Source organism: Dermochelys coriacea, chromosome 7 (genome assembly GCF_009764565.3).
Source record: "Dermochelys coriacea isolate rDerCor1 chromosome 7, rDerCor1.pri.v4, whole genome shotgun sequence".
In the NCBI taxonomy this organism is placed as follows: Eukaryota; Metazoa; Chordata; order Testudines; family Dermochelyidae; genus Dermochelys; species Dermochelys coriacea.
Window position 1 is genome coordinate 1,984,289 of NC_050074.1, and position 288,358 is coordinate 2,272,646.

The 288,358-nt window shown below is 42.2% G+C and overlaps 1 protein-coding gene and 2 long non-coding RNA genes across 25 annotated transcripts; 2 read left to right on the forward strand and 1 right to left on the reverse strand.

Annotated features, from left to right (window-relative positions):
• Positions 1 to 45,544: 45,544 nt before the first annotated feature.
• On the reverse strand, positions 45,545 to 220,919 carry CFAP20DC (CFAP20 domain containing). 22 transcript variants are annotated; one of them, XM_043517956.1, is made up of 18 exons: positions 220,779 to 220,919; positions 208,559 to 208,649; positions 206,175 to 206,264; positions 204,603 to 204,696; positions 202,898 to 202,970; positions 171,545 to 171,583; positions 167,140 to 167,254; positions 163,067 to 163,223; positions 157,913 to 158,077; positions 143,702 to 143,841; positions 142,729 to 142,797; positions 141,915 to 142,095; positions 130,398 to 130,729; positions 119,085 to 119,492; positions 102,954 to 103,157; positions 89,395 to 89,456; positions 57,608 to 57,699; positions 45,545 to 46,282 (listed from the first exon to the last, which is right to left on the reverse strand). In XM_043517956.1, exons 2-18 carry the CDS (start codon positions 208,577 to 208,579, stop codon positions 46,170 to 46,172), a joined length of 2,355 nt encoding a protein of 784 aa, XP_043373891.1. In that variant the 5' UTR covers positions 208,580 to 208,649; positions 220,779 to 220,919; the 3' UTR covers positions 45,545 to 46,169. The 22 variants fall into 22 exon arrangements, 21 of the variants coding, with proteins under 21 accessions (XP_043373891.1, XP_043373880.1, XP_043373879.1 ...); XM_043517945.1 differs by lacking the exon at positions 142,729 to 142,797 and having other exon boundaries at positions 143,702 to 143,838; positions 208,559 to 208,652; positions 220,783 to 220,909; XM_043517944.1 differs by lacking the exon at positions 142,729 to 142,797 and having other exon boundaries at positions 208,559 to 208,652; positions 220,783 to 220,909.
• On the forward strand, positions 75,917 to 83,518 carry LOC122460877. Its single transcript, XR_006282469.1, has 3 exons — positions 75,917 to 76,229; positions 78,777 to 78,950; positions 83,380 to 83,518. It is a non-coding gene; the product is annotated as an uncharacterized LOC122460877 (long non-coding RNA).
• Positions 220,920 to 242,942: 22,023 nt separating the features above from the next.
• On the forward strand, positions 242,943 to 247,559 carry LOC122461137. 2 transcript variants are annotated; one of them, XR_006282894.1, is made up of 4 exons: positions 242,963 to 243,076; positions 243,377 to 243,407; positions 245,726 to 245,886; positions 246,918 to 247,559. It is a non-coding gene; the product is annotated as an uncharacterized LOC122461137 (long non-coding RNA). The 2 variants fall into 2 exon arrangements; XR_006282893.1 differs by having other exon boundaries at positions 242,943 to 243,407.
• The last annotated feature ends 40,799 nt before the right edge of the window (positions 247,560 to 288,358 follow it).

A 288,358-nucleotide genomic window follows, 5' to 3' on the forward strand; every position in this document is an offset into this window, starting at 1 on the left:
CCTACAGATGAGGGAAGGAGAAGAACCTCGATTAATACCAGATATGTTAAAACAAAATGACGCAGGAGCTGGATCACAGAGGCCTGTGGGTCTGAATGGGAGAGACAGGCAGAGGCAGTGGTCTCCTGTAGCACGGGGTAGGAGTTGAGGCTAAATCACATTAAGGGTTGATTATGGATTGGACAATGCTGAAACTTACAAACGGGTTGCCGCAGCTTTCCGCAGGGATCTTGGACCATCAGAGCCCTTAGGAGAGGCTGTTTTCTGTCCTCTGGGCAAACACTCCTCCTGGGCTGCCAGAACCTCTCTGGGATCTGTCCCCACTCCCAGGAAGGTGATGGGGAGGCCCTGCACCATTCACACAATGGAGAGATCACTCCTTAGAATCACAGACTTCAACCAGCTGACACTTCTGGAGTGGCGGGCATAGAAAACTGCACGGACACTGTGAAAAGCAGAGCTGCTGAAGAAATGCAGCAGCAGATGGGTAGCAGGATCTCTTGAGAAGGGCCCTGGGACCTGCTGGGGAAAGGGGAAGCTTCAGTGGATGAGTGGAAGTGACTGCAACAGCCCCATTGCTGATTACAGGGCAGGTCTGGTGGATTATGATGGTACACCGCCCCCAGCCCCTGAGGGAATCACAGCGCCGAGCTCTTCCTTCACTCTGGAGGGAAACGGCTCTCCACAACAGCCGATATAAATGTGTTGCCTTTATGAGGAATAAACAACAGCAGGAATAATGTAACGTGGGAACTGGAAGCATACTGAGGCCACAGAGGAAGGTAACTCTCCAGTCACAGGATATTATCCAAAGTTCGGGCAACCCCTCTGGTTAAAGACTTTGCATGGTAAATAAAGGGGTGAGAATTAACACACGAGCAGATGCAGAACCCAGGGGATGGGGAGAAATGAGCGGAGTCTCGATTGGAGCAGAGGGTTGGTGTAATAATGCTGTAAATGGCTAGATGGGCCTTTACTCTGCTTATAAAAGGAAGCATTTGACAGCTGGGGCGTTACGGTGAGCTGGGACCCTGCATCCCCAGTAGGTTGCAGCCACATAATGCAACCCACGGTCACAAGCTACCTCCACAAAGAGCAGAAAAATCCTAGGTCCTGTGTGTTGCCTGGCCCCAGGCAGTGGTCTCTGAAGACCCACCCAGGTTAATGAACATCTCCAGTGGGAAAGATCACAGAACTCAGGTACCCTCCCTCAAATAACTCGTTCAGCACTTCTCTACGCGCTTTACAACCTTTCCCTGCAGTTGATCTGAGCAATAGGGAAGGGATTGGTTGGGATCACATCAGCCAGGATTAAAATGCAGCTTCCTCTGGGGTACAACCCAGCAGGTGTTTAACAGCACACAGCACTGCCAAGTACGCACAGTTTGGAGACGAAGTGAAGAAGAACACTACAGCTGGTGTTTGTTAGTCTAAACTAAACTAAACATTTGTTAGTCTCTAAGGTGCCACAAGTCCTTCTGTTTTTTTTGCAGATACAGACTAACATGGCTGCTACTCTGAAACAACAGCTGGTTGAAACAGCAGTTGCACTTAGCCTGGGGTTAACATCCTGACTTCTATGAAAAGAGTCATGGGATCTTTAAAGATTTTGGCTGGTCAGAGCTTCAGTAATAGCCCTCACAGGAAAGATACCTGCATGGTGACCCCCTCTCATCCCACTGGACCATGGGCTCGGCACTGACCCAGACAGGCCCAGAGCACAGAATTCTGGGGCCCTGTGCACATGGAAATTGGGGCCCTCCCCACCACCCTTAAAGATCCCCTGTCCCATACATTCCCCACCCCTCACAGTCACCCAAATGCCCCTCCCACCCACACACATACCCCCAAAGCCCTCCACTAGCTTCAAATTCTCCTGATAGTCCTTGCACACATCCCAGCAGCCCTGATGTAAACCTCACTCAGTGCAGCCCCCAATACCTCAGCCCCACCAGCCACAGCCCCTCAAACCCCCCACAACTTACCCACCTTCCCAACAACATCTCCTCTCCACTCCCAACATCCTGTTCCCCAAGTCCACCACCCCCAACATCCCCCGCTCCCCCCCACACAACTCACCCTGCTCCTCAGCCCCATACTCCAGCATCCCCCCACACTCCCCACTAACCCTATAGCACATCAATAGCTTGCCCCCAGTCTCTCACCCACTTTCCTGGCCACTCACCGGCACTCAACCCTCCCTCCCCAGAGTCAGACACCATGAGTCAGGCCCCCAAAATCATGAGATTGGCTTTAAAATCAGGAGGTTTAAACAACAAATGTTGGGTTCTTTTGTCCTCCGGTGGGCTGGCGCATTCAGATGTCACATTTTCAAGCTTTCCTCCCCAGGCACCAGGACTAGAAATGTGTCCCCAAATGAACTGGGGTTCTCACGTAATAACCTAAGCCCAGCAACCAGATCTTTACGAAAAACACCCAAGTATTGCAAGGATCGGGATCAACTCCTGGGAGCGGGCAACTCTGTAACACGTAGGCAGCGTTACGCTACCAAGGGAGTTTTTAACCAAGCCGTAGCAACAGTCAATCTATATAGAATGAACCAGCCACTAAGTCCTTTGTAAAACTTAACTTGTTTCGACTCAGCAGATGAAAGAGTCTACAAAGCTGAGACTCTACGGATTGTCTTTGTCTGGGGGCTGAGATTCAGACCTAGGTGGGCTTTGTTCCTTTTACCGAGAATTTTCGTGTCCTCCATGTGTTTTATGCAACCAATCCACGTGTATATGAACTCTCTCAGTGCTAGGGAGAAGTTAATAATATGGTAAACGTAGCAAATACGGTTTTTATGTGTTATGTCTTTCACAGATAAATAAAGAGCAGCCCCCAGAAATCCTCTCCCCACCCCCGGTGCACAGCCTATACACTGGCTGTGCACTGGGCAGAGGATTTGGACCTTCCAGGTTTAATGTCTGCATTTTGCGAGGAAGGTAATTCTTGCTGCTATGAGCTTTTTGTGTCTGAAAAGGACCTCCCACTGGCCAGCTCTCATCAGACTTTCAAGAGTCTCATGATTGTGGAGTAATTTTACTTCCTTCTCAGAGTCTTTAGAGAGGCCCCTGCTAGCTCAGGATTTCTGGCGGAACTGGAATGGATGTGGCAGTTCTGGCTGCAGCCGCTAGATGACTTTGTTGGGAGCCAAGGCTGCACAGATCTGGCTGCAGTTCGCCAGGAGAGGCAGATGCAGCGGTTGCTGCCTCCTGTAGGTCCTGCTCCCCTGCAGTAGCCCTGCCCAGTGAGAGAAGGGGAGCAGCAAGCCAGAGGGCAGGAGAAACAGTGGGGAACCAGCTGGGTGCCAGATGCAGGAGCCACTCCTACCCGCCCTGTTCATTCCCCTGTCGTGCTGCTCAAGGAAAGGAGAAAGGGGCCCCAGGGCCACATGCACCCCTCACATTGCTACTGTAGTGGAGGGCAATAGAGTAGTATCCCTTTAAATAATTTGTGATCCCTCTAGTGGCTCTGACTGTGTTTTAGAAGCCACCAGAAACCAGTCAGAGCTGCAGCATGTCTGTAGCTAGGCCTTGCGTGGCTGTGTATATTTAGGAAATATGGTTACTTGGGACCCAGGCAATCTCTCCTGCATCCTCTCAGCACTTCATTTTAGGGTTTGTGAGTCCTTCCCCTGCCTGTCCTCTCCCTGTTGTTGCTAGGGGTGGTCTCCTCACATTCTCCCTTGAGGGACTCTCATCTCCCTTTCCCCGAGCCCAGTGGCTCTTGCTGCACTAAGGTCGGCATTTCTGAGCATGCTCTGAATGTGAAAATGTCTTGCGTGATTCCAGGGATCGATTTCCCTGGATTTTCCATATCACCAGGAATTTCAGGAGTAATTAGCGCTTTGGGTCCATTGCTGCAGCAGCAGCGTGTGTCATTCGTTGGTAGCACTCAGTCTGTCAGTCACTCACGCCTGTCTGTGAGTAGCAATCAAAACTCTCACTGCTGCCCAAACACCCCCTCAGCTGAACCTGCACCCAAGATCCAGGCTATTCCAAACACTGGACATGGCCACAAAATTCTTAATGGGCCCTAGATTGCTAGGCAATAAAGTGAATGAATAAATAAGTAAAAGAAAATTATACATCGCAGTGAAATTTATTTATATTGCTGTTTCCATTAAGGACCTAGCCATTATTTCAAATGGGTACTAAATACTTTCCACCGAGGGTCCCATCAGCAGGACATAGGCTGTCCCACAAGTCCATAGACAAACACTCCGAGTGGATAAGCTCGTTAGTGCAGCCCATTATTTTTATTTATTTATAGCTCAATCTAAGTAGTTAGAAGCCTGAACCCCTAGTGCTGCACCGTCTCTCGAAAACAATGTTTTGTCCTTTCCTTGCTAATGAAACCTAACATTCGTAACCATTAAGAGGCAGCAGAAATTAAAACCCTCCAATGGAAGCAGAGCCCCTAGAATGTTGCTTCTATTGTCTGTAGGATAGTTTATAATATTTGTCAAACAGAACTGTTTTATTGAGAGAGAATATCTTTCCTCCCATGCTGTGTCTCTTAGACACCTTAAAGAACATTTCAGCTTGCTAAGGAAATAACAGATAGACATAAGCTGGTCTCTGACACTTGTACAAGTTATTAAGTGTCTGGATACAAGAAGCAAACTCAGAAAGTATCACCAACACAATGGTCAGCATTAAATTGTCACCATTTGCTGACAGTTACTAGACAGTGCTACTGTATCTTTGATGCCCCTATACACAGAATAGGAAATAACTGTTGTCTTTTTAATGTCAAACATAGTACTTGTGGCCGGAGAACTCTGTGGCCAGTTTACAGTAGCTAACCCTAAAGGAATCTACTTTTTATTTCAACTTGCTGCGGAATATAAATCTGCACACATTTACCAGTGAGAGACACTTTTTCAATTTGTTAAAATTGTGTCATCTGATTGAAAAGTAGAAAGTGCAGGTGAGATCACCAGAATCTGGAACAAAAAGACCAGGCTACTAGGAAATATTTTAAATTACATAGAAATTAGAATGATTTGTCATTCATTACTTCGAAGGATGAATATAAAAAAAAATAACACAAGTCTGTAGGGACAAAACTAGAAAGCCAAGTCACAAAATGAGATTAAACTAGCTAGGAACATAAAGAGTAACAAGAAAACATTTTATAAATATATTAGAAGCAAGAGAAAGACCAAGGACAGATAGGCCCATTACTCAATGTAGGAGGAAAGACAATAACAGAAAACACAGCAGTGGTTGAAATGTTCAATGTCTTTTTTGTTTCAGTTTTCACCAAAAAGTTTAGCAGTGATTGGACTATTAACCTTGTGAACATCAGTGTACATGAGGTAGGCTCTGAGGCTGAAATAGGGAAAGAACAAGTTAAGAATTACTTAGACAAGTTAGATGTCTTCATGTCTGCAGAGCCTGACAAAATACATCTAGAATACTTAAGGAACTGGCTGAAGAGATCTCTGAGCCATTCACAATTATCTTTGAGAAGTCGTCGAGGACAGGGGGGATCCCAGAGGACTGGAAAAGGGAAAATATAGTACCTATCTATGAACATGGGAATAAGGACAACCCAGTGAATTATAGACCAGCCAGCTTAACTTTGGTACCCAGAAAGATAATGGCACAAATAATCAATCAGTTTGCAAACACCTAGAAGATAATGTTACAAGTAACAGTTAACATGGATTTGTCAAGAACAAATCATGTCAAATCAACCTAATGTCCTTTTTTGACAGAGTAACAACCCTTGTGGATGGGGGAAAGCAGTAGATGTGATATATCTCAACTTTAGTAAAGCTTTTGATACTGTCTCACATGACCTTCTCAAAAGCAAACTAGGGAACTATAGCCAAGACAAAGCTACTAGAGGGTGGGCATGCAACTGGTTGGAAAACCATACTCAGAGAGTAGTTATCAATGGTTCACACAGTCGAGCTGGAAGGGCATACTGAGTGAGCTTCTGCAGGGATCTATCATGGGTCTGGTTCTATTCAAAATCTTCATCAATGATTGGATAATGGCATAGATAATACGCTTATAAAACTTACAGATGATACCAAGCTGGGAGGGGCTGCAAGTGCTTTCGAGCCAGGATGAGAATTCAAAATGATCTTGACAAACTGGAAAAATGGTCTGAAATGAACAGGACAAAATTAAATAAGGACAATGCAAATAGAACACTTAGGAAGGAACAATCAGTTGCACAAATACAAAATGGGAAACGACTGCCTAAGAAGGAGTACTGCAGAAAAGGATTTGGAGGTTATAGTGGATCACAGACTAAATATGCATATAAATATAAATATATAAATATAAATGCATCCGATGAAGTGAGCTGTAGCTCACGAAAGCTTATGCTCTAATAAATTTGTTAGTCTCTAAGGTGCCACAAGTACTCCTTTTCTTTTTGCGAATACAGACTAACACGGCTGCTACTCTGAAACCTGAGACTAAATATGAATCAATAGTGTAACACTGTTGCAAAAAATGATCATCCTTCTGAGATGTGTTAGCATGAGTGTTGTAAGCAAAAGATGAAAAATAATTCTTCTGCTCTACTCAGCACTGATAAGGCTTCAGTTGGAGTAGTGTGTCTTGTTCTGGGTGCCACACTTTGGGGAAGAGGTGAACAAATCGGAGAGAGTCCAGAGGAGAACAGCAAAAATGATGAAAACATGACCTATGAAGAAAGATTGAAACAACTGAGTTTGTTTAGTCTGGAGAAGAGAAGACTGAGAGTGGGATATAAAAGATGCAATAAAGAGGAGGGTGATAAATCGTTCTGCTTATATGCTGAGGACAGGACAAGAAGCAATGGGCTTAAATTCCAGCAAGGGAGGTTTAGGTTGGACATTAGGAAAAACTTCCTAACTGTCAGGGTGGTTAAGCACTGGAAGAAATTACCAAGAGAGTCTGTGGAATCTCCATCACTGGAGGTTTTAAGAATAGGTTAGAGAAATACATCAGGGATGGGCTAGATAAAACTTAGTAGTCCTGCCTCAGTGCAGGAGACTGGACTAGATGACCTATAGAAGTTCCTTCCAGTCCTACACTTCTATGATTCATGCTACAAAAAACAAATCTCTGTCTTGCTTCCCTTGTCCACCACATCAGCCTCAAACTCCTTCTCCTGCACATTCTGATCCCCTGATTCATTGTTTTTTCCTCCTTTTGCTCCCCCGATGCCCTTCAGACTAGCTTTCCCTCAGACAACACAATCATCCCCAGTCAGATCTTGTATTTTGCACCAGAGCCCAGTTTATGCCGAGCTGGGTGCTTGAACTCTCTTAGTCACATCAGCCACTGATAGCACTGCACCATACATGGTGCCCAGTCTTTTCGTTGAATCTCTGCATGCACAGTGGATTAGAAAAGGCAGTGCCCCAGATCTCCAGCTCAGCACGGTGCCTGGGGAGCTGTGTGATACACACATTTGCACTGCAGGGATAAAAACAGAGGGCTTGGGACATGCCAGGCCAAGAAATTTCGATCCAACAAAGCAGAGTATTTCTGCATTACCATCTGGCCTGTACTTTATGAAGCAATAACAGTTGCCTGAAAGCATTGCCCACTGCATTTCACAGTCCAACGTTTAATTCAGGGGACGGTTTTGCTTGACTAGGAAGGGAGTGCAAGACTGAGACCCAAATAAACAAAGAAAAGAAAATCTAACCCAGACACAACTGCTTGAAATGAATCAAGACAAAATACTGAACTTACCAACTAACATCAGCAAGCTTCCCATTGTGACAAAACTCCATGAAACTTCATTATAGCCAATGGCCCAGTTACATTCTAATGCCATGTTGAGGTGATCCATAAATACAGTACATTACAGACAATAATTCGCACTATCATTTTTATGGTCTAAAGATTGGGGGTTTTTTAAGCTCTTTCTTCATTTCACCTCCTCTGCAGAATCTCTTGCTCTCTCATTCTCCTTCTTTATACGCTTGTCTTTCTGTTTTCTCCTCTTTTGTGGTGCCTGGTTTGGCAGATGGTACATTGTGTCTTAGTCACATAGTGTCTCTTCACATTAACTTTAGTTGTCTGTTCCTGCACCCATTCTGGATTTTGGCAATAAAGGAGAATAAATGTATTCCTAGCTGACTTGCCTTCAGGGCTCAGTTTCTTACAGTTAATCAGAATGGTCTAATTAAGGTTTGGAAGTTTATTTCAGGGACAGCTAATAGATTAATTAGTTAAATTAATTGGTCCTTATTGGGCATACATATAAATCTAGTTTGGCTGAAAGGGGGCCTGCTTATAAAATAATATGTTCATTCTGACTCACCAGAGCATCTGAGCAGTCAGAATTCATCCACAAACCTCGCAGAAGGAGAGGGAACGAAGTTTTAAAGTATGATCAAGTTCTACAGCAAGATCCTCTGACCCAGTGGGGTTGTGATGGGGAGGGGTTGAGGGTTAAAGATGGCTTTGTGTCACCATGGAGTGAGTTCAGCCCCTGGAGCAACTTAGAGCAGTGTGTGGACCCATGGGGTTATGTCAGTGGCTGGGGATGGCTGGAGTGCAGAGATGCTCCAGTTGCGGTCAGGGATCCAGCAGACAGGGAGGTATAGAATGGCTCTATGCTTAGGAACCTCAGAGGATCCTCAGGAGGCTGGTTAAGATGGATTTATTGTCCCTTTGGTCTTTCCAGAGCCACAGGATATAAATAGTGCGGACTCAGCACAGGGGTGAATGTCACTCACCTACTCGAACTTCGCTCATGCCCATCCATTCCAGAGCTGTTTCACCTTAAGCCACTGGCTGGAGATTGGGTGCAAGGCACATAACCCATCCAGTGGCCATTACCAAAAGGGGAATGCCCTGTTCAAGGTGAATTTGGCATTTTTAAAGCTCTCTTGGCAGAAGATAAACCACAGGAAGTTTCAGAAAGAGAAAAAGTTTTACAAGGGTGATCAGAGATTGGAGAGCATCTCAGTGATGTCTCTAATTCTTTCCCCTTTAAATCTCCTGCACTGGAAGCCTACGTTACCATTTCATCAGTGACCTGCTTTGGTTTGATCACCCGAAAAAAAGCTGCACCCATGGAGTTGCCTCTGATCCTTTCTGATATGGAAGGCGGGTGGGAAGACTGACTAAGCAGGGCTTTTCTTTGTTGAGATGCAATGTAATTACTTTGTGGGGCTTGCCTGATGTGTTAAACTCAGCCGTGACAAAGTGCGTGGCAGGTTACATAACTGTGTGGTTTGTTAGAAATTTGTGGAGCAAGGGGTGTAATTTTACACTTCAATAAGTTCTAGTTTGAAGTTGAATGTTGACATGTTTCTTAGTTGTTTAGATATGTTTATTTAGCCTTTACTCTTGTGTAAAAAATATCTTGGGAGGGGAAAAGAGATTTTAAAAGATAGAGAAAACAGAGTTGTCTCTTTGCTAACTTTTTGAAAGCACTTCCTAATAAACAACATGAAATATACTCTGCTGGGGCCAACTCATGGGGGGTTTCAGAAGGAAAAAAAGAATTCAGGACAATGTTACGATGTGAAAGGACAAATGGACATATACCTGCAGTCAGCTCAGAGCAGCCCATCCTGAGCAGGCCAATCTTGTCTGTTATAGACACTTACAAAGCTTTGGGTTGCAAGTGAAGCTGGTAAAAATCAGCAAAGCTCCATTGACCAGTGGATTTATGCCAGCTGAGGATCTGGCCGCTGGGACAGGTACCTGAACAATCTTGAGTTTGGCTGCTCATAGCTTTCGTATGCATGTAAATCTCATCTTCCTGATTTGTAAAAGTTCATTTAAATGAATGGTGGTTTATCTTTTCATTCACAGCCTGAGGTGGCAATGAGCTTCGGTGTCACCTCAGATTCTTTGTTCCTATTAGAGGTTACAATGTGCTTCTCTTCTGCCTGTGATTTAAATTCTTTACTGGTTTCCCACAGACTTGCTGCACAAAAAAGAATGTTCGTCATTCTGTTGACTGCAGTCGGCATTCATAGGGTAAAACTTCTCTGCTGGAATAATTTCACTGACACAATGGGAGTTTTGTCAGCAGATAATTTGGCCCATAGGGTGAAATCCAGGTGCCACTGAAGTCAATGGTAAAACTCTCATTGGCCTCAATTTCCCCCATAGGTTTTAAGGCCAGAAGCAACCACTATAATAATCTCATCTGACCTCTTGCATAACACAGGGTTTCAAAGTTCACCCATAACTCCTGCAATGGAAGAAGTTATTCTTCCCTATTATGTAAATGACACTATCAAGTTCAATAACTTGTGGTTAAACTTGAGAACATAAGAGCGGCCACACTGGGTCAGACCAATGGTCCATCTAGCCAGTATCCTGTCTTCTGACAGTGGCCAATGCCAGGTGCTTCAGAGGAAATGAACAAAACAAGTGATTATCGAGTGATCCGTCCCCTGTCGTCCATTCCCAGCTTCTGGCAGTTGGAGGTTTAGGGACACCTGGAGCATGGGGGTTGCATCCCTGACCATCTTGGCTATTAGCCATTGATGGATCTATCCACTATGAATGTATCTAATTCTTCTTTGAACTTCCCTTAAAGTTGGTCTCTAAGGTTTTTGCTTTGCTACATTTTCCATTACCCCACACAAACGCAGTGGCCATGATTCTCCTTGCACTTACTCTGGGTTTCACTAGAGTAACTTCGTTGTGCCCAGGGGAAGGGAGGTTTCTCTGGGTTCATAGTGAGTTATGGTATGTGCCAGGAGAAGCAGGCTCAGTGACTCTAACATGATGCTACTGCTACATGCATAGGCCCTGATTTTCAAAAGCGCATGCTCAAAAGTGTGCATCTACTTCTGCATGTACCCGCTTTAAGCATATATGTCCCTAATGTGTACATGCAGCTCAGGGAATGTACACACACGCACACACACACACACACTGCAGGGATTTGCACACCGACACTGGACAAGCTGAAAAATATGTCTGCACATTTGCATGCATCTATTTGAAAAATGTGGGCTTTAACATTCGCTGACTTCTATTTTGACCATCAAACCAGTTTGTTTCCACAATCCCATTGATACTGCTGGCTAAATGCCTCAAAAGTGCTATAAAGAAACACTTTCAGGCTAACTTCAGAAAACATAACCTGCCTTCCCCTCCTTTCTGCAGCTGATAGTCACTCCTTGTGTGCATGACATACATATAGAGCAGAAACTATTTTCTAAGTGCAACTCTCAGAGGCAACATTTATAACCTAAGGTGTGAACAGAGATACAAGTGGGGGCTAGACAACTGTCTAGGACTGTCAGAGATCTGCCACCCAGATTTTAGCATCAAGCAATAGGGGGACAGTCCAGATTCAGTGATGCTCCAGAACACTCATGTTCACAAAGCCTCTGTGTTGTATTCATCACCAGGCTAAGCCTGTTTGTTAAGATGCTCAAATTAATATTTCACATTTGTGCTCAAGCAGGGCAGGACTTTTAAAGCACAGTCAAAGTTGTCAACTGAAATATTGATTGGCTATGCTCCTGCTTATTAGGATGCTCCGGGCACAGCTAACATCTCAGCCAAATGAAACTTGGAGTAAAACTGCAAGTAACAGATGATATTGAGTTGTCAATACTTTACCATCCTCGGGCTAGGATGTGCAGCTTGATTTGGCACAAGATATCCACTTGGCTTTGTCAATGTATGTTGGGTTGTAAGAAGAGCTGGTTAGTTATTGATCTTGAGTCCATTCTATAATCACATAGGTGTCTCTCCTGTTGCAGGAGAATGGTGCGACTGTCCATAGTGCGACAGAAGCACCAGCAGCTGAAGGGAGATAGCACAGCATTGACAAAATATGAGGATTTCTACCTGATGAGCGCCAAGCCATTGATATGGCTGGAAGGCCAATCAACATCAAGCGAAGTACTTGCTAGTCAATTGCAAAAAGAGGCAGATCGGAAGGAGCAGCCTACAAGATGATGTGTGGCTTTGGGCAGGGGGTCAGGGCAAGAGAAGATGACTGAGGACACTGCTGATTTATGTAATACAAGTTGTACAGTTCGCACACACACCTGGCTACTATCTTATATACACATGGCTACATCAAACATGGCACAACACTCAGAGAGGAGCTCTGACCAAAACCTTTCCCTCAAGGTGAGGTCATTCACATGGCCTTTCAAAGCCTTATCCAGGTTTCGTTGCAAACCCCAGGGTGGCTTGGAAAACACATCTGCCATAGGCTAGACTCAGAGTGAGTTTCCTTAGGTCACTGGTCTGGTGAACTCTTCTCTAATGTGTGGCAGGTCGGTGTTGGTCCTGGCTCCTTGACCACCCCCAGGCTGCAGGGGCAGCGTCTAGCTTACAGCTCAGTTGTAGGTTCATGGAAGGACCTTGCACAGGTTTTGGTGTCTGGCTGTACAGATGTTAGTATCTGGGCTTATCACCCTCCACCATTTCCCAGCCACACAATCCTCATCCCCTTTATCTCAGAAAGCATGTGCTTTGAGCCATAATCTTACCTCCAGCCAGCATCTTTGCCTTCTCTCTTAGGCCACTAAAGTTTAAACATAAAAACAAAATAATGTGGAGAGGTGCTGTCTCAAATGCCCTGGACTGAACATAGTTACAGAAAGGGCTCTCAGCCATGCCAAATGTTTGCTGTCCCACACCATCCATCAAAGAATATTTTATTTTATGGTGTTCTTTCTTTCCATCTGACTTTAATGACAATCAGTTAACAGGATGGCCTCCGAGCACCCTGGGGTTTAAAGCCATTTTGGAACATCCGAGTGCTAGAGCTTTTCATCTGTCTGCGCTACATGCAACCATGAATTAGTGATATGAAAATTGATATTGACCAAAAAAAATCAATACTGTTTGATGAAACATACCATGTTTTCTCTCCCCTGGATAAATGGCCAAGCCAGAACAAGGTTCTGCGGCTCTGTTGTAGTGTATAATTCATGTTGTGGCACCGTGGTCTATAGTTTCTCTTCAGAGATTGGGGCACCCCTATTTACTCCACTGAAGAGGTCTTCTTAATCCCAGCTGCTATGGAAGTTTTCTGTAGGCTGCGATGTGGCACAAAGCGCCTTTGTGCATAGGGATAGCACAGGGACCCTTTAAACTTCCAAAATAGGATTTATGCCTATGTGGCCCCTTGCCCAGGGGTGAGTTTCAACCCTAAGTAATTACAAACCAGTGAAGCTGAGCACTGCAGAGTACAGGGCACCGTCCTTTCCCAGGGCCATGGGATAATGCCTTTGTTCTTTCTGATTCCATGTCCATCGATGTGGAGTCTGTCCTGACACTGACCATGGAGCTAATTACTGCAGCGGTGTAATTTCACTTGCTGACTCTCCTGCGCTAGATCTGCTGTATTTTGAAAAGCTGAAATACCTTTCGATGACGGAAAGTATTTCTCTGAAACGGGAGCCGTATTGGTTTCCCTGAGAGGAATTAATGAATGCTGTGGCTTATCAACTGGCTGTTTCGGGTGTTTGGAGCCTTACCATAGATAATAGCATGAATAATGAAAATCATTATTAATATTTTCATATGTCGTTTCTTCCAATATTTCACTGAGCTCATCAGCTGCCACTGGTAACGGAACTTGTCCTTGCTCCGTATTTCAGTGGATTTAGTATTTGTTCCCTACATTTGATTAGCACCTCAAAGATTTTCTGATAGAAGGGGAGAGTGTGGGCTCTCTCAATATGTGGGCTGGGACAGAGTATAAAACTCCACTAGCACTTAGCTGCTACAGTGATGACCACAGAAGAAAACCCAGAGCGCATTTGCATTAGTACTGAATACTCCCTGGACATTGTACACGCTTGTGCGCCTAGTGCAAGGTGCATGCTTCGTTTTCAGCGGCAATTCAAATTTCACAGTCAACTCATCATCAAAACAACAACAGAGAAAAGATGCATTGGGTCGCTGTAACGATTAGCTTTACTACTCGCACCACGGGAATGAGCCTCACTGCAGGTGGAAGGCAGTCGCGGCACAAAATACCGTCGCATACAGAATTCCAGTGGCGTTGACAGTGATCGACAGCCAGCGGCGATGCTGCAGATTTCAGCTGGAGCTGACAGAACCATTCCACGTTAATAGAGTTCATTGTGAGCGTAACCCCCGATTAGGTTGGTGAATAACAAACATTCAGGAGGGTTCCGGCTGAAGCATTTGCCCTGTAGTTTGCAGCCAGCCTGCTTGAGGTCTTCCCATGTCAGCTACTGGCTATGGGCAGTGGCTGGGTGGTCACGGTGTTCCCAGGGCACTGGATCCTCTTCTTGGAGGATGGCGAGCATGTTTCAAACCAGCCAGTGGTGCAATTCGGAGACGTGTTTTCAGACACTCATTTGTGCGAAACCTGTGTAACCAGGGAGCTGCCCCCGTGCAAGAATAGCTGCTCCCAGCTGGGCCAACTAAGAGGGCAGAGGAGCAGCTGGGGCTATATGGAGCCAGGCTGGCAGTAAGGAAGGGAAGCGGGAGCTGCAGGGCGTTCGCTGGGAGGGGAGGCACTGGAATTTTCCTCCAGGGCAGATTGGAGAGGCTCTGGAGATTTTTCGCCTTCCTCTGTAGCATGGGGCATGGGTGACTTGAGGGAGGCTTCTCTGCTCCTTGAAGTCTTTAAACCATGATTTAAGGACTTCAATAGCTCAGACATAGGTGAGGTTTTTTGTAGGAGTGGGTGGGTGAGATTCTGTGGCCTGCGCTGTGCAGGAGGTCGGACTAGATGATCAGAATGGTCCCTTCTGACCTTAGTATCTATGAATTTATGAATCTGCTGGGGAAAAGGGCCTCCAATGAGACAGCCTTGGGCAGTGGGAATCAGCAAACATGGCTGGGAAGAATCCTGCAGGAGGCCCTGAAACAGGAGGCCCTGAGAGGGCAAAGGGGAAAACTGCCCAGGAGCTGTAGCCCAGGAGGGACGGCTTTGGGGTTTTGTCTATGTTTGGAAAATAAACCTGTGGCCAGAAAGAGACTCTGGGTCTGGCAGTGAGTCCTTCATGGGCTGGGGACAAGCTAGCGCCTTACAGGGGCTTTGCAAACAGTTTCATGTGTCCCTGGCAGTTGTCCAAATATCTGCAATTCAACCCCGTGCAGAGGGTTGGTGCACTGCCTGTCCCATATGGCTTCATCAAGACCAAAGCGGGGCAGAGCGTAACCCTGGGACCAGCGGCCCTCTGCGCAGAAGGGAATTTCTTCACAAGACTATTCAGAGCCCAGAAACTAGGGGGAACGGAACATGCCACTTTTATTCTTGTCTCCATTTTGACCAGTTCTAGTTTCAGTTAACACAAGGGGGGAAGTCGGTGTCGATGTTATTATGGGAGGGTCACTGAGCGCAAGGGCTCACCCAGCGGTAAAGAAGTGATGTCTGCGGTTCAGTGTAAATCCTGACTCTGCTCTGTATCCCTTCTTTGAGATGTAATGTCTCATTATCTCCCGAATGACCCTCCTGGATGAATGTTCCCCTTGCCTGATCAACCTCTCAGTCGAGAATTTCCCCACAATGGCGAACTCGAACCTTCCCTTTTCCATTTCAGGCTGTTGTTCTTTTGCCTTCTCTCTGTTAACTACTCTGAATAATTCCTGCCATTTGTTTCTGTAACAAACCCTGCGCTGTTTATCCTGCAGACAGTTATTGATACAGGCAATTTTACTGCAGCCACAGAGGAACAGGCGAGAGATGAGGGCCAGAAGGTCAGATCTGCAATCACTGTAGTGAAAGAACAAGCTAATTAAATCACTTGTAACTCTTTCTTATGCTGCACTGGCCAAAAGCCCATTGCTGTCCTCTTCCGAGCCTGCGACCCCAGGAGGCTGGCTCGTGTCCCCCTCTGATCTCCACCTTCCCCTTCTGCTACCTGAGCCACCTCCTGGGACCCAAGGGCTCACGCAGAGTGTGCTCTGCTGCACTAACCTCCAAGAGGCGGACAGAAGGGTTCGGGTCTAGCGAATGGAGACTCTTCAATATTTTATTCTTTTATTAGAAATGTGTAATAATGTACTTAGCCCAAGGAGCACCTTTGGAGGCCCAGGCCTTCTGCTAGGCTAGGTCCTGCAGATACAGCCGTGCGAGTGAATAATGGGGCTTACCTGAGGAGTCCCTACTAATATCAGCATTAGCAGGATCAGGCCCACACAGAAGGATCACATCATTGCACTGTGCTTATGGTGCATTGTAACCGTGCGGCTCTCCCTGAATGGCTCCCTGTCATGACCTCCCCGGTCTCAAACCCGGGTCCGCAGGATCACCACGCTCCAACTCTCCACCTGACAGCTGGAACCAGGGTCCCATGAAGCCCAGCTCAGAGAGGAGGCTCCGCCCCCGGGGTCCCAATTGGTGCAACATCAGAGCCCCTCACTGGCCCACTCCCCCTGCTTAAGTCAGGAGGAGGAACAGGGTTTCATCCATACAACTGGGCAACCCGCTGCTTTGGGCTGTTCACCCAGCACTACCTGCTCCTGGCCCTAACTCCTGATTCCTGACATCCGACTCTTGGTTCCTGACCTCAGCCCCTGACCTTCTGGGTCTGAACCCCAGCGGGCCTGGGGACCCCACCCCCACATCCCGTGCTAATCTTCGTCCTGGCCCTGACTGTACCTCATCTAATCAAACCGCCACAAGAGCATTTGTAGTTGATATCTTAATAAATGACTAACAATCAATCAGCTTGTGATAGAATTCACTGCTGCAAATTATCTTCTTCATGGATTAATTTGGGCTTCACAGATAAACACTGGGCTCAGCAATTGAAATTTTTAGTATTACAATTTGATTTAGGAATAAAATCCCTTTCTCGTTCATTAGAAAGACGAGACATTTGTTAGAAGAAACCCTAGGCTGGGTGACTACCATGTCTCCTCTCCAGTCACTATCTGCTCCTTTGATAATAAGCACAGTCATTAAACAAATTAATACCACATTCCTTAAGGCTGTGGGCACCTTAACAAGGTTTAATTACAACATTAGGAACCAGGACAAAGCATCTAAGTAAACAGGCCTCAAATCCAGTGTGGAAAGTGAGCAAAAAGCCATGACACAGGGCAATGCCATTAAACAAAAGCCACTCGATACATGGCTTCTGTGGCTACTATCCTGTGCAGACTGCGGGAACCTCCAGAGCTCTGCAGGGGCCCATGCCTACAGGCTGCTCCCTTTGGACACTACCAGGTATGTTCTTATGTGTCGGCCTGTGACTTCCATTTTCCCAGGAGATGAGTCTGTGATGCTTGCCCACCGCCGGGCATTGGGCTCTAGGTGTTGGGTTTCAGGGAGGCCTTCAGCGCACTCAGGACGGAATCGACATGCTCAGTGCTCCTCTGACGTTCTAGCAGGCAGATTGTTCCCACCCTGAGCCAGGAAGCAAGGGACAGATCCTTCAGGTGCATAATGCCTGGAATAAGTCTTCCACCCCCCAGCTGCTAGTGCTGAAATGGAGCTCAGCTGATAAAGGTCTGGTGGGATGACACCTCCCCCCCCGCAGCAATCCAGAATCTGTCTAAAGGGATAACATGATCACCCTCACCAGCTGGGTGGCCCGCACCCTCCCGCACCGAGGCAGGGGATCATCATAGAATCATAGAATATCAGGGTTGGAAGGGACCTCAGGAGGTCATCTAGTCCAACCCCCTGCTCAAAGCAGGACCAATCCCCAATTTTTGCCCCAGATCCCTAAATGGCCCCCTCAAGGATTGAACTCACAACCCTGGGTTTAGCAAACCACAGAGCTATTCCTCCCCGCAAAGGCATTCAGTAAGCTGCCATGTGGCAGCAATGGTTCTGGCAGAGCTGCATGCGGCCTGCAATGCTGCTGGCACAAACAAACTGCCCGGCAGGGAACAGCAGCCCTGTGCCACGCAGGGCGACTTTCTCGGCCCAGTGACACACGTTTCACACTCGCAGATAATGACCTGGAGGAATCACACTAACAAGACAGTGCAACTTACCCATGTGATGTCAGGCTTGCAGCAACCCTTGAAAGCACTCCCACTGTTGCCGAGGCAGCGTGGCCAAGTGGAGAGGGAACGTAGACTCCGGAGAGGTGCGTTCAATGCCCGCTGCCGTTTCCCCCTCCCTCCGTTGCTGTCAATGTAGATTGTCAGCTCTGTGGGCAGAGGCTGTCTCTCACTAGCTATGTTTACAGCAGCTTGCACAAGGGAGTCCTCATCTCAGCTGGGGCAGCTAGATGCGATTGTAATGCAGAAAATCGCTAATAGTGCTTTTATTTGGTAGCTAAAGTTCCATTTTTACTGGGCAGTTGGTATGCATTAGTGACATGGGTGGGGGGGGAGCTGAAATCAGGGTTTCCCTTATACTCTCCTATGCAACGCTAGCTGACAATTTAACAGAGTAGGATGTCGTGTAACAGTTAAGGTCGTCTTATCCAGGAGCGTGTGACTTATGACATTTTTATGGATAGTTTGTAGCAGGTGACTTGGTGCCCACATGAGAGAGATTGGCACAAAATATTTATTCAGATCCATTATGGCCAATAAACTGTGAATTAAGAGGGATTTAGAGGATAGTCTCTGAAAGCTGTTTCAGAGCTGGGAGAGTCTCATCAATAATGCAGTCACAAGAAAATGCCAGTGCATGTGCTTGAGAGAAGATCGTCACCACTCTTGAAAGGCTGCTATGGGCTACTGCAGGACAGAGACACAGGAGCTTAAATATTCAAAGCCACTCAGTGCATCTGGGCTTTACCGTGTGTTACTCTGATTTATACAGGACATAAAAACCAATCCTCAGAAATGCTACACAAGAATCAGAAAGCAGAAGTACAGTGATTCACTCTGAATGTTCACTGGTAATGCAAGAGAAGAGGATAGTGGGACCACTGGCAAAGGGAGAGAGAAAAACTAAACTCAGTGTTTATTGGAAAATAATTTCTACAGTATAATAATAATAATCCATTATCCCTGGAAGAGAAGACGGTTGTTCTCTTGGTGCCACAATGTTTCATATGTCCCGAAGCAAACCAAACCCGCATTAAGCACATTGGAATCTCTTCAGCTTTTTTATGCTAATCTTTGATTCAATTAAAAAACCTTGTTGCCCACAGGAAAAAATGGCCTATAAGAAATACAAGGTTATAATTCAGTCAAGGTTTTCTGGTGATGTCATACACTGATTTTAATGGGAAAAGAGCCCTGAAATTGAATTAGTGCCTGAAGATTTTGTGCAAAATCCTTCATTGTTAAGGGGCCTTGTCAGATCATATTTTATGTGGTTTACAAGGCGTCAAATAGCGTACATTTAAACTGCACAGAGAAGAGTTTATAGCACAAGGAGCACAGAGGGAGGAGGACGGCAGGATGGGAGGTGGCTGGGGACAGATCACGGAAATCAGAGGCACACATTTCCACTGGTCACTCTCATTTAGCTCAACTTTTCTACTCTGGAAACCAAACAGCTGTCTGTTCATGAATGTCAATAAAATCTCACAGCTGAAATCTGCATGCCAGGGGTCAGGGGAAGGCCCCCGGGACTGCAATTTATTCCCTGGCATGATGAGCTCCTTTCTGACAGGCTGCAGGGAAAGGCCTGCATATGTAAATGCTATCCAAAAGCTGCAGGGGCTGCTGGGTGTGGGGGGAAAGGGGAGGGTTAGTTATTTTGTTTTCCTTTGTTAATACTGGTTTAGCTGATGTAAGATTTTTTTAGCATGGTAAATGCACCTGGAGATAAACAATGGTTGTGTTATATACATGGAAACATCGAAGTACAAAGCCTCCCTTTAAAGGGAAGCGTATAACCACCTAAGTCAGTGGTTCCCAACCTATTTATCATTGTGGGCCGCATATGCAGGCCACAAAGTGTTACCTGGGCCGCAGGTTGAGAACCATATTGTCCCTCACGTAACCCGCCCCACAAACCCCTCTGCCCAGCACCCTCCACTCAGAGACCCCTCCAGGGAGTGGGGGCAGGAGCGGAAAGCCGGGCATGGGGTGGGGTCCCCTGATCCTGCCATAACCCTGGACCCCACCGTGCGGGACCATGCAGCAGCTGGGACCTCGATCCCGCTGTGCTGGGCCAGGTGGCAGCCAGGACCCCGGACCCTGCATGGGGCTGGGTGGCAACCAGCAGCCCGGACCCCGCTGTGCGGAGCTGGTGGTAGCCGGTAGCCCTGAGCCCGCCGCATGGCAGGGCAGCTGGGAGCCCATGGCTTTTAACACACAACTGAGCGGGGCCGCAGCTGAGTGCTAATTGGGCTGCATGCGGCCTGTGGGTTGGGAACTGCCGGCCTCAGTCATAGGAGTTGTAATGTCTGAATGTGGCAATCAGGTCACTTACCTGACATCAAAGTGAGGCCCGATGAGCTGCAGACAGGGTGTTGCCTATTCAAATTGGCTCAGACACCAACCAGACTCTGTGTCCTTGGGTGAATTACTTATCTTCCAGGCTTCACTTTGTCCCCTGTGCAATGGGGATAACAGTGCTGTGGTCCTGTATCGACCACACAGGTATGTTTTGAGATTGAATTTGAAGCTACACAGCTGCTACATATTATTAGCCAACACAGCTCACCATCACCTACAAGGAACATGTTTCTGAATATGTGATTTTAGATCTAGTTCCCATTGCGATAACTGGAGCCTTATGCTGCAAAGGTAGAATGTGTCCCAGCGGTTTATTTTTTCCCCAAGCCATTTTTAACCTGGATGGAGAAAGAAAAAGCTGGAATTTTACAGCAGTGGAAGAGAGAGACAGCACCAGTTGCCTCCCAATCTTACAGCCTGATCTTGTAAAGAACTCATGAAGATTTATTAAAGACTATTATTGCGCTTTTATACTGTGTGGAAGGAATTTAACAGAATGGCAAGTTTGTTCCCCACAGACACGCTGGTCATTTGAATCGGAGTTCCTGGGATCTTTTTCTAATGCTCAGTTAAGATGGTGTCTGACATTACTGTTGTGTCTAGCTTCATTGCCCAGAAGGACAGAGTCACTGTCTGAAACGTGGGATACCAACCGCACAGGGCACTCAGGCAGACAAAATTCCCATTGACTCTAATGCAAAGTGTGCTTGACCAAGATAAGGTCTGAAGGGCTGCTGGATGTGAATCTGAGAGTTTACTAATACCATTGGCATGCTGTGGCATTTTGACAGGTTTAAATGAGGCACTTTGAAGTGCACTGGCATTATTTCAAGCTTCTCAAGGCACAGTCTCTCTCTATCCCCTTCTGATGATACTTCTTAGACTGGCATTTTCACGATGCCTAAGTGATTTGGGTGTCAAATTCCCATAGCTTTTTGTTTCTGGCCAGCAGGCTAAATGGTCACATTCTGGCAGGTTCCTAGGTATTCCTCACATCATCCGCATCCCATGCTGCCCTCCATGGCTAGCAAACACAATGCTTAGTTTTGCACCTTTCCAGCCAGCTGCTGGGACCGATCAAGGTTTCCTTGGCCGACTGGCGAGTTCATCACTGTGTGCAGCTAAAATGTCTTTGTGAATTAGCACCTTCAGGCCCATATTAGCAACCACTCCTAGTAACTCACTGAGAGTAAGGAATGGGCTAATGCAGGAAGAATTTCCCCGCAAACTATCAATTACTTAGAGGGCATTCCTGCCATCCTAGCATTATTGTAATTTCAAAGCTGGTGCTTCGGGGCGTTTCGGAACAGGCTACTCAGGCTGGTTAATATGGTTTGACGTTACGACTCAAACTATAAATCTGACGATAAACGTGCCTTTCCTCTTCAAGCAATGGGTCATTAACTTTAGTGTCAAAGTGTTCCCAGTATAACATTCAGCGTAATTAGTGCACAAAGTAATATTAAACGCCACATTTCCCACGGAGGAAGACATTTATACCTCTCCTTTGGGCGTGGGGGTGTGTGTGTGGGTGGCTAGAAATAGATACAGCAACCCGTTGTCCTCACTGGGAGTGAGTTTGAGAGAAGCCATGTGGTGTTGGGGAGATGGAGCATGCGACAGCATGTAGGGGCCCAGACACAGTGGGAGGTGGGAGGGATAGAGATGAGGCAGACCACCTCTGCTGATCACCAGCGTACTGCCTTGCTGCTTGGTTCAGCTTTGCTGGTGGTTTGCAAGCCAAGGAAAGGCAATCAGAGAAAGATCTGTCCCGAAGGCCCCAAAGGGATGTGCGCCAGGCATTGCCTTCCACGGGCACCCGGAGGTCACCGTCTTCCTTTAAATTGTCTGTTGCACTGACGGAGCCCAGGGCACTATACAGTAACCGATCAGTGGCACACAGCTAACGAGCCCTTGCCACAGGCACAGGTGGAGCCGATGGCTCTAGGCAGCCTGCAGCCATTCAGGCTTGGACATTTGGTGATGCAAAGGGTTCCTCAATAGTGTTCTTAAGAGAGTGGCTAGAGGGAGCCTGGCGTAACAGACAGGCTGAGCCTTGGCATGCACAAGAGGAAGTGCCTGTTTCTGGCAGAGAACCCCCTTCCCAAAGGCTGGCTTCCTGCGTGACGACTGCTGTTCCTGTTGCTGGTGCCTCTTAGGGCAGGGGTCTCATCTCTCGGCTGCTTCAGGGTGGCACCAGAGACCGAGGGCAGGTTCTTCTGGCTGCAGCCCCTAACACTCTTTGTGCGCTGGGGAATGCTCCTTTGGCTTTGACCACAGGATTATTTGAAGGCCAGGATGGGGTTAACTGAAGAACCTCCCTTGTAGACCAGCCTCTCTCTGTCCATTCCTACAGTCTTACCTAGTAGTTTCTCCTCTGCTGCTCTTGCTGTCTGGAGCAGCCTTTCTATATTTCTTCTCCTCCTTTCCCTCTCTTGTCCCTCTCCCTCCGCTGCTATTCACGTAATGCAGTAACCCGGAGGTTTACCTTTGTTCAGCACTTGGGGGTTGTTACTATTAAGCACTGCGGGATTCCAGTTAGTGATAGCCTAGATAACACTCCAAGGTGCAGGGTGCTCTACGAACACATAGCAACAATCCCTGCCCTGAGGAGTTGACACTCTACAAAGGCAGAAGCGGATAAGGTGGGGGAGTGGGATATAGCATGCAAAAGAGGGCGAGTACAAGTACTAGCTATGGGTTATGATTAGTACAACCAGCTTCACCAAAAAAGTTGTGGTGTATTCCTGAGTTAGAGACTGCCATTAAACTTGTTCTCCTCTCATTCAGTTCCATCATGCGGCCCCCACATCGCTGAACCCAGCCATTTATCTATGCCCCATCGGCAAATGTTATTCTGTACCCTCTGTTTGAGTCCAGCTCCAGCAACAGGGTGCTAAAGACTCAGAGACAGCACAGTAATTAAAGATTACCGGATAAAGATGCACGGGCTGCTCATTTGCAAATATGCCACAGATGGGCACAGTGTGCAGGTCAGTGCTAGAAATGTGGATGCTCTAAAGACTCCTCTGGTTATTGGAAAAGAGGAGGAAAAAAAAAAAGGTTTGATTATTTTGTGTTATTCTTTTGCCCGAAAGTCACCCAGACATTAATTGGTTCTTTGGGGGCAGCTGCTTCTGAAAAGCTACATGCTGTTTCTCTTACTTGGCAAAACACCAGCCATTTTAACTTGAGCTTCATGTGGCCTGTTAGCAACATACAGCACAGATTCCTGTCCTTAATACCCAGGCAACCTAACCAAAAGCTGCCTTGTGAAATTTAGAATTTCAAAATTCAACCGCAGCCAATCATGTGCGGGGCACAATAAACTTGTCCATACAATGGGAATCCAGCATTTACAGTCCTTTCCAGGCTCCAAGATTGGGTTATAGAAGGCATGAAAAATCCTGGCTTATTTGTGTCATTCTTACAGTGAAGAAGGAGCCCCCAACCTTAAAGGAAATTTTCACATTTCACAGCTTTATGAATTCATTTGAAAATTACTCAGCACAATAATAAATACAAGCAGAGCTTTGTTATTTTTCACATCAGGTGGTAAAACTGTAGTCGTGAATAAATTGCCTGTAGTAAGGGTTTTGCCATTAATACTGCAGTAGCAGATGGCCTAATAAATATGCAGTGTTTTAAAACTACATTTGCAATTTCAGAGAGCTAAGATTTTTTTTATCTCCCACACAAACTGCACAATCACCCAATATTAAACTTTTTAATAGAAAAAGTTAAGCTGCGTAACGTAAACATTATTTGATGTGCAACTGCGTTACTAGTTTAGTCACAGTTGTAATAGGAGATAAGAAGTCTTTCTTTAAAAAACTGTCACCCCCATTTCAAGCCAGTCAGCTTCTGGGTGAATTCAGGATTCTTAGCAACTGGGAATATGAAAAAGCAGAAAACCATGGGCTTGATCCTGCTGGGAGTTCATGAAAACTACACACCACACCCAGGCCAACACTGTCTCTTTCCTTTGAGCCCTGATTAGAGACACCACATCAGTGTGTCATTCCCAGAACAATGCCTCAGAGACACAAGGTTCCTTCCATGCTCACTGCAGCAGGGGAGCAATCTGCTGTTGGTCCAGGACAGATGAATTCCTTGCACACTGGCCCACCTGCGCCAATGGAAATGTGTGTGGGCGGGCACGGGTCCTCTCATTCCCCACCCACATGCTTGATTCGGGGACAGGTGCGCAGCCCACACTATGATCTGGCACCAACATCTGCTTTGGGATCAGTAATTTCTGGAAGACCTGTAACTGCTTTGCATTGCGTAGCCAAGTGGGAAGTTACAGATGGGAGCTAGAGTTTAAATGTCTGCTCCCTGCTTGCACAGCGGTTACCAAGAAAGCTGACCTACTTAATGACGAAAGAGAGAAACTCCAGACCCTCAGCAAAGCTCTGTGTCTACTTCCCATCCTGGGAGGGGGGGAACCTCAGCAGGGTCAATACTTTCCCCTATAGCCCATGCCACACAAACAACTAGTGAGGTGTCGGTGCCCCTTGCTTGCTAATCTCTGAAATGAGGCAAAGCTGGACTAGGCTAGAGCTGGTTGTGCCTTGGGATCTGCTCTGGGCTCGAGTCTGCTGACAGGGGGTTAGGGGCAGGGAGGTGGACCCGACTCACTGAACTGGTTAGAATCGTTCTGGAGGTGGTGAATGTGACCAGGAAACTGTCCAGCACATCTAGTCTTGGCTGCTGCCCTTGCACAATGAGCGACACCTCTCCATGGCAGCTCAACAGCCCCGCAGCCCAAGGCAGCTGGCATGGGCCAGCCGCGGGTTTTTACTTGCAGTGTAGACGTCCCGAGTGCACTTTGTACTGCTGCTTTAAACCCAGATGCCCAGATTGCCCCTTCTCGTGGGAGCACTGCACTCGGCCCAGGCTCTCCGAGACCTGATCCAGGCCCAGCCTTGCTATTGCTACACCAGCAATATGACCCACCGCGTCAGGCTCCCACAAACCCAGCCTTTGTTTCTGCCCTGGGCTGCCGCAATGCTCAGGCTCACAGCAGCAGCCCTACTCCCTCTTCAGTCCAATCCCCCAGCCCCACTGCAGGGTTCAGCAGGTCTGGGCCAGCCCCTCTGCTGAGCTTTGAGGTGCTGCCCACATCCAACTTCCCCATAGTGCATGGCAGGGCTCCCGAGAAAATCCGGTCTTGCTGACTCTGGGGTTTCCAAGGCACGAGTACATGGCAGGGGAAGCCCAATAGAGCAGGAGGTTTAAAGCGTGCACTGATTCCTCTGTATTTCTAACCCAGCTGCCAAAAAAATGGACCAAAGAGCAGAGACTGAATGTCCACAAGTCATTGCCCTTCCTAATGGTTAGCAAACCAGGAAGCAGGGCTGCTTCTGAAGGGGCACTGGGATAGGAAAAGGCTCAGCTTGGTTAGCCTGCACTGGTCTCCAGCATTTCAGGCTGGCGAATGTGGAGGAGTTCATGGCAGTTTCCAAAGCTTCATCCATGGCTCCAGGGTGTGTACTGGTTCGAACATCTGGGGCAGGGCCTGAAACATATCAGTTCCAGCTGTTTGTACAGCTGCTAAAAAGCAGGTTAACCCCCAGCTATGAAAACTGCAGGCATCGGTGGTACACAGCCTCTGGCGTGCCTTGAAGCAGAGCCATCGGCTTAGCAGGGGAGCTGATTTTAAATAGTATTTAGCACCAAAAAAAGGTAGCTGTTGAGGAGGCCACATTACTATAGCAACCAGGGGAGAAAGTGGAAATTAGCAATGATGCCACATCGGACAGATTGGTTTTATTTTTGTTACATGTAGAGCATTGCTTAAAAAAATCAGCCCAGCATATACCACAAAGACAGTGGGGAAAGTCCTTTTAGTATAGAATAGGATTAGGCAAAATGATTTTCTAAAATTTTATCAAGAGGCAAGTAGTCTTCACAATCTTGGCTTTTGATGGACATGCCCCCAGATAGGAAGTTTTTCAGAGCAAGGGTATGTAATGTGACAAAGCTCTGTACTTTCCTCCGTGGGTCCCGTGTTTCCTGGCAGATTTTGCTAGCCTCAGAGGCTCACTGTGACCCTCCACGTAACCCTTCTTTCTCTAGAGACAAGGGTCACAATCTACTGAGCCATTTTCATCATAAGCCAGCGAGGGAGGAGAGGAGAAGTTATCCTTCCTTGCACAGCCTCTGTTGTCTCCCAGTCTCAGTGATTAATAAGGGGGCAAAGTGGGGGGAGAGCCCAGGCCCACCCTCTACTCCAGGCTCCAGCCCAGGGACCTTAATAGTATCAGCTATGGTAGCTGACCTTTTAGAAACATGACATGTACAATTCCCTGGGCTACTTCCCCCACAGCAGCCCTCACTTCCTCAAGCTCCACTTCACCCTTACCTCAGGGCCTCCTTCCTTGTGCCTGATATGGTGTGTACTACTCAGCCTCTCCAACAGCACAACTTCCTCCCGCAGCTCCTGACATGCACCCCCACCTGACTGACTGGGAGGCTTTTAACTAGTTTCAGCCAGTCCCTGATTGGCTTCAGGTGTCCCAATCAACCTAGCCTTCTCCCTGCCTTCTGGAAAGTTCTTAATTGGCCCCAGCTGTCTTAATTGACCTGGAGTAGCTTCCATTTCACTTAACCTGGTACCAGGGATTTGTTTAGCCTGGAGCTAATATATCTATCTCGCACTACTTTTCCATAGCCATCTGGCCTTGCCCTGTCATATATCCCCCGCCCCCCCACTCAACACCATAGAGTTGGGCAACTTGGGACGCCAGGCAGTATGCTCGTGACAGACCATCAGTGTTGCCATGGTGGCATCCAGCCCTGAGCCGTATGCGGAACTGGAGTGGTTGGAGGGATAAGAACCACCACGTGACCCTTGCATTCTTTTCCTTATTCCGCTGCATCCACTGGAGGGGTGCACGGTCCATCACAAGAGTAAATTGCCGGCCTAAGAGGTAATAACACAGTGTCTCCATAGCCCATTGTGACAGCAAGGCATTCTCTCTCGACTATTGCGTATTTCTGTTCTCTTGGGAGAAGCTTTCTGCTTAGGTAGAGGATTGAGTGTTCCTCTTCTCCCACCATCTGCGACAGAACTGCTCCCAACCCCACCTCGGAAGCGTCTGTTTGTAAAATAAACTCACTGTTAAAGTCCAGGGCTATAAGTACAGGGTCATTACAGAGGGCCGTCCAAAGGTCTGTAAATGCTCCCTCTGCTGCGTCTGTCCACTTTACCATGTCTGGACCTCGGGCCTTCACCAGGTCTGTTAGGGGACTTGCCCTAGTGGTGAAGTGTGGAATAAAACGTCGGTAGTAGCCTACCACGCCTAGGAACGCACGGTCCTGCTTCTTTCGGGTCGGCCGGGGCCAGTTTTGAATTGGCTTATTCGTTTGGGGCTTCACTATGCCCCTTCCCACAATATATCCCAGGTACCTAGCCTCTGCTAGCCCTATGGCGCATTTAGCGGGATTACAGTGAGGCCAACCTGCCTTAAGGTGTGCAGTACTGCCTCAACTTTCTCCAAGTGGGTTCCCCAGTCTGGTGTATGGATGATGACATCATCTAGGTATGCAGTTGCATAACTAGTATGGGGGTGCAGCAGCTTATCCATGAGGCCCTGGAATGTGGCTGGGGCCCCATGTAGCCCAAAAGGGAGGACCGTGTACTGGAATAGCCCATCCGGGGTGGAGAATGCTGTCTTTTCTTTAGCTTCTTTGGTCAGAGGAATCTGCCAGTACCCTTTTGTCAGATCCAGTGTAGTCAAGAATCGGGCACTACCCAGTCGGTCAACCAGTTTGTCAATGCGTGGTATGGGGTATGCATCAAACTGGGATATTTCATTCAGTCGGCGAAAGTCATTACAGAATCTCCTGGTACCGTCAGGTTTAGGCACTAGAACAATTGGACTGGACCACTGACTGTAAGATTCTTCAATAACCCTTAATTCTAACATTTTCTTTACTTTGGCCTTGATTTCTTCTCTTTTGGCTGCTGGGATTCAGTAGGGTCTCAATGTTACCTTGGCTCCGGGGATTGTGCGGATATGGTGATAGGTCTCAGTCATCTGCCCTGGTTTTGTAAAGAACACATCTCTGTTGTGATTAATCATGTCGGCTGCCTCAATCTTTTGGATCGGTGTCAAGTCGGATGATATCCTCACTTGCTCGTGTAAGTTATCTTCCTGGGGAAGGGTCTCCTGCATGCCTCTCAATCATTCCAAGGTTTTAGAAGATTGATGTGGTAAATTTGCTCGAATTTCCGGTGGCCTGGCTGCTGCATCTTATAGATCACCTCTCCCACGGCTTTGATTACTTCGTAGGATTCCTGCCATGGGCCAACAGTTTACTTTCTGCTGTAGGCACCTGTACCATCACCTGATCCCCTGGTTGGAACTGTCAAAGCTTCACTTGGTGCTTATAATGGGTTCGTTGGGTCTCCTGTGCTCTCGCCAAGTGTTCCCCTACAATAGGCGTAACTCGGGCTATCCGATCTCATCTGCAGTACATGCTCAACTATGTTCCTTCTGGGATTTGGCTCCTCTTCCCAGACTTCTCTGGCTATATCCAATATGCCCCGAGGGTGGGGCCCATATAGTAGTTCGAATGGAGAGAAACCCGTGGAGGCTTGTGGAACCTCCCGGATGGCGAACATGAGGTAAGGCAATAGGGCATCCCAATCTTTCCCATCCCGGCTCACCACTTTCCTGATCATGACCTTGAGGGTCCTATTGAACCTTTCCACAAGGCCATCTGTTTGTTTGGCATATCCTGGAAATCAGAGGAATTGGTGGGTTAACACAGGTCAATTCCAATGACAGTCGAATAAGGAACAAGTCTGCTAGGGATCCTGAGAGTGGAACAAAAAGTCAGGCTCTTGTTTTTGTCAGCCGTGAACAGGTCCTAATGAAGGATGATCCCTTTCCTGGGAAATGACGTGAAACACAGACTCCTGGATTATCCATTCATGAGCTGATGAGAAATGCCTGCTCCAACGGTCCACCAGAGTGTTCTGCAAACCTGGAAGGTGAATCACTGAGAGAGGTATTCGATGGTAGGGATGGCTGTGCCCCCCCCCCATAAAACATAGCAGTCATACTGTCAGTCAGAATTTGGATAGTCAGCTCCTTAATCTTGAATGCAGCTGTCATGCATGGTTTGGTATGTAGGGGTGGATTAAAGGGTTCTCCTCTGCATACCTCACTGGGATCATTCTGCCAATGTAGTGATGAAAGCATGTCTTGGGTAGAGCTGGTTCTGGGGGCAGGTGAGCAGGACGGTTGCCTGGGTACCTACTTCCAGGAGACATGATACCGCTCTGAGGTTTTTGGTGATGTTTTTTGGTTTTGGCTCAGCCACATAGGGTGTGGGTGCCGAAAACATTTTCAACCCTGTCTGGCAAAACAAACAAGGCCATTCCTGCTCTTGGGGAATCAGCACAGGGCCTTTCCATGTAGTGTCTGCTCAGTGCATGTCCTGATTTTAGCCAACCCTGCACACAATGCAGGAGTAGTCTGGCATGCTGTGTGATGAATGTGCAGGAGGCCAGATATCTGAGTAGACTTAGACAAGTCCTTAGTGTAATCTGTGGAGTTGTTTGTAGTTGAATAACAAGTTCATGGTTTCAAACTTGTTTTGGGAGCAGACTGGCTCTGGCTGTTGTAGAGTCTAATGCTGCCCCTGTGGATCTTATTTGCTGTGCTGGTATTAAAAGGGACTTTTCTCTGTTGATATTTAGGCTGAGCATCATGAAGAGTTGAAGAATCTGATGGGTGGAGATTTTCACCTGTTGTGGAGACTTTCCTCAGATGAGCCAGTCATCCAGGTACATGTTATGCCTTGTCTTCTCAGATGAGCTGCTTCCTAGCCTTACTCCCTCGGTGAGGCTCCACAGTTTCATAGATTCATAGATACTAAGGTCAAAAGGGACCATTCTGATCATCTAGTCCGACCTCTTGCACAGCGCAGGCCACAGAATCTCACCCACCCACTCCTACGAAAAATCTCACCTATGTCTGAGCTATTGAAGTCCTCAAATCATGGTTTAAAGACTTCAAAGAGCAGAGAAGCCTCCCTCAAGTCACCCATGCCCCATGCTACAGAGGAAGGCGAAAAACCTCCAGGGCCTCTCCAATCTGCCCTGGAGGAAAATTCCTTCCCGACCCCAAATATGGCGACCAGCTAAACCCTGAGCATATGGGCAAGATTCACCAGCCAGATACTATAGAAAATTCTTTCCTGGGTAACTCAGATCCCATCCATCTAATATCCCATCTCAGGGGATTAGTTCTATTTACCCTGAATATTTAAAGATCAATTACTTACCAAAATCCCATTATCCCATCATACCATCTCCTCCATAAACTTATCGAGTAGAATCTTAAAACCAGATAGATCTTTTGCCCCTACTGCTTCCCTTGGAAGGCTATTCCAAAACTTCACTCCTCTGATGGTTAGAAACCTTCATCTAATTTCAAGTCTAAACTTCCTGGTGGCCAGTTTGTACCCATTTATTCTTGTGTCCACATTGGTGCTGAGCTTAAATAATTCCTCTCCCTCTCCTGTATTTATCCCTCTGATATATTTATAGAGAGCAACCATATCTCCCCTCAACCTTCTTTTAGTTAGGCTAAACAAGCCAAGCTCCTTAAGTCTTCTTTCATAAGACAAGTTTTCCATTCCTCGCATCATCCTAGTAGCCCTTCTCTGTACCTGCTCCAGTTTGAATTCATCCTTTTTAAACATGGGAGACCAGAACTGCACACAGTATTCTAGGTGAGGTCTCACCAGTGCCTTGTATAACGGTACTAAAACCTCCTTATCCCTATTGGAAATGCCTCTCCTGATGCAACCCAAAACCGCATTAGCTTTTTTCACAGCCATATCACATTGGCAGCTCATAGTCATCCTATGATCAACCAATACTTCAAGGTCCTTCTCCTCTTCCGTTACTTCTAATTGATGCATCCCCAATTTATAACTAAAATTCTTGTTATTAATCTCTAAATGCATAACCTTACACTTCTCACTATTAAATTTCATCCTATTACTATTACTCCAGTTTACAAGGTCATCCAGATCCTCCTGTATAATATCACAATCCTTCTCTGAATTGGCAATACCTCCCAGCTTTGTATCATCTGCAAACTTTATTAGCACACTCCCACTTTTTGTGCCAAGGTCAGTAATAAAAAGATTAAATAAGATTGGTCCCAAAACCGATCCCTGAGGAACTCCACTGGTAACCTCCCTCCAACCTGACAGTTCTCCTTTCAGTAGGACCTGTTGCAGTCTCCCCTTTAAACAATTACTTATCCACCTTTTGATGTTCATATTGATCCCCATCTTCTCCAATTTAACTAATAATTCCCCATGTGGCACGGTATCAAACGCCTTACTGAACTCTAGGTAAATTAGATCCACTGCATTTCCTTTATCTAAAAAATCTGTTACTTTTTCAAAAAAGGAGATTAGGTTGGTTTGGCACGATCTACCTTTTGTAAAACCATGTTGTATTTTGTCTCATTTACCATTGACTTCAATGTCCTTAACTAATTTCTCCTTCAAAATTTTTTCCAGGACCTTGCATACTACAGATGTCAAACTAACTGGTAGTTACCCGGATCATTTTTTTTTCCTTTCTTAAAAATAGGCACTATATTAGCAATTCTCCAATCATTCGGTACTACTCCTGAGTTTACAGATTCATTAAAAATTCTTGCTCATGGGCTTGCAATTTCAGGTGCCAATTCCTTTAATATTCTTGGATGAAGATTATCTGGGCCCCCTGATTTAGTCCCATTAAGCTGTTTCAGTTTTGCTTCTACCTCAGATATGGTAATATCTACCTCCATATCCTCATTCCCATTTGTCATGCTACCATTATCCTTAAGATCCTCTTTAGCCTTATTAAAGACTGAGGCAAAGTATTTGTTTAGATATTGGGCCATGCCTAGATTATCTTTAACCTCCACTCCATCCTCAGTGTTAAGCGGCCCCACTTTTCTTTCTTAGTTTTCTTCTTATTTATATGGCTATAGAACCTTTTACTATTGGTTTTAATTCCCTTTGCAAGGTCCAACTCTACTCGACTTTTAGCCTGTCTCACTTTATCCCTACATGTTCTGACCTCAATTAGGTAGCTTTCCATGCTGATCCCTCCCATCTTCCACTCCCTGTATGCTTTCTGCTTCTTCTTAATCACCTCTCTAAGATGCTTGCTCATCCAGCTTGGTCTACAACTCCTTCCTATGAATTTTTTCCCCTTTCTTGGGATACAGGCTTCCGATAGCTTCTGCAGCTTTGATTTAAAGTAATCCCAGGCCTCCTCTACCTTTAGATCCATAAGTTCTTCAGTCCAATCCACTTCCCTAACTAATTTCCTTAATTTTTGAAAGTCAGCCCTTTTGAAATCAAAAACCCTAGTTGCAGATTTATTTTTGTTAATCCTTCCATTCAGTTTGAACTGAACTAGCTCATGATCACTTGAGCCAAGATTGTCCCCTACAACCATTTCTTCTATGAGGTCCTCGCTACTCACCAAAATTAAATCTAAAATGGCATCCCCTCTAGTCGGTTCAGCAACTACTTGATGAAAGAATCCATCAGCTATCGCATCTAGGAAAATCTGAGTCCTATTATTATTACTAGCACTGGTCCTCCAGTCTATATCTGGGAAGTTAAAGTCTCCCATGATCATGCAGTTTCCATTAGTATTTACTTGATTAAAAACATTAAAAAGGGCTCTATCCATATCCAAATTAGATCCCGCACACCCCAAGCACCATCGTAGGAGAGGCTTTACTAGTTATCTTCCCCAATGTAATTTTTGCCCAGACGGACTCTGTCTTATCCATTGCATGGCTTCTTATTTCTTTACATTCTACCTCATCATTGACATACAATGCTACTCCACCACCTTTACCTTTGTTTCTGTCTTTCCTAAACAGCACATACCCTTCAATACCTGTAGTCCAGTCATGACAACTATTCCACCATGTTTCTGTTATCCCTATAATATCTGGTTTCACTTCCTGCACCAGTAGCTCTAGTTCCTCCATTTTGTTACCTAGGCTCCTCGCATTGGTGTACAAACATCTTAATTTTTGCTGTTTGGCCTCGCTCACATTTTGGACCCTATTAGGCACAGTCATTCTACAGCCAGTATAACCTATTAGACTGGTATCCACACCGCCCTCGCTCCTTATATACATTCTCCTACCCACAGCTGTATCCTTTCTTACTTCGTCTTCTTCCCTCTCAATGCTAAAATCTGGCGTGGAGATTACCTGGACATCTCCCAACCACCTCCCCCTAATTCCTAGTTTAAAGCTCTCTTTATCAGTTGTGCCAGCCTTGATCCTAGAAGTCTATTTCCTTCCCTACTCAGATGAAGTCCATCCCGAGAGAACTGTCCTCTGTCCGTGAATGCCTCCCAGTGGCCATACAACCCAAAGCCCTCCTTATAGCACCACTGCCTAAGCCATCTGTTGACAGTCATAATCTTGTCACACCTTTGTTGCCCTTCTCTAGGAACAGGAAGGATCCCACTAAAGATCATCTGAGCCTCAATTTCCTTAAGCGTCTTCCCCAGCCTAGCATAGTCTCCCTTAATACTTTCCAGCGAGAATCTAGCCGTATCATTTGTTCCCACATGAAGGATAACTAGGGATTCTTTCCCGCTCCCTTTAGGATCCTTTTCAACCTCAGGTCTACATCCCGTATCTTAGCACCCGGAAGACAGCACACCCTTCTATTCTCAGGATCAGCTCTCGTTACAGGCCTGTCTATTCTTCTCAATAAAGAGTCCCCGATCACATAGGCCAACCTTTTCCTGGTGACAGTGCTATTCTCCAGTCTCTCCCCTTTTCCTTCTGGCTGCAAGTTCTTTCCATTCCTATTTTCCCTTATAATCCTCTTCAACCCATCCTGTATCCTCCTGGGGCTCATATTTGGTGTGGTCTCCCTTGACTCTTCCTCTTTTCGTATAGGACTAGCCTCTCTTCTCTTCTTCCTTACCCTTCCACCTTCAACAAGTACCTGCTGAGCCCCTTCTTCATTTTCCAACTCGGCAAACCTGTTCCTAAGCTTTATTTCTCCTTCACTAGCCCGTCTTTTCCTCTGCCTGGTCCTTTTAGTCACATGCTTCCACTGACCACTTTCCTCAGCCAATCTCCCCTCAAAATTCCCCAGCCCTGCTTCCATCTGTAAGTCTGAGCTTTTCCCTTCAGATACCTCATGTCTTTGCTCCATCATCTGCTCAAACCCCTTCCTAAACTCAACCAGACTTTCCACCTGCATCTCCAAACCTTGGATCTTTTCCTCCATCAGCTCTATCAGATGGCATTTCATGCAGAAAAAACTCATACCAGGTCCCCCCTCCAGGATCATGTACATACCACAGCTTCCACATCCAGTCATCCTCAATGTGTCTTCCACTACAGGAGTCACTCCCGCAGCTGCCTCCGTATCTGTCATCGCCTTCCCACCTAAGTCCTGTTAATCTGGGAAACAGAAGTCACACCAAAAAGACCCCCCCCAGCAAAAGCAAACCCCAAACAAGCACCACAATACAAACTCCCCTTACAAACTCCCCTGTTTACAGCTCTGTTTGCTAGCTCCTGTGCCGCTGCAGCTGTCTGACCCAGTTCCCCCAGGTCTCTGGGGTCCTCCAGTGGCCTAGTTCCTGCCAGCACGGTCCCTTTTCCAGATTCGTCAGGCAGCCTGGAGTCCGTCTGGAGCTTTGTGTGCAGTGCCTTGTAGTCAGGGCCTGTAACAGCTCCCTGGAGAGAGCCTGCCATCTGCGTCCTTCCCCGTCAGCAGCCTGCCCAGACTGAGCTGGGCTGCTTCCTTTTATACTCCACCTCCAGGCTGAGCATGCCCAGCAGAGTCGGAGGGGCAGGGCTTCCTCAACCTATAAAGCACAGTTAACCCTTTGCAGGCTGGTGCGGGGTAGGTACAACCCCATATGGCTAAACATAAATGTATAATTTAGGAACAAAGAATGTAGGCTGTACTTTCAGGATGGAGGACTGTAACCTGGGAAGCAGTGACTCTGGAAAAGATTGAGGGATGGTGACAGACAATCAGCAGAACATGGGCTCCCAGTGCAACACTGTGGCTAAAAGAGCTCATGGGATCCTGGGAGGCATCAACAGTGGATCCTGAGTAGGAGCCGAGAGGTTGTTTTGACCCCAGGATTTGGCCTTGGTGTGACCGCTGCTGGAATCCCGTGTCCAGTTCTGGTGTCCACAGTTCATGAAGGATGTTGATAAACTGGAGAGGGTTGGTGCCTGATCTACCGATTATTAATTACATTGATCAACTAGAAAAGGAGTACTTGTGGCACCTTAGAGACTAACAAATTTATTAGAGCATAAGCTTTCGTGAGCTACAGCTCACTTCATCGGATGCAAGTGAGCTGTAGCTCACGAAAGCTTATGCTCTAATAAATTTGTTAGTCTCTAAGGTGCCACAAGTACTCCTTTTCTTTTTGCGAATACAGACTAACATGGCTGCTACTCTGAAATTGATCAACTAGAAATCCTAATTAATGCTCTATGGGTTGGCAGGATCCTGTGATCAGACCCAGAAGGATTAGAATTCTTACAGTGATGAGGTCCCTGGTGTGCATGAAGAAGAGATTACATTTAGGAAAGGCATTCTGTCTGTATAATAATTTCATTTAGCACAACTAGCAAAGCCACAAATGCTCCAACCCAGGAAAGAAGGTAGAGATAATACAAAATGAGCATCTGAGCATTCATATATTCATGCCATATGTTGCAGAAAAACCCAGAATGTTAGTCATCCTCCTTCTCCTCCTCACCACCAGTGGTTGTCGCCCTGACATCTCCCCAGGCATGCAGGTGGGGACACAGCTTTCATAATGTGTTATGCTAACACCAATATGCCTAATCCATATTCAGCAGGGGTTTCAGCCTGACTTCCTTATTTGAACATCCACATCCCACTAATGTTGGGATGCCTTTCTCCTATAGGTTACTAGGCTTTTTACCTCAAGTTCATTAGTGTGTATGTCCATCAGTTGCCATAGCATTCTTGTGGTCAGACATCTGCTGATGTTATAACTTTAAAATATCTCAAGCTGGTATAAACTGACATCTTGGGGTTACCTGTCAGCAGTTTAGACATACTTGTGGAGTCCAGCTTTCTATCTTGTGATATCTTATTATCTAAGTTACTCCTGGTTAGCTGTACATATGGACTTTATGCCTTGATTAGTTTAGCTAAAGTATTGTCTGACAGGCCTTAGCAGACCTATAGGCTCATTGGGTTACTGCCTTAACTTTGCCTTCCTCAGCAAATAGCTATACCTACAGGCTACAGGGTTCAGAGAAGAGCCATGAGAATGATTAAAAAAATAGAAAACTTGACATATACTGATAGACTCCAGGAGCTCAATCTATGTAGTTTAACAAAGAGAAGGTTAAGGGGTGACTTGATCACAGTCCATAAGTATCGACATGGGGAACAAATATTTAATAATGGGCTCTTTAATCTAGCAGAGAAAGGTCTAACACCATCCAATCCCTGGAAATTGAAGCTAGACAAATCCAGACTGGAAATAAGGCAAAAAATGTGAACAGTCAGAGTAGTTAACTTTTGGATCAACTTACCAAGGTGTTGCTGTGGAATCTCCATCATAGACAATTTTGAAATCAAGATTGGATGTTTTCCCAATAGCTCTGCTCTACAAATTATTTTGGACAACACAGCCACAGGCACTTGTAAATCTCCACTCTGAGTTTGTTCCTCCTTCTAAGAAATTTTCTCTGATGGCTGAGGATGACGTGTTGTCATCTGAAGCACCAGAGGTTTTTGCCCTTGCACAGAGGAGGAGGTGCAAAGACTCTGATCTAAAGTGCATGGGCCACATGCACACCAAGAGCGGAGTATATATATATGGACAAGCAGTTGAAGAAGAAATCCCCAATCCCTTTAAAAGCTGGTTGATTGAAAGGAGGGTTGCCTTACCAGTCTGAAACAAGCCCACATGTGACATGTACAAGCTATAGACACAGGGTCCAAGGTCTTTGATTGATGAGTTTCATTCAAGCCTTGCCAACCGCAGACAGCATCTACCAAACTAGCTGATTCTTGCAACTTCACAGCTCAACTAGAAAGCACTGATGAGGCATTATTAAAATTGATTGCATTTCAAAATTTCTTTATTCTCAGGGATCAGTTGTTGGGCTGTCTGCAGATAGCCTGAAAATCTTATGCCCATCACAGTTTTTATGTGTTTGGAAGCACACCCTAGTGTGAATTATGCAATTCTCATGAATCACAAATCAAAACATTGTACATAATCGCTAGAAGCAAATCTATGTGCTTCCTTAAGTCTCGCCACTTTCAGCATAAATGCTGACTTTGATAAACTGGCTGAAGAGAAGAATCAATAACATGCTCCACCTTAGTAATGCTTTAATTCGAGGCTCTTAGAATGATGATGAAGAAGAATGTCAGTAACAGAAACTACACCTTGTTTTGGTCTGTACATGGTGCTGGAGTTCACATGATGATGGTAATGCAGCCCATAAGATGTCAAACAGACAATGCTGCTCATTAAGACAAAAAGGACAAACATCCCAACATAATGCTATTGGAGTGCATTCCTCACATGCAAAATACATGTCATAGTGACAGGAAAGCACAAACAATGTGCCAACATCGCCCTCTGAAGCAGCAATAGACTTGTATGCAGTTCCTCCCTCCACTGGCCTGACTGTACTTTCTTTAGGCTCTATATTGTTGCCAGAAGCATAGTATCTGAGCATCTAGCTGCTGAGCTGTACCCAGAAGCTCCTCATTCACTTTTCCTGCTACTCAGTGAACTTAACTGCAATTTTAGGTTGATGGCAATGTTCCCTCTAATTTTTGACAGGTGCGCAAAAAATGTCTTCTGTGCAAATTGTTGTGCGTACGGTGTTTCACCATGTGCGCGGGGTTTAGGATCTGTGTGCGCGCACACAGCTTAAGGGTACAGTGGTGGATGGAGACGAGATTCAGTTTAAAATAAATTCCTGTGCAATCTTTGATGAAAACCCTGAATGCTGGGTCTCCAAGTGCTTTTCTGTAGGACCGGTGTGGAAGCCCTAGGAGAGGGACAGTGAGGTGAATTCTAGCCCACCCCCAAGTTACAACAATTTCTGACAAGCATTTTAAACAAATGGCTTTTCTCTCCCCATTATCATGAAAATATTTTGGTCAATACCAATTTAAGAATTACTCATCTTTGATTAAATGTGGGACTTTTCCCAATTCTAAATACTATAGGGAGTTCCTGATGGTGTTTAACACATTTACCATATGGAGAACAAATGATTTCCACTATTCTCTCCTCATTGCTGATAAGCAGTAACCTGATCCAAAGAGCACTGAGAAGAAAGTATTCTGTGTTGTAATTGAAATCAAAGTGTACATTATTTTTATTACAAATATTTACACTAAGAAATGATAAACAAAAGAAATAGTATTTTTCAGGTTTCAGAGTAGCAGCCGTGTTAGTCTGTATTCGCAAAAAGAAAAGGAGGACTTGTGGCACCTTAGAGACTAACAAATGTATTTGAGCATAAGCTTTCATGAGCTACAGCTCACTTCATTGGAATGCATCCGATGAAGTGAGCTGTAGCTCACAAAAGCTTATGCTCAAATAAATTTGTTAGTCTCTAAGGTGCCACAAGTACTCCTTTTCTTTTTAGTATTTTTCAATTTCCCTCATACAAGTACTGAAGTGCAATCTCTGTCATGAAAATGCAACTTAAAATGTCGATTTTTTTGTTATATAACTGCACTCAAAAACAAAACTATGTAAAACTTCAGAGCCCACAAGTCCACTCAGTCCTACTTCTCGTTCAGCCAATCACTAAGAAAAACAAGTTTGTTTACATTTACAAGAGATTATGCTGCCCTCTTCTTATTTACAATGTCACCAGAAAGTGAGAACAGGCATTTGCATGGCATTTTTGTACCGACATTGCAAGGTATTTACGTGCCAGATATGCTAACCATTCATATGCCCCTTTATGCTTCAGCCAACGTTCCAGAGGACATGCTGCCATGCTGATGATGCTAGTTAAAAAAATGCGTAAATTAAATTTGTGCCTGAACTTCTTGGGGGAGAAGTGTACGTCCCCTGCTCTGCATTCTGCCTTATATTTCATGTTATAGCGGTCTTAGATGATGACCCAGCACATGTTGTTCATTTTAAGAACACTTTCACTGCAGATTTAACAAAATGCAAAGAAGGTACCAATGTGAGATTTCTAAAGATAGCTACAGCACTTGACCCAAGATTTAAGAAACTGAAGTGCCTTCCAAAATCTGAGAGGGATGAGGTGTGGAGCATGCTTTCAGAAATCTTATAAGAGCAACACTTCGATTTGGAAACTACAGAACCTGAACCACCAAAAAAGAAAATCAACCTTCTGGTGGCATCTGACTCAGACAATGAAAATGAACATGTGTCGGTCCGCACTGCTTTGGATTATTATCAAACGGAACCCGTCATCAGCATGAACGCATGTCCCCTGGAATGGTGGTTGAAGCATGAAGGGATATACGAATCTTTAGCATACCTTGCACGTAAATATCTTGCAATGCCGGCTACAACAGTGCCATGCAAATGCCTATTCTCACTTTCAGGTGACATTGTAAACAAGAAATGGGCAGTATTATCTCCTGCAAATGTAAACAAACTTGTTTGTCTGAGCGATTGGCTGACCAAGAGATAGGACTGAGTGGACTTGGCAGGCTTTAAAATTTTACATTGTTTTATTTTTGAATGCAGTTTTCTTTGTACATAATTCTACATTTGTAAGTTCAACTTTCATGATAAAGAGATTGCACTACAGTACTTGCATTAGGTGAATTGAAAAATACTATCTTTTTTGTTTTTGTACAGTGTATTTGTAATCAAAAATAAATATAAAGTGAGCACTGTACATTTTGAGTTCTGTGTTGTAACTGGAATCAATATATTTGAAAATGTAGAAAACATCCAAAAATATTTAAATAAATGGTATTCTACTATTAACAGTGTGATTAGTCACATGATTAATCATGATTCATTTTTTTAATTGCGCGATTAATCACAATTAATTTTTTTAAACGTTTGACAGCCCTAGTCTTCCCCGAATTCGGTCTGCTGCCATCTGGGGCTGAGATCATACTGCTTCAAGGATGATACTGGTGCACTGGAAGGTGTTCTTACAGCAGACTGCTGCCATTCGCTCCAGACCATGCCGTCAGGAGTTTTTACACGAAAGTCTGTGTTCTGTTTACGCTGCGAGGGGGTTGAGAGTTCGCATTTAGTCCAGTGGCTAGGTGCTGTACAAAACCAAATGTCAAGACACAAAGGCAGCTGCAAAGGGGGAACAATGTTGTCAGCCGCATTTGCTGTAAGTCATTTTTTACTTTAGTCTCCCCTGGGGATCTGAGATTGTTGGATATTGGCAAAGACACGTCTTCTTTCTGGTACAACTTGAATTAATTACCCTGGTAAAACTTCATTTACCTTTTGTTTGTTACCAATGATTTGAATTTTATATACAAATAAACTAAGTTTGGTTACCAGATTTGAATTTGATAGTTTGATTCTTTCCACTCTCCCCAAACCTGTGGGTGATGAGGGCAGTGCACCCTTGAAATACATGGGTGTTTTTATTTTTGATGGAGAGTTCCTGGCGAGGAAACATCTATTCTACCAGAGCCTTAGCAGTGGCAGAACAGTTTTGTTAACCTTTTAAGGGAATCGCTGTCTCCCACTTTGAAAGAGATCCACTACCTCCTACCTTTGGTGTAAGAGAGAGTGGTCCCACAAAATCAATTCAGAGGGCTTAATTGGTCCCCTGATATTCTTCAAAGGGAACACTTACACTGAGAGTTTTAACTGCAAAGTTGGTTTTACAATATTTTATTTTCCTTGTATGGGACTTTAAATTAGGGATTTAATCCTTTTGCATTCCCTTAATCAAAGAAATTCAGTGGGAGTGACAGGTTGGCTCACAAACATGTCAGAGTCTGTTTACATCACGCCCCTATGTTCCCTTTTTGGAGAATAAATTAGCTTTATTATTTGGACGTACACAGGTTCCATTTGACCTTTTACTTTGAGAAAATAAAGGGGCTTCCTATGGCAAGAGGCTAAAACACTAATACAACACAACAGTGGGATGTGTAAGAGGTGAACCATTTGAGCAGGCAAACTCTCAAATACCAGAAGGACAAACATTTTATCAGGGCATTATATACCCAAAACAGAACCCTAAAAGAATACAATTCACATATTAATTGACAATACACCACAACATTCCATTCCAGTACATTATGCTTAGCCGAATCAACCTATAATCCAAAAGACCAGGTTAATCCCAATCTCAACATCAGGTTAACGCTGAGGTTTGGTACGGTCTAATCCCGAGCTCAGGCCCAGTGTTAGAATTACTATTATGTGACGAATCCTGACGTAGACAGTTGCAACACTCACATGTAGGAAAAGCCTTTCGTATTTACAAGGTTTTTTAACAGTATTAGCAAATTTGGAAACACTCCAACCCAACAAGGCTAGATAGAAATAATACAGAATGAGCATATGAGCATTTATATACTCACACCATCCCTTGCATGAAGACCTGAAAGTCATCCTCACCACCACCAGTGGTCACTGTCTTAGCATCTCCAAGGCACACAGGTCAGGATACAATGTTTATAATGTGTTACGCTGACACCACTATGCCTAATGCATACTCAATAGGGATTTGAGTCCCTTTCCCTTATTTGAACTTCCATACCCACTAGTGTTGGGATGCCCTTCTTCCATACGTTACTAGGCCTTTTACCTCAAGTTTATTAGCATAAACGTCCATTAGTTGCCATGGCATTTTTGTGATCAGACATCTGCTGATGTTCCAACTTGAAAATATCTCAAGCTGGTATAAACTGACATTGTGAGGTTATCTGTCAGCAGTTTAGTCAGTCCAGCATTCTATCTTGTGATACCTTACAATTAAAGCTACAATTCTGTCATGGAGGTCATGGTTTCCATGACTTTCCAGGATCACTTCCGGGACAGGGCTGGAGCAGCAGCTGCCAGAATAGCTGAGCAGCAGCCAGCCCATGGCCAACAGAACAGCTGACTGGCAGCAAGCCCCGGGGCCACTGGAACAACAGTCCCCAACCTGCAGGAGCAGCAGCTGGGATTGGGTCAGCCCCTGCCGCAGGAGCAGTAGTGGTGGGGCTGGAACAGCTGCAAGCCCCGACAATGCTCTCTTTGTCCCACCCCTCACCCGGGTAGTTTTAGTAAAAGTCAAGGACAGGTCACAGGCTTCCGTGGTTTTTTGTTTATTGCCCGTGACCTGTCCCTGACTTGTACTAAAAATACCCATGACAAAATCTTAGCCTTACTTATGATCCAGGTTTACTTCGCATTAGCTGCTTATGCTTTTTGGGCCCTATGCCTTCATCAGTTTAGCTAAACTACTGTCTGACAGCCCTGGAGGCTTGTAAGCTCATTGGGTTCCTGCCTTAAATTATACCTGTGCTTTCCTTGGCAAATACCTACACCTACAGGTTATAGCCCTGAAGATGAGGGTAACATGGTAGGAACCCTTAGAAGAAAGGATGACTCACCGTGAGTATGGCCTTACTAGATAACTTCCTGGACCATTAGTCAGGGATCTAAGGATGGAGCTCTCAATGCCTCCTGTAAGTAGAAGACCTTCAGATACTTCTCCCAGTTTTCCATACTCTATATCCATCCAGCAATGACTGCACTGTCACATAGCACCTGCTGAATGCAGCTGTTACAACACTCCTTGCTGGGGAGTGACTCTCACCAAGATACATGGAACACAGAACATGCACTGGTCCATTGCAGATTCTGAGTCTTGCACAATGGACACTTCTTACAGCTAGCCACTTTGTCACAGTAAGCCATGGTTCAAAACCAGCAGTGAACCAGGCCTGATTCACAAGGCAGCCTTGGCAGCAGCAGGTCACTCCTCCGAGACCTGGAGACCTGAGGCAATACAAGGAACAGAAATGATCTGGTTTCAAAAACCACCAGAGAAGAGAGTAGACCAACATGGAACAGGTACAGAGAAGGGCTACTAGGATGATCCGAGGAATGGAAAACTTGTCTTATGAAAGGAGACTTAAGGAGCTTGGCTTGTTTAGCCTAACTAAAAGAAGGTTGAGGGGCTCTCTATAAATATATCAGAGGGATAAATACAGGAGAGGGAGAGGAATTATTTAAGCTCAGCACCAATGTGGACACAAGAACAAATGGGTATAAACTGGCCACCAGGAAGTTTAGACTTGAAATTAGACAGATTGGGCAGATTGGAGAGGCCCTGGAGGTTTTTCGCCTTCCTCTGTAGCATGGGGCATGGGTGACTTGAGGGAGGCTTCTCTGCTCCTTGAAGTCTTTAAACCATGATTTGAGGACTTCAATAGCTCAGACATAGGTGAGGTTTTTCGTAGCAGTGGGTGGGTGAGATTCTGTGGCCTGCGCTGTGCAGGAGGTCGGACTAGATGATCAGAATGGTCCCTTCTGACCTTAGTATCTATGAATCTATGAACATAAACCCCCATAATTATCCTGAGATGAACAATGTGTTTCTAAGAACAATTGCCAGAAATACAGTGGACACTACAGAGAGAGACTCAGAATGCCCTGAGTTAAGTGGTGCTGCAAGGAGGGAGGCTGGGTCTGTATAACCTTGTATAGCCTATTTCAGAGTAACAGCCGTGTTAGTCTGTATTCGCAAAAAGAAAAGGAATACTTGTGGCACCTTAGAGACTAACAAATTTATTTGAGCATAAGCTTTCGTGAGCTACAGCTCACTTCATCGGATGCATTCAGTGAATGCATCCGATGAAGTGAGCTGTAGCTCACGAAAGCTCATGCTCAAATAAATTTGTTAGTCTCTAAGGTGCCACAAGTATTCCTTTTTGTTGTATAGCCTAGAATCTGCAAGGAAGTGACTATCCCGTAAGTGAGGATCAGCCAAGGCAATTCTCAAAGATCAGAAACATAATTCTAATGCACATTTAAATTGAATATAGGAGTCACAAAAAAGGGTCTAAAACTGGTTGGCAGAAATATGTTGACACAGGGTAAGTGAATTACATCAGTACAGTATCTGTCTTCCTGCAGATTCTGTTGGCACGCTCACTTGAATCAATTTGTGATGATACGCTTAAGCCTGCCAAGGAAGCCAACTACATGATCTGATCTTATGCCAAGCTCTTATTAACAACTGAATTTTCTACTGATGCCAGGATGTTCATTAACTGGGATCCATAATTACAAATAATTTAGAGACATACCATTTTCAATCACTTGCCAGTTGTATCTTAAACCTGATCTGAGAATGCTTTATTCTTAGCAAAAATTCAGAGTAATCATCTTGCAAATGACTGCTGTGCTATAGCACAGATATAATCAAGCAGAGGGTCAGAACACTAGAAATGCCTGTAGATCCCTTGGGAAATGCCCTGGGAGTAAAGCATTCCCAATCAGGATTGGGGGGCGCCTTGTGCTCGGTGCTGTTCAAATTCAGACACACAGACAGGGCATCCAGCTCTGAAAGCTTATAGCCTAATTTAAGGCAAGATGAAAGAAGTGAGCAACACACAACAGGAGGGAAGATGCAGGAAGAAAGCAAAATACATGGCTACATAAGCTAGAAAGTGCAAAATGTGGGTAAATCCAAATCAGTAACTTTTTAACGGATTTGAAAGCCAGCAGGGACCATTGTGATTATGTGGCCTGAGCTCCTGTGTAGCACAGGCCAGAGAACTTCCCCAGAGTAATTACAGAGCAAAAAATACAATTTGGTTTAATCAGATACCATCTTTTGTTGGGAGGTGTAACACAGCAGCTGTACATGCACTTGAAATGTGCACCCAGAGTGCATCTCCACATATGAGTGCTACACACAGCTTCCTCCCTAGTAACCCACTTCTATCCACAGCTCTACTTATCGAACGGTGGAATCCCATGCCCACTCTTTGGAAGAGGGAATCCGAGAAGTGAGATTAATCACTACACTTTGGGATCATGGAGTTTTCCAGTCAGATAGCAAATCTCTATTGTGGTTTGGATTCACAGCTTGACCATGCACATACTGGGTCAGCTTTGAACAGCATTGCACTGTACCACTCAAGAGTTTGGATTTTGTACCTCTGTGCCAAACTGTCGATAGAGGGGATTGTGACAAAACCCAAGAAACATTCACAGAACCCAAAAATACGAAATGAAGAGGCTTTAAATCTGCTAGCAGCAATCCAGTGTATTACAGTAACCTTATAAGGATTATAAGCGGAAAAGATTTCTCAAAAGCAGCTACTATAATGCCATTTAATCAGGACAGAAACTTTCCCGGAGAGGAAGGAAAATGATGTTCTTTCTGGTGAATAAGAGAGAGAGCCCATAAAGCACATGCCTTTGAACATCACACTCCATTTCTTGGAGTACAAAGTTAAGGTATCATAGAATCCATTTAAACAAACATCTGATAAGCCAGAAATGAAAAGATACATTTTCTTTCTATGAAGCCATAATTTACATATTAACACTGAAAAACCTTTGGATTCCACCTAATTTGTTCACACACAGAATCTTTCAATAGTTAATAGAAAACAAACTAGTATCACAAACAACTGTCAACGCCACGAGAGTTTGTGTGCTGTGATGTTCTACTATATTATAACAATACAAAATTACAAAAATAAGATGTTACATTATCTGTAAAATATATTCACTTGCTTGCAAAATGATTTACAGATTCAAATTTTTAAATTACGCAATAACATGCTACATTCTAGTTCATACTTTCCAGAGAAATAGATGTTAATTCTGTTCTGATGGAGAGCAATATTCTCTGAACCATGAACTAGCTAAGCCAATTCATAGTATTTTCCAGTTTCTGGATCAAAGTAGCAGTTTAGACATGGATCATACAAAAGAGTCAGAACTTCCTCATCCTCCTCAGCACTGAAGTCATCTTCACCTGTGTGAAGGGAGAAAAATAAGAGTAAAATTACCCTGCTAGTCACTCTTGAAACACAGGAAAAGCACCCTTCTATCACAGATGACAATCTGGCAGAGTGCCTCTTTATGAGGGTGTAATCTCTTGGCTTTTGTGCAGAATACTAAAATTGTTACCTTTGAGGTTAACATTTATTCATGTTTTCATTCGTGTTTCTAAAGGTTTATATTTAGTTGAGGTAAAATTATAGTGCAAAGTTTGCCTAAGAACTGAAAGCACAGACAGTTTGCTGGAATAATACATTTAAAAGTTGGTCTAAAAATCTATCTATTGATAAGGGGTCAAAGAACTCCTACCAGAGATCTTTCTCACAGAATTGCTCAAATAATTGTATATTATTATACACAAAAAATAGAGTGAATCAGCTCTTAATCTGTGAAAATGAAATTGCATTAACCATTAAAATGTTCTAGATGAAAGAATCAGATAATCTAACAAAGCAAAAGGTCTTGTTTTAGAGATTTTATCCTTGCTATGCTTGTCTCACACAATTTACCTTTAAGCTTGCTAACTTATTACTTAATTTGATCAGTTTTCTGTTGTTGAAACTTATAAATGTATTAAATATAAGTAATTAAGTATGTACAATATATTTCATGAATTGGCTTTAAATAGGTGGGTGGAGAAATTCTGTGTCAAAACTAATCTAACAAACTTATTACGTCAGTAGTGCTGTAATAGGTAAAATCAAGTTGGCATTTCTTTGAGTATGAACTCCTTGTGTATTGGATCATGTTTTAAGGTGGTAAACAAACTTACCTAAAATGTTATTGGTTTGGTAACTAGAGATGGTGTTATTCTGAAAAACCTTTTTTAAGTATAGAGCAGCAGAAATAATAATTTAGATCCAGCTCCAAATGCAGTTTGCTATCCCTAAAGCAAAGATGGGTTCATTTAAAAAATTTATAAAATTTGTAAGTAATTAGTCCTTACATATAGTGAGGCAGTGCACCATGTTGAAAAAAAACACAGCAAATCAACTATGAAACATTCAAGAAATGTAACTGAAAATTAATTTTCACACATGCACTGCAATGACTGCGTTTCCCACTGTCTTGACATCATACTGGTCATTACATCATGACATTATAGGTTCATTATAGTTTTGTTATAACAGTAAAAAGATGTCAGCGCAAGTCTCTGAAACCAAAGTTACAATGCAAAAACAAAAGTTTGGTGATCATGTGGGCCAAATTCTGATGTCAGTTACTCCGTACAGATACACAGTAGATGGAATCCACTGATCCAACCTCTGTTGCCCGTTCCCAACTTCTGGCAAACAGAGGCTAGGGCCACGTCAGAGTTTTTGCATCCCAAGTGTTGCATCCCTGCCCATCCTGGCTCATAGCCACTGATGGACCTATCCTCCATGAACTTTTGCTATTGGCTTCAGTGGGGCCAGATTTTCACCCAGTAACTCTACTAGAAAGCATGGTCAGATGACATGCAAGAAAATTTAGCAATACTTCATTTCACTAAAAGGAATAATATCAATTCAGTTACGACTAACACTAAAGAAGTTTGTTACTGCTAAAACAAACAATATGCACCCTTACTACAACTTCCTGGTTCCTAGACTTTACAGCATGTTAGAAATTTTGTAGAAAAACTTGCATTTTGCAAGATAACACCATTAGTGATTTTTTTATCAGGTGGCAGAACAACCAATAAGAATTGGGTCTACCTCATACCTTCCAAAAATTTCCAAAAACTACTGAAATGCAAGATACAGAGGAATTCAAGTATATTTTTATAATATTTCTACTGCTTTCCGGCAACACAATATTTCTATTTCTTGAATATCAGTTTGTACATGCATCCGACGAAGTGGGTATTCACCCACAAAAGCTTATGTTCCAATACGTCTGTTAGTCTACAAGGTGCCACAGGACTCTTTGCCACTTTTACAGATCCAGACTAACACGGCTACCCCTCTGATAATTTGTACATTAACCCTGATGTACAAGATTGTAATGTAGGAGTCAGATTTTCTAGCCCATCATCCATTACAGGCGAAGGGCGTACAAATCTCTCAGCACCAAAGAGTTAATAGGATGCAGTCAGCTAATAAATCAGTTTAAATCTAATATTTTGAGCATTATGTTAACTGCAAGAATGTTTTTAGGATATGGAAATCAATCCTTAGCCCCAAGTACAAGTACACTAATAGCGCTAAAGATGGATATGTACTATAAATGTTTCATATAGTAAAGTTCTTTTCTCAGTTCTGTTCTTTTATAAAAGCTAAATGTAAGTTTATGATATATAACTTTTTGATAGGAAATAATTCACAGTTGAATGTAATCTGTATCTAGCATTTCATCCTAAATGTTTACCTCTTGCTCAGAACAGTAATGCAAATCAGGTGGTTTGTATGCACCGCTACCTCATAATAAGTAATAGCCTGTTATGCTAACACCACTGGTTTCACAACACTCAGAATCTATTTACAGCTGAGATTGCACAACGATATATAGGTTATATTATCAGGCGGCCAAAAAATAGGCTGGTGTGTTAGATGTGCACAGAAAGACAGGTTACTTGCCTGTATGGTAATTAGAGTTCTTTGAGATGTTTGTCCTCGTGGGTGCTCCCCATCAGGATGTGGGTGTACCAGAGCACACTTGATGAGAGATTTTTCATCAGCAGTATCTGTGGGTCTGCACCTGCACCCCATACAGCCTTGTGGTCCAGTACAAGGGCATATAGGAAGGGGTGGTCTTGCTGTTGCTCCACTTCCTTCTCAGCTACAAAGCCCAACAGCAGGACTCCGCATCAGAGGGAAAGAGGGCAGGTGGAGCAGCACCCTTAGAGACAAAACATCTGGAAGAACTCCAGTTACTGTACAGGTAAACAATCTCTCCCTCTTCAATACTGAATTTTGTCTCCCATTTTGTTGCCCAATCTCCCAGTTTTGTGAGATCCCTTTGTAACTCTTTGCAATTTGCTTTGGACTTAACTATCTTGAGGGCCACAATAGCAGAACAGGCATATCTGAGGACTTGTCAGTTCTCTGCATCTGTGAAGGCAGATGGGGGCTGCAGCAGGACAGAGACCTCCGGTTGTCTCAGACTCCCCTGCCACCGGGTCCAGGCTCCTTCCTGTCAAGTTTCGTGAGGTTGTTGCCTGCACACTAGCTCCCACCTGTTAAAAGATTTCATGCATAGGCCTCTGCCAAGGGTGTTAACGTCTCTCACTATCAAAGTTCTGTGGTGATAGATGAGTGGTGGTGGGAACAGGAGCAATGAGCTCTGGGAGTCCCTAGTCACAAATCTGCATGCAGGTGGCAGCCGTGTGTTGGTCGTCTTGCGCTTAGACTTGTGAGACAGAAGTGCAATTTTGGCAGCTGCCACCATGACTGAGCAGTCCTTTTCAGGATCCCATCTGCTCATCCTGAACAAGGAAGGGGCTAGAAAAGGTGCCCTGAACATAGGCTGTCTCAATGCCCTCCTGGCTGGATGGCCATGTCCAGCTGGATTACTCTACCTACGCTCAGAACATCCAAAGCAAAATAATGAAGTTCACCACTTGGAATGTTCGCACTCTCATGGATTCCCTGAACAGTGACTGTCCTGAAAGAAGAACTGCCATAACAGCTAGAGAACTTGAAAGATCTGACATTGATATTGCTGCCCTAAATGAGATCCACTGGGCAGATGAAGACCAACTGAAAGAAGATGGAGGTGGTTATACCTTCTTTTGGAAAGGAAAGACATCTGAAGAGAGGCATATTCATGGGGTTGGTTTTGCCATCAAGAACAAAATTGCTAACCAGCTTTTAGAAGTCCCTATGGGTATTAACGAATGTCTCATGACTCTTCATCTTAAGCTTAGAAACAACCAGTATGCCAAGGTCATTACTGTGTATTCTCCCAAAGTGGACAATGACGAAGACAACAAGGAGCAGTTCTACTGTGCTCTTGATGAAGTTCTCACTGCCACAGCCAGGGAAGACAAGCTTATCCTCATAGGTGACCTCATGGGTGACATCCCAAACTCTGGAAAGACACCACTGGGAAAAAAGGGCTGGAGAAAGTTAACTCTAATGGCATTCTTCTCCTCAGCAAATGTGTGCAACATGATTTTCTTATCACAAAACCATCTTCAGATAGAGGGATACATATAAGACCACTTGGAAACACCCATGTTCCGAACACTGGTATCTTCTTGACTATGTCATTGTCAGAGCCTGTGATCGTACTGATATTCATATTACACGAGCCATGACAGGTTTGGATGACTGCTGGACAGACCATCGTTTAGTCACATCAATCACGAACATGCGGCTTGCACCATAACACAGTAAACAACTAAAAGGAATACGGAAGAGATTTAACATCAAGGCATTTCAAAATCATGCTAGTCATGAGACCCTTCAGCAACACCACAGTGAGAGGCTCTCTGACCTACCTGACAACATCAATCACATCCAAACACATTGGGAGATTTTAGCGGTCCTGAGCTCCCCCATCTCCTACTGAAGGGAACATAATCTCCAGCTGGTCAACACCTCAGAAAAGAGTCCGAATGGATGAAATGTTGCCTCAATTAAATCAATGGGAGTTTTGCCACTGATTTTAATGCAGTCAAGCTCACTTTACATGTCTGAAGTCGGGCATCTAAAAACTGAGGTGCTCAGAGGCCATTTCTGAAAATTTGGCCTTAATTCTTATCGAAACTCAGAGGCATAAGATATTTATTATTTATTGTTTGTATTACAGCAGTGCTGCCATGTTTATACAGTTACCATAGCCCAGAGCATGGGTATAAAGACAGCCTCCTATTTTATACAAAAGGGTTTTTCACTGTATTCCAGGTTTTAGTACCTTAAAACGGCTCACAATCTGGACATCACTATAGGCATACATGGGCCAAATTTTGACCCGGACTCTGTGGTGGTAACTCTACTGGACCCACTGTCAGATGTGCTGCACAGTTAGCAAAATATTCTTAATGTTTTCTCCAATATGATTTTGGACAATAGGCAAGGTGCTCAGATCTGTATTGTAATTATATGCTCCAGAGTTAATTTATAAATATTGCCAAGAGTTGCACCCTGAGCAACAAGACTGTTTAGCATGGTCCTTAGAGTTCTTTTATGAGCAGTTAAGGCAAGTCAATTGATGAAAAAAGAGGCGAGTTCCAAAGAGTTTTATGTGTGAGTCATTTACTACCCATTTTTTCATATGAAAGATATCAAATAAAATATAATGGAAAATCTAAATCATAAACATCAATGACCAAAGGAAAAAAAAAACTTTTAAAGATATCAAACATATTGGCTCAAATTTTGCTCTCAATTATATCTCTGCAACCCTATTGACTATAAGTCTATTTCTTGTGACACCTGGATATATCTCTGGATATGTTTCTAAAGAAACACATGCTTAAGAATGTAATTGTAAACTTTAAAGTGCAGTGTTTTTATGGAATATTGTCCACTTAGGTATTTCCCTTGAGTTATGCCAGATTATAAAAAATATCTTCCAAATCTTTTATTAACATGAGCAAAATTATATTGACTTTTTTGTTTTAGGATACTGTTAAAGTAGTATATAAAAGATGAAAAGGATATTTTGTATGGGTTATAAATAATTACAGGTATTCATTATGGATATGATTTTATTATCTTTGGCACTTGAGTGTTCATGATTTCAGTCATAAGTTCTTGAAGTCTGGCGATTGCTATTTGTACAACTTCCCAAGATAGATTAGAAAATTAACTATTAAACTAACATTTTGTTTAAAACAAAGATAGGAGGGCAGAGGTTGTTGGTATGAACATTCTGATCCCATTCACCAAGCAGTTCAGGAATTTAAGGGTGAGTAGTAGCATGCAGTTCTTCTGTGAACCTGAGTTAAAGTTGTTATAGTTTATAACAGAATAGGAAATTTTTGTATAATGTCTTTTATACAAAGTACTGCAAACACCCAGTTACCACTTACAAGTCAAATTTTGTCTTGTGTTTGCAGCTGTGAGGGGTTTGTCCACTCAAATGGCTACAAGTACATTTAACACTACTATCGACCCACACAAAATATTTTATCATTAAAGCAAGTGAATTTATGAGGATTTCACAAATTACCTTGGTCAGAGATTCTAGTGAGAATAATAAGGAAAAAACAACAAATTAGCAAATATGCTTTGGTGTCACTTTCTGAACTAAATCTTTCAATTTTCAACCTTATGACCTCCTGAGGTCCCTTCAAACCCTGATATTCTATGATGTTATGAAATTCTAGGGTTACTGCAGCAAGTTTTGGATTCCATAATACTGACATCAAGAATCATCTGAGGCCCCTATCAGAAATATATGTCTAACATGCTTTTAACTCAAGGATTACTGTCCCATTCTCTTTGGTTTATTTAAGCCACTTAACATAACATGTTATTCGATTCTTCAAAGCAAGGTCCCCTCTTGACAGCAGAGTTCTATTTTGCTGTCATAAGCAATTACAAATATACACCTATGAAAAGATTCCCAATTTGAGGGGCATAATCTATTTTAGACAGTAAATCACTGAGACATGTTCATCTCTTGGGCAGCCAAAATACACAGCTGAGATTTATGAGATCTCATACTGAATTCTCTGTACCTGGTGAAAAATATAGGAACCTATTCTATTCCTGAGGGTAGCAGAAAAGAAAAAAGGACCTTTGTAGAAAGAGATGTATTTATTTTAATTCTACTGTTGTTCACTGTCCTGTTTCAGGACATGTTCTTTGTCATCCTCCAGCCAGGGTTGGATTTAGGGGTGCCATGCTCAGGGGTGCTGTTTTTGTTGTTAGCGGCAAAAGGGAAAATAGAATGTTTGAAGTAACATGTTTCAGGTATTCTGTAGGTGGATTCATTTTTCACTGACCTTCTAGAATGTTCTGGACCTTTGTAGAGTCTCATGGAACCTTCCAGGCTTTCTGAGTACTACATTTTCCTCGAACCTCCTAGAAAGTTGTCAGCCATGCCCTTGCGGGTATCTAAGGGGCGGGGCATTGCTAGTCAGTCAGTGAGACATAAGAACGAAGTGAGAGCCCAGCTGCGATATTGTGAACCTTGTTTTATTGTAAAAAGAAAAGGAGTACTTGTGGCACCTTAGAGACTAACAAATTTATTAGAGCATAAGCTTTCGTGAGCTACAGCTCACTTCATCGGATGCATTTGGTGGAAAAAACAGAGGAGAGATTTATATACACACACACAGAGAACATGAAACAATGGGTTTATCATACACACTGTAAGGAGAGTGATCACTTAAGATAAGATAATCCATTACAATCTACATACCACACAGACTATGCTGACAGCTTGTGCCACACACTCTCAAGGAAACTGCGGAACCACCTGATCAACATCCTCTACAGCAAACAGGGAAAGATTAAGAATGAGCTCTCAAAACTGGATACTCTCATAAAGAACCAACCTTCCACACAAACTTCCTCGTGGCTGGACTTTACAAAAACTAGACAAGCCATTTACAAAACACACTTTGATTCTCTACAAAAGAAAAAGGACACTAAGCTATCTAAACTACTATATGCCACAAGGGGCCACAACAATGGTTCCCGTAACCCACCCAGCAATATTGTTAATCTATCCAACTATACTCTTAGCCCAGCGGAAGAATCTGTCCTATCTCGGGGCCTCTCCTTTTGCCCCTCCACCCCCACGAACATGATACAGTTCTGTGGTGACCTAGAATCCTATTTTCGACGTCTCAGACTCAAGGAATATTTCCAACACACCTCTGACCAACATATTAACCCACAGAGACCTTCCTGCCAACACTACAAAAAGAAGGATTCTAGGTGGACTCCTCCTGAAGGTCGAAACAGCAGCCTGGATTTCTACATAGACTGCTTCCGCCGACGTGCACGAGCTGAAATTGTGGAAAAGCAGCATCGCTTACCCCATAACCTCAGCCATGCAGAACACAGTGCCATCCACAGCCTCAGAAACAACTCTGACATCATAATCAAAAAGGCTGACAAAGGAGGTGCTGTCGTCATCATGAATAGGTCAGAGTATGAACAAGAGGCTACTAGGCAGCTCTCCAACACCACTTTCTACAAGCCATTACCCTCTGATCCCAGTGAGAGTTACCAAAAGAAACTACAGCATTTGCTCAAGAAACTCCCTGAAAAAGCACAAGAACAAATCCGCACAGACACACCCCTGGAGCCAGGACCTGGGGTATTCTATCTGCTACCCAAGATCCATAAACCTGGAAATCCTGGACGCCCCATCATCTCAGGCATTGGCACCCTGACAGCAGGATTGTCTGGCTATGTAGACTCCCTCCTCAGGCCCTTCGTTACCAGCACTCCCAGCTATCTTCGAGACACCACCGATTTCCTGAGGAAACTACAGTCCATTGGTGATCTTCCTAAAAACACCATCCTAGCCACTATGGATGTAGAAGCCCTCTACACCAACATTCCACACAAAGATGGACTACAAGCCGTCAGGAACAGTATCCCCGATACTGTCACGGCTAACCTGGTGGCAGAACTTTGTGACTTTGTCCTGACCCATAACTATTTCACATTTGGTGACAACGTATACCTTCAAATCAGCGGCACTGCGATGGGTACCCGCATGGCCCCACAGTATGCCAACATTTTTATGGCTGACTTAGAACAACGCTTCCTCAGCTCTCGTTCCCTAATGCCCCTACTCTACTTGCGCTACATTGATGACATCTTCATCATCTGGACCCATGGAAAAGAAGCTCTTGAGGAATTCCACCATGATTTCAACAATTTCCATCCCACCATCAACCTCAGCCTGGACCAGTCCACACAAGAGATCCACTTCCTGGACACTACGGTGCTAATAAGCGATGGTCACATAAACACCACCCTATATCGGAAACCTACTGACCGCTATTCCTACCTACATGCCTCTAGCTTTCATCCAGATCATACCACTCGATCCATTGTCTACAGCCAAGCGCTACGATATAACCGCATTTGCTCCAACCCCTCAGACAGAGACAAACACCTACAAGATCTCTATCATGCATTCCTACAACTACAGTACCCACCTGCTGAAGTGAAGAAACAGATTGACAGAGCCAGAAGAGTACCCAGAAGTCACCTACTACAGGACAGGCCCAACAAAGAAAACAACAGAACGCCACTAGCCATCACCTTCAGCCCCCAACTAAAACCCCTCCAACGCATCATCAAGGATCTACAACCTATCCTGAAGGACGAGCCATCGCTCTCTCAGATCTTGGGAGACAGACCAGTCCTTGCTTACAGACAGCCCCCCAATCTGAAGCAAATACTCACCAGCAACCACACACCACACAACAGAACCACTAACCCAGGAACCTATCCTTGCAACAAAGCCCGTTGCCAACTCTGTCCACATATCTATTCAGGGGATACCATCATAGGGCCTAATCACATCAGCCACACCATCAGAGGCTCGTTCACCTGTGCATCTACCAATGTGATATATGCCATCATGTGCCAGCAATGCCCCTCTGCCATGTACATTGGCCAAACTGGACAGTCTCTACGTAAAAGAATGAATGGACACAAATCAGACGTCAAGAATTATAACATTCAAAAACCAGTTGGAGAACACTTCAATCTCTCTGGTCACTCGATCACAGACCTAAGAGTGGCTATCCTTCAACAAAAAAGCTTCAAAAACAGACTCCAACGAGAGACTGCTGAATTGGAATTAATTTGCAAACTGGATACAATTAATTTAGGCTTGAATAGAGACTGGGAATGGATGAGTCATTACACAAAGTAAAACTATTTCCCCATGGTATTTCTCCCTCCCACCCCACCCCCCACTGTTCCTCTGATATTCTTGTTAACTGCTGGAATTAGCCTACCTGCTTGTCACCATGAAAGGTTTTCCTCCTTCCCCCCCCCTGCTGTTGGTGATGGCTTATCTTAAGTGATCACTCTCCTTACAGTGTGTATGATAAACCCATTGTTTCATGTTCTCTGTGTGTGTGTATATAAATCTCTCCTCTGTTTTTTCCACCAAATGCATCCGATGAAGTGAGCTGTAGCTCACGAAAGCTTATGCTCTAATAAATTTGTTAGTCTCTAAGGTGCCACAAGTACTCCTTTTCTTTTTGCGAATACAGACTAACACGGCTGCTACTCTGAAACTTGTTTTATTGTGTAATTGTGACAGTGTACTTGTGTTTTAAGATTTGAAGAGTGTAAGTAGTGACTAATAAAGGACATATTTAATGAGACGCCAGAGATATCTGTCAAACCCCTGTCTCTGCAGCAATATAAAAGAAATACCGTACTTCTTTTGCTATACTTAACACGTAACGTTTGATGACTTTCTAAGACTGTGGAATACAGATTTTTGCTCTCCCTAATACTGTCCGTTTCCCCCCATAGAAAATAAAAGATGCCCCTGAAGAAGCCTTCAGGAGCTCAGTATAGGAAGCAAAAAGCTCAGTTGCAATCTAGTTTGCAGCACGGGGCAAATTTTACAGAGCTTATGACAGGGATAAAATATGAATGCAAATTGTGCATCAAAGTCGTGAAATGGGCTACAAATGCAATAAAAATAAGGTATTCAAAAGTTTAACAAATGGGGGCGGGGGCACCAAAGGCACTCCTTGCCGGGAGCACCATTTGGTCTAGGACCAGACCTGCCTTCATCGAAGAACCTTAACATATGGGTGCTGCTATCATGTTAGGTGATGACTGAACATTGTTTAACAGTCCTCAAGAGCCACACCAAGCTTTCATTTAGGACATGATTTGAACTCTTTACTCACATAAGCAATGCTTACTCATCAGAGTAGTTTCATTTAACTCAATGGAGCTATTCTTGTGTGTAGGGATTATTTGCATGAGTAAAGGTTGCAGCCTCATGTTTACATATCCCCTCTACATGGACTCTCCATTCCTACCTCCTTCTACCCCCGCCCCAAGGAGCAACATCCCTTTTCAAAATAAACAGGATGCATTTCCTTCCAGAGTTAATCCATACTGCTCTTCATTAGCAGACAACAGTCACTGTGCAAATGAGTTCTCCATTTATCAGAGACTGAAAGTGTTTCCTGACTGACTCTACCAGCCTGAGCTGACAGTAAGAATCAGAGGACTTAAAGAGTCAGACCCAGAATTTAGCTCCATGGAAGTGCAACCAAATGACCACATATACTTCTGTTAAATGCTGACTTCTGCAAGGAAGTCAAAGAACAATATTGAGCAATACTTCTCTGTTACAATTTGTAAATTATTACACATTCTTCACATATTCTCCTCACTGTCCCATCTTTATAAATTCCTACCTGGAATATTTAGACTTGCTGAAGCTTCAATATGCTTTGCTAGCTCTTGGCTTGGAAGAATTATGGGGGGGCTGAACACATTTAACCAGTCCCTGAAAAAGATGAATCCAAATGTCAGTCATTCTGAACAAAGTTGTTTTGTTCCTCCCTAAATCTCACAATTAAGTTAAAAAATTTTCATAAACATCTTAGGTGTGGTGAAACAAAATAAAGATAGATTTCCAGATGTTATCAAATTATGTGCTTTTCACATTTAATAAACTCAATAGCAGCAGTCCTCAAACGTTTGAAAATTAAGGTGTACTTAGCAGCAAAATGAGTATCTCCTAGGTAGAAATCTCTAGACAGTTCTACAGTGAGCCCTAAAGCTCACAAAGTAATTTTCCTTCAAGTAAACACATTCAGGAATATGGGCATTTGACTATAACAGAAAATATCTGAACAACAACAAAACCCACCTGTATTTTAAAATTGCCCATTTTCTGTGCATTGCATTTGAGATACTGCTAACACCAATTACTAAACCAAAATTAATGAAATAAGCACAGTTAACCAACTATACAATGGAATTTCATAATCACAGACAAATACACATTAAAACACATTCATAACAACACATCTATAAAGACTTCTCATGGACTTTCTTGCTAATGGAGTATTTTCCAACAACATTTTATTTTGTTTCTCTAATTATAGCAGACAGAAAAATTCCTATATGGCAGCAAATTACACGTTTCTATTAAACTGCAACACAGTTAGCTCATTATATGAATATACTTGCATAATCATATACATACACATATTTACACATGTATACACTTCTGGTCTGATTTTCAAAGGAACATTTGTTTTTATTTACTGCATTATTATTTCCAGAATATATCCAACAAAAGTGACAGGGAAGAAGAATGTTCAGTGTAGTAAAAAAAAAAAAAAAAGAAAAAAAAAAAAGGAAAATTAACAACATGTACCAGACCCCTATAAATGAGAAAATTATACAACAGTATCATAAGTCTTATTACCCACAATCCATGATGGCAGAGGGAGAGAGAGAAGAGAGCGTAGTAGCACAACCACAGTAAGACCATATGCTCTTCTGGGCAGGGCCCATGTTTTTGTTATGTGTTGGTCCCATGCTTAATACAATAGGCTTGAAATGCCTCGGTGCTACTGCAGTACAAACAATAAAAACAACAATATGTACACATTCACTAGGATACCTTTTTGTATAACTACCACAGAGCTAAGAAATGCAGAGTAAATTAAGTACACATTTTACTCGCTGAATATATAGTTAGAAGACTATGGAGAAGGACCCCTCCTGGACCCAGCTGCTGCAGTGGTGTTTTGCTTCAGTAAATAACAAGATTTGGTGGGCCTTCGGTAATTAAGAAGGGAGCCTGGGCCAGTTTAATCCATGGATGGCTTATTTATCCCTTATTTAACTTGACCTGCTTTTTATGCCTTTGTTGCACTTTGTATTTTCTAAAGCTTTGTGAAATGACTTTCATGTTATCATGTGTTCACACAAAATCCAGTTGTTCATATACTGCACTCCATTTGTTGCAGTTGAATGTGGTATGACCCAGAAAGCATCATATTTCAGCTAATGGAGAATAAAACAGTCCTTAGGGAAATATGTGTTTTGGTTGCAGACTGAGCTGCAGACTTTTTTACCAACAGAATTTGGGCAGAAGTTGCAGCATCAGCATGCTCATGTTACCAGGGCAGTTCTTTCACATTACACTGTGAATCAAACCAGCTCTTGCACACCACTATGGGGCCATGTTTCAATATGGAAAAATAGCTGCAAGTACACGGGCCCATCAGTTTTTACTGCAGAACTCTGGTATTTCAGAACTTCCACATAAACCATGAACTAGCCTTAAATGCGTTAAAAGCCTTAACAGTTGAACACGGAATCCCGATGTGGACCTTGGTAAACAATCCTACCTTGTTAGATTAAGGCATGTCTCCAGATATAAACCTAGATCCCTCCTGCTGGGCCAAGCTGTGATGAGTGCAAAACTGAAGGTGGCGGGGGAGGGAGGGAAGGGACAAAAGTGCCTTTAAAGGTGCCACCCTTATGTTTGCCTCATGCTGGGGCTGGTTTAGGACTGGGTGGGTTTCTGGCATACATCAGAGCAATTTCAGGGCTGCCATAACTAATACCTTATTGGTCGTGGTTCCAATGGGCTGTTCCAGCAGCCAGACACAGGGATGTCCTGGGCACGTCCCTATGCCGTAGGCCAGGAGGACGAGGTGTAAGAGCTGCTAAGGTGGCTCTTAACCACTCAGTGATTCCTCTGGACTAGGGGAATGCTCATGAAGCCAGCCAGATCTGCTGGCTTTTCACTACTTTCTGCTGCCAGCTTGGGGCCCATGATCTGGCACATAATAAATATGTAAGGTACTGGTGCTTACAGTGCTTTCTGCAAATCCAGGCTGACCTGAGATAACACAAACTAGGATTTATTTCTGAAAGAGAAACCTGGCAGAGCTCAGTTGGATGCTGTGGCTGCTAAAATAGGCCTTTTGCTTTCCTTCTCTCAGTTGGTTCTTGTGCTGCTGCTGCATGTTATTGCTTCTACATCATCTGCTACTGGTATGTACACACAATCTGGGGTGAATCTGGGGACATACACCTGCTCTTTTGCAGCCCAGATGAAAAAACCTAATTTTCCACCTCAGAAAACACAACTGCTGGGGCAGAACTTCACCAAGTACAATAGAGGATTTAAAGAGATATATATTGAATTTTCCATAATTTTAATATGTACAAAATAAAATTTAAAATGTTCTTTTATACCATCCTTGTATTTGCACCTAGATGACCAACGTCACAACCAGTCCTAGCTACCACTGAGCTACTGGCAGTGAGGACCAGTCCACACAGTGCACGCAACAGTATACTTTCTCCAGACTGCTCATTACCATTTCTCTCTACCACTCTCCACACACACATTCTCCAAAAACACCCTAAAGAGTATCCCGTTCCACCCAAGTGTCCAAAGCGTCACAGAATGCCAGTTTGGTAATAGAGTGCCCTACAACGCACAGAGTCACAGTTAAAAACACTTCAGTTGCTGCGATTTGCATTTCTGGTATTATCTTGAGCACAAGCTCTTCAGTTTTTGTGCTTCTGCTGGGACCAGGGTTTAATCATAATTAGCTGACATTATATTTAATCTCAGATTTGACCTGGTTCATGCTGTGTGGTCAGTCATGATCAAGCATCGTGACAGCTAACTTGACTCTTCACAATCACATTCAAACACCATTATGTTTTGAGTGAAGACAAGCTCCAAGAGTAATTACAGGGGGAATTGAAAGAATATAAAATGTAATGTTTTGCTGGAGCATGCATCTTAATATCCTACACCAGCAAAAAACACCACAAAATCTTTAAGGAACAGTGGTGGGTCAGATCCAAAGAGAGAGAGAGGACTAGACTGTGTCTCATCTAAAGGACAGTACCTCCAGCAGGTGCCTATTAATACCATGCTAGTGCAATGGCCAATTTTTAAACTGCAATATCTTGGCTCTTTAAAATTTTTTTCTTTTCAATTTAATATTTGATAATATTTTGTTGGCCAAAAGTTACTTTTAAATTTGAAGCCATTCAAACAAATGCATGTTAAAAATGGACCTCATATTTCCACACATGACCAACCCAACCTTTTCCAAAATTGGCAAACAAAATTCCTATCTGTGTTGAGATCTTGTCTGCCAACTTTCAGAGATGCAACTGATTGATAAGCCTCTAAAAAGTGGGTTTCTTGTGGAAATGCTGACAGATGCTTTACTCTAGCAGCCAAGGCAGGCATTAGGCACACATGAAACTTGTACCTAGGGGCTCAGCTTTCAAGAAAGCGCCTAAGATAGCATGTGTGTGTGAGCGGGAGAGAGTATAAGTGAGCTACATTTTTATAACATTCCTTGTTGAAATCGTTTTTATACCTTTGTATAAAATAAGAAGTCTAGCAGACAACTGGTCATTAGAATGCTCAGCAATGTAGATTGTGGGCTGCATGTCTAATTTATCCTTCATCTTACACTGACTGAAGAAATAATCTTCTTAAAGAAGCCAGTTTATCTCCTCAAAACAGAAAAACTAATCAAGCATTTTGATTAATTAGAGACACCCTCTGTTTATGCTATTGTCAAGACCTCAAGCTGTAATCAATACAATCAACACACTGGGACCTCGCTATGGCTTTCTTGATAACAAAGTTGAATGCTAAACAGTACACTCTTTGACATTGTGAGTTACATTACGTGAAAGCCCAGAAGAGGCAGTTTTCATAAACATTCACAGTTAGGTTTAGCACTGACTTTGACACCAAGATTCTTACAGTAATTCTTACAGTAATACAGAGACTCTAAGGTGCCACAAGTACTCCTCTTTCTTTTTGCTGATACAGACTAACTCTGAAACCTATACAATGTTACCATCTCGTTCCCTTTTTCCTCCAGTATTTGTATCAGAAAATCTGTCTTATATATTCAGGAAGTAATTATAATCAGGGGTTTGAGCATTGAGAACCAGGGTTGGGAGTTCAATCCTTGAGGAGTCCATTTAGGGATTGGGGCAAAAATTGGCGTTTGGTCCTGCTTTGGTCAGGGGGATGGACTAGATGACCTCCTGAGGTCCCTTCCAACCCTGATATTCTATTCTATTCTATGATAATATATTGAAAATCACAAGATAGTTGAGCATCATTTAAAAATGAACATAATCGTTTGTATTTCTGTAAACAGCTTCTGTTATAGCTATGTGACAAACTTAATTAATCTTTGCAACAAATTGTGCCGATCAGTAAAGTATGCTTGGGAAACCTTGCCAGTACTTTATAACTAGCATGGATACAAAGACTTTGCCAGTGACAGTAACAGTAGCATATCACAACTGTCACCATTAACAATCAATTGCTAGCAACAGCAGAATTCAGGAGCACTGCAGGTCCCTTCTTGAAACATTAGGGCTTGCCAACACCGTGTGGCAAAGTGCACCAGAGGGGTGTGATTTGTAAAGTTAACAGTCCCACATAGACCCTATTGGCCTGCTCTAACAGGTACCTCTCACACAATGCAGACAGATCTGGACGAGCTCCCCCTCCTGGACATTCGCCAGACTGTGAGGGGCTACAACAGCTGGATCCCGTGTGTTTTAAACCTCCAGAATCTGAACTGAGACTAGATTCTGCTGTTGTCCTGGGCCTCTAGGCACACCTGTGGGGTGTACACCCTCTGTTTAGCAACCCCTCCTGAGAGCTGCAACCATGCTGCCCGCTGCCCACTGCCCAGCCCCTGGAACCAGTGCCGACCCCCTCCCCCGTAGCTTAAACACAGCCTCGCCCAGAACGCCAGCTGTGTAAACATGCTGGGTCCAAAGGTTAACTCTCCAAGGGCACATGCAACTTGTAACACATAAAACCCAGGCACTTTGCACAGGATTCTAACACCATTGTTCTTTATTTAATTACCTGAGGAATATAAATATCTATACAAAAATAAACCCTTCAAACATTTTCCTGCCTCAGTTTCCTCACCACTCCAAAGCATTCTTTGGGCTAGGTCAGAGCTGTCTAGCGGCATTCAGGATCCTCCTGCTGCAGCACATGGTCTGTGTTCCGAAAATGGAGCTTCTTCTCACCAGCCAGCTTTCTCTGACTAATCTGTCCCCTTCTTCTCTCCTGCCCAAAGCTTTCTTGGTAATTCTGCGTGTCTTTTTTAAATGCCTGCCTTGTTACTTCTGTCTTTTTGTCTTGTTGGGAAATTTCCACACTCCACTCTCTGCTCCCTACAGACAAGCAGAAGGAAGTAGCTTCTCCTAGGCTCCAGCTAACTCACTGTCCTGCCATTGTACCTGGTCTGGGAGGGATGTGCTTAAACTTTGTCAGGAATGGTGGATACAAAACAGATAGAGACACTGTCCCTGAAACAGCAACATCATAACAACCACCTCACAATATCAACCAGAATTCAGAAATTGTACAGACAGATTTCCCAGATCGTCATAGCTTCATACCCTGATTTTCATAGTCATGATCTGTTTTTATGGGACAGGGTGAGGCTGGAGCTAGTCAAATAGTAAAAAAAATAATAATTAATAAGCACATTTGTGAATGAATCTGGCATATTTGTTCCACGGTTATTCGTTTTTATGAGTATTCAGAAAACAAGTTTATTTGCTCAAAATTATTGTAAAGCCCAAACTTTATACAAGTTTTAGCACATTTATCTCAAAATCCAAACAGAAAGCGTGTTATTTATTATATGCTATTGATTATTCTTCTGCGTAAAAAAACTGAGTTGTCCAATCAGGGAGCAGAAAAAATATCATTTGACTTATGTGACCAGTCAGACACTGACAATGATGAACAGTAAATAGTTGAAGAGGACTTATGTAGGAACAACTGATAGGTGATATTTAATTGCATAAACTATTTCGTGAATATTTAGGAATATAAGATGAGGACAGGTTCATGAATGATTCACAAGCAGATGAAAAGGGCTGAATTTGTCAAATAACTTATTGGCAATGAATAATTTCACTAACTCTACATGAGGTCAAAACACCCCAATTTGTGGGCCAAAGCTACAAAAATATTTTGAAGAAATACAGAAACAAAATTTCTACCTCTCGGGTTAGTATCCATAAAGCACTTGGTATATGGGATTTCTCATGTGCATAATGTTAAGCACATGTGTAAGCATTCGGATGACTGGGGCTTTACATTGTAATGTATAATGTACATGTAGTTGGAGAAGTCATCTTATTTTATGGTAACAGTTCCATTAAAATAACAAATGGGCGCTCTTCAAAACTGGCTTTACAGTGACTTTAGGAGCGATGAAGCCCATTAACAATGAACAACAAGAAAAGATGTTTGTGCTGTGTATGTAACTTCTGGTTCATCTTATATCTGTTCTGGGGATACAAAATGTGGAAATCAAATTTCAGTTACTGCCATCAGCTATGTCATAGAATCATAGAATCATAGAATATCAGGGTTGGAAGGGACCCCAGAAGGTCATCTAGTCCAACCCCCTGCTCAAAGCAGGACCAAGTCCCAGTTAAATCATCCCAGCTAGGGCTTTGTCAAGCCTGACCTTAAAAACCTCTAAGGAAGGAGATTCTACCACCTCCCTAGGTAACGCATTCCAGTGTTTCACCACCCTCTTAGTGAAAAAGTTTTTCCTAATATCCAATCTAAACATCCCCCATTGCAACTTGAGACCATTACTCCTCGTTCTGTCATCTGCTACCATTGAGAACAGTCTAGATCCATCCTCTTTGAAACCCCCTTTCAGGTAGTTGAAAGCAGCTATCAAATCCCCCCTCATTCTTCTCTTCTGCAGACTAAACAATCCCAGCTCCCTCAGCCTCTCCTCATAAGTCATGTGCTCTAGACCCCTAATCATTTTCGTTGCCCTTCGTTGTACTCTTTCCAATTTATCCACATCCTTCCTGTAGTGTGGGGCCCAAAACTGGACACAGTACTCCAGATGAGGCCTCACCAGTGTCGAATAGAGGGGAACGATCACGTCCCTCGATCTGCTCGCTATGCCCCTACTTATACAACCCAAAATGCCATTGGCCTTCTTGGCAACAAGGGCACACTGCTGACTCATATCCAGCTTCTCGTCCACTGTCACCCCTAGGTCCTTTTCCGCAGAACTGCTGCCGAGCCATTCGGTCCCTAGTCTGTAGCGGTGCATTGGATTCTTCCATCCTAAGTGCAGGACCCTGCATTTATCCTTATTGAACCTCATTAGATTTCTTTTGGCCCAATCCTCCAATTTGTCTAGGTCCTTCTGTATCCTATCCCTCCCCTCCAGCGTATCTACCACTCCTCCCAGTTTGGTATCATCCGCAAATTTGCTGAGAGTGCAATCCACACCATCCTCCAGATCATTTATGAAGATATTGAACAAAACGGGCCCCAGGACCGACCCCTGGGGCACTCCACTTGACACCGGCTGCCAACTAGACATGGAGCCATTGATCACTACCCGTTGAGCCCGACAATCTAGCCAGCTTTCTACCCACCTTATAGTGCATTCATCCAGCCCATACTTCCTTAACTTGCTGACAAGAATGCTGTGGGAGACCGTGTCAAAAGCTTTGCTAAAGTCAAGAAACAATACATCCACTGCTTTCCCTTCATCCACAGAACCAGTAATCTCATCATAAAAGGCGATTAGATTAGTCAGGCATGACCTTCCCTTGGTGAATCCATGCTGACTGTTCCTGATCACTTTCCTCTCCTCTAAGTGCTTCAGGATTGATTCTTTGAGGACCTGCTCCATGATTTTTCCAGGGACTGAGGTGAGGCTGACCGGCCTGTAGTTCCCAGGATCCTCCTTCTTCCCTTTTTTAAAGATGGGCACTACATTAGCCTTTTTCCAGTCATCCGGGACTTCCCCCGTTCGCCACGAGTTTTCAAAGATAATGGCCAAGGGCTCTGCAATCACAGCCGCCAATTCCTTCAGCACTCTCGGATGCAATTCGTCCGGCCCCATGGACTTGTGCACGTCCAGCTTTTCTAAATAGTCCCTAACCACCTCTATCTCTACAGAGGGCTGGCCATCTCTTCCCCATTTTGTGTTGCCCAGCACAGCAGTCTGGGAGCTGACCTTGTTAGTGAAAACAGAGGCAAAAAAAGCATTGAGTACATTAGCTTTTTCCACATCCTCTGTCACTAGCTTGCCTCCCTCATTCAGTAAGGGGCCCACACTTTCCTTGGCTTTCTTCTTGTTGCCAACATACCTGAAGAAACCCTTCTTGTTACTCTTGACATCTCTTGCTAGCTGCAGCTCCAGGTGCGATTTGGCCCTCCTGATATCTTTCCTACATGCCCGAGCAATATTTTTATACTCTTCCCTGGTCATATGTCCAAGCTTCCACTTCTTGTAAGCTTCTTTTTTATGTTTAAGATCCGCTAGGATTTCACCATTAAGCCAAGCTGGTCGCCTGCCATATTTACTATTCTTTCGAGTCATCGGGATGGTTTGTCCCTGTAACCTCAACAGGGATTCCTTGAAATACAGCCAGCTCTCCTGGACTCCCTTTCATGTTAGTCCCCCAGGGGATCCTGGCCATCTGTTCCCTGAGGGAGTCAAAGTCTGCTTTCCTGAAGTCCAGGGTCCGTATCCTGCTGCTTACCTTTCTTCCCTGCGTCAGGATCCTGAACTCAACCAACTCATGGTCACTGCCTCCCAGATTCCCATCCACTTTTGCTTCCCCCACTAATTCTACCCGGTTTGTGAGCAGCAGGTCAAGAAAAGCGCTCCCCCTAGTTGGCTCCCCTAGCACTTGCACCAGGAAATTGTCCCCTACGCTTTCCAAAAACTTCCTGGATTGTCTATGCACCGCTGTATTGCTCTCCCAGCAGATATCAGGAAAATTAAAGTCACCCATGAGAATCAGGGCATGCGATCTAGTAGCTTCCGTGAGTTGCCGGAAGAAAGCCTCATCCACCTCATCCCCCTGGTCCGGTGGTCTATAGCAGACTCCCACCATGACATCACTCTTGTTGCACACACTTCTAAACTTAATCCAGAGACACTCAGGTTTTTCCACAGTTTCGTACCGGAGCTCTGAGCAGTCATACTGCTCCCTTACATACAGTGCTACTCCCCCACCTTTTCTGCCCTGCCTGTCCTTCCTGAACAGTTTATAACCATCCATGACTGTACTCCAGTCATGTGAGTTATCCCACCAAGTCTCTGTTATTCCAATCACGTCATAATTCCTTGACATCACCAGGACCTCCAGTTCTCCCTGCTTGTTTCCAAGGCTTTGTGCATTTGTATATAAGCACTTGAGATAACCTGTTGATCGCCCCTCATTCCCAGTATGAGGCAGGAGCCCTCCCCTCACAGACCTTCCTGCCTGTGCTTCCTCCCGGTATCCCGCTTTCCCACTTACCTCAGGGCTTTGGTCTCCTTCCCCCGGTGAACCTAGTCAATAATAGTGCTGCAGTCATCTTAGTCTTAAACTGCCCATTACTGCCTCTAAAAACTCTTCAGTTTTGCTGTTTGAACATTCTCACCATTACTTAAATCAAAAATGCCATAAAACCATGAGAAATTCCTAATGGCGATAACTGTTCATTTTTTCTCAACTCCAGGTCAGAAAACAACATTTCTATAATGGATAATAGAGAGACTGTGCCGAAGCATAGTAAGATGCATTACCTACAAAGATACACAGTATATTTATACATACAAATCAGGGAAAGAGAGATTTTCAAGTGCACATTTTAACAGAATGCTTAAACAGTACTCAAATACATATGTTGGTATGTCTACATTTTATTTTGCAATATAAGTTTGTATGACTTGAAAAATATATTTTAAAAAGAAATATCACAATTATTTTAAGGTCAAACTGGCAATATGTTGATGATTAAAAAATGCAGGGCATGAGCTATATTTTATTACTCTCCTAGAGTGTTATTGTAGTTTTAAAATATCATTAAATCAGCACAAACCAACACTTATCATTTCCTGCACATTTTTCACAGTGAGCTGCATTCTGACTATGAGTAATCTGTTAATCTGTTCTTTTCCTCACAATCCGTCAAAGTGACAGATTCATTCCATCCCTAATACATAATATCTTCATTTACTGTATGCCTTACTGGAACTTTCTTTTTTGCTAGTACTGAGATTTAGAAAATCACAAGCAAATTTACAGAATGTCACAAGCTCTTGGTCTTGCCTCTTTTCTGCTATCCACCACTTCAGGAAATCCAGCCTGTCACAGTTCAGGGTAACTGCACCTGTAGTTCCCCACAGTGGACCAGACAGGGAACCCAATCTTGGGCTTCCAGATCCCCAGCTGTTGCCTGTCTTGGGTGAAGACTTGCGTTCCTCTCCCTTCTGACTGGGGTATTTCCAGGCTACAAGCTCCCTGCCTTTACGGTCTATTTCCCAGCACAGACAAGTTGCCCAAGAACTCCTGCTGGCTTTCTCTTTTGAGACAGTTAACAGGTGTAATTGCTACAGATGTAAGTTACCACACAGCACTTCCTACTGAAGCCTAATTTATTCTTAAGGTAAAAGGTACTACAAAGAAAACATATTAAAAACAATAAAAGAAACTACACATATTAACAAGCTTACTAGAACTGACCCCAGCCCTAACATGGATTCTTGTAGGATCAGTGCTTCAACCCCCCCACTCACTGGGGTTCTGCTGTGGTCATGAGTTCATCACAGTTTCAGCTCAGAACAAGCCCCCAGTCCTTACAACCATTCCCTGAGGACTGGGGCCCTCTGTGGACTAGGGGTCCTGTCTATTTGCTGGATCAAGAAGAAAAGGACCTGAAACAGTTTAAAACCAGGCTATTTATCCAAAACTCTTTGTCTGTTGGTCCCTGGAGAATCCAGTTTGAATTAATATATGCACGTTTCTCCAGGAGGTGGCTTCAAAGTGTTGATAATGGAGGTAGCAAATTAGCATACCCCCCCCACTAGGGAAGAGAAGGTACATACAATTCCACAATAACACATACACAATTGCATTTTTAACACAATGGACCCCAAAGGTATTAATACTAATTCAATAAGGTTTAATTTAATTCAATAAAGTTTATCTAAATTCCATAAGGTTTGTTCAAGATATTACAGGATATTGTCAGTCTATTACAAGGCCAACTAAATGCTCAGTAATCCTAAAGGAAGCAAAGAGATTTTTATTTTTAAACCTGACTAATTTAATTTTTAATGACTGAATAATTAAAAAGAAAAGGAGTACTTGTGGCACCTTAGAGACTAACAAATTTATTTGAGCATAAGCTTTTGTGAGCTACAGCTCACTTCATCGAATGCATTCAGTGGAAAGCTTATGCTCAAATAAATTTGTTAGTCTCTAAGGTGCCACAAGTACTCCTTTTCTTTTTGTGAATACAGACTAACACGGCTGCTACTCTGAAACCTGAATAATTAAAGAAGAGGTCACTAAAACTACAAGTGAGATTGTACACAGAGATCCTAATTTGGCTCCTATTAAAGTATCTTTCCATTGGCTTCCATGGAAGCAGAATCAGGTCCAGAGAGAGTAAAGCAGTCATGAATTCTACAATTGAGGTAGACCCTCAGCTGGTGTAAACACTGTAAATCAGCATAGGTACACTGATATCAGTTGGCTTACAGCAGTTGAGAATCTACTCTATTAAATCTAACAGGATTTGCTTTCAATGTCAGCTGGATATATTTTAGTAGTTTATTAAAAACAAAAAACACAGGAATATTCATTTACATTAGGCTGAAAACGGTAGTGAAAGGCCTGCAGGTTAATAATCATTTAATAATAAATAGATCTTGCTATTTGGTGGTCAGATCTTCCTTAAGTAAGTATGCACAACTCCCATCATGTTTTACGTTTCGTAGGAGTTAAACTGAAATTTTACTTAAAGACTAAAGTTCTATTTTATTATACTGGTGACTTGCTGGCTAGATTTCAAATTTGGTGTTCACTGCTCTTTTTGCATTATAAATGATGCCAACAGAGAAAAACAATATTTTATTACCTAATTTAACTAAGAATATTATGCCCTTTCTTCTTTGTTCACTTTGATTCATTTGTTTATCAGTGTATTGGCTGTATAAGTTGCAGTAAGGAAGATTTTAAAGGCAAATAAGTTACTTGGCAAAATTCCTGCATATTCACATTTAATCTCAGTCAAATAGACGATAATAAAGCATATCAATTATCCACTGTCATCACTTGCATTCACTTGTCTGGTAGTTCAAATGCCCAAACATTTAACAAAGTGTCAATTGGTGGGGGTTTTATAAAATTAAAAGGCTGAATACAAGCAAATCATTAATTTTAAGAATTACATTTTAATATTTCATCAATTCATAAAACGCCTTCTAACTAGTCTTGTTGCGGCTAACATTGTTTGCTTTCTCTCATCCAGTCAACCCCCAGCAGCATTCTTCTGTCCTACGCCATAGACTGCATCCCATTTATTCTTAATGGATGACTAGGGAGCTACGGGCTTTTAAAAATCAATGGACAAGTACAACTCAATGGAACAATAATTTTAACGTTAATATAATCAAAATAGTTAACAGTTGTGCTGTTGAGAACAAAACCTGAAAAATACTCTTCCTTTTCTGTGAGAGGAATCATTTAAACAAATATATTCAAGATGAGATTGGACTTTTGGGATATAATTACACTGGCCTTGTTTTATTTTGATATAACAACAGTATAAAATGAAGCCGTAAACTAAATTAATGTGGCAAAAACTATGCTTTTGCAGTGTAATCTGCTTTTAAAAGTAGCAAGTTTTTTCAATAAAAGCAGTAGGATAACTACAAAGGAATGCTGAGTAAGAAACTCTTTTGTGTAGCAGAGCAGATGTATAATTTACCATGTCGTAACCCATCCCCAGAAAATTATAAAAATTAATGACTTGTCTAAAAGGAAAGTGAACTTTGGAAGTTACATGAGACTGACTGATACCATCCTGGAAAAAGGGATATAGGACGCTAATCCTGTAACTCTCTCTGTGTAGGTGACCCTTATGTCTGTGTGGAGACAACTTCAGGATCAGGATGTAAGCGAATTCCTGCTTTGCCTTGTGTGCCTGGCAGTCTGCTTCAATGGAGTCTCAAAGAAACCCCATTAATCCCACCCCTACACCCTGGGGACACTCTTGTGTTGCAAGGGTAACAATGGTCTTATTTTGCTAGAAATATGCCTCTGTACTGTGAGCAGCTGGATCTCTGTGGAACCTAGGAGTGTCAACTTGATGACATGACTGAACTTAACAATGCCCCCGGAAGTGAGAGGTTGCTCCTCAACCTATTGTAGGTCTCTAGAGCTACAGATCACAGTGTTGACACTGAGCTAGCTTAAACCTCCACACTGTTTTAGTGGCATAGTAAAAGAGGCTAATCTATATGAATAAGCTGTTTAGGATAGTGGTTCTCAAACTAGGGCCGCCACTTGTTCAGGGAAAGCCCCATGTGGGCTGGGCCGGTTTGTTTACCTGCTGCATCTGTAGGTTCGGCTGATCGCAGCTCCCACTGGCCACGGTTCGCTGCTCCTGGCCAATGGGGGCTGCAGGAAGCGGCAGGCCGAGGGATGTGCTGGCCGCCCTTCCTGCAGCCCCCCATGAAAGCTTATGCTCAAATTAATTTGTTAGTCTCTAAGGTGCCACAAGTACTCCTTTTCTTTTTGTGAAACAATGAAGTACAGGGTTCACTTTGACAGTGTCTTGCAGACAGATCAACTGTGTGTCCAAATGTTTCACAGAGATAAGTACTACATAGCAGCGGGGCGAAGAATTGAAGAGGTCTCAGCAAGGCGGACAACGTTACATGTCAAGCTGCAATTCTGAAGAAATGGGGTGGCAGCAGAGGGATCGAGAAAAGCATGTCTAGACAGGAGTTGCACAGGAGAAAGGCCTCACCCCAGCAATGAGCAGTGGGTAGTGAAGGGACAGAGATGAGGCTGATGCTATGGCAGGAGCAGGGAAAGGGGGTAGAGCTCGGATTCTGGGCAGTAGCTGAGCTCAGGTTTATGCATCCTTTGGATCTCCTGTGTTCTCGAGCTGCCAGGAGCCAGGTGAGCCCCTTGTGCAAGCCTGAGCAGCCCCAAGGGGTGCTTTACAATTGGATAATTTCCCTCAGGCAGTGGGTCTTCCTCAGTGGGGCAATCAGCCACTGGAGCAGCACAAAGGATCCAGGATACAGCTCATACTCAGGGCCAAGGTCTGTGCAACAAGACAGGACAAGTCCAAGGATGGCTATATGAAGTGGGAAGTTTTGTATTGGATTGTGAAATGAACAGGGAGCCAGGGATTTATCTGAGGAGAGAGGTGATCACTCTGACATCAGCTGGGAGAGCAATAGAGCAGTGCACAGACTTCCCACTTCTTGCCACCCACTTCTTCTTCCTCTACCAGTTCTTCCCTGTTTGTGAACAGCAGGTCAAGAGGAGAATATCCCCTAGATGGTTCCTCCAGCACTTGCACCAGGAAGTTTTTGGAGTGTGCTGGGAACAACTTCCTGGTGCAAGTGCTGGAGGAACCATCTACGGGCCATGCTCCTCTTGACCCGCTGTTCACAAACAGGAAAGAACTGGTAGAGGAAGAAGAAGTGGGTGGCAACCTGGGCAGCAGTGACCATGAGATGGTCGAGTTCAGGAGCCAGACAAAAGGAAGAAAGGAGAGCAGCAGAATATGGACCCTGGGCTTCAGAAAAGCAGACTTTGACTCCCTCAGGGAACTGATGGGCAGGATCCCCTGGGAGGCTAATATGAGGGGGAAAGGAGTCCAGGACAGCTGGCTGTATTTTAAAGAATCCTTATTGAGGGAGCAGGAACAAACCATCCTGATGTGCAGAAACAATAGCAAATATGACAGGTGACCAGCTTGGCTTACTAGAGAAATCTTCCGTGAACTTAAACACAAAAAGGAAGCTTGCAAGAAGTGGAAACTTGGACAGATGATTAGGGAGGAGTATAAAAATATTGCTCGAGCATGCAGGGGTATAATCAGGAAGGCCAAAGCACAATTGGAGTTGTAGCTAGTAAGGGATATGAAGGGTAACAAAAAGGGTTTCTACAGGTATGTGAGCAACAAGAAGGTGGTCAGGGAAAGCGTGGGCCCCTTACTGAATAGGGGAGGTAACCTAGTGACAGATGATGTGGAAAAAGCTGAAGTACTCAATGCTTTTTTTGCCTCCGTCTTCACAGACAAAATTAGCTCCCTGACTGCTGCACTGGGCAGCACAGTATGGGGAGGAGGTGAGCAGCCCTCAGTGGTGAAAGAACAGGTTAAGGACTATTTAGAAAAGCTGGACCTGCACAAGTCCATGAGTCCAGATCTAATGCATCCAAGGGTGCTAAGAGAGTTGGCTGATGTGATTGCAGAGCCATTGGTCATTATCTTTGAAAACTCGTGGTGATCGCGGGAGGTCCAAGACGATTGGAAAAAGGCAAATATAGTGCCCATTGTTAAAAAAGGAAAGAAGGAGAATCTGGGGAACTACAGAGTGGTCAGCCTGACCTCTGTCCCTGGCAAAATCATGGAGCAAGTCCTCAAGGAATCCTTTTTGAAGCACTTGGAGGAGAGGAAGGTGATCAGGAACAGTCAACATGGATTCACCAAGGGCAAGTCATGTCTGACCAAACTGATTGCCTTCTATGATGAGATAATTGGCTCTGTGGATATGGGGAAAGCAATGGAAGTGACTATTTACTAAAGTCAATATACCTTGACTTTAGTAAAGCTTTTGATACGGTCTCCCACAGTATTCTTTCCAGCAAGTTAAAGTATGGATTGGGTGAATGGACTATAAGGTGGATAGAAAGCTGGCTAGATCATTGGGCTCAACGGGTAGTGATCAATGGCTTGATGTCTAGCTGGCAGCCGGTATCAAGCAGATGCCCCAGATGTTGGTCCTGGAGCCGGTTTTGTTCAACAACTTAATTAATGGTCTGGATGATAGGATGGATTCAGAGGTGAAAGTAAGCTAGTACGCTCTGGTATGGTGTACCGGTAAGAGCTTTTGCGCCGTACTGAGATCGGCTTTCCCAGATGGCAATTTAAAGCCCTGGGGTAGCGGCAGCGGGGCCACAGCGGGGATTTAAAGTGCCCTGGAGCTCCAGCCACCGCTACCGCCCCGGTCCTTTAAATCCCCGCCAGAGCCCTGCTACTGAAGCCTTAGGATAGCAGCGGCGGGGCTCTGGAGGGGATTTAAAGGGCTGGGGCAGTAGCGATTGCTGGAGCCCCAAGCCCTTTAAATCTCCACCAGAGCCCTGCTGCCGAAGCCCTGGGGTAGTGGCGGCGGGGCTCTGGCGGGGATTTAAAGGGCCCTGGAGCTCCAGCCATTGCTACCGCTCCGGGCCTTTAAATCTCTGCTTGAGCCCTGCTGCCCAAGTCCTGGGGTAGCGATGGTGGGGCTCTGGCAGGGACTTAAAGGGCCCCAGAGCTCCAGCCGCTGCTACTGCCCTGGGCCTTTAAATCCCTGCCTGAGCCCTGCTGCCTGAGCCCCGGAGTAGCGGTGGCAGTCGGGAGCCCCCAAGCTCCTCAGTGATTTAAAGAGCCCGGGACTCCGCAGCGGTAGCTGGAGCCCTGGGTCCTTTAAATCACCCCCAAGCGCCAGGGCTCCCAGCCGCCTCTGCAGCTGGTAGCTCAGGTGTGATTTAAAGGGCCCTGGGCTCCCAGCCACCACTACCACAGCTGGAGCCCCAGACCTTTAAATCCAGATTTAAAGGGCCCGGGGATTTAAGGCCCTGTCTCTTCCGGTTAAGGCCACGCCTCTTCTGGTTGAGGCCATGCCCCCTGCTCAGGACTCCTGGGTACCGGTAAGTCCTCTAATTTACGTTCACCCCTGGATGGATTGCACCCTCAGCAAGTTCGCGGATAATACTAAGCTGGGGGGAGAGGTAGATATGCTGGAGGGGAGGGATAGGGTCCAGAATGACCTAGACAAATTGGAGGATTGGGCCAAAAGAAATATGATGAGGTTCAACAAGGACAATTGCAGAGTCTTGCATTTAGGACGGAAGAATCCCATGCACTGCTACAGGCTGGGGACTAACTGGCTAAGTGGCAGTTCTGCAGAAAAGGACCTGGGGATTACAATGGACGAGAAGTTGGATACGAGTCAACAGTGTGCCCTTGTTGCCAAGAAGGCCAACGACAGATTGGGCTGCATTAGTAGGAGCATTGCCAGCAGATCGAGGGACGTGATTATTCCCCACTAGTGAGGCCACATCTGGAGTATTGTGTTCAGTTTTGGGCCCCCCACTACAGAAAGGATGTGGACAAATTAGAGAGAGTCCAGTGGAGGGCAACAAAAATGATTAGGGGCCTCGGGCACATGATGTATAAGGAGAGGGTGAGGGAACTGGGCTTATTTAGTCCGCAGAAGAGAAGAGTGAGGGGGGATTTGATAGCAGCCTTCAACTACCTGAAGAGGGGGTTCCAAAGAGGATGGAGCTCAGCTGTTCTCAGTGGTGACAGATGACAGGACAAGGAGTAATGGTCTCAAGTTGCAGAGGTGGAGGTCTAGGTTGGATATTAGGAAACACTATTGCACTAGGAGGGTGGTGAAGCACTGGAATGGGTTCCCTAGGGAGGTGGTGGAATCTCCTTCCTTAGAGGTTTTTAAGGCCCGGCTCGACAAAGCCCTGGCTGGGATGATTTAGTTGCAGTTGGTCCTGCTTTGGGCAAGGGGTTGGACTAGATGACCTACTAAGGTCTCTTCCAACCCTAATCTTCTATAATATTGGTCAGGCTTTTTTAGAGGTATTAAAAGTCAGGAAGCAACATATATGTACTTGCTTCCTGGAGTGTGGGAGACAAGACAAAAAAATGATACTTCGGCTGCACGTGGTACGCAAAAGGTGGATTCCACGGTAAAGTAATTTTGAATACTCCAGCTGAGGAAGCCTGACAAATCTTTGTCAAATCTTCCCAGAGAAGGAGGGGAAGAGGAAGACAGAGTATATAGACTCAAACAATGGGAAGCCATGTGTTTTTTTACCAGGATTCCCTCACATATTCTATACCTGTAGGTCACCAAGTTCTTGAGAATCCCTTGACAACCAGCTATTTTGCCAGCATTATCAAAACTTTCTAAGGTAGGTTTTAATCAAGTGTGTTCTATATAACCCATATTTATTTATGTCACCTTTGGTGCATATTGTGGCCTGACAAGTGCAGCAGAACTTCACTAATTCAGATTAACGACTGGGAGACCCAGTGTAAATTACTGAATTTTGTGAATGAGTGAGTAAGTGAACAAGCCTAATGAAAAAGCGAAGTACATTTTGTGATACATTATCCCCGTTTGCTTATTTTGACAGCTGCAGTGTAGTTTTATAATACTTCATAATGTAATGTTGTCTGTTTGGTAAAAGCAATGAAGTTGTATGACTTTGCTCTTGTAATGAATCATAAAAATGAATATGCTTCTTTGATTGTATTGCTGTACTCATTTTTTTAAACTTACACTTTCAACCTTGAGCTACTTTGCTATTAAATCTGTGCTTGGAAGAGGGTGAGACAGCCATTGTTTATGTATGAATTCGACAGCATGCAGATTAGTGAAATTCTGTTGTAGTGCAAATATATATGTACTGTATAATCCTTTTATGACTGCACTGTATTTTAAGGAAGTTTGAACGATACAGCAAGATTAAGGGTACAAACCAACAGTGAATGTACACCAGAGACTGGTCTGTTTAGTTTTCATTAGCTGAGGCAAACAAGTGTGCTTGAATTGCAATCTCAGCACTTAATGAGCCCCTAGGTTTTACTTTCAAGACAATACATGGAGTTTGCACCCATGTAGCAGAATCTTGCATGTTGTCATAAATATAAAGGAAAGTGTAACCACCTTTCTGTATACAGTGCTATAAAATCCCTCCTGGCCAGAGGCAACATCCTATTACCTGTAAAGGGTTAAGAAGCTCAGCTAACCTGGCTGGCACCTGACCCAAAGGACCAATAAGGGGATAAGATACTTTCAAATCTTGGGGGTGGGGGGAAGGCTTTTGTTTGTGCTTTTTGTTTACATGTTTGTTCTCTCTTGGGACTGAGACAGAAATCCATCTTCTCCAACCCATCCTAATCCAAGTCTCCAATATCGCAACTAGTATAGGTAAGCCAGGCAAGGCAGATTAGTTTATCTTTTGTTTTATGTGAATTTTCCCTGTGTTAAGAGGGAGGTTTATTCCTGTTTTCTGTAACTTTAAAGTTTTGCCCAGAGGGGGATCCTCTGTGTTTTGAATCTGATTACCCTGTAAAGTATTTTCCATCCTGATTTTACAGAGATGATTTTTACCTTTTTTTTTTTAAATAAAATCCTTCTTTTAAGAACCTGACTGATTTTTCCATTGTTCCAAGATCCAGAGATTTGGGTCTTTGATGATTTTGTAACAAATTGGTTAGGATATTATTCTCAAGCCCCCCAGGAAACGGGGTGTAGGGCTTGGGGGGATATTTTCAGGGGAAGACATCTCCAATTGGTCTCTTTCCCTGTTCTTTGTTTAAAATGCTTGGTGGTGGCAGTATACGGTTCAAGGACAAAGCAAAGTTTGTACCGTGGGGAAGTTTTTAACCTAAGCTGGTAAGAATAAGCTTGGGGGTCTTTCATGTGGGTCCCCACATCTGTACCCCAGAGTTCAGAGTGGGGAGGGAACCCGGACACATGTCCATTACAAGTTTCAGGCTGTCTGATAAGGGCAAATGCTGAATGCCTGTGGAAATGAGGAGTTGTGAAGAGAACTCTGTAACAGAGAGATTTAGTTAAAGGAAACTGAGAAAAAGCCACATGCTTACTTAGTCAGGTTAAACAGAGAGGGTGGGCAGGAGTCATGTACTGAAAGATGTGTTAAAATGTCACAACATTAGTGATCGGATGCATCAGATAGACCGTAATAAATACTTTGTACTCAAGTGCCTTCCCTTTGAGGATCTCCATGTGGCTTATAACCATTAACTATATTTAGCTTCACCATAACTCTGTGAAGTAAGTTTTATTATTCGCATATTGCATATGAGGAAACCAGGGCCTGCAGTTAAAGTTATTTATCCAAAATCACACAAGAAGTCTGGCAGAGTCAGGAAAAGAACTAGTTCTCCTGATTTTCATTACTGTGGGATTTAATCACTAGATTGTTCTTCCTCTGCAGGTAGCTGGAGTGCCCCCCTAATTTGAATAAATTTATTGTGGAGTGAGCAAGTGTGTTTCCTTTTTAAACATTTCTCTAGTTAACATTTCAACATCATATCTTTATTTGAGCCTCCGGGCCTCAAGGTTGAAACTAAGCTAAAATATGAATTCAGAAAGCTGCTTATCCATTTTTATGATTCATTACTTTACCCACTGTAGACTGTACCACTGTAGACAGACATAACAAAAATTAGAAAATCACATGCTGTGATTAAGTGGTTCTGCTATGTTCAGGAAGAAGCACATAACTTTTTTCTAATCTTTTGAAGTTGTTAATCTCTTAAAATGTTCTGATTTGCAAGTCACTGAAACAAGAAATAATTTGGGATGGTACAAATTTCATATCAATTGAGATTTTATTATAACGTTAAACAATTGAAGCTGATATACAATGCAACGTCTCTTTGGTAATTTATTGATCTGTACACTTTATCTGTTTCTGTTTGAAAAGATTCATTCACCAAAAGAGAGAGAAAACATCATTCTTACTGGTTGCAAAAAAATATTTGAGACTGTAAAGGAAAGAAAAATGACGACATCCTGATCAGTCCAATGTAATACATGTCGGTTATGATGACAAGACAGCTTGCTTCAGTCAGCCTATATTGAACCAATGTGAACTGAGGTCAGTGGCTATTAATCATTTGTCAAAGATTGCAGGCCCTTATCAGCCAGTTATAGATACAAGGATGTTTATATCACAATCGCAAGTGGCAAAGCTATAGAGAATTTAAACCATAGCACAGTAATGACACTTTTTATAGATAAAATAGAAATCTAAATGAAATGCTGGCCTGGATAGCATCATCGATTTCCAGTTAGGTATTTTAGTAAATACTTTATAAGTTCTTTAGGGTTTTAGAACCTTGGTTAGTTTTTCTTTTTTTCTATTTTGTAAAAACCAAAATAAACATGAGACATGCTCTTAAGGAGGAAACAGATTGTGGGTGAGCTGCAACTGAATGCAACTGCCACTTATTTTACCCAATCAGTTACTGGGCCTTTATCCAGTGATGAGCTGCCAAAACGTTAACAACCGGTTCCCTCCTCATCCCACAAGGGGGTCGTGGCCATCCAACCCCCTGCGTTCTTCGATGCCCTCTCCCCCCCCCCCCGGGACCCCTGCCCCATCCACCCCCCTCCCCGTCCCCTAACTGCCCCCAGACCCGGGCAGGAGGGTCTCATGCCACTATAGTGGGTGCCCACCCCGCCCCGCCCCTAAGAGCCTGAGGGACCTGCCGGGGGGTGAGGTGGGGAGTCCCAGTGGTGCTTACCTGGCGCGGCTCCCAGGAAGCATCCGGCAGTTCCCTCTGGCTCCTAGGGGCGGCCTAGTGTAGCTGGGGGGGAGCAGGGGGAGCGGCCATCCCCCCACTGATCACATCAAAAGTGGCGTCTTAGGCACCGACTCCGTGGGTGCTCCGGGGCTGAAGAGCCCACGAGGAAAATTTGGTGGGTGCAGAGCCCCCACCGGCAGCTCCCCGCCCCGTGCCTGGCCCCAGCTCACCTCCGCTCCGCCTCCTTCCCTCAACGTGCCGCCCCACCCTGCTTCTCCACGCCCCCCTCCCAGCTTCCCACGAATCAGCTGTTAAGCGGGAAGCCAGGGACGGCTGAGAAGCAGGCGGTGGCTTCGTGCTCAGGCCGAGGGTGGCAGAGGTGAGCTGGGGCGGGGAGTGGCTCCCCTGCGCCCCCCCGGGTTACCTGCTGTGGTGCGGGCGGCCCTCCTCGCACCCCCCCCGCCCGAGCTCACCTCCGCCTCCCTGGGCCTGAGCACGAAGCCACCGCCTGCTTCTCAGCCCTCCCAGGCTCCCCGCGCGAACAGCTGAGTCGGGGGAAGCCGGGGGGGGTGCAGAGAAGAAGGGCGGGGTGGCACGTTGAGGGAAGGAGGCGGAGCGGAGATGAGCTGGGGCCGGGCGCGGGGCGGGGAGCTGCCGGTGGGGGCTCTGCACCCAACAAGTTTTCCCCGTGGGTGCTCCAGCCCCGGAGCACCCACGGAGTCAGCGCCTAAGGCGCCACTTTTGGCCGGTTGTTAAATGTAGAAGCCCTTTTAGAACTGGCTGTCCCGCGGGTCAACCGGTTCTAAAAGGGCTTCTAAATTTAACAACCGGTTCTAGCGAACCGCTGCAAACCGGCTCCAGCTCACCAGGGCCTTTATCCCCACATATCTGAGGGTAGGACTGAATACTATAAAGGGAACAGAGTAACTACAAAAGAGTTACTTTCCATAGCAACTGTCTGCAGGAAGGTGGACTGGTAGGCTGGGGAGAACATGGAGTTTGAGTGAGAAGAGCTGTGGAGTGTGGAGCAGGAAGGAGAGCAGTGAAGCAAAGGGGAGGGGAGATGGGAGCACAGTGAAAAGACATTCCAATTCCTCCTGCGGACTCTGCTGGACTTGTTGGGATCTTTAGGGGTCAGAGCCCTTATCCCACCACAAGCCTTAGTAGAGACATAGAAGAGCCCTTCAAAATGGCTCCCACTCAATGGGATCCTTATTAACCCGAGGAGATCCCAACTAGTCTAGGGAAGTTTGTCAGCTCCCCTACCCTCCCCAAACAGCCTAAGCAGGGTCTTTGGGAGACTGACAATTCTGTTTAGGCTTTTGGAGACTAACCAGTTTCCTAAATCTTGTAGTTTTATTGGGATTAAGGTGTTCAGCTGTCAGTGTGCTTGTTTGGTCCATACTGGGGCAGAGTGAAAGCTGTGGTAGCTATTTGAGAGTGTCTCAGTGCCTTGCTTGAGAAGCGTTACCCTCACTCCTACATTGCTGGCTCTTGAACAGTCTAGCTTTTAACTCTGGGGTTTAAAGGTGCAATACCTATAAGTCACTGATATGGACCAGCCACCTTACCTACAGCTACCACATATTGTCATCTGGAAATAGAGTATAACATGACCAGAGAACTCTCTCATACAGCATGGGTCAGATTTTAAGTGCTGGCCTTTCATGCTGCGGCCACAATCCAAAGCAGGTAGACATCTAACTACAAATATCTGTGCCCACAGTTTATTGTGGGTACATTTATTTTGCACAGGTGCAAAGTCACAAACCCATCTGAAGCCTGACTGAAAATCTGGTTGTGCATCTTTTGTAGGAAATTACTGAGGTATAAAATACATTTCTTATTATAGGAAGCCCAGTTTAAGTGCTGAAATATTTATGCCCCGTCTTAGCTTGTTTATGCAGCTACTTGGGAAACCAGCTGCTTGAACTTCAGTGCATAAATTTCAGTAGGTGGCTTGGGAAGAGCCTGGTATGCCACCATGCCAATATTGTGACAACTGGCGAGTCCTAGGCAGAGCCAGTGTTTCTAGCAATCGTTTTCAACTTTAATAAAAAAAGACAGAAAATCAGCTCTTTTTGGAAAAACAGATTTTCTGAAAAGAGTCTGTAGAAACTTCAAAAAGTCTGTCCATGCAGTGCCTACAGCTTGGCTCACAATATCTTCTTGAGAGCCATTCCAGGTTTTACAGCCCTGCAGGGCCCAAAAGCCTGTACAATATTTCTCTTCATTTAGCGTTTCTTTTTATAAAACTTTCAACCCTTCCATGCCACATGAATCTGATGGAGGATGAAACAGTACCAGCTGCATGCAAGGTGCGTGGCCCTCTACACTAGAAGGAGAATTCACTCCTAGGTGAGGGTAGTGGCAGTAATGCCACTGCCTTTCTCTTTGGGCTCAGCTGGGGGAGAGCAACTTTAAAATCCAGACAAGACGTCATAGGAATCCCACTTATGGAAACTGCCTGGCTTAGACTTGGAATCCAGCACATCTCTGGGTGGGCCTGGCCCTGGCCCTCCCAGCCAAATAGGCTCACTGTGCTAGCAGGTTCTGGACCCCACAGATGACCACAGTCTGGGGGCGGCTGGTGTCACTGTATCAATATTCTAGGGTGGGTTTCTGACCTGGGCTCTGTGGAACCCCTGGAAATTGAGTCTAGCTCTAGCTCTTTCTGTTTATTGCTCTCAGTGCCATTATCTTTTAAGAGGTTTTCTTTTCATATCTGTTTCTTAACTTGGTTAGGGATAGAAGTTAAATTTACTGGATAGTGACTGCCGTGATCACTCTCTCTGTATTTTATGAATAACATTACCACCCACACTTTTTCCCGGTCATTTGGTACCTCCTCAGTTGTCCATGACTATTCAAAAAGAAACTGCTTGTGCTGATTGTCTCAATATTGTTATGTAGGATATCATTCACACCCGCTAATCTACACAGCATATATCAATTTTTCAAATATTCTCTTACCTGCTTCTCTGCAACAGCAACTGCCTGCTTATGAGGATTTAGATAGTTCCCAACTGTCCAAATGTAGCCCCCCCCCCTTTTTTTTTTTTCCATATTTCATGGTTTTCGGCCAATAACTTATTGCTGTAATCAGAACTGCCAGGGATAACCCATACTGAATCTGTGGGTTGAATCTCAATACAGTTTCCTGTAATTTTACAGGTTAGTTGGACCTTATTGGTCTGCAGCAGTTATATGTTAAAGTATCTCTAAAGTCCTTAGTCCCAAGAAGAAAAATAAGTTTAGCAATGGGTCATAGTTAAAGGGATAGGGAAGTTTGCTACTAGCTTAAAAGGCTGCTGCCTTGGTCTTGTTATTCTAAGAATCAAGCTTAGAATTAAGTAAATCGGTTGCTTGTGTTTGTGTGAATATATATGTTATTGAGACACAAAGCATGGCCCTGTGTCCTGACTGGCAGAGCACCAGTCAGATCCACCCCTCCGCCCCCAACTCTTCAGAGAGCAGATAGAGCTGCCAAAGGTAACTCAGTTTAAATCTGTGGGTTGGATCTCAATATGGTTTCCTGTAATTTTACACAAGTCAGTGGAATTGAGACTGGGAAGACATCTGTGATTGTTTCTTTACGATCGGAGGCCATATGTCTTTGTGAGGTGTATTATGTCATTGAACCAACGACAATGCGTGAGCCTAACAGCTGCAGTAATTGTCAAGTTTTTTTTCTCTTATGTGAAGTTGTGTATGTGCTCAATGTCATGGATGTTGAACAACTATTTATGCAGTATAACTGTTTTATTTAATTGTCAATAGAATACCCAGGGTGAGCCTACTTGAAAGCAGATGATCCCCGATTGTCAGAAGACCCAATCTCTGTATTTATTTATAATACAAGTGGTTCCCAAACTGGAGGGGTTCACGAAATATTACAGGGGGTTCTCGGGGGAAAATTTCCTAATGGTGGACAGAGCTGTCTCTAGGAACCCCGGGGCCAACATCCTGGAGCCCCTGGATTTCCAAGAGCTAAGCAGATAAAAGCAAGCAGATCTCCTCCACACTGAGGAGATTTAAACTTCAAGACCCCTTAAAAGAAATGGAAAGGGAGGTGGATATTTTTTGCTGTTTTTAAAATTAAATAGGCAGCTAGTATTGTTTTTAAAATTATATGAAGAACAAGTTTAAGCTTTGTTGTAATGTGTGTTGTTTGCCTGGACTGCTCAAGACCTGAATGCTTGTGTAGGAGGAAGTCTTTCAGGTGGCTTCTTAAATACCTTCCTGCTCTTTCACATCTGATACTTCTTGACGAAACACAGGAGCCTTGTCTTATAAAGGCTTATTCAAAGTGATACAAGCTATGAAAGTGAGATCTTGAAAGAGTGTTGCCATTTTCATAATGTAATAAAAATACTGTAATGATAAATAATAATTAATAATAGTGTGTGATAAGCATGTCATAAAACAAATTTTATATTTCCAAGATCACTGCTTTTATAATTTATACTTAGGTAAAGGAGAAAATACCTGGAAATATTCATTTTTAGGAGGAGGTTCGTGAGACTTGACATTTTATTGAAAGGGGTCCACAGGTGGTTAAAATTTGGGAACCACTGATTTATAACAATTCTGGGGGTTAGGCCTGTGTCATATTTTTCATTTGAAAAGAAAAAATATCTAGTTAATGATGTTAGTCTAGCTAGGTGCCTTGGGACTGCTATGCTTTAACAGTTTATCATTGGAGTTAGTCAGAAAAAAGAATTTGAAATTATTAATTGTGTGTGCACAGAACTGTCTTAAGGTGAAGAGGAGTACTGGGTTCCTAAAAGAGAAAGTGAATCTATTATAATTTCCACTTTTAGTATTTAGAGGGATCCTATAGAAAATCCAGCTATAATCTCTTGCAAGGATAGAAATTCATGGTATGTGTGAACACTAAGTAAAAGAGAGGATTGGTAAGTAAATCGACTTACCTCCCCTCTACATAGGTTACATACGCATTTTTTCTTAGGGCTTGGCTACACTTGCAGATGTAGAGCGCTGGGAGTTAAACCAGCCTTCGGAGACCGCAGCAGGGAAAATGCTGCCGGCTATTTACCCTTAGCTGGAAGCGCACTGGTATGATCACATTAGCAACTCTTGCAATGCCACAAAGAGCAGTGCATTGTGGTAGCTATCCCAGTGTGCAAGTGGTTGCAGTATGCTTTTCAAATGGGGAGGGGTGGTGGAATGTGACAGGGAATTTGTTGTGTGTATGTGGGGGGAGAGATAGCATGTTTTGAGGGGCAGAGAGTGTGTCAGCATGCTGTTTTGTAAGTTCAGACAGCAGCAGACCCATAAGAACATAAGAATGGCCATACTGGGTCAGACCAAAGGGCCATCCAGCCCAGTATCCTGTCTGCCGACAGTGGCCAATGCCAGGTGCCCCAGAGGGAGTGACCCTAACAGATAATGATCCAGTGATCTCTCTCCTGCCATCCATCTCCACGCTATGACAAACAGAGGCTAGGGACACCATTCCTTACTCATCCTGGCTAATAGCCATTAATGGACTTAACCTCCATGAATTTATCCAGTTCTCTTTTAAACCCTGTTATAGTCCTAGCCGTCACAACTTCCTCAGGCAGGGATTTCCACAGGTTGACTGTACACTGTGTGAAGAAGGACTTCCTTTTATTTGTTTTTAAACCTGTTCCCCATTAATTTCATTTGGTGGCCCCTAGTTCTTATATTATGGGAACAAGTAAATAACTTTTCCTTATTCACTTTCTCCACACCACTCATGATTTTATAGACCTCTACCATATCCCCCCAGTCTCCTCTTTTCCAAAGTGAAAAGTCCTAGCCTCTTTAATCTCTCCTCATATGGGACCCATTCCAAACCCCTAATCATTTTAGTTGCCCTTCTCGAAACCTTTTCTAATGCCAGTATATCTTTTTTGAGATGAGGGGACCACATCTGTACGCAGTATTCAAGATGTGGGCGTACTAAGGATTTATGTAAGGGCAATAAGATATTCTCCGTCTTATTCTCTATCCCTTTTTTAATGATTCCTAACATCCCGTTTGCATTTTTGACTGCTGCTGCACACTGCGTGGACGTCTCCAGAGAAATATCCATGGTAGATTCCAAAATCTCTTTCCTGATTAGTTGTAGCTAAATTAGCCAACATTATATTGTATGTATAGTTGGAGTTATTTTTTCCAATGTGCATTACTTTACATTTATCCACATTAAATTTAATTTGCCATTTTGTTGCCCAATCACTTAGTTTTGTGAGATCTTTTTGAAGTTCTTCACGGTCTGCTTTGGTCTTGACTATCTTGAGCAGTTTAGTATCGTCTGCAAACTCTGCAACCGCACTGTTTACCCCTTTCTCCAGATCATTTATGAATAAGTTGAATAGGATTGGTCCTAGGACTGACCCTTGGGGAACACCATTAGTTACCCCTCTCCATTCTGAAAATTTACCATTTACTCCTACCCTTTGTTCCCTGTCTTTTAACCAGTTCTCAGTCCATGAAAGGATCTTCCCTCTTATCCCATGACAGCTTAATTTACGTAAGAGTCTTTGGTGAGGGACCTTGTCAAAGGCTTTCTGGAAATCTATGTACACTAAGTCCACTGGATCCCCCTTATCCACATGTTTGCTGACACCCTCAAAGAACTCTATTAGATTAGAAAGACATGATCTCCCTTTACATAAACCATGCTGACTTTTGCGCAACAATTTATGTCCTTCTATGTGTCTGACAATTTTATTCTTTACTATTGTTTCAACTAATTTGCCCAGTACTGACGTTAGACTTACTGGTCTGTAATTGCCGGGATCACCTCTAGAGCCCTTTTTCAATATTGGCATTACATTCACTATCTTCCAGTCACTGGGTACAGAAGCTGATTTAAAGGACAGGTTACAAACCATAGTTAATAGTTCCGCAATTTCACATTTGAGTTCTTTCAGAACTCCTGGGTGAATGCCATCTGGTCCCGGTGACTTGTTACTGTTAAGTTTATCATTTAATTCCAAACCCTCCTCTAATTACACTTCAATCTGTGACAATTCCTCAGATTTGTCACCTACAAAGGACAGCTCAGGCTTGGGAATCTCCCTAACTTCCTCAGCTGTGAAGACTGAAGCAAAGAATTCATTTAGTTTCTCCTCAATGACTTTGCCGTCTTTAAGTGCTCCCGCTCCCCCACCCCTACCTCTCTCTGTCTCTCTCTCTCTCTCATACACACACACACACACACACGCTGATACAGACTAACATGGCTACCCCTCTGAAACCACACACACACACACACACCCCGCCCTAGGCAGCAGCAGCATTCCACAGTAAGGGTTTGCTTTGTCCCAGAGCAGATAAGCAGCCAGCTGTCAGAAACGGAACTTTGAAAGGGGGTATCCGCATGCCTGTGGCAGAGTTCAAAACAATGAGAAAAGTGGCCACTTGATTATGGGATGTTTCTGCAGGCCAATCACAGTGCAGTAATGTAACACATTGTCCACACGGATGCTTCTGTCAGGGCACAGCAAGCTTTATGCTTCTCGTGGAGGTGGATTACCAGGAGCGCTCCAGCTGCAGAGTCCAGGCGTTCTACATGCCTTGCCAGTGTGCACACCTCAGGAGTTAGGGAGCTCGGGGCTGATTTAATGCGCTCTAACTTGCAAGTGTAGCCAAGCCCTTACACTGCTTGTTAAAATTGATTTTAAAGAATAGTTCAGGATTTCACTCATTTTAGAATCACCGTCAGTTTTATCTCCCTTCTCATTTACTTGTCCCCCTTTCCTCCATGGTGAACAACATTTCTCAGTTTTCCATCTTCAAATAAAATGTAACAATGTGAATCATGATTTTTCAGTCACAGGCTATAAAATACTTCTGCATTATATACATCTTCTCCAGTTTTTATATCCTGATGCAGGCTGACCTCAAAATTTTGTCTTCTGTATTTACAGCCCAATAATGCCTTTCTGGCAGCTCAGAAGTGATACTGAATTTATGAGGCAGTTGCAAGTCAGGTATTTTACAGGTATTTTGATTGCCCACATTTGTCAAAAATGATTTTGTAAAAAAATTAAAGATTACTGTGTGATAGATTAAACAGCAGTACAAAAGCCGGTTGTAATTTTAGCCCAGAAAATTTGACTTTGAATCTGTATATAAAAACACAAACTAACTTTCTTGAACATATTAACCTGACCTGGTACATTAAAAATGTTTATCTTATGTTTATGATAAAGGAGTTTATTAAGTTTTTCAGTATATAAAATGCATCTGGCACTAAAGTGTTTCAGCATATGCACAACATTTCATATACTGTAACAATGACTTTTAACAAATGAACTACTCACCCTTCCCTTGGGAAAAAGCCTGCAAAAAGAGGTGAACTATGAGCCATGCCCTAAAGATAGAAGACTTGAGCACTGTCAGACCAGAGAGAGAAATCAATCCCAGAATTAAGGGCCCTGCACCCAGAATGCCCATATACAAGCTACCTAGCATTTATATCTGGGGAGCTGGGATAGGTAAGCAGGTCCCAAGCTATCTATGGTCTTTGCAGACCAAAGTCAACATCTTGATGTTCACATGAAAGAGAAGAGGAACCCAGGCCTGCTAACAAATAACTGCTGTAATATGCTCTCTGAAGCAAAGACTACCAAGGATGCAAATAGCTGCCAAGTGCACTAGTTGATGCTTTCAAGTGATCTTCAAGAGTAGTCCCATGCACATCACACTAGGGTAACAAAAGCCTGGATGACAGTGCTGAAATCCAGACCTGAGAAACAAATGGTTGCAAACACGTAGCTGAACAGAAATGGAAAAGGTGCTTTACTACTGACAACCGGACACCAGAAGCATCCCCAGATTGCTAACATCCTGAAACAAGGCAAACAGACCTCCTCAGTAATAGAGGAATGTATCACACCCCCAAGATCCTTTCCCTGCCCCACCAGCATCACCTACATGTTGCTCAGATAGATTAAACTTCATGCAACTTGCTTTAATCTGAAAACACTCTTGGCCAAGCATTGGGAAAGCAAAGAGAGCATCATTGGGGTCAGATGAAAAATGAGACACAGCTGTCTGTCTGAACTACTGGTCAACACGGAGACTCAACAGGTGCGGTGACAAAAGGATTGTAAGATTTCACAGATACAGTAGTTTAAGAGGTTTCTGATGGTGGACAAGTCTCTCTCTCTCTCTCTCTCTCTTTCAAAAGGTCTCATTGAAACCAAGGGGAGTTGTGGTCCTGACTACAATGGGAAGAGGCACAACTTCAGACTTGAATAATTTATATACATTACAGACAGATTAAATCTGCAAATGCCCCAGTACTATTACATAATACTCTACTCTTGAAAGTGCTGTGTAACTAAAGGTCCTGTCTAACTCCATAATGTTAAAATCATGTATCATTTGTGAAGAATGGGGCTCCTTGACTACAAGGAATGGAATCTGCCCTCCCCCCCGCAAACCAACCCACACCCCCAAATGACTATAATGCCAGTCCTGCAATGTGATGTGCATACAAAGTCCTACTGTGTCATGCACCACTTCACAGGATCAGGGCCTACATCGGTTACATTAAATGCATGACACTATGTGCAGATGGCTATTACGTATAGTAGAGTTCTGTCCTGCACTCTGGGATAATGTGGTCGCCCTGCAATATTATAGAACTCTGAAGGAAAAGAGCGGTGGGAAAACTCTATGAAGAGGTAACAATTGAAAAAAACGATTTAAGATTAAATCAATGAAAGACAATTTACTAGCCAGAATATTCTAACTGAATTCTCACTGCCTGACCCATAAACAGAATCTTACCTTGGATTGGAATGAGAAAGTGGGTTCATTTCTTTCTGATAGTGATGACCTTGATTGACAGGCTGTGGAAAACACAAAAAACAGTAGTGAGAAGATAACTGTGCAAATATTTTTTCAATATATCCAGGTATATAGGTATAGGATATAGGTATAGAGGTATAGGAGAGAATCCTTTTGGAACGATATATTTGTAGTATCTGATATATTAGAATTCTATGGTCTTCATCACTGAGGTGGAATTTCAAAAATGGTATTCAGGTTCCAATTTTGTAAAAGTACATTTTAAATTGATGATTTTCTTGGTTGATATGCCTATACATTGTACACTGAGTTACAGTATAAGCATTTACATGAGATTTGATCACCTTGCACAAAGTAGATGCAAATCCTCTGAAATGTCGTTGACTCTAGTTTATCAATGTTTATCTCCATGATGGTGTCCTATTCAGTTTTAATGTTATATAATTTGGATCATATTTTTAATGAAAAGAAACAGTGTATCTGACATAAAAACGAATGTTCACTTGGATTTTTTTATATCAGTTTGTGTTCTAAATTTTAGGAATATATTTTTGTCTCAGTGCAAGGTAACAGAAGACTAATCATTATATTTACAAAGCACTCAGCTCCACCCAAAGCACTGAGGGCACGACACAGACAAATTAAAACATAACCATACATAAACATTATCAATACACAATGAAATGAGAAATACTAAAAACAAAAACATGCAGCTTTATTAAAGGAATAGCGTCTTAAACAGGGACCAACTTTAAAAAAATGAGTGTGTTCACATGATTTTTGGAAGTGGAAAGAGATAAGAACATAAGAATGGCCATACTGGGTCAGACAAAAGGTCCATCAAGCCCAGTATCCTGTCTTCTGACAGTGGCCAATGCCAGGCGCCCCAGAGGGAGTGAACCTAACAGATAATGATCCAGTGATCTCTCTTCTGCTATCCATCTCCACCCTCTGACAAACATAGGCTAGGGATACCATTCCTTACCCATCCTGGCTAATAGCCATTAATGGACTTAACCTCCATGAATTTATCCAGATGTGATAAAACAGATGTCCCTGGGGAGTGATGTCCATATCACAGCAAAAAAACTCATTCACTAGTCAAACTGTGATAGTGAACATTCCGAAAAATGGTAGTAGATGAGAAGGGAAAACATGGAGCACCTAATCAGGCTATCTATGAATCATAACCCCTGTTCCCAGTGATCTTTGACCTGGTTCTCCAGTAAAGAATAGCTTTGGTTTTACATTTTGACTGAATAGGAATATATCTGCCTTGGGATGACCTAGTTAAGATATCTGCTGGGATACATCTGAGTTTAAAGATCAGTTTATGTTGTCTGTCCACTCACATCTTATAATTAATTATATATTATTTGCCATAGTGTCTAGGAGCACCTAATCATAGACAAGTACCCACACTGTGCTAGGCACTGTACAAATACAGAACAAAAAGACAGTCCCTGCCCCAAAGAGCTTACAAACTAAGTATAAGACAAGAGACAACAAATGGATACAGACAGACCAATGGGGAGCACAAGGAAATAATAAGCGACAGGCAGGATGGTGGTCTTGTCCACAGTGAGAAAGAATGGAAGCAATGGGGAAGGCTTGGTGGGAGGGGGAAGATAAGAGCTCAGTTTTATTCCTGTTTGGCTTAATTTTATCACTAGACATCCACAAGGAGATGTCAGAGAGACAGGCTGAGATTTTAGTTGGTACAGAAGGATACAGGTCTGGAGTACAGAAGTACATCTGTGAGTCGCCAGCCTAGAGATGGTAGTTGAATTTGTGTTTGTGGATGAGATTATCCAGAAATAAGGAGTAGCAGAAGACGAGAAGGGGACTAAGGACAGAGTCCTGTGGAGACCCTGCAGAAAGCTGGAGGGAAGGGGGGATGGGGAGGATCTTCCAAAGGATGTGCTGAAGGAGTGATTAGAGAGATAGGAGGAAAACCAGGGGAGGACTGAGTCAAGCCAAGGGAGAACAAGATTTCAAGAAGAACGTGGTCAACAATGTCAAGGGTGGATGCCCTGGGAGCTCATGTTCAGTGCTTGTCTGAAAGTCTTTGGACTAGCATCAGGAAAGTGGGCTTAGGACAGAGTGTATATTGGGGAAGCCATGGCTTCTCCAGGCCCTCTTTCCCTGAACTCCATCTTCGCTCTTCCCCGTCCCTTTGTCTATCAGTCCTAAATCCATCATTCAGTTCCAAGTGAGGTGTGTAGTTGACCAGTCAGTTTGTAACGGGTGTTCATAACCCTGAGGTTCTACCGTATATCTATACTACCTGTACATTTCCCCCCAAAAACAAAAAAGGTTTAGTGTTTGTTATATGACAGCAATACGATTCAAATCGATATCGTACCTTTCATTTCAACACCGCCAAATGTCTATCAAGGGCATTTTAAATGAGCAAAGTAAGTCAAAGCATTAACTGTTAACTTGAATTAATTGACTGTAAGGGAGGCATGGCATGGTGTTTTGCCACCTTCACTTCTGCCCTGCTGCTGGCAGCATGGTAGGGCTGAGCTCCCAGAGATCATGGCTCCAGAGCCTGCCTGCAAAGATAGGGAGCCTTTACTGCTGTGAGGCCCCCGCCCCCCCTGCAACAGCCAGAGACTGCACCCCATGCACCCAATCCCCTCACTCAGGGACTGCCCCCAGCCCCTCCCCAGACTGCTCCCAATCACCCAACCTTCCTGGTATTGTCCCCCAAGCATCCAGACCCCCCCCAACCCTGGGCTGGCACACATCTCCCTGCAGAGACAGGGTGCCCTGTCCAGGGCAGAATGCTGCCCCCAAGGACTTCTGCCTCCACCATCCAGTCCCCCACCCATTCCACCACTCAACCCCCTCCCCATTCAGGGACTGTGCCCCAGTATCTAGCCCCCCATCCACGGACTGCCCCCAGCCACCAGTCCCCCCCTAGAGTCCATCCTCCATGTACCAGTGGCATCCCCCTCCCCATGGCCGTAGCCCCCTGCACCCCCTTCCCCGCACTCGCTGGTCTTCTACCTCTACTGCACAGAGCTCAGTCGTGCAGCCTGCCCTGCCTGCCTGCTGCTGAGATCATAGTGCCGGGGAGCCTGTTCCAGCCAGGGTCACTGAACCCGGGATCCTGTGGGGTGCGCTGAGCACCCTGGCCTCCTGCTAATGCTGCTGGGTCTGATCGGGGAGGGAGGAGGGCTGACACTGAATCCAAACTTGCACCGTCCCATTTTTGTGCCCCCTGCTGGCTCTGTGGACACGGCAAATGCCCCTCACCCTGCCATAGTTATGGCTCTGATGATGTCACATGGGCTGCAACTGTGTGCTGATTGGGCCACAAGCGGCCCATCGGCTGAAGGTTGAGAACAACCCCTTTAAGAGTCTAGGTGTGTCTTTACGGTACTTGCCTAAGCAGTGCCTCACCATCTGCACTACTATTTATATCAGTGCTGGGGGTGCATGCAGTGTAGTTACATTACACACTGCCATTAGGAGTGTGCAGTGTAGACATACCCTAAAAATGGAAGGATTGTGAGTTTCTGTCCTGACACAGATAAGAACAAGAAACCTAGCATTAGGGAGGGGGTGCAGTGCTTTAAGTTTATTGACAGGTTTCAGAGTAGCAGCCATGTTAGTCTGTATTCGCAAAAAGAAAAGGAGGACTTGTGGCACCTTAGAGACTAACAAATTTATTTGAGCATAAGCTTTCGTGAGCTACAGCTCACTTCATCGGATGCATTCGGTGGAAAATACAATGGGGAGATTTATATACACAGAGAACATGAAACAACGGGTGTTACCATCCACACTGTAAGGAGAATGATCACTTAAGATGAGCTATTACCAGCAGGAGAGCGGGGTGGGGGGGAGAAAACCTTTTGTGGTGATAATCAAGGTGGGCCATTTCCAGCAGTTGACAAGAACATCTGAGGAACAGTGGGGGGAGGGGAATAGTTTTACTTTGTGTAATGACTCATCCACTCCCAGTCTCTATTCAAGCCTAAGTTAATTGTATCCAGTTTGCAAATTAATTCCAATTCAGCAGTCTCTCGTTGGAGTCTGTTTTTGAAGTTTTTTTTGTTGAAGAATAGCCACTCTTAGGTCTGTAATCGAGTGACCAGAGAGATTGAAGTGTTCTCCGACTGGTTTTTGAATGTTGTAATTCTTGACATCTGATTTGTGTCCATTCATTCTTTTACGTAGAGACTGTCCAGTTTGGCCAATGTACATGGCAGAAGGGCATTGCTGGCACAAGATGGCATATATCACATTGATAGATGCGCAAGTGAACGAGCCTCTGATAGTGTGGCTGATGTGATTAGGTCCTATGATGGTGTCCCCTGAATAGATATGTGGACACAGCTGGCAACGGGCTTTGTTGCAAGGATAGGTTCCTGGGTTAGTGGTTCTGTTGTGTGGTTCCTCCCCCGCCCCCGCTCTCCTGCTGGTAATAGCTCATCTTAAGTGATCACTCTCCTTACAGTGTGTATGGTGCCACAAGTACCTGTAGCTCACAAAAGCTTATGCTCAAATAAATTTGTTAGTCTCTAAGGTGCCACAAGTACTCCTTTTCTTTTTAAGTTTATTGTGAACTTGTGTGCCTAGAGACCCTGAAAGGCCCCTGGAGATGATGCTGTAGTAAATGTGTCATTTAAGAATAGCAATCATCACTACCACTACCTTTGGGAACATGCTCGTGAGTGGAGAACAAATGCATGGTTATGTAGTGATAGTGTCAATTTTCATCGGTCAGCCAAAAAATGGATTGGGTTCGATCTGAATTCACAGATAAGCAGCAGCTCTAATATAGCACTTCTCATCCAGATAAGCTTCTGCTAGGTACATCAATATCTGCTGGGGACATATATATGATAGCAAGCCAGTCTCCATCCTGAATTTCATCTTCATTAATCTTTTCTGGCTTTTGAGAAATCAGATGGCCAAGACCCCCTCCCCAAATTCTTTTTGTTATGATGAAGAATATGGAGTAGAGCCCTGAGCACCGTTTGTTGTGAGAGACGAGCTCCACTGCTGTTATGTCTAGGAGATAAGAAAGCTGCTTCAAGCTGGCCGAGTACTCGTCAACTCAGAAGGTTGGAGACAGAATGACAAAGGGGATGTGGAGGATCTCCAGACAGCGAATGCTGCACTGCTGTCTAAAACTGACTAGCACCAACTGTCTGAGAAATGGGGCCAGCAAGGCCTGCCAGGTAGGTCTATTTCTGGGTGGAGGCAGGCCAGATACAGACATTTTGACTTTTTGAAATAGGAGGATGAAGTGTACAGCAGCAAATATTCCACAGGATTGAGCAACACCTTTATGTGTATTTCATCTCTCTGAAAAGGTCAGGTGGGATGCAATGTAAAATATTTTCATTTTTAAAATACTTGCATTTTTAATTCTACATAAATATTCTATTACTGATTTGGAATCTAAGCAATTTTTAATTTTCACATTTTATAAAGCCTTATGAATCAATCACCTTCAAGGTAAAATTCAATGTTTTAAAAAATATCTACAGCTGACAGCTATGCTGGGTAATGTACAGTACCTAAAACTACTTTATTCCTTTTGGGCTGTCACAGTTTAGAACAGCTGCTAAACAACTTATATTTCAACAATTTCTTTTGACAGCATAGATATTACATTTCAGTTCTTGGAAAACTATTATTAGCCATAACATTCAGTTTTTAGTATATCAATTTTATAGTTGTATAAGAACATCTGTTCATTTGTTTTAACTGCAACTTAGCAATATGATCTATATATCTTTGGAGTTCAGAAGGGTTTTTTTGAACCTCATTAAAGCCAAAAATAGATGGGCATCTTTTAAATGAAACTGAAAATCAGACTAAAACATGCAAAATGATGGAAAATTTAAAGTCACAAAAAACATGTTACAAGTAAAATATTACATACATTTACTAGGTAACATATCTATATGCTATACTACTTTATGGAAAATAAAGTGTATCCCAAAGATGAAAGATATAAAATATGCCTTCTGGTGGTGCTGTTGCTATAGATTACATCAAGAGATAAAATTACCCAGCATTTAGAACAAAAAGGCTTATCTTTTGGGGAAGAGCTGTTGATAATTTTTGTGGAAAAAATAAGAACAGACTTAATGGAGGAATATGATTTGCAAAAACATTATCCATTTAATAGAGAGGAAAAGATGTTAATGCTTTAAATCAACAGAAGAAGACTACCTAGAAATGAAGTAATCTCTCAAGGTTAATCATGGCCAGGAACAATTTTTCAGATTGTCCTTAATTTTATAAAGTATAATGTACAGATTAGTTCTAATTGGTTTCCGATACATTGTGCAGATGAACCATGCCGATGTGTACAAATGGAAGATGGATGCAGGTACACTGTAGCTTTTCTGTGGTTTGCACATAAATATAATTTTTATTAAGGTCCTGATTTTTAGCATCTGCAGCTCCCCTGACTCTTTGGGACTGATGAAAATCAATCCCAGTGTAAATACGAACTAGCTTTTAGTTACACAAATTCTGAACTTCAACACAGAATGGAAGCTGAAGAAATGAAGACCTTTATTTATGGAGGGTGACATTCACCTGTAGCCATACAGCCGCACAGTGCAGGGAAAAGAGGAGAACAGTCTGCAAACACTTTCTGCTCATTTTAGAAGGGAGCTCCACGTGGACTTCAAATAGGCTGAATTTTGATCTGTCAGTTACCCTGAGTGACCATGGAGTAGGCCAAGTCTACTGCACATTTGAGTTCTGCTTAATGTCTGGATTCAATGAAAACTCTGTCCATTAGCTAAGACATTAGTTCATAGATTAATTGATGTTAAGGCTGTTAGATCATCTAGCCTGACCTCTTGCATATACTGCCATTAAATTTCACCCTGTTACCCCTGTACTGAGCCCAATAACTTGTGTTTGACCAAAGCATCATCCAGTCTTGATCTGGAGATATCAAGAGATTAACCTTGTTCCAAGGGTTAATCACCCTCACTGTTAAAAATGTGTGCCTTATTTCTAACTTGAATTTGTCTGAGTTCAGCTTCCCCCCACTGGTTGCTATGCCTTTCTCTCCCAGACTGAAAAGCTTTTAATACCTTGTATTTGCTCCCTGTGAAGATACTTACACACTGTAATCAAGTCGCTTCTCAATCTTCTTTTCGATAAACTAAACACACTGATGCTAAGTCTCTTGCTGTAAGGCATTTCCTCTAATCCTGCAATAATTTTTGTGGCTCTTTTCTGCACCCTCTCCAATTTTTCAACATCCTGTTTAAGATGTGGACACCAGAATTATATGCAATATTTTAATATCTGTCTCACCAATGCCATACACAGAGGTAAAATCACCTCCCTGCTTCTACTCACCACTCCACTGTTAATACACCCCTGGACCACATTAGCCCTTTCTGCTACAGCATTGCATTGGGAACTCATGCTCAATTGTTTGTCCACTATGATCCCTAAAACTTTTTCAGAGCCACTGCTTTCCAAGATATAGCCCCCACAACCTGCAGGTATGACCTGCATTCTTTGTTCCTAGACTGCATTTGGTTATATTAAAACACATTTTGTTTGTGCTGAGTTTACCAAGAGGTCTAAATCACTCTGATTGACTTCCCTGACTCTCATCATTATTTTCCACTCCACCAATCTTTGTGTCTTCAGCAGTGATTTTATATTTACTTCCAGATCAGATACAAATGTTGAATAGCATGGGGCCTAGAACTGATCCCTGCATCATTTGATAATTTCCTGATGACAACTACTTTTTGAGATCTGTTAGTTAGTCAGTTTTTAATCAATTTAAAATGTGCTTTATTGATATAATATAGTGCTAATTTGTTAATGAAAATGTCATACAATACTAAATCAAATGCTGTACAAAATCCTAAGTATATTAATTACTGCTACAAAACTACCTTTATCAGCCAACCATGTAATCTCATTGTGATGCTGGCAAACTAGGTGTCAGGTCATGCCAAAGCCCCAGGCCTCATTGAATGTTTACAAATGATGATGGGAAGCCAGGCCAATTCACTTGTGTATTAGCATCAATCAAAGTGATTGTTAAATGTATAAGAGTGTATTTGGTGTTTAAACTCCATGAAAACTAATGGAGTGTTAGTTGCATTGTTTTCATTTATCTGTATCCTATTATAACATAGTAGCAAACATGTGAGCTGTAGCTCACGAAAGCTTATGCTCTAATAAATTTGTTAGTCTCTAAGGTGCCACAAGTACTCCTTTTCTTTTTGCGAATACAGACTAACACGGCTGCTACTCTGAAAATTGACATTATGTATACCCTGTAATTAAATAACCCACTGAATGAGAAAGATGCCTTGTGGAATTCAAATGAAGAACTTTAACAGAAAAGTGCTAATTTCAAAGCAAGTGGTGATTGCGTGTGATAACTGGAGGTCAAAGACTCTAAATGCTTTCCTCATTCTCCATCACCAAAAGAAGAGCCAACGTGGGTAGTGACCCTGTCAAATTGTTTTCTGTGAGAAGAAGCTATAAGTAGGGATTCAGGGAAAGATCCTTCATCTCTGGACTGTTTGGATTCTAATAAGGTGGAATAACTGAACAAAGAGTTATTCTGGGTAGCCCTGAGAGACTTTTGGGAAACTGGCAGACTACAACGTCTCTGCTGCTGTTTGAAATTATCGACTGCGACTCACCTGTACATATATTTTACCCGCTTTAATTTCTCAACTCTCATTTCCTTTTCTTAGCGAAGAAACCTTTAGTTAGTTTACTATAGAATTGGCTACCAACGTTGTCTTTGGTGTAAAATCTAGGGTACCAATCAATCTGGGGTAAATGACTAATCTTTGGGTCTGGGAGCAATCTAAATGTGATATGATTTTTCGTGTAAGTGACCATTATCACTCGGTCCAGGTGGCAAGATAGATTGGAAAGTCTAAGGGGACTGTTTGTGACTCCAGGGTAAGACTGGTGTAGCGATCCAGGAGTTCTCACTTGTTACTGGGTTGGTGAAATCTAATTATAGAACATACCACCACCTTATTTTGTGACAGTGTACCCTCATCAAAACATTAAGTCAGGTTCATTTGACTACACCTATGTTCTATAAAACCATATTGTCTGGCATTAATTATATTCCCATCCTTTAATGCTTTTATCAGCTGAATCACATAACAGCTTTTCCGTATTTTGCCAGGGATTTTAACTGGCCTATTACCTGGATTATCCTGCCTGCCCTTTTGGAATATTGGCACAACATTAGCACTCTTCCAGCCTTCTGATATTTCTCCAGTATTCCAAGATTTATTAAAAATTAACATCAGCAGGCCAGAGAGCTCTTCAGCAAACTCTTTTAGGTCTATTGGTGCAAGGTATCCAGACCTTATGTTTTAAAAATGTTTATCCCTAGTAGTGCTGTTTAACATCCTCCTTAGTTACGAATGGACTGCAAAGTAATTCATCATCCTCATGTGATACAAGTACATTATCCTTCTTTCCAAATACATAAGTATATAACAGTTGATGATTTCTGACCAGTTTCTAGTAGATGTAAATCCACACCCCAAAATCTATGATCAAAATTGGCACTAAATGGCACCCTGGCAGCTCGCTCAGAAAAAGGTAACAAAAATTAAATGAATGGGCATGGATATAAACTACCATTTTATTGCTACAGGATGTTCCCCTAGGCTAAAGCGGAGGTATGTTGTTAGGGGAGTGTAAGGAAGGGGTTGGATGGACATACGAAGACTTTCAGTTTTTAGTTATACATGGTGGGCGATGTAATATCTTTTATTGGACCAATGTCTGTTGGCGAGAGAGACAAGCTTTCAAGCCGCACAGAGCTCTTCCTTCAGCTGTGCTCGAAAGCTTGTCTCTCTCACCAACAGACATTGGGTTAATAAAAGATATGACCGTACACCCCTTCCCTCGCTAACATCCTGGGACTGACACGGCTACAGCAACACTGCATAACATTTCTCGTGATGTCCATCTGGCATTTTTCAGAAACGTTACATTCACTTTCTAAATTAAAACAAAACAAAAAACTTCCCACTACAATCTAACAACTTTAAAACCCCACGACCCAGTTTGCAGAGAGTAGAGCAGACGACTACACAAAGTTGAACAGATAAAACTCACCAATTCATTACTTAGGTCTTGCATGATTCAGGTGTTTGAAATATTACTTTTAATTGAATTTGGTCTTAAGTTAGAAACCTTGAAAAATCTGCCTCTGCCAAAGTTCACTACATTTCCTTATTCATTTGATTTATGTAGGCAGAGATGGCCACAAAAGACTATTATGAGTAACTAGAGCTATATCTAATTACAATTTTAAATGACTAATTAGTTATATCTAAACCCTTTAACTGAAGACATTAGTCTGAAACGTACAGAAGATGATCAAAGTAGTGGGATCAAAGAAAACTCTTTGCATTTACACCATGCTTTGCTAAATATCAGAGAAATACATTTTATAGTAAAAGTTTTTTTTTAATCATGTAATATATGTAAAACCAAACCTGACAGGTCTAAATAATTGTATCAAATTTCCTGATAATTACTTAAAAATTAATGAGTTTTATATGCTCTTCATTTATCTGAAACCTACTGGTCCAATCCTGCAGACTTACTGATACAAGCAGGTCCATGCAGCTCAATGGGACTGCTTCTGCAAGTAGACACTTAAGGATCAGGCTCTTTTCATGGGTCTAATCAAGTGACTACTAAGAAAACTCTATGTTGGACTTGGGATGCAAGGGAGTGCACAGTGTCAGTGTGTTATGAACAATTAGAGGAAAGTTATGTTTATCTGCCCTCCCCCAAAATACTAGTTTGTAAATCAGACTTTTATTAAGACAGTAACAAATTTATCAATACATTTCTGTTCACTTTAAACCTCTACTCTCTAGTCCACCACAAAGCTACAATGTAGCATTGATCATTCATTATCGAAGACTGCTATAATGATTCTGCATTCTGGAAAATCCCAGTTCACATATTTGCCCCTTATGGTCGCTGGTAGTTACATAAATTAGAGCATTACTCAGTTCTCAATAACTTATGGTGAGGGACAACTAATGCAAGACTGGACCCGCACCTGAGGGTTGTTCTGTCTTAATTCTTATCCACAGGGCATTTTCAATGTTTATTATGCTTTCATCTTCTACTACCTTGCCACACAAAGTGGGACTGTGCTAATAAAATCTGTGGATGACACAAAGTTGGGAGGTATTGGCCATATGGAGGATATCATATATCATATAAAAAGATTGGGATGACCTTGAAACCTGAAGTAATAGAAATGAGATGAAATTTAATAGTGGAAGATACAAGGGCACGTACTTAGAGACTAATAACAAGAATGTTAGCTATAAGCTGGGGATTTATCAATTGAAAATGACAGAGGAAGAGAAAAACCTGTGTGTATTGATTGATCACAGGATGACTATAAGCCACCAATGTGATATGCCCATGAAAAAGACTAATGCAATCTTATGATGCATCAGGTGAGGTATTTCCAATAGATATAGGAAGTGTTTGTGCCATTACACAAGGCACTGCTAAGCCCTCATCTGGAATACTGTGTGCAATTCTGGTCTCCCCTGTTTAAGAAAGATGAATTTTAACTGGAACAGGTACAGAGAAGGGCCACTAAGATGATCAAAGGAATGGAAAACCTACCTTATGAGAGGAGAGTTTGGCTTGTTTAGCCTAACCAAACAAAGGCTGAGGGGAAATCTGATTGCTCTCTATAAATACATCAGAGGGATAAATACCAGGGAGGGAGAGGAGTTATTTAAGTTAAATGCCAATGTGGACATAAGAACAAATGGATACAAACTGACCATCAACAAATTTAGGCTTGAAATTAGATGAATGTTTCTAACCATAAGAGAAGTGAAGTTCTGGAACAGCCTTCCAAGGGGAGCAGTGCAGGTAAAAAAACCTAACTGGCTTCAAGACTTAGCTTGATAAATGTATGGAAGGGAAGGTCTGATGAAACTGCCTACAATGGCCTGTAGCCATTCTGCGATTGCTAGTAGCAAATATCCCCAATAGCCGGTGATGGGACATTAGATGGGGAGGGCTCTATGTTACTATAGAATTCTTTTCCACGTATCTGGCTGTTGGGTCTTGCCGAAATGTTCAGGGTGCAACTGACTGCAATATTTGGGGTCGGGAAGGAATTTTCTTCCAGGTCAGATTCCCAGAGATCATGGAGGATTTTCGCTTTCCTCTCCAGCATGGGGAACACGTCACTTGCAGATTTAAACTAATGTAAATGGTGGATTCCCTGTAACATGAAGTCTTTAAACCATGATTTGACGACTTCAGTAACTCAGTCAGAGGTTAGGGGTCTATTACATGAGTGGGTGGGCGAGGTTCTGTGGCCTGCAATGTGCAAGAGATCAGACTAAAATCAGTGGTTCACAACTTATTTATCATTGTGGGTTGCATACCTGCATACCGCTAGGTGGCGGGGTAACACGGATCCCACTGCGCCGGGCAGCTGGGAACATATGCGGGCCACAATGTGTTACTGGGCCACTGGGGCTGGGTGGCAGGGCAGCAGCAGTCCAAACTGACCCTGGACCCCAGACACCCGCCAACAGGACTGGCAAGCTGCCCACCTTGGACACCCTGCCCTGTGGGGCCAGCTGGCCGGGAGCCTCGGATTCCGTGAGGCTGGCCAGGAGCCCCGGACCCCCACCGCATGGGGCCAGCTGGCTATCCTGGAGCTTGTGGGACTAGGCGGCAGTCCCGAATCCTGGAGCCCATGGGGCCGGCCGGGAACCCTGGATCCCCACTGTGTGGGGCTGGGTGGCAGCCCCGGACCCCTAACCCCGTGGGGCCATTGGTCTGGCCTTTAGCACACAGCTGAGCTAATTGGGCTGTGTGTGCTAATTGGGCCGCATGCCGCCTGCAGGCTGCAAACCGCTGGACTGATCATGATGGTCCCTTCTGGCCTTAAAGTCTATGAGTCTATTAAATAAAAACTAGAAATGTTTAGATAAATGGACTAAGAGGTTGTCTAACTTTATGTTAGCTTCTGTAAATATCTTTGTATGATTGCTGAAATGTTATTCTGTGACTACACAAATGATGTCCTGTCCTTTAAACAGCTCATTGCTGAGTGGCTAGATTGTGCCATCAGAAAAATAGAATTGTTTGCCATTGTTCAGGATGCAAGCCAGCTGTTGGCTGGTATATTAGGTTCTGAATTCTGAAACTAGTTTTGAATTTAAGAACCCATATTGCACATCTGCAGGTTGTTCCCACTGCCATGGCATGCTGTAAAGGCTATTTATTTTCTCAGGCTTTGAGAGAGATGGGTTGAATTTTTGTGGGGGAGGGTGTTAGAGTGTTGGCTGCTGGTTCATTTTGACGATTTTTTTAAATGGATGCCAAAAGCACCTAAAGTATGAAAGAGATATCATTGTATTGATACTCACAGGAATTTTAATTAAGAAAGTCTACTATACCTCAAAATTGGTGAAGACTTTTACTGAACATTCATTTAAACATTTTTATAGCACTCTAAGATTTAAACTTACTGGGGGGAGACAAGAGTTCCAGGTTGTTGTGTCATCACTGCTTGTACTGATGCTGACATTACAGTTGTCAATCTGAGATGCACTCAGTCCATGTGAGATCCCATTATCCTCTAGCTCTTCGTTTTGTTGTCTCTTCATACTAGCCAACATCTGTAGTTCAGATGCACTCAATCTGCTTGGCTGGTAGTTTCTCCAGTCATACTCCTATGAAATAAAATTGCACATGCAACAATTAATAAACTAGAAAGGATAATGGAAGAGAATACATGAACAAAACAGATCACTTGGATAAACTTAAATATATTTTCAAGAAGAAGCTAAGCTAGAAGCAAAATATTTAGTAGACAGGGTTAATGAACGCTGGTTCCACTCTGAAGATCAAGCATAAATACTTCCATAGATTCATAGATCAGAAGCAACATAAAAACAAATACTGCTATGGAGGGCGGGTTGAATCAACAGAGCATGGTGAATCTGCTGTTCCTCATAGAGACTACAATAAGGTTTAGACAAAAAAAAAATCAAGATATCTAAAATGTCCACATTCCAATCTTAACTTGGACCTAACCACACGTTTACCATGGTGTCATAAAGGTCACAAAAATGAAAATGTATGTAGTTTCACACAAACTATAGCCAGCACAGGGTTTTTAAGACAGATCTGGATTCTGGAAAGATATATTGGCCACTTGGGGGTAGCACAAAGTGACATTTATTTTAAAATGTACATTTTAGTTCATCATGTTTTTGATCACTTAAAAGAGGCTGGTTCATAGGATTTCTAAAGTGCTGCAAACCTCCATTAGCTATTGTGTGGCCTGCATTACATTCGTGAAGCTGACCTGTGGCACACATGGAAACCTCTATGACAGAAATGTGAAAGCTCACCATTATCTGTGTTAAAATAGTCTTTTCAGAGAAAAATAAAGTTTTTAAATGAGGCTAGAGGGATACCTGCTTCCCAAAAGAGGAAATCTAAGAACTAAGGGGGACTGCTGAAGCTTCCATTTCATTCAAAGGTGGGTTTTCATTTGATTTTTTAAAGAGCTGTTCGTTGGAGCTTCAAAAGTGACTGAAAAATTTTTACTTAAAAAGTGAATCCAAAATAACGGCAAAGATTTCAAGTACTTGAAATTCCTTTAACATGGTGTTGTGTTGCAACCCACTTCAGTGGCTGTACCACAAACGGCGTTAGTGATTGTAGTCCAGTTCCTATGAACAGATCCTAACATCAGAAGTAACAATTGCTGTCATCCTTATCAGTAATTTCACCAGTGATGTTTTGGTTACCTCTCACATGACAGGCTGTCCCATTAGGCTGGATTTGAGGCACACTGGTGAGGCAGTGCAAGGAAACTTGCCTTGACACTTATATTGTGTTTGTGTTGAGAGACACATCAGCCTCCAATGTCATCAAACTGGTAACGTCAATAAGCTTTACATTTGCTTTTAAAAATTTCTGTAAACATCTAAGGGCCTGATTTATTAAAAGATGATATGGGCTCAATTACTGGGCAGACACCTGAGATATAGAAGTTTCAAAAGATTTGGTACAAAGTCAACAACTTCCCTTCTCTTTAAAGAGATCAAGAAAGAAAGGGAAATTGGATCTTCTAGATTTGTACTCATACTGCTTAGCTTTTCACATGCAACCAATTGTAAAATGGATCACTTTCACTACAGATGATTACATATCACTCAACAAAGAAAATGATTTAGATCTCCATGTGGTGCTTTCCTCTGTCTTGGATGCTTACCAGTACCTCTGAGAAAGAGTCCTTTATGGAATACAGGGTTGTTGACAGGAATAGCATTATTGTTCCTCTGCTCCCCTTCCACTCCAGGTTTTATTGTCCTCAGGATCAATTAGCTCAGTCCAGAGCCAGACACTGCAGGATTATGGGAATAGTACACCACTTCCTCATAAAAATGAGTGCTGGGATATGGCCCTGTGTACTGAAGTACAACTACATAGCATGCAGCACACTACACAACAACAGGGGTAAGGGAAATCTGGATGAAGGACACAGGGACAACCCCCCTCCCCTTTTTTTTTTTTTTTTTTTTAACAAAATGATCACAGCAGACATGACCTTACTTTTAACTCAGTTTCTAGAATGCTATTGCTTTAATATTCAGTTTCAAAGACAATAGGTACATAGCATATTTTACTTGTGCATTGTGGTCACCATTAAAGAGTCAACAGTTACCACCCAATGATGTCCAAGATAATGTTATTTCCTGTTTTAATTACAGTGAGGAAATTATGGTCTCTGTTGGCAAATGAAACTTTTTAAGGGTGATCACCGTTTTACAGTTATAATATGGAAAGTCTGAGCTAAATCATTTGTAATTTTTGGATGCTATGCAACAGTCAGGCTCAAAAACCAGAGGTAAATAAAGAGAACCCATTTATTATTTTTAAAATGTCATCTTACAATTTTTTGAGCCTGACTGTTGCATTAGCTCAAACTTTCCATATTATAGCACTTTAAAAAAAAATCCTACAGTGCCCTGAGCCCATTGATGGAGTCACAGTGCCTGAAATTATGCCCAGCAAAATGCACTCAACTCTAAAAATCACAATGCAAAAAAGCTGAAATATACAAGACAAAATATATTTCAGAACATCAAGATCTCTTTGGGTTGACAACTAGTTGTTATTTCCTGGCAGTTCATTCTTGAAAAAGGCTTTGTAAACTGGAACATTTAAACTTGCTGCCCCCTCAACTGTTTGAAAAACAGCTAGTAAGTCAATGACAAAGCTTTGGTATGTGTCTCTTTGCCCATTGTTATTAATTATTATTATTATTTATGTACAAGTAACACCCACAAGGAGCTAGGTGGTATTCACATACAGAAAGCCAAAGTTCCTGCCTCCAAAAGCATTTTAAATACTTTGCTCTAGAGTTTTTTCTAGAGCTTTTCGATTCTTTAACTGCACGTATACACTCATTTTGCAGTTTTTCTGAAACATACAACCACGAAATAAGCCTTGTCCATTTCCCCAAGTTTATAGTCAATTACATAATTTTGGCTTTCTTTGTGTCTTTTGCCTTTGCTCCAGGTATTGTATTTATTGTCTTTTTACCCTTATTTATTAACCTCCCCACCACCTCTGCCAGCCTTTTGTCTTGTGTTGGACCACCTCAATTTGTTACATATGTATACAATTTATCAATGTTTTTACAGAGTGTTTGTTTTTAGAGTGTCTTTATATTGTAAAGCACCTGGAGTGGCTTTTGCAGTTGGGAATGGCAGTTTTAGTAATAAATTTATGTTAACCTTTTTTAAAAAGTGTACATTTTGTATTAACATGTTTTTTTTCAGTTCAAGCCTCTTTCATCACTGTCAAAAAGTGCTTGATACTCTGATCCAAAAGAGATTTGCATCAAAATAACAGAACCAATTTAAACAAATTTTGAAAGGGGGAAAAGAAATGTGCCTGCAACCTGACAACCAGCAAGCCAAGTTTCAGTCTGAAGTAATCTGAGGTGGTCAAGATATTACTGCAATACAGGGTTTATAATGGAAGGGCAGTAGGGATGACATCTAATTCTAAAGTCTTACTGCTAAAAATTCTCCATTTTTATCACACATCTCAAGCCCTTTGCCATATTCCTCTATAGAGAACAGGTCTTTGGATTATCAGATTTTCCTACAAAATAGTCTTAAACGCTGGGACACTATTTTCTGAGACAGCCAGCCAGGTCGTCTTACCAAGTCTTCCATGGTCCATAAGATTTTACATCATTGCAGAATCCAGGAGTCAGGGATGTGAACGTGCAAGATTACTGTTATCACTTGAGACTAAATGTGATCTACAAGAATTCCCTTGTTCGGTCCAATGTGGAAAAGCAATGGGACTTAAACAATCTTCCCTCTGTTCAGAATATTCAGATGTCTCAAACATTTATGGTTAAACCAGTGACTTTTAGGAAATCAGTGCAGAAGTAAAAAGAAAAGGAGTACTTGTGGCACCTTAGAGACTAACAAATTTATTAGAGCATAAGCTTTCGTGAGCTACAGCTCACTTCATCGGATGCATTTGGTGGAAAAAACAGAGGGGAGATTGATACACACACACAGAGAACATGAAACAATGGGTTTATCATACACACTGTAAGGAGAAAGAAAAGGAGTACTTGTGGCACCTTAGAGACTAACAAATTTATTAGAGCATAAGCTTTCGTGAGCTACAGCTCACTTCATCGGCATCCGATGAAGTGAGCTGTAGCTCACGAAAGCTTATGCTCTAATAAATTTGTTAGTCTCTAAGGTGCCACAAGTACTCCTTTTCTTTTTGCGAATACAGACTAACACGGCTGCTACTCTGAAAACTGTAAGGAGAGTGATCACTTAAGATAAGCCATCACCAGCAGCGGGGGGGGGGGGGGAGGAGGAAAACCTTTCATGGTGACAAGCAAGGTAGGCTAATTCCAGCAGTTAACAAGAATATCAGAGGAACAGTGCCGGATGGGGTGGGGTGGGGGGGAGAAATAACATGGGGAAATAGTTTTACTTTGTGTAATGACTCATCCATTCCCAGTCTCTGTTCAAGCCTAAGTTAATTGTATCCAGTTTGCAAATTAATTCCAATTCAGCAGTCTCTCCTTGGAGTCTGTTTTTGAAGCTTTTTTGTTGAAGGAGAGCCACCCTCAGGTCTGTAATCGAGTGACCGGAGAGATTGAAGTGTTCTCCAACTGGTTTCTGAATGTTATAATTCTTGACGTCTGATTTGTGTCCATTCATTCTTTTACGTAGAGACTGTCCAGTTTGACCAATGTACATGGCAGAGGGGCATTGCTGGCACATGATGGCATATATCACATTGGTAGATGCGCAGGTGAACGAGCCTCTGATAGTGTGGCTGATGTGATTAGGCCCTATGATGGTATCCCCTGAATAGATATGTGGACAGAGTTGGCAACGGGCTTTGTTGCAAGGATAGGTTCCTGGGTTAGTGGTTCTGTTGTGTGGTGTGTGGTTGCTGGTGAGTATTTGCTTCAGACTGGGGGGCTGTCTGTAAGCAAGGACTGGCCTGTCTCCCAAGATCTGTGAGAGTGATGGGTCGTCCTTCAGGATAGGTTGTAGATCCTTGATGATGCGTTGGAGAGGTTTTAGTTGGGGGCTGAAGGTGATGGCTAGTGGCGTTCTGTTATTTTCTTTGTTGGGCTTGTCCTGTAGTAGGTGACTTCTGGGTACTCTTCTGGCTCTGTCAATCTGTTTCTTCACTTCAGCAGGTGGGTATTGTAGTTGTAGGAATGCATGATAGAGATCTTGTAGGTTTTTGTCTCTGTCTGAGGGGTTGGAGCAAATGCGGTTATATCATAGAGCTTGGCTGTAGGCAATGGATCGTGTGGTATGATCTAGATGAAAGCTAGAGGCATGTACGTAGGAATAGCGGTCAGTAGGTTTCCGATATAGGGTGGTGTTTATGTGACCATCGCTTAGGAGTACTTGTGGCACCTTAGAGACTAACAAATTTATTAGAGCATAAGCTTTCGTGAGCTACAGCTCACTTCATCGGATGCATTTTCGTGAGCTGTAGCTCACGAAAGCTTATGCTCTAATAACTTTGTTAGTCTCTAAGGTGCCACAAGTACTCCTTTTCTTTTTGCAAATACAGACTAACACGGCTGCTACTCTGAGAACTGTCATAGTGCAGAAGTAGCTATATTTGTCCTGATCGGGGAGATTATTTTGGTTTCATAATATTGCACAGAAGTTGAATCAATTCTCTCTCTACTTCTCTGATGAACTGGATAAGGTCTCCTACCTGAGATGACGACACTCACCCAGGGCTGGATTTAGGGGCAGGCAACCCAGGGAACCTGTTTTTGTTGTTAGCGGCAAAAGGGAAAATAGAATGTTTGAAGTAACATGTTTCCGGTATTCTGTAGGTGGATTCATTTTTCACTGACCTCCTAGAACATTCTGGACCTTTGTAGAATCTCATGGAGCCTTCCAGACTTTGAGAACTATATTTTCCTCAAACCTCCTAGAATGTTGTCAGCCATTCCCCCATGGGTATATATGGGGTGGGGCATTGCCAGTAAGTGAGATGTAAATACAGATTTACAGATCCTAGCATGCAAATTTATCATCTTATATGACAGGAATAAATCAGGCATGTAAATCCTGCAAAGTCGCGAAATAGGCTACAAATACAATAAAAATAAGGTATTCAAAAGTTTAACAAATGGAGGGGGCTGCTGAAGATGCTCCTTGCCTCAGGCGCTATTTGGTCTAGGGCTGGCCCTCTACTCATCTTTGTGAAGTAGCTTTATCTGGACACATTTTAATCCAGGAATTTTTGCACTTGATAGTCTTTCTAATCTATTTTTAAAGGCATCCATTCTTATGATTTCTGGGTAACAACTGTCCTTAACATTTTAACATTGTATTTTTAGCTCCAGGCTTTACTCCTGTAGTATGTGATAACTATCACCACAGTTTAATCCTACAATAGCACAAGCCAGATTCTCTAGACCCTTACAGAATATAATACATATTCAATAACCTGAGGTTCTATTAGTAACATCAAGACATTAGTGTGAAAAACCTGCTTTTTAATTTTTCTGTCAATCACCCATGTGAGCTTTAGCTACTGTAAATATCTATTTTATTAATCTTGCTGAAGTTGTTAAAAGCTTTTCTGTCAATTCTCCCACTGATTAACTTTTTGCTTTATAGGAACTTCCATCATATTTGTCAATCCTCCTATGTGGCGACTGATTGGCATGGAGTTATTCAGATGGCATGAACTCATGAAACACCTGCAGTCTCTTTCAGAGCACAAATAATAGAATGTTACTATCCTTCCCCTTTAATTAAGGGGAAACTGATTTTTGTCCTGTCATTTGCCTCTTCTCTTAAGTCTCTACAGAAATAGCTTACACTGGAATCGTTTCATAAGAATTCAAAACACACAGCACAGTTTTGTCTTTTGAATCTTTTTGTGCTTATCTGAAAATATCAAGGGGTTGGCAATTGGTTTCCCTCCCCAGTAACACACTTATTTTTCAGGCAAATAAAATGTTTAGAGAAGAGAGGACTGGCTCATTCTCTCTCTCCTTTATCCTTCCCTACAATAACCTCTTTATTATTAAATAAAACAAAGTTTGGGGGAAATTATTTGCAGCTTCAGATGCCTACCACATAATGCTTTGATAGGATTCATCATTTCTTAGTTGATTTTCAAAGAGAGAATTTGAAAATTGAATTTGAAATTAAGTTCACTTTGTATTTTATAAGGCATTTTTGATGTAAAAATATTTTTGCCATGCACTTAAATTTTTCTAAACTGAATATTTCAGTTAGTAATTAAAAGTTTATCTTGTGTTTCTATATAGCCTCTCCTTATGATAAAAAACATTTATTAAGTACCTAAACTTTTGCTGGACTGACAAAACCTATTATTTAAAGGCATTTTTTCAGTTTAAAGATGTATGTAATGACATTTGCATTGTACTAGATTCATGTGATTTATTCAGTATTATTTGAATGCAGTTATACGTGCGGAAAAGTTTAATTACCAGCTCTCTACATGGTTTCAATATTACCCAGAAGGCTGTACTTCTTTCTTAATTAAAAATATTTGAACATAATAATAGAGAACTCTATTAAAACATGAATAAAACATTGCAAGCAACCAGGTCCTTAAAGTTTACTAAGTAGTTTTCAAATCAATTTCATTAGGAGTTGCTTAAGCATTTTTACCGGTGCTCGGTATGAGATGAACAGAAAACACTGCTTCTATGTAAACTCTCATTTTGGCATGAAACCTGTGTCATAAAGCTACTTCACTTCCTTTTGGATTCTCAGAACACTGAAACATGTTTCAACATGGAATAAATAAAGACTAGTTACCAGTGACAATCATATTAAAATGGGACTGTCTGGTTACATTTAGCAATGTCTCACTTCCAGTATGTTTTCGTGAAATTCAATGGGAGCCCAGGTTTTCGGTGCATACAATGTAAAAACATTCCTAGCTCTAGGACTGTATGTGTTCTAACTTTAAAATAATATACAGAAAAGTCAATTTCAAATCATTTCTCTTCTCAAATCATGCCAAACCAACCCAATTTCCTTCTCTGACAGGGTTACTTGCTTAGGTGATAAGGGGAAGCAGTAGACATGATACATCTTGATTTTAGGGATGCAACTATCGTTTAAAAAACTACCTCTTTAAACTACAAAAATTATATTGGTTTACCGTTTACTCTTTAACGAGCTCACAATCTACCCCTGGCTTGGCAGGGGGGCACTTTGCTGTCTCTCCTGGGAGGTGGAGTACAGTGGGCTGGGGGATCGTTTGCATGTGCATGGCTGGGCATGCTCTGATCCCACCCCTTGCTCTCCCAGTTACTAGGTGCTGCCTAGCAGCTAGTTTGGCGGATCGCTGCTGGGAGAGCAGCAGTGCCACGGCAGATCCAAGTGTTCTGGCAGATCCAGTGATGCCTGGGCAGACCCACTGCTGCAGCCAGTGGCAAGAGAAGCAGAGCCGAGGGGGCGTGGGGCTGCCCCAAGCAGTGCCCTCTCCGCCAGGCACAGGCTGATTCAGGGGTGCCCCGAGCTGCGAGAGCTCTGCAAGCTCCAGTGCCCCCCGGGTATTGCGGTGGAGTTTTTAATGTGCACATTAGGTACTACATCACAAAATTATTTTACCAATCTGTTTTAAACATTAACTGCAATATATTAATGGTAAGACTAATACTTATCGGTTAACCGTTTAACATTTTACATCCCTACTTGATTGAGTTAGGCTTTTAATACAGTCCCACATAACATGCTCATAAGAAAACTAGGGATATGTGGACTACATGAAATTACTATAAGGTGGGTACACAACTAGTTCAAAGAGTGTAGTCAAAGAGTAATCATCAATGGTTTGCTGTCAAACTGGGAGGACGTACCTAATGGGGTCCTTCAGTCCTGAGTCTGGAACTATTCAATATTTTAATTATTGACTTGATAATGGAGTGGAGAGTATGCTTATAAAATTTGCAGATGACACCAAATTGGGAGGGGTTGCAAGCACTTTGGAGGGCAGGATTAGAATTCAAAACAACCTTGACATATTAGAAGATTGGTCTGAGATCATAATGATGAAATTCAAAGACAAATGCAAAGTACTACACCTAGAAAGGAAAAATCAACTGCACAACTACAAAAGGGGGAATAACTGGCTAGGTAACACTACTGCTAAAAGGGATTTTGGGGGTATAGTGGTTCAGAAATTGAATAGGTGTCAACAATGTGATGCAGTTGGGAAAAAGGCTAATATAATTTTGAGGTGTATTAATAGGAGTGTTGTATGAAAGATATGGGAGATTATTGTCCTGCTCTGCTCTGGTGAGGCCTCAGCTGGAGTAAAAGTGTCCAATTCTGAGTGCTACACCTTAGGAAAGCTGTGGGTAAGCTGAAGAGAGACCAGAGTAGAGCAACAAAGGTTTAGAAAACTTGAAGTACAAGGAAAGATGAAAAAACCTGGGAATGTTTAGTTTTGAGAAAAGAAGAATGTAGGGGACCTAATAACAGTCTGCACATATTTTAAGGGCTGTTATAAAGAGGACGGTTTCATCACGTGTGCTGCGAAGAGCTGTAGGAGACACATTGCCATAAACCTCCCCCAAAATAACTCCTAGAACATCCAATTTCATTCCAAAGGTTCATTACTCTCACTGTTAAAAATGTACGCCTTACATAGTGATCAATTGTTCTCCCTGTCCACTGGAGGTACAACAAGTGTAATGGACTTAATCTGAAGCAAGGGAGATATCAATTAGATATTAGGTAAACTTTCTATCAAAAGTTGTATTTAAACTCTGGAACAGGCTTCCAAGGGAGGTTGTGGAATTCTTATCACTGGAGGATTTTAAGAACAAGTTGGACAAACATGTTATCAGGGATGGTCTAGGTTTACTTGGTCCTGTCTCAGGGCTTTGGGCTGGGACTTGATAACCTCTTGAGGTGCCTTCCAGGGCTACATTTCTATGATTCTCTATTAACTTTAGAATGCCTTGAATGATCTATATTTTTAGAATACTCTAATATCAGAAAAAATATAAGATTTTATTTGTTAATGGAGCCTGTTTTCTAATGGTAAAACAAGGAAATACTGAAAGTGAATCAGCATCTTTTCAATTTTGGGACACAATGTGGAACAGCAGTACCACAAAGAGAAGCATCAGAGGACTACCAAATAAAGACTTCTGAGTGGAAAAAATATTTTCAAACTTTGATCAAATACTATATTTGTAAGTCTGTCAAAAAACATTGCCTATTATGCTGATGAGCATTGTCCCACTGTATTCCCCCCTTCTGTCTGCATCCATCTGTTGTCTCATCTTATACCTAGAATGCACGACCCTGGGGGAGCGACTACCTTTTTGTTCTCTGTATTACAATGCCTCGCACAATGGGTCCTGATCCATGACTATGGCTCCTAGGTGCTACAGTATGCAAATAATAATAAGTAATAGTAAGTCTGTCAGATCCGCTATACATATATTTTGTGTCAATAAAAAAAAAATCGTATCAGCCATCCATATACCGCCACATCCATCTTGCAAACACTTATGCATGTTAGTAACTTTACACACAAGAGTACTATCATTCTGTCTAACCATTCTGTTTGAAACTGTAACCAAACATTTGAGACCAAAGGAAATGACAGCTCTTCCCTTCCATGTTTAAAAACTAACCAGTTCAGCCAACAAAAAACACACATGTACTTTTTTAAGCTGCAGAAATTAACTTGTTTCGTAGGGCATTGAAAATTTGAAAAAACCTTCCTGGTGGGAAGAAGTTTTCAGTTAAATAAAAACAGTCTCACAAGATTCCTCAGTTTGCCCCAATGTGCTTTGTGGACCTACACAACTTTTGCCTTGTTGCCACTCTTACTCTCAACTGCAGCAAGAAGGTATTGGAGAGGAAGGACTATTAGCAGAGTTTTTTCATTCTCCACCCCAGAGGCAGCTGTCCTGTTTTTTCAGTTGTTTCTCTTTTTAGCCACGACTCCTCTTTCGCTGCACTTGAAGTGCCCCAATGACTATGTGTGCTCATTGTCTGAGTGCTACTATTTTTAATTGTCTCATTGAGTCCACCTTACAGAGGATCAGGACCATGAAAGAGGAAGTTACTCACCTTGTATAGTAACCATGATTCTTCGAGACATGTGTCCCTTTGGCTGCTCCAAGGTAGGTGTGCTTGAGTCCCTGCACTGCTGATTGGAGAGCTTCGGTAGCACTGTCTGTTAGGCCCGCACATGCGCTGTCTCTCCTTGTGCCCCACCACAAGGCTAGCCAGCAGGCATGGGCTAACCCCGCTCAGTTCCTTCTCTACCGCAGAGTCACAGACAAGAACTCTGAAGTAGAGGGGAGGAGGGTGGGTTGTGGAGCACCCATAGCGACACACATTATTACTGCACAAGGTGAGTAGCTTCCTCTTCTTCTTAGGTAGGGCCATTCCCAAGGAAGGTGACTGATGTGGAGATCGGCCTCAGGGAGTGTACAAATACCAGCTGGAGATGTCATGTTGTGAATCTGCTAACACTGATTGAAAGCCCTGACGGGCCAGATCTGACCTGCGGGCCGTAGTTTGCCCTCCCCTGCTCTACTGTGTAGTAATACCTCTTGTACCTCCTCCAAGCAGGAGCTTTCTATGTGTTGGAACTATAAAGGAGCCAAGCCTTCAGGCAGAGAATCCCCAGGTTGGGATGTAGAGTACATCCTTCATTCTGCGAGAGGAGGTATGGCCTGGTTTGGCGAGAGATCAGCGGGTATGTCACGAGTTGTGACAGGTAATGGTACCGAGTCTGTTCCTATTTTGCCAAAATGATCAGTATGACATGTTCTCCTTCTCTTTTTATTTTTAATAGGACTTTCGATAGCAGAAGAAATGGAGGAAAGGCATAGAGAAGGTACCTGTCCCAGGGAAGGAGAGTGTTGCCCAGCATGTGTTGCCCCATCCTTGCAGGAGAAGAAACTGAGGGGGGTAGCCCGTGCGCACTGGCTAGCATCGTGGCGAGACCTAACTGCTACCAAAGTTCTCTGATCAGCAGCGCAGGGATGCAAGTACACCGACAGTGGAGCACCCATAGTGCCACTACTCAAAGAAGAATGATATTTTTTAAATTTTAACACTCTGCAAGTTAGATATGAGCCAAAAAACCAAAGAGATTTAGGTTTTTTAAGATTTAGATTCTAGGTTTTAACTAACAATTTACTTGTACAGGAGCGTTAATCATAGAAAGAAATTCACTTCCTTTTAGCATCAAAGCCCTCCGAGTCTGAAACAGAGCAGGTAGCTATCAAGTAACAAAAGGTAAAGAATCAGACTGGAAATAAGGCATTAATGTTTAATGATGAGAGTAATTAACCACTGGAACAATTTACTAAGGGGCATGGTGGATTCTTCATCACTGGCAATTTTTAAATCAAGACTGGATGTTTTTCTAAAAAAAAGAAAAAAAATCTGCTCTAGAAATTAATTTGGGGAAGTTTTTTGTCCCTGTGTTTAGACTAGATATCACAATGGTCCCTGGAATCTATGTTACATGGTAGCTTGGGAAAGGACTGTAGAAAAAGAATTACAATGACGTACTGGGAAGATATCCTGAATAAAAGGCCACAATCTGCATTATATTCCAGAAAAGGCATTACAAAACATTATACCAATAGCCTATCACTCCAGGGAGTCTAAAAACAATATAGGACAAATAACCCCCAAACTGCTAGAGAAATTATGGAGCAATAGGTTCCTTGCTCACAAGTAGTGAGAATACCACTAAAACAGCCTTTTGGGGAATCTATCTGTTCCTATACTATCTCAACACAGCGATTGTGTGATCCAGTAGTTTTCCTGCTGGGAATACCTGGAATCGATGACCTGCTGTAAGAATAATGGGTAACATGCCTGTTGGTGACAGATGACATGCACTTTGTTACACATTGGAAGAAACTAACACTCCTGAAGGGACTAGCTGGCATATGTGAGTGTGCACTATTTCATTCATGTACAAATTAACAACCATGAATAGACAGATGGATGTAATGGACAAGGCTATGAGCCATGGAGCAAGGGCTAAAACTAAAGCCACTAGTAAGTGATCATGAGCTAATTAATTTATTTGCAAGCAGAATATAGTTCTGACCAGTAATGTACATACTTGGTGCATTAAAAGGAACAATTTCCTGAAGCTGAAATCGATAATGAGCAAAACTGAACAGGTGGAAAATTTTAAACATAAAAATGTGAACGATACTCGGGAGATGTTTACAAATCTTTTATTAGAGGCTCCAAAAAATGCATTCCCACAATCATGTGAGGAGATTCCTGATTTTGTTCCTGATATATTTAAGGAATTTCTTATTATTATCTTTAAGATTACTGGCCATAGATTTTTCACTGATACCGTTAGTTCCCCTCATCAATTGTCTGCATTTTCTAACTGCTGATTCATACTCTATCAACTGCAGCAGTTACATCTGATAGAAGAGGGAGTGAGCTTTGTGCTTGGATAGCCACTGCACCTTATACTGTGGTTCAGAAGGACGTCATCATGAGGCCCCATCCCAGCTTCACAACTACAGTGGTCTTGGATTTCCTCCTATCTCAATGTATTTCTCTCTCTGTGTTCTTTCCCAGTCCCACCCAGGGGAAATTTGACTCTATAACCTAGATGTAAAGAGGGCACTCCATCTGTACCTGGAAAGACCAAGCTCTTTAAAAATCTAAGTTATCTGTAGCATATCTGGATAGATGCCAGGGAGAACTCATTACCAATCAGAGACTCTCTCACTGGATTCCAAGATGTACAGAACATTGTTACATTTTAGCTAGGAATACAGTATATCCTGGTTTAAAGACCCATTCCACAAGAGCTTTTGGGGATATGGACTGTATTTTTGTTCCGGGTTTTGTTTCTTTTGTACAGTACCTAGCATAATGACTAGGGATCTTAGGTATTAAAAATAATAAATAACAAGACATCCATATTTAGCTAGAACTCCTCATCTACCATCTTCCTGGTAGAGCACTGCTTGCTGATCTCACACAAAGAGTTTCTCAAAGAAGAAAGAGAGGTTACTTAGCGGAAACTGTTGTTCTTCAAGGGTAATCTCTGTGCATTCATACTACCTGCCCTCCTTCCCCTATAGCGTGGCACGCTAGAAGACATTAGGAATTTGCAATTAAGGAGAAAGACTGAGTTGCTTGTGGGGTGGCTCTGCCTTATACACCATGGGACAATGCCACTACCCTCATGCAAGATCTCGTGAACCCCCTCCGCCCCCCCAACAGAGTTGGCTTTTCAAGGCAGTTCTGCAACTTGATACCAGGGTGCCAGATCGCACAAGTGGGAATACACAGATGCTCTCATGAAAGATTCTGTGACTTTGTGAAGGGCATAGAAAATAAATTGTCCCCAAATCAACATTATAGCTGGGTTTTAGAGACGACAGCTAGGAGGGTTGTGCCAGTGTCATATTTTCACCTCCACTGGCAGAAGTTCTGGTGGGTGAAGAAAGGAGAGAGGCCATGCTCAAAGCCTGAGTAACATGTCTGGACTACCCCCAGTAAATTCAGGAAGAAGTGCAATTCATTTATAATGGATTGAGGATGGGCCAGGAGCTGGGAAAAAAAGAAGGTTTATATTCCAAACAGCAAAGTATGACACTGCCCAAAGTGTATCATAAGAACATGCTCTTTGATCTGCTGCCTATAGAATGTGCTTGAAAGTAAAACTCTAATTTCTCATTCAAAGCAGACTTTTTAATACATAACTTGGGAAGAAAATCCTTAACGCTTAAGTAATGTCCTGTCATTTGTGTGAAATGGGCTAATTTATTCTCACATCACTGCATGTAGCCATAAGGAGAATACAAGAGGAAAAAAAAATCAATTTGATGGACTTGAACACAGTCCCCAAAATAGCCTGGGGATTTAGTCTCTGACACTGCCTTACTGTTAGCCTTCAATCAGATCATTTATTATTGTTCAGGACTGCTACAGAGAGACTATGAAGTGCACAGACTAGTGATCTTTTTATGTTTTTTCCTGTAGATTGCTATTGAAACTCTATCAATTTTTCTTCCTAGCCTTTCTGCCCAAAACTATGCCTGCATTTGTAATTCACACACTTTGAGAACTTGAGTTGTATGATTATTCAAGCCTATTATCTTTTTGTTTGCAAACTCCAGTGATTTCTGTTTGTAGGTACAGTGCCATTTTATATGCAATGCAACTTTAAGAACCCAAACTTGGAAACTGAAGTACGCTTTTTAAACATGGATGTGGTGAAATATATTTTGCATATATCTGGATGAAAAATATACTATTTATTATTTCTCAACTGATGCTAATGATTTATAGAATCATAGAAATGTAGGTCAGCAAAGGACCTCAAGATGTCATCAAGTCCAGCCCCTTGCCTTCAGGAAGGCCACATAAATCCTGGGCATTCTACAACCACCCTTGGAAGCTTGTTCCACAGCTTAACTACCTTATAGCTAGAAAGTTTTTCCTAATATCTAAAACTAAATTTCCCTTGCTGCAGATTAAGCCCATTACTTCTTGTCCTGCCTTCAGTGGACATAGTAACAATTGATCACCCTCCTCTTTATAACAGCTGGTAACATCTTTGAAGACTGTTATCAGGTCCATGCATGTGTCTGACCTCATTTTGCCAGTGTCCACATCAATTTGAATTCTAATGCTGTCCTCCAAAGTGTTTGCAACCTCTCCCAGCTTGGTGTCATCTGCAAACTTTATATGCATACTCTTTCACTCTATTATCCAAGTCACTAATGAAAATATTGAATAATACCAGACCAAGGACTGATCCCCGCTAGACCTCACAAAACATATCCTTCCAGTTTGACAATGAACCATTCATTGATAACTATTTGCGTATGACCTTTCAATCAGTTGTGCACAAACTTTATAGTAATTTCACCTAGACCCCACTTTCCTCATTTGCTGGTGAGAATGTCATGTGGGACTGTGTCAAAACCCTTACTGAAACCCAATATATTAGATATATATTAGTATAGGTTTGGACCCTGTTACAGCCTCTCTGTTCAAACAATGTAAATCATTTAATTCCAAAGCAAAATCACTTACAGGAGTCTCAACTTTCAGACTTGAATTCTCTCGTAAGATTTCTTTGAGGGACTTTTTACTTATTGATGCTCTTAATTGACTCACTGATGTATCCTTTTTTTTTTCAAAGGTGCTTGGGCTTTCCTTAGAGAATTCAGGTTTACTTCCAGTTGGAGAAAGACAGGGGGTAGGCATCAAGCTTCTTGGAATGTTATCAGGCTCTACTTTTTTCACAACCGAATCTTGTGGGGCTGATGATAGTGTTTTCAGGTGGCTATGTTTGCTGTATCCTTTATGCTTCCAGTACTCAGGACTCCCTGACATCATCTTTAATGGAATCGCTTTAAAAATTGTAGAATCAGCTGACCCTGATGTACTGTGGCTGGTTTTGAGGTTTGAAGCACCTTGGATGAATTCACTGGGGTCATCCTAAATTTGGGAAAGAAAACAACAGTGATTTTGAGAGGAAACCACCCTCCACTTGTTTAAAATCTGTTTGCAAATACTTAGTCCTAAGATTTTAAAATTGCTCTTTAATTACGATGGCTTAATTTGAGATTTTTCAATGGTTTTGAGCATCTTCTGCTCCCAGTGAAGGAGAATGGAGCGTTGGGTGCTCAGGACCTTTACAAAAATCAGGTTTATGTATCTCACATTGGGCACCCCAAAACGACAGCATGCTTTAAACGTATAGGCCTAAATTCCTGTTCTAATTCAGAATGCTGGAAATCCCAAAAGTCTGTATATCATATATGTACTTTTTAGTATAATGTGGCTTACACACTTGTGCTGACCAATAACACTGATGTAAGGTGGAAAAGTCAACAATGTTGATATCCGCTTGACTATTGTAGTGGTAGGTGACACTTTAACATATTGTATAGAAATCCTAAACATATCTGTCTGCAGAGATCACCCTGCCCTTCTTTGAAAGTTACTAAAAAAATCATTTAGCATATAACATTTTAAGAATACTTTATGAATCCATTATTCCTCTTCCAAACAAGGTCTATACAAAACATCCAAGAATTGCCATTCTGATGTTCCCTTAAAATTTCATCTAAAAAATAAAGAGCAAGCAGAAAAATCAATTGATATGGGAGGAGGAAAGATTGGGTAAACTAGGGATGGTCACCCCATGGTCCTTATTGATACAGGGAAGAGGAAAATGGAGGCCTCTCATCCTTATCCAATCAGGTACCACACTTCCTGTCTCCCACAGGCACAACACAGTACTACAATATTTGTTGGAAGGATGGCTACAACATGAATGTTGCATCCTTAAATATGCATATTTCACTTTCTAGGGTCCAATCCTGCTGATACTGCAATCAAAGGGAGTTTTGTCATTCACTTCACTGGGACCAGGACTAGACCCCAGAAGGGGAAATTCATATTTAAAAGAAAACCCTTCATTATATAATAATCTTTACAACAAATATAGTAGCACTGTATTATATTTTTTCATGAAGAATACATTTCTCTCCTATTGCTTTATTTTGTTTTACGTTTTCTTTGAGTAGGTTTGCATAAGACACGAGCAGTGAACATTTTGTGGGTAGAGGATAATGATTACATATAGGTCTTTCTTAATTATAGGTTTCTTGTTGTTATCGTATGATTTTGTTCTTAATATAAAAGAAAAAAAGTGTAACGGCAGAATAGTGTCTCTTCCCGTCCCCCGCAATCACACACAGGGCTTTCCCTATAAAATGAGCTAAGCAACTTTTCAGCAACCACATCCATATGGAGACCAAAACAATCAATTTATTATTAATTATTATTATTTATTAAACCCTTTTATATAGTGCTGTAAATGTACATGACACTTTATAAGCAGATTAGTAGGTTAGCTGCAAATATAAAACACTGAAGTGTTAAAGTAAATAACAGAAGCAGGAAATAAATTTGGAGGCCTTTTGGCTGCAAGGTTTTATTTTATCTCCTCAGACTATAAATTTAAAAATGCAATTAGAATGCGCTCAGTTTCCCCAATCTCTGTACAGACGGCTCCTATTTTCCTGTTTTATCATCCGGCATCTTTTTGGAAACAATACAAGAAAGTGAAGGTTACGATGAGGATGTGTTAAATCAGCTCAGTGCTATGAGAAAGTACGTAAACCCTGAAACAGTCAAATGAAAGCAAACATTAATGTTCTATATAGTTTCCATAATCACCAGTCTTCCCAATTCATCCTGAAAGATGTGTGAAAGCCAAATTTATAATAAATGTATATTATTTAAGGGTGGAATTCAATTTAAAATCAGATTACAGTCCTAATTCTGCAAAGCACTCAAGCCCATGCTTTACACACATTGACTTTAGAGGGACATAAGCAAAACCTTAAAGTTAAGCACGTACATAAGCTTTTTTTCTGAATTAAGGCTTATAGGAGCTATGTGCAGGGAAGCAAACAGGACGTTAAGAAGGACAGAATCCACCACACTATGAGAGAAGTAGGCTGAATGTAATGTATTCAGGCTAAACTTTCTAAATTTGATTTGTGAAACACCTGCATGAATCAATGACCTATGGATGTATGCACAACACTTCATAATATTTTATTAATGTATTCCATGGCATAAGCCATTTAACATCTTGAAAAATCTCTCTCTTTGTATTAAGGTACAGGATGTATAAGGAAGGGTAAACAAGAATAAACTCTGATTATAACAATATCTTAGTTTAGCATCACTGACCCCATCTAGCTTGTAAATAACCGGAAAAGACATAAATATGCACTATTTTTATGGAAGACATCTGAAACGTCACACATGTAGCCATTTCCACAGTATTTATTTTCTTGTAGGTTTTATGTGCACAACATGAGATTTACAGTTATATGAAATGCCTTTGAAATTTATAAACACTTAATATGCTGCTTTTCTTCATTTTGTTTTTGTTACTGCTAAAGTTATATGCATTTTGGAAGGCTGTAAATATTGCTTTATTTCCCTAGTTTGGAATTTCACTGAAGCAAAAAGACACATTTCTCTTTTTTCCAGACTTTTATTTTCCACACCAGTTATTTTAAAACCTATGCTATAAACCTGCACTATTAAGTCACATTACAGTACTGTAATTTGACAGATTATTAAAGGAAATGTCACATTATTGTCACATATTGGAGACAAATGGATAATCCTGATTTAACTTAAATTTAAATCCCTCCCACCTCTCTGTCTATTGAACTTGGGTTTTATAATCATTTTATTTGTTAAATATTCAATCATCAAATTGTGCCAGGACTATCAATAAAGTTCGTCTGATTAACTCCAGCACAGCATATGTATACTGAAGACGCAAATGATTTCCCTGAGGAGCTAGCATGTCTATTGTGTACTACATTCCTTGAAAGAACATGCAGATGGGCAGTTGGACAATTATTTCCGGATACTTAAAATTGATTGCTCTTGCTGGGTTGTAATTTTAAGAAGATCATTCTAATGACTCTTGAGGGCCACCTACTTGGAGCAGATGGGACACAGACCCTCTGTACCCAGAGTGTAAATGTCAAAAAGTCAGAGTAAAATTGCGAGAGTACGCTGTCTTACTTAATTGTATTATGCTGGCTCTTTTAATTATATAAGTGCAGAAAATTTCCTGATTCAATTGAAGGCTTCACAGATGAGCTCATCGGCTGTATCCAAAATGTTTTGGGTAGCACTGTATGATACTGCAGTTGTTATGCTGTGTTGTAAACCAGCAAGAGTTCTTACTTTTGCTCTTGGTTTGATGGAATGGGTGGATGCCGACAGCTGAGTCTAATTGGACAGTGTCTATGACAGAAGAGAGAATACATTAGAATTTAGTTGTCAGTTTGAAAGTATGGCTGCTTGTACAAATATAGAATAAGTCACTGGTGGTAAGCTGCAGCAAGATAAGAAGCTATTTTGCTGTTTTCTGATCATTTGGGACTGGCAGTTTAATAACAGCACTTAACTGTTTCAATGACTAATTAGCTACCCACTAACAGTATTTATAAATTATTGCATTTTCCAGCTTGAAAACTAATTTGGAAAACCAAATATTTCCCTCCGGATGGCAAAGGGAAGTTCCATACATGGTAGGTTCTCTAAAGTTCTTATTATGCATGGATAGGCACTCCTGAGTGTCACATGGCCTCCAGCTCATAAGCATAAGCAGATCACTTCTCCTGGAAACTTAGCTTCAAACAAAGCCATTTGGCCTAGGTCTCACATGCCTCATAAGTAAAGCCCTTCCTTTCTGGTATTATTTTATTAATTTCCTGGGAATTTATCAGTGTTTATTTCAAAAATTTAAAAAATGGGTGACAAATCTATGAAAAATTAATTGCACATATTATCAGGGTTAATACTGGAGAGGGGGGACAGAAAAAAACCCCAATTAGAATAAAGGAAGAGTGCATTGTTTATGAAACCATTATCTCGAATCCCCATTACACGAACAACACCAGTTTACTGTTGGTGACTTGCATAGTTGTGTTTGATGCAACTGGCTTCCGGGTGAATTCCACAGGCTCAAAGCAGCTTTTTCCAAGCGTCTTTTCCAAGGCTCATTCTCCTGTGGTCTTGGATGCAGCTGAATTTAGAAAATATATTCTCTCCACCAGCTGGGCCAGATGGAACCTGCCCACACCATGTATGTGATCCTTTGCAGCCGCAGGGAGATTGGAATGACCTGTTCGCAGCTTGGGGGCTGGACAGGGGCTCTGTCTGGTGGCTGAAGTAGAAGGGGCTCTGTGCCCTTGGTTCCTCTCTGGGCGGTGACATGTCCCTAGGCCCAACTACTTACTGGGTCTACCATGGGGGGAGCAGGTGGGAGGCATGGGATGTCTGGTGGGAGATGGGGGTGCTTAGTACTCATGGTTGCAGCAGGTGGAAGAAGGTGCCCAGTACTCATGGGGGGGGCATGTAGGGGAAGAGAGGATGCCTGGTGGGAATAGAGGTGCCAGATACTCATGGTAAGAGTGTGGGGGGGGGAAGGAGGATGGGAGGAGACCGATAAGGTCTGTACTCTGGGGGTGGGCTCACAGGGTGCAGCCTTCCGCTCTCTGCAGCCTGCCGCTGCAGCAGTCGGGCATTCTTGGCAGACAACCTGCCAATCTCGCATCTCCACTGCACAGCTGCAGACGCCACCAACCGGCATGTGCAGGCATGTTGTGCCATCCAACAGGGAATCTTTGAGGCGGGAGCCGGGTCCACTGAGTTCAAGCCAGTACAAAATATGGGTAGAAATCAGAAATATCCAAATACTGGATTTTTTAAAACCTGAGCATTTTTGGAAGTTTTTGATAAAACACAAAAATGAAGGGCCCTATTCATAGGTTAGTGAGTCTTTATGCATTGATACTCACTACCTGAGTCACAAGTACATAACTCCCTTCCATAACCATACAATTTTGGGGGCCAGATTCTGATTTAACTTCCACTGGTATAAAACCAGAGTAGCTCTACAAATTCCAAATTTATCCTGATGTGAGATCAGGGTAAATTGGTCCCTAGAGTTTAAAGTGGAAAATTTGTGTCCTGATGATTTCCTTTCTGGAATGGACCTTTCTCCCAGCCTGAGACATCTGGACTGCACAGAAGTGCAGAAGCTTCATTCTTTACAAAGCACTACAGGCTTGACCTTGGCTCCTCAGCAGAAACATTCTTTGTCAGGAAGATGCTTCAAAGTGATGGTCCTAAAATGAATTAATGCCAGTAATTTTAGGAAAGGGGGAACATTCTTCTTTCTACCCTAGCTATATCTTATTCCAGCATAATTTCCCCCTGCTGCTCGGTATATCCCAAATGTTTCAATCAAGGTGAGAGGTCAGGAGCCAGAATCTATAAGAACTATCAAAACAGAAAATTATTTTAGCAGTCTGTTCTTAATACCCAGCTATCTGCCAATATTGGCTTCACGTGTTTATGGCTTTACAATCCACAGTCATCAACTGCAAAACAAGCATGACTGGTTGAAACATTTTTTCACGAAAAAGTAATTTATCATAGCTGGCTTACTTATCCTGCTGTGATGGTATTAGCTGACATCATAGGTGCACTCAGTAAATCTATCTTAATGAATATAAAATCATACAAACCAAGGAATCAAAATACCAGGAACAGTACAAAGCAATCAAAAGTGACATGACCAAAACAACTAACCTAAAAAGAGAAGGCTAGAAATGATGGGCCCACAGATAAGAAATATATTTTATTTGTATTTATATGTTTCTGTGATTTTTAAAATTAGATATACATTCACGATACGCGATTTTCAAACATATAGAAAAACAGTGAACATCAAGTATCTTCAGCATATCAGGTTCAAGATATTTTTAGAGTAGGCTTGCAAAAATGCAGCTTAACTGGGTGAGTAAATATTTTTTAATTATAATAATGGCAAAGTTGGGTGAACAGATATTGTCCCAGGATTAAGAAATATTCATGATGATTTTGCAAGGATGTCTTAGATTGTGCTAATATAACAGGAACTATAAGTCAGCAGTCTCATGTCCTTTTTTAGGATCTTGTGTGATAGTCCCGACTTTACAGCCCACTATAAAACATTTTTCTATAGTTTGTTTTTGTAGTGCAAATTAGATAATGATCTGAAAAATTAAATGAGCACCTAGAACAGGGATGGGCAAACTATGGCCTGCGGGCCAGATCCGGCCCATCAGGGCTTTGGATCCGGCCCATGGGACTGCCCCTCACGGTGCCACAGGCCCCGCGCGGCTCACAGAAGTGGCCAGCACCATGTCGCTGTGGCCCAGGGGGCAGAGGACTCTGTGCGTTGCCCTTGCCTCCAGGTACTGTCCCCCACAGCTCCCATTGGCCAGGAACGGGAGGTACCTGGAGGTGCAGCAATGGCAGCATGCGGAGCCCAGGGGCTGTGCAGTGATGTGGTGCTGGCCGCCTGGAGCCTGCTCTGGCCCCGGTGCGCACTGCTGCCACCCTGGAGCTGCTTTAGCCTAAAACCTTTCAGTAAGCGGTGCCGGGCCGGAGCCCAAACCCCTCCTGCACCCTGCCCCCCAACTCCCTGCCCTAAGCCCCCTGCCTGTACCTTGCACCCCAACCTCCTGCCGCACCCCACACCACTCCTGCATCCCAACTCCCTGCCCTGAGCCTCCTGTTGCACCCCCCCACCCCTCCTGCACCCCAACCCCCTGCCCTGAGCTTCCTCCTGCAGTCTGCACCCCTCCTGTACCCCACACCCCTCCTGTACCCCAACCCCCTTCCCTGAGCCCCCTCATACACCCAGCACCCTGCCTCTGCCCCAATCTCCTGCCCTGAGCCCATTCCTTCACACTGCACCCCCTGCCACACTCCTTCCCGCACCCCAACCCCCTGCCCTGGCCCTGCATACAATTTCCCCACCCAGATGTGGCCCTCAGCCCAAAAAGTTTGCCCACCCTGACCTCGAATATCAATACACAACTGACTACAGAAGTAACATAAAATACATTAGTGCAAGAATACAAGCAAAATATAACCGCTAAATAATTTTCTGGTTCATTGACTTTTTACATGAAAAAAAGCCTTAACTCTGAATGAGTAAATTGGTAGTGAAATTAAGCAAAAACTATAACTGTTATTGTAATGTAGGTTGTTTATTTTAAATTATCTTTTAGCATTGTACATGTAGTGCTTTGCTAGCTGTCATACTAACATTATTTAACATAATCCATATGAGAATAAATGAACTGAAAGTCCTTCTCTGTAGTTACTGGCATACACTTATCAGCTAACTGATCATTTGCGACACACCTTGGAAAACACAATGATTATCATGATATATTGAGAAATATTATACAGCATATAGAATTCTCTAACTGTATTTAAGATAGATGCTCACTCTTTGGGCATAAAAAATAATGGTTGTTATGTCTCTGTGGGCAGTGAGAACAGTTACTATTAAGGTTATTAAAAGGAACCAAATGATGACATATTTCTTAGGAAAGAGAACTTCCCTTCTTATGAACATGACATGGGATTTTTAATGATCACAGCCCTTCGTTTTCTATCTTAGTTGAACAAAAAGGCACCTTCCGCAGCATGCTAAGACAATGGTTAAGTACAGGCTGCAAGAGTGATGCTGAATCACCCCCCACACCTCCTCCAAACACCTAAGAGTCCCTTAGCAAACTCTCATCCAAGCATTGACCTAGAATCTCCTATCCTGCTTATCTCGTGAGAACAGACAAGATCAAACACAAAGGTGTCACTGCAAGCTTTGGGATCACATATAATTTCTCCCAGAGCACACACACTCTTAGGTGTTTTTAAGTTTCGCAATGCTGTATGAAGCAGGATTACATGAAATGTTGAAACCTACCTTCACTTTACCGAGCTAATCATTTTGTTCAGTATTCAGAAATTAAGCCTTTATCTATAGTATTAAGTACCAATCATGCAAACACTTACACATGTGTAACTTTTCACACAAGTCAATAGGACTAGGGGGTTAAATGCTTTGTAGTGGCTCTAGGACAACCTCATTGCACACCACAGTGGCGCCTTGCATCCCTTCCTTCCACCCCACAAGCTACTTGAACTCTTCTGTTTCAGGGACTCCCTGCACCTCCCCCCAAACCCTCCTCCTCCCATGCCAGGGTTCTCTGTTCTCCCTCTCATGGCAGGGGCTGTGTGTGCAATCCATTCTCCCCCTTCTCCCCCCATGCCAAAGGTTGTATGTACACCCCCCATTACCTCTCCCCCCATTATTTGTCTGGGAGATAAGACATTCAGGGTGTTAACATGTTAAACTACAGGAAGAGCAGGTTTCAGAGTAGCAGCCGTGTTAGTCTGTATTCGCAAAAAGAAAAGGAGTACTTGTGGCACCTTAGAGACTAACAAATTTATTAGAGCATAAGCTTTCGTGAGCTACAGCTGTAGCTCACGAAAGCTTATGCTCTAATAAATTTGTTAGTCTCTAAGGTGCCACAAGTACTCCTTTTCTTTTTACAGGAAGAGCAGGATATTGTTACGTTAGAAAGTGTTAATGGGTGCCATCTATCAGTTGTTTGAGGATAGCAGTGGCTCTCAACCTTTCCAGACCACTGTACCCCTCTCAGACATCTGATTTGTCTTGCGTACCCTCAAGTTTTGCCTCACTTAAAAACTACTTGCTTACAAAATCAGACATAAAATTACAAAAGGGTTACTGAAAAATTGCTTTACTTTCTCATTTTTTACCATATAATTATAAAATAAATGAATTGGAATATAAATATTGTACTTGTTTCAGTATATAACAGAGAGCAGTATTAACAAATCATTGGATTAAATTTTAGTTTGGACTTTGCTAGTGATTTTTATGTAGCCTGTTGTAGAACTAAGCAACTATTTAGATAAGTTGATTACTCCTAGGGGTACGCAGAGGTCTTCCAGGGGGTACCACTACCCCTGGTTGAGAACCACTGATCTATAGCTTCAAGCACCCATGCAATTATCGTGGATGTGATAATCAGATGACAGTGGCTCCACTGTCCCCCATTTTCCCTCTTTTTGGTTTCCCAATTTTCCCCAAATCAGTGAGTTCTGCTACTGATGCCTAGAACATTCCCTGAATTACAGAAGCAGCATTCAAAGTTAATGTGTTACATGCAGACATACAAACGCACAAGTGCCTCACCCACCTTATCTATTAAATTGAGTGTAAGGCCTTTGCAAGCTCAGTCAATGATGCCTTTTAGCATATGAACTGAAAACTCACGGATAGTTGGGAAATATATGAAATTTTCCTTCATTACATTCTTGTTAGCCATATGCCCTCAGGTCTATTTTACATTATATAAAGAACTATGAGTCTGATCCTGAGCAGTGCAATGTATCCTCCACTAATATTAACATAAAAGGTCAGAGAGAGCGCAAAACCTCGCAGAACCAGCAGATTAGAGGTTTTTTTTAAGCACTATGGTGGTACAAAATATTAAATAAGAGTAAGCAGAAACACTGGTTCTGTACATTGAAAAGATATTTGAACTGGAATATGAGTCTTGCAATCAATTTGGAGAATTTAAATTTAAATTGAAGAAAAATTTCTCTTTATTGTGTTACACACACACACACACACACACACACACACACACACACACACGTTATAAAAGTACTTAGGAATCAAATATCAAGATCTACAACACAGGGAAAAGTTTACCATAATGATGTGTTTTAGAACTGTCTTCTTAATCTAGCTTCAGTTAGTAACCAGTCTGACTTTTCTTGAGCATAATTGACATAGAAAATCTCTGTGGATTTTAAAGAGTTCCAAAACAGACACCATATGGTAGAGACAAGACCCCCACATTGTTCATGATTCATTATCTCAACTTTAATTGGTTTAACCCTGAAATTCTGGGACCATATTTGAAATAATGAGGTCTGACAGGTTTAAGGTGAAAAGAAAACAAAATATACTCAAAAAACCCCCCTATTGGTTATAGTTAGCATCTGCAAAATAATTTCCCAGGAGAAATGGAACAGTATTTTTGCAAAGTTTCATCTGTCTTGCTATCACATAATTGTGTTGTACTTCCTTCCCAGTCTGTGAGAAAAAGATTAGAATGATAAGAAATAGTTCTATAATTAAAAATGACATAGACTGGAATGTTAATAAAGGCAGTTACCATAACAACTTGATGCAACTGTTAACTGACATGACAATCTGCTTCATTTTTATAAATATATTAGAAGTTGATGATTTTTTTCTTTTCTCTCACTAATCCAAGTGCTCAAAAATGTTCACATTGCAACAGAATAAAAACTCAGAACTATACATGGCATTACCACATTTCAGATAAGATGTAAAACTGAAGTGGTGACCAGTGAGTGAAATCAAGCATCGGACCCAGCTTTCTGGTCAAATTTCAGCAGAGTTAAAATCGCATCCTGCCTACTTAAACTTCCCATGTAATTTTTGTTGTAAGAAGTGTTTTTCACTTCCTTACCTAAAATACTGCGCAGTATTGCTGAGTGCCTTTAAACTGTTGAGATGTCTTGGTTGCATTCTGAAATAATGGTGAGCAAAGTGACCCTGATGCATACTTTATATAAATGTATAAAGAGCTAGATTAAGCTCTTAGGCTCAGATCTGTATGTTGCGGGTGATGGGGAAGGGTGAATCCTTCCACTCCTCATCCCTTGCTCAATTTGCAAACTGGACAGAACTCTAGCTTCCCGAACCTCTCCTTATACCTACAGACGCAAACTGAGCAAGATTAACTTGCTGCTAAATGGGAGAGGTTATGAGGTGGGGAGGGCTTCACTCCCTTGTATAGCCATAAGCTTGAGGGCAGAATCTCACCCTCAGAGTTTTAGGATGAAGTGTGCGTTATCAAATATTGCATGTATAGAGCAGCTCACCTCTTCATTACTGTCACTTCCAAAAAAGTCATCTTCCATTGGGGCTCCTCTACAGACCCCATCAATGTTCTCATTTAACTCCAAAGGAGACATGCAGCCTTCTGGTGACATATTCGGGGACTTCCCATGAGGAGCTGATCGAGGCCTCGATGAAAATGTGAAAATCTCTTTATGGCTTTTTTGGTGTTCGCCTGTTTGCTTGCTTTCACTTTCAACATCAGTATTCAGTGGCAGGGATAAATTACTGCAGGATGTATTGTGGATAGCTACTGACTGTCCATTGGACTCAATCTGAAAACTGTCACCGCAATTTTCAGGAAATACCCAGTCATCTGAAATTTACAAAAGGTTAGATGTTTATTAAAATGTTTATTTTAGCATATAGCATTTAAATAAACTCTCTATAGAATCAAAATATCAAAGTTATACAGCAAATAAATGTTATGGAAAAACCTTTATTCCACTTATGCTTATAAAGATGAAAACCAGATCATATAGCAGACATGAAAAAAGTCATGCTGCTCTCTAGTAATCTTGTAGTGTGCCAAAGATTTAACAGGTTTCAGAGTAGAAGCCGTGTTAGTCTGTATTTGCAAAAAGAAAAGGAGTACTTGTGGCACCTTAGAGACTAACAAATTTATTAGAGCATAAGCTTTCGTGAGCTACAGCTCACTTCATCGGATGCATTTGGTGGAAAAAACAGAGGAGAGATTTATATACACACACAGAGAATATGAAACAATGGGTTTATCATACACACTGTAAGGAGAGTGATCACTTAAGATGAGCCATCACCAGCAGCAGGGGAAGGAAAGGAGGAAAACCTTTCATGGTGACAAGCAAGGTAGGCTATTTCCAGCAGTTAACAAGAATATCTGAGGAATAGTGGGGGGTGGGTTGGGGGGGAGAAATAACATGGGGAAATAGCAAATACAGACTAACACGGCTGCTACTCTGAAACCTATCCTTAGCCACAGGTGCACTGACAAAGCTGAAACTGTTTATGTGAGGAGAAAATAAAACATTCTGCTGGAGACAACAACATTATCCTGAGTATATGTATTTATAAACCTTGTGCTATTGGAGAAGAAAGTGTAGCTGTCAATCATACAGCGTAGAGGTTTGAAGGAAAATCTCACAGCCATTTTGCTCTATCCATCAATCTGAACTTTTCAAAAGGTAAAACTCAGTTCTCGCCACGAATACTTTGTGAAATTGTATCTGAAACTATCAAGTTTTATTGACATGGGGCAATTCTGTTGTGTGTTCACTCCTTAAGGATTAAAACATGTCTATATCAAGAGCACTGGAAGGAGCCCAGTGTAAGAGATTTTAATTTCTTAAATAGCTGCAGAGCTAATTAAAACTTTCAGATAAATTAATCACAGTTTTCCAGCTGCAGTATAGATCATTATAAAGTCAGAACTTGTAAAGCTACTGCCAGAAAAGATGGTGAAGACCACATGAGCAGTGGGACTGTGGAGTCAAGCCCATCTTGAATAAATGAAGGATCAAAATATAAAAAGGCAACTCTCAATAAGTACTATTGTCCAGTGGTTAGAGAAGGGGAACTGGCCAACAGGCCACACTCCTGGGTCCCATACCTGGCTCTCTCAGACACATTCCAGGACGGACAAAAAAAAAAAATCTATGATTTTTTAAAATATCAGGTTTTTTACACTTAAATTAAATACTGGTTTATTTTTTTAAAAATAAACCTATTTAAATTTAATTTGGAATTACTATAACATATGTTAAGGCCTAAACTATAATATATTATAATAATTTAAATTAATTTTAAAAAATATTAAGCAGTACATGTTTGCTGGCAAATTTTAAAAGAAACTCAAACCCAATGAACTGGTGGAAGTCACTGGCTAAGCACCTCAAACCAGCTTGTGACAGCAGTGGCCTCTTCTGCAAATGCAGAGAGAATATTTTCTTCTGGTCAGTTTATTTAACTAGTTCAGTTCAACCTATGAATAAAAAACTAGGTGTGAGAGGATAAGATCTACAACTTCTAAAATCTTGAAGGACATGCTGATCAGAAACAGTCCGTTCAATTCCTATCTACAGATAATATTTCCTTTGTTTAACAAATCACAGTTTTAAATGCCAAATAGGTTTTGATAATGGACGGGTGCGGTAGCAGCCAGCCTGCTGAACAGTGGAGACGTGGGTTTCTTGGAGTGTAAGGACGTCGATGTTATGTGTCTTCAATGTGTTTGCAAGATATTCGCACTTTGTCTAGGAAATGTTAAGTTGGAGGATCCTTGTTGCAGAACCTATCTGGCATGTTACATGGCCCTGAAGAGGGCCATTATCGTGGCTTGAGTTGTTGCTCTGAAGACTGGGAGACTTTTGAGTAATGTTTGATCACCAGGTTGATGGCATTAGTTACAATTTCTAACTTAACAGAGTGAGCCATGTGAAGGCTCACATCTCATGCCAATGCTTTTCAATGTTTAAACGAGTGACATGCCTCGAATGAAGCTGCACAAATTTGCATATGCGGATGATGTTGCCCTGGCAATGCAAGCAGCCACCTTCAGTGACATCAAGTCCACCTTGAACAAGGACCTAAACACCAGGGAGGAATATTTCCAGAAATGGAGGCTCCAGCCAAATCCTCACAAAACAACAGTCACTGCATTCCATCTAAAAAACAGGAAGACTACGCGCCCTGAAAGTGACCTTCTGTGGCAACACTGTGCGACATGACCCTACTCAGACCTATCTGGGTGTGAAACTAACCTTCCACAACCATCTGAAGTAGGTAGCTGCCAAGAAGACGACAAGGTCAACCTGATCCAGAAACTGAGAAGCACAAGCTGGGGAGCATTAGTGTTACAGACATCAGCGATAGCCCTTGTGTACTCTATAGCTGAGTACTGAACACCAGTATGGAGCAGAAGTAGCCATACCTGACTTGATGATGTCCAACTAACCATTGCAATGTGGTGCATCCTGGAACCCTCAAATTGACCCCAACACCTTGGTCTTCCAGTGCTGTCACACATTGCTTTCCCATCCCATCCCATCCCTTTCCCATTGCAATGCTGCAACCTACGAGAATTCCAGAGGATCTTGGAAAATGAACATCCTCCCATCCACCAGGACCTTAACAATGTCCCTCACCACAGCTTGAAGTCACGTAAACCCTTTTGGACACACACATTTAACCTTCAACAATACAACTTCAACCCTGATGAAGCTTGGAAAGCTGAACACAGTTCACAAGAAGTCACAAATAAACACTTTGTGAAAGACCCAATGCAGAAGATTCCTGATTTCGATCTCCCACAAAGATCATGGGCAACCCTAAACCGTATCCACACAAACCATGGCACATGTGGATACTTGCTATACAAATGGAAAATGAAAGACTCTCCAGTGTGCGACTCAGGTCACCCATAACAGACCATGGAACATATAATAACTCAGTGCCCGATTCACAAATATGGAGGAGGCATCACAGCAATATGTAGATGTAATTATGTGTCTTAACCATCTCAGTGTAAAATTGTAAATGTCAAGCAACAACTACATCAGCCATATGGAAAAAAAAACTTTTGATAATAATATACAGCACATTAAGTGTAGTTTTATTTAACAAATAAAAAAATCTTTAAATGCTTTTTGTGCATTTAATTTCCATCCAAGCAGGTCTTGACCCAGATTACAAGTAAAAAATGAATAATCTAGTAAATAACAAAATGCATCATTCACCATTTCTGACAAATAAAAATGTAAATATTAAGAATCAGAACCAATGTAAGTTAAGCTATACAGTAGCTTAAATAAATGTATATAGATATAGGCGCAAATTTCAAAAGGTATTAGATGTTGCTATGCTTAGTGTTGCAATACCGATCTCATTGAGGAGCCTAAATCTTATTTTCAGAAGTGATTTAGGCACTTAAGAGCCTAAGTCCCATTGACTGTCAATGGCATTTAGGATCCTAAGTCTCTTTTAAAAAATGATAGTTAGGCTCCTAAAACAGTTAGATGTTCAATGGTGAGCGCAGCAATGCCTCATTAGCTTTAAAAATCTGGGCTATAGTCTGTCCTCCTGGTTAGCAAAAAGAAGCACAACATTTACTGTAAAGGCTATATTTAGCTGCAAATCAACATGTTTTAATGGTTATCAACCAACAAGAATCAGCTTTTCTTTAGGAAAATAATTAAAAAATAGAAAGGCAAAGCAATATTAAAACTGATTATTTAAAATCACGGTTTCCTGCTTAAATCAAGGTTTCCTGATTAAAATCCATCCACCCTGACACATTATTTGGCAACTTCTCTGTATTTCATTTATTCAGTGCAGTGGATGTAATAATACGTACTTGAATGTATGTAAAAAGTGTTTAAAATCCCAATATCAAAAGGCAATGCAGAAGTATAAAGGACTATTTTAAAAGATCTTGTGTATCTAGAGGGTCATTTAACCTAACTTTTCTAACACTTTGCTTTCACTAGACTGCCTTTGTTTGCTAAGAATCAAGAAGTCTACCTTTTTTGGAAAAGCCAAATGGTGCTCTCCAGAGATGTTCATTAAGTGCACTCAATTTAGTACTAAGCTAAACACAAACAAACTGCAAATACATTAGCTTATTTACTATATTACTGATGTCTAGGGTAATATGCTGTGTGAAAATATAGAAGATTGTAGAATGACATTTTACACTGGTTATGTAGTTCAACAACTTGTGAGACCTGTGGCTAATGCAGCATCGTTAATTTTCCACAAGAGAAAGATGGGGTGTTCTAGACCAAACCAAATCTTTGTATCTCTCAACCACTAATTATACCAGCATCTCTTTTTACCTCAAGTATTTCCATATCAATTGTAATGAATAATTTGGTGTATCGTCTTAGGAAAATATGTAAATTACTGTGTAATCACAATATTGCAGCAAACAAGATAAATGCAAGAATGATCACCTAAACATCTATTTAGTTTCTCTACACACTCAGATTTATGCTAGGGCTTCTAATTGCAGCCTAACATTTTAATGAAGGTTTCAACATTGCATAAATAAGACTGACAAACTATAAACAATATTCATTCATTTTATTTCTTCCCTTGCTCAAAAACAATTTACCGTTGTAAAAGTATTGCACACCTGCAAGGGAAGATATGTTTATGTGGGTCTCTGCTACAAATCTGAAGAATTTCCATTATAAACAGCAATGGCAATACCACAAGGTAATACTGGGGATCCTTTAATAGGAGAAAGAAAAGGAGTACTTGTGGCACCTTAGAGACTAACAAATTTATTAGAGCATAAGCTTTCATGAGCTACAGCTCACTGATGAAGTGAGCTGTAGCTCACGAAAGCTTATGCTCTAATAAATTTGTTAGTCTCTAAGGTGCCACAAGTACTCCTTTTCTTTTTGCGAATACAGACTAACACGGCTGCTACTCTGAAATCTTTAATAGGAGACAATCTCAAATGAAAAAGCACTAGTGATATTTAAAATGTTAACGTTCATTCTGAATAGGGCAACATAAAACACATTTTCTTTATCTGGAGAACTGAAAAATGTAAAATATGGTTTTCTTCAGGCAGCCTTTTCAGTACAGGGCTTCATCCCAATTTTTCCTATTGAAGTCAGTGGTAAAACTCCCCATGACTTGAGTGGCAACAGGATCTTGCCCTTTTTAATGATCTACTTGCAGGTTACAGAGTAGCAGCCGTGTTTGTCTGTATTCACAAAAAGAAAAGGAGGACTTGTGGCACCTTAGAGACTAACAAATTTATTTGAGCACAAGCTTTTGCGAGCTACAGCTCACTTCATCAGATACATTCAGTGGAAAATACAGTGGGGAGATTTATATACACAGAGAACATGAAACAATGGGTGTTACCATACACACCGTAAGGAGATTGATCACTTAAGATGAGCTACTACCAGCAGGAGAGCCGGGGGGAGAGGGGGAGGAGGAGGGAGGAAAGGGGGAAGGTTAGTAACTGCAGCTGTAAATTTATGTCCTACCAAAAAAGGATTTAATTTAAAACATACTAAAAGATTTAAAAAGCACATTTCATGAACAAGAAGAAAAGGGCAAAAAATCAAGCAGATGAGTATTTTGACAGTTGGTTAATAAAAACAAACACTCTGGAAACTCTAACCTGTTTGGTTAAGTGACTGCGGCAGCAATCTGGAGTTTAGTGTTTCTACACTGTTCACTCTTTTATAGGAAAGCACGGAAAGCTTAACTGTTGGCTTATCTTCATTCCTGTAATGTCTTATGCCTTGATGAGAATACAGTAATGTTTTTAAGAGTCGTTTTTTCTTTAGCTCATTTTTAAAAAACTGTTTGTTTTTAAAATTACAGGTTTCAGAGTAGCAGCCGTGTTAGTCTGTATTCGCAAAAAGAAAAGGAGTACTTGTAGCACCTTAAAAAGAAAAGGAGTACCCGTGGCACCTTAGAGACTAACAAATTTATTAGAGCATAAGCTTTCGTGAGCTACAGCTCACTTCATCGTAATGCATCCGATGAAGTGAGCTGTAGCTCACGAAAGCTTATGCTCTAATAAATTTGTTAGTCTCTAAGGTGCCACGGGTACTCCTTTTCTTTTTGCTAATACAGACTAACACGGCTGCTACTCTGAAACTTGTAGCACCTTAGAGACTAACAAATTTGTTAGTCTCTAAGGTGCCACAAGTACTCCTTTTCTTTTTGTTTTTAAAATGTAAATGTTAAAGAGATTACTTTGGTCAGAGATGGGTGGAGGTGTTTGTGTTCTTTGATTTCATACCAGTAATATAGGTGCATTTCCCTTTCTTTTGTAAGCAGTTTCTGTACAGTATTTTTAAGTAACTAGTCAAATTTCCTTTCTAAGGTTGTATGTGTGAAGCAGTGATGTTTTATTTAAAATGGTGAGGCTCTACATTCATTACTGAATATTTTTTCTTTCAAATGAGATGTATGGACTCCTTCTCTGTTTATGGTTTTTCCTGCAGATTGCCTGTCAGACAGTCCCTCATAGTGAGTGGGCCATCCAACCTGCAGTCTTTGCAGGCAGGTCAGAGCACTGTCCAGCAGAAGGCCCCTCCTCTTCTCAAAAGGGCTACCTGCTGGCATCCCATCCAAATAGAACATAACAGGGCTGTACGATAAAGGCAACTATGCACATTCAAAACTTCTTCATATATAGAAAAGAAACCCAAGTTTGTGAACTGAGCTAGCTGTGCCAAAAGCATCAGCCAAGATATGAGGATAGGCTGGGATTGCTAGACATGCTATCTTTGAGAATAGAAGTTACTGGCTGGTTCGGTGCCTTTTCAGGCCTGCTTTCAAATATAGTCCACACTATGCAGAATCCAAATTTACCCCACTTCCTGGCACTGTTTTATTAACACATAAATTAACAATAAAATAAAATTCATCTCAAGCGCTCTCCCCAGGTTGGCTGCTCCTACAGTTCCTGCCTCTGGACTGCTTAGCCCCACTTCCTAGATCCTCTCTCGAGCCACTTCCACCTCCCTTATATCTGGGTAGCGTAACAAGCATTACTACTTATACTACAATGCCATTTATGGCCCTATTGTGTTAGGTGCTAAACAAATAAATGATAAAAAGACAATCCATGGCCCAGATTGCTCACAATCCAGGTAAACAGAGATTCATTTAACAGTCTTCAGAAGAATCCTCTTTTGTTAAGGGGTGTTTCAGGCAAACAATGATTGAAAGCCACAATGGAGATTATGTATCAGTACTATTGTCTCAGTGGGGCAATATCCAATTCCTTGAGAACACCACAAGCATCAAACAAAATACAGATAATAGGGTGGATAGAAAGTTGGCTAGATTGTTGGACTCAACGGGTAGTAATCAATGGCTCCATGTCTAGTTGGCAGCCGGTATCAAGTGGAGTGCCCCAAGGGTCAGTCCTCGGGCCAGTTTTGTTCAATATCTTCATTAATGATCTGGAGGATGGCATGGATTGCACCCTCAGCAAGTTCCCAGATGACACTAAACTGGGAGGAGAGGTAGATACGCTGGAGAGTAGGGATAAGATACAGAGGGGACCTAGACAAATTAGAGGATTGGGCCAAAAGAAATTGGATGAGGTTCAACAAGGACAAGTGCAGAGTCCTGCACTTAGGACGGAAGAATCCCATGCACCGGTACAGACTAGGGACCGAATGGCTAGGCAGCAGTTCTGCAGAAAAGGACCTAGGGGTTACAGTGGATGAGAAGCTGGATATGAGTCAACAGTGTGCCGTTGTTGCCAAGAAGGCCAATGGCATTTTGGGCTATATAAGCAGGGGCGTTGCCAGCAGATCGAGGGACGTGATCGTTCCCCTCTGTTCGACATTGGTGAGGCCTCATCTGGAGTACTGTGTCCAGTTTTGGGCCCCACACTACAAGAAGGATGTGGAAAAATTGGAAAGCGTCCAGCGGAGGGCACCAAAAATGATTAGGGGACGGGAACACATGCCTTATGAGGAGAGGCTGAAGGAACTGGGATTGTTTAGTCTGCGGAAGAGAAGAACGAGGAGGGATTTGATAGCTGCTTTCAACTACCTGAAAGGGGGTTCCAAAGAGGATGGATCTAGACTGTTCTCAGTGGTAGCAGATGACAGAACAAGGAGTAATGGTCTCATGTTGCAGTGGGGGAGGTTTAAGTTGGATATTGGGAAAAACTTTCACTAGGAGGGTGGTGAAGCACTGGAATGGGTTACCTAGGGAGGTGGTGGAATCTCCTTCCTTAGAAGTTTTTAAGGTCAGGGTTGACAAAGCTCTGGCTGGGATGATTTAGTTGAGGACTGGTCCTGCTTTGAGCAGGGGGCTGGACTAGATGACCTCCTGAGGTCCCTTCCAACCCTTATATTCTATGATTCTATGAAACTGAGTTACTGATGATTTTTCCCTTGTCTCAGTTTGAATATGTTTGAGGTATTGTCCACACTGGGGTTAAGTACCTGTAAGGTAATTTTTTGGGTCACAATAACATGCTTGCCTAGACACTGCAAGAGAAGTATGAAAGTCGATGAAAACGTTTTTGGCAGGGGAAGAAGACAACAGAAGACATAATGAGTAGCCTGACTCTTTGTTAACGAGTAAATGGTATAATGTATATTAACCACTGAGCTTTAAAAAATGAAACTGGGTCTATGCAGGCACCATAAGAATTAAAACCAGAAACTATTATCTACAATGAATAAAAGTTCTAACTTTCTTAATGATTTGGTTCTTTGGTGTTAAATTGAATAAGGGTTTAAAGAATAATTTATTTTTTAGTTCCTTCTCTTTAATCATGAAAGCATGGAATTTTTTTTTATGCAACTCTTTGCTTAATCCTGAAAATCTCTATCAATGCTCTAAAGCAATTCTGTTGCATAGTGTTTGATTTCCATAATCTCTGCAGCACACACATTTATATTTTATGTGAAACGGTTCAGAATCCTTTGAAATTTACAATACAGAGAAAGAGTTTTTTACCCTGGATAGAACAGAGATGTAAAACAACATAAAATTAGTGCCGTACCATTGATTGATTATCTCAGGTCTCTTTTTGCCAGCATTTTTAAAACATAATCTTCTCTGTCCATTCTTGTCTGCTGATGGTTCTCAGAGTGATGTAGCAGGGTCCACATAGCACAGCAAGCTGGTGCACTGTAGATTCATACCCTGTCTTGCTGAGCAGTAATTTACTGTGTAGACAAGCCCTTAGCTAGTCCTGTCTCTATTTCTTACTTTGTGATAATTGTGATTTAACAACATTATACTCCCTCACACAGAGTCTTCTGCTGGACTTGTTGCTAAAGAAATGAATACAATTACACCCAAAAGAACTTTGTGAAAAGGGCAATAAGACTGCAAAGTCAAGCACTGCGTTAGAAAGTGACAGAATTAAGGGGGTTGTGAAATCTTTATTCACCCCCCCCCCTGCACATTCATCATATATTCATACAGTTTAAGGTCAGAAGGGACCATTAAATCAACTACTCTGATATCCTGTTCATCATATACCATAAAATTTCACCCAGTTACCCCTGCACTGAGCCCAATAACTTGTATTACTCTTGCCCAGCATCACCTAGGATGTCTGAGGAACAGTCAGGAATAGAACCAAGCTTTTCTGAGTCTCAATCCGATGACTTAAAATACAAGAGAACATCTTCCTGCAAACCTCTGCCTCATTCACTGTCCCTCCGCAATACACTGAATGAAGCAGGGTACTTTTGCACAAATAGTATACAGCTAAAGGAGTAACTATTAGCAGTAGTAGGATGCTGTGTTCTGTGGAAAAGCCATGAGAGGGATACACCATACACCCTTTTCCAGTGGTTTACTTAACTAGTTGCTAGATAGCAGAAGAATGCAGGAAGTCAGGATTGCTGGGTTCTATTCTTTGTTCTGGAAGGGAGTGTTATCTAGTGGTTACAAGTAGCACAGCCAAACACACAGATCTGGCACGTTCCTTCTGACAAATAGCGTTGCTAAAGGGATGAGACTTGGGTTTGCCATATTAGAACTGTGGTTGTAGTTCCAGCTGTTCCAGAGAGTACCTGGTGTAAATGCTCAGTTACCCCACCTATTTTGTGTGTGTGTGTGTGTGTGTGTGTGTGTGTGTGTGTGTATATAAAGTTATACTGGCTTTTCTCTAAGATAGGAAGTATGAAGCATTGCTTAATAATAAGGGCTGTGAAGTGAACATAATTATTGGCAATGTAGTGGAAGAGCTTAGGCTAGAATTCATGGTCTCCTGGATCCCAGCACAGCATACGTTATTCCTGATTAGAGAGTATATTGCAGCTGCTGCTTTGCTTGTGTGCTATCTAGAGTTATATAGGGAGCTCCTTGGTGTTGGGATGAGGCTCACAGCAAATGGAATGTTTGGGGACTTTTTTTTTTTTTTTTTTTTTTTAAATCAGGCAGCCTCTTATAATTTGGCCAAATAGTGTTGAATTTTCCTGAGGACAGCAAAAGGCCCCTCACTGCCCCCATAGATAACCCCCTGCCAAATCTCACATACTTACTCCAAAGCATGGAGTTGTTAGAACTCTTCACACAGATGGTTAGAATCATTTTTTACACTGGTAAAACATCCTAGTTTCCCTTAGTTCTTTCATCTCTGAAAATGAAGTTATCTTCACTGAAACTTTCAAAAATAATTCAGCCTAAGGCAAGCCTGGAAATTTTTAGCTGAGATGGTTAAAGTTTGGCAAAGTTATATGCAACTGAAAAGAATGGAGCTTATAATGGAAAGCGTCAGGCAGCCTTACCACCACCAGCTCCGCCTATAATATCACCATTAGCGTTATGATTTCATTCGTGGTAGGATCAAATAGGAAGACAACAAACCATTGTTTACCACAAGTGTCTTCAATAATTAGCAAGCCTGACAAAAATTGATTATGAAAAATCAAGAGATTAAGAGACTCACATTTAAGTGAAATGCAAAAGCTTTCTGCAGCTGGAAAGTATGGCTTTAAACAAGCGGTTAGATAGTATTGCTATAAATCAGTCTTCACATATTGTTCACTTTCGTTTCTTACCATTTTGATTTGTAAACTGATTTGTTTGGTGAATATTTTCTTTGTCCCCTTGATCAAAAGCCTTACAGAACGGTGAGGGAGACAGTCCAGACCTCTTGGTATCTTGTATTGACTCGTTTCCTTTTTCTAACGTCAGTTGTTGGCCTGATCTGCTACTTCGGCTACCCAAGGACTTTGTTATCTTTAAGAAAAAAAATCTGAGTAAAAGGTCATGTGACAGCTTTAAGATTAGCTCTCTAAACTGAACTAAAACCAGATTTTGGATGAAGTTTACTTTTCACAATAGATTTTCCGCAGCCCATTTTATTTGTTACAGTAACTTTGCAGGAAAAAAAAATAATCAAGGTACCCATGTCACCTCTTCCTTGCTTACAGCTACTTTCTCACTGAAGCCCAATGCCTGACTTCTTCAGAATCCTCAGCGCCACCAAGTTTTGCCTATGCATAAAATGCCTTTTAGGATACAGCTGAGCAAAATGAGTTTCTCAAAAAACTTGGGATCTCTACTGTGTTTCCATCTGGGTTAATGACAGACAGTGCCAAAGATAACCATTAGGTACTTTTTCAGCAAAGGTCTAAACACTTTGAAAATAAGAGAGAGAACTGTGTAATGGGAAAGGGAGGGAAAAATTAACAGGAGAGGGGAAGAAATGGAGGTAATGGAAGATGGAGATGTGCCATGCCAGAATTAATTTAAAATTAAGCCCATGCTCAAGTTGATTCCCTTCCTCATCCATAAAAAGCTGATATTTCAAGCCAGTAACAACATCAGTTATTATGATACTCACTGAGGTTTATAAGGAGTTTCTCTTACCTTGCATTTTACCTTGTAGCAGGTTTCCTCTGCATGGAGGTTCTGTCCTGAGTTGCTGGGACATATACCCTAGGGGCAGGGAGATGTTTATTGCATCTTATGGGACATTGCTGGTGAGAAGCACAGATGTGCATCAGGATATGGGTGAAACTACAAAAGGAATCAGGTGACATTACTGGTGCAACCTCTACCAGAGGATTCTCTGTTGTGAAAAGCTACAAATAGGAGGCTACTATTATGCAGAGGTTGGGGATATCTTTTGTAGTTATAGTAGCATAGATGATCCATTAAAATGCATTCAATATTTTTATGTGGGTCTGCTACATGTTGATCATTCATAGTTTTAACACTTTAAGCTTTTGATAATGGAACCAATTAAGGCACTTTACACTTTATTAAGCAGACTAAGAACCACAATTTTTCCTCCTTTTCCCTTCTCAAGAACCACTGCTCCTTCTCTGAAGGAGCTGGTTTCTCTCAATCTCTTCTATTGAAGGCATTCTGCTGTGTATAAATAATTATTGGACTAAGGAGTTGAATTTTGGTCTCTCATCTGCTAGGTCAACGCTCTACCACCAAGCTATAGAGTTATTCTCGCTCTCTTTCCATAGCCCAAACACTATTCATTGTCCCACTCACTACATATGTGAATGCAGAGTTTGCCTCTTGCATGGTGGCCCTCTTATTATGGAAAGATTCCACTTACACATGGAAAAATCTTGCTTTTGTCAAACTTCATTCCTACTTTTACTTACAAAATCAGAAAAGTTTAGCACTTTAAAAATAAAATTTATGAGAAAAATAAATATACTCAAGAGAAAAGAAATTAATTCTGAAGAAAACCTTTTTGCAAAACTTTGTTCTTCCATCATATACAAACAATCTGGAGTCTGGCTCTCAAGAGACAATAACTGTAATTGTTCCTTTCAGATATGTGGTACTGGTTTTGTGATAGTTTAATCCTTCTTCTTACCTCTCCAGATACCCTTGTGTTGAATCTTCTGCCAGAAGGTGGAGGTGGTCCAAGGACCTTGGATCCAAATGCAATGTGAGACACATCTTGATTTTTACTGGTGTGTGTACTGCCTTGTCCTCTATTAATTAACTGGTCTACTTAAAAAAGAAAGACATCGTTTCAAACATGATGCTTTAGATTGAACATATTTATAAGCATGATATATCACAGTATTTGACACAATAGCAAATTCTTATTTCTTCATTCTTGCTTTTCTATTCATTTAAATAATTATTTCATAAATCATATACGAAAAAAATCATACTTCCAAGAAATAATTGATGTATCTTTCTAACACCACAACAGGTATATATATTACTGCTGACAAAATACAAAGGTATCTCCTTCCTTTTCCATTTGACAGTGTGCCCAGTGCAACAGATACTATAAACACATGGAATGGTCAAAGAATATTATATCATCGTTTTAAATGATTCATGTACCTCTATGGGCTAGGGATTGTATTCTGTCTCCATGTAGGAGTTACAGGTTTTCCTGCAGGAACTAAAATCACTGGGAAGTGTTGGGGCATCATTAAAAGCAACTCAATAGCAAAGCCCTAGGCTTTGAAAGAAAAAGACATGTTTAAAGAAGATAAGAAATGCTGACAATAAATTATCATCATGTTTTCCATAACTCCTCCTCCTAAGAATAATACACATATACTGACTTATACCATTGAAATAGAAAAAAATAGTTAATGGTAAGATTAAGAGCTTCGATAGCTAGATTTTTAATTATTTGTAATTATGTATAGTGAATGAGTACAGATGAGGTAACACTGATGCCAAGTCCTTGCTGGCATAAGTGTGGTATTGTCAATTCATCCTTTACACAGAATTGCTAATCTGCTTAAAATGGTATTGGTGATAGAAAAAAAGGTCACGTGTTGGAAGATATAAGTAAGAAGACATATCATGTAATGATAAATACCCCCCCCCCCTTTTTTTTTTCCTGGGAAGACCCAGAGCAGGGTGACAGAAAAACATGACCCAGAAACTGCAAAACCAGTTGGAAAAATACAGAATTGGGGTAATTGAAGCTTGCACATGCATAATGTCTGGGTTACGTAAAATCAAAAGGGTTGATGTGCGAAAAGCCTATTGGATAAAGATTACATAATCTGTAATACAGAAAAGTATAAAAGACCTAAGTGAATATGGATCCAAACTCGAGAAACAATAGACCAGAAACTGAAGAACAGGACTGAAGGACCAGACCAAGGGATTAGAGATGGTGATGACTATCATGGAAGGTAGAAGAACTTCCTGGTGCCCCAGAATGTGGTAACTTGGGCCCATTTACCAATTCTGTTTTCTCTTATTATTTGTCTGGCATAACTGTACATGGAAACTCTATTAGTGACAATAATTCTGTCTGAAATTGTATAAATAAAGGTGAAAATTGATTTAGCCTAAATTGAGTGGGGTCATGACTCTGTTTCCCAACTTTTATTCCCAGCAGGAATAATTAAAACAGGCAGCAAATCTGGAGAAGCCTCAGCCCCTATGGGAAATTGCCAATACTAATTTGACCCCGCTCAAGAGGCTGGCAAACAAATAAATGAAAAAAGATATAATATGACCACCCTGATGTGGGGAGAGGTCATTCTCATCTGACTCAAGAACTGTTGTGAGACTGTGGCCAAAGGGACAGGCCCTGTGAGAGGCCTGAAGTACTCCGAAACCTGCCAGGGTCTCCATGTGGAAAGTGGGGGACACCTGGAAAGGTAGACATACATATAAGCTGTTTATTGTTTTTAAGGTATATTTTTGTATAATATTTTTGTTCTGGATAATTAATACTTTTCTTTATGAAGGCTGGCTGGTCATTGGTTAACTCTGTCATTGCCTGAGACAGATGGACTGCAAGTGCTGAACTGAACTCAGACTTCCTGAGGTGATCACAGTGAATTGCAAAAGGAACCGCAGCCTAAATTCTCAACCAAGAAGGGAATGTTTCACAAGACTCCACTCTGAGAAAGATGACAGCTAGAGGCTTGAGATCTAAGTGATGTGCCTTCAAGCAGATCACAAATAAATCAGAAGTACAGTTAGCTCGGGAACGGATACACCCAACTTGAAGCAAGTCAACATTATACGGTTATTTCTGTACACTCTTAGCTTGAAACAGTTGTTTAAATACTGTGGTTTAAAAACTGAGTTAGAAGTAAATAAAAGTATCATTTTTCTCTGCATGATTACAGAAGGAATACAATATAAAGCCTATGTTGTAAACAGGCAGAAGAAACCGTTCAAATTCGTAAAGAATTCAGATAAAAGCTGTAGCTACCAGTCAAGATATCAGTTACAAGTTCTGTAAAGCATCTGATACAAGAATTATTTGTGTAATTTTACCATCTGAAGATATAGAGCCACCTCAATTTCAACATTTGGATTCCAATCCTGCAAATACATACACAGGTAATTTTTCAGCTCAAATTTTTTACTCTTGTAAAAAATGTCAACCAGCTTGATAGCTGGTCAGAAACCAAATCAAACGAAAAGGTAGCTGGAAATTTTTGTTGAAAATGTCTTGTGGAGAAAGATGGGTAATCAGTTATGCAGTGGAATATAGCTCATCTTCAAAGAACAATTGGAGGTAAGGCGCTTTAAAAAGGATTCCCCAAAGATTCTTATTTCATTGGATCACCACTTCAGGAGCTGATTAAGATCTAGGATGTCTTGCAACAAAATATTGCAGTTCAGAAAGAGAAAAAAGAAAAAGAAGTACTTGTGGCACCTTAGAGACTAACAAATTTATTAGAGCATAAGCTTTCGTGAGCTACAGCTCACTTCATTGGATGCATTTGGTGGAAAAAACAGAGGGGAGATTGATATACACACACAGAGAACATGAAACAATGGGTTTATCATACACACTGTAAGGAGAGTGATCACTTAAGATAAGCCATCACCAGCAGCGGGGGGGGGGGGGGGGGGAAGGAGGAAAACCTTTCATGGTGACAAGCAAGGTAGGCTATTTCCAGCAGTTAACAAGAATATCTGAGGAACAGTGGGGGGTGGGGTGGGGTGGGGGGGAGAAATAACATGGGGAAATAGTTTTACTTTGTGTAATGACTCATCCATTCCCAGTCTCTGTTCAAGCCTAAGTTAATTGTATCCAGTTTGCAAATTAATTCCAATTCAGCAGTCTCTCGTTGGAGTCTGTTTTTGAAGCTTTTTTGTTGAAGGATAGCCACTCTCAGGTCTGTAATCAAGTGACCAGAGAGATTGAAGTGTTCTCCAACTGGTTTTTTAATGTTATAATTCTTGACGTCTGATTTGTGTCCATTCATTCTTTTACGTAGAGACTGTCCAGTTTGGCCAATGTACATGGCAGAAGGGCATTGCTGGCACAAGATGGCATATATCACATTGATAGATGCGCAAGTGAACGAGCCTCTGATAGTGTGGCTGATGTGATTAGGTCCTATGATGGTGTCCCCTGAATAGATATGTGGACACAGTTGGCAACGGGCTTTGTTGCAAGGATAGGTTCCTGGGTTAGTGGTTCTGTTGTGTGGTGTGTGGTTGCTGGTGAGTATTTGCTTCAGACTGGGGGGCTGTCTGTAAGCAAGGACTGGCCTGTCTCCCAAGATCTGTGAGAGTGATGGGTCGTCCTTCAGGATAGGTTGTAGATCCTTGATGATGCGTTGGAGAGGTTTTAGTTGGGGGCTGAAGGTGATGGCTAGTGGTGTTCTGTTGTTTTCTTTGTTGGGCCTGTCCTGTAGTAGGTGACTTCTGGGTACTCTTCTGGCTCTGTCAATCTGTTTCTTCACTTCAGCAGGTGGGTATTGTAGTTGTAGGAATGCATGATAGAGATCTTGTAGGTGTTTGTCTCTGTCTGAGGGGTTGGAGCAAATGCGGTTATATCGTAGAGCTTGGCTGTAGACAATGGATCGAGTGGTATGATCTGGATGAAAGCTAGAGGCATGTAGGTAGGAATAGCGGTCAGTAGGTTTCCGATATAGTGTGGTGTTTATGTGACCATCGCTTATGAGCACCGTAATGTCCAGGAAGTGGATCTCTTGTGTGGACTGGTCCAGGCTGAGGTTGATGGTGGGATGGAAATTATTGAAATCACGGTGGAATTCCTCAAGTGCTTCTTTTCCATGGGTCCAGATGATGAAGATGTCATCAATGTAGCGCAAGTAGAGTAGGGGCATTAGGAGACGAGAGCTGAGGAAGCGTTGTTCTAAGTCAGCCATAAAAATGTTGGCATATTGTGGGGCCATGCGGGTACCCATTGCAATGCCGCTGACTTGAAGGTATACATTGTCCCCAAATGTGAAATAGTTATGGGTGAGGACAAAGTCACAAAGTTCAAACTGGATACAATTAACTTAGGCTTGAATAGAGACTGGGAATGGATGAGTCATTACACAAAGTAAAACTATTTCCCCATGTTATTTCTCCCCCCCACCCCACCCCACCCCGCACTGTTCCTCAGATATTCTTGTTAACTGCTGGAAATAGCCTACCTTGCTTGTCACCATGAAAGATTTTCCTCCTTTCCCCCCCTGCTGCTGGTGATGGCTTATCTTAAGTGCTTACTCTCCTTACAGTGTGTATGATAAACCCATTGTTTCATGTTCTCTGTGTGTGTATATAAATCTCTCCTCTGTTTTTTCCACCAAATGCATCCGATGAAGTGAGCTGTAGCTCACGAAAGCTTATGCTCTAATAAATTTGTTAGTCTCTAAGGTGCCACAAGTACTCCTTTTCTTTTTGCGAATACAGACTAACACGGCTGCTACTCTGAAACCTGTCAGAAAGAGAAAGTTACTCTAATATGCTGTTTTAAGGAAAACAAACAAAGCATTCTCCCCTCGCCCTCTTCTCTTTTAACATAGACTAAATTAACATCCAATTTTCTGTTTTGAGATGTGATATTTCTGTGAAACAATAAAGTAATACCAAACCATATTTCGAGTTTCGTTTATCGTTTTTACAATGGTGGAACTGGTTAAATTTGAATTCAAATCAGTTTGACTTTCATTTTCAGCAAGGAAATATCAACAAGTCCACGTATTTACCACTTTCTAGCATCATTCTCTAGTATTACTCATAACAAAAGAAGTCCCTGTATGCATGAGTTCCTTGTTCTCCTCTTCCTGAAGTGACATTCAGTTGCTATTAACTGCTGCCATCTCAATAGCTTAGATGACCCGTTCAGTTTACTGCCAATTTCTTTAATTTGCTGACTACTTTGGGAAGCCTTTTGCCCACACACCAATTATAAAAGCTGATTAACATGAAAATTCTCTTTTTATGTTCATATTAATTGACTGCAATTAATTGCCTACATGTACACATCTTCCACAATGAACAAATATGTGTATTTAAAAGAAGATATGACCAAAAAATAACTTGAGCTTTTGATTAGTAAAACAAAACAAAGTTTAGTGGATAAAAAGAAAAAGTTTCTAATTAAACTGAAGCTTAAACTTATCAAAGCTTCCATTTGCAGGAAAGCCTGATTTCTGAACTTTGAAAGAAGTGTCTGGGAGAACTCATATTATAGTCATAGTACAAGGTTAAAAACAAGGATTAGATTAAACCTGCAGCTCAAGGCATTTTGTTTTCTCTAGTTACCGAAAACCAAAACTTTGTGTAGGTCAGGGATGTTACCATTAATTATTTTACTACTTTGCCAAGGGCTATATGCTTTTGTAGTTATATAGGAAAACCTGAGGGCTCACCGTCTAATTGTCCTTTTTAAAATAAGCATTCATTTTTCTCTCTAGATACATCATTCTCATTATTTTAGTCATTTAATTTTTACATCCCTCTCATCCAAAGCCTGAACAAAAAGTGCTGATTTTTCAATCTATTGTCATGGAGAGGTCAAACTGCAGGCTTTTCTTTGCTATCTAACAATAAAATTAGTATGAAACTTTTTACCAGAACTTTCGCTTGACTATTTCTGAGGGAAAAAAATACTACAAATATTGTCTTTGAATATTACTCTGATTTTCATATGAAAAGATGTTAAAAACCAGCCCAATCCTGCTCTGATCACAATAAATGAAAAAAAACCTCCCACTAACTTTATTAGTGTAAGATGAACCCTCATTGACAGAGTTGATTCAGCACAGGGCAAAAGATTAAGAATTTGCAAAAGCATCTGACAGACACAAAATAAGTGCAGGTGATAAAAGAGCTTTGTGAGTTAACAAAACAGTTTAAGCCTTGGTTAAAATAAAAGAGAGTCGGTTTAAAAGGGAATTTTAGAAGCATCCTTCTCCCACATTATCAAGAGCATGCATGAACAGCACAGACTTGTGTTTGGTTCAAACGCCAGGAAAGGTGGCAACTTCTTTAGAACAAGCTGTGAAACCGGGTACTGAACACATCTGGGTACTAAGAGTAGCTTGAATACTGAAGGATTCCAGATGTGCACATCCTACTTGACCCTTTTGCCCCTAATTTTAGATATAAGTCTCAAGTAGTTGTGTGGTCAGGAAATTCCCAAAAGGTCTGCCCTGAACCGCTATCCTGCAGGGGACAGCCAGAAAGCAGAGTAGAGTTGAAGTGCTGCAGCACTTAGCTGCAAGAGTTTGCTCCTGCTTCAAGCATTACTGTTACAGCAACTTCACCCTGGGAAAGGAAATCTAAACTCCATGAGACCACTCCAGCTGCTCCAGAGCAGACAGTCTCACCTGTGAAACCCATGTGACTGAACCCCTTACTCCTGATAACTGTTGGGGGCAGTGGAACCAGAAGAGAAGGGTGGAAGGGGGTTTGGCTGGCATCAGGGTACAGCCTATCAACTTGTCTGAGCTCTTGTAGTTCATGCAGCTCATTGTGAAGCAGGTTCAAGGGATGGTTACAGAAATGACTGCCACTGTAAATTTGGCATTTCTTTTGACCTATTAGTCCCTGTCTCAACAATGCTTCTTTGTCTTCTACCAATGTGGAAGAGGAATTCTCTCTTTATGCCACGAGTCTTACCTTTGTGCCCTCCAATCATGAGGCTTCTTGAGGAACTGTGGACCTGGCCAATAGTGCCCATCGTTAAAAAAGGGAAGAAGGAGAATCCAGGGAACTACAGACCAGTCAGCCTCAGCTCAGTCCCTGGAAAAATCATGGAGCAGGTCCTTAAGGAATCTATTTTGAAGCACTTGGAGGAGAGGAAGATGATCAGGAACAGTGAACATGGATTCACCAAGGGCAAGTCATGCCTGACCAACCTGATTGCCTTCTATGATGAGATAACTGGCTCTGCGGATATGGGGAAAGTGGTGCATGTGATTTATCTCGACTTTAGCAAAGCTTTTGATATGGTGTCCCACAGTATTCGTGGCAGACGATGGGGTCTAGGGCTGCCAGCCCTGCAGAGGGTCCAGTGGGGTCCAGGGCTGCTCCTCGGCTAGCCATTCTGACTTTGCTTATCAATCACTTAAAATTTACCTTTTGTAATCAATAAACTTGTTTTACTATTTATCTTTATCAGTGAGTTTGCCTGATTTGCTTGGAAAATCTGCTCAGGTTTACGAAGGCTGGTGTATATCCATTTTCCATTTTTGAAGTGGTGAACCAATTAATAAACTTGTATTGCTCAAGAAAGGGTCTTGAGCAGTGCAAGATGGTATATTCCTGAGGTACAAGGCTGGGAGCTGGGGGGAATCTGGCTGGTGCCTTTCTCTGTGTGATTTCATGAGTGGCTCTGGGAACATTCGTGAAATCTAGTTGGGTGTGGGGCTCCACATGCGGTTGTGCTGAGTGATCACAGCACCTGGAGCGGTTTGCTGCTTGTCACTAGCAAAGCATTGAGAGAGTTAAGGGGGCACAGCAGTCCCACAGTCCCAGGCTGTACCCCGGGGATTCCGTCACAATGGTATCACCTGCAAACTTTGTAAGTGTACTCTCTCTGCCATTATCTAAATAACTGATGAAGATATTGAACAGAACCAGACCCAGAACCGATCCCTGGGGGACCCCACTTGATATGCCCTTCCAGCTTGTCTGTGAACCACTGATAACTACTCTCTGGGAACCATTTTCCAACCAGTTATGCACCCACCTTACAGTAGCTCCATCTAGGTTGCATTTCCCTAGTTTGTTTTTGAGAAGGTCGTGTGAGACAGTATCAAAAGCCTTACTAAAATCAAGATATACTATACACATCTACTGCTTCCCTCCAGCCACAAACCTCGTTATCCTGTCAAAGAAAGCTATTAGGTTGGTTTGACATGATTTGTTCTTGAGAAATCCTCCATGCTGACTGTTATTTATCACCTTATTATCTTCTAGGTGTTTGCAAATTGATTGCTTAATTATTTGCTCCATTATCTTTCTGGATACAGAAGTTAAGCTGACTGGTCTTTAATTCCCCAGGTGGTCCTTATTTCCCTTTTTATAGATGGGCACTATATTTGACCCTTTCCAGTCTTCTGGAATCTCTCCCGTCTTCCATGACTTTTCAAAGATAATCACTAATGGCTCAGATATCTCTTCAGTCAGCTCCTTGAGTATTCTAGGATGCATTTCATCAGGCCCTGGTGACTTGAAGACAGCTAACTTGTCTAAGTACTTTTTAACTTGTTCTTTCCCGATTTTAGCCTCTTATCCTACCTCATTTTCATTAGCTTTCACTACGTTAGATGTCCAAGATATGTGTTCTACTTCTCAGATATAATCTTTTAGTACCTTATCTGGTTACTGAAAAGTTTATAAATTCATAAAAAAAGGTGAAGAGACGGGGAAATCTGGAACAAAACTGGAATAAAAATCTCTTGTAGGAGGACATACGAATCTTCCCATACTGTATGCATTTTTGTTTCAAAACACATTACAGCAAACACAGCTTGCTTGTATTTCTTAGAAGAGGTGCCTAGATAACATGTTCCAGGATACTTTTCTGTTTCATATTGACATACAGTCCAAAAGAAACATGGCTGCTCTTACTTAAAACAAATTAAAAACAACCCACAATGTTGCTGCTGTGGAAATGAAACCACTCAGGCAAATAGAGTACTAATTTTTAAGTAAATTACTGGTTTTGAGCTGTGCTTAGTGGACCACTACATCTTGTCATTAGTGAGTTGAACTACTCAATTTAAATAACCAGACTTCATTCTCTGTTCAGTTAAACTGAGGTCTCATTAATGGAAAAAAAAAATTACTTCCTACAGTTCTACATTGACTGACAGTCATTACTTAATGTGGGTTTGGAATTGAAGGAATTAACAGTGTAAATTTTTAGTTAAATTAGACACAATGATTTACTGGATACATGCTGGTTTTATTAATTTAACTGAAAACATTCAAAACACTCTTGCTCTTGAACGGATTACATCTCTATTTGTAATTCAAGAAAATTACTCCTACATGACAATTTTGAAGCAACAACATGCTCTTAATTTTGGTGAAACTGTAATCTGTTAATGAAATAAAAATCCTGAAAAAGGACCCATGCAACGTGCATGCCAGTATTTTCTGTTTTTTCCTCATACTGCATGTACATTTGGAAGCAAACATTACAATTTATGCAAGGATATGCTATTGTACAAGTGAAGATACTCATTTATATTCACTCATGACATTCAAAGATCATCTGTTTTTTAAAGTTTGTATTCTAATCAGTCTTTATTCTTGGATAATAAAAGTGTACACCACCATGGGCTTACTTTTGCTCCCTTTCGAGTCAATGTGAGTTTTATTACAGACTTCAGTGGGAGCAGGATTTGGCCTGAAAAGTGATTACCAGAACATGGAACTGCTTATACATTAGATGGCATTTAAATAGTATGTAGGGGTTTAGGAAATGAAATGGAGGATATTATTTAATGCGATTCTGTGTTCAGATCCTTGCTAAGAAACATAGTGATGCACATCTGCTTATCAATGGACAGGCTCAACTATAATTTCGATCAAGAATTTTTAGTTCCGGTATAAAAAAAATTAATAATGCAGTCAGGAGTTCTCCAAGTGTCCTTTAATGCAATGCATCATGGTGTCCTTGAACTTTAAAATAAAAAGTTACTTAAAATTCTTGGGTTTAGCTTTGAATATTTATTCAAACATATAATTAAGTGTCTTGTAAAATTAAACTAGAAAAGACTTTCATATGAAGAATGAAATAAAAACAAATTACAGTATTTATCTAACTATTTGTCTGATATTATGTTATAAAATAGTCCTATTATTTTTTGTTTATGAACACTTTCATATTGGGCACAAGAGTACTGACATACAACTGGAAATTGATTATTCATGGCTCACATATTGTTGCTCTTCTTTATTAAAGATTTTTTAACATTACAGAATTGTTTAAAAGGAGGATTCTTTCTTTTGTAGCAAGGCATTAAAAGACATGGGGTGAAATCCTGACCCGGCTGAAGTCAATGCCAAAACTTCAGTTGACTTCAGCAGGGCCAAGATTGCACCCAGGGTTTCTATGGGAAGTGTGGCTTTGTGGACAAGCGTTGGCTCTTTAAATGGTCTGACCTAAAACCTACTTACCTGTGGAGTGAGGCTGCTGAGATCCCAGCTATACTTCCAGACATCAACACAATTTGCAATTTTTTTCTACCCATAACAACTTTTATGCTAAACTTTACAATATTTTCCATAAAAATTTCAGTATCAGCTTTTCAGCAGCCTAACCTCTACTTGGTGTGACAAAGTTCCTCCACCTTGGTGGGTCTTGTGCTTATTGGCGGATTTGCTCGCCTTAGCGCTTCACTGCAGCCCTTAATTTGGCTGTTTTCGTGAACCCAAGGTCCACGTCAACTCCTCCTGTGTCTGATGAGGAATTGAGAGGTTTGGGGGGAACCTGGGCCCACCCTCTATTCCGGGTTCCAGCCCAGGGCCCTGTGGAATGCAGCTGTCTAGAGTGCCTCCTGGAACAGCTGTGTGACAGCTACAACTCCCTGGGCTACTTCCCCATGACCTCCTCCCAACCCCTTCTTTATCCTCACCACAGGACCTTCCTCCTGGTGTCTGATAATGCTTGTACTCCTCAGTCCTCCAACAGTCCACGTTCTCACTCTCACCTCCTACCATCTCTTGCTCCCAGCTCCTCACACGCACACCACAAACTGAAGTGAGCTCCTTTTTAAATCCAGGTGCCCTAATTAGCCTGCCTTAATTGATTCTAACAGCTTCTTGATTGGCTGAAGGTGTTCTAATCAGAAGGTTTCCAGATTGTTCTGGAATCTTCCCTGTTACCTTACCCAGGGAAAAGGGACCTACTTAGCCTGGGGCTAATATATCTGCCTTCTATTACTCTCCTGTAGCCATCTGGCCCAACCCTGTCACATTGGGTATACACAACATTTTGCATACATACCCCTGCACTTTGCAGATGCAAACATATTAACATAGGGACTGCCATAGGGAACATTTCAAGGATCCACCTAGTCTAGTATCCTGACTCTGCCAGTGGCCAGAACCATATGATTCAGAGGATGGCAGAATCCTGAAGTAGGCATAACAATCTGGCCCCCTCATTATAGGTCTCACCCCGATCTCTAATAGTTAGAGCAGGGGTGGCCAACCTGTGGCTCTGGTGCCACATGCGGCTCTTCGGAAGTTAATATGCAGTTCCTTGCCTAGGCACCGACTCCGGGGCTGGAGCTACAGGCACCAACTTTCTAATGTGCTGGGGGGGTGCTCACTGCTCAACCCTGGTTCTGCTACAGGCCCTGCCCCCACTTCACCCCTCCCCTGAGTCTGCTGTGCCCTCACTCCTCCCCCCGGAACCTCCTGCATGCCATGTAACAGCTGATTGGGAGGTGTGGGAAGGGGGGAAGCGCTGATCGGCAGGGCTGCCAGTGGGTGGGAGGCACTGCGGGGGCGGGGAGAACGGGGGAGCTCATGAGGGGCTGCTGATGTATTACTGTGGCTCTTTGGCAACGTACATTTGTAAATTCTGGCTCTTTCTCAGGCTCAGGTTGGCCACCCCTGAGTTAGAGACTGGCTAACCCAGGTCTTTGATCATTCTGTTGCTCTTCTCTGAACCCCTTTAGTTCCACAATATTCTTTTTGAGACGGGCTGCTCAATTTGCACACAGTAATCCAGGTAAGGATACACCATTGATTTAAATAAAGGCTTTATAATATTTTTGCTATTGTTCTCCATCCCATTGCTTATGTAGCATAACATCCTGTTAGCTTTTTTGACTGCAGCTGTGCATTAAACCTTTCTTGGGTTGCAACAGTTAATTTAGAAACTAGTAAAAGTATAAGTAGTTTAATTTTTTTCCTCCAATGTGCATTACTTTGCATTTATTGACACTGAGCTTCATTGTGTTGCCCGTTCACCAAGCTCTTTTAGGTCTCTTTCAAGTTCTTCACAATCCTTTCTGGCTCTGACCAACCTAAATGATGTCATCTGAAAATTTTACTACCTCATTATTCACTCACCTTTGCAGTTCATTAATAAATATATTGAACACCACCACGGGCTCTAGCCTAGAATCTTGAGGCCCCTCTGTTAACATCTTGCCATGATGAAAATTGAATCCTCTTTGCTTTCTGTCTCTTAGCCAGTTCTTGATCTAAGACAGTACTTTGCCACTCTCACCCTGTGATTACTTAGAGTCTTTATTAGCTTTTAGCCTTTTTTGCAGAACCTCACAGAATCTCTTTTTGAAGTTTAAATAAATTACATCAAAAAGTTTTTCTTCATGCACTATTGTACTGACACATTCAAAGAATTCTAACAGATCAGTGAGAAATGATTTTCCATTTCAGAATCCATGCTGGTTAAACCCAGCAGTTCATGAAGTTCATAAAGAAGTAGGGATTGGATGAATGGACTATAAGGTAGATAGAACGTTGGCTAGATCGTCAGGCACAACAGGTAGTGACCAATGGCTCGATGTCTAGTTGGCAGCTGGTATCAAGCGGAGTGCCACAGGGATTTGTCCTGGGGCCGGTTTTATTCAACATCTTCATTAGTGATCTGGATGATGGGGTGGATTGCACCCTCAGCAAGTTTGTGGATGACACTAAGCTGGGGGGAGAGGTAGATATGCTGTAGGGTAGGGATAAGGTCCAGAGTGACGTAGACAAATGAGAGGACTGGGCCAAAAGAAATCTGATGAGGTTCAACAAGGACAAGTGCAGAGTCCTCCGCTTAGAATGGAAGAATCCCATGCACTGCTACAGGTTGGGGACCGACTGGCTAAGTGGCAGTTCTTCAGAAAAGGACTTGGGGATTACAGTGGGCGAGAAGCTGGATATGACTCAGCAGTGTGCCCTTGTTGCCAAGGAGGCTAATGGCATATTGGGCTGCATTAGTAGGAGCATTGCCAGCAGACTGAGGGAAGTGATTATTCCCCCTCTATTCAGTACTGGTCAGCCCACATCTGGAGTACTGCATCCAGTGTTGGGCCCCCCACTACAGACAGGATGTGGACAAATTGGAGAGAGGCCAGCGGAGGGCAACGAAAATGATTAGTGAGCAGTGACCATGACTTACAAGGAGAAGCTGAGGGAGTTGCGCTCATTCAGTCTGCAGAAGAGAAGAGCGAGGGGGTATTTGATAGCAGCCTTCAACTACCTGGGTGGGGGGAAGGTCCAAAGAGGCTGGCACTCAGCTGGTCTCAGTGGTGGCAGATGACAGGACAAGGAGCAATGGTCTCCAGTTGCAATGAGGGAGGTCTAGGTTGGATATTAGGAAACACTATTTCACTAGGAGGGTGGCGAAGCACTGGAATGGGTTCCCTCGGGAGGCTTGACAAAGCCCCGACTGGGATGATTTAGTTGGTGTTGGTCCTGCTTTGAGCAGGGGGTTGGACGAGATGGACTAGATGACCTCCTGAGGTTTCTTCCAACCTTAATCTTCTATGATCTTCCAGATGCTTTGTTATTCTACTGGCAAAACACCCAAGTATACACTTGTAAAATTCTAACAACTGAGCAAACATTAGAATTTCCACCTACAAAAACTCATTCTAATGGGTTTTGTGCTTCTAAATCCCAGGACTTTGCAAGCATGTGTGTTAGAATTGTTCAAGTCTGCACACATACTTGCACCTACAAAATGTGCATTTGTGTGTGCATACAATTTTAGGCATGTACAACTGGTGCCTAGGTGAGAAAACTGGACCCTTAAAATGTGTTATAGGACACATCAAACTGTATGCACATTATATTATTATCTCTCTCTCTCTCTCACACATACACACAAAGTAATTTTAGTAAGACAGTATACCTGATTCTGATGAAGTTAAGGGACGACCTCCAAATCTTATTTCTGGTTGGCGAAGTTTAGTCATGTTCAGCAGTTGTGTGACTTGTGGCACATCTGTATTTAGCTGGCAGGTTCGAGGAATAGTATCTGTGGGGTCATCAGCTGTGAATGGAAGACCAAATATATCTGGAACTAAAGACAAAGGCTTCACTTTTTTATAACTAACGTGGTCAGAAATGCAGTAGTATTAAATTATTTGTTACTTGGGCTATAAAGGCCAGTTTATGTGATCGGACATATTTATAACACATAGTAGTCACTGAAAAGCTTGTGCAACTATTAATTTTTCAAAGAATGTTCTTGTTAATTCTAAAACAACGTCAAGTTGATTAAGGCCCAAATGTTAACTAGTTAAACTTTCTAGTTTGTGCAGATAACTGGGATAGCCATGGTGAGTAAATGAATTCCGTGGTTTAGTAAGTAAACAAAGCTACTGTCACAAAATGTTCTTTGTTCATTTTTTTGACAAAAGTTTAGTTTCCGTTCTAATACTTCAGTTTTCTGATTTTCAGAAATGCTGCACATCAGAATACTGCACTGATCACTGGTACAATTGCTAAAGTAGCAAATATTGAATTGCTAGTAAATACTGCAAAACTCTGGTATTAAACTTAGCTCAGGTAGGTACAAACAGAAGTTTTTATTAATTTATTTTAACAATAAAAAAAGGTGTGTGAGCAGATTAGCAAGGTGGCAACTATACCCTGAAACAATTTAGATTTAGTAGGAAATGTTTGTTCTACAGATGCTAATAGCCAAATTTTTCACCTTGATTAACTGGGTCTGTTTTTGTGCTCCCACTTAGTAGTTTCTACAATTAAGGCCACAGAGATGTTGAAATACCTAACTAAGCCACCTTCTACACCAGTGGTTCTCAACCAGGGGCATGGGGGTACGCAGATGTCTTCCAGGGGGTACATCAACTCCTTTAGATATTTGCCTAGTTTTACAACAGACTACATAAAAAGCACTAGCGAAGACAGTACAAACTAAAATTTCATACAGACAATGACTTGTTTATACTGCTCAATATACACACTGAAATGTATTCCAATTATTTTATAATCTGTGACAAAGCTCTGTCCTTGCCTCGATGGGTCCTGCGTTTCCTGGTGGATTTCGCTAGCCTCAGAGGCTCACTGTGATCCTTCACGTAACCCTTCTCCCTTTAGAGACAAGGGTCACAGTCTACTGAGCCATTTTCATCATAAGCCAGCGAGGGAGGAGAGGAGAAGTTATCCTTCCTTGCACAGTCTCTGTTGTCTCCCAGTCTCAGTGATTAATCAGGGGGCAAAGGTGCGGGGGGATGGGGGGAGCCCAGGCCCACCCTCTACTCCAGGCTCCAGCCCAGGGACCCTAATAGTATCAGCTATGGTAGCTGACCTTTTAGAAACATGACATGTACAATTCCCTGGGCTACTTCCCCCACAGCAGCCCTTACTTCCTCAAGCTCCACTTCACCCTTACCTCAGAGCCTCCTTCCTTGTGCCTGATATGGTGTGTACTGCTCAGCCTCTCCGACAGCACAACTTCCTCCCACAGCTCCTGACAGGCACCCCCACCTGACTGACTGGGAGGCTTTTAACTAGTTTCAGCCAGCCCCTGATTGGCTTCAGGTGTCCCAATCAACCTAGCCTTCTCCCTGCCTTCTGGAAAGTTCTTAATTGGCCCCAGGTGTCTTAATTGACCTGGAGCAGCTGCTATTTCACTTATCCTGGTACCAGGGATTTGTTTAGCCTGGAGCTAATATATCTATCTCCCACTACTTTTCTATAGCCATCTGGTCTTGCCACGTCACAAATCATATGGCAAAAAATGAGAAAGTAAGCAATTTTTCAGTAATAGTGTGCTGTGACACTTTTGTTATTTTTAATTTCTAATTTTGTAAGTAAGTAAGTAGTTTTTCAGTGAGGTGAGACTTGGAGTACATAAGACAAATCAGACTCCTGAAAGGGGTACAGTAGGCGGGAGTACTGCAGTGCTCTCTATACGGAACTACATCTTCTGTGTAGTTTTATGGTGTAGTTCTGTATAGAGAGCCCTACAGCAGTTGCATCTGGAAAATGCTGGTTAAAAAATGGGAGTCAATGTTTCAAACTCTACCTCTTCCTTTCATAAAGATAAATTATTTTTTTTACTTTAATGCTTAGCTCTGGATGAAGAAATTGTGAACCCCCCACAATAGCAACTTTTAAAAAACACAGAGTTGCTAGTTTGTTACCCAGACTCATTACAAGCGCATAACTTTTGTTTGATCTAGAGCATATCATTTAGATAGGCATCTGGCAGTGCTGGGAGAGGATAGTGATGCAGTCCAGAGATGACCAGCAGTGGTGCCAGAATTTCAGGATAACAGCAGGTACTTTCCAATGCATCTGCATGGAGCTCACCTCAGAGCTGCAGCAGCGGCACGCTAATATGAATACTCCACTCTGAGTGGAGCAGCATGTGGCCTTTGCCAACGGGCAGCTCATCACTTCCAGTTGCTACCAGTCAATAGCTAACCAATTTGCTATTGGTATATTGACTGTCAGGGCTGCTGTCAAAGAGGTGTACGCCGTTCTAAAGAAGGTGCTGATGGTGGGGATCATAAAGCTTGGCAATGCACAAGAGACTGATGGATTTGCAGGGTTGGGGTACCCAAACGATATTGCAGCCTCTGATGAGGCCCATATGTCTATTCTTCTTGCTCTCCACAGGCTTCACATATCATACAAAAAACCCAGCATTTCTCCATGTTGCTCTAAGCCCTGGTTGATCACCAAAACAGGCTGACCAACAATGTGGGGTGGTCTGGAAAATTTCATGATGCTCAGACCTTTTGAAACTCTCACCCATTTTCTTTAATGAAAAAAGGAATTTTTGCTTATAGGACCACTATGGACATTAATGCTGTTGCGATTCCCACTCTCATTCTGAGAGACCGAGTTTACACTTTGTTTCCCTGGCTTATGTAGTCTTTTACTGGACATTTGGACAGGACAAAGGACTTGTACAACTACAACCTGAGTAGCTGCAGAATGACAGCAGAGTGTGCATTTGGAAGGCTGAAAAGAAGATGATATTTCCTCATGAGGAGGCTGAAAGCTGCCAAGCAATATACACTTCAAATGATAACTGCTTGCTGTATTTTGCACATCTGTGAAAGCAAGGGAGAGAGCCTCACCAATGGGCAGGAGCCAGATATGCAGAGACTTCCTATTGCAGTCCTAAAAAGTTGATTGAGATTGCATTGTTCCAAACTCCCACTGAAAGTCACTAGGAATCAGCCACTTAACGCTCAGAATGCTTTTGAAAATCCCACCTTAAATCTCTATGACCATTTCTTCCTGCTCCCTGACAAGTCATCTACTTGGCCTCTCCCTTTGAATCCCTCTCCTAATGTTCTCTGTACATCTTTTCCCCTTCTGCATAGAACACTTTTCTAGTACAGCAATCAAGTGCCTTCTCTCTATATCCCTCCTGAAAATACACTTCTTACATGTAGTTCTTCAGTGTTAGTCCCCAAAGAAACTTATGATACATAACTCTATATAATAAATTCCTAATATCTACATTGGTTTGTAACTGGTCATCTTATCATCTGGGGTACCATGTATCCAGTTTATACTGAAACATCCTATGGCAGGGATGCCATTTTCTTCTAGGTTTAGTGCAAGGGCAAGTAGAATGGTGGTACCCAAAAAGATAATTAATAGGGGGTGTTCTGTGGTAGGCTGTGGCCAGACTAATAGAAAAGGAATTCTTTTTGGTGTTGGTGTAGAAATAGAAGACAGCGTAATAGTCCATAGATGCCAGCACAACAAGGCCCATGCTCTAGCCTGCAGAAGAGGCTAAACTGGCCATGTGCAGACCCTAAATAGGGGAGGTGCAAGTTGCCTCCCAGCCATCCTTGTAGTGGTGCTGGGTGTGGTATGAATCTGTCTCATCAGGCAAATGACAGTCTAGTGGTTAGGTGCTAGCCTAGGATTCTAGAGAGACCTGGGTTCAATGTCTGGCTCCACTATGGACTTCCTGAGTGACCTTGAGAAAGTAATTCAGTCTCTGTTCCTCACCTGTAAGATGTGGAGAATAAGACTTCCTTAACTAACAAGGATATTTTGAAGACAAACCCAATAAAGACTGTGGGGCACTCAGATACTATGGCAACAGGGATCATGTAGTATCTATGAAAAAAGAAAAAGGAGTACTTGTGGCCCCTTAGAGGCTAACAAATTTATTTGAGCATAAGCTTTCGTGAGCTACAGCTCACTTCATCGGATGTGAGCTGTAGCTCATGAAAGCTTATGCTCAAATAAATTTGTCGTGGCCCCTTAGAGACTAAGTACTCCTTTTCTTTTTGCGAATACAGACCAACATGGCTGCTACTCTGAAACTGTAGTATCTATGGTCATTCAGTATCTTTCATTTGTATAATTTCCCTTTCTTGCAGTCTTTGTGAGAAGAGTAGATTCCACATTGAGCCACTTTCAGTTCTCTTTAGATTCTTTGCCATGAGAAGACGGCATCAAATTGCATTTAGAATTTTAATAATCTAGGACTGTTTAAAACCTCTGTTTAATGCACCTTAAAATCATCAGGAAGTAGATTAGTGACTTGCAGTCTCCCAGCTAACATTTCCTTGGATTGTTTAAAGAAGAAAGCCTTCATCAGCTGTTAAATCTCCAGGCTAGAGGTAATCGGGGAACTGCTGGAGTACAGCTAATGTACATGTTTTTCATCCTCACTGGAAGCCACCTTGGGGAATGACATCTCCTTTTTTCCCAGCAAGAGCAGACACTGATAATTAAGCAACAAGTTATCTTCCAAGCTACATGATAAAACAACTCCACATAGAGTTTTGCCAGAAAAGTTTTTAAAAGGCATTCTAAACCAAAGAGGAGACCTTTCCCACACAACAGCATTCATGAACCACTCTATAAAATGTACATAGCTACATTTACCCGATGTCATCTATTGTCCAAGACGACTAGATGTATATGAATTAAACACACTTCCGTTTTCATGCAATCACATCATTTCTCAAAATGATTAATTTAAAGATTGCGGTCAAGGAGCTTTTGTTTTTACCACATGAACGGTAATGACTGAGATAGCATATCATCTGTAACACACCATCTTCCTCAGCTGTATCTTGAGGCTTTGATTTCAAAGTGAAGATCTTTCTCAGTTTACAGTTAGCCGAGATGATAATTCCATCCAAAGACTGGAAAACAGCTCCTTTGAATATTTCACTGGTGAATGCTACCAAGTCAATGCACAAATTGCACCACTAGAATAGAGAAAAAAATATTTTTAGTGCAATCCTTACATAAACTATTGCAGTGTAGTAAAAATGATAGAACCATAGTAATTTAGGGCTGGCAGGGACCTCGAGAGGTTATCTAGTCCAATACCTGTGCTGAGCTGCTATAGTATACCTAGATGACAACTTGCACATTTGTCTAATCTATTCTTAAAAACCTCCAGTGACAGGGATTCCACAACCAGAAACCTATTCCAGTGTTTAACTATCCTTACAGTTAGAAAGGGTTTTAATATATTAAATCTCCCTTCCTGCAAATTAAGCCCATTACTAATTGTACTACCTTCATAGAGAACAATTGATCATGATCCTCTTAACCTTTAACACATTTGAAGACCGTCTAGTTCTCTGCTAACTAAACTTACAGTATGGGATTGGACTCCAACAGTTTTCCTTTATGCATAATATTTCACTATTTTAAAAAAATGATCTGTTACCACTGTGATAGTTACACATGCAACAGTCATTTATAAATACAAACTAGTAATTGCATATATATATAAAATTGGTGACTGCATGCTCAAATGAGCACAATTATCCAGGGTATCCTCACAAAATTATTTTTGCAGACAACTGGAGAAGCAAATTATGAGAAGCATTTGTTAACTGCAAGTGTTTGGATACAAAGTTTTGCTACTTTCAATACTTTAAAGGTTGTTTAATTTCACTGTAGCTTTTTAACTACTTTTATAGACTGTGCTTAAAAACTTTGGTAACTTCTTATATCAAGATTTCTCCCCATGAATTGCAACAGGTGCTGTCCCCCCACATCCTCCAAAACAATGGTACACAGTGACTAGTGGTCTGTCTGCATTAGGAAACTGTACTATATTTTAAAAAATTGTTTAAACTATTTAGTTAGCTAACACGGTGACACCCACAACTTTAACAACAAGTTACCTTCCGCATCATGTCAGATAGTTATGACAATACTGAACTTGTCCTGTTCTTGTCTACATTCTGCAAAGTCAAGGTCAGCATTATGTTAGCTAACTGGATGGTTAAAACCAGTGTTAAATAGTGTTTAACTACAATGCAATTTCTTAGTACAAACAAGACCTTGGTGATTATTTTTCCACTAGGTTTAAAGACAGCCAAAAATCGTATTATGGCACTAGTCTTTCTTGTATTACTCCAATAGCTCCTGCACTTTTGTCAGTTTCAATTTTATTCAAAGAGAACTTAACATCTGTGCATAAAGTTGATTTTTGTATAATCTAGACATACAAGTAGTTGAACATAATGAAAATCAGTATTTCCCTCGAAAAATAGAATTTAAAAGGGTCCTATACACACACACACACACACACACACACACACACACACTATATATATTATATATAAAACCCAGTATCTACATGCCAAATGTAAAACATATTGGGGGGGGGGAATTCAGTGCACAAATTAAAATTTAATCCCAGGTAGCTTTAAAAGAAAACTGCATCCATTATTTTTCTGCTCCTAAATCTGAAAGTTCAAAAGGTAAGAAATATGTATTAGGAATAAATTAGTTAAGTTAAACTATAGGAATAAACTAGTGCAAGTTAACGAAAACAATTTTTAATTATAATTGACATTTCTAAGTCTACTACTGGAGCAGTCACCTTGCTGAAGAACTGCAATCATTTGTAAAAATGGCACTACAAGATGCCTATATATGAGAATGTAAGGCATATTCCATCTGGTTTCAACACAAAAGAAGTGTTTGGAAATAGCACTGAATTACACATGACAAAAATACAATGCCTAGTGGATAGAGCTATGCAGGGCTCAGGACTGGGACTCAGGAGACCTGGCTTCTATTCCCAGCTCTGCCACTGGCCAACTGGCTTGACCTTGGGCAAGTCACTTCACTGTGTCTTAGTTTGCCCATCTTTAAAATGGTGATAAATGATACTTACTCCTTTGCAATGTGTTTTGAAATCGACAGATGAAAAGTATGATATAAGAGCTAGGTGTTAAGGGACTAAAAGTTCAATAAAAATATTGGGGTTTATATTTGAACACAGTAGATACCACCATTACAGCATCTATATAAATGTTTTTTAAAAAAAAAAAGTCTTGCAACCTTGGCCATGGAGAAAAGCAACCTTTTATTACTAAAAACAAAACACGCCCCTCTTTAAACATCTGCCACAATTAACAGGCAGCTAACCATCAGATTTAAAAAAAAAATGGTTAAGTACTCACGATGCTCAGAGTTTAGACCTATTCTTGAACAAGCAAATTCTTGGCTGTTCAGGGGTTAAGGTTATTAAAACTTTTTGTCATTGTATTTGATCAGAATATTGAGTCAGATCCCTGATGAAAGATTATCTGAATGAAACCCTGTAACTGAAGTTCATATTCTGATTGAATTTAATGTACTGTACATTAATGCATACTTTAGCCTAGCCACATTAATGTTAGCCTGACACCAAGACCAACTAACTGAAATTGTATTGAAGAAAAATTTTAATGGATCTTGAATTAATGACTACTTCAGTGGTATGGCCTGGTGCATATTCTGTTTTTAAAAACAGCTCTTGCCAGAAAGTAGAAAACTAAGGGACGTTAGAGGTACAAATTAACATAACTGCCTTCAACTAAATGATAATAAAATAACCCCTTAATTTTAGAGTTCTGTATGAAATATTTTTCTTATGTCTTATAGCTACCCTGTAGCTAACTGTGTAGAATTCTATGTAAAAACAAGTGACATTTCAAAACTAGGCACTAATGCTTACTCAGAGTTCCACTAAAGGTGATAAAGTTAACTTCAGGTGAGGGTGAGAGAGAAAAGGAGGGCTGCCAATGAAACAGAATCAGTAAGGAAAACCATGTTTCAGCAATGTTGAGGAGATGTAGGGTGGCCAGATAGCAAGTGTGAAAAACTGGGACGGGGGTGGCGGGTAATAGGAGTCCATACAAAAAAGCCCCAAATATCCAGACTGTCCCTATAAAAACTGGGACATCCGGTCACCTTAAGGAGATGGAGCTTGTAAGAAATCAATAGGTCATGAATTGGAAACGGAGCAGGAATTCCAAATGTATTGGAAGGGAAGGACAGCAGGTGGGAGGACAGACAGACAGACAGCAGTTAGAGAAAAGAGCCCAAAAGGACAAGAAGGGAGTCCAGGGTGGCAAGGAGACGAGGTGGTTGTGGGTTTATATGCAGAGAAGGTCATGAACAGGACTAATAGCCAGTAGCTAGGAGAAGGAAGAGAGAGAGAGAGGAGATGAAGAAATCTGTGAGAAGAGAGAAAGCACCAAAAAAGAAATGGATTGTGGGAGAATAGGAAGAGGCAATGTTTTTACAATAGATATAAAGAAAAGGAGTACTTGTGGCACCTTAGAGACTAACAAATTTATTAGAGCATAAGCTTTCGTGAGCTACAGCTCACTTCATCGGATGCATTTGAAGTGAGCTGTAGCTCAAATAAATTTGTTAGTCTCTAAGGTGCCACAAGTCCTCCTTTTCTTTTTGCGAATACAGACTAACACGGCTGCTACTCTGAAACCTGTCATTACAATAGATATAGGGCACCAATTATAACAGATCCACAGCCTCCTCAGATTTTGATTATCACTCAGATCTTCATAGTGGTAGGGAGACAGAACTCAGATTCTCCTCCACACTATAAGCAGTTCTGATATCAAGTAGAGAACTGTTATACATAAAAATATCCACACACACACAATATCTGGTGCATATGTGAGCGTAGCTCTCTTTCAAGTGTCTTGAATCAACAGGATTTTATGAGGTCTAAAGCGAGAGCGAGCGAGAGAGCGTACACAAGTGCGCTTTACAGACCTGATAAAATAAAATATATATATATTAAGTCTGATACAAACAGAAATATGCTGTTCAACAGTACTTAAGTAACATATCCAAGATACCTACTATTTTGCGTTTGATCATAAAAAGAGGAAGTTTTGCATGCAGAGGGGTTACAGACAACTCCTTATGGACCGTTGATAAATACAATCTTCTTTTAATGTTTCCTAAATCAGTTACCCTGTAAAGAGAAAGACGGGGGGGGGGGGGGGAGAAAGAAGAGAGAAGAAATGGATCTTGATCAATTCAATAACCTCTATCTTCGGGCAACTACAGAAAACTATTATTCATATGCAGAACCTTTATATCAGGGATAGCAAATGGGGAATTTAAGAATTCTCTCTTTTACAAGATAAGTAATGGGATTTTTCTCAAATTCAAACTTAGTGGCTACAAACCTGCATATATAAAATCACTTTACATGCTAATTTGATTTCAGAGCTTTATACTCTTTGCTGGATTTCCACAGCCCTTCAGCCTATGAAAGAATTCAATTTGTATGAACTCAGAAGCCACTAGCCTCTAATAATCATGCTTATTTTGGTCCCTTAAGCTTGTGTTATCTTGGGACACACAGTCACCTACTAAATAGGAAAACATTATGGGCTTTCTTTTCCTAAAAATGCACCTGTCATTTTATATAGGCTCTTTGTTGACTTAAAGATAGACAAAACATTGTCTGTCAGTTTCACTTCCTCAGCATGCATCTCTAAACTTGAATTATAATACACAAAAGTTGATTGCTCACTATTCAGCTCATCTCCCAGTGACACCAAGGAGACTGAATTTGAACATCTGTAATAGATTTAGACCACAGCCATGATCAAATTTTAGGTTTGCTTAAAATTGATAAAGAGGCTTATTTTTATGTTCCGCTTCCTTCAGGTCTCTTGTAACAAAACAGGCTTAATATATCCCTACCTGTCCCACATTGTTATACTGAGAACTGATGTTACCTTAAAGGTTATATTTTATACCTGGAAATCAGGATTAATTCATCTGATATTTTAAAAACTTTATTTCTATCAGACTGATAATTTTCTAAAATTTACAGCCCCCCTAAGAAGATGACGATTCATTCTCTCAGTCAACTTTCAATCAATGTTTAGAGTTTGATTTTTTTTCTTTTTAAACCTACTTAGTAAATGTGAAATCTAAATGCAGTTTTACAGTTTCAAATGATAAGCAACCGTCCCTCACATATGTCAGGTCTTTCCCTTCTGTTCTGCAAAATTTAGGCTTTGATTTTACAAAAAGACTACAGTTTCTAGCTCTTTGTTAGTTGTGAAGACAACCTTCCCAAGGTAAACAAACTTATTAACTCCCTCAGAACTGCGAGAGCCTTCAGTCATCTGAACCTCAGCCCGTACTTCAGACATTGGCAGTGGAATAAGATAAATCTGTATAGTGACTCTGAACATAACGTTAGGAATGCTGGGAAACTTTTGAAAAATTTCCCTAGAGTATATAGAACTTCCTTCTCATCAGGTCAGACCATCTCTTGGGTTCAGTGAAGAGAAGGCCTAATAGTGTGATGGCAAACCCAATCTCTCACCATGCAGTGATGGTAGTTATAATAGTGCTACTGGGGTTGATACGGATTCTGAAGTCTCAGTGCAATATTAAGAATGTTAGTAAGTAGTCCCCACCAAAAGTTGTGATATCCTTGTCCAAACAAAACAAGTTTCAATGACTCAATATATAGAGATAATTCTCTCTCTTAAAATAGTTCTGGTCTAAGAACATGAGACCAGCCCTACCAGGCGAGACCAATGGTCCATCTACCCCAGTATCCTGTCTTTCTACAGTGGCAAATGCCAGGTGCTTCCGAGGGAATGAACAGAAGGATCATTGAGTGATCCATTCCTGGTTGTCCATTCCCAGCTTCTGTTAGAGAGGCTAGGAACACAGAATATGGTGTTGCATCCCTGACCATCTTGGCTAATAGCCACTGATGGACCCGTCCTCCATGAACTTATCTAGTTCTTATTTGAACCTTCTTATAGTTTGGGCCTTCATGGCATCCACTGGCAACAAGTTCCACAGGCTGACTCTGTGTTGCATGAAGAAGTATGTTTGTTTTAACCCTACTGCACATTAATTTCATTGTGTGACCCTCTAGTTCTTGTGTTATATGAAGTAACCATTTCCTTATTCACCTCCTCCACACCAGTCAACATTTTATAGACCTCTGTCATATCCCCCCTCAGTATTTTCTTTCCCAAGCTGAAAAGTCCCAGTGTTTTTAATCTCGCCTGATATGGAAGCTGTTCCATACATCTAATCGTATTTGTTGACCTTCTCTCTTCATAGAAGAGTTTTCTTCTGTTCTTAGAATAGTTTTCAGAGTAGCAGCCGTGTTAGTCTGTAAATTTGTTAGTCTCTAAGGTGCCACAAGTACTCCTTTTAGAATAGTTTTGTAACCTAACCAGAAGCATTGAAAACCTCTAAGTTTAGTTTGGGGGAAAAAAAAAAAAACCTAACCTTAGTTCACATCCTTTCACTTTGTTCTGTGCTTTCAACAATAAGTTTTACATAATATGTTTACACATTGAAATGACTTTACTGTCACCCACTTTAGGCAATTTAAACTTTCAACCAAAATGGATTCAACACAACCCATCCCCTAAATAAGTGGATCTGAGAGGGGTTCTGCTGGCAGCTGCAGACAGAAGTGGGTACAGGAAGGAGTGGCTTCAGAGCACACATTAGCTCCTTTCCTTGTTCCCTAGTATTAGTGGCAGCTTACTACAAGGACAATAGAATTTTTGGCATTTTCACAACTTGCTGTTCCTCTGCTTTTCCTTGAGCATCCTCTGCTTTTTCTCCAGCCACCTATCGCAAGCACCCACAGGGAAACCAAATAGAGAGAAGCAACAGTTCAACAGCTGCTCCCTCTGCAGCAGCCCCCACAGGACCCCATCCGTCACAGAGAAAGGAGCTACACTTATGGGTTGGGGAAGCAGAATTCACACCCTTGCTGTTCTAGTTGTTTGGCTAGAGGTACTAGAACAGCAAAGGTTCTACCTTGTAAGCCTACCTTCCATTGGCTTACATAAGATCAGGTTGTTGGTGTCTACAGTCGAGCAACTAATACGACTGCATTACTTAAACCAGTGGTCCTCAAACTGTGGGGTGCCCCCATTTGGGGAGGCACATGGCAGGGCTTGGGCCAGCCTCCACAGTGGGCAGGAGGGAGCATCGCCGAGCTCCACCACAGCTCTATGCTGCCCCCAGCCCAGCTCTGTACCCCAGCTGCAGCCCACTCAGCCTCCTGCTCTATTCCCAGCTCAGCTCTGCCCTGCCCTCATACCTCTCCATCCCCAGGCCAGCAGTGCCTCTAGCCCCAGATCCTCCTTCAGCCCAAGCTCCTCCGCTGAGCAAACTGTCCATAGAATCTCAGGGTTGGAAGGGTCCTCAGGAGGTCATCTAGTCCAACCCCCTGCTCGAAGCAGGGCCAATCCCAACTAAATCATCCCAGCCAGGGCTATATCAAGCCTGACCTTAAAAGCCTCTAAGGAAGGAGAGTCTACCACTTCAAAAAGGTAACCTATTCCAGTGCTTCACCACCCTCCTAGTGAAATAGTGTTTCCTAATATCCAACCTAAACCTCCCCCACTGCAACTTGAGACCATTACTCCTTGTTCTGTCATCTGCTACAACTGAGAACAGTCTAGATCCATCCTCTTTGGAACCCCCTTTCAGGTAGTTGAAAGCAGCTATCAAATTCCTCATCATTCTTCTCTTCCACAGACTAAACAATCCCAGTTCCCTCAGCCTCTCCTCATAAGTCATGTTTTCCAGTCCCCTAATCATTTTTGTTGTCCTCCGCTGGACGTTTTCCAATTTTTCCACATCCTTCTTGTAGTGTGGGGCCCAAAACTGGACACAGTACTCCAGATGAGGCCTCACCAATGTCGAATAGAGGGGAACGATCGTGTCCCTCGATCTGCTGGCAATGCCCCTACTTATACAGCCCAAAATGCTGTTAGCTTTCTTGGCAACAAGGGCACACTGTTGACTCATATCCAGCTTCTTGTCCACTGTAACCCCTAGGTCCTTTTCTGCAGAACTGCTGCCTAGCCATTTGGTCCCTAGTTTGTAGCGGTGCATGGGATTCTTTCATCCTAAGTGCAGGACTCTGCACTTGTCCTTTTTGAACCTCATCAGATTTCTTTTGGCCCAATTCTCTAATTTGTCTAGGTCCCTCTGTATCCTATCCCTACCCTCCAGCATATCTATCTCTCCTCCCAGTTTAGTGTCATCTGCAAACTTGCTGAGGGTGCAATCCACACCATCCTCCAGATCATTAATGATGCTGAGTGTGCAATCCATGACATCTGCTGAGGGTGCATTCCACACTAGTAATGGGGGGGAGGGGAGCACGGACCAATTCCATTATTGGTAAGGGAGGGGCACAATAGGAAAAGCTTGGGCACCACTGACTTGAACAGAGCCTAATCTTACTTACTTAGTTAACTTCACAATTCCCAATGGAGAGTACTGCTCCCTATGAAGCCAATGGCAAAACATTGTGAGTAAGACAGGATCGAAGTTACTCACACCTTTCCAAATGAGTGTCAACAAAAACATAAAATAGTACCCCACATCTTTAAAGATTTGTTTGCAACACATTTAAAAGCAATAATTTATCCTGTTTTATTCATTTTTGTCTTTTCCCTTCTGAAATATGTTACTGTAGCAATAAAGAAGCCATTGGCCTGGGTGCAACTCTGTGATATCCAAATGTGCAGTGAAAAGCACAGTCATTCAGATAATGATGACCATTTTATACCATCAGCCGTAAAATGCTAGAGTTAAATGTGATGGTTTCCATGATTGTGGTATAAACAACAACACACTGAGATGTGATTATAATTACACTGGAAGATATATTTGTTCTTTCTTGATATAAATTGTAAATCAACACATACATATTTATATTCTGTTCAGGGACTACATTTGAACAGTCAGGTAGACTTGGAGAAACAGGCATTGCTTAATATGCTGTAAAAGTAATTTATTTTGAGAAAAACTGAACTGTTAAAGATTTAGTATAGCTTTTTATACTTTTATTACAGTACTTCTTGCGGGCTATAACTAAACTGAGAGGTCTGAACAGTTAACACATCCATCAAGAAGCTCTTATTTGGGACAATGCAGATACTGAGAGATTAGAATTTAGGAATCTTACTTGCAAAATTACTTGTGTGGTACGTGCTGTGAAACTCAGCCTTTATTTTTGCTATCAAAAACAAAACCTATGTTAAGCCTATGAAGACAAGAAACATCTACATTATGCTCCTTGTACTCAGACGCATGAAAAAGAGCCATGTAAGAGTTAATGTGTTTTTATTGTGTCTGTGCTTGAGTATTCATATTTAAGGGTCAGACATGTGATAGAAAAGTAATGAGATCATGCTGGGGGGAGGGGAAATGAAGTAGTCAACAAGAAAAAAAAATCAACCTCATTTATAATATTCCTGTAATCAGCAGGTGCATAACTCTCAACTATGGTCATTAACAACATTCATTTCATACTTAACATCTACATTTGAAAGTAAAATTACTTTTCAATTCAATTTTCAATTCTATTTTATATCTTCAACTTTGAGTGACTATTTTCCTCACAATGGCAACTATAGCAAGAATGTGAGTCAATGGTAGCGACTACCCATGAGTCTAGACAAACTCATCTACTCAGATTACTTATTCACTTTACTACTGTATAGACAATAATTTACAGCCATTTGTTAATGTTCACTGCAAGGCTTAAATGAACTTGGAAAAAAGTTGATGTTAGGCTGCTGAAGGGATGCTTCATTTATTAGACTTACTTGTTCTAAATATGAAGCCGTTTCCTCTCTTTTTAAATGATTCAACATGGAAACTTAACAGGTAGGAAAGCAAATCTTCTTTCACTAATGTGAAAAAGGAACTCCCATATAATTCACCATTCATTTAGAACTTTGAAACTTTTGTTCTGAAATCTGATAGAGAGCCAGCTAGTAAAACTTTACAATTATTGGTATGAGGATACAAACGTTTAGTTTTAATATTTTAACAGCACTTAATCCTGAGATGAGCTCATCATCCATAGATCATAACGTGCTTTATAAAAAGGTAGGTTAGTAGCATCATCCCCATTTTACAGAAACCAAGGAACAGAAAGGTGAAGTGACCAGCTAAAGTCACAGCAACAACTCTCTCATTCAGCAATAGTTTATATTTACTTAGTGCCTTATTTTATGCACTGTGTATAACCTGATGTCCCAACAAGCTGTATAATAAATTTAACTGGCTGTTTGAAGACCTAAAATCCAAAGCAATTTAGTTCCATCCCTATCACAGATGAAGTTGTGTTGACAATCCATCAGAATTCTAAAACTAAAATACTCAAGATAGCTGATAAGGGACAGATCTAGAGAACTCCAGTTACAAATAGGCACCTTGTTCTTTACATCATGAGATCTCCCCTCCATGGATCTCATACCTATTCTTGAGAATAAAAAAATTAGTATCCATAAAAAAAAAAACAACCAGCATCAGTGGAAAGTCTCAGAAAGAGACTCAAATCCCACAAAGCAGAGCGTCTAGAAGGAGTTGACACATGGAAGCCCTTTGAGAATACATGCAACTATGAAATCAAAAAGAGGGGGCATTCATGAACCCTCCCTATAAGCCTTTTTAATCCATTGCATCAATTTAAGGTAGGACCTGAAAGCATGACCCTGATACAGAAAATTACTCCTGTTCAGTAACTGTAAGGGTGGTGTTCTCACTATTCTCACAACTTCATATATTGTAAAGCCTTTTGATAAATAACTCCAAACACTTAATTCCTTTTACTAGCTGGTTTCCTTTTTAGTGCCCCAACTTTACTGCCTTGAGAACAGAACCCCCTGGTTACCCAAAGGCAAATTCTACTACCTGTGCTAAGCCATACTATGGACTTTTAGAGTAAGGGTTATTTATGCAGGAGGAGAGTGGGGGAAGACAGTGTACTTGCTTACATGCAATAATTCTTCACTGAACATATGAGTTGTAATTGAATCACATTTTGAGTACATGCTGATAGCATGAACCAAGGCTTTAACTCTCCAAGCTATACTGTTTGGAAAGTGTATGGGGACTTTGAAGAGCTGTTCTCGGGAAGAGGCTGTGGCAGGATGATTACAGAGGGCATAAAAACATACAAAGGGAGTGGGTGCATTACTGAGACCTTGGGGAGGCTGCCAGAGGCAAGGAACCAAGTGGAGAATGGGACTGGGCAGATTAAAAAAAAAATAAATAAAAGGTGGCCCTGTGAAACTATCAATACAGCTTTACCTCATATACTCTGACAGTTTTCATAATCACTGAATTTGGAGAGACAGTGTTCTATTAATTCATTAACATTAATTACTATATTAAATCTGAGAGTTTCAGGAATCTGTTAAATGTAAACAAGTCACAGGAAAGATTTCTGTTAAAACAGAAAAGGAGTACTTGTGGCACCTTGGAGACTAACAAATTTATTAGAGCATAAGCTTTCGTGAGCTACAGCTCACTTCATCGGATGCATTTGGTGGAAAAAACAGAGGAGAGATTTATATACACACACACAGAGAACATGAAACAATGGGTTTATCATACACACTGTAAGGAGAGTGATCACTTAAGATAAGCCATCACCAGCAGCAGGGGGGGGGGGGGGAAAGGAGGAAAACCTTTCATGGTGACAAGCAAGGTAGGCTAATTCCAGCAGTTAACAAGAATATCAGAGGAACAGTGGGGGGTGGGGTGGGAGGGAGAAATACCATGGGGAAATACTATTAGTATTTACTATTAATACAGCTTAGTCTCTAAGGTGCAACAAGTACTCCTTTTCTTTTTGCGAATACAGACTAACACGGCTGCTACTCTGAAACCTGTTAAAACAGGTTTATGGTCAAACGATTAATATTTTTAAAAGATGAGAATATAATGTAGTCAGCTATACAGTTCTGACATCATTCAAATGGCAGATAAGCTAGTAAAATGCTAAGCAGATTTTAAAGAGATCTAATCTAACTTTCTGAAGGAACATTACTATGTAGTTTCATTTTCTGCAACTGGAATATATTGGAATAAAATGAATAAAAATATGTTGTGTTAGTCCTCTGCTTTGTATTTTTTAAGTAAAACAAATATCCCCAAAAGTCCTTCAGCATGTTTTAAACATATAAATAATCAGGCGCTCAAATACATCTGTGATGGTGGCCATATGAATGCCCATATAGAGATGCAAACAATGGATCTGGTTTTTGGTTTGGCAGATACTAACCACTGGCACAGGACTTGAGACCATAAGATTACGGTTGATGCTACAAACCTATTAATATAAAATGAAAATACTGAGATCAACAGTAATGTGGGTTTGGTGTTTCTGGGAAAACTAACTCCATCACCTTCAGATTCATCTCTCTCATTTCAGTTTATTAAATGAGAGTCTGAAAAGGATTTGTGCGTATGTTGCTTTGGTGTACTGGGCATCTACTAGTCTTCGCATCTTGAGCAACATGGTAGTAACTCTGCCTATATACCACATAAAGCAATTGGAAATATTTCCACAGCTTTTGGAAGCTACTGGAAACAAGAGTGTATAATTTTGTAAGAGACTGAAGATATACATAATATACAGAGCTAGGTTTTGCCAAACGATCATATCTAACATCTCAAAGCATATTAGTATTATGTACATCATCTTGTTCACAGAACCAATGGAGTATTGATCACTTTTTCAAGTTCACCTGCTTTAAAAAAAACAAAAAAAAACAAAAAAACCCCCAAAGTTCTCTTTACAATCAATTTGAAATTAAACATCTTTGACTAAAGTAGTCATATTTGTGACCAGACTCATGTCTTTTGTGTGTGTTAAAGAGTTTACAATAAGGTTAAAAGGCAGCTGATACAAATGAATGACTTATCTACTGAAAATTTCCAGTAATAAACTTGCAACATATTTGCTTTTGAAACACACACAAAAATATAAATAGAGCTGGACTCACCCAGCAGCACCTTCTGCTGTTTGCCCTTGGGAATTAGCTCATCAGCCTCTGGAGCACCCCCTGCCGTCTGGTGATGGACCTTACCGCCAGCCCCAGTCCCTCCCCGGACCTGGTGCCTCCTCCCACTGGGGTGCTGCAGCCCCCTGGCAGTAAACCCCAACAATCCCTGAGGGTCTCCCCTCCCCAGGGAACCCCCACCCACTACCCCCACCTCATCTCAGTCTTGGCTACTGCCAGTCATCACTTAACCCCACTCCCCAGGGCACACTGCAGTGTATCAGCCATTCATCACAGGCAAAGGGGTTTGGACCCAATGCCTCTGTCTACCCGTGGGCTGCCTCCTTGCAACCCCACTGCCTAATAGGCCCTAATCTAGGCCTCACAGCCTGGGGGCTTCCAGGCCAGAGCTCCCCTGGCCTGGCCTGCCCTGGCCTGGCCTTTCCTTTCCAACCTGACCTGACCTGACCTGACCCGACCCGACCCCTCAGGTCCCTGTAGCCAGGCCCTTCCCTCTCTGAACACAGAGAGAGACTCTAGCTAAGCTGCAGCCTAGCAGCCCCTTTATAGGCCCAGCTGCGGCCTGATCGGGGCATGGCCCAGTTGCAGCCATTTCCCCAATCAGCCTAGCTTCTCTTGCCCTCAGCCCTGGCTCTCTCCTTGGGCTGGCTTTTAAAGCCCCCAGAGCAGGAGCAGGTAACCACCCCACTACAATATATATATATATATGCACACACACACACACACACACACACACACACACACAGAGCTGAGCTGAGCTGAGCTGAGCTGAGCTCAATGCCTCCTTTCTTTGGTTTCAAATATTTCCAAATTCAATTTTATGGCATAGTGATTTGCTTTTTTGAAGCCTGGCTATCTGTGTCAGATAATCTAGGAAAATGTAATTCCAAAAAATAGCTTTTAATTTGTTCAGTACAGACAAGATGCAGTAATGAGTATAAATGTATGCAATGTTCAGCACATGCATCTCTTTCAAAACCTAGATTGGTTATGCCTGAAAATGTGGCTATTTATGATTCTAATTAATTTTGTTGGTTCTTCTCTTTCATTTATTGGCTGCTATATCTTCCATTTTGTTCTCCTCTCCGTAACATTATCTTTTCACAAGACAATCAGTTCCTTCAAGTTTAAAGACAAAGAAAAGGTTAAATTCACACCTATGATATAATACTTCTGTAAGTACGGTGATATTTCTCCCACATAAGTTGTGTTTCAATTCTAATTGCTGAGAGTTTTTCTATTATGAATTGCTAACAAACTTGTCCTTTAAACAGCCATACTACATTTTTTTTTTTTTTTTTTTTTTTTTTTTTTTTTTACTAACACTGTATCTTCAAGTTTCAGATTCAGCACATTGATTTTAAAAAACAGCATTCAATCGTCCTTCCATGTTACATTAAACTGAACCACCAACACAGGTTACATAATAAATAATATTTTTTTCCCCCGTGGAGAGTCCATGTTAAAGGATAATTTCTTTTGTGGTATTATCAGAACGTAATCTGACAAAAGAATATTATGAGTCATACCAAGCAAACTAAAGAAGTCCATTATAAAGAATTACCTCTATAGCCCATTGAAATGAATAGCATAAATCTTATCAAAGGAGAAGCAAAACATTTCATATTTCAACTCAAAGAGCTTTGGGATATAATTCATCAAAGATGAAATTCTATTGGTTACAACGTAAAGATCTCTAGGGTACTTTTGAGACTATTAGATAGGAATATGACAACACACAGAGATCATGGTGTTGATCCTTGGGTTGGGCTGAGCTGTGCCTGGCAGAAGACCTGGGGAGATGGGGGAGGGAAGGAGGCTGGAAAAGTGGCTGCTTACTACCTTTATCACCCCATAAAGTTTACTCTAATTTAGGCTGGCTTTAAATGGCTCCAAGCAGGTGTTGTGCTAGCTGTGAACTGCCAGAGTGCAGTGCACTCTGGCCAAAACACCCAACTATAACCCAAACGCTGTAAGAGCATCCATGAAGGATCAGTAACCAGGAGGGGGAAGCATTCTTCCTCCAAAGCTCCTTATTCCAAAACTGACATGGAGCTTCTCTTAGTGCTAAACTGAACTCCGTGACTTTCACTGCATCATAGCAGTGACCACACAGAATGTTAGTGCACTGTAGATTCACACACTGGCTTGCCATACACTAACTCGGTGTACAGACAAGTACTCAGGGTTGGTCTGGAAGCAGTGGTGATTTGGCATAAACAGAAACAAGTATGTGAAACAAGTTTGGGTCATTGCATTTTTGTGCATCATTCTACCCAACTGGACCGCACATGAATGGTAATGTTTATAACATATACATTTGTCAGACACCCTATCCCATGAAGGACCCAAAGAGAATGTCCCCAAAGAAGCATATTTGAGGGCCAGGACTTTATAGCAGAAAGACTGGGAACATATATTTTCTCCCCCAATCTATTTACATCTGATTAGGATTATGGGCCATCATAAGCGAAAATTTGATATTTAGATTTTTTTTAAAAGTACACTTTATAGAGACAGCAAGGTCTAGCACTAAGCACTAAAATATCATTAACTTCATAGGTTTCAGAGTAGCAGCCGTGTTAGTCTGTATTCGCAAAAAGAAAAGGTGTACTTGTGGCACCTTAGAGACTAACAAATTTATTAGAGCATAAGCTTTCGTGAGCTACAGCTCACTTTCATCCGATGAAGTGAGCTGTAGCTCACGAAAGCTTATGCTCTAATAAATTTGTTAGTCTCTAAGGTGCCACAAGTACTCCTTTTCTTTTTGCGAATACAGACTAACACGGCTGCTACTCTGAAAAGAATATCTGAGGAACAGTGCGGGGTGGGGTGGGGTGGGGGGGAGAAATTGCATGGGGAAATAGTTTTACTTTGTGTAATGACTCATCCATTCCCAGTCTCTATTCAAGCATAAGTTAATTGTATCCAGTTTGCAAATTAATTCCAATTCAGCAGTCTCTCGTTGGAGTCTGTTTTTGAAGCTTTTTTGTTGAAGGATAGCCACTCTTAGGTCTGTAATCAAGTGACCAGAGAGATTGAAATGTTCTCCAACTGGTTTTTGAATGTTGTAATTCTTGACGTCTGATTTGTGTCCATTCATTCTTTTACGTAGAGACTGTCCGGTCTGACCAATGTACATGGCAGAGGGGCATTGCTGGCACATGATGGCATATATCACATTGGTAGATGCGCAGGTGAACGAGCCTCTGATAGTGTGGCTGATGTGATTAGGCCCTATGATGGTGTCCCCTGAATAGATATGTGGACAGAGTTGGCAATGGGCTTTGTTGCAAGGATAGATTCCTGGGTTGGTGGTTCTGTTGTGTGGTGTGTGGTTGCTGGTGAGTATTTGCTTCAGATTGGGGGGCTGTCTGTAAGCAAGGACTGGTCTGTCTCCCAAGATCTAGTGGCGTTCTGTTATTTTCAGATTGACAGAGCCAGAAGAGTACCCAGAAGTCACCTACTACAGGACAGGCCCAACAAAGAAAATAACAGAACGCAACTAGCCATCACCTTCAGCCCCCAACTAAAACCTCTCCAACGCATCATCAAGAATCTACAACCTATCCTGAAGGACAACCCATCACTCTCACAGATCTTGGGAGACAGGCCAGTCCTTGCTACAGACAGCCCCCCAACCTGAAGCAAATACTCACCAGCAACCACACACCACACAACAGAACCACTAACCCAGGAACCTATTCTTGCAACAAAGCCCGTTGCCAACTCTGTCCACATATCTTTTCAGGGGACACCATCAAAGGGCCTAATCACATCAGCCACACTATCAGAGGCTCGTTCACCTGCACATCTACCAATGTGATATATGCCATCATGTGCCAGCAATGCCCCTCTGCCAAGTACATTGGTCAACCTGGACAGTCTCCACATAAAAGAATAAATGGACACAAATCAGACGTCAAGAATTATAACATTCAAAAACCAGTTGGAGAACACTTCAATCTCTCTGGTCACTCGATTACAGACCTAAGAGTGGCTCTCCTTCAACAAAAAAGTTTCAAAAACAGACTCCAACGAGAGACTGCTGAATTGGAATTAATTTGCAAACTGGATACAATTAACTTAGGCTTGAATAGAGACTGGGAATGGATGAGTCATTACACAAAGTAAAACTATTTCCCCATGTTATTTCTCCCCCCCACTTCACCCCCCACTGTTCCTTAGATATTCTTGTTAACTGCTGGAAATAGCCTACCTTGCTTGTCACCATGAAAGGTTTTCCTCCTTTCCCCTGCTGCTGCTGGTGATGGCTTATCTTAAGTGATCACTCTCCTTACAGTGTGTATGATAAACCCATTGTTTCATGTTCTCTGTGTGTGTATATCAATCTCCCCTCTGTATTTTCCACCAAATGCATCCGATGAAGTGAGCTGTAGCTCACGAAAGCTTGTGCTCTAATAAATTTGTTAGTCTCTAAGGTGCCACAAGTACTCCTTTTCTTTTTGCGAATATAATATTAACAACAATATTCTTCACAACTCAGAGATAGATATAGGTTTCATTTTTAGAAGGTACACACTACACATTTTTAAAGAGTGATTTATTTTGAAACCTTTTCAGATTAGTTTTACAGCTATATCAGAAAATGAATGACTGTTTGGTTATTTTATTTACCAAAGGTAATTGAAGCAGATATTTATGAAGTAACTGGGCGGTGAACTATCTCCATTATTCAACAGCTTAATCATTAATATTTGGAGGATTTTCTTGCCATGCTGTATTAAGAGGAGAACATCACCAGACCGATATTTAAATTGTTTTATTTAACTAAAACAACAACGTTAAGTATTCTGGATTTTTTTCTTCAACAGCAAACATATAATATTTTAACAAAACAAGCATATGTCCCTCACTTCTCACATTTATCTTCAGACTTCTTCTCCTTGTGCAGATCTATTCCGCCCCCCAAGAATCTTCTATTCATTGAACTTTTTGAAACTTTGCACTTTTAGAGAGAGGTAAGGGATTGAGTGTGTGTACACAAATTTGCAGAGGGAAAATAGAGTTGAGGTCTGTTATTTCTCACCTCTATATATTATTTATTTATTTAAAACATTTTTGCTGTTAACAAGCATGTTATTCTGGAGACACACATCCACAGTATGAGAACTGCAAAACTAAGCATCTCAGATGATATCTTCTAGACTGAGCACTGAGTCCCATTGGGTAGATAGAAAGATCAACCTAAATAATCTATACAGAAGCCTGTGGAATCCTTTAAGTTTGGGTCCCTAATCCATGAACTATTGGAACTCATTTACAAAACTTTTCTTAAACATTACATGAATATATTGTCTCATCCTATAGAATTAGAATTTATAATCCCTATTCCATTATGAGATATCTTTGAGCTATAATGTATCTTAATGAAAACTATCTTTAGATAGGTTTTTCCACAAAAACCATTTTATCAAAAATATCTGATTTAAATAAAAAAAATCCGATTTTTAAAAAAAATAATTGATTTTTATCCACCCTGCAGGGCAATCAGCAAATGATCCATCCCGTTGTCCAGTCCCAGCATCTGCAAGTCAGAGACTTAGGGACAGTCAGAGCATGGGGTTGCGTCCCTGACCATCTTGGCTAATAGTCATTGATAGATCTATCCTTCATGAACTTATCTAGTTCTTTTTTTTAAACCCTGTTACAGTGTTGGCCTTCACAACACCTTTTGGCAATGAGTTCTACAGGTTGACTGTGCATTGTGTGAAGAAGTTCTTGCTTTTGTCTGTAAATAACACTTCCTTATTCACTTTCTTCACACCTTTCATGATTTTATAGACCTGTATCCTATCCCCTCTTAGTCATCTCTTTCCAAGATGAACAGTCCCAGAGTTTTTAACTCTCCTTGTATGGATGCTGTTACATATTCCTAATAATTTTTGTTGCCTGTACCTTTTCCATTTCTAAAATACCTTTTTGGAGATGGGGTGACCAGAACTGCACGCTGTATTCAAGGTGTGGACGTAACATGGATTTATATAGTGGCATTATGATACTTACAGGTTTCAGAGTAGCAGCCGTGTTAGTCTGTATTCGCAAAAAGAAAAGGAGTACTTGTGGCACCTTAGAGACTAACAAATTTATTAGAGCATAAGCTTTCGTGAGCTACAGCTCACTTCATCGGATGCATTTGGTGGAAAAAACAGAGGAGAGATTTATATACACACACACTATTTCTTTCCTGTTGGTTTCTAACATTGCTAGCTTTTTTTTTTTTTTTTTTTGGACTGCCACTGTACATTGAGTGGATGTTTTCATAGAACTATCCACAATGATGCCAAGATCTCCTTCTTGAGTGGTAACAGCTAATTTAGACCTCATTATTTTATATGTATAGTTGGGATTATGTATTCTAATGTGCATTACTTTACATTTATCAACATTGAATTTCATCTGCCATTTTATTGTCCAGTCACCTAGTTTTGTAACTCTTCACGGTCTGCTTTGGACTTAACTATCTTGAGTAATTTTGCATCATCTGCAAACTTCGCCGCCTCACTGTTTACCCCTTTTCCCAGACCATTTATGAATATATTGAACAGCACTGGTCGCAGTACAGCTTCCTGAGGGACACTATTTACCTCCTTCCATTCTCCATAATATTGAAAACATGTTAATCAATTATTTGTTCCTGGATTCAGTTTCTTCTGTCTGCCCTTCTTTAAACAAAACTTAAAATGATCACATTTCTTATTGCTGTTATTATTAAAAGCCCATATCATTGATATTTTCATTTCAGAGATTGGCGCTAAAACCTGTGAAAGCCAGCCAATAAAACAGAAAGCACAAGTAAGGGAGATTAATAAAATAAATTGTAAAGATATTTCATAAATCTTAGAAAATATCTGATAACGGTCATGATAGTTTCTTTTTATCACTTATCAACTAAAAATTAATTGCCTGCCTCCCCACTATCCATCCTAGATAATCAGGAATTTAACTATCTTTCATGGGGAATTTCACTTTCATCCTCTCTCAAATGTTGTATATCATGTCTGTGGTAACTGTCTAATTGGACTCCACCTCAAAAGTCTCCTATAAAAACCTGAAAGATAATTTTCTGGGAGTCTGAGAGTCACATGTGTGAGATACATCAAGACATCATAGCTGAGAGTAGGCATTTGGACAATATTAACATATTCAGTTGTACTGATAACATCACAACACGCCTCAGTGCCAGTCTTGACTCAGAAGAAGCATGAGCAGAAACCAAAGTAATCAGTTAACTTCTGACATTTGGAGTCCTATGATAGTTTAATGTAGAACATTCAACAGCCTTGATAATGGCATCCTAAGAAATAGCTTGAAAAATTTTAAAAAGTCCAAAATCGTAACAAGCTGCCCGTCTAAGTGGCACGAATTCACCATTACAACAGAGGTTGGACTATTATAAGAAAAGCAGAAGGCCAGAGATTCAAGCAAGTGTATTGGGGACAGATTAGTTTTACTGCAGAATGTACTACCTTCTTATCCAGATCTGCATTATTTATCAGTTAACTATATAGTGCCTATAATGTTCTAGGCTTTTCATACACATATAAATGACAGTTATTGTACTAAGCAGTTTACAGTCTAAACATAAAGCTGCAAGAAAGGGGAAGGTATGAGCAGTAGAGTGTATTAAGATCAAATCCAAACGAAATACAGATGAATAATGTGAAAGTTTCAGTGAGAGAGATGAGGCATTTAGGGCTACCTAGAAACAAGGACTATTTGAGTGTAAGGATTGTAGGATGGGCCTTGTACGGTACAACCCCCATATGCAATACAGTATCTCTACTAAAAGAAAAGGAGTACCCGTGGCACCTTAGAGACTAACAAATTTATTAGAGCATAAGCTTTCGTGAGCTACAGCTCACTTCATCGGAATGCATCCGATGAAGTGAGCTGTAGCTCACGAAAGCTTATGCTCTAATAAATTTGTTAGTCTCTAAGGTGCCATGGGTACTCCTTTTCTTTTTGCGAATACAGACTAACATGGCTGCTACTCAGTATCTCTGCTGTGGGGTTTGCTGATAAGGACTAGATGCCTATTAGAAATTGAGGAAAAATATGCATAAGACAAAAAACATAATGAGGTATTTGGTATTGAGATATATGAAACAACTGCATTTCTGCTACCTTAATACTGATATTAAGAGGATATAAAGATAAACTCCATTATTTTTGTTCATTAATTCTCAAATTTCTATTTATGTTTTTGTCAGATCTTTAATGTTATTTCAATGTAGTCTTTACGGTTTTAGAAAAGGCCTGACTGCTAGGTTTCAATATTCTAAATTCAGGCAGATTATGCAAATGTTTTGATTAAACAAAAGTACAAGCTTATTGGAAAAAAGACAACCATGAACACATCCCGATCCAGTCTATCCAATGTTACAGGGAAGTCTAGTATGGAATCTAAACAAGATAACTGAAATGCATTGCTGATCACCTTAATTCAGTGTTGTTTTGAATAAAAAAACAGCATTGAAACTATTTTAAGGATAAATGGAGACAAATGAGGAAGTATCTGTCAGGCTATTTAAACTATATTTGCTATAAAAAAAAAAAAAAAAGATACTGCACCCTTTAGGAGAATCCTGAATGAACATTTGTAATCTGAGTCCTTCCCACGCCACTTGACATCGCTTAGGGCACAAATATTTGTTATGTTTGTATTGTCTGTAAAGCTGATGTAATAATTTGTAATATGAATGGGATATTAAGGTTGGTGGACCATGGTGGCAAGAAAAGGTCCATTAATATACAACCCTGGGGTAGTGTTATATGAGTGCATGAGAACCAGTCTACATTCAGTGCCAAATGGCCAACAAACAAAAGTAATTATTTCATTTATAAAGCCCTCATCCTCTCAAAGATGCTCATGTCACTCAGCAAAATACAATTAAAATATAGTTAAAGTTAGTTTTAAAACCACCCTCATCATATTCAAGAGATGAAATCTACTGAGGGGTCCAATAGTGAAAAATGGGGTAAAGGTGATAGTTATGAGGCCAACAGCTGTTATTCAAACATAAACCAGTGAATTAAAAATATTTTTGCAAAGTTTTTTTTCCCCTTTAAATAAAGTGAGAGAACTGGACTGTGACAGATATCTTGAGATCAAATGGGTTCCCCAACCTAGTGAGCAAGAGGACCATCACCTGTCAACCTGAGACACAACAGTGGGATCCAGTGAAGGAGTGTACTACTCCTTAAGGGTCAGCCAGAAGTTCACAGTCTGAGATAATAGAGGAGACTCTCTGGTCCACCTTGGACAGTCCTTTTTAAACAGAAAGAGGAAATTGAGTGGAGAAGAAAGACTAGAAATGGTCTAGCTGACAAAGGGAGTGAGCTCTCTCCAGCATGTTAGCCTGACCAGGCACAGACTTTATTTTTGAACTTTTAGATACAAAATCCAAAAGCTTCATTTAACAAACAATAGGAAAACAAACTCCTCAAAACTAGACCCCATCTCCCTTACCAAAGCCACCCCTACACACCCTCACAAAAGAAGCTGTAATTCCCTGGGACATTGGGCAGGGACTGTCCCTGCCACACTGAGAGGACTGCAAGGAAAGCACTGCCAATTTGAAGGTAATCTACCACTACATTAGCTACCAAGGTAAAGAATGAATGGCCAGAAAGATATGATTATGGCTATTCATTGCAGCAAATAAGCACTCTGTGGCATTATGCACATGATGCAAATGGTGGAAAGCCTTGTTAGGAAGGAAATATGATACGAAAGCCTTGTGGTCATGAAGGTATATGCTAGTGTTAAGAGATCACAGAATATTTAAGGGGTAGCCTATGTAAAATGCATAATTGAATGAAATGCTATACTTTGTCCGAAAGATGGCTTTAATTAGAAAGGAAGTGGTCAGAAAAGACTATGAGATTCTTAACCTGATTCACTAGACCTGTGAACAAATCCCCTGAACAAGAAGATTGGCAAGCCACCTTATACTCTTTATATACTCTTTATGCAGCATTTTCCCAGTGTGGGTTACAAGGTCACTCAGATACATCCAGCCGGCAATATAATTTGTGCATTCTTCCTAGTCCCACTAGGCAAGATTTATAGTTGCATACTGGTGATGCTCTGCTTCATGTTTGTAAGTAATCTTGCAGAGAGATCTTCTGTACACACTGGACAACACAGGCCCCATTTCAGAGATACTACACACACTACCAATCCCTTCACTGATGACGCAAATTGCCTAGTGCCACTAACTGACATTTATCTTCAGTGTATGTAGTGTTGTGGGTCCAATATAAGATATTGCCTCACCCACCTTGACTATCTATCTTCAGATTCAGGCACAACTAACAATATCCCTTAATTCACTGAATCAAAAGCAAACGAATGGTCCTACATGAGCAGCCAATCCTGATCTAAAACCAGCAGAAATCATTCATGATTCTGACCATTGTGGTCTCAACTCCAGAAAAAAAAGCCAGAACCTATATAGTATGACATTAGTATCCAAGAACACCAGAAGCCGATGATTACTGGCCTTCCCAAAAGAGAAGGCTTGAGACTGGGCAATAATGGGCAAGCAATACCACATCAAGAGTTTATCTGCAAGTATAATTATCACAGAATCATAGGACTGGAAGGGACCACGGGAGGTCATCTAGTCCAGTCCCCTACACCCATGGCAGGACTACATATTATCTAGATCATCCATGACAGGTGTTTGTCTAACCTGCTCTTAAAAATCTCCAATGATGGAGATTCCACAACCTCCCTATGCAATTTATTCCAGTGCTTAACCACCCTGACAGTTAGGAAGTTTTTCCTAATGTCCAACCTAAACTACCTTTGCTGCAATTTAAGCCCATTACTTCTTGTCCTAGCCTCAGAGGTTAAGAAGAACAATTTTTCTCCCTCCTCCATGTAACAGCCTTTTATGTACTTGAAAACTGTTATGTCCCCTCTCTGTTTTCTCTTTTCCAGACTAAACAAACCCAATTTTTTCAATCTTCCCTCAATTGTCATGTTTTCTAGATCTTTAATCATTTTTGTTGCTCTTCTCTGGACTTTCTCCAATTTATCCACCTATACTTTTCCTCTGACTACAGGCTAAATCGTCTATTCTGCTCTTACCCTGAAAAATGGGCTGTACCAATATTCAGGAAAGGTACTAGTGGGGAGAACAGCTCCCTTCCTAGGCTACACTGGCTATGGAGCCACTACAGGGAGGCTGCTTCAGACTGATGGCTAAAGTAGCTCTGTGCATCCTTTAGTGCCTCCACCATAGGATGGATATCTACACCATGGAAGATCTTCTTTCCCCTTTTTCTCATAAGAACATAAGAGTGGCCATACTGGGTCAGGCCAAAGGTCCATCCAGCCCAGGATCCTGTCTTCCAACAGTGGCCAATGCCAGGTGACCCAGAGGGAGTGAACCTAAGAGGTAATGGTCAAGTGATCTCTCTCCTGCCATCCAACTCCACCCTCTGACAAACAGAGGTTAGGGACACCATTCCTTGCCCATCCCAGCTAATAGCCATTAATGGACTTAACCTCCATTAATGTATTCAGTTCTCTTAAATCCTGTTATAGTCCTGGCCTTCACAACCATCAGGCAAGGAGTTCCACAGGTTGACTGTGTGCTGAGTGAAGAAGAACTTCCTTTTACTTGTTTTAAACCTGCTACCCATTAATTTCATTTGGTGGCCCCTAGTTTTTATATTGAAAAAATATGACTTTGGCATAGGCTTTGAGCTGTCAGGATGATGGATACTAAAGTCTGAGGGAAACGTGGATGGTTCCTTTATACTAACCTTGAATGACAATTTTTTTCACTTTTTGCTTCCTGGTAGGCAAATCTATAATGCTGTCCATTAGTATCTAGTTTTGTATGATGGGGAAAGAGGAGGAGGCTAACATGTAGGGTAACCAGACAGCAAGTGTGAAAAATCAGGACGGGGATGGGGGGCGTAATAGGAGCCTATATAAGAAAAAGACCCAAAAACTGGGCCTGTCCCTATAAAATCGGGACATCTGGTCACGCTACTAACATGCAACTTCTCTCATAGTTTCAACCTGTCTCTTCTATTTTAAAAATACATTCCTTTTATGCCCTTCCAATATTCCAATTGTAGCCCCTGTATTTCTCTTACTGCAATGCCTATTGGGTCGTTATGTTTAGCCATCGCTTTTACACTGAAGATACTGTTTCTACGGAGGAGAATTATGAGGTTGAGATGCAAAAAGTAGTCTTTCTTCCTCTTCCCTATCACTCTGAAAAGGTCTTCTCCACATAGATATATTTTGTAGCCAGGAAATAAGATTTTCAGACCTTTCAGTAATACCACAGGTTTTGCTTAAGGTTTTATGCAACAGAACTGAAAAAACCCAGGGGAAAGGGATAGCTTAGTGGTTTGAACATTAGCCTGCTAAACCCAGGATTGTGAGTTTAATCCTTGAGGAGGCCATTGAGGGATCTGGGGCAAAAATTAGGGATTGGTCCTGCTTTGAGCAGGGGGTTGGACAAGATGGGTCCTGAGGTCCCTGCCAACCCTGATAGTCTATGAACCGGATGATTCTTAATTTAAGAACACCTCATAAAAATGCAACATTTGAACATATTTACAGACAAGGGAAGAGTGAATGTGATCAAATGCCAAGAATTTAAGGCATCTATCTCCAAAGGGAAGCTAAGAAATTAATTCTGAGTAGGAGGAAAAAAGTGTTCATCTTCTTTAAGACTACATACTAATCACAACAGAGGCTCATTTTTCAGCTGCGACTGTGCCTATTACTATTAATTCCATAATAAATTGCATTGATTCCTCACACACCTGCCAAGCAAGACAGCCTGCAAGTGTTCATTTGGATTATCAGTTTTCTACATTACTATCAGATTTGTACTGCTGTCTCGTTCATTAGGGCAACAGCAAGAGATTTTTTTTCTACATACAATACTTGTAAATGAATGAGTTAATCTTTTTCTTAAATTATAGGAATAAATGTACTTAATTTACTTCAAAAAAAGTTGTTTCCACATTTCATTCTTATTTCACAAAATCAAAAGAACAAGCTACATGCTATTAAAAGTTAACCACCAACTTCTGAATTTCAAATGGATCTCACCAGGTAAATCTGTTCAATGAACTTTTACCTTCAGCCTGTATCTAAAATCTTCAATGCTGTCAAAAGTAAATGATGGAATGATCATTTGTTTTCTGCTTCTAATTTTACAAGGCCATTCTAAGCTCAACAATGCTAAAAACATTAAATTTGTATTTTTTGTTGCATTATATCTGAAAACATGCTATGTCTTTACAGCAAGCATGAATAATTTATCATATCACTGTCCTCAGAACTACAAGACTAATTATGATAGCAAACAATTCAAGTTTAAGTAAATTGACAGACAATTAAAACCTCATTAAACCGTATCAATTATTTCAGAAAATACCTTAGAATATTCTAGCTCTAAAGTGTTTAAAAGCCAGAAAATTCTAAACTAAAGATTTTTTAAAAACAAAACAAATGCTTGAAAGTCTGGAAATCTGGTTCAACACATAACCTTAACTCTGCCTCTGTATTCTGGCACCCTGTGCACCATCCTTGTTAAGTATTACAACTATTTTCCAAATTTTTTGAAACCATTAATTTGTAATTGTCCACAGGCTATGAACAGTTTAAACTTCTTATAATCTTGTAGTTCTTCTATACATTAAATAGTCAGCAACCTCTGACTGCACATTTCTTATATGCCATCAAAGATAGGTCTGGAATTTTAAACTCCAGAGTTTAAACTCCAGAGTTTGAGTTTGCATAGTTCCTCTGGTTTTATCAAATATATACAAAATAAACACATTCTGAGTCACAGGATGGCTTCTTACATCTGAATCTTTGCATAACACTACATGAAAAGTCAAGACATATTATCAACTACCTTACCTTCAAATATGCTTTATGTAAAATGTTCTTTGTGAATTTTTAATAGCTGTACTTTATGGTACATTTCTTCCTGTCCCATTTTTGCATACAGATGGAAACGTTATGAATCTAGTTTGAGGCTGATCCCCTTTTTCGTATTCTGTTCTGTGACTGATCTGATCACAAACAAGAAATTCTTCAAGGCCATCCATCACTCGTGGCAGCAGCTGAGCTAAACCTTCTAACTTGCTGCTACCAGCCAGTCATGCGAGATTCCTGTCATAAATACTGAATGTGCAAACAACTGTTTAAATTAGCTGTCCTAGCTGTTTTAAAGCAATTTCAATGGAAACATAGGCTGATATTTTGTATGGTGGCAGGAGGTGGACGATACTGACCTAACATTTGTCACATTAGGAGTCAATGTATTGGTCTGGCTGACAAATATTTAAATTGATTAAATTTTTTTTTAATCCCTAAACATAGAAAAAAATTAGAACTATAGCAGCAGAGCATGTAATTTATGTATCCTTTTTGAAGCAAATAATAACAAGGCTGTTAGTAATACCGGGTATAGCCATCTGCTGTAAATATAGTAGCCAATTGCTTAACACTCAGTTTTAGAAATTTTGCTACCTTTTTGAAACAACAAAAGTAGCTCAATGTTTGGAAAATATTTGGGTAGGAAAGAAAACAGCATCTGGCTTGCACTGGCATTCTTGGTACATGCTCCAACGTATGGGGCATGTGCAGGTGCGAGTAATTCTGCTGCTTGGAGTCCAACCATATGTACACACATTCTTTCTTTTTGAAGTACTAACTATGATGCCAGTCATTTGTCACAATTTATAACAGATGGTTTTATTTTACATGTCAGTTTTCATGTAAGCTGTGAAAATGGCAAATCATATTATAATTGATAAGTTCTACAACAAATAAGTAAACCTGTTCATGTGAGAAAATGCATAATACAATCCTAGCAGAAAGGCACCATGACATGGGCAAGTCACTTCACTTTTCCATCTCAGTAGCATTTTCTTAATTTTATTTTAAAACCTCAATTCTTCAATCTGTATTATGTATTATGGGAATAATAATTTATCTGCCTATCTTGCTGGGGTAGTATTATGACTAATAGTTGTAGAATACACTGGAACACGTGAAATGCTATAAAATGCTTAATAGTGAAAATGAGTTTGAAAAGATCTACTAGTTTATCAAGTCCATCCCCAGGAATATGGGGTGGGGAACCTATGGATGGCGGGCTGGATCTGGCATGCTGCTTGATTTCATCCGGCCTGCAGCAAGTCTCCATGCAGCGAGCCGGAAGCCCCAAACCCTGGCAACCCCTCCATGGGGCTGGAGCCACGAGCACTGGCTCACCCCTCTACGGGAGGAAGCTAGGGTGCCAGGCTATTAAAAGTCCAGTTGGCTCAGCGAAGCTTCCAGAAGCAACCAGCATGTCCCTGCAGCCCCTAGGAGCAGGAGCAATCAGGGATGCTCCGCACGCTGCCCCTGCACCCAGTGCCAGCTCTGTAGCTCCCATTAGCCGGCAACTGTGGCCAATGGGAGCTGATGGGGCAGCACCTGTGGGCATAGGCAATGCGCACTGCACAGAGCTCCTGGCCCCTCCACCTAGTGACTGGACATGGCAGCCACCTCCGGGAAAAGCGCGGTGCCAGGGCAGGCAGGGAGCCTGCCTTAGCCCTGGTGTGTCGCCGACCGTGAGCCACCTGAGGTAAGTGCCGACCGGTCCGCAGACCACCACTTTGAGTAGCACTAACTTAGAGGACTGACAGATTGGCTCATTCCCCATAGCTCATTCCCCACACCTTTGGCATCTACCTAGGTACTAATCTCAGAGTCTTCTGTGTTGTAGATACCTATCTACTGGGAACAGAAAGTTAGACCACCACCTCACTTCACATAGGGCAATGAAAAGCCATCAGCAGTTCCCTATGTTTAGTTACTACTGACTAATATTTAATTCTTGACTTTTAGTCATTTATTGTATGCAGTGTTGCTGTAGCCATGTTGATCCCATTATACTTTTAGTCATTTAGTGAACTGAATTTGATCATTTCAAAATGTATATAATGCTAGCAATAGCTTGAAAATAGCATTGTGAAAGGCTTCTAAAAGTTCTAAAAGTGAGTAATTCTTATTATTACTTGTGGCAGTCTCTAAGGTGCCACAAGTACTCCTTTTCTTTTTGCGAATACAGACTAACACGGCTGCTACTCTGAAACCTCTAATAAATTTGTTAGTCTCTAAGGTGCCAGAAGCACTCCTCATCTTTGCAGTAGCATTGTGAATGGATACAAGTGGTGCAAGATTGCATTTGTCAAGGCCAAAGGAAGATGGTTGGTTTATTTGAGCCCTGGGTTTTACCACCTTCTGCTGGAGCAGTTCAAGGAGCAGAGGCACCAGTGGTGGAAAGTCTGCTGGGAAGACCACCTTTCTTCTGCTGGGAAGAATTGGCAGCCTGGCCAGGGTGCCCAAGAAAATGCTCTGGAGTCCTATCCACAGTACCTCTCCAGGAAGAGCCTTGGAGAAAGGCAGCAATACTTCCAGCCAGAATTCCCAAAATAACAAAGCATCCCCCAGTCCTGGGATGTACAAGTTGTACCCCTCCTTTGCCAGAGGGACAGAATCAACCCCAATGCTTTTTTGATGCCCACTCACCCCAGCACTACTGGAAAATATACAATTATTCTTTGTTTGCATTTTTTTTTAAAATTACAGTTCTTCAAAATAATCTCTGGTCTAATTTCATTAAAGTCAATGGAGTTACGCCAGAAATGAATTTTTTCCATTGTACATAGTTTCCTGAAAGTATGATGCTTTTTTTCCTCCTCTCCTCCCATCTTCCCTAACCCCTGGCCCTCAGAAGGGGTTGAGCTACATAAGTTTTATTATGGAAATATTGTAACTATTCCGCAGCTTTAAGTAATGATTAGCTTTCCATTATAAAGCTGAGTTTTGTACTCTTCTAAGTTTATCAAAACTAAACCATCTATCAGAAATGTTTGTGTTTCATATGTTTAACCAATACAGCCTTCTTCCGTGGGTCTGGACTTTTTGAGCATCGAGTAGTGTTCTTAAACAATTCCCAATTATTCATATTTTTCTGATTAAATTCTTCCTCCAGCTTATTTGGCTCATTATTGTTTTCAGCTTTGTGAAACTGGCCATTTTAAAACACTAAGTACATATATTAATGGTCTGGACTTCATCCTGTTTGCACATTAAAAATGTGATCAAGTCATGATTACTTATACCTACGCTATCATTAATTTTTAGTTCTGTGATCAGTTCCTCTTTACATGTCAAGATTAGGTCTAATATGGAATCCCCCTGTGTTAGCAGCAATACTTCTTGAGTTAGTAAATTTTCATCTATAATATTTAGAAATTCCAAGGATGTTTTAATACTGGCAGCACGAGACCTCCACTATATGTTGCTCAAATTGAAGTCACTCATGATCATGCAGCTTAGTTCATTTGCAGATTAAACTAAACACTGAATATACTGCAGAAACTTTAATGCTAAAAAGAATTAAATGAAGATGCCATTTCTAGCATGTAAAATTGACTACATTTGTTTTTGTTATGTCAAAGTTCACTGGATGTCTGCTAGTGCATTTTAACGTAACAAGTGTGTATTTGAACAGCCATTCCTTCAACAGCCATTTTAATGCCATAGTTATAAACTACTGGCGTTTAACCTTGGGGAAAGTTTATGATGCCTCTATCTTTGAAGAGACAGAAGCTGCTCTTGATCACTGGTAATTGCAATGTGACTAACACAACTAAAATCTGCATTGTGCATACTTGTGGTTGTCTCAAACATAGCTATATATAACAGCATTTTAAAAGTGAAGTATTAAATGCATTTAAATGAACGATCACTAATGCAGTCCAAGAGAAAAAGACAAATGCTTAGGACAATTGCCAGGAACAAACAATTATCTCTATTTCAGGTGTGTAACCAAAGGGTTAATTTAGAAGTTAAACTTGAATGCAGGGGGAAGCTCTCTTTTTCTTTAAAAAGACAGAGCTAAAGTGCAACAAATGCGATAGAGTGGAGGGAGAGGGAAACGCCAAAATCTGTGTCATTTGTCTTCTCTGACTGAGGTCTTCAATATATGGACTATATCTACTTCTGTAGGGTTTTTTCCCCCAATAAAGTCCCGAGTCTGCTTCTGACTGGTGCTTCTGCAATATAAAGTAATAATTATGAGAGTCTGGGCAGTAGGTCAGTGTTCCCAGTACGATTTTGTGATAAGCCATGTGGTATTTCAGCCTCCATTTTGAGTGTCAGCTTGATTATGTGCTACACTATAACTGTCAGATTGTATAAACCATCTCATATTAAAAGAGGATAGGGGGAAGAGAGTTAGTGCCAAAGTGTCTGAATGAGAAGGCCATTAAGTGTTACTAACAATTGAATAACCTTGCTCCGGCAGGAAAATGGAGGCCACAGGGAGTGCCATTAACTTTTAACAACCTTCTGCCACTAGTTTCACTCAAGGCCTGGATCATGGAAAATCCCACTGTGAGAAGAGAAAAGGTGTGTCAAAGACTGATTTTAAAAAAAGAGTCATGCTCTCTAAGCAACAGAAAGATCACTACAAGACCACAGGAAGAGAAGACTGAGCAGGAGTGGGGTGAAGGAAGGTCCTAGAACGCCTAGAGGACACTGACCCAAATGGCTGTCAGGAGTGAGGAAACTGAGGACAAACTGAGATAAACGTTTGCGTGCAGGTATTTATGGAGTTCAGCACCGGCCACAATGCCTTTTGTTGTCGGTTTCATCACCCAGTCTTTTGCTAATGCAAAGAGGATTGATCAACACACACAACCTTCTCTAACTCCAGTCACAAAATCGAATCATCCCCCCACACCAGCATCTGATCTGACTGCACATCTACTTCCATCATATAAACTCCTTATTACGTTCTTCAGCTTGTCTGGTAACCCACACCTTCTAGCAATATTACACAGGTTTCTCGAACACCGACGAACATTTCTAAAGGTTGATAAAGTTGATTAAGATGGGTTTTTGCCAAGTAATAGCTTTTTCAATGATCAGTCGAAGAGTGAATATCCATTCACAACAACATGATCTACCTGAATGGAACCCTGCCTGTTCTTTCTGTAACATTTCATCTACGGTCGTCATTCTATTCAGCAAAATGGGAGCCAATTCTTTGCCTGGGGATTGACAGCAGTACAATACCTCTCCAATCTGTGCACTGATTAAGATTGCCCTTTTTTGCCAATGCCATTATGATACCATCTTCCCTGTCTTTCACCCATATTTTCTTAAACTTTTGCTAGCTGCTCAATCAGAATTTCACCTCCCACCTTTAGTATCCCTGCTTGAATTCTGTCCACTGCAGGAGATTTCCCCTGCTTAAGCTCTTTGAGGGTTGCTTTAATTTAATCAGGTGTTATTGGTCCCTCTTCTATTTCTAATTTAGCGCTGGAATTTCTGTTAAGCCTGTGTAGGATGGTTGGTGTAAGGATCTGGGGACTAAAATGTGGGTCTTCAGAGCCTAGGACAGCTGATATTCCCACAGACCCACTACAGGAAGTACTACCCTAGAGACCCAGAATGATGGTACCCTGCAGCTCTCTGATTGGCCAACCACCCTATTTAACCTCATGGGTGCCACAGGGCAACCACAGACTTCGGCCTGCTGCCATGCCAGATTTTGCCTGATCTCCTGACTTCCGGTCTCTGACTAGAGCCTGACTCTGACCCCGATTCCTGCCTCTCAATTCTAGCCTGGAAACTCAGGATACTCAAAAAAAAAAAAAAAAAAAAAAAAAAAAAAGCCAAAACCCCAAAAAAACCCAAACCAAAAACCTGGCACAGAGCCTGTGTCTACTGACCTTTACAGCACACTGCAGGCCCCATCTCTTCCTGCAGGCTTTGGTAGTTGGATATTACTTGTTAGCGAGGAAAGTTTGAGGTATTAAGTAGTAGAAATTATGGGCCGGATACTGCAAGGTGTATTTCAAAGATTGAGCACTTAACTGAAGCACTCATTCACTTTTAAAAGGACTGCAACCATACCTCTGTCAGTCAGTCAAGACCTAATTAGGAATTTACCCTTGAGACATGGAGGAATAGGGATAAGCCTTGGGACCCTTCCTAAACCAGTGAGCCTAAAATACTGTAGAGCTGCTTCCCCAACTAGAAGCAAGTTGTACTTACTCCACAGCTGTTCATTTCACATACCCTGAGTTCTATAGGACCCAGTAAATTCTGTGGTACAAAGCTCAAGAGACCAGAAAAATTAAAAGTGTATTCCAATAGTTGGAGGGCTAGCCAGGATGTTAATGGATGCAAGTTAAGAGCATATTTAGGCTTTCCCATTCAATGCCTCGTATTGTTTCTGTTCATACCATTTTCAAAAATATAAACTTCCCAAGCTACAGCAGAACAGAATCAGTCTCTCTCTCTCCCCTGTGATTGCTCAGTATGCAATTTTCAAACAACTTGGAGATATAAATCCTATTTTCTTTGAACTTCAGTGAAAAATAAAGCCTTTTTGAGGATGGTTCATATGCCAAGTTTGAGAGTTAGGCCAAAAGGCATGTTAGAATTATTCTTTAAAGGGAAAGGTGAATTTTTCAGTTTTACAGGAGTTTCCTCAAACATATTCATACTGAAGATACACCAAATATGGAAAGTTTCAACCTAAAAAGTGAAGTTCTTAGTAAATTGTGAGTGTTTCAATGGAAGCTATTTTGCAGACTTAAATATAGTGGTCATTAGTTAGCAGACTTTATACTATAAACAGTATTAAGTAGTGGAATGATAATGGGATACACTGGGCATTTCAGCACAGGTGGAAAAAACGTGCAGCACCTCAGCACAAGTTTAAACATTACTCTGTGAGCCTGGAATAAAGTGAGCAACTTGCATGGTCTGTTTCCTGGACCACAAGGACTCATCATTTTCTAGCCTCATGTGGTTGGAGCCTTCTTTACCATTCTGATTTTCAATACTTTAACATCCAAAAAGGAGAGGAGTTACTTTCATCGCACCATCCACGTTCATATATTTTTTTCCCCTTTCTTTCAAAAATGCTTCATATTCCATACAGTTTTCTTCTCCTCTTTAAACAACTTGATTTCCTCTCTCTTTATTCCTACTTTCCCATTTACTCTGAAATATTCTAGAGAATTTGTTTTTCCTGTTGGTTGTCTAATCAACTCAGGAAATATTATGACCAATCACCACCACGTAGGGGAGGATCACAATCAATCAAGGGTGGAGAAAGGGAGCCTTCTGTTCTACAATTCCTTTAAAAATTAGAGCATAGAGTTGGAATTCAAAATGCCTTACAAGGCATTTAGCTGAATTCTACCCCCTTCAATGAAATAGTAGAAATTAAAAAACATTTCACAGCACTTTAATTTCTATTGCTTCTACTTCAACAGAAGACTATTTCAGAGCTGTACATGGTATGCCCATGCTGAGGAAGCAGGTGACTACACTTTGCTCTAACCCTCTTGTCCTGTGCTCATTAGAGGGAAATACCTAATCACTGCATAAAAACAGACAATTAATAGTGGTCTAAAGGCAATTTCAATTTGTTAAAGTTTCAAACAAACAACAAAATTAAAATTAAACACAATTTTATTAAAAAAGCTCAACACAAGCAATCTTTTGTGCAGTGGGCTAAATAATGCAGTACAAACCAAAAAAAGTTTTTCAAGTTTAAAAATAAAAGGATAAATTGTAAGAGAAAGCAAAGCAAGGCAGAAAGGACTGAAGACAAATTATAAAGAAAGAACAGGCACCAAGACAGCAAGGAAACAAATGAAATAAGACAAAGGTATACACAGTAGGGAAAAAAACAGGACGAGAAAAGGGAGCTATTAAGCTTGAAATCCTATTTTTACAATATTTGACATACATTCTGGTACTTCCCCTCACAAATACAACCTATACTGTACCTGTGCTATGGACTTTAATATATCTTAAAGTTCCCGTCTTCTACAAAAGACTATATTTACATACAATTAAGTGGTCAACTCCCTCATTAGGGGGAAAAAAAAAATCTAAGTTTAATATATTTGCTTCAACTAATATTCTAGACCAGAAGTTCTAAATGTTGTCAATTTGGACTTCATCTTAACAGAAAGATTGCCTTGTAGAGACCTCTCTACCAGCCCCATTGAGATGCATGGGACAGTTCAAGTCTCTCAGGGGCAATAATTCAGAGCCAGTAGACAACACTGCCTCAGTGTAAAACAGACTCGTATTTGGAAAGTTATCTTTGCAACCCTGAATGCTACAAGTACTTTTTGTTTGTTTTAAAAGAAGGGTTATATTCTGGAGCACAATTCTGAGGTACATATAGATTCTGCAGCTGCCAGATCTCAGAATATACGAGAGCTTAGCTGCAGGCATGATTCCTGTTCGGTTCTCAGAGTAGTGCACTACCCTCCCTCATCTCCCCATCACATACTGAAGATCCCAATTGCGCAATCAGGTAGGAAGCTCCCTATATATTTTGTTAAGTTTTGAGACAGTAACTCAAATCCACAAGCAGGGGCTCTGGGGGATAAGAATTCAAGAATGAAAGGCTACTCGTATATATTAGTTTTACCTTTACAAAATAGGTCAACCTAGGGAAAAAACTTAGAAGCAAGAAACTATTGTTAAGTAGCTTCTCAGGTTAAATATACATTATTGAAACTGGCTCATGCCTGTATCTCTGGAAACATGGTAGAATGTTAACATTAGTTGAAGTCCTTTTACATAACAAAATATTGGGGTCAGGGAAGGCAAATACCAAAGATAACAGCAGAAAAAAACAGTATCATATTCAGTAATATCCTGCTTAGAAGTAGCATAAATGCATTTATTGTAGTTGTAAAATACTTGTTTCAGAAGCTATGCTGTCTTGCAGTCCCAAGAAGCAAAACTGCCTCCGACTTCAAATGAAGCCCCTCAGGCTTTGGATAGAGGTTCTGTGCTCAAGATATCATAGAATACCATTCCCATGAGTGGAAATGTAGAAAATGAACTGATAATCTCAGTCCCTCAGGAATTATTCATAAATTACAGAAATACTTCAGTTTTAAACAACCAATAAATTAAAAAAAAAATTATGGAAGTTAGAATTTTGAGTTACCCTTTAAGAACTCTGTCTCCAGCTTCTGAAACTCTTTATAGTAGGTGATGGATTCCTTACATCCATTTTATAATTTTATATTACACATGACCTCTTCTGTATTTCCTTATGATCTTGCACTAAGCCTACATATCCATTGTATTGTTACACCTATGTTACTTCTATATGGTACATAGAATCATAGAATCATAGAATATCAGGGTTGGAAGGGACCCCAGAAGGTCATCTAGTCCAACCCCCTGCTCAAAGCAGGACCAAGTCCCAGTTAAATCATCCCAGCTAGGGCTTTGTCAAGCCTGACCTTAAAAACCTCTAAGGAAGGAGATTCTACCACCTCCCTAGGTAACGCATTCCAGTGTTTCACCACCCTCTTAGTGAAAAAGTTTTTCCTAATATCCAATCTAAACCTCCCCCATTGCAACTTGAGACCATTACTCCTCGTTCTGTCATCTGCTACCATTGAGAACAGTCTAGAGCCATCCTCTTTGAAACCCCCTTTCAGGTAGTTGAAAGCAGCTATCAAATCCCCCCTCATTCTTCTCTTCTGCAGACTAAACAATCCCAGCTCCCTCAGCCTCTCCTCATAAGTCATGTGCTCTAGACCCCTAATCATTTTCGTTGCCCTTCGTTGTACTCTTTCCAATTTATCCACATCCTTCCTGTAGTGTGGGGCCCAAAACTGGACACAGTACTCCAGATGAGGCCTCACCAGTGTCGAATAGAGGGGAACGATCACGTCCCTCGATCTGCTCGCTATGCCCCTACTTATACAACCCAAAATGCCATTGGCCTTCTTGGCAACAAGGGCACTGCTGACTCATATCCAGCTTCTCGTCCACTGTCACCCCTAGGTCCTTTTCCGCAGAACTGCTGCCGAGCCATTCGGTCCCTAGTCTGTAGCGGTGCATTGGATTCTTCCATCCTAAGTGCAGGACCCTGCATTTATCCTTATTGAACCTCATTAGATTTCTTTTGGCCCAATCCTCCAATTTGTCTAGGTCCTTCTGTATCCTATCCCTCCCCTCCAGCGTATCTACCACTCCTCCCAGTTTAGTATCATCCGCAAATTTGCTGAGAGTGCAATCCACACCATCCTCCAGATCATTTATGAAGATATTGAACAAAACGGGCCCCAGGACCGACCCCTGGGGCACTCCACTTGACACCGGCTGCCAACTAGACATGGAGCCATTGATCACTACCCGTTGAGCCCGACAATCTAGCCAGCTTTCTACCCACCTTATAGTGCATTCATCCAGCCCATACTTCCTTAACTTGCTGACAAGAATGCTGTGGGAGACCGTGTCAAAAGCTTTGCTAAAGTCAAGAAACAATACATCCACTGCTTTCCCTTCATCCACAGAACCAGTAATCTCATCATAAAAGGCGATTAGATTAGTCAGGCATGACCTTCCCTTGGTGAATCCATGCTGACTGTTCCTGATCACTTTCCTCTCCTCTAAGTGCTTCAGGATTGATTCTTTGAGGACCTGCTCCATGATTTTTCCAGGGACTGAGGTGAGGCTGACCGGCCTGTAGTTCCCAGGATCCTCCTTCTTCCCTTTTTTAAAGATGGGCACTACATTAGCCTTTTTCCAGTCATCCGGGACTTCCCCCATTCGCCACGAGTTTTCAAAGATAATGGCCAAGGGCTCTGCAATCACAGCCGCCAATTCCTTCAGCACTCTCGGATGCAATTCGTCCGGCCCCATGGACTTGTGCACGTCCAGCTTTTCTAAATAGTCCCTAACCACCTCTATCTCTACAGAGGGCTGGCCATCTCTTCCCCATTTTGTGTTGCCCAGCACAGCAGTCTGGGAGCTGACCTTGTTAGTGAAAACAGAGGCAAAAAAAGCATTGAGTACATTAGCTTTTTCCACATCCTCTGTCACTAGCTTGCCTCCCTCATTCAGTAAGGGGCCCACACTTTCCTTGGCTTTCTTCTTGTTGCCAACATACCTGAAGAAACCCTTCTTGTTACTCTTGACATCTCTTGCTAGCTGCAGCTCCAGGTGCAATTTGGCCCTCCTGATATCTTTCCTACATGCCCGAGCAATATTTTTATACTCTTCCCTGGTCATATGTCCAAGCTTCCACTTCTTGTAAGCTTCTTTTTTATGTTTAAGATCCGCTAGGATTTCACCATTAAGCCAAGCTGGTCGCCTGCCATATTTACTATTCTTTCGACTCATCGGGATGGTTTGTCCCTGTAACCTCAACAGGGATTCCTTGAAATACAGCCAGCTCTCCTGGACTCCCTTCCCTTTCATGTTAGTCCCCCAGGGGATCCTGGCCATCTGGGCAGGTAAAATCCAAATTCCTTTGTTTAAACATTGTCTAAGGACAAACGTACCCAAGACCTGTTAGCAAGAGGCCTATTTCAAATTTGCTATTCTAGGGACATTAAATCTCTTAACACCCGACAGTAGGGGAAACAAAAGACCCTCTTCTTTGGGGTGGTGAAGAATTGTCTGGAAGGTGATAGATGCATAAGGAATGGCATAGCAGGAACACATTGTTATGGTCAGAATGGGGAAAGTCAAAGGACTCGAGAGGTGTGAGGCCTCATTACAAGCTTTTTACTGGTTGCAATGCCCTCTCAGAAGAGAGAATGAAATTTCATAGCAATGTTGTATTTTTCCATTCAGTAAATACGTTTTTCTTGTGTTGCAGAGAAAGGTTTGATTGTGCACCAGCATCTTTGATAACATCAGCACAGCTCTGGCAATTGCGTTAGTCTGATCTTACAGCTCATGTCCTGCTACAAATCAAGCCTACATCACAAAGACAAATTTTAGTCTTGGTCCTACACAGCATTTGGTTAATTTTAGTTCTTGGCAACAGGCTGGCGGACAAAAATAAAGACATTTTAGGATTTTCAGGACATTATCCACTAAAAACAACATGTCATATTTAGCCTTGGATGTAAGCAGGCATAACATCAGACGTAAACTCTCAATCAATGGATTAGCAGGAGAGGTACACTATGAGTTGAGAGAAGCAGCATTAAGAGAAACTCTTTTTTCCTTCACCATTTGCTAGGCAAATAATCAGTTTACTGACAAGAAAATGAACAATCATTCCGTTTTTGGCTTGAGGCAGAATCTTTTTACTTCAGTGAATCTGTAAATTTCACCATCTAGCTTCACTATCAACGATTCAACAGGCAACCCTGGAAGTTTTAAAGCATCATCCAAAAGAACCAATATGCTACATTAGTAATGTACTGATCTCACTAAATGCACAGCTGAACAAAGTCAATGACTTTGATTCTTTTCTCCTTTAGGTACAAAAATAATTACACTGACTGGGTTCTCCCAATGTCCTTAAACTAAACAGTATTTCTTTTTTTCCCTGCCAGAGGAGACCTAAATATTTAACACACACTACTTTTGATACTCTTCTGCAGTTTAAGAGGAATTTCAAGCACCCATCTTTTCCACCTAGCTGTATATAGTTTAGTCTGCGTATTGTCACAATAATACATATTTTAAGTTTTGTTAAATAGAATTTACTTTCTATTCTCAGGGAAAGGTCAGAAAATAGAGGCGTCTGACAAATAATGATCAAAATTACTTTTGCTGATGTCATAAATCACTGCTCTTCGACATGAAATCTGTCACACAGAATTAATGGCTGTTGGTATTGGTTCATCTGATCAAGTGTCTACTATACATAAAATATGCTATGAAGCTCTGCATCTCTTACAGCAATTCAGTAGAGAAGTCTTGTCCCAATGGCACATAAATCTGAAGTACCAGAAACTGCTGGGTCAGTCCAACTAGAAACAGAAACAAAGAAATATATAGCTATGGATACACACACAAAGCAAACTCTACCATTTAGCTTTTTAATGACATATAGTTATACCACTGCAATACCATTTCCCAAGGTTCACACAACTTTCGAAAACAGAGAAGAACTGAAGAAAACCAAATCAAACTGTAATAAAATGTTCCTTTTAAGAAGTCCCATTTGTGGTTTTGGTGGAATTCTTATGAAAATAAAAGGAATGTAATTTTTTTTTATTTACAGTTGTTCATTGTGTTCAGAGAGCATATAAACAGCATATCCCACAAAGACACATAAAAGTTCACACCAAGATTATAAAAGCATGTGGCAATTGCTCACTACTTAATCAAAAACAATCATAAATGCAATCCTAATGACGACAACTGAGGCCACACTTACACGATGGGGGATTCTATCCTAGGAAGCAATGACTCTGAAAAAGATTTGGAGTGGATAGTCAGCTGAACATGAGTTCCCAATGTGATGCTGCAGCCAAAAGAGGTCCTGGGATACATAAATCGGCGAATCCTGAGCAGGGTAGAGCGGTTATTTGATCTCTGTATTTGGCATTGGTTTGACTATTGCTGGAATACTGCATTGAGTTCTGTTGTCCACAGTTCAAGAATAATATTGATAAATTGGAGAGGGTTCAGAGAAGAGCCATGAAAATTATTAAAAGGATTAGAAGACATGCTTTATAGTGAGACTCAAGGAGCTTAATTTATTTAGCTTAAAAAGAGAAAGTTAAGGGGAGACTTGATTACAGTCTATAAGTATCTACACTGGGAACAAATATTTAATAATGGGTTCTTCAATCGAGCAGAGAAACACAACTGTTTAGTTTAGCAAATTTCAAAACAGGTACAATACAATTTAGGGCCAGATTCTCAGGTAGTATAAATCATTCCATTGAGTTTAATGGAGCAACGTGGATTTAAACAAGCTGACGAGCTAGCTCTTGAAAAGTTAAGATAGATATGACTGTAATACTGCTTGTTAAGTTCCCTGAGCCACTGTAGGGGTGGGAGTGGGAAATCACATGAAAAATATTCAGGTAAGAAATTCTGCAAAACTGAAGTTTTATTCTGTTGAATAACTTCTCACCCCTTGTTATTTCTACTCTAACTTAAAAAAGATCGTGGATCTAAACAACTAACTGTTTGTAAAAAGTAATCAGAAATGATACATCTTAGACTATAGAGCACATTTTATCAAACAAAAAACTCTTTACAAACAAACAATTAAGCCTCACAGGTCTATAAAGTGAGTAAATATCACCATTGTATAGAATAAAATGAAAGAGGGATTAAGAGGCCCATTCAATGCCTGCTGACAGACAGACTTTTATTGACAACAATGTCTACTGGAGCAGAACCTAAGTTAGGTTTGATCTTGGGCAAAAACCACATCAGCTGAGGATCTGCCCCAATGTGTTTAGTTGCATATCCCATTTCTAAACGTCTACTTATTGGTAACAACTGTCTTGCTGAAAAGTGACCTTTCAGTCCCCTGACAGAGGAGCTGCCCAAAGGAAGAGACAATATCGCAAATAGCTACATCTTGGAGTAGTACTGGATTAGTACAGAACAACATCTTATATTTGTAATGCCTCAATACTTACGAGTTTGTCTAGTTTCCTTTGGTAGCTGAATCTTGTTTGTTTGACTGCTTCCTTCAAGGACAAAAACAAAGCCTTTTACTTCTTTATCAAATTCCTACAAAAAGGAACAATGAAAAACAAAAACAAAAACAAAAACAAACAAACCAACCAACCTTTTATCAGTCTCTTAATCAAGACTTAACCAAATTTGCAGATGGCACAAAGCTGGGGGGAGGGGGGTGGTGGGAAGAGTTGCAAACACTTTGGAGGGTAGAGCTAAAATTCAAAGAATCTTCATAAATTGGAGAACTGAGCTACAGACAACAAAATAAAACTGAACAAAGACAAATGTAAGGTGCTACACTTACAGGAAAAAAAACAAATGCACAAATAAAGAATGGGGGATAACTGGCCTGACAGCAGCACTGCTGAGAAGGATCTGGGAGTTGTGGTAGATCACAACCTCAACATAAATCAAAAATGCAATGGTGTTGCAAAAAAGCAAATGCAATTTTAGGTTGCATTAACAGAGGCATAGCATGAAAATCACAGGAGTTGATAGTACCACTCTACTCAGCACTGGTTAGGCCTCAGCTGGAGTACTGATAACCATATCAGTGTCCAATTTTGGTCCCAAATGTATAGAAAGTATATAACAAAACAGGAAAAGATCTAGAGACAAGCGACAAAGATCATCAAAGGGATGGAATGCAAGTCATGTAAGCAAAGGCTGAAGGAACCGGATGTGTTTAGTTTGGAGAAGAGGAGATTAAGGGGGGTGACATGATAGCAGTCTTCAAATACCTGAACGGCTTCCATAAAAAAGATGGAGAAAAGTTATCTCTTGCCACAGGGTGCAGACAAGAGGCAGTGGGGTCAAACTACAGCATAGCAGAATTAGACTAAATCCCAAGGAAAGCTTCTTAACTATAAAAACAGTAGGACAACTGAACAGACTGCCTAGGGAGGTCATGGAAGCTCCTTCACTGAAGGCTTTCAAGAAGAGGCCAGATAGCCATCTGGATGGTTTAGACACAACAAACCCTGCATCTTGGCAGGAGATTAGACTGAATAAGCCTTGCTGAATCTTCTAACTCTATGGTTCTATAATTCTAAGATGGCAAAAAAACCCAAACTTACAGCCAAAGCGTTAGGCTACTTTGATTGTTCTTAAAACTGTCAAGAGGTATGTAGCAACAAGAATTTTATAACAATGCAGAGATGGTAATAACATTCTCAGTAAGTTCCTGGCTTTTTGTAATACATTTTATAAATAAAATATGTTGACAGATACGTGATTCATGATCCACTGGCCCAGACCTGACCCAATGGTTATCAGAATAGCAAAACTATTTTAAGCTTTGTTCCACTAGAAATATTTAAGCTATAAAACTACAGCTGTGACCAATCCAGTTTGCAAGCAGGCATAAAGTGCTAATTTAAGTGGTCATTTATTCTGTTATGGTGACAGAACTGCAAGTGACAACTTTTCCATAGTCAGGTCAAAGCCCTCATTACCTTCTAATTTTAAGCTTCATGTCCTTTTTTCCACGGTTTATATTTCAGGTCTTATAAGTCCCGCATAAAACTTACTTTCCAAATTGCTGATGGACTGCCATAGATCTTCCATTTTGCTCCTGGATTCTTGCCTTGAGCACTGAATATTTCAACAAATGGGCCACCCTGTGATAAAATTGTTTAAGGATATGTCACTCTAGCCAGGTGTTGAGCATAGCATCATCATTGAGCACAGTTTGCTAAATCTGAGTATGTCAGAGCAAATGCTCATAACCAGGGTTAACTATATTGTTTTAATATAAATATTATTGACCACAGTCAACCACCACCTTTTTTTTTTTTTTTTAAAAAACACAATCAACAAATGGCACTCTTGACTTCATAGTCTGATTTTACTGCAGCATCAGAGTCCATGCTTCCTTACAACACTACCTTCTTTGGTAAAAGAAACAGGATATGTTTTTGCCATTGTCCTTTCTTTACATGCAAGCAAAAAACTAAACAAACAAGCAAAAAACCCCACCAAACTCTTAAACATGGCGTGTAAAAAAATATTAAAAACATGCAAGAGATGAATGGCTATTATTTTCATGTGTTTTATTTCTGCAACTCACCTGGCTCCGCAGGCTTCCTCCCTCTTGAGCCTGCGCCCTGTGTTTAGACTGGTATAATAAAGAATCTTCCATACCTTCTTTTGCTGGATCACCCAAGTGTCTTTATTTACAGTGTTCATGCAGTTCCCTGATCCCCCAACAGCTAGTGCTCCAGAGACCCTCCCCAGAGTCTCCTGGCTTTTGAGGCCTCCTTCTTTTGTAAGGAGACAGCAATACCACTCTCCTGTCTCTTCCCAGGCTAGCCCCCCACACTGAGGTTTTCCCAGGGCTTTTATAGCCCTCTTGTGCCTCAGCCCAGCTGTCAGTACTTAGCTCAGCATGTTCCTTGGAGCCGCCCTTGTTAGAGCTTGCAGCTGGGCTCCCTGCTGAATACCTGTGTCTCTACCCCTGGCCTCCTGGCCAGAGAGCAGGCTGCAGCCAGCATTTTGGCAGGGCCTTAAAGGGGTTTACCCCTGCCTGCCACATCACCCTAAAAGGATTTTCTGAATAATGCTCAGCTAAACAGAAGAATATCTATTAATTTCTAGTAAAGAGATGTAGCCAATGCAGTGGATTTTTGATTTTTCAATATTTCATCCATCATGAATCATAACAGAACTTTCCTGAGGGTTTTTGAGATGCCACTTTTGCACTTTTTTAACTGAGTTTAGTAATTAAGGGCCCATTTCAGATATTCATAGATTCCAAGGGCACAAAGACCACTGTGATCATCTACTATGACCTCCTGCATAATAGGTGATAGACCTGCTCCCTCCAAATTCCTAGAGCATATATTTTAGAAAAACATCCAATCTTGATTTAAAAACGGTCAGTGATAGAGAATCTACCATGACCCTTGGGAAATTGTTCCAGTGGTTAATGACCTGCATTGTTAAAAATGTACACCTTATTTCCAGTCTGAATGTGTCTAGCTTGAGCTTCCAGCGATTGGACATATTTTTACACCTTTCTCTGCTAGACTGAAGAGCCCATTATCAATTATTTGCTCTCCATATAGATACTTATAGACTGTAATCAAGTCACCCCTTAACTTTCTCTTTGTTAAACTAAATAGATTTAAGAAGCTCTATCACTATAAGGCAGGTTTTCTAATCCTTTCATCATTCTTGTGATTCCTCTGAACCCTCTCCAATTTATCAACATCCTTGAATTGTGAACACCAGAACTGGGCACAATATTCCAGCGGTTATCGCACCAGTGTCAAATACAGAGGCAAAACAAGCCCTAGATTCTTGTGTTGATGCATCCCAGGATTGCATTAGCTCTTTTGGCCACAGCATCACATTGGGAGCTCATGTTCATATGATTATGCACCACGATCCTCACCCCCGATCGTCTTCGGTCATTGCTTCCCATGATAGAGTTCCCCATTCTGTATGTATGGCCTACACTCTTTGTTCCTAGATGTATGCACTTACATTTAGTAATAATATAACACAGACTGTTTGCCTGTACCTAGTTTACCAAGTGATCCAGATTTCCTCCATGATGGAGGAAACAAGGAACAAACAAAACCCACCTGCATTGGTAACTTGAAGTCAACAGAATTACTCACAGATTAAAGGACTGAACGATCAAGATCTCAGACAGGTACTAAAGTTTTTGAAAAAACAAATTTGGGTGTGTTTGTATCCGATATTATTTGCAAATTATTTATTATTTCTATATTTGCAAATAAGGTTTAGAAAATATTGTCTGATTAATATTGAAATAATAATGAATAATACTGAAATAATAATAATGTTGAAACCTTCTTAGGTGGTTTCAACATCAAGGGTGTTTGCGTTTCAGCTTTGGAAGACATAAATGAAAGTAAAAAAAAAAAAATAGCAATTTCTGCTTTACCTGATACTCATTTCTGAACATTCTTGCAGATATTTCACACTTCGAAAATAATGTCAGCACCCCAGTGAGTAATAAAGACTTACAGATGTTGCTGAAAATACAGAGATTTTATTGTTAAACATTCCACCAAAAAAGTTTTCCTATAATCAAGTAGGAATCCATGTTTTAAAAGTCAATTAGCACATTTCTAAAATACTGTTCATTATAGCAAACTTGTAACTCTTCATCATGAAAAAGCTACCACAAAGGAATTAAAGATTAGAAAACCGATTTATATTGTTGGTGTCTCTTGAGCAATGTTTCTTTACATAACCACCATTCAACCTGACCTTCCAGATATACCCAGTTAAAATGGCCACTCTATCCCTAGCCTTTATTTTTAAGAAGGGAGGATCCACTTATCTTTTTAAAGTCTTCAGAAAGGTTTGATGAGTAAATATATACTATTTCTCACTGCTACCAATTGTTCACTGAAAAAGGTTAAAAATCCGTTAAACAAGAGCCTTGACTTTAACACAGAAAAACAGAAATTTATGGAATACATATAATGGAAACCTCATTTTCCACCAGAGATGTGAGGCAGAGACTTTTTCCACAAGTTACTTGTTAAATAATTTCATCACTCTACTTTCAGGATGGCTAGTGTAAGTATCAAACCAAATGATATGGCAGAGGTGCCTATCTAGAGGCATGTTGAAGCCAATGAGAACTAAGGATGTATTGCACCTTGGGAGAATCAGGACTATGGTGAATTAAGGGTTTGATTCTGCAAACACCCAAGCACCTCCAAACAGGTGCTGAGTACCCACTGCCCACATTGACTTCAGTGGGAACAGAGAGTACCCTGCACTTCTCAAAAGATGCTCCACACCTGCAGGTTTAAGCCCTAAATGCTAATCTAGGGCCCAATCCCAGGAGGTGGCAAGTGCCCTCACTGTGGGAGTGGAGAGTACTCACCAACTCACAGGGGCACTGTTGCAGGACTGTGGCTACAATGTATACCTTTTGGCAATGTCCATTTGTGCTTAAATTCAGGGATGGAGTACTTCAGAGAATTAAGATGATCTTGGACATGGAGATATTTCCTTAGATCCTGAAACTGTTCTGCTAGTGGACCAAAATAACATGCCTACCAGCAAACTCAGAGATGCCATCCACGTCTGAGAGGTTTAAGCATGATTATGAAAAGAATTAGGGATCTTGGTTGGATCTCTCTCTCCCTGTCCTTCCCCCTCCACAAAGAAACAAGGCTCTCTCTCTCTCCCCCCTCCCCTCCAGTCTTTTCGCTATTCATGGACAAGGAGTGGGGGACTTGGCTCCTTAGTCCTCATCCCTCATTTCATCCCTGACCCTCTCATCCCCAAACAGGGAGAAGGGAAGGCTTGGCCCCAGGAATGCTGCCCTCTTATGCCAAATATGGGACTTTAATTTCCTTGAACAGTCCCAAGTCTGACCTCCTTCCCAAGATGATCCTCCTCTTCTCCTACTCCACCACTGCCTCCTCCTGCCCCTTCATGCTCTCCTCTCCCCGAAAATATGCAATGAAGATCTGACAGGCAGCAAGCTACAGGCTGCGTGGACACTAATGGACTATGTGAACGTACTCTAGATACTTAGAGCATGCCAGCAGGGTCCACATAGGACAAAGTGCAATGTGCAGCCTGTGGCTTGGGAGATGAATCCAGCAGCACTCCAACCCATTCAAAATTGCTGTAGCTTGCCTCCTTTCAGACCGTCATTGCAATCTGTGCATGTGTCATAGAGGTGGTAGAAAATAATGCCCCCCATGGCTGTGGCACTCTTTACTGTGTTTGTCAGACCCAAGTGGTGGCGAGTGACACACAGATTTTTATATACTCTGTATGTGTGCGCACGCTTGAAAAATAGTAGAATAAGCCTGGATTAGTAATTACATGTAAAAATCAGGATTAAAGAAAATTAGTGAGGGTTAGCATCTCTCCAAATCACACATACCATTTATCTTAAGAACTAACGTAGCCAAAATACTGATCTTTCAGAATTGAAAAGCATTTAAAAGCTTTAAATGTTATAAAATGGTACATAACTCTGGGTGAACTAGTAAATGTATGCCCTGATCTTTCATACACTTATGCACGAGTTGTTCATGGGTAAAATTACTCACATAGATGTTTGCAGAATCAGGGCCTTAGAGAGCTAACTGATTAATATTTTAATTTTATTGATTCAATACTGTCTACTAGTATTTTGATTCATAGCTTGTATCATACTGTAAACCACATTATTTGTTACAACCAAGTCAGTAAAAGAAACTGAAACAGATAGTGTAACTGGTATAATTATTTAAGAAAGGCACGTTAATACCTATATTAAGTAACAACTGACAACCATGAATTAGTCATTTTACAAGTTTGAAAGTAGTATACTATTTCTTTGTTCTACAAATAAAGCAGTCTGGCAGTACATTAACAATTTCTGGAAAATGTTATTACTCTAATTTTTATTTTCCTCTATTCAGATCTCATCATTGCTATTATTCAGGGCTTTTAAGCCAGAAGAATGTTCAACATTCCACAAATCATTCCTTAGCCAATACCGCCATACTTTGAAGCAAATCTTACAGTGACAGACATGCTGATCCATTGAAACCAAAATTCACATGGAAAGCAGGTGGTGAAAGGGCAATAGCACAGGTTATGTCCTCTTAGAGTAAGTATTTATAATGTACTTATTATTGTGACCCAGATGTGCAGGCACCCTGTCAGTCTGGGCTGAGGATTCCATTACCCAAGGGTTTGAGTTGCTGTTGCTGTGTTTTGTTTTTGTCAGACCAAAGCCCTTTTACACAGGCTTGCAGTTTCAAAAGATCAGGACCAGATCTGCCAAGTGTAATTTGGCACTTCTATCATGCCTTCCAACATTTCTGGGAAAATGTCACACAGATATGTAAGGCAGAGAGCCCCTAATTAAAAAAAAAATGGTGTAGGGGGAAATCCAAATACCTGGAGTTCTTGTCTCATTTCTTCCACAGAGTGCTGTTAATATTTTTGCTGTTCACCACCCTTATTGATGAACATGGCCTTGGAACAGAACTCTAGTCTATAATATAAGGGACCCAAATTTCATCCCCTTTGCTGGTCTACTTTTCAGAATGAATATGCCAAAGCTAGTTAACAATGTGGTTGGGTATACTATCTGCAAGCACAGTTGTAACCAGTAGACCACACTTTGCTCCCAGAGCCAGGATCAGAACCTAGGAATCATTATACTTAGTACTTCACTACTGTCTCACAAATAGAGGTGTAACGCACAGACAAAGTGTCTTCTCCCCCTCTGGGAACTGATCCACATAGAGGATAATAGCCTACTTCTGCTACCAGTTAATTTTTTTTAGCAACTGCTCAAGTGCAAGAGGTCTGTGTCGTAGATCTAAAGCCCTAGTTCAAGTCCTAGTCTGCTGATGACTTATGCAGAGAAAAATACAGCATGTGATGATTATGAATTTATGTGTGTGCGTGTATATCTATCTATATCTATAAAAACCTAGATAAATTCATGGAGGATAGGTCCATCAATAGCTATTAGCCGGATAGGCAGGGATGGTGTCCCTAGCCTCTGTTTGCCAGAAGCTGGGAATGGGCGACAGGGGATGGATCACTTGATGATTGCCTGTTCATTCCCTCTGGGGCACCTGGCATTGGCCACTGTTGGAAGACAGGATACTGGGTTAGATGGACCGTTGGTCTGACCCAGTATGGCTGTTCTTATGTAATTAAAGATTGTATCATGATGCAGATACACAAGGGGCAGAATTAAGACATTCCAGATAACCCTAATTCTGATGCTTGTCTTCGCAAATTTGATGTTCCTTAACTTCTTTTAAGTCAGCACTTACTGGGGCACCGGAATACCCATTTTTAAACTAAAGAGTCTTTCACCTGCAAGCCACCAGTTTAAATCCAGCCTAGAGCTCTGTAGGGCTTGAAAGTTGTTTCTATCTAATGAATATTTGGTGACTACTCTACAAGATAAGGTTGGTGGGTCTCATTTCCAGCTCCTATATCATGAACTCCCCATTGTACATTCCACTGATTGTCAGACTCAACTGAGGTCAAGAACTGCAAAGGCCATGGAGATTCGGCTACTCCAGTTGGACCTGCAGGAAGTTTCCCCCATATCCAGGTTAAGGCAAGCTGGAAGGGCAGTGTGGATTGGAAGCTTGCTGTGCAGAGAAACAGAAGATTTCATTTGCTAGGGATGAAACTAATGCCTTTCACCAGTACTAAATCCAGACAATTTTTTAAAGCTGAAATTTGGCGATATACAAATTAGCTCATTACATAATTTGAATAACGTCACATGGAGTTGCCAAAAAAACCCTAACAACTACGCTGGTCCTAATTAATAAAAGGAGTCTTGTCACTTATGTCAGTGGAAGTTGGATCACGCCCAAACAGAGCAAGTACGCTTGTGTCTGGCCAAACTACATAAAGTCGCTCATCTCACACAGCTTTATTATTGCTGTGAACATATCAATGAAATGATAGTTTTTTCTAAAATATACAGAAGAACACACTGTAATACATTTTGCTTATATATTACCTACTTGTAGTCTTTTCTATTAAGTTAATGCAAGCACTCAAAATATTACAATTAATTTTATTTTCTGCATGAGAATTGGTAGCTATTGGAGATACTAAACATAAAATGAATGAATTTTTTTATAGCATACATACTATGATAAATACTAAGTGGCACATCTGTGAGGCACTAAATGTCATTAGTCTCTAATATCCTGGGACCAACACAGATACATCTGCACTGCAATCACTAGTGGAACATAAGACTTTCCCAGATAGGGTTTCCATACTATAGTTCTATATTGGGCATGACATTCATGCATTGCAAGGATTGAAACACAACAGTTAATGGGATTGTCTGAGTTATGATAATATATGCTTTAAGCAGCACATTCTAGGAAAACTGAGATTTGCACCTTCTTTCATCCCCACACCTCTCAAAAAAAAAAATCTTAATTTTTGGACCGACAAAAATGCTTAAAATCCAGAGAGACTAGAACTTTTGGAAAAACTACAGTATCTTGAAATTTAAAGTCCTCCAGTTTTTAACATTTTTTCAAACAAACATCTTTATAGAATGCTGTAAAAAAAAGTAGCATTCTCTCATTTCTCAGCCAAGGATCAACATTCTTATTTTATTGCCCTACAGCATGTACTTTTAGTATAGTGCATCTGTCCAACTGGGGACACAGAATCTGCAGCATCAAAGTCAATGACAGACTATCAGGAAGGCAGTTATAAAATTACGTGACACTATAAGACGTATTCATTTTCCCTACTAGAACTTTTTTTACAGTACTCCTAATCTGTACACTGACTTTAAAAAAAAAAATCATTAGTTTCACAATTCTTTCCACAGTGTAAAACAAAATACAGCATACTCCCATTTATCTGAATAGCATGGGAGACACGGATTTTATTTGGATATCACAAAAAGAAAAGGAGTACTTGTGGCACCTTAGAGACTAACAAATTTATTAGAGCATAAGCTTTCGTGAGCTACAGCTCACTTCATCGGATGCATTTGGTGGAAAAAACAGAGGGGAGATTTATATACACACACAGAGAACATGAAACAATGGGTTTATCATACACACTGTAAGGAGAGTGATCACTTAAGATAAGCCATCACCAGCAGCGGGGGGGGGGGGGGGGGGGGGGGAAGGAAAACCTTTCATGGTGACAAGCAAGGTAGGCTAATTCCAGCAGTTAACAAGAATATCTGAGGAACAGTGGGGGGAGAAATACCATGGGGAAATAGTTTTACTTTGTGTAATGACTCATCCATTCCCAGTCTCTATTCAAGCCTAAGTTAATTGTATCCAGTTTGCAAATTAATTCCAATTCAGACTCCAAGGAGAGACTGCTGAATTGGAATTAATGCATCCGATGAAGTGAGCTGTAGCTCACGAAAGCTTATGCTCTAATAAATTTGTTAGTCTCTAAGGTGCCACAAGTACTCCTTTTCTTCTTAAGTGATCACTCTCCTTACAGTGTGTATGATAAACCCATTGTTTCATGTTCTCTGTGTGTGTGTGTGTGTGTGTGTGTGTGTGTGTGTGTGTGTGTGTGTGTGTGTGTGTGTGTAAATCTCTCCTCTGTTTTTTTCCACCAAATGCATCCGATGAAGTGAGCTGTAGCTCACGAAAGCTTATGCTCTAATAAATTTGTTAGTCTCTAAGGTGCCACAAGTACTCCTTTTCTTTTTGCGAATACAGACTAACAGGGCTGCTACTCTGAAACCTATTTGGATATCGATAGTGTAGGAGCCATAGAGCAGTGGGTGGCCTCCCCCTGAGCCAGAGGCTTGATGTCATCCTCCTCCTCGCAGCACTGGCTGTGGGTCTCTGCTTTGCCCTATTGGGACCACAGACTCTCCCACCTGCATCTTGCGACTGCAGGGATCAGGTCTCACCGGGCCTATGGCAGTGCAGTGAGCCCTCTGAAGCTCTACTGTCATGGCATGATTCACTCACTCCAACACAAGCAAGCTGTAGCTCACGAAAGCTTATGCTCAATAAATTTGTTAGTCTCTAAGGTGCCACAAGTACTCCTTTTCTTTTTTCCCCCCAACATAACAGTATGTACCCTAGGGTCCCTCATTACCTTCATCCACCACCACCATTTTAGACCCAAATATATCTCCATCCAGCACCAATGGCATTTCCCCCTGCTATTTACTCTTTACGTCAGAACTTTTGCTACATAATCTTCGTTTTATGATCTGTCACCATTTATGTGCAAGAAATGAATTCCGTATCTCGTTGGTAAGGCTGCGAGTCTGTCACGGAGGTCATGGATTCCATGACTGTCTGTGACCTCCATGATTTCTGAAGCAGGGGTTTGGATATGCGGGTGGGGACTCATGCCACAATCCTGTAAACACGTATGTACATGCTTAACTTGATTCATATGAGCAGTCCCATTGACTTCCATAGGGGTATTCACAAAAGTAAAGTTATGTGCATGTGTTTGGAAGATTGGGGTTCTAGAATTTAGTAAACAGTATTTGTTGAAGATATGCTACGAAGTGAATTTGTAGCTAGTACTTTTAACAGGGAAAGGAGACTTCAGTATAAGATTGTTAATACATATAACTCAGCATCACAGTCCTAAAGCTAATACTGATTTATGATAGGCTGGAACACAACAGAGAAAGCAGTTAATCATAGATGAAAGGTTTTAGCATCTTCTAGACAAATGAAGTCTACATACTGAATATTTAAAACTAGGTCTATCACATTGCTATATATTTTCTCAAAATACAAGTTAACATATCAGATATATACCAATATCCTTTTTTACCCACACCAAGACTATCAATGTTTCAATATAAAAACAAAATAAAAAATAGTCTTTACAGAAAACTGCAGGATAACAATGAAACACCTGTTTATTTTATAAGTTAAAGCTACGAAGAATTGTTTGCAATACATGTTACGTATGAGCTCAAACACCAATACGAGTAATAAATGAATCCTTTTCTACAAAGTACTCTAGTTTTCAGATGAGTGTTATTGTACTTTTCAGCAAATGAAACATTTTAATGAACATAGCTTGATGTCACTGATACTGTATAAATCTAGTAAGTTTAACTGATTACATTTATAGCATCAAAGATTCCTACTAAACCTGGACTCATCATTAACACTAGGATAAAGCACCAAAGACTAGACTGCAGAGAACAATCCTGGCATAGGCAATAGCATACAATAGGTTGGGTTGTCACTCCCATCATTGATATGATTTTTAGGAATCCTATAAATCCTGCATTCCGTAAGCATGGTGCTAGAAACTGACAACATCCACACACCACTCCTTGTCTGTTTTCAGCATTGTACAGTGCAATACTGAATTAGAGAGGAGCCCAAGGCAAAACCCAGAGCTGAACACCAATTTGGGGGGACAGTTTTGGATCCTCATCCAAATATTATGGCTCGAGTTTATCTCATGTACATACTAGACTTGTGCATTTCAATAACAGTTCTTCGGGTTCATCCCATATTTTAGTTTGTATGTTTTATTCACTTACTAGATAACTATTATTTTATATTCATGCCTCCCTCCCCATAAAGGAACAGACATTTTAGACCACTTCAATGTGCATTTCAGCAGTGATGTTTTGATACACAGCAATGACATTTTAAGGCACCGCTATTGCAGTTAATTGTGACAGGCTGCCATCCTATAAAATACCCCCTTGCAATGGCAAAGCACATACATTTCCATGGCAATACTGAAGAACAGCTGAACTACGTGTCCCACCACAGCCTGGCCAGACCCAACATCAGAGGGGGTTAATATCCCCACCACCAATGCTCATGTGGGGAAATATAGGGGGCTGAGAGGGGCTCACCTCTGGGGACGACTGGGAGCGCGCAGAGAGGACAGCACCAAGAAAGGTCTCACCTGCAGGGGGGGTTCACCTTGGGGAGTGTGTGAGCATCTCACCTGGGCACTGTATCTGGGAGGGGAAGCATCTCACCTGGGGAGCGTATGAAGGGGATGGGGGTCTCACATAGGGGAGTGTGTAAGAGAAGCTGAAAAGAATGTCTCCTCTGAGGGAGTGTGTGACAAGGTGGGGGTTCTCACCTGAGGGAATGTGCATGGGGGGGACATGTACCGCAACGTGGGGGGTTCTCCCTTGCTGCGAGACGGGAGAGTGCTTCACCTGCCAGGGGTTCTCACTGGGGGGAGTGCGTAACAGGGGAGAGTGCTTCACCGGGGGAGTGTGCATGGAGGGAGGGACATACACTGCACCATGGGGGGTTCTCACTTGGAGGGGGTGTGTGTGTGAGAGGGGCGAGTGCTTCACTGGGGGGGGTTTCACTGGCAGGGGTGGGGGTGAGAGGGCAGAGTGCTTCACCTGGGGGGGTTCTTACTTGGCAGGGGGTGTGAGAGGGGAGTGTGCTTCACCTGGGGGGGTCTCACTTGGCAGGGGTGGGGGTGAGAGGGGAGAGTACTTCACCTGGGGGGGTTCTTACTTGGCAGGGGGGGGTGTGAGAGGGGAGAGTGCTTCACCTGGGGGGGTGTCACTTGGCGGGGGGGGTGTGAGAGGGGAGAGTGCTTCACCTGGGGGGGGTGTCACTTGGCGGGGGGGGTGTGAGAGGGGAGTGTGCTTCACCTGGGGGGGTCTCACTTGGCAGGGGGGTGTGAGAGGGGAGAGTGCTTCACCCTGGGTGGTATCACTTGGCAGGGGGTTGTGAGAGGGGAGAGTTTGCTTCACCCGGGGGGGTCTCCCTTGGCGGGGGGGTGTGAGGGGGAGAGTGCTTCACCCGGGGGGGTCTCACTTGGCGGGGGGTGTGAGAGGGGAGAGTGCTTCACCCGGGGGGGTCTCACTTGGCAGGGGGTGTGAGAGGGGAGAGTGCTTCACGGGGGGTGTCACTTGGCGGGGGGTGTGAGAGGGGAGAGTGCTTCACCTGGGGGGGTCTCACTTGGCGGGGGGTGTGAGAGGGGAGAGTGCTTCACCTGGGGGGGTCTCACTTGGCGGGGGGTGTGAGAGGGGAGAGTGCTTCACCGGGGGGGTCTCACTTGGCGGGGGGTGTGAGAGGGGAGAGTGCTTCACCCGGGGGGGGTGTCACTTGGCGGGGGGTGTGAGAGGGGAGAGTGCTTCACCTGGGGGGGTGTCACTTGGCGGGGGGTGTGAGAGGGGAGAGTGCTTCACCCAGGGGGGTGTCACTTGGGGGGGGTGTGAGAGGGGAGAGTGCTTCACCGGGGGGTCTCACTTGGCGGGGGGTGTGAGAGGGGAGAGTGCTTCCCGGGGGGGTGTCACTTGGCGGGGGGGGTGAGAGGGGAGAGTGCTTCACCGGGGGGGTTCACTTGGGGGGGGGTGTGAGAGGGGAGAGTGCTTCACTGGGGGGGTCTCACTTGGCGGGGGGGTGTGAGAGGGGAGAGTGCTTCACCCGGGGGGGTGTCACTTGGCGGGGGGGTGTGAGAGGGGAGAGTGCTTCACCCGGGGGGGGTGTCACTTGGCGGGGGGTGTGAGAGGGGAGAGTGCTTCACCCGGGGGGGGTGTCACTTGGCGGGGGGGTGTGAGAGGGGAGAGTGCTTCACCCGGGGGGGGTTCTTACTTGGCGGGGGGGGTGTGAGAGGGGAGAGTGCTTCACCTGGGGGGGGTGTCACTTGGCGGGGGGGTGTGAGAGGGGAGAGTGCTTCACCGGGGGGGGTCACTTGGCGGGGGGGGTGTGAGAGGGGAGAGTGCTTCACCCGGGGGGGGTTCTTACTTGGCGGGGGGGTGTGAGAGGGGAGAGTGCTTCACCTGGGGGGGTCTCACTTGGCGGGGGTGTGTGAGAGGGGAGAGTGCTTCAACCTGGGGGGGTCTCACTTGGCGGGGGGGTGTGAGAGGGAGAGTGCTTCACCCGGGGGGGTCTCACTTGGCGGGGGGGTGTGAGAGGGGGAGAGTGCCTTCACCCGGGGGGTCTCACTTGGCGGGGGGGTGTGAGAGGGGAGAGTGCGTCACCTGGGGGGGTCTCACTGGCGGGGGGGTGTGAGAGGGGAGAGTGCTTCACCTGGGGGGGGTTCTCACTTGGCGGGGGGGTGTGAGAGGGGAGGAGTGCTTCACCCTGGGGGGTCTCACTGGCGGGGGGGTGTGAGAGGGGAGAGTGCTTCACCCGGGGGGGTTCTACTTGGCGGGGGGTTGTGAGCGGGGAGAGTGCTTCACCGGGGGGGGTCTCACTTGGCGGTGGGGTGTTGAGAGGGGAGAGTGCTTCACCTGGGGGGTGTCACTTGGCGGGGGGGTGTGAGAGGGGAGAGTGCTTCACCTGGGGGGTCTCACTTGGCGGGGGGGTGTGAGAGGGGAGAGTGCTTCACCCTGGGGGGGTCTCACTTGGGGGGGGGTGTGAGAGGGGAGAGTGCTTCACCGGGGGGGTCTCACTTGGCGGGGGGTGTGAGAGGGGAGAGTGCTTCACCGGGGGGGTCTCACTTGGCAGGGGGGTGTGAGAGGGGAGAGTGCTTCACCTGGGGGGGTCACACATGGGGGGGGAGTGAGAGGGGAGAGTGCTTCACCCTGGGGGGGTCACTTGGCGGGGGGGTGAGAGGGGAGAGTGCTTCACCCGGGGGGGGTCACTTGGCGGGGGGGTGTGAGAGGGGAGAGTGCTTCACCGGGGGGGTCTCACTTGGCGGGGGGGGTGTGAGAGGGGAGAGTGCTTCACCCGGGGGGGTCTCACTTGGCGGGGGGGTGTGAGAGGGGAGAGTGCTTCACCGGGGGGTGTCACTTGGCGGGGGGTGTGAGAGGGGAGAGTGCTTCACCGGGGGGGTCCTCACTTGGCGGGGGGTGTGAGAGGGGAGAGTGCTTCACCTGGGGGGTCTCACTTGGCGGGGGGTGTGAGAGGGGAGAGTGCTTCACCTGGGGGGTTCTCACTTGGCGGGGGTGTGTGAGAGGGGAGAGTGCTTCACCGGGGGGGTCTCACTTGGCGGGGGGGTGTGAGAGGGGAGAGTGCTTCACCCGGGGGGGTCTCACTTGGCGGGGGGGGTGTGAGAGGGGAGAGTGCTTCACCGGGGGGGTCTCACTTGGGGGGGGGTGTGAGAGGGGAGAGTGCTTCACCTGGGGGGTCTCACTTGGCGGGGGGGTGTGAGGGGGAGAGTGCTTCACCCGGGGGGGTGTCACTTGGCGGGGGGGTGTGAGAGGGGAGAGTGCTTCACCTGGGGGGGTCTCACTTGGCAGGGGGGTGTGAGAGGGGAGAGTGCTTCACCTGGGGGGTTCTCACTTGGCGGGGGGGTGTGAGAGGGGAGAGTGCTTCACCTGGGGGGGTCTCACTTGGCGGGGGGGTGTGAGAGGGGAGAGTGCTTCACCTGGGGGGGTCTCACTTGGCGGGGGGTGTGAGAGGGGAGAGTGCTTCACCTGGGGGGGTCTCACTTGGCGGGGGGTGTGAGAGGGGAGAGTGCTTCACCCGGGGGGGTGTCACTTGGCGGGGGGGTGTGAGAGGGGAGAGTGCTTCACCTGGGGGGGGTGTCACTTGGCGGGGGGGTGTGAGAGGGGAGAGTGCTTCACCGGGGGGGGTGTCACTTGGCGGGGGGGTGTGAGAGGGGAGAGTGCTTCACCCGGGGGGGTTCTCACTTGGCGGGCGGGGTCTGGGGAGCGAGTGCTGCCCCTGGGGGGTTCTCACCTGAGGGAGTGTGCGCGGGGGGGGCGGGGTGTCTCACCTACGGGGCCCGCCTCTCACCTTGGGGAAATCACGTCACTCCCGGGGGCATCCGCGGCCGCGGCAGAGGTTACACGCTGCGCCTGCGCCTGCGCCTTACAGCGGCCGCGGCCTGCGCGCGGCGACGGGAACGGGCGGAGCTTGATGCCGCTTGTGCCCGCCCGCCCGGCCGTTTAAAATGGCGGCCTGCGGCAGCGCGCGCCTGGGGCGGGGCGATCGCCGAGTTATCGATCGGCCCCAGCGTGACCCCGCGCCGGGGCACCGCTTAGGGCGGGCTGGTGAAGGGGAGCCCAGCGGGAAGGCCCAGCCCGGGGGGGGGGGGACTGCAGCCGTTGACCCCCTTCCCCCCCCCAGCATCCCGAGCCCCGCATTCCCGCCCCCCGTGGCCGGCGCGGGCTGGCTGCGGGCCCGGGGAGAGTCCCCGGCCTTGGGGGCGGACTTGGCCCCCGCGCCCTCTTGACCCGGGTGGCCGTTGGGGGCAGGCGCCGCTCAGCGGGGCGGCCCGCGGGGACCCGGCTGCACGCCCCCAACGCCGCCTGGCTCCGCGCCGGGCCCGGGGCGCGGAGGGGTCCGCGAAGAGCGCGCGCGCTCCTGCGCGAGCTGCCCCGCGGCCCTTGCCGCGTTCGCCCTGCCCGCCTGCGATGCGCAGCAGGGTGGCTCTGGCTCGCCGGGGAGCGGCGGTCGCATCGCCGGTTTCCAAGCCCCTGGAAGCGGCGTGCAGGTGCCTGGTGCCTCCAGAGAGCGGAGCCTGGAGAAAAGGCCCCTTTGCTGTAACGTCACAGGCAGACTCCAAGATTTTCCAGCGAGTGCGTCCGAGGAAGCGAGCTGCAGCTCACGAAAGCTGACGCTCAAATAAATGTAAAAAGAAAAGGAGTACTTGTGGCACCTTAGAGACTATCTGTTTGCATTTGGAGAGGACGATGATGTCTGTCTGTATCTGTGCGAGTTTTTTCATGAAGTTGACAGATTTCCACTCTATACGGCTAAATTCAGTGCCTTGCATAATGACAGGTTTCAGAGTAGCAGCCGTGTTAGTCTGTCTTTGCAAAAAGAAAGGAGTACTTGTGGCACTAAGGTGTGCCACAAGTACTCCTTTTCTTTTTGCAAAGACAGACTAACACGGCTGCTACTCTGAAACCTGTCAAATAAATGTGTTAGTCTCTAAGGTGCCACAAGTATCCTTTCCTTATTGCGGATACAGACTAACACGGCTGCTCCTCTGAAACCTGTCAAGGTGCCTAGATCAAAGGTGAGGTGCCTTTTTGGTACAAACTGGTAGAAATCTAAATAAATACATAATTAAATTGTAATGTTTCCCTCCCCCAGTGTCCCTATTTAATTATCACTCATTGTGGTTGGCAAAAGGCATATTGGTCAGTTTTGTCCTGAACAGGCACAGAGCTGCTTCCCCACATCACAGCTGCTTGCTACGCTTATCTGATTAACCTCAGGCTTTTCTGCCCAAGTCTTAGCTTTCTGTGGAATTTTTCAGAACTTCAGGCCCTGCCTTCCTGTCACATAAACTTCAGACTCTTTCGACAGAGCTGTGTGAAATGAATTTAACATCACGTTAGCTTAAACCACAGAGTTCCCCTACCATCTGTTGTCTCCCCAAATCAGCCTACCAGTTCTTTCACCCTTCTTTGGAAGCTAACATCTTCTCTGTTAGTCCTAACTCTGTAAACTATTTTTGTTATTTAATAAACTTTACCAGTTCTACCATTAAGGTTGTTCTTAACTTCTCAAAGTATCAGAATTGGAAAAAGTACAGCAAAGGGCAACAAAAATGATTAAGAGTGTAGAACAGCTTCCGGATGAGGAGAGATGAAAAAGAATGGGACTTTTCAGACTGGAAAAAAGATCACTGTAAGGAGATATGAGAGAGGTTTATAAAATCATTAATGGTATGGAGAAAGTGAGTACAGGAGTGTTATTTACCCCTTCATATTATATAAAAACCAAGAGTCCCCCAATTAAATTAAGAGGCAGCAGGTTTAAACCAAACAAAAGGAAGTACTTCCTCACACAACACACAGTCACCCGGTTAAACTCATTGCCAAGAGATGTTGTGAAGACCAAAAGTATAACTAGGTTCAAAAAAGAATTAGGCAAGTTCATGCAGGATAGGTTGCAGCGATGGCTATTAGCCAAGATGGTCAGGGATGCAACCCCATGCTCTGAATATCCCTAGCTGCTGACTGACAGAAACTGGGAATGAACGACATGCGATGGCTCACTCAATGATTGCCTGTTCTGTTCATTCCCTCTGAAGCACCTGGCACTGGTGGCTGTCGGAAGACGGGATACTGGGCTAGATGGACCATTGGCTGGACCCAGTATGGCTGTTCTGTTCTTTAGCACCCAACAAACTCTGATCAATACAATCTATTATGTGATAAATACATCACAGGATAGCATGTCTTCTGAAATCCCTAGGTTTCATAACTGATTTAACTCTTCCCCTCTACCTATCCGGACTATACTATAATTGTACCCTACTAGGAAGCTGTGGAAGTTAAGGATTAAATTTAATAATCAACCAGGCTTGATTAAATTTAATCATCGGATGCATTTCCACTGAATGCTCTAGCTCACGAAAGCTTATGCTCAAATAAATTTGTTAGTCTCTAAGGTACCACAAGTACTCCTGTTCTTTTAACCAGGGATGGGTTACTGAATTATGAATAATATTTCTTTCAGTAAGAACGATCCTATATACCTAAAACAAAAAATTGAAATTATATTTCTATGAAAAGGCAATAAACCTTTAGGAATAAACAGAGCTATCAAATGAACTACCATTACAAGAACGTCGGGCTAAAATCTGAATCAAATTTACAAAAAGAAAGGGAGTAGCAGCCGTGTTAGTCTGTATTCGCAAAAAGAAAAGGAGGACTTGTGGCACCTTAGAGACTAACAAATTTATTTGAGCATAAGCTTTTGTGAGCTACAGCTCACTTCATCGGATGCATCTCTAAGGTGCCACAAGTACTCCTTTTCTTCTAGGCACCTTGTGACTCAAAAATTACAGTTAATCAATGTGGAAACCAGAAAGTAACCAACCATCATAAAACTTAGTCCCAGTGTAGACTAAGTAGCCTGTCATGCTTCTGAGGTGTGATTGGTAGCAATATATTTATAATGACTGCTATAGAATTTCTTATTAGTTCAATAGCCATTTTCACCTGACTTAGACCACTGTTTTCTTCTTCTTTAACTGCTCACTTTACTGCTATATTTGAATTGTTCTTTAAATACTGCATGGTTACTAATTCATGACAATAATGTATATACATCAGGATTGGAAATTAGGCCACTATACAGTATACGTTGACTAGAACTCCTAAAAAGGGTGTACTTGTGGCACCTTAGAGACTAACAAATTTATTTGAGCATAAGCTTTCGTGAGCTACAGCTCACTTCATCGGATGCATTTAGTGGAAAATACAGAGGGGAGATTGATATACACACACAGAGAACATGAAACAATGGGTTTATCATACACACTGTAAGGAGAAAGAAAAGGAGTACTTGTGGCACCTTAGAGACTAACAAATGTATTAGAGCATAAGCTTTCGTGAGCTACAGCTCACTTCATCGGATGCATCAGATGTAGCTCACGAAAGCTTATGCTCTAATACATTTGTTAGTCTCTAAGGTGCCACAAGTACTCCTTTTCTTTTTGCGAATACAGACTAACACGGCTGCTACTCTGAAAACTGTAAGGAGAGTGATCACTTAAGATAAGCCATCACCAGCACCATGCATTCCTACAACTACAATACCCACCTGCTGAAGTGAAGAAACAGATTGACAGAGCCAGAAGAGTACCCAGAAGTCACCTACTACAGGACAGGCCCAACAAAGAAAATAACAGAACGCAACTAGCCATCACCTTCAGCCCCCAACTAAAACCTCTCCAACGCATCATCAAGGATCTACAACCTATCCTGAAGGACGACCCATCACTCTCACAGATCTTGGGAGACAGGCCAGTCCTTGCTTACAGACAGCCCCCCAATCTGAAGCAAATACTCACCAGCAACCACACACCACACAACAGAACCACTAACCCAGGAACCTGTCCTTGCAACAAAGCCCGTTGCCAACTCTGTCCACATATCTATTCAGGGGACACCATCATAGGGCCTAATCACATCAGCCACACTATCAGAGGCTCCTTCACCTGCGCATCTACCAATGTGATATATGCCATCAGGTGCCAGCAATGCCCCTCTGCCATGTACATTGGTCAAACTGGACAGTCTCTACGTAAAAGAATAAATGGACACAAATCAGACGTCAAGAATTATAACATTCAAAAACCAGTTGGAGAACACTTTAATCTCTCCGCTCACTCGATTACAGACCTAAGAGTGGCTAGCCTTCAACAAAAAAGCTTCAAAAACAGACTCCAAGGAGAGACTGCTGAATTGGAATTAATTTGCAAACTGGATACAATTAACTTAGGCTTGAATAGAGACTGGGAATGGATGAGTCATTACACAAAGTAAAACTATTTCCCCATGTTATTTCTCCCCCCAACCCCACCCCACCCCCCACTGTTCCTCAGTTGTTCTTGTTAACTGCTGGAAATAGCCTACCTTGCTTGTCACCATGAAAGGTTTTCCTCCTTTCCTTCCCCTGCTGCTGGTGATGGCTCATCTTAAGTGATCACTCTCCTTACAGTGTGTATGATAAAACCCATTGTTTCATGTTCTCTGTGTGTATATATCAATCTCCCCTCTCTATTTTCCACCAAATGCATCCGATGAAGTGAGCTGTAGCTCACGAAAGCTTATGCTCAAATAAATTTGTTAGTCTCTAGGGTGCCACAAGTACTCCTTTTATTTTTGCGAATACAGACTAACACGGCTGCTACTCTGAAACCTAAAAAGGGTGTGTTTAGCTTTTCATAAGTGCTTGAATAATAATTTTTTTTAGGAAAAATTTGTCTCTTACCTTCTGGTGCACTTCTACTGTGCTCTAAACTTAACCCAATTCACTTCACAACCTGTTTTCAATGAACACAGGTTTTTTACCTTAATATATAATAGCAAACACCAACATATGGACTCCCCTTCCTGATGGAAAGATCCCAAGCACAATATGGGGTTAGTTCTCCTATCTTTTGAATTAAAATACAAATGTAAGCTGCATTCCTTTGGGAACTGAATTGACTTAAGTTAGATTATTCAGTGTGTTACAGAATATTTGATGTGTGATATTAAAAACAGGCTTCTTTAAAGGACCCCCCATGGATATATCATGGCTCAATATCCACGGGAATATTACTGTAATTTTCTTCACCTACTCCTAACTCAGACTTATTTGAGAGCATCAGTTAGGCCTGGAGCAACCTGCCCGTTAATGTATGCCAAGTGGCCTCCCCTGCTGTGTAAAGCTCCATTTCAGCTGTAATGACAATTTGTCAACTTGTTCTGTACTGTGTTGTTTTGAATTGGCCCTACCTGTGCCTTTTCAGACTGTCATCTCTTCCAGTTTGGGATTCTCTTATCTGACTGTTGCAGTTTATCTCCTGTAAAAGGCTATGTACACTTATATTGCACCATATCTAATAAATAGTAATCCTAATGACAAAGTAAGAAAGCATCTTGTCACCCTACAGGAGGTCCCAAAGCTCTGTGCTATCATTCCAGATTTACTGAGTCACTGGCTAGAGCAGAGTTAGAAGGGAGAGAGGGATTATGAGTTATAGTGGAAACTGAAAACTTCCTTTGAAGTAGTAAGTAAAGAGAAATACCATCTGTGAATGGATTGAGTTATTCTTTCTGGCAGTTAATATATTTTTTACAAAATCAAGCGTCATATCATGTCTCTTCTCATCACATAATAAAATCATAGACATGTAGGGCTGCATGAGACCACAAGAGGTCATCTAGTACAGCTCTCTGCTGAGGCAGGACCAACTATACCTAGACCATAATGACAGGTTTCAGAGTAGCAGCCGTGTTAGCTTATGCTCTAATAAATTTGTTAGTCTCTAAGGTGCCACAAGTACTCCTTTTCTTTATACCTAGACCATCCTTGGTAGGTGTTTGCCCAAACCTCCAGTGATGGGAATTCCACAACCTGCCTTGGAAACATTTTCCAGTGCATAACTATCCTTCTAGTTTTTCGAATAACTAACCTAAATCTCCCTTGCTGCAGATTAAGCCTATTACTTCTTGTCCTACCTTCAGTGGGCATGGAGCACAATTGATCATGGTCTTCTTTTTAAGAGCCCTTAACATATTTGAAGACTTATCAGATCCTCTCTTAGTCTTCTTTTCTCAAAAGTAAACACACCCAGTCTTTTTTTTTAACCTTTCCTCATAGGTGTGGGTTTTCTAATTTTTTTTAAATCATTTTTGTTGCTCTCCCCTGGGATCTCTCCAGTTTGTCCTCATTTTTCTTAAAGTGTGGGCCCAGAGCTGAACATAATAGTCTATCTAAGACGGTGGTTGCCAACCTGTCGATCCTGGAGCCTCTGCCAGTGGAGAATGATCTCCAGGCAGCTAAAAGTCCAGCGGTGCAGCAGGGCGCAGGCAGCGTGGCCCCATGCCGCTCCCAGAAGTGGCTGGCTGCTGGCACATCTCTGCAGCCCCTGGGGTGGGGAGGGGAGAGGCAGCTCTGCACCCTGCCCCCAGCACCGTTTGCGGATGCGGGTAGTGCATGGAGACCTGCTGCCCCGCTCTGCTCCCCCACAGGGGCTGCAGAGATGTGCCAGCAGCCAGCTGCTTCCAGGAAAGGCATGAGGCCAGGGCAGGCAGGCAGCCTGCCTGAGCCCTGATGCGCCACCGGCCGTGAGCCATCTGTGGTAAGCGCCTCCCGCCTGGAGCCTACACCTCACACCCCTTTCCCAACCTTGAACCCCCTCCTGCACCCCAATCCCCTGCACCAGCCCAGAGCCCCCTCCTATACCAAACTCCCTCCCAGACCCCTCACCCTCTCCTGAACCCCAATCACCTGCCCCAAGCTCAGCCAATGCACACCACACATTTGAGAATGCTACACTGATTTGTGACCATCCCTGAAGGATTTTGGATCTAAAAACCACAAATGACATTAATAAAATGTAAAATTCATGAAATGTCCAGTGGATTCTATGAGATTAGGTGCATTGTGCCCATATGACTCCTGCACCAAAACTCCCTCCCAGAGCTTGCACGCTTTACTCCTGCACCCCAATCTTCTGCCCCAGGCTCAGCCCAGAGCCCCCTCTCACACCCTTGGCCCCAGCCCAGAGCCTGCAGCCCCTCCTGCACACCTGCCCCAGCCTGGTGAAAGTGAGTGAAGGGTCGGGGGGAGAGCAATGGAGGGAGGAGGGAATGGAGTGAATGGGGCGAGGCCTTGGGGAAGGGGCAGGGTAGATCCTGGGTTGATGTTAAATTCCTCACCAATGCCAAGTAGAGTGGGACATTACCTCCTATGTCTTACATGTGACACTGTTAATAGACCCCAGAATATTAATCTTTTTTACAACTGTATTACATTGTTAACTCTCATTCAGTGTGATCTGCTATAACTTCACATCCTTTTCGCAACATTACTGCCTCGTTAGTTATTCCCCATTTTCTATTGTGCATTTGACTTTTTTCTTCTTTAGTGTAGTACTTTGCACTTGTCTCTGTTGAAGTTAATCACATTGTTTTCAGACCAATTCTCCAATTTGTTGTGATTATTTTGGATTCTAATCCTACCTTCCAAAGTGCTTGCAACACCTTCCAGCTTGGTGTGACCCACAGATTTTATAAGCATACTCTCCACCCCACAATCCAAGTCATTAATATTGAATAGTACTGGATACAAGACTGATCTCTGTGGAACTCCACTACACGCCTCTCCCTCCCAGTTTGATAGTGAACTATTATGATTATTCTGAGTACAGTCCTTTAACCACTTTTGCATCCATCTTATAGTAATTTCATCTACACCACATTTCCCTAGAGCGCTTATGAAAGTGTCATGTGGAACTGTGCCAAAAGCCTTTCTAAAAAAAAAATCAAGATATATCACGTCTACTGCCCTCCTATCCAGTGGGCCAGTAACCCTGTCAAAAAGGGAAATTAGGTTTGTTTGGTATGATTTGTTCTTTACAAATCCATATTGGCTATTGTTTATCACCCGTTTATCCTATAGGTGGTTTCAAATTGATTAACAATTTGTTCCAGTATCTTTCCAGGTATGGAAGTTAGGCTGACTGATCTATAATTCTCTGGGTCCTCTTTGTTCCCCTTTTTAAAGATAAGTACTGTTTGACTTTCTTGAGTCCTCTGGGACCTCACCTGTCCTCATGAGTTCATAGAATCATAGAATATCAGGGTTGGAAGGGACCTCAGGAGGTCATCTAGTCCAACCCCCTGCTCAAAGCAGGACCAATCTCCAACTAAATCATCCCAGACAGGGCTTTGTCAAGCCTGACCTTGAAAACCTCAGGAGAAGGAGATTCCACCACCTCCCTAGGTAACGCATTCCAGTGTTTCACCACCCTCCTAGTGAAAAAGTTTTTCCTAATATCCAACCTAAACCTACCCCACTGCAACTTGAGACCATTACTCCTCGTTCTCTCATCTGCTACCACTGAGAACAGTCAAGATCCATCCTCTTTGGAACCCCCTTTCAGGTAGTTGAAAGCAGCTATCAAATCCCCCCTCATTCTTCTCTTCCACAGACTAAACAATCCCAGTTCCCTCAGCCTCTCCTCATAAGTCATGTTTTCCAGTCCCCTAATCATTTTTGTTGTCCTCCACTGGACGTTTTCCAATTTTTCCACATCCTTCTTGTAGTGTGGGGCCCAAAACTGGACACAGTACTCCAGATGAGGCCTCACCAATGTCGAATAGAGGGGAACGATCGTGTCCCTCGATCTGCTGGCAATGCCTCTACTGATACATCCCAAAATTGGCCTTCTTAGCAACAACGGCACACTTTTGACTCATATCCAGCGTCTCGTCCACTGTAACCTCTAGGTCCTTTTCTGCAGAACTGCTGTTATACCAATAAAATAAAAACCAGCAGGATCTTATTAAAGGGGAAAAGGCAAAATACCACATTTATTGTGAATACAGAAAGAATCATAGTAAGCAGTTAGTTATAACTATAACATTCCATTCAGTTTCATATTTATTCACACATTCATTCATACACACAAACACACAGGTTCTGCAAGGTTGTTATCATAGTTACCAGCCTTAGAGTTGCTCATGTCAAGCCACTGGCCAGGTGGCCTGGACATGAGGAGGGAGCAGGGCCTTGTCAGATGCTCATCTGATGCTCCTGGAAATTGGTTTGCAGAATCAGATCCCAAAGTTCTCACTTTCTAGAGTCCATTTTTATAGGAATTTCTTCCTATGCCAGTCTATGGGAATTGCTTCATCAGCAGATGGCACATTCCTGACGGCTCCGTGCTGCCAGATGTTATCTTGTTCTTTGGTTCTCCCATTCTTGAGGCTGTTGGGTGGATTCCAGTCTGCCCTCCGGGGGTCCTCTGGTTATTTCCACTTGATGCCTTCTTCAGCCGATGGACACTGGATTCTTAGGCTGGCACCTCCCTGATCATTCAGTAATTATCCACCAAGCATCCATCCACATACATCCTCTATCTCTATTTTAATCACAATTGTTAACAAAGCGAGATGAATACAACAAAAGGGCGGGGAGTCTCTGGGTACTGTTTATGTTGTTACAGAGTATTGCTTTGAGTCTCTCTCTGTGTGGGTAGTTGTTATTACAAAGAATTGCTTGGAGAACAGACTCTGTCTTAGAATGTACTAACACAATTTTTCAGCTTGCAAGTTTCACATATAGAGGGAAAGAAACAGTACCAAAAACCAACAGACCTCTTAATTAGTAATACCTTGGAATTTAAACTATGGGGAATCTCACTCATTTGTGATTTTAATACAGAACTTCTTTAATATGATCCAACATAATCCCCCTTTTGACACTAAGATTTATAATCGTCAATGTCACTTTCTATGTAGCCTATTCAAGAGAAGGTACTGTGAGGCAATTTGAGTTTGTGATTCCAATTCATCCCACATACATGATCCTAGTGATGTATCTTTACTACAAGGTTCTGGGGCAACAGCCCGGAGCACCCTCCAGAACTCCCAACCCCTCATCCCCAGCCCCATCCCAAAGCCCACATCCCCAGCCCCCAATTTCATGAGCATTCATGGCCCGCCATACAATGCCCATATTCAGATGTGGCCCTCCCAAAAAGTTTGCCCACCCCATTCTAAGGAATGGAAGGACAGCAGCAATGGACTTCAAAAGAGTAAATTTTAAAAAACTGTGAGCAACTAGGGGCAGAGATCTTCATGACCTGCTGCTCACAAACCGGGAAGAATTAGTAGAGGAAGCAAAAGTGGATGGGAACCTGGGAGGCAGTGACCATGAGATGGTTGAGTTCAGGATCCTGACACAAGGAAGAAAGGAGAGCACCAGAATATGGACCCTGGACTTCAGAAAAGCAGACTTTGACTCCCTCAGGGAACTGATGGGGAGGATCCCCTGGGAGAATAACACGAGGAGGAAAGGAGTCCAGGACAGCTGGCTGTATTTTAAAGAATCCTTATTGAGGTTACAGGGACAAACCATCCTGATGTGTAGAAAGAACAGTAAATATGGCAAACAACCAGCTTGGCTTGACAGTGAAATCCTTGCTGATCTTAAACACAAAAAAGAAGCTTACAAGAAGTGGAAGATTGTACAAATGACCAGGGAAGAGTATAAAAATATTGCTCGGGCATGCAGGAGTGAAATCAGGAAGGCCAAATCACACCTGGAGTTGCTGCTAGCAAGAGACGTTAAGAGTAACAAGAAGGGTTTCTTCAGGTATGTTAGCAACAAGAAGAAAGTCAAGGAAAGTGTGGGCCCCTTACTGAATGAGGGAGGCGACATAGTGACAGAGGATGTGGAAAAAGCTAATGTACTCAATGCTTTTTTTGCCTCTGTCTTCACGAACAAGGTCAGCTCCCAGACTACTACACTGGGGAGCACAGCATAAGGAGGAGGTCACCAGCCCTCTGTGGAGAAAAGTGGTTCGGGACTATTTAGAAAAGCTGGACAAGCACAAGTCTATGGGGCCGGATGCGCTGCATCCGAGAGTGCTAAAGGAGTTGGCAGATGTGATTGCAGAGCCATCGGCCATTATCTTTGAAAACTCAGTCAACCTCACCTCAGTCCCTGGAAAAATCCTGGAGCAGGTCCTCAAGGAAACAATTCTGAAGCACTTAGAGGAGATGAAAGTGATCAGGAACAGTCAGCAAGGATTCACCAAGGGCAAGTCATGCCTGACTAACCTAATTGCCTTCTATGATGGGATAACTGGCTCTGTGGATGAGGGGAAAGCAGTGGACATGTTATTCCTTGACTTTAGCAAAGCTTTTGATCCAGTCTCCCACAGTATTCTTGTCAGCAAGTTAAAGAAGTATGAGCTGAATGAATGGACTATAAGGTGGATAGAAAGTTGGCTAGATTGTCGGGCTCAATGGGTAATGATCAATGGCTCCATCTCTAGTTGGCAGGTCAGGCTTGATAAAGCCCTGTCTGGGATGATTTAGTTGGAGATTGGTCCTGCTTTGAGCAGGGGGTTGGACTAGATGACCTCCTGAAGTCCCTTCCAACCTGATATTCTAGGATTTTATGATGCGAAGTCAAACACTCAAAAGTTAGGAAATGCCATAATTAGGATTGTCTGCGACCTTTATAATAGGCATCCCTATATTATGTCTCCTGAAATGTTTCTTCTGGTAGAACTCCGGATTTGATTAAAAGAATTCTAGGACAAAGATAGAGCTTTGAATTGTGGAAAGAAGTGACATCGTGAAGCGACAAATGGCAGTAAAAAAGTAATGTCCAGAGACTTAATCACATGGAGTATGTAAATGTTATTTCAGACACAAGTCCTGATTTTTAGTTTAGAGTAGAATTGCACATATTTTAGTACTGCAGCCATCACAGGTAAATAGCAACACATTTAATTTTAGGTTTCAGAGTAGCAGCCGTGTTAGTCTGTATTCGCAAAAAGAAAAGGAGTACTTGTGGCACCTTAGAGACTAACAAATTTATTAGAGCATAAGCTTTCGTGAGCTACAGCTCACTCCGATGAAGTGAGCTGTAGCTCACGAAAGCTTATGCTCTAATAAATTTGTTAGTCTCTAAGGTGCCACAAGTACTCCTTTTCTTTTTACATTTAATTTTGTCTTATTTTTTACTTGTAACATGCTCTCAGATTAAAAATACTGTAAATAAATAAAATGGTGGAATTCATTGCTGTATTTTCCTTATCTGCTCTCCCGGAGCTTTCAGACAAACAACATTTTCCAGTTGCTGGAAATGGATATGTTGTCCTTCCCTATTAGTTTAAGATAATGACACTTTTCTTTCTAAGGGTCCCATTTTCCCCTTTAAGTAGAGGGGAGCTGAAATCAAGATTTGGCTGAGGAGGCATGGAAAAAGGGAGGGAATCCACTGCAGACTTATATCTGTATAACTAGGTCACTCAAGGTGTGAAAAATCCACACCGATAAGCAACACAGTTAGACTGACCTAAACCCACTTCTAGGCAGCATTGTATTGATGGGAGAGCTTCTCCCATCAACATAACTACCACCTCTCAGGTAGGTGGATTAACTACACCAATGGGAGAAGCTCTTTTGTCTGTGTAGGCACTTCTTCACTTAAGCACTACAGCTGCATTGGTGCAGCTGTGCTGATGCAGCATTTTAAGTGTAGACCTGATCTAGGTCTGCAGAAATTCTCCCCTTCTCACTAAACCCCACAGAAACCCTGTGGAATTTACAGATTTGTGGAGGGAGTGTGGATAGGCCACTTTCCACAGTATGGTCCCACTTCCCCAAATCACAAGGGAAACTAGCAAATTTAGTGCAGATCTGATTTTAGTGAGGTTACCTGTTTCCATGCTGTGGAATCAAACTTTTGCTTTGAGAGTGTTCTGAGAACTAGGGTCAAGGGAGTTGCTCAAGAAGGGATAGAGGAACAAGGAGCACCCCTCGCCCCGGCACTCCAGTGCATTGGCCAAGCAGTCTTGTATTCTCCTGAGCATGAGAATTTAGCACCCAAAGTGGAACTAGCCCCTTGGAAGTGAGCAGGAAAGGATAGTGAGGGAGCAGGTCCATGTCTCTGTTTCCTTTCCTCAGGGGTCAACAAACTTGTCCAGGTGCAGAGAAGAATACACGCTGCAACTTGCAGTTGAGTGAAACAAAGATAATGTGCTCTACTCCAGGAGGTATTGGGCTCTAAATATCCTTGTAATCCTCCAATGTGGAGCACAGTCCTAAAAAGTGTAAGTGAGATCTGCATATTGTCAGACTTTACTGGGGTCCACCCACATGTATCAGATTTCAGAATGAGGGCATATTTGCCAAATTTTAACCCAGTTAATTATTCAGCAAACTTTTAAACCTTGAAAGCCAGGAGCAGCAAGTATTTAACAAGAAAACATAGACCCTTTAGTCACAGTTGTTGGGAAAGTTTCCTTGGATGTATGAAACTGCATTGAGCAATAAATACTAAGTTCCTCAATTATACTTAGAAACTAACAAATTTATTAGAGCATAAGCTTTCGTGAGCTACAGCTCACTTCATCGGATGCATTTGGTGGATCCGATGAAGTGAGCTGTAGCTCACGAAAGCTTATTCTCTAATAAATTTGTTAGTCTTTAAGGTGCCACAAGTACTCCTTTTCTTTTTGCGAATACAGACTAACAGGGCTGCTACTCTGAAACCTGTCTATTATACTTGTGATTCATTTAGTTTAGGGCAACAGATTTTCATTTACAAGTATGTTGCTTAACAAAGTATGGAAATAGCCAATAAACTTGCTATCATTAACTGAAAGATGATCTGACAGCTCTGTGCAACATTTGTTGTAATGAACTCTATCCCTTCAGAGCATTTCATTAATGTATATACCAGCAAATGAGAGCATCTAGGAAAAGTGGCAGCTTACTTTGTTTTACTATTGTACGGGGGCAATCTGTGCTTCATTCTTGTAGTTACCTTAAAGCTAAGCATTTTCTTTGCAGCTGTTAAGATGCTATTAGAGTAATTATAGTCCTATTCTGACACCACATAACTATATTGGTATATCAGTAGCTTTATTTCAGCTTGTATAGTGTATCAGGAGACATTGTGTCATCCCTTTTAGTGTCTGTTAGCCCTCATTTAACTCAGAGTTTTGAAACTACTTCATTGATGTCAACTTGAGTACTTAAATAATTGATTGTTTAGATTACTAAAAAATACATAATCAGTAGGAACTCTAAATAGCATTAGCTGCTTTTGTCTATCCAATGGAGCCATTTTAATGCTATATGATTGATCTTTATATAATGCAGTTAAGTTTCTCATGATTTCATTAGAACTCAGTTTAGATTAATTTATAAGATACATGGAATACATTGTCTATTTAGAGTTGTCAGTCTGGAAATAAACTATTTTCATCTTACCCTCAATATTTCAGAAGATTTTAACCTTAAAAAGAACAGATGGCTTTGCCATAGAGCCTTTTATCTATCTGATCACTGCATGGATTTATTTATATATGTATTTATTTAATCTGTGAAATTCACTAATAGTTTAGCAAGCTTAAAAGGGGTTCGGCATTTGTATGAAGAGAAATAATATTTGGAGTCACACTAGCAAGGTTAAAAATCCTTGTGCTTGAGGGCATAAACTGATTACTATCTGGAGTAAAAAAGGAGTTCCTTCATCTTTTATGGCACAGAATTAAACAATGGGGAAGAGTGGGAGGTTTTCCTTTGAAGCAATATCCAGTATATCAGAGTCAGGATATTGGATTTGACAGCCCAAAATGGTCTGTTCTTATGTGGCATTTCCTATGTTCTTTTGTGCTAAGACAGGATAAAACAGAGTCCTTATTCATTCTGATTTTTGTCTTCCTTCCATCATACCATTTTTTCACTGAAAAGATTTTAAAAAATGGCCAACATATAGTTTGGTTTAGTTCATCTATCTAACTTACACAGTTCTAAAAACTACGGCTGTTTTACTTATTTCTTGTTCACATTGTTATGGTTTAAAGTTTCTCATGTTATGCACTACATATAGAGGACTATTTTTATATCTTTTGAATAAATTTTTGATGAAGATAATGTACACACAGCACACAAGTGCAGTCAAATAACACACACACAAAGAAATGCAGATAAATATACAAACTCAAAGACAAATGTTGAGAAATGGAGAGCATTTGCACTCATTGGCTTCCTTGGAGTTAAGCATGCTCAAGACCTTAAAGAATCAAGCCCAAGAAGAGGTAACATGGAATTGATATAAAATACTATACAATATGAAAATAAATTAAGAGTTTAAACCCAGTGTAACTTTTCATGAAATAATGTAGTGGATCTGATACTGATACGCTTTTGATATAAATAGTTATGTATAGGCAATATTAGTATTCAAGTCACTTTTAATATGGTTCAATAAGTTCCCCTAAACTGCTTTGTGCTCTGGTAATTCACTTTGAATTTATAGATTACTCTTTCAAAAGATGATGGATGCAGTGGATTTTGAACATTCATGTGCCTGTCTTCTCTCCCGTAGATTTCCTCTGTCCTTCAATCTTTACTAACTGTATAGAGTGTTCCACACTATGGATAACAGAAATATTTGGATTTGCAGGTTTATAAGGGAAAGATTTTGTGTAGCTGCAGGGAAGACTTAGGTTATTATCTCTCTTTTCCTGATAATTTAGGGCTTGAATTAAAGTCCTACATTGATATGCAATACATTATTATGCAACATTTGTGTAAATATGTCCTTTTGCTTGTTTCTGTAGCATGGAATAAAAATTCATGTTTACAGTGTTACAACTGAGTAGTCAGTCATCCAAGTCCTCTGATGTGCTCATGAGTTGGATCTGTGTGCAAAACAGGTGTGCACTTCCTCTTCCAGACAGTCAGTTCTGTACTAAAAAGCAAAAATAAAAGGAGTACTTGTGGCACCTTAGAGACTAACCAATTTATTTGTGTATCAGCTTTGTGAGCTACAGCTCACGAAAGCTGATGCTCAAATAAATTGGTTAGTCTCTAAGGTGCCACAAGTACTCCTTTTATTTTTGTGGATACAGACTAACACGGCTGCTACTCTGAAACCGAATAAAAGGCAGTCATTGATAAAAACAGGCCAAGGCACATATATTATATGCTTTTTTTACCAAGTGTGATGGGGCCTACAGGCATTGGCTGTCCCCTGCTGCCAGCCCCATTGCCAAGGCACACTCTGCCCTAAGAAGAAACCCTGCTGGAAAGGAGGAGCAGTGAGTTCCGACCTCAAGGGATTGCCCAGAGAGGCCTCCTATGATCAGCTGCAGGCAGAACCAGTGAGAGTTGGTCCTCTGGCACCTAGAAGGGCCAGGAACAGGTAGAGGCCAATCAGAGCTCAGCAGGCCAGATAAAAAGGGTACACTGCTTTTATTAGGTGCTAATTCTGGGTGAAGCTGTGAGAGGTAAGGGTGTTCCTGTCCTTACCTAAGTAACCTGGCCCAGCAAGGGGCGTAACCTTGACAACACCAGCAATGGATCTCTAGGAAGGGCTAGTGTTTACATATTATAGAGTTTAATGCCCAGCTGGCTATTTTGAGTTGAGATTTAATACGTTTTTTGTTAGCTGCAGAAGAGGTCTGGACTGAGAGGTGACTTGGGTGGAGGGCTTGGTCACAGTAGCAGCAAACCATTGTGGAACAAGGAGGAAAAAAAGGGAGTGCTGGAGTGGAGGAGTCTCTACAATCTGACGTAAGGGTGTACCCTCGGGAGCGAGTGCATGCTATGAGTCATGACTGCATTTGTTTTAAGACAGAATGTACATGCCATAAAAATGTTTCTAACAGGAAATTGGCAATTTTTCTTTAAATGTACATGTCATGGAGCATGAACAAAGGCCATACCCACTGAAACAAACTTTTCACCACATACCCTTTATAAAACCGCACATGCATGCAGAGGCTGCTTAACAGCATACAAGATGACATGAATACACTGTTCACTTGGAAAACATGAATCAAGTGTGGCTTTAGATTAATTGCTTATGCTGTACAAAAAATAGTGTGAATAACATGGATTACTATAAGGCCCACTTTAAATTAATGAGTTCAATGTTATAAGTATTCTGCCACTGCTATGCATGAGTCGTTATCCTCAGAAGAGATAATACAAGTGAAGAGATACATTGCTTGCTTACCAATTTACATTATTAGAGATAACAGCAACAACCCTTGTTCATGTGGACTGATTATTTGAGTTTTCACAAGGATTTCACAGATCTAGAACAATAAAGGCTATATGCTCCTCTTCACTAGGTAGCTTGAATGAGTGCAAAGAATTAGGATTTGGGGGCCAGTTAAAAGAGAGATGGCAGTTTCTTCCACCCTGTAGTGATTTATCACCAGCTGTGTTGCATTAATTCCCTACCTGCAGAAGCTTGCAGCGAGGGTGAGAGTGGTTTGGGAGAGGGAGCACCTGTTCTGCACAGCATGCTATCCTTGCAAAGTAGAAACGTCAAACTGCAAATTACTGTGTACATTAATGGCTGTATTTTCAACATTAACTCTCCTGCCAGGAGTTCCAAATATCTACTGGCAGGGGAGAAGCATACAGGACAGGATGCTAGGGTATCTAATGGCAGCATAGTACAAAAGATAAATATATTCAAGGCTTGTTGTGTGTGTGGGAGAGGGTTGATCTATGAGTTGTAAAGAGGCATCATGATTATACCAAATGGTCCAAGCTCTGCCGGGCTTGGGCCCAATTTTTCATAGATATTTGTCCTTCATGAGATCTGGGGGAAAAGAGAAGGCTGCAGTGGACTGCTCACCCCTTTTTTGTATATTGATGAGATGAGAGGGTCCCCATCCCATGTAATCCTTGGGGCAATCACTCCAGAATGTGACCTCTTTCAATAGTATGCAAACCTAAGGTAAAGATAAGAAGCAAAATTCTGTTGACTTCAGTAGGATCAACTGAACATGAACTGCCAGTGTGATGCTGTGGCCATAAATGGGAATCTTAAGTAGGGGTAAAGAGGTTATTTTACCTCTCTTTTTGGTATTTATGCAACTGCTGCTGGACTGCTGTGTCCAGTTCTGGTGCCCACAATTCAAGAACAATGGTGATAAATTGGAGAGGGTTCAGAAAACAGCCATGAGAATGATTAAAGGATTTAAGAAACATGCCTGATAGTAATCAACTCAAATAGCTCAATCTATTTATCTTAACAAAGAGAAGGTTAAGGGGTGACTTGATCACAGTCTGTAAGTATCTACCTGGGAAACAAATATTTAATAATGGGCCCTTCAATGTAGCAGAGAAAGGTATAATATGATCCAATGGCTGGAATTTGAAACTAGACAAATTCACACTGGATATAAGGCATAAATGATTAAAAGTGAGGCTAATTAATTGTTGGAACCATTTACCATGGGTTGTGGTGGATTCTCCATTACTGAAATTTTTTAAATTAAGATTGGATGTTTTTCTGAAAGATTTAGGAATTATAGGAATTATATGTTACATGGCCTGTGTTGTACAGGAGGTCAGACTAGATGTCACAATGGTCCCTTCTGGCCTTGGAATCTATGAACTGACAATAGAATTTGGGCTAGGTTCTGTTAAAAGACCTGTGATATTCCAATACCTGGAGAAAAGTGACTCTGAAGTAGTCAGTCCTGAAGAGGGTATTGCTTGGGTCTAGTTAACTCACAAGGAGTGAAAGAAATGCAGAAAACTTTAAAGTGGCCAGAAGAAGATTTTGCTGTGGTTTTTTTTCATAATTTATCAGTCATTTTTTGGCCCTTAAAATCTAGTATACAATGTTAATGCCACTGTCTGATTCTGCTATCCCTACTCTTGGAGTAAATCAGGAGCAGCTCCACTGAAGTCAGTGGGAATTACATTTGTGTAGGTGAGAAAAGAATCAGGTCCAGTGAATTCCCAGACTTCCTTTCATTTTTACATTTCATACTCTTTAATTTAGGGTTTAGGAAAGATAGAAGACAGAGCAATGGAGTAAACTACTTAAAAGGAACAGACCTCACTGTGGAAATGGCATGGGTGCCCTGGGATGCTTGGGGGAGCCCAATAAAATAAACATTGCTGCTGGCTGTGATGGTTCTGTGAGAACAGCTCCATATGTTTCAGGCCCACCAGATAACAAATGGCAATATGACAAAAGGAAGAGAGTGAAAGCAGCATTAAATAAATATATATTTTTAATTGGCTTGTACTCACCTCCCAACGTGAGGCAGAAATTTGATTTGGCAGAAGAAGCAGTATTTTTAATTGCCTTGTCCTGATCTCCTTGTTGTGATGCTTTATCCAAACTGGCAACTTGACATCATCATGCATATGTTTTATATGGCCCTTGTATGTTGCAGGCCAAGTTGACAGATCCAGGTAACATCATACATCTTTCATAGAAATACCCCAAAACATCTTGATGTTGTCTTTTAGGTTTACACAATCCATCATATTGCGAACTAGCAGGTTAAATTCTGCTGTCAGGCATATTGTTTTAAATCTGGAGTTAATCCACGGGAATAAAATCCTGTATAAATTCAAGATGTTGAATATATGACTCTACCTTTCTTGGTCTTAAAAAAGGCTAATCTTACCTACCAAATTGTTTTACCCAGCAAGGATTTTTTAAAGATTCTGGTAATATTTCTACCTGAAGGCACTAATCCCCACTCCCACACCCCCCAAATCTTGCATGTAGCCTGTATTAATTCTTTGGAAAATTTCAAGGTAGGGTACCTAAACTGAATTTTCTCTAAAAACATATCCCCAATAGCAGTGCCCTTTGCAAGTAATATGTGTGCTCTGAAATGGAATTTGGGGATTATTGATTTGTTATATTTATAAATTTCTGTGTAATGTGTACCCCTGCCCCAGAGCAAGAATGAAGCAATAAAAAATGTTTTGCATATATCAGGGCCAGGATGCCAATGTGCAGAGATCACAGCAAGAGGAGCAGGACAAGCCAATACAAAATGCTTCTTGCTTTTGTAGCTATTTACAGACATTCTTTTCATGCTTCAGTCCCCTATAGAGGGTCAGATGCTCAGCTGAAGGTGGGCACTATAGAATCCTTTATACTTCCAACAGCTTGAGGCCATGTGACTGTTGTTCCAATGCCCACTGTAAATTAGAGCAGCCCGAAAGCTGATCTAATATGTGTTGCCCCCCAGAGTCTGTTCTGACAGCCAGGAATCTCTGTGACTTCAAGCTGGACTGGAAATGTCCCCATTACTGAAGTGGTGTAAGAGCTACTGTAGAGGCCGTATGCCAAAGACTGCCTACGCTGACCTTTAAGGCTGCTTTGAGCCACTAGAACAGTGCAAAGAAGCTGGCATGCAGAACACTCCAGATGGGGTTAGAAGAGTTATTCTGAACTTACACCAGGGTGACTGACTGAAAGCAGATCTAGTCCACCATCTCTACTGGGCTGGATTCTGCTCATTTGTGGTGCTTATAGCAGCAGCTGCATCAAAGGATGAGTAGGAATGTTTGGAGAAGGTACCTCAGGGGCCGGTCACCAAAATCAAATGCCTTTCAGACCACATTCTGAATATATATTCAAGGCCACTCGTACTGAGCTTAAACCTGAAAGGGATCGCTGTAAAGAGCTACAAAAGCAAAACACGTTTGTATTGGCTTGTCCTGTTCCTCTCACTGTGATCTCTGCACATTGGCACCCTGGCCCTGACAATTGAAAGCATTTTTGATTCCTTCATTCTCATTCTATGGCAGCAGTGCACATAGCAGACTCTGTACACCTATTGTACAATTACAGTCAACCCTCTTCACTCCCCCAGTTCCTTTTCAAAGCAAGTACATTACTCACACCAGCGATATTGTGAACGTTGGTTGTTTTTTGAGGCAATTTGATTTTGGGACCTAGCCTGACCTTTTTAAAGAAATTGGCAATAAAGGTACTTGACAGCATGTTTGGTTTGTTTGTTGCTTGGGTACACTCAGAAAGAAAGAAATATATTACTATGAGTACATCTGTAGAAAACTTTGGTGAGTAAATGGGTTAAGGATGATGAGGCTAAATATTTGACCAGAATTATTATATGGATATCAGGAACCAAGTTTTTTAAGACCAAGGAATGAAAAGTTACACTGGGCTAGATTCCATCTCTGACATTAATTGAATAGCACCTTAGTGTTGAGTAATCCCATTGATTTCCAGGGGACAACTCCTAAAGGAAGGCACTACTCATTGTGAGTAAGGAGTGAAAAAGTCTAGTCCTTAATCAGCAGCTGGAATTTATGAAGGATCTTATTTTAATGTGGGATAATAGCAAGAATTCTGAAGCCACAGCAGCAACATAATGGTGGCAACACAATATAACAGTAGCATCCCTTACAAACACACCAGCTGTCACTAGAATATTGTTGGGGTTCCCTCCAAGACCTTTTCCACTAGGCCAGTGGTTCCCAAACTGGGGTTCGTGAACCCAATGTTGCAGGGGTTCTCAGGAAAAAATTCCCTAATGGCGGACAAAGCTGTCCCTAGGGACCCCAGGTAACACGGGCCAGCAGGCTGGAGCCCCTCGACTTCCAAGAGCTAAACCGATCAAAGCAAGCATATTTGTTACACTGAGGAGATTTAAATTTCAAGACTTCTTAGAAGAAGTGGAAAGGGAGGTAGATTTTTTTTGCTGTTTTTAAAATTAAATAGGCAGCTAGTATTGTTTTTATAATTATTATGAAGAACAAGTTTGAGCTTTGTTGTAACGTGTGTTGTTTGCTTGGACTGCTCAAGACCTGAATGCTTGTGTAGGAGGAACTCTTTGAGCTGGCGTCTTAAATACCTTCATGCCGTTTCGCATCTGATACTCCATGATGAAACATAGGAGCCTTGTCGTATAACAGGCTTATTCAAAGTGATACAAGCTACGAAAGCGAGAGCTTGGAAGAGTGTTGCTGTTTTCATAATGAGTAATAAAAATACTGTAATGATAAATAATAATTAATAATAAATAGTGTGTAATAAGAATGTCATAAAAACAAATTTTATATTGCCAAGATTACTGTTTTTATAATTTATACTCGAGTAAAGGAGAAAATCCCTGGCAATATTCATTTTTAGGAGGAGGTTTGCGAGACGTGACATTTTAGTGAAAGGGGTTCACAGGTTGTTAAAGTTTGGGAACCACTGCACTAGGCTTATCCAGATGCCTTTTCCAGTTCTGGGAGAACACTTCATCCATTGCTCTGGGATCCAGAACACACAGTTTGACTACAGATTTCGCCACTCAGGTATTTTTATTTATTTTATTTTCCTTACTGCCAGGCCCACAAACTGTCCATGGGCTCTGATAGTCAAGCTGGGTGCTTTCCATCTCATGGATCATCTCTAGCAGTAAAGGTTTTACAGGGCAAATAATGCCCTCATTGACACCTGTGTTACCCCCTTGACTTCAGCATATACCCTCATTGACATCTGTGCAAACCCATTGGTTTCAGGTTACACCTTAAGTGACTCAGTCATTTTTACCCTATTTGTAAATAAGTGGTATATGTTCTCAGCCTATACAGTTTACATTTTTTTTATTTCAGCTAAAACAGTTCAGCCATTTCCAAGAATGAGGTTAGTGAAAAATTGTTTTGCCCACGATAGAAAATTCTGGTGGCCATTTTAAAAGAAATTCCAGCAACCCCATGCTTTGGAGCAGACACTTGAAATTTGGCACAGAGTGGCGTTTGTGTCAAGGGTGTGCCTGTTGCTGTCTCTGTGAAAATCTGCCCAAATCTGGTCAATTTTAGCTTTGCAGCTAAAATCTCCAGTGAGTCCATCTGTATTGAGCATGCTGCAGCCTGGGGCTGAAGAGGACTTTCCTAGCAGTTACAGCTCTGGGTGGCTGTGAGCCATGCTAGATCCAGACACCAGAAATGAGAGCATGGAGACTCTCTCCTGTCCTCTGAATGAACTCTGCGCAGAACCCAGGCAGCATGAAGGAGGAAGTTGTCTGATTCAGTGCAGAGGGGACAAGTGCCAGGCCTATGTGTGGGGAATAGATTGGTATGAGGAGTAGGGTAGCAATAGGCTAGAACTTGCTGGGCAAGGAGACTGGGACGAGAAGCCTGAGGAGTGGAGACTGAGACTGGCTAGATGAAAACAGAACTAAGACAAAGAGTCAGGATGAGAAAGAAGTGGGGCTGGGATAAAAAGAGGTTGGAGGGGAGAGGTCAGAAGGGGTCATATTTAGGGGATAATGGCAGAAGAGTGTGTGCCCACTACAGCATGCTCCCTTCCAGAGTCTGGAATCGAACCCAAGATTTCTGAGTTTCACCATTCCTTTGCTGTCAGCAAATATATGGGAAAACCTCTGGCAAAGTGTATCCTCCACCTTTATTACTGGTCCATATAGAGGATAACAACCTACTACTGCCACCAGTTACTGCATTAGCTCAAGTAGCAGTAATCTGTATGGTGAACCTAAAGATTCCAACTCTGCTGATGAACCATGTGGGTATCAGTATGATGCCTCATGACATACTTTCTTGGTTTTTCATTTTTTTAAAGCCTTGCAAACGACACAAAAATATTACATTAAAATAACAAAGTTCCAAAGTCAAGCACTCAGTTGTAAGGAAATGCCACAACTTTGCATATACTTTATAATAGCCTCTTTGATTATGTGATCACATACTATTTTTTGCACAGGATCCTTTGCCTCATTAAGTGCACAGGATTGACTTGTTCTGGGGATGAACTGAGCGTAGTGATGAACTGCCTCAGTTGCCACAGGTGTTAGACGGTGTGTAGAGAATGAGGCAGGAGTTTACAGACAGAAAGGACAGTCTCATGGTTAAGGGAGTTGAAAACTGCCCTGGAGAATTGGATTCTATCCCTGCCTCTGTTGCTATGTGATAGTGGGTATGTATGTTTAAACCACTTTCCACAGATGAACACTAACTGTGTGTGCGCCTCATTTTCTGGGTGCCCAATTTTATACCCTGGGGTCTGATTTATAGAAGTGCTGAGCATTCACAACTGCAAATGAAGTCAGTGGGGGTTGTGCTTTGAACGTATAAAGTGCTGTATAATACTAAGTATTCTGAGGATAATTAATCATTGGAACAATTTACCAAAGCTTGCAGATTCTCCATCACTGAAAATTTTAAAATCGAGAGTGGATTTTTTTCTAAAATATGATTTAGTTAAAACAGGTATAATTTTAGGGGCATTTGTATGGCCTGTGTTATACAGGAGATCAGACTAGATGATCACAGTGATCCCTTCTTGCTTTGGAATCTATGAAAGAAATCAGCTCCTACGTGTTTCAGATTGGGCACACAGATACAGGATATTTTTGACTTTAAACTGTCTGTCTGTGCCTCAATTCCCCATCTGTACAATGGAGATAACACCACCCTCTCACCTCACAGAGGTAGAGTGAAGATAGATTAATGTTTGGGAAGCACTCAGATACTATAACAATGAGTACCATAGAAAAGGCCATGAGGAAATTCATAATTCTGTCTTCACAGCAGGCTTTGAAGTGTGCAGTAAATAAGGCATCACCCACATATTGAAGAATGAGGAGAAAACAAAATATTGCATAGCGGCTCATTAAATGAGCATTATCCCTCCTGTACATGGACAGAGGTCCAATGGAAAAAATAGCATGTGATCATGTAATTAAAGACTATATCATAATGCATATGCACAAGGCAGCTGAATTAAGGTTGCACAAGCAACCTTAATTCTTTTATTTTCTAACTTTAGAGTGCTTGACTTTGCAACCCTAGTGTTCTTTTTACATAGGGAGAAGTGAATGTGTGTGTGTTATATATGAATCTTATAGACATTTTTACTCAGGGGAAATGTATTTTGATGGTTCTGAATGAATCAGGACTTTTATAACTCATTCAATAAAAATGAAAACATCTTAATTTTGGCAGGACTGCTGTGATTGGAATGAAGAGCTTTCTACCCATCAGTACGTGTGTGACTCCCACTATATTAGGGAAGGGATGCAAGGCCCAAAATTCAGACCCAGAATCATCTCTCTTCTGCAGACTATACCTTTGCTCTCTCTTGTGGTGTGTTCCCTTAGCCTAAAGTAAGTAATTTGAGTCTGAAAGTAAATGATTGCTCTTAATTTATGGCAAAACATAACTTGTATATAATGACAGGTTTCAGAGTAGCAGCCATGTTAGTCTGAATCCGCAAAAAGAAAAGGAGGACTTGTGGCACCTTAGAGACTAACAAATTTATTTGAGCGTCAGCTTTTGTGAGCTACAGCTCACTTCATCGGAAGCTCACGAAAGCTTATGCTCAAATAAATTTGTTAGTCTCTAAGGTGTCACAAGTCCTCCTTTTCTTTTTGTATATAATGGTTTTACTTTGACATATGTTGTGTTCCACCCTGATCTCCAATATTTAGCAAACTAGCTGCTCCAGGTTTCCTAGAGTTAGCACCGTAAGTAGCTCATGCAGGCATCTGCCAGCATGGTTCATTGCTTTGATATTCTCAAACCTTTTTTGCTTTATTCTATCAGTTCCCTGTCCCTTATGTTAGCACAAGCTTTGCTTTCCTGTCCTTTTCCTCCTTGTTTCTTAGTTCTTACACTCTTAGCACCTTTCTTTTGTGTCTGGTTTCTCTATTTCTCCTCCAGTATTTTAGCTGCAGTGTTGCCATTAGTAGGTTGCATCATATCTGTGATATAAGTAAGTACTCTTCTTTGTAGGATCTGTATTGACGATTTCCTCCCTCTTTCTACATTGTAATTCTTCTCTATGGCTGTTCTCAGAATACTTTAGCAGTTTATTTTCTTTTGAATTTTCCCAGCTTTAAGATTTTCCATTACAGAGGTAACAGGAAGATGCAGTTATTAGGTTTTATGTCTTTTTAATCAAAGTTCCACTTTTATAAGATTGTTGGTGACATTTCTTTTGCAGATGTGTTGTTGCTTTGCAGATGCCTTCCTTTTCATGGCTGCTACATCTGACAGTGGTTAGCAATTAATGAATTGTATACTGTGTAGTGATGATAGATTAATTTCATACCAGAGGCACTGATGGTATTATATTTACTGATGAACTGTAATTTTGCACAGTCCCAGTAATGAACAGTCATCTTTCTCATTTCAGGAGGAGTCGGGTAGTCCTTGTTGTGTTCCATGGGAAGCCATCAAAATCTGACGGGTATTTGGAAGGAGGTGACTTCTAACATACTAGTTATATTCTACAACCCTTTTTTGTTTTAAGTGAGAATAAGACCTCAGACTTTTGTGGGATAGTTCCCCACCTTCAATATATGTGGTATATATTTCAAAAACTACTGTCGGAGTGCTTCCTGAACCTTCCATTATAATGTTCCATTGCTCAGGAATCAGCTGGTAGTATAGTGCTATGGAGTTCGAACAGATGAAAATCACTGTATAAATATAAAACACGGATAGTTCTTTTCACTGCTTCTCAAATAAGTGACAACCAGGAATCTTGGAGTTTGATTAAAAGATAAATTAACACAAACATTTTACCAGTATCAAATTATGAGATTTCCTATTCTTAAATGAAGTCTAGCAATGCAACACACCTTATGTTTACATTACTTAGAAATAGTAATTTGCAACACTTTGCACTTAGCATTTTTCTGATGGAGTTACTGAGCCAAATTTTCTGCAGGTGTAAATTCCTCCAGTTACTTCATTTGTATTCTGCTTATTTATATCACCCAAGCATTTGCCCCATCATGCATAGGCAGATTAGTTCCCCCGAATAATATATAGTATTTAGCAGTAACTGTGTAGTTAGTAGGGCTAGTCAAATGTTAAGAAATTAGTTTGCAAATATTTTCACAAATAAAAGCTTTGAGTTTGGTTTATATTACTTTTGGGGACACACAATTGTGTGAATACATGAAATACAAGGTGTGCATGAATCTTAAAAGGTTCATTATGTGTGACTGAACAACTACAAGGTGTTGTTGAACCCCAAAATTGTGAATCTTATTTTTAGCACAAACTGATATGCACCCAAAAAATTAATGCTAAAAGTCCATTATTTGGTATTCCTCATTCTCTACCTTAAAAAGTTTCAGTAATCCAGTCAGAAAGTAGTTACAATACCATATGACTTAAGTTACCAATCACACACTATGAATAATGAATAGCAAATCCTCAAAGTGAACAGGATGCAATAAGCCAGGCTGAAAATTGTTTGTCCAAATGATGAATGTGTTTGCAGAAATCAGGATTGGTTTGGCAAGAAGAAGGGCTAAATTCACAACAAATATTACAATAAATAATTTGACTAGTTATGCAAAATCATGTGCCATCTCTGTTTTTGTTTATTCCAGCACTTCACTTTCTCCATTGTGGAAAGGTTTCAGAGTAGCAGCCCTGTTAGTCTGTATTCGCAAAAAGAAGAGGAGTACTTGTGGCACCTTAGAGACTAACAAATTTATTAGAGCATAAGCTTTCATGAGCTACAGCTCACTTCATCCGATGAAGTGAGCTGTAGCTCACGAAAGCTTATGCTCTAATAAATTTGTTAGTCTCTAAGGTGCCACGCTTTCGTGAGCTACAGCTCACTTCATCCGATGAAGTGAGCTGTAGCTCACGAAAGCTTATGCTCTAATAAATTTGTTAGTCTCTAAGGTGCCACAAGTACTCCTTTTCCATTGTGGAAATTATCCATTAGATCAGGGGTTCACAACCCTTTTTCTTTCTAAGGCCCACCCAACATGCTATAAAATCTCCACGGCCCTCCTGTGCCACAGTAACTGGTTTTCTGCATACAAAAGCCAGGGCTAGCAGTGGGGAATAGCTAGCAGGGCAATTGCCTGGGGCTCCACACCACGGGGGGCCCTGCAAAGCTACATTGTTCAGGCTTTGGCTTCAGCCTTGGGTGGTGAGGCTCAGGGCCCCGGGCTTCAGCCCCATGTGGTGGGGCTTCGGCTTTCTGCCTTGGGCCCAAATGAGTCTAATGCTGGCCCTGCTTGGCGGCCCCAGACTCCTGGTTGAGAATCACTGCATTAGATCTCTTGTCCTGATATTAATGTTAAATGATTACTGCATGCTCTGCTGAATGGTGGTTGTTTGAATATATTAGACTTTTACACTCCTTTCTGGCTAATGTAACCAGCAAATTCATTGAAAAGTAAACAATGTTGCCAACTGTACATTGTTGTAATACGTTTCTCAAATCTTTACCACAATGTCTTCTCCACATTTATAAGCACATAAGGAGTTTTCAGTAGGAGACAATCTTTACTAGAACATGCAGCTTAATGTGACCTTTATAAAAACATAAGAGAGAGTTTTATACATTAATCAGTGCTTTGCTGTTATTGCTTGAAAAATTAATATGTCAGATGAATGCATTCTAATCAGCCAGAGATATCAAGTTCTCCTTTTTGCCTAGATGTATTTGTCCCTAATGTAAACACAGATAATATTTTGGACAGTGCTCAAAAAAGAAATCCCCACTTATCATATAATTGCTCTAAAACAATTATAAATCTGCACTTTTTCTTTTGATTTAAAGAAACTTTGCACTCTTGCTTGCTTGCTTTCCACAGCAGCTTTAATGTCCTCCAGACAGCCTGCTCCTGGTCCCATTTGTTAAGACCTGATAATTAGGAAGCCATATGGAGCAGAGCTGTGCAAATCACTGATTTTTGTTTTTTGTTGGTTTGGGAGCCAACCCAGGGGGAAACATTTGTTTTGAGTCAACCTTAAACTACTTTTTTCAAAATTTTCAGTGAACCAACAAAATTCATTTAATTTTCAGGTCAAATGAAATGTTTTGGGTGACCTGAAGCAAAATGTTTAGTTTTGTTTTGAGGTTTTAGTTTTTAAACTGAAACCTCGAAACAAAAAAATTCATAATAAAAATATATTTCTATTTCAAGATAAAATGTTTTGGTTTTTTTTAAAGTGTCAAAACTAAACAATTGTTTTTCAAAATTTTTTGACTAAAATAATTTGGCAAATTTCTCAGGAGTTTATTAAATGTTTTTGGTCAACCCAAATCTGTATTTTTTGGCAAAAAAAATCTGAAAAATTTTACCCTGCACTAATTTGGAGTGCATAACAGCCTTATTAAATCTAGTAGTTTATGAACTATGCTACATATTATATATCAACAAGTGGGGCGCTGTTTATCTGCTAATATACATATTATGGAGGCACTAGTTGCAGTTCAATAGTTAAGGTGGAGTTTTGTACTTAAACTAGGGATTCAACCTCTTTCATATATAAGAAAATTATAGCATATTCTTCCCAGAATTACAGCACTTACTCTGAGCATAGAACAAATTTTCAGAGAATTTACAAGTAAAGCTGTTAAGTATCTTAGGAGTTTAAATTAATTTTAAAACAGGTCCTTTAGGAAATTTCACACCCTGTGTCAGACTTTTTCTTTTGATTCTGAATAGCAGAATAACACAGGTGCTTCACAATTCCCAAACAGTGTCATTAAAATCTCATGGGAAGACTACATTTGAAGAGTGTGTTTTCAGATTAATTGTAATGTTTCCATGTTGTTCTTCATAACTGAAAGTTTCGCCTTCAGCAGAGGCTGACAAAGAATGCGATGCTCCAGAGACTTCCATGAAGAGCTGTTGTCTCCCGTTGTTCTTGTGGGGGCTGAATGAATAGGTTGCTCTCAGATGGCCCTTTTGAGAAGAACCTCTCTTGTGATAAATCAGCTGAGCAAGCGATCAGTTAGCAGAAGTCAGATTCTGTTCTTTTTCTTCTGCTGTGGAGGGTGATAATTGGCCAGCCGGGGAAGATTTAATGGCCGTTAGGGGGAGTGGGTCTCAGAGACAGAGTATTTGGGGCCCTGAGAAGAGCATCATATTTGAAAGCAGTTAGAGAGTTGCACTGAAGTGTCTGGAAGCTTCCAGCATGACTTTGTTCACCCTTTAAGTTTCTCTACCAGGTGACTATTTTTCTGGTTACTTTTGTTGTCACTACAGACACCTTTACAAATCACAACACTGAGAGATTATGCTGGAGATTGTAAAGACAAGGTTAGGAGGATACTATGCCCTTTTGTGATTGGGAAACAGTTCACCAACTTGGGGCTAAATCATGACACAAATTGGAATATATTTGAGGCAGTAAGTTGTAGCTCTCTCTGGACTCAGGTCCAATGCATCACACTTTAGGGTTAGAATTTTTATAAAATCTAGTTTAAAAATAGCTAATATGTCTGCTAAATGTGATTTGAAGGCATTGGAAAAGTGACACACAACCTTCCGTAGCAGAATGGATAATGCTGATGTCCAGCTCCTTCTGTGAATGAGCAATGTGTTGAACACAAAAGTAGCCTTGTAAAGTGAATTTAGTTAATTTACTATTTTCAGTAATTGTGTATTATACCACCATGGGTCTGACTCTAGTGGGTAGAGTTTCAAGCTCAGAGTGAAAGTTACTTCTTTGTACTACTTTGTCTCAGATCTAGAGTCTCTAGGAACACATGAAGATCAAGGAAAGTAACAGACATTCACAACGTCTTGTCTGCCTTATCAATTTTATTAAAGTTACCAATAAGGTTATGATTATCCAAGCATATATAAATCCTAAAAATATCCACACACAAGTTATAGCTGTAGTCATACTTACATCTTCCAAAATAGTCTTAAGGTCTAATGGGTCCTCCACAGATTGATCATCAATAGATAAGTGGTTCCTGCTGGAGTATTCCCAAAGGTACCTCATTTTTCCCATTCCAGGCATCCTCTTTTATAATGTGATTCTGACTATACGTAATACCCTGCACATGAGTGTGAAAGGGTCAACCCTCTTTTTTCCTTATCTATATTGTGTCCCCCAAGAATATTAGTATACCCTGTTTTTCATAGGTTGCTTATAGTTCCTTTTATTCTGATTAGCATTTACATTGTGTACCCTACGGTTAGGGCACATGTTAGAAAAATGTGACTACTGGGTATCTTGTAAGCAAAAATTAATCCTGTGGTTAATTTTTCACAGTACCACCCATTGGTGCATCTTTTCCCATAATCTTGTGGCATCAGGTTATTCTTTGGTCACTTTCTTATGTCAAGCATTTCTTAAGCCTAAGGCCTAGTATGGCTAAGCTAAAATCTGACAGCCATCAGACTGTAGGCCTTGCGTTTCAACCCTACTTACTTAGATACCTAATACATATTTATCACTTCTGACTACCAATCAATCCTATCCTCCTACAATTTAGTTCTATTCAACATACAATGATTATATATATGACATGACATGTTAGTTAATCATAACAACACACAATGAATGAATGATAAAATTAAGTAATTGGCTACACAAAGCAGAAAAACTTTCCGTGACATTTGGATGCCCTTTATGACATACAGACATGGAAATCCCCCTGGGAATCTCAAATGGGGTAGTAATAAAAGTACATTCTCTGCTTGGCTAATTATGTATTCTCTCTTAGAAAAGGTACTGGTTGGGGTGGAGGCAGAAGACAGTCAGCTTAAGGAAGTGCAGTTGCTTTGCACTTGAGGGGTTAATTTGTAATTTTTAGGGTTGTTCTTAAGTTTGAAATGATACTTTATAAACTACTCTGTAAACTTAATATATTTAAGCATGTGAAAAACTGACTGTATTATATAAAAACCAAAAGGACATAAAGAAACCTTTCCACAGATGTGTCTCTGGATACATCTTTTTAAAACAGCCACTTATAGCATATTCAGTATTCAAAGCGATTTTGTGGAGTTGTAATGCCCATTAAAAGACTGAAATATCAGTGATATAATAAATAAGTGGCAATACATTTCCACTTACATTAATCAATGCACATATTATACTGATCCATATGTATAGTTTTCTTTAATCTGCTTTAGTTAAGAGGATATGGACTCATTTACTAGGAGTTTCTAATATAAATGTAAACCGTTTAATGTAATTCTTTGGCTCCATTGTAGTCAATGGCAAAACTCTTATTGACTTCAATGGGGCAAGGATTTTACCCCCAGAAAGTATGAATGTGCGTACACATACACTGCCCCTCTATTTCCACCCTCCCCCCAATAATACTATTCATTTACTTAGCCAGCATAGCGTAAATTATCGCATATTGTGACAAGAAATAGCAGCAAATGTAATGTTTCTTGGTCATACCTAGATTGGCTAAACTGCTTGAAGCTTTGTTTCCTCATAAAATTTTATTGACGGCAACTGTTCCATACTTGGGCCTAGATCTTCAATGGGAATTTTTCCTGCCAAAGAAATGAAGGGTTATATCTGTGCTCTGTGCTAAATCAAGTCAAGTATTGACTGTGACACCTGTTCTTTGTTGATCAGTCAGAACAAGGTACCAGTTGTCAGAAGACTGCGTAAAATGACCCAGCTTATGCATGTGATGAAATAGTTGTACAAAGTGCAATGGCATGCACTAGGGACTAGTAACAAGAATTTCTGCTGTAAGCTGGTAACTCATCAGTAGCAAATGTCAGAGGAAAACAACCTGGGTAAATAGGTCGATCACAGGGTGACTATGAACCACCAGCATATTGCTGCCATAAAAAGACAAAGGTGATCTTAGGATGTATCAGATGAGGCATTTCCAGTAGATATATGGAAGTATTAATGCCATTGTAGAAGGCACTGGTAAGACCTTATCTGCAATTCTGTGTAGTGTTCTGGACCTTGTTTTCAAGAAAGATGAACTCAGACTGGAACAGATGCAGAGAAGGGCTACTAAGATGACCAAGGGAACAGAGAGCCTATTTACGAGCAGCGCCAGCGTTTGTCCCATGGTAGTCCCCTGCAAAACTCAATTTTGCCAGTGTTGCCTCCCATCATGCTGGCTGGGGTTTGCGTCATTGTGTCATCACACTGAGCGGATGCATTTCACTTTGGTTTTCCATTTGTCACCAGGGACAAGAACCTGAGTTACTATGTCCGGCGGCCCCATCGTTGCTTTGTGGCTCCCTGCAATTGCATGGGCTGCCGCTCCTTAATACCGCTGCTGCTTATGAGAGAAGACTGAAAAAGCTTGGCTTGGTTAGCCTGGAAAAACAAAGGGTGAGAAAGAATTGGATTGCTCTCTATAAATAGATAAGGGAGGGGGAAGAGCTGTTTAAACCAAAGGACAAAGTTGGCAGAAAAATGACTGCACGTAATTGTCAAATAATTCTGCCACTTCTTCTTAAGCTGTTGTAGTGTAATGACTAACTCCCCATCTGTTTACATATTTTAGCTTTTTTCATGGATGGCCAATGAATTTTCCTTCCCTTTTTTACTCCTAGACACCTTATGGTCCAACATTTACTGGTATGTGGATGAGAGCTCTGCAGAGGGCATCCTGATTAAGTCCCACTAGCATCTCATCACTAATCCAGCTGCCTGGGCTCAATATTTCTCTTCCATGTAGTGTACATGCTGTGGTTTATAGCCCATTCTTACTTCAAAGACTTGTAAACCACATTCACTTATGCAGATTTTGCTTTAATACATGTTGATTTTACATACTGCCACAAGTACTTCTGTTCTTTTTGTGGATACAGGCTAACACGGCTGCTACTCTGAAACCTGTCAGTTTTTCTTTGTGGACCATAATCTCATCCCAGCAATCTGCTATCAGCCTGACTAGTTTACCAGACCCTTTACTCTCCTCTCCTGGGATTTTTTGAGTTTTCATTCAGTTCTCCGTGCCGTTTGATAGGAGTGTCAGTTTTGCTGGCTGCTCATCAGAGTAATGTTAATCCTATGTGGCTGTGCCTGTCTTTCCTGGCACCAGTTCCCTTTTGAGAAGCCACCAGAGTACTCATGGCTGTCAGCTGGTATTTCACCAAGCAGATGAGCAGTGTACAATCTCTTAAAAATGCAGATGTACTATAGAATTTATGGCCAAAGTCAATGTGAAATTTGCCATCAGTAGGAGCAGGGGTGAAAGTATAGCTAAGACACATTCCTGAATTCCAGAACAATTTTCAAGATAAATAATTTTGGAAATCCAGATTTACTCTGCCTCTTCTCTTTTGCTCCAACTGTGTATTCTTGTTAAACCTTTAATCCGAAGAAACATCAGAGTGTAGGTAACTTCCCAAACACAATTTTGCTTTTGTGGTTTATGAAGTTCTTGTAATAGGTTTTATTTTGGCATTTTTGCTCATTCTAGCTCTATCTTGAACTGAATATGTAAAGAGTTCTTTAAAAAAAAAATCAGTGGTCATATGCGGCTCCCAAGTTGATTTCAATAATGGTGCTACACATTAGACTCATTTTAAACTACCAGTATCAGGGCCCCAGGTACTCCATGGCAAAATGGGACCAAATTCCACAGCGAGCACTTCTAATTCTGGGGCATATTCCATGGCAATGTTAGTTTACTCTAATGCCACATTTGAATCCAGACCAGAGAGCCACAAAGACAATCTTACTATCCTTGGTGTGGATACTTTGTAAGAACATCCCTTCTTATTTATTTTGATATTGTGTTTTAAACTGACCACTGGTTTCAGTGCTGCACCACCCAAACTGCACCTAAACTCACTCTTTGCCCAGACAGGTGTTGGCAGGGAGGACAGGGTGGTTTGTACTGGTTGTAAATGTCGGAAGGGTTAGTATTTATGTATTATTGTTTTTGTCTTTTATTATCCCAATTCCTTCTTGCATATCCCTTATCCCGAGTTCCCCGTAACTAATAAAGTCTCAGATGCTGTTTTATTCTTGTGTGCTCTCACTGGCACTCCTCTGTATGAGATTGGGTACTGAATATTTTCTCAAGAGACAGGCCCTCTGTGTTCTCTGCACTAGGAGGTGTTTCCTTGGGTGGAAGTACCAGGTGCCCCTATAGATGAATCCAGGTGCATATCCCTGAGGAGGGAAGGGAGAAAGCTGCAGCTACACCTCAAAGTGGTTACAAAAGTGACAAGGCCAAAAGTAGGATTCTGATTGGATAATGAAGGATTCAGCTTCTGGTCCCAACCCTCAAGGATTATAACAACTCATTAGTGTTGCATATTTTTACCAAAACTTGGGAGTTCTGATGCTGCTAAATGTTAAAGTAGTGTTTTACTCATTACCACTACAATTTTACCATTCTGTTAATTAAATAGCGAAATGCAATCATATTCATTCCTCCTGACATCTGTTTTGCTAAAGCCGAAATGAACGTTAATATCAGGAGAGTGGTAGCATTAATGGTGATTTTAGCTCTAATTAAAGCTCTAGCACCACAAACAGGGATGAAAGAGGGTAAAATGAGAGTCTGCACAATAAAAACAAAATGAGAGGAACACAATCGGACAGCTTCTTGGCTGCCATGGGGGGCACACAGCTCAGCTTGTAAAGGCAACATAAATCGCATTCTTGTACTCCCCCAAACCAAGGACTGCTGTGTTCAGAGCTAGTCCCCTGCTGTAAATCACAGCAACCCCTCGGGCTGCTCTAACTTACACCTACAACTTACACTTGTGCTAGCAGCTCCAAGCAGCCAAAACTACAACTGGGGAAGAGGGCAACATAGGGCTCCTTTTCCTCTAACCACATTCCCTATAATAGCAGTAGGGAGGCGGAGGGTAGGAGCCCACACTGGCTTTATGCCACTGGAGGTTCCCCTTGCAAACTGGGGTTATCTTCTTGGAGTCATATATGCCAACTCAGTGGCCACAAATGATTGGTGCTGTGGAACAAAGGCCTATACTATATACAACAATCTGGCCCAATATATTTTCAAACTTTTAAAGTTTTTATTATTTTTAAGTAACAGTATAATATAATTATTATAATACTTAGTACCTTTCACCCCCAAAGCCACAAAGATGGCTGAACATTTCCCCCCGGTTTTACAGGCAAACAGACTGAGGCAGAGGTAGGTGACATGTATAATAAGGCCAGGTTTTCAAAAGAGCTCAGCTCTTTGGGTGCTGAGCAAGTCTGAAACCTTAACCTTTACATTTAGGTTCCCAAAGGAGAGTTGAGCTCATCTGAGGATAAGATTTCAGTTGTGGGTGCTGCGCACTTGAAAATCCATAATGAAGAGCCCGTAATAATTCAAGTCAACATCCCCTACCTGCCACTCCTCTGTAATTGCAACCACTTCTCAAGCCCGTGGGAGATGTACCTGCACAGCAGCCACAGAATTGAGGCCTGTCTAACTGCAATCAAGGTAACAGCTTTTTTCACAGCATAAATAAGGCTTGTATCATTTCATTGTCTGCACATCATGGTTCAGAGCTTATAATATCATACACAGGGGCATTTGCCTGGTTAGAAACGGTAATCATGGCCTTCAGCTATGTTAGCAGAGGGAACATCCTGTATATCTTTGTATGAGCCACTGCTTTTATTGCTTTCTCCTGCAGTTTCACTGAAAGATGCATAGTAAAGGAGCAGATATTGAATGAGGGCAACTTCTACGAGAAACTATGTGGTAAATGTGTGGGCTACTAATCAAGGACTACTTCTGCACAAAGATATATGGAATATTAGGTAGATATCATGACCCAAAATCTGTCTTACTGCCATTTTATTTATGAGTCAGGGCTAATTCCAAGTGAGCTTAGAATGTACAAAATACTTAAACAGTGTGGCCCTGATTCTCTATGCCTGTGCAGGAATGCAGCGAGAGAAGGCAAAGGTGGCTCTAAGTCCTTTATAACTGAGACAGCCATGGACCTGTTGTGGCCCTACAACGTCAGACACTTCAGGGTTGGTCTGACATGCTCAGGATGCTCTGGACTCCCTAGGGTATGTCTACATTGCTGCTGGAAGCATGTTTCCCAGCACTGGTTAACAGACTTGTGTTTGCAGGACTCTTGCTAGAGCACAAAACGAAAGAGCAGTGTGGATGTTCTGGCTCAGGCTCTGGAGCTGTGGGGGTCAGGTGGGCTTGAGAGCCCAAGCTCCAGCCCAAGATAGAATGTCCACATTGGTATGTTCAGAGCACTAGCCTGAGCCCCACTAACACAAGTCAGTTAACCAGTGCTGGGAGACATGCCCCCAGCAGCAGGCCATATCATCTCCCTTCCCCTGTGTCCCCTGGTATGCTCCTTATGCTGGAGAGAGCAGGTATAGAGCCATCACATCTTCACTGGCCCGAGAATCTCTTTACAATGAAGGCACTTTAAAGGGCCCGTTATGTATCATATGAGCAGTATAACAGGGCTTAGAGAAATGGCAAAGTGGGCCCTAAGAAATAATCCTAGGAAATTTTCAAAAGAAACACTTGCGGAATCTGCAGCTCCTGCTCTTATCCACACCTGGAGTGTTTTGTGGCCTGTCTGTTTGGCAGATGTTCAGATTTTTATTTCCCTCCTCTTCTTCTTGCTGTTTATGAATTGTAAGTACTCTGTGAAGCTTAAAACACTTCCAGGCAATTTGTATTGCTGGGTAGCTGGAACTGATTATCCTTTGTACAGAGGTCAAGGTTTTCTGGATACAACACATGCACTCTTATTGGGCATCTATTAGTACAGTTAAATTCCCCAGATTTCTCAAGAACAGAATGTGTAGAAAAGGCATATAAAAGTCACCTAAATAGGGCTTAACACTTTTATTTCCAAGCCAATGTTCTATTACTAAATCTCATGTTTTTGGCAGAGCTACACAAAGCATGGCTATTTTCATTATTAACTTAATTGCTTTCCACTAACAGGTACACTACCTTTTCCTGTTGGAGGTCAATGCACATTTCCTTTACAGGCAGGGTAGCCAGAATGCTTTGAAAAGTGCTGGAGTAGCCAGTACAAAGTGAGATGTAAAGCTAGTGCAAATCAAGAGACATGAAGGGTAGATCTTTAAAAGGCCAGAATTGTGGCTCAGAGCTCTTTGGAGCAGGGTCTGCCCTGTATTTTATACTTGTATGTTGTCTAGCACAACAGGGCCCAACCTGGTTATGGCCTCTAGGCACTACCACAATGTCAATGTTAAATAATAATAATAATAATTAATAAAGCCTATGGAAATGGGGCTTTTAATGATGAAACTTCCCTTCCTGTGGAACTTGGCAGGACATGAGAGGGTTCCCAGTCAGAACTATGGGAAGCTGTCATCAGAGTAAGGAACAACATTGCCAGGGATGTCTTCCTCCCAGATATGTCTCTGGATTGAAATGCGGCAGATGCTACTGTCTGAAGTCCAGATCTTGCAAAGACTAATGCACATGCCTAACCTTATACTCTGAGTAGTCTCATTGAAGGCAATGTATACATACGTCTTTGCAGGATTGGGGCCCAAGATGTATAGACCTACTTTGCAATTATATATTGATTTATATTTTCAAAACACCAGAAGAATAGTAACTAATCCTCCCAGCAACCAACCAACGGAGGTTGTAGTACAAAAAAAGAAAACAGTAAGTACAACTTGAATTTGATAACAGAACTGAGAACGAGAACAATTTGACAACTCTCCAGATTCACTTTTCCACTTATTCAACTCTCTCATTTATCGATGTGTTATAGTTTGCTAAAATTCTGGGTTTCACACATCAACTTATTTTCTTTCCTGAACCAAGTTTACAACTCATTAAAATACATATGTAGGCAACAGTACAGGATGTTTCTGAGGATTTTTGGTCTGTGGGCTGGGATGTGAAAGATAAAGGCTCGCTTCTGGGAATGGACAGCAGAATGTTGGTGGGAGTTTGTCAACTGCAGATATACAAAGCAGGCAGGAAACATCAGATTTTGGGGGGGGGGGATTTCTTGCATCAAATCTGCAAACAATTTAATACTTTTCAAGTTGGTGCCCTTCTATCAAGAATCCTTACTGAAGATTAACAGAGACAGCTTTGAACCAAAGCCTGTGGTTTCAAGGCACTTGACTGCTGTTATTCCCAGATCTCCCCTCCCCACCACTGGGAAAGTGGCTTGACAGTTGGACTGAGATACCTAACCCCTGGAAGGGGGGAAACCATAGATGGTGATACAGCCAGAGGGACGAGGCATGAAAAGGATGCTGTAGTTCCTGGGCTGAGATGGGTCTGTGGGTGGAAAAGGTGGCGGGGAGGCACCACCAGAGAGGGTGTGCTGGCTGAGAGAGCTAATCCCCGACATAACCAGCAGGAGGCACTGCTCTGGCAAGTGAACCCTGTCACAGATTTATCCTTCATGAACTTATCTTTTTTTGAACTCAGTTGTACTTTTGGCCATCAGATTATCCCATGGCAATGAGTTCCACAGGTTAATTGTGTGTTGTATTAAAGAATACTTGTTGTTTGTATTAAACCTGTTGCCTATGAATTTCATTGGGTGAGCCCTGGTTTTTGTATTGTGGGAAAAAGTAAATAACATTTCCTTATTCACTTTTTCCACACCTTTCATGATTTTATAAACCTCTATCATATCCCCCCCTTAGTTGTCTCTTTTCTAACTTGAACAGCCCTAATCTTTTTAGTCTCTCCTCACATAGAATGGCTTCCATACCCTGGATCATCCTTGTTGCCCTTCTCTGAAACTTTTCTCATTCTACTCTATACTTTTTGAGATGGGGTGTGCACAGGAATTTAAATTTGATTGCTTTTGGAGGGGCATGTTAAAAACACACAGTATATGCATCAAACCATATCAAACACATGCACATACATCATATGCTTAGAAATAAACAGCAGTACACTCACCATTTCAATGAAAATTCATGCGCCATGGAGCCATCTGAATAAATGTAGCCACAAGTACTTGGCTGTAGCAGAGGAGTTCTGTGCCCCTGATTATTGGAGGGGCCTTGTCCCCCTGCTTGCCCCCCTTATACAGACCCTTGCTGTTATCCCATGACTATTTTAGTTCTGGCGAGGGCACTGATCAAAGGCTTTCTGACAATCCCAAGTACACTGCCATTGAGTGGATCAACCTTATCTGCCTGCTTGCTGACACTCGCCAAGAATTCTGATAGATTGTTAAAGTGCGACTTCCCTTCACAAAACTAGTTCAAGTTTGCAGACCTTCATTTCATGTAATTTAGTGTGAACAATTTAATTGCAGCATCACTTCAGTTCAGTTTTTTTCGCTAGCTAGAGGGAATATTGTGCAAAGGTAGAACTGCCTGCTCCCCAAAAGCTGGACGATCACATGGGAAAGTACTGTAATGACCCGCGGCCCCCCCCCCCACACATGGGTTGTTAGTAGTTTTGAACCCAGAATATTCAGTACTGTAGGTTGACAAATTCAAACCAGAAATAAGGTGCACATTTTTAATAGTGCAGGTATTTAACCATTGGAACAATTTACCTAGGAATACAGTGGATTCTCCATCACTTTGGATCTTTACAGCAAGGATGGATGTCTTTCTAAAAAACTATGCTGGTAAAAGGGGCATGCTAAGTGCAGTTTTGCACAGGCCTGCATCATTTGGTTTGCCCTTGCTTTGACCCTTGGCCCTGACTATGCTTGCTGGGATCCTGGCAAAAGACTCTTGCTTCAGAGCACAGATTTGGATTACTCAAAACATAAAGTCCCTGGGTCTGGGCCAGAGATCACCATCCCATACCAGCTATTTACCATCTAATCTCAATGTCACACACACACTCAGCTGCTTCTTCCTATGTTAAATAGGGCAGCCGTCCTGTGGAGCAGGGACCCTCCTTGATTATATGCAGATGGCTCTGATTGTGGCTCCTGTGTGGCCCCTAAAAGATAGTACACTCGGTCTCCATGCTCTAGCCCAGCTACAAGTTATAGGCTCAATGCAGGAATCAATGGGTGAAATTCTCTGTTATCTAAGATAACAGTCCAACCTAATTATCACAATGACCCTTCTGGTGTTAATCTCCGAATTGCTGCAGTATAAAGCTCTATCATGAGAGCTAAAGGACATGAGCTGGAAGAAGTAGTAGGCAGCTATTGTTTGTGGATTGCCAACCAGAGGGGGGCATATTGCACCTGATGAGGGTGTTGTATATGATAGTTCTAGTTATCTATGTTTAGAATTTATTCTTTCTTTAAAAAAAAAGGAGTACTTGTGGCACCTCAGAGATTAACAAATTTATTAGAGCATAAGCTTTCGTGAGCTACAGCTCACTTCATCGGATGCATTTGGTGGAAAAAAGTTTTTTCCACCAAATGCATCCGATGAAGTGAGCTGTAGCTCATGAAAGCTTATGCTCTAATAAATTTGTTAGTCTCTAAGGTGCCACAAGTACTCCTTTTCTTTTTGCGAATACAGACTAACACGGCTGCTACTCTGAAACCTATTCTTTCTTTGTGTTCCATTTTTATCCTGTTTCTTCTACTGGATTTTCCCCTCGTCTGTTCTTTTATCACTGTTTCTCCCACAAGCCCAACAGCATTCAAGTTCAAGCTTTTGAAATCACAACATTTAAAACAAACAAAAGGAGTTTGCCCATCCCTAATCACAAATGTTAACAGTGGTATTCCACTGCAGGCTAAGAATAAAAAGTAGACACTGAAAAACTGAAGGAGAAGGCAACTTTGAGAAGTGAAGATTGCTTAAAAAAAGAAAACTGAAAAAAATCACAATGACAATAGAAAATGGTCTGGCCCATTCATCAGTGAAAACCTATGCCAGCTCTCAAAGTACTCTGGAAATGAGGAGCAGGGACAAAGGAAGAACTTAAATGGGAGAAATCTCTCAAAGTGTTTCTCTCAAGCAAACATGAATATTGAGAAATTCACTCATTCTTGTGCCTGTAGAAGAATCAAGAACAAATGATATTCTGCATTAAGGACCTTTTTACTGTGAAAGTGTGACACAAAGACAGATGGTAGAGAAAAAACAATCTCTATCAGCTGGGAAATGGGAGGCTGAACATTGTACCAGACTAGTTTTTCACGAACACCTTCTTTCTTTTCATCTTTTACTCAAAGATGTGATTTTTGTACCAAAGAAGTTTTAAACAAGGCTTCACCTTCAGGCCTTATCCCCACTCTACCTTTTGTCCCTCATTTGCTGTCAAAATGTCAACTCCTGCCTTTGATTGACTCATGATGCCAGCCTCTCTCACCCACTTATTATGGTTTCAAACAAGCACCTTTGTGTCTTCTCCTACATTGCCCTCACTCTTGGGAGATTCTCCACACAAATATCTGCAGAGCCCCCTCATTATGTTTCTTCAAAACCCTCCTCACAACTCTTTGTCATGACCACCTACAAAAAAACTTGATAATGGTCAGGCTGCTGGTGTGCTGAAACCATGGCTTATCAGGTTGACCAATATTGTTTCCTTTACTCCCTGTCCAACTGTCTGTATCCATTTGTTGTCATTTGTCTTTTACTTAGATTGTAAGCTCTTTGGGGCAGGGAATGTCTTTTTGTTCTGTGTTTGTATAGGGCCTAGTGCAATGGGGTCTGGGTGCATGACTAGGGCTTCTATGTAGTATGGTAATACTAATAAGTAGTGCAGTTATTGTGGCAGCCACTAACCAATCAACATTTCCCATAGCAGTTTACATGAGGTTTCTCAGATACTCTGCTGTGGTGACTGTAGACAGATCCTGATTTATTTGAAATGGGATCCATTGTATAGAATCCTGAAATTTCATATTTTGACACCCCTTATCAGCAGTAACAGCACTGTTTAACTGTGAACACTAAAGTTCTTGTTCTGATTGTTAAAGTAGGATGGAAACTGGATTGAAGTCTCCGTCACTGGGCTCCAGCATTCTGTCAGTGCTACATCCGAGGTCACTCGTCAGCCGTCATGGGACTGCCACAAAGAGCCTTAGAGATGCTGATTCAAAACTTTATTCTCCAGTACAATTTCTGGTCTGTACTGGAGGAGAAGAACTTCTCGCCACATGAGCTACGAAGATGCTGATTGAGTAAAATGGGTGCAGCTTCCTTTTGAGTAGTGCCTCTCAGCACAGGGTTGATTTCCCCATCCACACATTGTATTTCTGTTCAAGCTGTGTGAGTGAGCGCAGCCCTTCGTTACATGTCTCCAAATAACTGAAGTCTTGGATAACAGCTGAACAAAGCTTTCAACAGAGTTGTAACAGCCAACATTTGTCTTCTCTAGAGCCCCTTTCACTTAAATGGGACTGTGACGGGGTGACGGCTCGCCTGTCAGAACTATCACATACAACACCCTTGTCCTGCTGCTTGTCCAGGGAAATTAGCTCTTCCAGCCTCCGGAGCGCCCTCTGCAGGCCGGTGTCTCGCTGCCTCTGGCCCCCGTGTCCCTCCCAGACGCCAGTCCCCTTTCCCTGAGGTGCTGCCCCCTGGCAGTACCCCCATAGTCTCTAGGTCTCCCCTCCCTGGGGAGCCCCTCCTCAGTCTTTGGCTACTGCCAGTCACCATTGAGCCCCTGCACACTGGGGTGTACCACAGTGTATCAGCCACTCATCACAGGCAAGGGACTCTTTGGACCTGCTGCCTCTGCCTACCCGTGGGCTGCCCTGTTGTAACCCCAGTGCCCTGTCTTAGGCCGTCTGCCAGGCCTTTTCCAGTCTGGAGCCTCCCAGCTCCTCTGGCCTTCCCCAGCCCTGCTTCACCACAGGTACCCTGGTACGCTCCTCAGCAGCCAGGCCCATCTCCCTCCACAGCTAGAGGAGACTCTCTCTGCTCTTGGCCCACTGCTCTCTTATAAGGGCCAGCTGAGCCCTGATTGGGGTGGCCACAGCTAAGTCTTCTTCCCCCAATCAGCCTGGGAACTGCTGGCTCCCAGCCACAGCCCTCTCTCAGGGCTGATTTCGCAGGAGCGGGTGACCACCCCGCTACAGGGATGTTATCCTGTAGTGAAACACATACATAGGGTTTTTAATTCAGGCACAGCAAGTGGGTCCCCAAGTGCCACCATCACTCTGTTCTGAAGTAGAGGAAGTCTCCTTAATGTATCTCTGCCATCCACATATTGCAGATGGGGTGAAACTGGGGACTGTAGAATTCCTACTAGCAGCCATAGTAATGCACCGCATCTGCTTGCTCTGCAGGATTTGATTTTTAAGCACATAAAAGGGAGAAGACATGGATTTTAGCTGAATCCTCTGTGCCTCTGCACAGGTACAGAGAGCAAGGCAAGGCAAATTAGTTACAACAGCTGAGAAACACCCAGAAGTGTGGGGCAAGAGGCAGTTACCAGACATGCTCAGTAGCTGTGGTTTCTATTCTAACAGTATCACACATTCACCATCTGAGAGCTGAGCCAATGCGGGAAAGATTATAAATAGGAGGGTTGGAGACAGCTCAGGTACTTGGTGGCTGAACACTGTAGGACTAAGATGTGCCTGCTGTATGCAGAGTCTGTCACGGTGCAGCCTCCCTGGCTTGCTGGACCCGAGGAGATGGCCAATTTTTGGCTCTGGGACTAGAATCGTTGCTGGCCATGAGGCTGTTCACACTTTTTTGGAGGAGACGGTGTGAGCATTTGGGGGGGAATTGTAGGGCTGCCATTCTCCTCTGGCTCTGAGGAGTCCTGGTGACACACTTGTACTTTTCATGCCTGTGGCGGGGCAGATGCCATCCCTCTACACCTCAGTCAATGAGGCTTAAAAGAATGCCTGTGGTCCCAATCAGCCACACCTTGCTGCACCTGTATGGCTAGCCAGGCCCTTAAAAGGGAGAAATTCAGCCCAGTGAGGGTGTGTGAAGGGTGTGCTGCCCCTTTAAGGGACAGGTTGGGGTGTGAAAAGGGAGGCACTGCCCTGCCCTACTCTAGGGTTGGGCTATTTAAACAGGAACTTGCAGGCAAGCTAGGGAGGAGGGAATAAAAGCCATGCAGGCCGCAATAGGTGGTAGTTTCTCTCTCAGGCTCCAGAAGACTAGCCTAACCAGATTCAGAGACTTTGCTTTAGGGACTTTAAGTTTGGGGAGCTCTGAACTGGGGCCCTGAGGTGAGGCCCTTATGAACTGGGTATTATAATTGCTCCGTCCCTGAAACCTGATGGAAAGGGGATATGCTATTTATTAGCTTCTCCTTGTCCTTGGCTTTTAAAGTGAACCTATGGTTGCCCTAGCTGGAGGAAACTAAGGTGGGGCACGCCTACAGTGCCACACTAGGAGACAATGGGGTATATGGGGCTGCCCCAAGACTTGGAAACTAGCAGAACCTGAGCTCAGGCTCCTTCTTGTTTGGACTGTTTTACTTACGTGCACTCTGGAAGGGGGTGGACTTGCTCAGAGGTACAGCCACAGGGCTATACCCCATACCCAAGGACTGGCCCACAGGACTGCTGTTGCAGGGAATGACTTAGGAGGTGTCTTCCTTCACCCCAAGGGGACGACCTTGAGACATAACCTTTGGTATTGCTACACTGCAGAGAATGAGAAGTCATCTCTATGAGAAGAGAGGGTATTTGTGTGTGTACTAAAATATACTTTGCACTGAAAATTATCTAACGGCCACAAATTGGAGAAGTCTATGTGGGGAAACAGCCAATAGTTACTATTGAACAGTTTTGTTTATGAAACCTATTCATGTTAAACACGATTTGCCCCATCTACACTGCCTGTGGAGTTCTATTAAACACGGTCCTCAGAGCCATGCTCTAATGGCCCAGTGAAGGGGTTTTCAACCTTTTTCTTTCTGAGGCCCCCACAACATGCCATTGAAAACTCCACAGCCCAGCTGTGCCACAATAACTAGTTTTCTGCATATAAAAGCCAGGGTTGGCACTAAAGGGTAGCAAGCAGGGCAACTGCCTGGGGTCTCCAACCACAGGGGTCCCCACAAAGCTACATTGCTCAGGCTTTGGCTTCAGCTCCGGGTGGCAGTGTTCAGGGTTCCAGGCTTCAGCCCCATGTTCTGGGTCTTCGGCTTTCTGCCCTGGGCTCAGCGAGTCTAACGCTGGCCCTGCTTGGCTGCCCCCCAGAAACCTGCTTGCGGCCCTGGGCCCCTGGTTGAGAACCACTGGTCCAGTGAAGACAAACCTGGTATTGGAGAAGTCTTTCATGTCCCTGTTACCTCACCAGCATCTGCTGCCTGCACACAGATATGCCGAATGGGGAGTTGAACACTGACCGGAAGCTCTACAAACCCTATTGCAATCCCATCCTTGGCCCTTATCCAGCAAAGTACTTTAGCATGTACTTAACTTAAAGCACATGAGTAGTTGTATTAAAGCCTGTGGGATTTCAAATGTGCTGAAGGTTAAGTATGTGCTTAAGCGCTTTACTGGAGTGGAGCCCTTCCAAATGTAGGATGAGCCAGGCTCCTATACAGGGGCCATTGGCTGGGAGCCAGAGGGCTACTCGAAGAATGTCCCTCCCACTGATTTTGTCTACGTCTGTCCAGTGATGAGCTGCCAAAATCTTAACAACGGGTTCCCTCCTCACCCCACAAGGGGGTTGTTGCCCACCCCTGCCCCCGGGACTCCTGCCAGATCCAACCCCCCCCATGTTCCTTGACGCCCCCCCATGACTCCTGCTCCATGCACCCCCCTCCCCATCCCCTGACTGCCCCCAGAACCGGGCAGGAGGGTCTCGTGGGCCACCGTAGTGGGTGCCCACCTCACCCCTAAGAGCCAGAGGGACCTGCCGGGGGGTGAGGTGGGGAGTCCCGGCAGTGCTTACCTGGGGCAGCTCCCAGGAAGCATCCTGCAGGTCCCTCTGGCTCCGAGGGGTGGGGGGAGCATAGCTGGCGGGGGAGCAGGGGGAGCGGTTGCTCCCTCCACTGATCACATTAAAAGTGGGGCCTTCGGTGCTGACTCCCTGGGTGCTCCGGGCTGGAGCACCCACGGGGAAAATTTTGTGGGTGCAGAGCACCCACTGGCAGCTCCCCGCCCCGCGCCCGGCCCCAGCTCACCTCCATTCCTCCACCTCCCCTGAACGCAGCGCCTGGCTCTGCTTCGCTGTGCCCCCCCCCCCCCCCCCGGCTTCCCACGAACCAACTGTTCAGCGGGAAGCTGGGGAGAGCTGAGAAGCAGGTGGTGGCTTCACGCTCAGGACGATGGTGACGGAAGTGAGCTGGGGCCGGGCGCGGGGCGGAGAGCTGCCGGTGGGGGCTCTGCACCCAGGGAGTCGGTGCTGAAGGCGCCACTTTTAATGTGATCAGTGGGGGGAGTGACCCAGTGGGGGGAGCGACCCAGTGGGGGGGGACCCCCCCCAGCTACTCTCCCCTGCCCCTAGGAGCCAGATGGACCTGCTGGAGCACCCGTGGAGTCGGCGCCTAGGGCGCCACTTTAGGCTGGTTAAATTTAGAAGCCCTTTTAGAACTAGAACTTTTAGAAGCCCTCGCGGAACAACCGGTTCTAAAAGGGCTTCTAAATTTAACAAGTTTCAGAGTAGCAGCCGTGTTAGTCTGTATTCGCAAAAAGAAAAGGAGTACTTGTGGCACCTTAGAGACTAACAAATTTATTAGAGCATAAGCTTTCGTGAGCTACAGCTCACTTCATCGGATGCATTTGGTGGAAAAAACAGAGGAGAGATTTATATACACACACAGAGAACATGAAACAATGGGTTTATCATACACACTGTAAGGAGAGTGATCACTTAAGATAAGCCATCACCAGCAGCGGGGGGGGGGGGGGAGGAGGAAAACCTTTCATGGTGACAAGCAAGGTAGGCTAATTCCAGCAGTTAACAAGAATATCAGAGGAACAGTGGGGGGTGGGGTGGGGGAGAGAAATAACATGGGGAAATAGTTTTACTTTGTGTAATGACTCATCCATTCCCAGTCTCTATTCAAGCCTAAGTTAATTGTATCCAGTTTGCAAATTAATTCCAATTCAGCAGTCTCTCGTTGGAGTCTGTTTTTGAAGCTTTTTTGTTGAAGTATAGCCACTCTTAGGTCTGTGAAAAAGCACAAGAACAAATCCGCACAGACACACCCCTGGAGCCCCGACCTGGGGTATTCTATCTGCTACCCAAGATCCATAAACCTGGAAATCCTGGACGCCCCATCATCTCAGGCATTGGCACCCTGACAGCAGGATTGTCTGGCTATGTAGACTCCCTCCTCAGGCCCTTCGTTACCATCACTCCCAGCTATCTTCGAGACACCACCGATTTCCTGAGGAAACTACAGTCCATTGGTGATCTTCCTAAAAACACCATCCTAGCCACTATGGATGTAGAAGCCTTTACACCAACATTCCACACAAAGATGGACTACAAGCCGTCAGGAACAGTATCCCCGATACTGTCACGGCTAACCTGGTGGCAGAACTTTGTGACTTTGTCCTGACCCATAACTATTTCACATTTGGGGACAATGTATACCTTCAAATCAGCGGCACTGCGATGGGTACTCGCATGGCCCCACAGTATGCCAACATTTTTATGGCTGACTAAGAACAACGCTTCCTCAGCTCTCGTCCCCTAATGCCCCTACTCTACTTGCGCTACATTGATGACATCTTCATCATCTGGACCCATGGAAAAGAAGCTCTTGAGGAATTCCACCATGATTTCAACAATTTCCATCCCACCATCAACCTCAGCCTGGACCAGTCCACACAAGAGATCCACTTCCTGGACACTACGGTGCTAATAAGCGATGGTCACATAAACACCACCCTATATCGGAAACCTACTGACCGCTATTCCTACCTACATGCCTCTAGCTTTCATCCAGATCATACCACTCGATCCATTGTCTACAGCCAAGCGCTACGATATAACCGCATTTGCTCCAACCCCTCAGACAGAGACAAACACCTACAAGATCTCTATCATGCATTCCTACAACTACAGTACCCACCTGCTGAAGTGAAGAAACAGATTGACAGAGCCAGAAGAGTACCCAGAAGTCACCTACTACAGGACAGGCCCAACAAAAAAAACAACAGAACGCCACTAGCCATCACCTTCAGCCCCCAACTAAAACCTCTCCAACGCATCATCAAGGATCTACAACCTATCCTGAAGGACGAGCCATTGCTCTCTCAGATCTTGGGAGACAGACCAGTCCTTGCTTACAGACAGCCCCCCAATCTGAAGCAAATACTCACCAGCAACCACACACCACACAACAGAACCACTAACCCAGGAACCTATCCTTGCAACAAAGCCCGTTGCCAACTCTGTCCACATATCTATTCAGGGGATACCATCATAGGGCCTAATCACATCAGCCACACTATCAGAGGCTCGTTCACCTGCGCATCTACCAATGTGATAGTCATTTGAGTCATTACACAAAGTAAAACTATTTCCCCATGGTATTTCTCCCTCCCACCCCACCCCCCACTGTTCCTCTGATATTCTTGTTAACTGCTGGAATTAGCCTACCTTGCTTGTCACCATGAAAGGTTTTCCTCCTTCCCCCCCCCCCTGCTGCTGGTGATGGCTTATCTTAAGTGATCACTCTCCTTACAGTGTGTATGATAAACCCATTGTTTCATGTTCTCTGTGTGTGTGTATATAAATCTCTCCTCTGTTTTTTCCACCAAATGCATCCGATGAAGTGAGCTGTAGCTCACGAAAGCTTATGCTCTAATAAATTTGTTAGTCTCTAAGGTGCCACAAGTACTCCTTTTCTTTTTGTAAATTTAACAAGTTTCAGAGTAGCAGCCATGTTAGTCTGTAGCCACAAAAAGAAAAGGAGTACTTGTGGCACCTTAGAGACTAACAAATTTATTTGAGCATAAGCTTTCGTGAGCTACAGCTCACTTCATTGGATGCATTCGGTGGAAAATACAATGGGGAGATTTATATACACAGAGAACATGAAACAATGGGTGTTACCATCCACACCGTAACCAGAGTGATCACTTAAGATGAGCTATTACCAGCAGGAAGTGTGGGGAGGGGAAGGAGAAAAACCTTTTGTGTTGATAATCAAGGTGGGCCATTTCCAGCAGTTAACAAGAATGTCTGAGGAACAGTGGGGGGGTGGGGTGGGGTGGGGGGGGGGGGAGAAATAACATGGGGAAATAGTTTTACTTTGTGTAATGACTCATCCATTCCCAGTCTCTATTCAAGCCTAAGTTAATTGTATCCAGTTTGCAAATTAATTCCAATTCAGCAGTCTCTCCTTGGAGTCTGTTTTTGAAGCTTTTTTGTTGAAGGATAGCCACTCTCAGGTCTGTAATCGAGTGACCGGAGAGACTGAAGTGTTCTCCAACTAGTTTTTGAATGTTATAATTCTTGACGTCTGATTTGTGTCCATTCATTCTTTTACGTAGAGACTGTCCAGTTTGGCCAATGTACATGGCAGTGGGGCATTGCTGGCACATGATGGCATATATCACATTGGTAGATGTGCAGGTGAACGAGCCTCTGATAGTGTGGCTGATGTGATTAGGCCCTATGATGGTATCCCCTGAATAGATATGTGGACAGAGTTGGCAACGGGCTTTGTTGCAAGGATAGATTCCTGGGTTAGTGGTTCTGTTGTGTGGTGTGTGGTTGCTGGTGAGTATTTGCTTCAGATTGGGGGGCTGTCTGTAAGCAAGGACTGGCCTGTCTCCCAAGATCTGTGAGAGTGATGGGTCGTCCTTCAGGATAGGTTGTAGATCCTTGATGATGCGTTGGAGAGGTTTTAGTTGGGGGCTGAAGGTGATGGCTAGTGGCGTTCTGTTGTTTTCTTTCTTGGGCCTGTCCTGTAGTAGGTGACTTCTGGGTACTCTTCTGGCTCTGTCAATCTGTCTGTTCCTCAGACGTTCTTGTTAACTGCTGGAAACGGCCCACCTTGATTATCACCACAAAAGGTTTTCCTCCTTCCCCCCGCTCCTTCCTGCTGGTAATAGCTCATCTTAAGTGATCACTCTCCTTACAGTGTGTATGATAAAACCCATTGTTTCCTGTTCTCTGTGTGTGTATATAAATCTCCCCACTGTATTTTCCACCAAATGCATCCGATGAAGTGAGCTGTAGCTCACGAAAGCTTATGCTCAAATAAATTTGTTAGTCGCTAAGGTGTCACAAGTCCTCCTTTTGTTTTTGTAAATTTAACAACTGGTTCTAGAGAACCGGTGCGAACCAGCTTCAGCTCACCACTGCGTCTGTCCACAATGTGCCTAGCTAAAGGCAGCGATGTTAGCCCTTCACGTTCATGAATAAAAAAATAAAAAAATCTACAGAAACTGAAAACAAATATATTAAGAACATCAAAGTTGCCTCCTTGACCTTCTTCTGCTCCAGTGAACCTAGCTGTGATAATTGGGTAAAAAGCAGGACCTTAGTGAAAGCCAGATACCGTCGAAATTACCAAATAACAAAATGTGGAGAAATGTGATCCAAACAGAAGTTTGGAAATTGTGCACTGTAGTAGTAATTACTTTTAATAAATAGTTTACATATGTGTTAGCTGCTTGGGCTTTGCTCTAAATTGCAGTGAAATGTCTGTCTCTTCAGAGTACAGGAGTTTGGTAAGAGCCTAATCCTGAAGTCCTTATTTAGGCAAATATCCCCCCCAAACAACCTTCCCACTGAAAATGATGGGAGTTTTGTCTCCATCAGGACTGCAGGATTGGGCCCCAATATTATAACAATCTGCAGTCTGTTTATTATACTAAGCATTTGCTATGCCCTTTTGGACCTTACTTGTCATTCAGGCTTGATATAAACTAAAATGGGTGGATTTTAAAAAACTCATACATTCTGCCTGTAATTATCCTGGTGGCATAGTGTGACCTGCTGATTCAATCCTTATTGAGATGAATATGAACAGTTAGCAGAGCAAGGTTCAGTGAATACATTAAATCTTGCGGCCCCAATCAATCACCAATATTCTTCTGGCAGCATCTGGGATGTCTGCAAAGTGGGAAGTCTCATGGGTGATTACAAGAGAGTTGGATGCAACAAGTCACAGAAAACTTTAATTTAAATGTTGTTGGCATCCCCTGGCACTTCCCTGGATTGAATTCTATTTTTCACTATTGTGAGGCAACAAAAGAAAATGGTAGAGTTTTGTTTTGCTATTTACCATAGACTTAGTATGTTATCTAGACATTGGGGAAGGTATGGCATTTTGATACAACATGCTTTATCTGCTATGCTCCATGGCTAATAAACAAGGCACCTGATCCTGCAAGGTGCTGAGCACCATCTCACACTAAACTCCCTCATCAGTGGGAAGTGAGGGTGCTCACACTTTGTAGGATAGGACTCAGGACTTGTCTGAAAGCAGAACTATGGGAATGCTGTTGCCCTGCTTACAGTTAGCAATCTTTGTTGGGAAGGGGCAGGAACAAAAGGGCAGTTCCACTAAATGACTCTTGAAAAGCATACTGTACCCCTGCCCAAAGAATAGGTCATGCAACTTTTGTCTGCTCTGTCATGAGACTAAAAACATTGGTTCCAAAAGTTCTATTACGGTGGCTGTTGTGACTGATGCTGATAAAAAGCAGAGGGGCACGCAGTAACCTGTGCATGACGGTCCTTTATCTGGTGGCACCTTAAAGACTAACAGATTGATTTGGGCATAAGCTTTCGTGGGTAAATCCCCACTTCTTCAGATGCATGGAGTGAAAATTACAGATGCAGGCATTATATACTGACACATGAAGAGACGGGAGTTACCTCACAAGTGGAGAACCAGTGTTGACAGGGCCAATTCGATCAGGGTGGATGTAGTCCACTCCCAATAATAGATGAGGAGGTGTCAATTCCAGGAGAGGCAAAGCTGCTTTTGTAAGGAGCCAGCCACTCCCAGTCCCTATTCAAGCCCAAATAAATGTGTTAAATTTGCAAATGAATTTTAGTTCTGCTGTTTCTTTGAAGTCTGTTTCTGAAGTTTTTTTGTTCAAGTATAGCTACTTTCAAATCTGTTATAGAATGCCTAGGAAGATTGAAGTGTTCTCCCACTGGCTTTTGTATGTTACCATTCCTGAGGTCCGATTTGTGTCCATTTATTCTTTTACATAGGGACTGTGCGGTTTGGCCAATGTACATGGCAGAGGGGCATTGCTGACACATGATGGCATATATGACATTAGTAGACATGCAGGTGAATGAGCCTCTGATGGTGTGGCTGATGTGGTTAGGTCCTCTGATGGTGTCACTAGAGTAGATATGGGGACAGAGTAGGCAACGAGGTTTGCTACAGGGATTGGTTCCTGGGTTAGTGTTTCTGTGGTGTGGTTTGTAGTTGCTGGGGAGTATTTGCTTCAGGTTGGGAGGCTGTCTGTAAGCGAGGACTGGCCTGCCTCCCAAGGTCTGTGAGAGCGAGGGATCGTTTTCCAGGATAGGTTGTAGATCGTTGATAACGTGCTGGAGAGGTTTTAGCTGGGGGCTGTACGTGATGGCCAGTGGCGTTCTGTTATTTTCCTTTTTGGGCCTGTCCTGTAGTAGTCTTCCTCGGGTTTGGTGGAGTCTCCATCACTTTAAATCTTACATTCAGTTTTTATTTAATCTCTAGAAGGTATGCTGTAGCTCAGACAGAGATCATGGGCTTTATGCAGGAATCAGTGGGTGAAATTCTGTGGCCTGTGTTATTCAGAAACTCAGAGTAGATGGTCATAATGGTTCCATCTGGCCTTAAATCTCTGAAAACTCTGTGGATCCTGGTGGGAGAGTCCTCCCTACCTGCAAATAGCATTGTGTGTATGGAGCCATTTGGAGTAAGGCCTCTGCCACATCACCTTCTTAAAGGCTTTGGCAGGGGACTACCCCAGTACAGGATCCTGGGGAACTGCACACATTATTTAAGCTCATGAGTTGGACTAGGGGTATCAGTTCAGCTCAGAGTGGTGCCTCAGGGGTTTGGAGTGGATTCTCTCCCCGTCTCCCTTTAGTTCTCGGCACGAAGTGTTGTGCAAGATGGAATGAATTTCAGCCCAAGTGACTCTCCCCAAAGTTGTATATCTTTTAGGTACATTTGTGTATCTGATTCAAGCTTCCTGTGTTTGTCTTCATGGCCCTACACTGTGTAGGCCCTGTCTGTATTTGAGGCCTAATCTCCTATCATATTCCATATTACTATTTATACATATTTTTTTTTCCAAAGGTCCAGAATGAGATGAAAGGCAGACCAGTTGAAAGTCTGAGTAAAGATGTAAAAGGGGTCAAAATAGGGGTGATGCCGTGGTAGAGATCTATTATAGACCTTCAAATCAGGAAGAGGAGGTGAATGATGCATTTCTAGAACAAATCTGATGAGGTTCAACAAGGACTAGTGCAGAATCCTGCATTTAGGATGGAGGAATCCCATGCACTGCTACAGGTTGGGGACCGATTGGCTAAGCGGTAGTTCTGCGGAAAAGGACGTGGAGATTACAGTGGATGAGAAGCTGGATATGAGTCAACAGTGAGCCCTTGTTGCCAAGAAGGCTAATGGCATATTGGGCTGCATTAGTGGGATCATTGCCAGCACATTGAGAGAAGTGATTATTCCCCTCTATTCAGCACTGGTGAGGCCACATCTGGAGTATTGCATCCATTTTTGTCCCCCCCCGAATGTGGACAAATTAGAGAGTCTAGCTGAGAGCAACAAAAATGATTAGGGTGATGGGGCAAATGACTTATGAGGAGAGGCTGAGGGAACGGGGCTTATTTAGTCTGCAGAAGAGAAGAGTGAGGGGGGATTTGATAGCAGCCTTCAACTACCTGAAGGGGGGTTCCAAAAAGGATGGAGCTCAGCTGTTCTCAGTGGTGGCAGATGACAGAACAAAGAGCAATGGTCTCAAGTTGCAGTGGGGGAGGTCTAGGTTGGATATTAGGAAACACTATTTCACTAGGAGGGTGGTGAAGCCCTGGAACGACGTTACTTAGGGAGGTGGTGGAATTTCCATCCATAGAGGTTTTTGAGGCCCGGCTTGACAAAGCCCTGGCTGGGATGATTTAGTTGGGGTTGGTCCTGCTTTGAGCAGGGGGTTGGACTAGATGACCTCCTGAGGTCTCTTCCAACCCTAATCTTCTATGATTCTATTATAAGTAACAGAAATATCCAGAATGCAAGGCCTGGTAGTAATGGGGGACACTAACTACCCAGATATCTGTTGGAAAAGTAAAATGGCAAAACAGAAAATGTCCAATAAGTTCTTGGAATGTATTTCTTCTTCTTCATTTCAAAAAGTGGAGGAAGTAACAAAGGAAAAGTCATTTTAGACTTGATTCTGACCAACACGGAGGAATTGTTAGTGAATCTGAAGGTGGAAGACAATTTATGTGAAAGTGAACATGAAATGATAGACTTCATGATTCGGAGGAAAGGAAAGGAAAGAATAAGGACAATGGACTTCAAGAAAGTACACTTTAAGAAACTCAGAGAAATGGCAGGGAAGAAAACCTGAGGAAAAAAAATCCAGGAGAGCCTGTAGTTTCTCAAAGAAATAATATTAAGGGAAGAACTGCAAACTATTCCAATGTAAAGGAAAGATAGGCATAATAGCAAGAGGTCAATATGGCTCCACCAGGAGCTCTTTAATGAGCTGAAAATAAAAAAGTACCTATCTTTAAAAAGAGAAACAAGAAGGACTTGGGGCATTATAGATCAGTCAGCCTAACTTTGGTCCCTGGAAAGATACTGCAACAAATTATTAAACAATCAATTTGTAAGCTACTAAAGGATAATATGATTTTAAGGAATAGCTAATATGCCAAATCAAGAACAAATCATGCCAAAATAACCTAATTTCCTTCTTTGACAGGGTTACTGGCCTAGTGTATGGGGGAAGCAGTAAATGTGATATACCTTGCTTTTCAGTAAGGCTTTTGACAAAGTCCCACATTTCATTCTCCTAAGCAAACTAGGGAGGTGTGGTCTACATGAAATTATTATAAGGTAAGTGCAAAACTGGTTGAAGGACTGTACTCGGAGTAGTTTTCAGTGGTTCACTGTCAAACTGGGATATCTAGTGGAGCCCATCAGTGGTCAGTCCCGTGTCTGGTACTAGTCAATGTTTCATGAATGACTTGGATAATGGAGTTGAGGGTGTACTTGTAAAATTTGCAGATAAAACTGAGCAGTGAGGGGTTCCAAGCACTTGGAGGATAGGATTAAAATTAAAAGTGACAAATTGGAGAATTGGTCTGAATTAAAACAAGATGAAATTCAATAAAGACCAACGCAAACTACTATACTTAGGAAGGAAAAATCAAATGCACAACTACAAAATGGGGAATAACTGGTTAGGTAGTAGAACTGTTGATAAGGATCTGAGAGTTATAGAGGATCACATGCTAAGTATGAGTCAGCAGTGTAATGCAGTTGCGAAAAAGGCTAATATTCTGGAGTGTATTAACAGAAGTGTCGTGTAAGACACAGAAGGTAAGTGTTCCACTTTACTCGACACTGGTGACTTGAGGCCTCAGCTGGAATACTGTGTCTAATTCTAGGCACCACACTTCAGGAAAGATGTGGATAAACTGGAGAAAATCCACAGGAGAACAACAAATGATAAAAGTTTTAGAAAACATGACTTTTTAGGATAGGTTTAAAAAAAAACCCCAACTGGGTATTTTTAGTCTTGGCAAAAAGAAGACCGAGGGGTACCTGATAAGTCTTCAAATAGGTCAAGAATTGTTATTAAAAAGGACAGCAATTAATTGTTCTCCATGTCCACTGAAGGTGGGAAAAGGCATAATGGGCTCAATGTACAACAAGGGATAATTAGGCTAGCTATTAGGGAAAACGTTTTTAACTATAATTAAACTCTGGAATAGGCTTCTAAGGAAGGTTGTGGAATTCCCATCATTGGATGTTAGAACAGGTTGAATAACACCTGCGAGGAATGGTTTAGGTTTACTTGGTCCTACCTCAGTGCAGGGGGCTGGATTTGATGATTTCCCAAGGCCCCATCCAGCCCTACATTTCTATGATCTTCCCACCCTTTCTGCTCTGCCAATGGCAATCATTAGTCTTGACATCCCATCTAGCTACTTCTCTTGGCATCTCTGTCCCCTTTTTCTAATCTGTTCTTTATATTTGGAACATAATCTCTGAATCTATTTACCAAAGCACCTCCCTCACTGCATTCCGTCATAAATCTAAAGGGAAGGGTAACCACCTTTCTGTATGTAGTGCTATAAAATCCCTCCTGGCCAGAGGCAAAACCCTTTCACCTGTAAAGAGTTAAGAAGCCAAGATAACCTCGCTGGCTCCTGACCCAAAATGACCAATGAGGGGACAAGATACTTTCAAATCGGGGGAGGGGGGGGGACAAAGTGTTTGTCGGTCTGTGTGATGCTTTTGCCGGGAACAGATCAGGAATGCAGTTTTACAACTCCTGTTAAATTAGTAAGTAATCTAGCTAGAAATGCGTTAGATTTCCTTTTGTTTAATGGCTGGTAAAATAAGCTGTGCTGGATGGAATGTATATTCCTGTTTTTGTGTCTTTTTGTAACTTAAGGTTTTGCGTAGAGGGATTCTCTATGTTTTCAATCTGATTACCCGGTAAGATATTTACCATCCTGATTTTACAGAGGTGATTCTTTTACCTTTTCTTTAATTAAAATTCTTCTTTTAAGAACCTGATTGATTTTTCATTGTTCTTAAATCCAAGGGTTTGGGTCTGTATTCACCTATACAAGTTGGTGAGGATTCTTATCAAGCCTTCCCCAGGAAAGGGGGTGTAGGGCTTGGGGGGATATTTTGGGGGAAGACGTCTCCAAGTAGGCTCTTTTCCTGTTCTTTGTTTAAAACGCTTGGTGGTGGCAGCATACAGTTCAAGGACAAGGCAAAGCTTGTATCTTGGGGAAGTTTTTAACCTAAGCTGGTAAGAATAAGCTTAGGGGGGTCTTTCATGAAGGTCCCCACATCTGTACCCTAGAGTTCATAGTGGGGAAGGAACCTTGACAATTCCCATCCCTCAAATTCTGCCTCCAAGCCCACAAGTAGTGACAAAAGGAAGGAGGGAATAAAAAAAAACCAACCTGAATAGAATCATCACAACTTGCATGTGCCTTGCTGAGTAACCGTCTGATCTTCCTGACAGCACCCTTTTCCTTCCTCTCCATTCCCCATTCTTGTCTGTTTATGGCCTTCACTTGTAGTGTCATGACACATCAAGAATCTATGCACTGTGGACAGAGACTATGTATTCACCTCTTTCTCAGGCACCAAGGGGTATCCAATAACAATTTTTTCATAAATAAACATGGTTCTAACTTTCATAATGTGACCAAGTTCATATAAGTTCATAAGGCAGATTTATGTTGCTTTTTTCACTTGTAAAAAGATGTCTTGTCTAGGTGGCTCAGTGTGCTAAGCCCAGACCTACTGAAGTCAAGGTACCTCTGTGTAGGTGCAAGGCTCTGATTGCAAAGAGCAAATTGCAAGGTTTATAACATGGACTATATAGCTCAAATTCTCTGATGGTGTACACACGTGTAATATAGAGGGCACCACTTCATAGGCATCTTACACCAGCGTGGAATTTGACCTCTTGTCTTGTGTGATCTCACTAAACTGGGCAAAGATTAATCTTCACATCCCACAGCTTTTAAAGCCACATGACCTCTTGATCAATGAGTGGACTAGGTGAGTGTAATTGGGTGTATCAAGCCCTTTGAGGGCCCCTGCTGGAGGCCTCGCGATCCTATTACACTCTGCCCCAGAGATAAGCAGTAGAGCTGGGTCCTCCAAGCTGCCTAGTGAGACTGCAGGGAAGCAACCAATCAGAGCCCAGCAGGCTCATACAAAAGGAGCTGCTGGACAGAGCAGATCAATTGCTGGGTAGAGCCAGAGGAGCAAGGGTGTTCCAAGCTGATGACTTGGACTCAAGCAAGACTTGAGCCTTGAGGTAAGGGTGAAGCTGAAAGTGATGGGGCTAAGAAGGGAAGTGGCCCAGGGAAATGCAGTAACAAGTAGTTAAAGAGAAGCAGTCAGCGGCTGCTAATTTTAGGGTCCCTGGGTTTGGACCCGGAGTAGTGGGCAGGCCTGGGTTTCCCCCTGCCCTGCCACAGGCAGAGTGACCTAAGCCCAGAGAAGGAGCTTAACCAAGCCCAGAGAAGGGGACAAAAGACCCCAAACAGGGTCAGAATTTAATTGAACTATGTTAGCCCTTGAAGGGGATGGAACTGAATGAATGCCTCAGCTGGGGCCAGGAAGGCTCACTACAGAGCAAAGAGTCTCCAGGGAGGGGCCTTGGGGCACTGCTCCATAACAGAGCAGATAGCATTGGAAGCTAGCCCAGGAGGGGCCAAGACTAATCAGGGTACTGTAATAGGCCTGGTTAGACTTACTGAGAACTGAGCTGGAGACAGGGCTATGGACCAAGATGTTAGAGAGCACTGTGAGAGGCCCTGTTGGACTTGAACCCTGGAAATGGTCTGTTTTGTTTGTACACATATAGGCTGTGTGACTCAGCCAGAGGGCTGAGGCACTGAAAACCTGCTTTAGAAGTTTATCAACAGGGGTTACCACAAGCAGAGCAAAGTTGAGAGAGTGCAAATGCAGACAAACCCACCCAATTGGGGTGCTCACGTGAGGTGAGTGGCCCTGTCACAGTGAGATTTGAACTAATGCTTCCCTGGTTCATATCTCAGGGTGCTTTCTCTGAAGCTAAAGGGAATTTTGATTAACAGTCAAATAATTTTTCCCATTTTTATGGGGAAAATCAGAATCTATCATATGCAGTGAGATAGGAGAAAGTCTTACCCTCTGAAACATGCTACTTCCTTTAGAAATATTTATTTACATTTTTTTAAAATGATTGCTTCCTGTTTTCACAGTCTAATTTACAGAGTTGCTATTAAACTGCTTTTTCTGGATAACATTTTATCTGCCTGTTCTATGCTAATATAATCAGTCATGCTGTATATCTCTTTCCCACCTCTTCTTCCCCATGAATTTATTCAAAACTATTATAGCTAAAACTGAGTGGATTATTTCATTTGCCTACTGAAATGATGGGAGTTATTTGGCTTTGAAGAAAGGTGGAGACCCTGTTGTGTGATGCTAGGACATCTCCTTACGGAATCAGGGACGTATTGTGAGGCAGTAGACTGTCTCCAGGAGGAATCAGGGAATATGGATATAAAAGCTTCTTTTCCTTTGAAAAGATTAAAAAGGGAAATTAAACAAAATACCAATATCTACCAGAGGCCAGTTTAAGTAACTCTCCATCAAATGCACGAGCATATGCATGAAAGCTTATGGTTCAGAGTCAGTCCACTTCTGCTGCTATGTACTCTCCAATCCTATTCAAGCTTCCCCAAGCAGAGCCTTCCCAAACTGGGACCCCATATCTCTGGTTCAATTCAGTTTATAGGAAGGGATTACCCATAATCCCTACCCTAAAGAGAAGGCTCCTTTTTCATTCAGAAACAACCCACTTATTCTCCCATGATGTAAACAGATCAGATAACTCATGGCCCCTTTTGAATACACAAAAATACATGGCCCCATATCTGTAAAATCACATTCCTTAATTGTGTCAGTTGGACACACCAGGAATAAAAAACGCATTTCCCAGAAGAATCCAGACCTGGGCTCAGAGTTCTCACCCATTTTGCAGACACAACCTCTTAACTGGTTTCCACATCAACACACATCTAGGCCCTTCTTTTATAATTATGATCCTTATCCAATACAGTAAGTTCTCGCTTAACGTTGTAGTTATGTTCCTGAAAAATGTGACTTTAAGCAAAATGATGTTAAGCAAATCCAATTTCCCCATAAGAATTAATGTAAATGGGGGGGGTAGGTTCCAGGAAAAAAATTTTCACCAGACAAAAGACTCTCTCTCTCTCATATATATATATATATATATATATGACAAAGTTCCTCCTCTACCTTGGTGGGTCTTGCGCTTATTGGCAGATTTGCTCGCCTTGGAGCTTCACAGTAGTCCTCAGTTTGGCTGTTTTCGTGAACCCACAATCCAGGTCAACTCCTCCTGTGTCTGACCAGGAGTTTGAAGGATTGGGGGGAACCCGGTTGGGAGGCTTGGGGGGAACCCAGGCCCACCCTCTACTCCAGGTTCCAGCCCAGGGCCCTGTGGAATGCAGCTGTCTAGAGAGCCTCCTGGAACAGCTGTGCGACAGCTACAACTCCCTGGGCTACTTCCCCATGGCCTCCTCCCAACACCTTCTTTATCCTCACCACAGGACCTTCCTCCTGGTGTCTGATAATGCTTGTACTCCTCAGTCCTCCAACAGTCCACGTTCTCACTCTCAGCTCCTACCATCTCTTGCTCCCAGCTCCTCACATGCACACCACAAACTGAAGTGAGCTCCTTTTTAAACCCAGGTGCCCTAATTAGCCTGCCTTAATTGATTCTAGCCGCTTCTTGATCAGCTGAAGGTGTTCTAATCAGCCTGTCTGTCTTAATTGTCTCCAGAAGGTTCCTGATTGTTCTGGAACCTTCCCTGTTACCTTACCCAGGGAAAAGGGACCTACTTAACCTGGGGCTAATATATCTGCCTTCTATTACTCTCCTGTAGCCATCTGGCCTGACCCTGTCACAATATATATATACACACACACACACACACACAGTATAAATATAAGTTTTAAACAATTTAATACTGGTATACAGCGATAATGATTGTGAAGCTTGGTTGAGGTGGTGAAGTCAGAGGGTAGAAGAGGGTGGGATATTTCCCAGGGAATGCCTTACTGCTCAGTGATGAACTAGCACTCGGCTGAGCCCTTAAGGGTTAACCCATTGTTGTTAATGTAGTCTCACACTCTACAAGGCAGCACAAATGGAGGGAGGGGAGACAGCATGGGAGACAGAGACACACACGCTATGTGTGAGAGAGAGAGAGAGATGCATATTGCCCCTTTAAGTACACTGACCGCACTCTAAGTACATTGCCTTTTTAAGTAGATCAGCAAGTTGAGACAGAAGCTGCTGCCAGGAAGCTCCCTCCGTCCTAAGTCCTTTTGTGTCTCCGTCTCCCCCCCCCCCCGCTCTGTGGAAATAGGGTAAGCAGGGTGCAGAAATAGGGGGACACCCTGACATTAGCCACCCTCTCCCCCCTGCACAGCAAGCAGGAGGCTCCTGGGAGCAGCTCCAAGGCAAAGGGCGGGAGCAGCACATGGCAGTGGAGGGAGGGACACCTGAACTGTCCAGCACTTGATAGCCTGCTGGGGGGCTGCCGCACAGGGAACTTAGGGGAGCTGATGGGGCACCAGCTCGCTCCAATGGGCTGCTCTTCCTGCAAGCAGTGGACAAAGCAGGCGGCTGCCAAACAACGTTTTAAGGGAGCATTGCGCAACTTTAAACGAGCATGTTCCCTAATTGATCAGCAACAAAACAACGTTCACCGGGATGACTTTAAGGAGTTACTGTATATAATTGGCTTCCTGAATATTTACTCTCCTCAGAGAGGGCTCAATAAATAAAACTTTGAACAGCAAACCTCTGTGCAAGTACCAGTCTGTCAAAGCATTCTTCTTTCCCCATGCTGTTGTCTGAGAGTCAAATCTGCACATTTCAGGATTTACCCCAGATCACATCAAACTACATGTCAGTAGCTCATGAAAGGAGAAACAAACAGCCTCCTGGTCGGTCACACAGCGACCACAATGTAGAATACATCCCACAGAGAACCTCTTGCTATTATTTCTGGACCCCTTAGGGCTCTGTGTGGGTACAGCGCTCTGTCAGTGTCTTGTTGGAATTGGATCTAACTGCACCATCGTGGCATTAGAGTGTGAAAATCTATTTGCTTTGTCAAAGCCTAAGCAAATATTCTTGCAGAATGCCCCTGTGTTTCTTGTCATGTCCCCCTTCTGTGAGGGAGTAGCACTTGTGCCCACAGTTCCAGTGACTAATGGTGAGGTGGACACTTGGGTTTTCTTGGAGCAGCTATTAGACAAAGGCTTTTGTATATGTTTTAATACATTTTTAAAATCTGTAAGGACTCCATGGAAACCTAGCTTTCAGTCTTTTGAATCATGTCTCTCTAGAACAACTAATCAGCACAGCGCACACAATATGATGATGATGCAGCTGGTGTCAAAGCACTAACATACAATGTTGTTAGAAATGGCAAAAATTGCAATACTCCAGTCCTTATATGCACATTTAATCCTTTGCATGGCCCAGGGAGCTCTCATTACTACTTTGCCATATTGTTTTTATTTATTAATACATGGCCAGGTTAGGGGGTCTCTTGTTCCATTGAAGATTTTTCCTACCTCCCACCAGCAGTGATGTCATTAACCTGAGCAAATCCCCTGTGGAACAAAATAAGTTGTGTATAGCATCTCCTTATTTGGATTTACTATTATATTGCAGTGATTCCTAGGAGCCTGCTCATGAACCAGGACCCGGTTGTGCTAGGCACTGTACAAACACAGAACAAAAAGATGGTTCCAGCCACAAAGAACTTACACTCTGAGTATAAAACCAAAGTCCCTATTGGAAATGTAATAGGTGGGCAAGCTGACACAACGGCAGGGTGGGCATAGGCCTTGGAAGTGAAGACAAGTTGTTTGATGTAATGGAGGAGGGATGCAAAGAGACAGGTGACATGGTCAAAGTGACAAGCCAGGAGAATGCTCTTCATAGTAGTGCTTTGAATGACTATGTTTGCATTTGCCAAGGCTAGAGAAGAGGAGTCGTCTTAACGTTAAGCAGTATATTCACTAAAATCTAATAGCAACAGAGCTAGCTCACATTTATGGTCTCTGAAACATGCTCTGGGTACAGTAGGTGGCTGTCCTAACTAGTGATGGTCTAAGCCCCAGAATTTGATATAGATTTTGTACGCTCCCAAGTTCATGGGTGCTCTGTCCTGCACACCAGTTGAGACCAATGAAGGAGCCCTAGCAGAACATGCATCCAGAGCTGGGGTTAGCTTCTGACTCTCTCACCTCAGCTGAGTGGTGTATGAATCCAAATATTCCTTAGTGGAAACCTTAGCTCCATTTATGTAAAATTTTAAGGAGCACCAAAATCATGAGAACAGAAACACTGCTGCCAACAGAAAATGTGACAAGTTTTTCACAAAGTCATATTTATGGGAAGTTTATCCCGCCCCTTCTTTATTTGTTTTGGTGCAAATGTAAAAGAAATTAATCCTGTGGTGACATATAATTTGTCCTCATTAGCAGAAAACAGAATTTATTTGTGCTGAAAGGCGATTTATAAGACTTAAACAGGCCATCTCAAAATTTCAGCAACCACTGATTGAGCATTGTTGACTTGACAGCAAAAGTAACCGTAACTTGCACTTAATGAGTGCTTTCATGCAGTATGCACAGTCCTCCAAGAGTCCTTATTGCCAACTATTTAATGCTGTACTGAACATTTGAGTTTGATCGAGGTTGAAACAGTCAGGATTATGCTTTCATTTGAATTTTTAAAGGGCGGGGTAGGGGAAGCAGATGCTATTGTTTCATATGGAGTAGAGCCCAGCATACCGTGCTTCTCTAAAATATTGCAAGCCAACCTGATGTTGGGCTTTGAATGCTGTACAAAAGTGTGCCTGCCTATTCCCTTTGTTCACATACTCCTCTGATTGCATATATTGATTCCTTGCTGTAAGGGTAAAAAAAAACACAGGAAAATAATCAGCTGTGTCCCACATCAGTCACTGGAAACTTGAGCAAGGCACTTGCTTGACAATTACTGGACAGCTACTGTATGACATTGTGCTTGAGGGTGACTGACGTTGTTAGTGCCAGAGACTGTAGAATGGACATTAGTTTAAAGGAGAGTGTTAATTCACAGCACTCGATAGATCTTTGGATGGACAATTCATCTGTCTGGTATCCAGGAACTTGAATTATTTCCTAATTATTACATGCTATAGGCAGCTAATTTGTCTGCTCAGCTGAGGAAGGATGAATACTACACCCATGGACTGTTCAGACCCTTTCTTCAGGGCACCCTTTATTGGCTGCACTGCCAATCTTCAGCAACCACTCCCCTGCCCCCCAAAAAAACAAACAAAAAAACCAAAACACAGTCTGATGTAAACCCAGCAGCTAACTTCCCCCTGCCCCTGAGGTTCTATGTCACAGCCTCCCTGCTCCTGGCAGTTCTTCTCCCAATCCCCCTTCAGGTCATCTGCCTGGTGGTCCCTCTGCTCCAGGGCTGGCCATATGAGCCAACCCACTTCCTGTAGCTCCTTCCAGCTGAGCTCTTTCCACCCTCCTCAGGCATTCACCTGACCCTTCTCCAGCTGGGTCTGACTGTTCCTCCCCACCCCACCCTGGCCCAAATGCTTATCCTTAAAGGGTCTCTGCCTCAAAAAAGGACCTATCCTTAAAGGGGCAGTTTGCCCAGCTGCTCCCCTCCTCACTAGGCACGTCTACACTGCAAAGAAAAACCCACCGCGCAGAGTCTTAGGGCCTAAGACAATTGACTGATTTGGGTTCGAGGGGCTCGGGCTGCGGGGCTAAACATAGCAGTGTAGACGTTACCAACACGGGCTGGAGCCTGGGCTCAGAGATCCTCCCTGTCACTGGGTGTATGAGCCCTGGTTTCTCAAGTGTCCAGCCTGCAGGACAGATTGCCAGGTACATCACACCAACTTTTGATGTTGCTCTTTCAACAAATTATGTCTACTGGTCTGCTCCTTATCTGCTTATTTTCACTGCCAAAGTCTAATCTTCACCAAGCAATCAGATCACAGCTTTAGTTCAAGCTATTTTCTAATGCTGCACTACATATCTTGTAAACCAGTGTGCTGTGTATATCTGCATATTATTTTACATTACAAGTGCCCCAGCTGCAAGTCTTGCCATATATCTTCCTATAGCTCAATGAGATCCAACTTCTGAACGAAGATGAGCTCTGGACTCCAGAGCAGTGGATGGCTTACATGAGGTACCTGGTTATGAAAAGCCAGTGGAAACATTTGTGATTGTAACCCACAAACCTCCTGGCTGCGGTGCTCTGTCCCAGCTTGTGGCACTGAGACCACTTAGAGAGATTAATGAGTCTGCTCTACAGCCTTAGCTAACAACCATATGGCTTTTAGCTTTTGCATTTAGCTCCTGAGGTCCCAGGTTCGATCCCGCCCGCTTTCCTGCTTCAGCCCTCTGGCCCTGCTCTCTGGCTTAGGGAAGTCAGCAAACCCCCTTTGCTGCTCTCCTTTGCATAAGCCTTTCCAAGAAACATCTGCTTCTTTCTGGAGCCTGCCACTGGTCCCTGGCAGCTTTCTCCTGCCCCTGACTCCCACTCAGGCAGCTCTAACATACCAGGAGTCTCTCACTGGGGCTCTCCCCCTAGCTCTGCCTCTCCTGTACCCTCGATAGTTCCAGGTGCTGTCCCTCCCTCTGAACCAGCCAAGCTGGTACTGGAGCCAGTCACCCTGTAGGCGTGAGGCAATGGCATTGCACTTTTGGAGACCTGTTGTCTGGGTTTTCTGGTAGAGCTGGGCTGGGAATTTTCCATGGAAAAGATTTTTTTTTTAATGGAAAATATGATTTCAGCCAAATTGAAATTTTCCTGTGAGAACTTTGTTTTGCAGAAATTTTTAAATACTGTTGCGGGGAAAATCTCAACGACATTTTTTGTTTTGGGCTGATGGGACCCAAACCAAAATATTTCTGATTTTTGTACAGAACCAAAATGTTTAGTTTTGAGTCAATTCAGCATTAAGTTGCAGCTCTGTATGGCGCTACATTGAACTATAACGTCCATGAGGCAGTCCCATTCTTTCCTATGGATGGGTTCCTTGTGCAGATTACATCTCCCACGAGGCATCCAAGTCTCCTCCTCTCTGACTGCGCTGCCTGTATACAGTCTGTAGTATACATGTTCTTTCCTAGGCTGGCCATGCAATGAGGGCAGGGTTCTGACTCCAGTTGAGAGAGATTGATTGACTTCAGTAGAATTACTTGAGGAATAAGGTGCATATGGGGGCAGAATCGGACCCTTCACATTTAATTACCATTGATTGAGTGCAGGTGGGGCCCTTCTGCTGAGCGATAACCTATTTCAGAGCTTTGTAGGTTGGCTTCCTGTTGGAGGAGATAAGTGATGCAGAGTCTGAGTATATTCTTAGTGCAACTTGTTCTATTTACATCGTACACCAGTCCTGGAACAGAGGTGCTCACAAACAGCACACCCCAATTCCCTCTTACAGGGCTTTCAGCCTAAACACTAGCTCCTCGGTGTTACTCTGCCCCAAGAATTGATTCTAGTTACAGAGATTAAAGCAGAGAGCAAACTCTTCTGCTGTTTTCAACAGCTGCTTCCAAAAGAACCTTCATCGTAAAACTAATACAATGTTTCTTCAAAACTGACCAGTGGTTGCATACCAAGAAAACTAAACCTGTGAAACTATGCACACCAGCACCACCTGGTGATGTCTGCCATAATGCAGCTATACTTGAAGGGTGTTTTTCTCCTTCAATACTAACACCCTCTGTTGCAACACTCAGCTATGCCATGTCTTAGCGCCCACACTGTGTACTCATATTGTGATAAAACCCTCCCTCTCCTCAATAGCTGGTTCTCATGTAGATTACAGGGTACACCATGGGTAATGTAAAATTATGCTAAATGGCAATTTTAGGGCACCGTAAATTCATTTAAATTCAGCTTCTTGCAAGTGCACACGTAGTCCCCTGAATTATGCCAAGAAGTGATGTTGTTCATGTCCTCTCTTGAGATAGACATATTTTCTGCTATTTCTAGTGCAGATGTGTACCAAAATTAATTAGAACTACAATTCTAATAGCGAGTGACTTGTCTGTTAGGTGCCTGTGTTCTTGGGTTGCTTTCAGCTTTAGATTTCCCTGCTGAATTTTGGCATTTAGACAAGTTTGCTGATCCAAGAACATCATCAAACAAGCCTAGAAGTGGCTCCACTATAGGCTGTCATGAGACAGGCACCCTGTGGAAGTGACTGAATGCCATTAAAACTCTCAGCAGCTTGAAACAGTAGCTCCCACACCGGCTATTGATGACTTAAAACAATGGTCTGTAT

Bases quoted from the DNA above. Each gene is read 5' to 3' on its own strand.
- CFAP20DC (XM_043517956.1), bottom strand. From the start codon at position 208,579: ATGTTCAGAAATGAGTATCAG. The intron at 119,493-130,397 runs GTGAGCTGCTCT...TCCCAAATTTAG, and splicing joins GAAGTGACAGTAATGAAGAG to GATGACCCCAGTGAATTCAT. The intron at 89,457-102,953 runs GTAAGTTTAAAT...TGTTTTCCACAG, and splicing joins GGAACTCTTGTCTCCCCCCA to CCTGTCAATCAAGGTCATCA.